The sequence below is a fragment of the Equus asinus genome, chromosome 1, assembly GCF_041296235.1.
Source record: "Equus asinus isolate D_3611 breed Donkey chromosome 1, EquAss-T2T_v2, whole genome shotgun sequence".
In the NCBI taxonomy this organism is placed as follows: Eukaryota; Metazoa; Chordata; class Mammalia; order Perissodactyla; family Equidae; genus Equus; species Equus asinus.
Window position 1 is genome coordinate 141,466,263 of NC_091790.1, and position 205,853 is coordinate 141,672,115.

A 205,853-nucleotide genomic window follows, 5' to 3' on the forward strand; every position below is an offset into this window, starting at 1 on the left:
GCTGGGAAAAGAAGTAAGAAAGGAGGAAATAGAAACATTGCTGGCTCCCTCCTTTAAATTTGCATGTTCTTTATATCTTGGCTGGGGCGGGGGAGAAGGGGAGTGAGACTCGCAGATCACCTCAAAGGACAGGGACGTTTTCAAGGAGCAGGTGCTCTCCGAATTCCCCTGAGGGTTCCAGTGCAATTGTTCAGACTGGCTCACAACACGGGATGAAAATGAGGGAGAAGCAAGACTCGGTGTGAAGAGAGTGGGGCACCTTTGTCTTCTTCATGGCGGCTGGGGCGGGGCCCGAGGTGGGCCCCCGAGGAATGGGGCCGGCACACAGGCGGCCTAAAAGAGAATCAGGCAGCAGCTGCTTCTCCTTAAACCGGAGAGGTGGCCGAGGGGGCTTTGTGTGAGCCCGGATCAAAACACGCCTATCAAGGGGGATCAAGAGCCTGGCCAAGTGGATTGCAGATGGGAAAGGGAACTGAATCTTTTTTTTAATTTACAAAAATGTAAAGAAAATTCAGGGAGAAAATGCCTCCATGTGCAATTCTTTTACTTGTAGCGAAGCCTGTCCAATCACCGCCATGCTCAGTTCCCCTTCGCCCACAGATCAACTTCAAAATGCAACCTGCTAGTATTTAAAGCAACCCATTGAACACAGAAGAACCCCCACCCCACCCCCGGCCCTCGGCCCCTCTGCCCCGCCAGCTCCCGGGGCCTCCAGCCTGGATGGAGGAGCCAGCCCCGCCCGCTTCATCTCCTCGCTGCGCTGCTGTGGGTTTCCACGGCTGCAAGCAAATGTGACCCAGGATGAAACCAGGAGCCTTTAATCCGCATTCCACACAGGGCAGCTCCATCCGGCAACCGCTAATCCAGTGCTTACAAGGTGGCTCGAGGGTGCTGGTTACTGGGGAGACAGAAGATTTGGGGAAATAGGGACCTTGTTCAACGGGATTGCAAACCTAGCGGTAGAGGCGGACGCACACAGCGCAGCGTTAGAAAGCCAGGGGAATGGTCAGGGAGAGATGAGGGGCCGTCGCTCAAAGAAAAACGGGGGGGCTGCACTTGGAGAAGTCCCGGCGGAGGAGGTGGGACTGAGGAAGCCCCTGCGGGGTGGGCAGCATTGTGATGGTGGCTAAGTAAGGAGAGGCCGGCATCCTGGGTGGAGTACGCTGCAAGTGCACAGGCCCAGAGACGAGAGGGGTCTTACGGGGTACAATGTGGAGGGCAGCAAGGTGGGGCCCTGGGGCTGTGTCTTCATCTCCTCAAAGACCATGAATCCCGGCTGAGGAGTTGCTAAGTAAGATTCGAACAAACTAGACTCCGTGGACGGCCCCGTGCTGGCTGGGAAGTGAGCAGAGCCACAGAAGCTACACAACTCGCGGAGTCCCCAGACCCGTTACACCTGCCGGTCTCTCCCGCATGGAAGAGGTCCCTCCAGCAGTCCCGGCTCCAGTCACCCAGCCCCAGGCTGCCTTGCAGAGGACGGTGGCTACTGCTGGGGCCGGGCCCTTCCAGGAGGAGCCGGGAAGCCCAGTGTTCCTGTGTGTTTGAGGAAGTGGCCCCAGGCGACCCTTTCAGAGCTGAGGATGAGGCCGCAGAAGCGTAGCCAAAGCTTCCCTGGCCCAACTGAGCATGTAGAACCATTTGCCGGCTATCAATTCCACCCCCGCTCAGGGCCAAAGGCTCACTGAAAGGGGTGCCACAGGCTTCTGTGGATGTGTGTGGCCTCTCACTTAGCATGTCACTGGTGATCCGGGAGGGGAGAAGAGGCGCCAGCTCTGGGGTCTCTAACGCTAGGGGAGTGTCTGAGCCGCTTATGTGCCCACATGCAAATCATGCATTTCTGCCCAAGGCAACAGAAGGCCATAACCTCCTCCCCCAGCCACCGCATCTGGGGGATGCAAGGGGTCACGTCAGTAGCTTCGTTCAGCGGGACCCTTCCTCCTCCTCTGTCCCTCTCCAGCCCCCACCCCCACAGCACCTCCCCACTGAGTCCCCGCAACAAACTCATTTATTAACTTTGCATGTCAAATATTTTTTCCGTTTAATTAAAAAAAGAAAAAAACCAAACAGTTAATGTCACAAAGGGCTCCAGAAATACATGCTTTTGAATTCCAGCCATGGAGAGGACAAAGGAGACACGTATCTGCAGACATGGCTGCTTTCCATAGAAAGGTTCGTGAAGCAGAGACAGCCAAGCTCTTCTGCCTGTGAGAGAACACAGTCCACCGGGCAAGGGCTGGGGGACAGTGTCTTTGGTTGGCCAGACCTTCGTCCAGAGCTCCCTGGAAGGTGGGTTGGCAGGAAGGGGCATTTTCCTGCAGCCCCCCTCAAAGGGGGACAGAGGCAGGGGGTACAGAGGAGGCATTTAAGTTTCATTAGCCTCTGGCTGCCTCTGAGGCTGTAGGATACGTTATTTAAACCTAACACAAAGTAGGTTTATGATCTGAACTTGGATCTCACGGCAGCCGAGTGACACAGCAGCAGCCACAACGCGGGTGTTGGCAGGAGAGCCACCGGCCTGGAAACCACTCCGCGACAAGCCTGTATTGTTTAGGTCCACATAGAGAATACACTAAAACCCTTTATACCAAATAAGAGTAAATAATTATACCAATATAAACAGGGCCTTTGACCCTTCATTTTATTAAAATGGCACGTCAACAGTAAAACAGCATACTGATCACTTCAGACGACCGCGAGCCCCCGGCGCGCTGTTCAGGGGTGGCACGGGCTCCGTCCCGGAGGCTGCAGATTCATGCATTGAGCAGTTCATGTTCTTTATCCGTTTTCCCAACAGCATCAGGATTTGATAATGGGTCGAGGTCAGCGAAGAGGCTGAACCAGGCAGTCAGGTCCGAAGCAGCCTTGGCAGGCTCTGGGGAGAGAAGGAGAAGCATCAGCACGCCCGCCTTCCAAGTGCCCACTTCTGCCCTCCTGCACACGGGAGGGTCCAGGCTCCTCTGGAAAAGGAGGATGCTCAATCAGACAAACCCCATAATGCTCTGGCTCTAAAGCGAGTTAGGGAATTCCACCCTAACGTCCCCCCGTTGGTCGGCTGAGTATAATTTCAAAACCACGGCCTAAAGCTCAGTGAAGAATGAACTCTCGTGTTAACTCCCATCTCACCCCCACCCCAGCAGATGGCCACAGCCCAGAGAGTTGCCTCAGACCCTGCCACTCTACCACAACCAAGAAATACCATAGTTATTTCAGAAGTCAGACTGAATGGCTGAGGAAGCAAGGTGCCTTCCAGGGTTCACTGGAAGAATCTTGTCATATCTGCTGGGACAACAGAAATACCATGGCCACTTTTTTCAGGCTTCCAAGAAGGGGTTGGCACCTAGGCCTGGCTTCTCCTCTTTGTTAAAAGTCACCACATTCACCCCTCTCCTGTCAGAGGAAGGAGGCCCTCCACATGCCTTCCCTTCTCCCGTGGGCTCTAAAACACCCCACACCCCTCACCCTTCAGCCTCCCTGGAGTACTTCCCTCAGCTGCTCCTTCACTGAAACACCTGCCCTGACTTCCTGATTACCACTATAATAGAGGCAAATTATCTTCCAGATGAGGAGAAGATTTTCAAAAGAGTGCCTGATGCAAGTGATTCCTAAATAAGTAGGAGGCTCCTCTTTATATAAATCATCCCACATGAGCATCGAAGTTCACTGGCTTGGATGACCCATGCTTTTTTCCATCTCCAACAGGTGGGAGTATCAAAAGCATGAAGAATATGTCTCTCTGACAGGTTCTCCTTCTAGCTGAGAGCAGCTAGGAAGGTGCTTGCCATCTGCCTAAGAGAGTCTCAAAGAATATTGGGAGGACAAGTTGCTAAGAGTGGTTATATTAGAGCGATGGGAATCCACCAACATAAACAGGGCCTTTGGTCTTCCCAACAAAATGGCCCTGAAATGTTAAGACGGTATACTGAGCACTTTGTACTTCTGATTGCCCTCCCTTTGGCTTTTTGTCAAACTCTGTTGCAGATATTTCACTTTATAATGAGATAACAATGCATCTATTACGGAGATAAGTTACTACAAGCAGGACTAGTTAGTAACATGCAAGTTATTACCATGTGACACTAACTGAGTTCTGTGAGGAGTTAGCCCTCAAAACACTTGGCTTATTTTGATGTGATAAACTGAGACTTGAGAGATCTCAGTATAGTTGGTTGGGGTGGGGGAAAAACAACTAAAAACAAGGAAGTCAGCTTTCTTTAATCGTGTAGGAGGGCACACAAGGAAATTGTATGAGGCAAGACTGATTTAGGAGGATTTGTCTATTCTGGATAGAGAAAATCAAGATATCTTAGAAGTATCTCCAGTGAAAATATGCTACATGCTCATTTCCCCTTCCTCCCAACTTGTGCAAAGGTCTTAGAAGGCCCTCAGAGTGGGTGTGGCCCTGCTGTGAGGAACCAGGTGACTATACTTTGGGGCAATCCTCACATCCCCCAGACCTCCTCTGTTGGAGGGAAAACCAGGTGCAACTATCCGCACACCCCCTAAAAGAACATCACGGGAATGTTTTTTGATGATAATAGACACTTCCCCTAACTTCCTGAGGTCAACAAGGGGAAAGTGGGTGAAGACCAAAGGAAGAGAGCGTGAGCTGCAAATACAGATGAGATCTTCAGTCGAGCAGATGTTCCCTTTGGGGCCCTGTCTCAAGAAGAGAACAGATCTCATGAACTTGAAAGGCCCTCTTTTGACAACTAAGAAACCTGGCTCTTTGTGAAGAGCACTAATTAAAGGCCTTGTTTGGTGGTGGCAATGGTATTTTCAGCTAAAGACAGCAAACCTCAGAGGTCTTTCCTCCCATGCTGTTTCCACCCAATCTTGGGGAGCACCCAGTCACATGGAGACAGATATATTTTATCCCTCCTCATTAAATTTGAAAAAGTGAATTATGAATTAGGACAGTAAGCCAGAAAAAAAGTCAGGATGTAAGACTTAGGATCATGCAAAACTCTGCACCCGAATAGCCTCTCATTTCAACCCTAAGTGCTCAAATGGAAATTAGTAAAGAAATACAGAAAATAGTGTTAGGCCAGTGGAAAGGAAGGTGGCTTTCATTTCAGGGGGATAAAACACTGTATTACCTTTCACTGCAGGGCTGTTGTCATTGGGACTGCTTGCCTTTGGTGCTGGCCATGGAGAAGGAGGAGGATTGACATTGCTCTCTGACCAGCCTAATGTTCAAAACCAGAGCTCGTTAGATCGAGGGAAGAGCAGTCACACTGTCCCACCTGTGCTGGGCACACGTGGTTGTCAACCACGGTAGCCCCCAAAGAAAGGGAAGGGGGTGGTGTGACAGACCCTTGTCCCACGTTACTCATACCCGAAACACATTTTAAGGGAGAGTAGATAGGTATAATCATGCCCAACTCAAAAGTATTGAAAACTAGGGAAAAGATTGGATTTTGAGAAGCAATGAGAAATTGCTAAGGTTAATACATCTTTGCCCATTTTTCTTCTCAAGTAACATCATTTCATGTTCACACTAAAGATTATCAATAGCGTTCCAAGGAAATCAAGTGCCTTGTTTTTCTGTCACAAATGGGGAAGACTTTAAAAAGTGAACACCATTACATGTAGCAACAGAACTAGTAAACTGCGGGTCTTCTCTACTTCTAATATGATTCAGTTCATTTATTTTCTACACAGTTGATTTAAATTAGGAAGTTTAGTTAATATAGAAAAATAAACAGAAATCCAAGCCAAATATATGCGGGGGAAGGAAGCCCCCTTAACTTGCTGCCTGCCGTACACTACAATGGTGTTTAGCTGGTATAACCCAACATTCTGTAAAGCCCCTGTGCTCTCTCTGCCCCTAATGACTCAGAGGCATTCCGCAGTCCTGCTTTGCAGGGAGCAAGCCTAGTTCCCCACAGCATTTCCTGTCTGTGCTGGATGTTTTGGCATGACTCACACCTAATTTAGAACTTTACCATATGCCTCTTTACACGCCTGTTTTCTGTATGTGTTAAGTCCTGTCTTCTCAATAAGACCAGGAATTGCTTCTTCAGTGTGCTCCAAAATACCTAACGCAGTTCAGGTAGGTGTTTGTGGACTAAGTTCCTTGTTGATTCTCACTGTGAAAGGCAGACCATCAGATGATGCATCACTGTCGGGTCTATCATAGTTAAAACTGTATCCTTTTATTGGCATGCTCTGGTCACACGTTTTCTACAGAAAAGGTTTTGCCTCTGATAAGGCCCTCATGACATCATGTTTGGATGACAGAGGCCAGCTGGGGTAGTGAAACCAGTTTCTGGAGCAAGAAAGCCACTCAGTATATGCCACAAAACAATAAGATTTAATGCTGTTTATTTACCCTGACATTCTAAGATTTGTAATTAGGGACTTAATTAGAATCATACTATATTTATTAGCTTGCATTTTTGTCTCATCTCCTAGAGGTGTGAGCCTCTTGAAGGCAAAAGCCACGCATTATTCCCCTTTATGTCTGTTAGTGCACCTCCTGGCACACAATGGGTGCTGAATCAAGATATATTATTGAAGAACTCTTTTAAACCATGAGAAGTGCACTTATGAAGCCTTATTTTAAGAGACGGCAAAGCAACGGTTGGCACAGTAGATGCTACAATACTCACTGGTTGAATTTTTTCATTTTAGGCAAGTGGCATACAAGCTTCTCTAAGAAGACTAACCAATGACAAATGAAACAGGTGGCCTATAACCTATTTATTGGGTCTAAAACAATGAAAACATACAGAGGGCTTTAAAAAGTATTGTTATCCATTGGAAGGGTACCTGAATGTGTAGTTAACATAATTCATAAACAAAAGCACCGATCTTGAGGGAACTTTCTGGGATGATGGAAATGTTCTAAGACTGGACTGTGGTGATGGTTGCACAACATACATTTATTAGAAATCCTTGAACTCTTACAATGGGTGGATTTTGTGCTATGTACATTATAGTTCAATAAAGCAATTTTTAAAAATTACCAGTATTTGGTGTAATACAGGAGTAACATAACCTACCTAGTTCCTAGAAAATTGGCCCACGAGCATTTTCCTTCTAAACCGAAATCATATAAAACAGTGGTAAATGTGGAAAGTCAAAATTGCAGTTCCATTGTGCGCCAAATAAAGCTGAAAGAGGTAGACTCTAAGTGGGTAAATTTTACCTTATCCCCTACAATCCTCTCCCTGACACCAAGTGTAGTCAAGACCAGCTTTTGCTCAACAGAACCCATGACCTTTCCACCAGCCCCTGCAGCCTGGCCTCATTCTCTTAGAGCAGTGGTTCTCAAAGAGTGGTGCCCACACCAGCAGCAGGGGCACCACTTGTGAGCTGGTTAGAAATGCAAGTTCATGGCCAACGCTGACCTACATGAATCAGAATCCCTGGGGGTGGAGCCCAGGAAACTGTCTTAACAAACCCTCAGGGATTGCCGCACAAGTGTAAGTCTCAGAAGCACTGCCATAGATGGTCTGCAGGGAGGCTGCCAGGGTTACCATCTCCATCAGGATCAGCCATCGTGGTTGAGGCCAGAGCTGGGACAAGCAGAGAGGCCCTCCTGGGAAACAGAGGGGTCTGCTTCAGGACCCGCCTCCCTAGCTCCTGCAGCTTTAACTGCTATTGATTGCTGTATGCTATTTGGTACAGTGGGAGCTCAACATGGTCATTCTTCCCGTTTCAAAAATATCCACGACATTCACTTTTGAAAAATGGCTGCAGAGAACACTGGGAAAGAGAGGCAGGTTCAAAGCCTTGTATTTTTCAGAGTATAAAATGGAACACATTCCTAAAGGAGGCACAATAAATCCACATGTCAAAATGGAGCTCCCTTCACTTTATGTAATGGACACGTTCCTGAAAAGTTACAAATAAGTGTCTGTATATCAAGTCATATTTTAAAAGTACCAGAAAAACAAATCATATTTTCAAGCCTATCGTTTAAAGGATTATAATGGCAGATTCCTTTATAAAGACAATAACTGTCTTGTAATTGGATTCCTTTCTAACTATGAATTTTTGAGCATTGCTCACCTAAACACTCATGAACCATAAAAGCAACATCTAGAATCTACGGATTTGGGAGCTTCTCTGCAGCAGAGGACATGAAGGAGGATGAGTCCCTCTTTGGGGACTAAGATGATGGGGACAGTATACCTCCCAATTTTCACAAAGACACAGGTATCATTATTCCTTTGTCCCATAGTGTGAAGCAGAAACCACAGCCAGTTTGCCAAGTCAGTCTCCCCTCAGAACAGCTATTAGGCATAAGTCTAACAATCCAACTATATGTATGTAAGGGGAGAAAATGGTACAGCTGTGACACTCGCTGTATATTAAAAAAAAGAAAATACTAAGTTCAGCTGCAATTCCGCCCTCCTTCATATCTCTTTGGGAATTCTTTAGGGGAGGGGTGCTATGAGGCTAATTATGGACAGAATGCCAAGCCCGATTTCAAATGTCTTGGCTTCTGTCAGGAAAAAGTGCTATTTGAAGAGAACTTAGTGTTGTTAATATTCCTGTCATTGCCATCAACTTTTCTTTAGTTGGTGTTAGCTGGCTGAGGCATTTTTAACATGAAGAGGTGGCTGGGAGGTTGTCTCCCCAGCTCAGAGTAACTTGTCAGGAGAAGGGTGGTGGGGGTAGGGGCAGGAGAGTGCTGAGAGCTCCGCGAACAAAATGACTGTCCTAGCCCTCTGTTCCTTTGATATGTCAACTGTGCTACCCATTTGCAGGAAACACATATAAAATTTTATTGGCGCAATCCTTCCCCCTTTACTTACATAAGGGAAAATATAAATCAGCCAGAAATAACACTGGCCAGCTAGAGCCGCAAGTGGAGCCAAAATAACACCATCCAGAGTAGCACTTTACCATGAATGGCATTTCACTAGCTGGGAGAGCAGAAGTCCAGGCTGGATTGACAATCAAGTCTGAGGTGCTCTGGGGTGGGGTTGGCAGTGAAGGGGAAAGTGGGAACACCACAGCCACGGTGGCCAAGCCTGCTCCACTCAGAGCCCCTGTTTCCATACCTGCAAATGGTAGATAAAACTTCCTGTGTCATTATGTTGTTGGATGGATGAAACAATCTTGTAGGTGAAACCAGGGAGGACAGAGGCTAGAGAGGCCCTCAATAAATCTAAGCCGAATCTGGATTTTCGTATAGCTCAGCAGACATGAGGATCAACCCCTAAGATTGTCTGAGGGTTGTTTTCTTTAATGTAGTGATTCAATGTCAGTTGCTCTCTCCCTCCCTTCTTGCCATCCACCCATCCATCCAATGTCTTTTTTTGAATATCTATTGTATTCCAGGCACTGAGCTATTCATGTTCTGGAAATATGATGGTGAGCAACACAAACACAGGCCCTGCCCATGACAACTGAAAGCAAGAGACAGAAAATTAAATCAATTTTACAATGAGGTGAGCTACGAGGAATGATTAAGTACTGGGTGTAAAGAGAATGGAGAGCAGAAACACCTAACACTGACTTCTTGGGGGAGAAAGGAGTCAAGGAAGGCTCCCTGGATTAAAGAACATCAATGCTGAGGATCTGAAGGATGAGATGTTAACCAGGTAAAGCAAGCATCATGGGTGTGTAGGTACGTGGCATGCTCTAAGGGGAGGGGGAGCATGTGCCAAGGCCTGGTGGTGGGTAGAGCTGGGCTCACTGAAGTTTACTATGGCTGGAGTCCAGCTTACCAACATAATACATCGTTCTCCAGCAGAACAAAGTCATTAAGTCATGCTAAGTAAAGATATGGGCAACAATGAGACCAGAGTCAGGCCGTAAAGGACCTTGTAAGCCACGGTGAGGAGTTTTGACCTTATGTGAATGGTAGATAAAACCGTAACAACATGGCAAGTCAAGAGACCTTTCTGGGATTCCTTGATTTCCTCATCTATAAAATGAGGGTGGAATAGACGGTCATCAAAGTTCCTTCTACGGATTCACAGAGGCACTTGAATTCTACAGATAGCCAAGACTTGCAGATGCTCCTCAGCAGGCATGGAAAGTGCTGCTGCTTTGATGGAACAAACAATTCCATTGGCTCATGCTGAGAGTGCCTGTTCTGTGTTCAAACTATCTTGAAATGGGCCACACAGTCCTTTCTTTCACATTATGCCATTTGAAATATCAGTTACCTGGAGCCAGGCTAAGCCAGGAACAGCAAGAAGTGAGCTCTGGTTGAGGAAAGATGACTTGGAGAAAATCCAAAGCTTGACGTTACATCAGCCTTAAATGGAAACCCACCCAGATGGTAACAGCACCCTGGAACTGGGTAAAACAAAAGAATATCCGGAAGGAAGGAACACAGGGCTGTATGTCTGTAAGAATCTGGAACAAGACTCCTAAGTTTGGTTTGCAGAATACTAAATTAAAAAGATGCCCTGGTGCATTTATACTGAGCAGATGGTAATCTTTTCAGTATCAGCGTCTATTTCTAAATTAAATTTTGGATGTTGATGGAGAATTGAGAAGAATGTCAAATGAGGCCTAACAGCCTTGCCTGGTCTCCCCCTCAGGCAGCCCCTCCGGCTGGCTCTCCCCCTACTCACTTCAGGAAGCCTCAGGAAGGTACAATTTTCTTGTCACTGTATGACCCAGGCAACCCAAGTCCCAATCATGCTGGTAACTTCAGAAACTTAGAAATCCTAGCTAAAATTAACGCCTTCTTCAAATTTTCAGTACAACTCGGTCCTAAATTAAGTTCCTTTGTTTTGCTCTCCTAGAGCTTGAAGGGGGTGTCGGGAGGAAGATATAATTGTTATCTTAGTAAATCCTCCTTCCTTTCTATTCTCCCAGAGCACTGGGGAGCAGAGGGAGGAGCAAGGCCAAAGTAGAGAGGGAGGGAGGCAGCGGAGAATGCAGAGATGAGGGGAGAAGACTGAAGACATGCGGGAGGGAGAGAGAGAGGGCGAAGGAGAGCAGAATGGCGTGTGGAGGAGTGTGGAGGTGGTGTGGCCGTAGCCTGGAGCAGTACCCCCTCAGCCCTCCTGACACTCCGACCCTGAGGATACAGCTCCACCTGGCCCTCACAGACAGCTAGGATAGGGTGGCGAGACTGAGCAGGAGTGCACTGGAGTGAATGTGTGGGTGGCTGCTAGCACAGGCAAAAATTTTGTAGACAATCTCAATTTCAAATATTCTGTTCTGGGGCTGGTCCCATGGCCGAGTGGTTAAAGTTCTGCACGCTCTGCTTCAGCAGCCTGGGTTTGTGGGTTTGGATCCTGGGCGTGGACCTACTCCACTCCTCAGCCATGCTGTGGCAGCATCCCACATAGAAAATAGAGGAAGTCTGGCATGGATATTAGCTCAGGGCAAATGTTCCTCAAGCAAAAAAAAAAAGAAGAAGACTGGCAACAGATGTTAGATCGGGGTGAATCTTCCTCACCAAAAAATAAATAAATAAGTAAATATTCTATTCTGGAATATCATCCAACTTTTGTTGTTGACAGGGAGGCTGCCTCCTCACACCCACGTTCCTCCTCCATGACAACCCAGTTATTCCTGTCCCTGTGTGTGCCCAGGGCCAGGCTAGCCATTACAAGTCCTGCTTCTCTGGGAGCATCCCAGGAGAAGGCTGAAGGGAGCTGTAGGGCAAGCACGTTGCCATCAGAGACAAACGGAATGGTGGAAGGCATAGATTCCGGATCAGATGGCTCAGTGTCACAATCTGGCCTGCCTCCTACCACATGTAGGATCTCGGGCAAACTACTTAGCGACTCTCCTCCTCAGTGTTCTGGGCTATAAAATGGAGAGGATGGCAGCACCTGCCTGGGGAGGGGGTGGTGAGGATGAAGTCAGTTAATATACATAAAAAGCACACAGGACGGTGCTTGGCACATAGCATGTGCCCTATGGAGTACCAGTTATTATTATTTTACCAGCTACAAATGGGGGATCCACAGAATCACACAACTTTAGACCTCAGCATCTCTGAGTGGAGGTTAACCGAGGGATAGGCAGCTGACACTTGTGGAGAGGTAGAAGGTGCTCCTTTGGATGACATGGGTCTCTCCTGATCGATTGGTGAGTCTAACACCTCATATTACAGATGAGAAGGCAAAGGCCCAGAGAATTTGAGTGGTTTGACCTATTGTTGAAGAACAAGTGAGGGGAAGGGAGTTTGCAGAATAAAACCCTGACTTCATACCACAGTGTGTCTCATTGAGCCAAGGTAGTCTGAGTACTTATTTCAGTGGCTTAATTTCATTTTTGAGATGAACTGGATAACTTGGGGAAGCAGTTTCAATACAAGGTGTCAAAAGTTCAATAGCTATTTAGATGCTTTTGCAATTCATGTAAATAGATGGATTTTCTAGACAATGGATGCAATGGAAAAAATATGTGGAGCCAACATTCATCTTTTCCTCTCTTTCAGGGGGGTGGGGAGAGTCCTGACAAAAGCATAGGATGTGGTTGTGAGTGGATTATACGATCCATCATCGAACAGGGAGCCTGGCCTTTATTTGTACCATGTAGTTTCAAAGGTTCCCTGAGTCAGGGGGCAGCACCAGGGGGGAGCTGTGAGAGCGCGAGATCGTAGGTGTGGGAAGCTGAATGGGCTTCCTCTTTCAAACACTTAGCTTCCACTTTTTTTTTCTGTCAGTTTGAGTTCCATAGACATTCAATTGGTGACTGTTGACATGCGAAGGAAACAGGCTCACTCAGGTTACAAAGTAACTCCTTTAACCTTGATCTTGATAGGACCCCAGCAGAAGAAAGGAAACTTTTAGCAACCAGAATGATCCTTTTAAAAGGTGTTTCAGATCATGTCCATCCTTAGACCAGGATGCTGTGATGGTTCCCAATTTCACTTGGGCTGAAAAAGGGCCCAAGTTCTTCCAAAGGCTCCGAGGCCCGTGTGGTCCAGCTTCTGCTCCTCTCTGAACACCTGTCCCCCTCGCTCCAACCACAGTGCTCTTCCTGCAGACCCCCGGCCATGCCACCCATGACCTCCCTTAGGCACTGGCACAGGGGCTCCCTCTGCCCCAATCTCCACGTGGCTAATTCTCTCACCTCCTGCAGCTCAGATCTCTTTTCAATATGAATCCTATTTAGTTCTGCAGCCTGACCTACCCTGCCATCCCCCCAACACTCTAGCCCCGGCTCTCCCTTTTCCTTTCCCTGTAACATTGGTCACTTTCTTGCACCTACTTTGTGATGTGCTTCTTTATTATGCTAATTGTTCATTATCTCCTCTCATTCGAATGTGAGCTCCAGGAAGGAAGAAGTGTCTGTGTTCTCAGATGAATCTTCAGTGCCTGGAGCCCAGGAGGACCCCATAAACATTTGTTGAATGAATGAGAAACTTGCTCAAGTGCTAGTAGGATGGCAACCTCAAGTGACACTTTGTTTTTCTGAGAAATAAATGGTCTCCCTTTGCAGGACCTCATTCTCTTTGCACAGTAGGAGCTTGCATTTCTTCTCTGACTGTCAGAACACCTTCCTCCTTAGACCCGTGTGGCCTTGTGCCCTTCTCTTGGAGTTGGGGCAAGGCTGATGTGCAAAGCCCATGGCCACTGCTCATGTCATAGCTCTCAGGCTTAGTTCCGGGGACCTTGCCTTGGGCCCTGAGCTGAGATCTTCTCACTCTGCATGCTCAGGAAGAGGGTGTGGGGCTCAGACTTCTGGGTTGTCAGTGTGGAGCTCTCACAAGCCAATAGCCCTGGGCCACCCCTGCTAAGTAGGAGCATGCCACCACTGTTCCCTGTTGGCAGCAGGGGCCCTGGTGTCTCCAAAGCTGGGGCCCAAGTGGAATTCATCCGGCAGGAGAGCTGGAGAGTCTCCAGCAGCCCCAAGATCTGCATTGTGGATCCTGGCTCCTGCCTTCCAACTCTCCCACGGCTCGTTAGCACCTCCACCACAGGTGGGTGGGGGTGAAACTCAAGTCATGGCAGCATTGCTCATCTGGGGCTCGGTGAAAGAGATGGTGAAACCCAGGGGTGAAACTCAGGGTGGAGAAGTATTTATGAATTTTATTTATCCTTCCTATCTCTAACTTCCTTACTGAAAATAAATGAGATGGCTATAAGACAGGACTCACAAAGGAAAACAAAAGGAATCATGTAGTTCATAAAAAAGAAGGAAGACTTTTTTTTGGTCTTGCCCACCAACTCTTGCTTTGTCCATGATCTCATCAACAAAGACCTGAGGTTTTTTTTAATAGCCCATAATTATTTAATGATTCCAGCACTGCTGTTTGTTCTCAGCTCTAAGTGCCAGATAAACATGGTGTTTATTAAGGAGATAGCCTAAATTCATGGAAAAACCAAAACAATTTGAGAATTTCAATTAAAGGGACATGAAAGGAGGGAAAAAGTATTGAAATACCAGAAAATTGTTTCCTTCCCAAGGTCTGTTTGTTTAGAAACTCAAAACTTAAAAATTTAGATTTCAACCTGAGTTTTAGTTTTTGTTCTCTAAATCAACACGCTCTCCATGCCAGCAATTCTCAACCAGCATGTGGGCTGCCCGAGAGCCTCGGTGTGCCCTGAACCTTTACCAATGTTGCTGACCATTTTGATCAGTGTGGAAACTCAGTTTCTGCTGTGGCCGAGACGCATGGGACGGTTGAGCCATGTGGTTCAAGCAGAATAGGAACAGCTGAGCTGAGGGCATAGTCAGGGTAGGGAGGGGCCAGGATAGAGAGAGAGCAAGAGAAAGATAGCATGGAAAGAGTTAAGAAGCCCAGTGTAATGTCAGTTGGCACTCAGAAAGAGGGCATGTCTATGGGAATGCGGAGAACGTTGCCTTGTGAGTATATGGGAGAAGCAGCTAGGGCAACGGCCAGGCAGTGATGGCCAAGCCACCAGGTCCATGACTATGAAGGCAATCCTCTCAAGGATGCCATGAAAAAGTCTAAAATCAAAATAAGACAATAAGATTGAGAACAACCTCTCTAACCTTTTATTAATAGGAAATGTTAACATTGGGAGAAAATTATAAGGAATAGATTTTAAACCCTGCAACATATCTTAAAGCTAGAATGGGATTCTGAGATTTCAGCTAAAAAGTCACTGGATAGAACAGAAAAATACAAAAAAACCCCCCAAAAAACAAAAAAGACACTGGACATAAAATAAAAATCAGAAAATATCAAAAAAATGACAAAGAAGGAAGAAATAGGCCTTTGGGATTAAAAACGCAAAGAATGAAGAAACAAAAAAAGCCCCTTTTTAATCCCCATAGTACATACCGTGTAGCGAGGCCTGTAAGTCTTTCATATTTTGGTCTAAAAGCTGCGAAGGAAGGAATCCTGAGGCTGCCTGGGGCTTGGTGTCTGGCTCTCCTGGGCCCACAGTGGGCGCTGGCTCCTTCAGCCGGCCGTCTCCAAACACAGCAGCCCACTCTTCACTGAACTCGCCCTCTTCCAGGGAGGACGCATGGAAGATCTCGCTCAACAGCAGCAGGTCATCTTTGTCAGCACCTTCGGCTTCCAAAGTCCCTGCCATTGGGCCCAGGCAAGCTGGTCAAAGTAACAGCACAAAACACATCACCACCAAGGGCCCAGGCCCTCGGGAATCAATGCAGTGGGGTTTGGGATGGGACAGACTGGGGAGACAGCTAGATTTAAGAAAAAGCTAATCAAAAAATAAGTTAATCCCATTATAGCCTTTCAAGAAATTTGAGAATTAAATTCCTAGTTCCCTTCTCCCTTATCCTCCTTTCTTCAAGGCCAGTTCAGTTGCTGAACATTATTAGAATTGCACTGAAATAGTTTCCAAAAAAATTCTAGGGTTTTGGTTTTTCCTTAACGTAAAAGCAAATTTACCACCAAAACATTTCTCAGATATGAAGCAAAGCCAGGATTGAAGGCAGGTTGGAGATCTTAGTTCCTTGTTTGTATAGGTTCCTGAATCTCCCCACACAACAAGCCCTAAATCCACAGCCACCATGCCATGTGGCAGGCTGCCTTGCCATCCAGGATGGGGAGAGGACCCACTCCAGGCCCTGACTGGCCCGGGAAGGGGAGGGGGGCAGAGGATGTCAGGAAGTCCTGCAATGACCAAGAAAGGCATCCTTGCTTCCTTTCTCTTTTGCTGCAGCCCAGCTGCACGAAGCAAAAAAAAGGTGGGTCTGGTTTGCCACAGGGCAGCAGTGAAAGAATGAGGGGAAAACAGCGCAACTCACAGGACCACCTAGAAGATGAGCTTCATAGGCCAGAGACACAGCTCTGGAGGGTTGGAATGAGCACCAGACCAGAGTGTGAGCCCCTGGACCATCCTTTATATGCTGCGTGACTTCAGCAAGACCCTTAACCCCTCTGGCCCTATTTTTTTCATCTATAAAATTATAATATTAATAATGCCCACTCTGGAGTATTGTCAGGAAGAGTGAAAGAAATAGACCAAACCTCATGGCCTGTTCAGAAGGAAGACTTTAAAGAAGGGATCCCTTCTCATGATACGAACACTGACACAATACTGATGAGTGAATACAAGCAGAATGGGGAATTGCTATCAGAAATCCCATAGCAAGACGTTTCATTGAGTTTTGTACATATTTTTGAAACCAAGAACTGACAGTTTTATTAACTGTGACTTTGTTGTATCTAATTGCCACTTGGAAACTGAAAACATTTTTGTTGTAAGTCATGAAGAGAAGGAACAATCATGATTTATATCTTCTCTGAGCTATATTGCAATTCTGATATTGTCATATTAAGTGAGATGAACAGGTTTTCCTCAGATATATGAGATAATTAGCAAATGAAACCTTCTTTTTAAAAAAAAAATAAAGCTTTTTGGTTGGCTCTATTGATCTGTAACCACATTTTATATAAAGATCTACAGATGGAGGGGATTTTTGACGTGCTGGGCAGACTGGCTATCAATCACGGAGGGGAGGAGTCCAGTCATCTCATATCGCTGAGGTTTAAAAATAGGGGCAAAATATCACTTTAATCAGACAACTGTCTAATTTAAGCATTCTTATTGTTTGTGTTATCAGAGAATTTGCACCGAGACATAGACTGTAGGCGTGGTGGTGAAGAGATGGGGAAAATGGCATTTTATTAAGCAGGCTTCTGAGACAGCTCTGTAGTGACAGGGTAGTGCAGGAAACACCTAGCCCTGTGCATGGTGGGAACCGCAGGGCCGGTGAGGGAAGACAGCCCATCTCTGTGAACAAAGGCAGGAACCTTGGCTGTGACAGGGTGTGTCCATCAACATGCATCTACGCATCCTCCCTGACCCCTTAATCTCTCTCAGCATCACCCTTTTCACATATATTAACTTCACAAATCTCTGTACTTCCTACTTTCAGTTGAGACTGGAAGGCCCAACGCTATTCTCATGGTTTACTCTCTGGCCTGACTGAAACCGGATGATCACTGAACCAAACCCGTTTTATGGGAACCAATTCAATAAATCAATGTGTAGACTCTAGAGGAACAGAAGACGTTAAATGAGCATTGGAAATTATGTGTGTTCCTCCTGGGGACACTTTACAGCCCTCCACTAAGTCAAACCCTGGGTTGGGGGGGCTTCGATGCTTTCATCTAGATGTCAATTCAGGAAAGATCATGAACTAACATTAGCAACAACAAATAATGAACTTTGAGTCTTGCAAAAATAACCACAGACTGGAAGAGCTCTATCTTTGTTTTTCCTGTTTAGGCTTTGTGCAATGATATTTAGAGTTGAGTTCTGTGGGTTTTGCTATCTTCGCATCCTTTCCCTTCTCTTCTTCAGTTTCCCCTTTGGAGAGACACCTTCTCTGTGTGATCCTGGTGAGACACCATTTAAGATGCCTCACCAGCCCTCATCCCAGGTGGATTTGTGACCTTGGCTGTGGGCATATGCCAGAGGCTTCCCTGAGTTTGGTATATGGAAGCTGGAAGAAAGAGCTGTCTTTCTTTGGGATTCCAAGTTCTAAAGATGAAGTTTTGAGGCTCCCAGTGATGATGGAGCCAAATATGAAGGGAAACAGCATCAAGAATTGGGGAGAGAATCCTGACAACACTGTCTAAGCCCTTGGATTCAGTCTTGCTTGAAGCCATTCCACCACTGTGTGACGCCAGTTACATGGACCAATACCCAATACATTCTTTTCTTTTCTTTTTTTAATTTTAAAGCTAAACTATTTAGAGAAGGTTTCCATTACTTCCAACCAAAAGATTTCTGACTAATATTGTATTCTATCAAACTCAAACTTAGTGACAGAAATGAGAAAATTACCCATGGTGAGGAGGATATTATCTAGAGCTAGTTCTGAATAGAGATTTAGTCTGTGGTCTACCATTGAATTAGGCCTATTACTTAGTGCCCTGGTTACTTAACAGTTAAGTCAGGCTGCAAAGTGGACATCTTCTCTTTTAAGAGAACTTATTACTTAGCTGAAAGCAATGAAACTGGCACTGACTTGAACCAGAAAACAGGGGAACCTCCCAATTATTGCCCTGATAATTAAGATGCTTGAAATTACTATACATAACTTGCAAGAAAAACTTAATTACGAGTAGAAAAGGACAGGTTTAGGTCTGTAACCAGACAAGTCGAGACTTGAAAGATAACTCTCGTCAGTTGTTCTTAAGAATCATGTTATCATTTTCTTTGGAAGTAATTCAACTCCACTGTGAGAAAATGGGGACACACACAGAGACATAAGCTCTCCAGTCTCCATGTTTACCTTCATATCAGATAACCCAACCACAGATGTTACTACAAAAATAAAGGCCAACAGACATCATGGACTCAAGTTCTCACCTCTCAGCCTCCCACTCCATGACCCTTCATGCGTTCCCTCTGCTTTTCTAAGATCAGCTCTCTCTATCGCCCCCCGTCCCCTTCAGGAGCCTGCTCTGCTCTCACCAAAGCTTCTGCTCCCTGACCTCAGAAGATGTGCGCACATCCCAACAACAGTCAATCTTCACTTGATATTGCTGTCTCCCCTGACACCCTCCTGCAACTTACTGTTCTGGTTTCTTCCTCCTTCTACAGCTACACACTATACTTTGCCACCACTCTTTTTTAGCCTGCCTGTAATCAAGTTCCTGGCCCCACCCTACACTGAAGTGGCCCTCTTGAAGGTTATCAGTGAGATCCTCATGGCCGATTCCAACCCCCTTTTCTCAAGCTTCAACTTTTAGAGCACGTCGCACTGTTACCCACTCTGGAAATGCAGTCAACTCCTGAGAGTCCCCATGAAGTGGCTCTCTGGATGTCCTCTTCTCTCCTTGACAATACTTTCCCTGCTGCCTCTTCCTTCTTGCCCTTAAGGTTTACTCCTAAGCCATCATATCTCTTTTCCCTACATTTTCTATAGAAGATCTTATTTATTCTCATGGTTCTGTCTCACTTGGGAAGATTCTCAAATCTCCAGCTCCTATTCCAAGTGCTTTCTTGAACTCTGATGACAATTTCCAACTTGGGGGCCCTTTAGGGTTTTCCCATTGGTGAGTCTGCTGGCGATCCATGAAAGGCACCCTCCTGCTGTACACCTTTGCTCAGGTCAGCTGTGAGATTACTGCTCCCTTACTCGGAGCCTTCAAGGGCTCCCTCTGGCTACTAAGTAACCCTCCTCCTAGTGATCCTCAGGACCTCTACAGTCAAGCTCTGATGCAGCCCTTTCAGAAACTCACCCACAGTGTCTTTGGGGAAGCCTACAATTAGGCAAAACTCCTCCGCTCGCCATTTCTCAAACGTGCTTTCCTGCCTTCTCATCTGGGAACCTGCTCTTTTCTCCCAATGAGATGCTCCAAGAGAAGAATCATACTCAGCTGAAAGGGATCTTCGAGATCATCTCCTCTAACTCATTTTACAGAGCAGGAAAAAGACACTTGGGCTAGACAACTCGCCCAAGGTCATATCATTTATTAGTTACAGATTATCTGGCTTGGGACCCCTGGCTCACAGGTCAAGACGTTTTCTCAGTGCAACACGCTGCTTTCACTTCAGAACCTATTAAGGGTCTCATATGTAAACTAATATTTAAGCTTCTGTAAAGTTCTGAGGGTTTCTAAGGTCAGATGGTTCCACTCGCAGCTAGGCAAAGCTCTTGGCTGCAGGCCCCATGGCAGACTGGCCGAGATGGCAGACCAACTCAGCATGTTTGCTCTGCACTGCCCAAGGTTCAAAACCAAAAACCCTATGCCCCTGGGAAAGCAGTCCCTAGGAAAACTGACCATGAACCAATGAGCAATGATTCTGACCCAATGAGTTTTCAACGACTGAAAACTGACATACAGAGGAAGCTCTCTTCAGTTCAGCCAGAGTGTGGGCGTCAGAAAGCTAACGTGGGAAACTGGTGATAGCCCACTCAGGTAATATTTTTGAAATCATACTGAATTTCATGACCTCAGCATAAATTAGGAACACAGAAGATGGAAACATAACTACATAGACCAAAAACGAGAGCACAGGAAAACAAACAGATAAATGTCACAGAAGTTACCTTCATCTGTGTGTGAAACAGGAAGACTCTGTTTCTCTGGTTTTCTCTCTGGTCCCCACTCTCAACATTATGACTAATTGTAAAGGCCACACACTTGCAACATACATGAAAAACCCCAAACACCAACACTATCCTCACATCACCCAAAAGAGAGTATGGGAGGAAAGATGGGTAGGAAACTACCTTCCAGAAATGTCTAGCAAGAGAAATATTCTTCATTATAAAAGTCTCTGGTAACAAAGTGTACTTGTTTGGAATTCAAGAATACTGTTTCTAAACACTCCCTTATGGTGAAAAAGATATAGATAATAATAGGAACAGATGGGGGAAAATCCACCCCTGCCCACTCTCTGGGACACACACACACATACCCCAAACATAAAACAAAAAAAACCAACCCATCCCCCAAAAAACCCCCAACAGTGCTAGACCCTGAGTAGGCACTGAAAAAATAGTTTTTGATGATCCACAAGCCTGCTCCTCCATTTTAGCATTAGATATTAACAAGCAAGCAATTTTACTGAAAAACCTGACACCTGGGGCGGGGGTAAGTCTACACAGAAAACTGCTGACATGGTGATCAAGTAAGGACAGTATTTGGTTTTAAAAGTGCACCCTTATTTCATGAAAGGACCAGAGCCAGCAGTTCACCCTAGGAGGCTGAGGGAGACAGAGAGAAAGGAAAGTTTAAGGAAAGATAATGAGCTTAGCCTTTGCCACACTGCGCGTGAGGAAGCAATCAGATCCCTGGTCAGCTGGCTATCTGTGGAGAACTGCAGGAGACACTTCTGAGTGACTGGGAGAAACTGGGTGCAGACAGAAATATCTATTATTGCTGTGGGTTAAAGGTTCTCACCCAGACCCACGGGAGCTACTGAACGAGCTTCTCAGTCGCTCTCATGGTTGGCAGGATTTTGAATCACAAGTTTGGAAGCAGTGACCGGGGAAGTAGCAGGAGACAAACATTTTAATTATAATATGGACAATAACAATTTTAACAAATTGGTTCAGTTTGTCTTGTCCTAGAGAGGGATGTTTTGGAGAAGCATAAATTGTGAGATTTAGGGGAGCTGGATTCATTTCTTTTCTGCTTTATACCACTACTTTCTGTTCAGTTATCTCACAGCTATTTTTTTGGCCCAATTTTGAGGAACACAAAGATTTCTACACGTTATAACTTGTGAATTGAGGTCAAGACTGTCACATGTGGTCATAAGGTGATTTCAGAGCTACTTTCAGGCATCTCAAAACGTCACTCAGTTTCTTTTTTACTTAAAACATTTTTATAAACTGGTCAAATATTGGTTTTCCCTTACGTTATCTATTTAGCAGGAGAAAACACATTTCATTATGACACTGAATCACAGTGACTTTCTGGGCAATGGCTCCTGGAGAACTGTCTCCTTGCTGTTGTCATCAGCCGTCTGCTTTTTGATAACATTATACCACATACACGTCTAAGAGAATTACCACTGGGAGTGCATCGGCCCCCAAACAGCAGGGTGCCAGAGCTGACAGCCCCAAGTCCTATAAAGGCAGCCATCCCTGGATTAAGCAATTTTTATTTCTTGATTGTTTAATGTCTTGCATATTGTAATCAGTGTTTTAATTCAGGATTGGGGCCTTCAGGCAGTTTTCTGAAGGGCACACATTTTGAAGTCAACTAATTAATGAGTGTTCTTTTCTCCAGTCACCAGAGTTCTCTGTGCACTGAGAGAATATTTTTATACTCATGGCCACGTTAATTTTTAAGCTGATGCAACGCAGAAGAGGTGGATAGTGAGAAAGCAGAGCTCAGGCCTTGAGAAGGGCTTTGTGGGTGGCGGTGATAAAGGGAAAGGAGAAATTATATGACGCTGTATTTAACTGAGAAAATGTGCACATCAATTTTTCTGCCTGAGAACAAGTCCACATTTTGGGGAAGAGCATATTCGTCTATCTTTAGAATTAAACTGAGTGCTCAAAAAAAGGATATGAGCTGCTTTCCACAAGACAAAGATTGTAACTATAAGCCAATGAGGTATAAAAGTTGTTTTAAATAAGGAGGAAGATATCAATCTTATTCTGATGCATTGTGGCACATGCTTTGGAGGAAGCTTATGAAAGTAAACAGGCCTCTCAGGCAGTAGCATTTCTGATAATTCTGTGAAGAAATGCAGGACTGCTGGGTTACTGTTGTATCATTACTACCAACTTAAAGTCAAAATCCAAAACTGAGAATTTTTTTTGTAAGGAGGAGTAAATATATATATATATATATATATATATATATATGTAGACTCATATTTGCTTGTGTCTATGTAAAGAAATGCTGGAAAGATACACCAGCGGATGGGAATTTTGGACTAGAGAGGTGAGTGGGGAGCAGGAATGGGAGTGAGAGTTTTTTTTTACTATATATGTGTTTATTATCATTTTGTTTTTTGCACCAATGTGAATAGACCACCTATTCAAAAATTGTTTATTAAAATAATGAAATTAAATAGGAAATAATAAAAGCAAAAAGCAAATTACATAAACAACAGGTTGGGAATAGGAGAAATAATCTTCTTATTAAAATAAGTTGAAGCATATAGATGATTCTAAATAATCTGCTAAAAGTTAAGACTTGCTAAAAACTAGGTGGTGGGTACCTATTGCTTGTTATGGTATTGTCTTTATCTCACCTTTGTAAGACTTCAGTCTCCTCCAAAAAATTGATATTTGTAAAAAAAAAACCCTTTATTTCATCAAAATATTCTATCCTTAAGCCAAGGGGAAAACATTTCTATGAAAAGGGAGGCTATGTAATGGCAATCTGCATTAACTATTTGCATTTTACTTTTTATAACCTGGTGTGATTTCAACATTTACAAATAAGTAGTCATTCTGATAAAATACACATGGACATTCATGAAATATCGCACAGTGTGTTGCCTTGAATGAGAAATTAATAAGGAAAGGAAGTTTTTGCCCTCAAGTTTATATTCCTAAGTCTTGGAAACTTAATGCCAGAGTCCTGTTGCCTTTCCAATTTTGAAAAAATTTTAACCAATGTCCTCAATTTTCAGACTTTCTTCCTTCACACTTTGCGAATTAAATCCAAAGTAAGCTCAGACTGAGTGGAGAAAATCATCGGCCCTTGTTAACTGGGGCCTTCAGGATGATCTTGGCCCATTTCTGGTCCTGTAAGAAACTTGTAAGACCAGAGAAGACTGTGTGCCAGCCACCAAGGCAAGGGGTGCTCTCGAGTTTGGCTTGGAATCTCCGGGGTATTTTGGACTCATGGTAAAATCATTAGAAGGAAACCCTTGGTAGGATGGAGAACAAAGGCCACGGCTAGGCTGAAAACACTCAATTTCTTGGGATCACTTAAGCCTATGCATGTCTCTTCCAAATCCAGGGTTCTGCATTCTCTTTGGGGGGTTATTTAGTAAATGATTTTAGATCTGGTGAACTTGGGTGTGGGACCTTGCCAGGCAAACTCTCCCTCTGCATTTAACTAAGGTTCAATGGAGATGCAGCACAGTATACCACCAGGACAACATGTCTAGTCCTACTATCTCAACTGCTTACAATCTGGAGAGTGTCCCTGTGTCAGAGACCCTGAAAGACCCTTTACATAAACGATCTCCAATCCTCACAACCCAGCAAGACTGTTGCTTTTGGTTCCATTTTACAACTGAGAACAACAGAGGTTGAAAGCATTTAAGTAGGAAGCAAATTACTTAAGCCCATATAGATCAGCTATGGTAGAACCAGTATTCACATTCAGGTCTGTCTGACTCTGAAAGCCATGTTTTTTCTACATGTAGGCATATAAGCTTTGACATAGTAACTTTTAGCCTTAGTAGTTGGAACATTATGTAATTATACTGAAGATGACAGATCCACACACACTAATTTGTGTTTGGGCATACTTAAAGTCATTTATAAAGACAAATGACAGTCACCTAAAAAAAATTTACTTGGGAATGCAAAGCTATTCAAAAGATAAACATTACATTTTCCTGCATGTAAAACAGCATTAAAAAAATTTAAAAAATTATAACCCCAAAGAAATGCATAAATCTTACCACCTTCCTCGGGTTTCATGTCTAATAGTTCATCTATAGGTCCATCAGAAGAGGAGAAAGAAAACAAAATTATGAGTCAGTTTCATTTTGTAAGGAGTTTGAATCCAGTTATTAAAATTGAGTTGTTTTCATTAATCTAGATTACCTGAGCATGCTTTATGTGTAGAGCTTTTGTCTAAGGCGGAGAAAACACTTTTTCCATCTTCAGCTGCAAATATAACATGTACATTTGGTTATCACCAATGTAGAATGGTGTGTGTTCATATACTATTGCAGTGTAAGGTAAATACACAGCCTCAGGAAGAAATTGTATCCACAAACGCACTCATGTGGAAGCAGGGGTCCTCAGATTACGTTTTACTCAAGCTGTTGGCTCTCAATGAACGCTGAGCCAACAGCCCTGAAGCATTCCTTTGTTTGGTAGAAAACTATATGACAGTGATCTAGCAATTCTCCTTTCATGGACAAATGTGTGACTTAAGTAACTGACTATTACTAGATGGTGCTAATGAACCTTAGCCATATGGGCCTGGCTAAAATAAAAGGGCAGATTTCTGAGTCAAAGAAGCCAATCTGTAAAGGCTACATACAGCATGATTCCAACTATATGACATTCTGGAACTTTGGAGACAGTAAGAAGATCAGAGGTTTGGGAGGAGGGAGAGATGAATAGGTGAAGCCACAGAGGATTTCTAGGGCAGTGAAACTATTCTGTCTGATGCTGTAAGGGGGGTACATGTCATTATACATTTGTCCACACACATAGACTGCACAACACCAAGGGTAAACCCTAATATAAACTATTGAATTTGAGTGATACGTGTCAATGTAGCTTCATCGATTGTAACAAATGTAATACCCTGATAGGGGATGTTGATAATGAGGGTGGTTATGCATGTGTGGGAGTAGGGGGTATATGGGAAATCTCTGTACCTTCTGCCCAATTTTGCTATGAGCCAAAAACTGCTCTAAACAATAATGTGTGTGTGTTTACACATACACACAACAGAACAGACTTAAAACTTGGTTTGCGCATATGTACATTAGACGTTCTGCAGGTCACAGAATAAAAGAGGATATTTCATTAACATGGATTCGATTCCATATATATATATATAAAACAAGGCGGTCAACATTTACACTCTCAAAATATTATGCAAATACCGCAAGCAAGTGAAGATACTACATAAACAAAAAGACAATTTGATCCCCCTGTATTGTCACATTATAAATATACGATTTATATTGATATGTAAAACTCAAATACAAATATAATAAACTGGAGTTTACATTTTCCCACAAAACTAAAATTTTCCTGTTCAATCACCTAGATTCCCACAACACGATTCACGCTGTCAGCACCCAAGGGATACTGAGGCTGGAGGGTATGGATTAATACAGTCGGAGAGCTCTGACATGGCCAATGAGATCAGGCCAGCCCGCCTCTCTGCCTTCTGCCACTTGTTCCTTTCCCCACACTCTAGAACACTGTTCTTCTGGCCTCCTCCTGGTCCTCCTTGGCTCCCAGTCTTTGCTCAGCCTGTTTCTTTTGCTTTGACAGGTCTTGCAGTAGCACTTGACTTAGCTACCTCCCTGGTCCTCTCAAACAGTGGGTCTCCCCATCACACATGCCCATAGCTCTTGTAGCTCTCACCAAAGTTGGAGTTGCCCAATTACTTGTATAATTATTAGACCACCGCTTTTGACTCTAAGCCCCATCCTGGAAGGGTGTGAATATGTCTGGTGTACCACTGTATGCCCAGAGCCCAGTGCTGTGCCCGCCACAGAGGCGGCACTCAATACACATCTGTTGAACAAAGGAACAAGTACGTGAGTAAGTGCAGGCGTACATGCGCGAACAGATGACATGAAGTCAAGCTCAAGAGGTAAAAAATGAGAGTTTTTTTCTGTTTTTCTGTTGAATGGCAGATGGGAGAAAAGCAAATGAAGCAGTAAAGCATTAGAATAAGGTAGGTGAAGCAAGTGGTTGGAAAAGTAGGAAGGAAGAGAGAGGGTGGAGGAAAAGGATGGAAGAGAGTGGAAGTGCCAGGATCTACTTTGCCTTCTCCCATCTCCCAGCAAGGCAGCCGTAGCAAAGGCGAAGCAGGGCAGAGGCAGCTATGTCCTCGGGAGGGCCAGGCTGAACAGAGGGTTGGGGTAACTAGAGTTCTCTTCATATCACCTATAAAACTGTCCCCTGCATCTCCAAGGATTGAGTCCCAGTGAAGGGCTCAGGATCACATCACCTTAGTTCTACCACAGTGTGCCTCCCCTTTCTGAGAAGAACCAATGAAAGAACTGACAGTAATGGCAGGAGACAGGAATAGCTGACAAGCCCTTCACAGCAACTGTTCATCTACCAACACTCTGATTCCTTTTCTGACCACATAACAGTCAATGCACCCGAGGGATCTGGTGTCACTCATTACAGAGCAGGCCCAGGAATCACCTGGAAGAGGAGTGTCCGAGCTCTTTCCATCTGTTCCCAACAACGACCAATACCCACCTCACAACACAATGAAAATCAAACTCACTTGATGTAATCACGTAATCGTATTAAAACTCTCTCTACAGCCCAAATGGCAGTTAGACCTAGTACTGGTAATAGGAGAAATGTTATCATCTGTTGTAAAAGAAACGGCTCTCTGTTAAGTCTCAGTTGTGGATGTTCCTCTGAAGGGCTGCTGCTTAAGCAACTAATGATGCTATTTTCTGGTTCAAAATATACAGCCTCTCTCAACAATGCCATAGGGTCGACATCATTGATATTTGAAAATTTAAAACTGAAACAATAAGAAGCAAATTAATATAGACTTGTCTCAATTGGAAAAGAAGAAAGGCCTAGGAGGACTTTGTCAGATAAAGACAATGAGTTGGCAGCTGAGCAGTAGTATTTCAGAAGTAATTTTAAATAAAAATCCATACTTACTCTTAAAACTAGAGGATTCCTTGTGCTGGTTTTCATCCTCTAATGAAATTAACCTTGAAATTAAAAAAAAACACTTAGTAATCTAGTTCTGAAAATGTTACATTTATGATACAGCCAGATTTTCTGTACAATATCCATTACTGCACTCACACACACACACATGAAAGGCGAATGTACAGTAATTTACATGGTACACATTTTCTGAAGAAGAAATAAATTTGCTGGCTCTCTCTTGTTCCCAGGCTGGTTAGCAGCATCTTCGCATCTGAATTTTGGTTCATCGTAAGACATGTATTCTGTGAATATCTAGGTGGGCAGTTAGGTATAACTAAGACAGATACTTCAAGTTATCACTTTTAAAAACATAGTAAAAAAATCAATGGGCAAGCAGGAGTTTATTCTGATTCTTGGTGTTACAGGCGAGGACACCTCAGGAGGTCAGCTAAACTCCATAAGGCTGAAAGCAGGATCATCCCCAAATCGAGGCAGACTGTTGCCCACTCAACCCCTACCCTACCTTGTAAGATCACGGCAGAGACACATCAGTGCCCTGAGACTCAGCTGCTGCCTCTGAACCTCCTTCCTACATGGTTCACCCTTACCTGCTATTTCTGAACCAAATTCTCATTAAATTTTCACTGTCATTTTAAATAGTTACTAGGTTAGACTTTTTGAGTTTTTTAAAAGAAGTCCTAAAATAACGGACAAATCTGAAATTAATTAAAACCAATCAGTGCCCTTCTGAGTAAAGGCTAATGCTTTATTGTGATGGCATTAACGTGTATGACAAAAACAAGGTGCAGGGACTCACTCCAGGCTCTTCCTCTGACCACTCCAGGGGCTGTGGACAGACCCTTCACCTCCTTCACCTCTCTGAGCCTCGCTTCCAGCATTTGAACAATGAGGAAATGCCTACATTGATTACATGGAGGGCTACCATGAGAATGAGCTGAGATAACATAAATAAAGCACCTGGCACTGTGCTTAGTAGATAGTAGGTGCTCACTAAATGGTATCTGGCATTATTACTCTCACCAGGAATAAGTTAAACCGCTTCCCCCTAAAATAGTCAACTGTGCAAGATGCAGATCACATTCTATGGTCGTTCCTACAGTGAAAACTTGCCTTCAGTCTGCATTAAATAAACTTGCTACTATTTCCTTTAAAATTAAAAAGGGCTAACATTGGCCACAAATATTTCTGTGGGACAAAAAATATATATATATTTGAAAACTTTATTTAGAAACACAGTAAAAACATAAGCCTGTTTTACCATAAGATTACCATCTAAATTTTTTGTGTGGAAAAGGAACAGCAAATGGAGGTCAAGTCATCTATCTTGCTTTCCTAGGTCAGCCAGTTCAAGATGCACCCGTTCCTGCGGGCTACGACATCGCAACACAAAAAGACCTAGATTCATACTTAAACCTCCTCCTTGCTGTATGAGATTAGGAAACCTTCACCAGATATGTTGCAAAGTTCTTCTCAGTATTTAAAATGACTGGAGGTGCCTTCTTTGTAAAAAGGCAAGAGATGAAGATGCAGGCAGTCACTTCCTGTACTCATAGCTGCTCTCTGCTTCACAGAGGAGAAAACAGAAGGTCTGAGCAGTAGAAAACAAAATGTTGAAACTCAACACTTTTGTGCAACACCTTAGTACTACATGTGTTATGAGGCGATTTCATAGGTCATTTCCTTCCTTGAGAGAAAAGCGAGGGGATTTCCTGTCGAGGACAGGATCTTGTAAAGGATGGTGACAAAAGGACCAGATAGGGCCCAGAAACCCGAGAGAACACAGGAAGCTGAGGCCACAAGACAGAGAGCCAGGGAGCACTAGGGACATTTGCCCTTCCTTGCCCCGGTCAATTCCTCCCAAGTGTGCCTCTTCTAAGATCCCAGAAATGGGTCCCTTATTGGGGTGAGTGAGTCATGGCCTAGCAGGAATATGCTTGAGGGGAGTTTGGCCTCAATTTTAATACATCTACTCTGAGAAGGGAGGAAGTAAAGCAATTACACTGTGTCCCAGGTCCCAACAGACTTGGTCAGTAAGGACTGCGCTGCCCGCACTGGTAGGAAGAAAGATTTTGCCAACAGAAGTAGCCTCGACTTACTGACTTGGCTCCTCCACCACGGGCTCTGTGCTTTCCTGCTGGGTGATCTTCTTCCTTTCTTCTTTCTCAACCAGTTTTTTCATAGGGTCTTGTAAACTCTTGATCATGATCATGAAAAAGGAGGAAAAAAAAAGAAAAGATAAAGAAAGACATTCAATAAAAAATACAACTGCCCCTGGTCCCAGCAACCAAACGTTGCATTAGAGGTTGGGGGAGGTTACCCTGAACCAATCAAGTGGACAGAAATGAAATTATATATGTTCTCAGACTCATCCAAGAAATACTAGACTAGAAAGGAGAGTTGTTTTGCCACTAGATTTATGTTTTCCCTTTTGTGATAAGTTATTCAAAAGAAAGCCTTTTGGCTATTGCTAACTTTATTTTCCATCTTTAACATGCAGCTAAGATAAACATTCTGTTCTGCTTGCAGCCCACACACTGACAGAGCAGGAGCTTTTTCTCCACCAAAGATGAGACAATTTCATTTTATTTTTAATTTTGTTTGCTATTTTGCAACCTAAAAACAGCATATTTTTTAAAAGAGAAAACAAAACTTTTTTTTAACCGAAAATAGTGGCTTAACATATTCTGACAAGTTAACTCCCACAAGTGGACAGAGCAGGTGCACCCCACTCTTTGTAGATTAAAAATGGGTGAGAATCTTTTTATGGCACATAATTTCTTGGAGTTACTGTTCTCAAGATTTATTAAATATTTAAGAAAAGACTTTTTAAAACGCAAGTGCCTAGAAACTGTACACCAGTGACAAAGCCTGAAAAAGCAAAACATTTCTGTAACAACTGAATAACAAGTTATACAAAAAGATCTCTATTTCTGGCCCTAATTGAAATACAAACCTACAAATATAGAAGAAACATCTCAAGTTAGTTATCCTGCGTATATTCTCAGAACTATTAAAATCCCTCCTTTGGGCCGTCACGTCTCTTCTCCTCTTTTCCTTCTTCCCATCTTTCACATCTCTAGTATGACACACAGATAGAAGAAGGCAATTAAGCTTCATATACCAACTCTGACTGATCAGTGACGGCTGACTGGAAGGCTGGATGAGGATGGTCCTGAGGCCAAGTCCCAGCAGAGCTGCGATTGATTTTCAAGTCTGCCATGGACACCAGATGGACACTGGTGTCACCCCTCCGAACTGCCAGCTCTGTTTCACTCCTCGCACAGAATAATTTTCCTAAAACACCCAGGCTATCATGTTACCCTTTTTCTCAAGAACCCATAACAGTTCCTTATTTCTTTCCACTTCTAGTCTAACCCCCTCTGCCCGATTTTATAGATTTTCTAAAATATGATCCTATCTTACTCTCCCAGATCATTCCCGCTAACCATTCACTTAGGCCGTCTCCTCATAGTCTCCGACGTGCCAGTTGCTCCCTTCCTGTCTTTGTTCATTCTGCTTCTTGAACGAGAAAAGCTCTATCTGTCTGCGCATCCTCAAAAGTCCCATCGGTCTTTGTAAAACCCAGATCACAGTTACCGCTATTTTCTGTAAAGCTTCGTTCACTAAGCACACCAAATTCAAGAAAGTCCTTCCGTCTCCAAACTGCATTTACAGCTTTATAAATATTTGACTATATCTCTTCTCTATTAAGTCTTGTCTCTTAAAAATATTTTTTAAATTAGAAAAATAATAGAACCACGTGTAGAAAGTTTTGTAAATAAAAAAAGGAAAAATTACTCCTAATTCCATCTCCCTAAAACAATGAGTTATTATTTTCATACACTTCTTTTCTGTTTTTTTCATACCTACCCTAGTTATATAACTGGAATCATTGTATATATACACATATTTTTATAGAGAGTAGATGTCCTCTTAACCAATTTAATTTGTGTAGGTATTTCGTGATCGAAATAGTTGATTAGAGTGAAGAATATAAAAAATACTTTTTATGTATTTTAAACATTTAATATTGAATTAAAATATATAAATGTATATTCATTTACCAATATCCTAATCGTAGGGTCATGGTTTTCTCTTTGAATATATGTCCCCTGATTGGAGTTCTGAAGCATTTTCTTGCATAAACCACATCTATAAGCCGTTGCATAATTTTTAATGACTCCCTATTTCTGTTACACTCAGGCAACAATTAGTTTTTGAGCACCTACCAAGTGCCAGGTGCTGTTTCGGGTGCTGGGGATATATTGGTGAACAAGACAGATGAAATTACCAGCTAGTGATGGGTCTAGGCAAAGAATTAAAAGAGGGGGATAGAAAGCGATTGGGTCATTACTTCAGTTAGAAGGAATATCCTCTCTTGGAAATGATATTTCAACTGAGAGCTAAATGACAAGAAGGAGCCAGCCACGCGCAGCCCAGGGAGAAGAGGGGGCCCCGAGTGCAAAGGGCTAAAGGTGGGAATAGCTTGGCTTGTTTGTGGAACAAAAAGAATGCCACTGGGGCTGTAGTGAAGTGGGCAAGAGTACAAGTCTTATGAGATCTGGATAAAGAGGTCAGCAAGGGTCACACAGGGAGAACAGAACATTCCTTTACCCACATTCACCAATATTTAACATCTTGTCCCATTAGTTTCATCATATTCTTTTGCTCTTTCTGTCTCTCTAATGTATGACAACTAAATGGAATCCATGATCCTTAGCTGGAGGGGGAAATGCTATAAGGCACAGTAGTGGAACAAATGAGGCAATTAGAACATGCACTGTAGTCTAGATGTTCTCTCTCTGTCTTTCTCTGTGTGTGTGTATATATATATATATATATATATACACACACACACCCCCCCCCAAAGCATCTGGTAAAAGCTGGGCACATGTGTGTGCGTGTGTGTGTACATTGGAAATGTGCAACCATAGGGAGGAGTTCAACAGATGTCAAGGACTTACTCTTTTCAATAGATTTGCCAATCATAGCATTTTACTCACACACACACGTACACACACCCCTTCCAGCAGTTTCATTCTTCAAAGAGTGGTCCAACCCCGGTCAAAGTGAAGCCAGGAGTATTTTCAGCAGAGGTTCCAAGACTCATTTTTTGATCTGTGACACTACTGCAGGCCTCCTGGTTTGCTCAATTATCTTCTCATTGCATTCCCTTTTTATCAATCAGCACTAGGCAGGGCCAGGACATGTCTGCTCTCAGCCGGCCGTGTCTGGCTGTCACAGCACTTGCCTAAGCCCCTGAGATGCCCTTGACAGCTCCATGGTTATCATCCCTTCTGTCTCCAGCCTGACCTCCTCTCATAACCACACTTGAGCAGCTCTCAGACAATCCCTTTGTAATGTAAACCACTCCCTCCTTCTTTTCAACCCCTTCCCCTGTTGAGCCATTAGCAGGGACTCAATTGTTGGCTCCCTGTCACCACAATCACAGTTAAGTCACTATTGTGCTTCACCAACAGAATGGCTGCAGTTCCAATTGCTACTTTAATTTATTATTAATAATTCCTGTGACAGTTTCTCCTCTCTTCCCACTATTACCATTGTCCCTATAACAATTTGGCTGTTGCCGCTCAAGAAAGGTGCTAAATATGTACTTGCTGGTTGATAAACTAACATATGTAAGGTTAAACTGCAAAATTTAGAGCTCTTTAGCTAGGAAATTCAAAGGCTCTGGGGAATAATATGAAAAGGTTTCTAAAACCACTAGCAAAATTAATACTGAGCACATGGGCTTATTAAATATTAGAATTTTGTACCAAGGGGAATCGTGTGTGTGTGTTTAACACATACACATATCAGCTTTACTGAGATATAATTCATATACCATAGAATTCACCCATTTAAAGTATACAACTCAGTGGTTTTTAATATAGTCACAGAGTTGCACAACCATCACCACAATCAGTTTTAGAACATTTTCAAGGGGCATCTCTTGAAGCAAGAAAGAGTTTTACATCAAACTAAGCTAAATACTCCTCTATAGAGCTTGGAAAAGAACTTCAACAACACATATGGAACCTGTTTCTTACAAAGATGGTATACATTGAAGATATAAAGGGGCTTAGAGGAACTTTGAAGCACCATGGATGACAAATCATGTCCCCTTTCCTCCCTCAAAATTAGTTCCTGGGTGCGACTGTCAGATACAGGATGTCCTCCATGGTGGACCACTGCTCTCCCCAAGGTTTGATGAGAAGGTCCAGCTGAGGGCTGAGGTGGAGGTGAATTCTTTAGATTATTTTAAAGTCCACAATTCAGCTGAAAATGCTTAACTCTGTAGCATCTGTAAAAGTCAGAGGTGATAGCATTTTCTGTGGACATGAACACCTGCTCAGGCAAAACGGATCCAAGAGGCCTGACTGGCTATCCAGACAAGGCAGCCATCAGATGGAACTATTAGGAATCCCCGGCTGATGGAAGCCACATTCAAATCTATTTCCAGAAATGAAACGTCAAAGCATTCTGTTTCTAAACCCCAAACCAACGAGATCTTTCATTAAAATTGTTCATGAAAATCACGAGGTATTAGCAGCAATACAGCATCATATAAGACTGAAACGTTCTCTGTGGCGGAAAGAATGTTTTTAGACTAAGTAACCTCTCTCTGCTAAGGCTGCACTGACATGCTAATAGTTTCCATCAATGCTTAAATGGTTTCAGGAAGCACACACACAATATATAAGATCAGCGTGACAGAGGAAATGCGCAGACCAAGCTTGCAAAAGTGTCTTAGAAAGGAAACAGCTTAATATAATAATGGGAGTTACTACTTCCTGTATTAGGAAAATAAAAGCAGCAGCAACATTCATCTGAATGAAAGCAAAACTACTCAGCAAAACAAATTCCAACGGCAGAAGGCCAGCAGCCAGCCCTAACACAACGACCTAAACTTAATGTTTAACTTTGACAAGCGGGTAACATTTTCTCTAATCTTTAACTGTGACAATTAATTTTCTTATGCTACTTCCCATTAATTACACTGTACATCTATGAAGGTGCCAAATAATTGTCTATAAAAGGAAACAAAAGTGCTCAAAATAGTGAGGCATGGTTAAAAGATGCTGAACTCAGTTGGGTGTGTGCATGTTTGTGTTTACATAATTGGTAGCACATGAGGAATAAAAAGCAGAGGCCATAATAATGTGCAGGAGCCACGCAATTCATGGCCATTCAGCACGTGTGTCCTCCCCGCCCACGCAGGTATACATTTGTACAGACACTACATGAGGAACACTACTAATCTAGGACCAGAAGGTAGTCTTGAACTGTACTCTAGAACAAAAAAGTTAAAGAGTAAAATTAGAGAAAAACACAATCATAAACAAGATATGTAATCTTATTCTTTAAAATAAAATGGAAAATTGGTACTGGGAAGGCATCTTAGTGTCCTTGGAAGAGAGTGACTTTGGAAATAGATCAAGTAGTGCTGTGACAAGGAAAAGGGTCTTCAACCCTTGGGGGCCTCTGTTTACCCATCAGGACCATGAAGCTAATGACAAGTACACCTTTCTTGGGACTTTGTGAAGATTAACTGAGATAATCCTTCTGATAGTACCAAGCTCACAGCGAGCAATCAAAACGTGCTTTCTTATCAACAACTTTTAAAGATCTACACGGAAAAAGATGTTTTAAGGACTCATCTTGTGTGAGGTGCTGCATTCCATGTTTTACACACCTCACCAAACCCAGATAAACTTTGTATTCCTGATGTCCTGACATGGAAATGGAGACTCAGAGAGGTGGAGTAACCTGCTGAAGGCCATTCAACCACTACCAGGTAGAAGCAACAGTTAAATGCAGGTCTTTAAAATTCTACAACTAGTTGAGAAATAGTATTCAATAGCCAAGCCAAGAACATTTACTGAACTCCTCCTTCATATAAAATGCCAAGGAGATTGACAAGATTTAATTCCAAATTCGAAAACAAGGATCATAGTTTCCCAAGTATCTGAGGGGCTGACATATATAAATGACGTTTTTTGCCTACAAGCAAACATATCAAACTGTCACTTTTAATTGAAGGTTTGCAGCTATACTTTTTAAAGGTGGCACTTCTGCTTTCTCCTGCCCTTCTGCCTCACGGCCAGAAGTGCCACCTGGAAGAAGTGCCACATGGCAGGGTGGAAAAAGCATGGGCATCCCCATTCTCAGATCTACTGCGTACTGGGCACGTGGCAAATTACTAGACCTTGCTGAGCTTCAATTTCCTTATTTGAAACAAGGGAACAAGAACAAGAATATTCAACTTCCCAAGGTTATTTTGAGGATTACCTAAAATGTATGCACTTTCTTTACGTAAATGCTGAACCCAGCAGCATTATTAGGTATAATCCCCAATCTTGGCACATTAGAGTCACGCAAACCAGGATGAACTCTCCTAGACATTATTTCACCCCACCCTTCACAGAGTGCCTGGCATAAAGTAACTACCCACACAATGATAACACTTTTTCCTTTCCCCTCAAGGTTAGGGAATGAGAAGTGGGAGATAGAGAAGAACCTCACTGTTGTGAGGAGGGCCTGAGCCACCAGCTGCCTGGAAGAACAAACGCCAGTCGTCATAAGGGATGGATGAACTGATGCTTAGCCACACTCCAGCTTATCCACCTCAGATTTCAATGGTGGCCATGGTCAGTCCCCCTACCCCCTCCTCTCCCAGTGACCTGGATGCATCCCAATCTGCTGTTTGCAAGGATCTGGCCTGGAGCAGCCTGGGAAAAAAAAATCATTGTGCTAAATGCTGTGTAAAGTAATGACACTGAGAGAAAACTTGAAAGTCTACGAGGATATTCTGGAAGCCGGCCACGAGTAATTGCCATGTTGGGACTGGCAACTAAAATAGCATTGCAGAGATATTTACTCAATTTTCATAAAAACTATTATGGCTTTATTTTCAAAGCAAGTAACTACAGAGCCATGTGGCTTGTCGGTAAATGTTCGAGTGATTAACTGAGAAATGTGGAGGTGGGTGGAAGAAGGCTGTTAGGCATACGAATTTGAGAAAAACAAAATTTAGAAAAGGATGTTTTTTGAATTGTGAAAGCTAAAAGCATTTTGGTCTCCAGAATGATGTCCCATATAACTGTGCTAAGTCCTAGACCCTGGGAGAGAAAGGAGGGAACACTGGCTCATCTGTTCCAATGGTTATTTTTCACCATGTTCAGAGAGCAAATTCAGGTCTCCTTGGAGTTAAAATCTGGGCACAGATGAAGAGCCAGTTGCGAAGTCAAACTGCATGTTTAGAATTAGGCCTGAGGCGGGGGTGGGAAGCCCTCCTGCCTTTCTGGCTTCAGGCCTGCCCAGCCCTCTCCTAGCCCTGGTGGGAATCACAGGAGCCTAGACAGGGCCTGCAGGGCTCAAGGGCACGTTTGGGGATGCAGCTGCCAGAGCACCTGTGGGAGTCAGGGAGGGAGTGGGCTGGGTTACCCTGGGCAAAGTTGCAAGACCTCCTATCCCACGGCCATTCACAGCCCTGCCTGGGACACTCACTGCTAAACTTATAATCTAGGGTGAAAATGGTGAGTAATAAAGTAACTTAAGCTGGGCCATGGAACCTGACAACCTCAACAAACTCTTCTGCACTGATACTGCCAATGGCTGTCGTCTGGACCAATGCCAGAATTCTTGATAAGTCCATCCCTATTACCCCCACCTCGGGGGAGTACTGCTGCCACATGCTGCCATCACCATAGCTGCCACTCTCTCTACACCACCGCCATCTCAACCACCATCACCACCGCCACCAACACAGCTGGAAAGTGGCAGAGCTGAACTGAAAGCCGGGTCTGGCTGGCTCCAGGGCCTGTGTTCTCACATACTCCGCTTTATCATTTATCTAGAGTCAAAAACCTGGCATTCCTTCTGAAAACACTAGAATGGGACATGTCACAGGAATACACTTTGCTACCTACCATTTGCATTAAATATAGCCACTCAGATCTCTTTACAAATACAAATGCAGAAGGACATGCTTCCCCTCAACCAGCTCCCAGTGAGTGTGTCTACTCTATCGAAGGGCCCAATGCTCAATTCTCTATAAAGACATCCCACTCAACCCACATACCAGCATACCAGATAGGGGGAGAAAAGGCCATCAGTACAAATAGAACAAGTAGAATTTTAGATTTTCCATGGAAAAGCCACTTGACTCCTGAGGGCTTTTCTTTCCCCCTGATGCTTGCTCTGGATGTGTGGGGAAATGTGTAAGTAAATGACATCCTGGAAGGATGAAACAAACATGACCACATCTGAGGGTTGGTAATTTAAGATGGGGTACTGCTTTCCTACTGACAGCATTTCATTTAGTTTTTTTAAAAAATGCTTTAAACTCTTACCCTAAATTACTTTCTCTAAAAAAGTGACAGTGCTTTCAAGATACAGCTAGTAACATTCCATTCCTATCCCCATGACCTGATAATTTCTACCATGTGAAAGACATTCCCAGATGATTTGGAATCAGTATAAAATTAACACATTAACGATAACTCATGCAAAGTACATACATTTAGTAGCATTTTAATGAATCAATACATATTTATTGTTTGAAAATACAAGATTAGCACAGTACTTCTTTTACTGGAAACCACTTAAAAGTCCCTCCACTTTAAATTTGAGCTGTGTTACAATTATTAGATTAAAACATTTTGTAATAATCAAATTTCAATGCTAAATTTTCCATAAAGTTAAAATGCTGCAAAAAAATCTAGTTATCATAAAATTAAATGATGAAGGAACATGTCAATGAAAGTAGAACCAATAGAATCCTATCGGGCCTGAGTCAAAAAGCAATAGCTGTTACATAAAACACGACCACAAAATATTCACAAAATGTCAAAATAGTCACTTGGATATTTTTCAAGTTGTAAGAGGTGGAGACTCAACTCACTTGTATAATAAAATTATTTTGGAAAAGAACTAGAAGTATTTTCTAGAGAAAGCTTCATTAGAAATAAAACTTGAACTTCTGGGGCATGAGTTATAGCCCTGTAATTCTGCAGCAAAAGACTCTTGCCTCCAAACAGGATGCACCAAGTGTTTAATACATTAATTATCATCCTTCATCAAGCATAAAACTAACAGTCAGGAAATACAGCTGCAATGGCACAATTACCAACACACTCAGAAAACACCCTGCAGCAAAGAAAACAAATGGGTTGCTTTTCATTAACAGAGCTCAGCAAACCTCTCCAAGCACAATGTTTTCTTTCCAGCCAGAGTCCCAAAAGGCATTTCAGGGGCTACTTGCTTAGGTAAATCCAGAGAACAAATAAATCGTGAAACTATTTAGCTAAATTTCAAAATATCCATTATCAATAATATACAGTGCCATTCAGAAGAAAATTCTATATGTTGAAAGATGACTTGATTAAATCAAAATCTTTTAAATACAAGGTATGTATTTTAAAAAAAAAATAGTGCCAGAGATTGGTAAGTCTGGTAAAATCCTCACGCTTGACAGTGACACATAAGGTATTAATGCTGTTCATTTTCATCTTTCGTGGCACACAATACACAACGTGCCTCTATCTATGCAATGATGAGCTGTAATAACAGGATTCTATTACATAGGTTTGAGTCTATATAAAGAACATAATTAGCTGCTAGCTTGAGATTCTAACACAACATGTCATCATTGAAAGCCTAGATGAATGGCATTCTAGAGAGGTCATAAAGCATTGCTTATTTGGTTGATTTCTGGACACATAACATTCTTAATATTACTATAATCATATTACACCTTAACAGATGTATTACTCCTACTGAGTTTATATTATAATTAAACCATAAACTGTTACTTAAACCATAATTTCAAGGAGGCTCTGGGGATGTAAAAGTCAATGGATAGTCATCTGCCCAAAATATTTTTAATTATATCCTGAACCATTGCCATCAAACTTTCACTAAATTTTCAGCCCAGAAATCCTCTAACATAATCAGGTTGATCCTCTTGGCAGGATAAATATCATGGCAAAAATTAAGGAGCCATATTTTCCTCAGCACAGGAGGCCAGGGATCCACATAAGGATGCCTCCACGTTTGTGACACAACCTCAATTTCACATTGTACTTTATAAGCAATTAACTCAATCCTCAACTTCTTTTAAACTGGATTTGGGGTAGGCATCATTTCATCTTCCACCTGGCCGATTTGTGTTATATATAGTGTCTTTCAAAAGACAACCTTCAAAATTGTATGTATTATTAAAAAAATCTGATGTACATTCATGCCCTAAAACCTAAAACTTTCTGCCTTATCAAAGAATAATCCATGGGATTCTGCTCAGGCCTGTGTAAGAAAGGTGAATACTGTGAATTGCAACAATTTTAATCAGGTTGCCTTGGTCAGGATCGCTGCTTCCTCGGGTGCTGAAAGCAGCAGTAGATCACAGGAAAGAATGCAGTCCTTACCGACACATTAACAAAGCTGCCATGAGGAGGAAGGCTGCAGGTTCACAGTGTGCTAAGCATTTGGCTGGACAAAGGAGGATACACAAGAAATAAAAGGCATCCCCTCAAAAGTTTATAGTCTGGTTGACAAGGCAGAAAAGAGCATTCTGAATCCATTTACTGTACAGCATGTCAGCAAGCACCCATGAATGAGCAAGTGACCAGCTGACAGAGGGACTATGAAGAACAAACTCCACGGACTCAGGTCAGGTGTATCACAAGGTGATGGACCGTCTTGGGTTTCTCTTGGGACCTTCATTTAAAAGGTCAGGATCTTTTGTTTTAAGATTGGCACTTGAGCTAACATCTGTTGCCAATCTTTTTTTTTTCTTTCTTTCTTTTCTTCTTCTTCTCCCCAAAGCCCCCCAGTACGTAGTTGTATATTCTAGTTCAGGTCCTTCTAGTTGTTGCATGTGGGACACCGCCTCAGCATGGCTTGATAAGCGGTGCCATGTCTGTGCCCAGGATCCAAACCAGTGAAACCCTGGGCCTCTGAAGCGGAGTAGGAGAACTCAACCACTTGGCCATGGGGCCGGCCCCTAAAAGGTCAGGATCTTAAAGAGTTTCTGTTTTAGTACTTTTATAGATGCAGTGACATTATAAACACCTCAAAATTAAAGAGGTGTTTTAAGGCAAAAAAAAAAAAAAGAGGCTTTTTAATGTTTTGTTAAGCAAGTGATGAGACACTGAAAAATTGGAAGGAAGGTAATTTCAAGGTGAACTTTAGTTCTTTTCTGGCCTTTTCCTTTCAAAGTCATAACAACAAGAATATGGCAACAAAGCACCCAGTGTTCTCTCACCATTCTTAAAATCCTTTTGGAACCCAAAGCACTTCCTTCTTTCGACATGCACTCACCCTTGGCAAGCGGCAGACTGAAGGGTTCCACGTTCAGTGGAAATACTGAGAATCAGACATTTTGCATGTATCTCTTTTGAGTTGAGAAATCACTGAGTTTAATGTTGCTTTTTCAATTAGAAAATGTTACAGTCTTATGGAAAAATCCAATTGTAATTGGATGGTACTCACAGAATAAAATGATATTTGTCAGAAGTAAGGGAGGAAAGAAAAATACCTTCTTAAACAAGCATATTTGAATTTAATAATTAAAAAGTAACAGAGTGTACCAGACTTGCACAATCTTGTCTTTAGCAATGTCAAACAAGGATTTTAAAGGAGCGGGACCAGTCATTAGGCCGGAGTCCACCACAATTCATCTCCCAGTAACATGTATCCTAAGGTTCAACCTGTGTTTTGGATTACGGTGGCTTATCCTTGTATTGAATACTGATGCAGTAAAAAACACTCTACTGGGGGCATAGTTCTCTCCTTGACATCTGGAGTCTGTTGGAATAATGATGCTTGCTGCAATGGACATTGTTTGTGATATAAACAAAGCTGGACTTTTCCTAAGATTTTCTAATGGCCTCTTTTGCTTTCATACCTTTAACATAGTGAATTCATATGGCTGATAACCTTTGAAGCTCTCATGGATGGCTGCCATAGTGTGAGAAGTTTTCTCCCAAAAATGAAGCAGAGTGGTCTGTAAAGAAAGACAGTGAAGCTATTAATGTTCTGAATGCCCAATTTTAGTCACAGGCCCCAGAGAAGTGTGCCCGTCTGTGGCTTTCAAGGTCCTCCAAAATATGATCTCAACTTATCTCTGCAGCCTTGTTTCCCATTATGCCCCCTACTGATACTCCGTATCTCAGCCAAACTAAACGCCTCCCGGTTCCCCTAAACACGGACTCCCAGGGCTTATGCTGCTCCTCCACCTGGAACATTCTCCTCTCCATTCTCTTTGTTCTTGTCCCATCTGATCCACCCTCCAGAACCCCGGGCTAATCATTAACAATCTACTTTTGTGATCTCTCAACTGATTCAGTTTCTCCCTCTTCAAACCCTCATTGAAATATGTAGAATTTATTTCCCTTCGCACACCCTGTTCCGTCCTTGAAGTATGGAAAATAGAGCCAGAGTTTACTGTCTCTGACTTCCTTCCTAAATTTGAAGTTTCTTGAAGACAGGGAATCTGGGTTTATTAATTTTTATATTCTTTATCACACCCGGAGTTTGGCCTCCCACACTCAGTTGGTGCTCAATAGTACTGTGGATGGAGACACTGCCAGCCTGAAGGGACTCAGAGGCTATGAGGAGACAAACACAAGTTCACTAAATTAGGACAACCTGATGAGTGAGTGACACTGTGCCAGGAGAAGTACAGGCAACCGTGCTAAGTGAGTTCAGAGGAGGCTTTCTGAAGACTGTGACACTCATTCTGGTACATCAAACAGTGGAATTTGGACAGCCTCAGACAGAGGAAAGGCACTCGAAGAGGCAGAAGGAACCACCGCAGTGACTGCAGGGAAGTGGGATACTAGAGTGGGTGTACAGGGCATACCTAATATTCGGGTTGATTAAACTCTAGCCTACTAGAAGGAAGAGATGCGGGAAGAAAATTATGAGAAAGGCATTCCTAACTTCATAAATAATGCATACGCCATACTTTTAGCTCAAACACCATTTTTCTGTTATCTAAATGTCATTAACATTCTTGGTTCCTTGTAACAAACATCGCTTTGTTACCTGGTATGTTGCTAGCATATGAGATAAGAGATTGCATCTGCTTGCTCCAAGAAGATCCACTTTTTGACACACATCCATCTTCAATTTGTCAAAGCTTTTTTTGGCAAGGCGTACCTGTGTTTGTACCTATGAAAGCAAAAGGGAATCTCTGAACCACTCAAACTCTTAAGTAGCTAAAAATTGCCAGTGAGAAAAGACCAACAGGTGGGTTTCTTGCTTTCATATAAGAAAACACCTTTGAAAACTCCAGACAAGTGAGAAGATCCTACACCATCCCTTGTTCACCTCCAAAGGACCTAAATGACAATACTGCATATCATGATCTTACAACACACTTACCATCCTAACTACATTTTTCTTAGTCAAATGTTAAAATTCCTTTCCTCCCACTAACCACGGTGGGGAGAAGTCTGGAAACATGCAGGGTGGCAAGGGACTAACTTTGCCCTTTTGTCTTCCTATAGTTTTTTGAAGCTGACTATCTGTATACTCTTCATTCCACTTCCCCTAATGTTAACACCTTACATAACACAGTACCTTTGTGAAAAATAAGAAATTAACACTGATACAATCCTATTATCTAAACAACAGACATTGTTTGGATTTCATCAGCTTTTCCACTAATGTTCTTTTTTCTGTTCCAAGATCCAGTCTAGGGTACCACATAAGGGAATTGTGACACAGCTTAAAAACCTATCCCCACTAATAAACTTTCAACTTTTTGTTATTGAGTATGTACACAAGTAATCTTTCATCCATCCCTGAGCCATAGAGTAATTCAGGGATGGAGTGAAGTCAAGAAAAGACTCAGAAATATCTATTCTATGCATTATTTGATGATAAAATTTAATACAGCTACATTAGAAATGGTGAAGTCGAAATTTCTCCTTCCTCCAATCTGAAGCATCACAGCATCATATTTTAACCAGGGAAAACTAACCAAATATTAACTTATCTCAGGTAACTCATGCAATTCTAGTTACCAGATAGGTAACTGAGTTGAGAGTAATGCTGACTCATTAACGATAGTTCTGTTATCACAGGACACCAGGGGGGGTAAGGACGATGTCTACCTTGATCAGCATTATATGATCGGTACCTGGCAACCTGATACAAAGCAGGTGCTGAATAAATATTTGGTGACTGGATGAAGAAATTTTCCAGGCCATTTCAAAAGGTAAAGTACCTGAGGGCTATTTTAAAGTATAACCTTTAAAGTAGTTTTAGAAGTGATGATTTTATTTTCTAATAAAAAGAAGCATGAAAATTAGTTGATATAAAATATCTTAATTTTTACCACTAATAATATTAATTTATATTCACAGCTTATAAAATTATAGGGTATTATATAATAATAATAATTGATACCATTTGCAACAATTTAACAATGGAAACAATTTAACAATAGATACAATTCACAATAGACACAACTTATACAATTGAACCATTAATACAATTCACTCACCACATGCCAGCGTTATTCTCTCTTAGCCTCTGCTATTACCCAATCTGACTGCTGAGGGTAAGAGGCTTCATCTAGGGAGGTAACCAATTCATAGAGCTGGCATTCTGGTTTAGCCTGCCTGACTCCAAAGTCCTGCTATCCTGCTGCTGAAGCAACTTACTGCTCACTGGAAAATCAAAAAGCTCAAAATTATGCTTCTCCCCAGAAAAAGAAGTTTTCCTGGTAGATTCTATGGAATTGGAAAATAATGAGGCAGTACACTTTAACACCACAGCGACAGAATTAATACCCTCTACGAATAGGGTCTTGTGTTTATAGCTGTATAAAACATTTCCTAAGAATTCCTCCGTATTCTTGGTCCACAGAACCAGGAAAACCAGAGGATGGACATCATCTAGCTCCTCTCAAACTGACCACATCATGAGCTTAGATAAATCCTGGAGCTCGATCATTCCCCACTGCAGAGTGGAGAGACTCTAGCTAAAGCTACTTGGGAGCTCAGACTGTAAAGAGTTTCGGATGAGTTAAGTATCACTGATTTTCTTTTGAGAGGACTATGGAGACACAAAAAAGAAAACCTGAGTTCCAGAGGGGAGCAGTGGGAGAGTGTGGAGGGAAAGATGTTTAAGCAGCTGAGATCCTCACTGCTGGTCCCCATTGGTTCATCAGTTGCTTGGGCCAGGAAGACCTCTTCAACTGGGATCCTGAGAGGCATCTGTCCTCACCCTTTTCTTCTGAAGGAGAAGGCGATTAATATGGCTGTGGGATTCCCCATATGCATTCATTCAACACATACTTAGTGAGCGCCTATCATGTGTCAGGACCAGTGCTAGGCACTGGGGTATCTGTAAAGGAATAAGACACAAAGCAGGTGGTCAATAAATACTTGTGAATGAATGCACATATGCATAAAGACCCTCTAATCCTTTAGAGAAGACTGACCAGTTGGCAACTATATTATAATACAATGGGAAAAGTACAACAGTAGAACTAAGAGTGAGGAACAGAGGTAGCACAGATAAGGGAGTGATTAATGCTGGGGGTGGGGTAGGGCAGGGGTGCAGGTGGATGATAGGAAAGGCCCAACTACTGGCCCCTCCCAATATCCCCACCCTTTGCCCTGTAACTTTGTACTAGCCTCCTCCCACTCTGACTCTGGGCTTTGGCCATGTGACTTGCTTTGGTCAAAGTGAATGTTAACAAATGTGACGAAACCGCAAGCTTGAGAAAAAATGCCAGCATGCTTCCACTTCCTCTCTTGCTGCTCCGAGATGGCCATGAGAATATGCCCAGGCCAACCTGACAACATGCCTGGGCTGCCAGCTGGAGGGGTAGGAGAGGCTTGTGCATGCAAGAGACATGAGAAGGAGAGCCCGGTTGTCCCAATAGATCAGCCTTTGGCCAGATGACCCCCAGACACGTGAGAGAGACCAGCCATGATCAGCAGAGCCCCTCCCAGCTACGCAGACTCATGGGTGAGCCCAGCAGAGACCAGAATTGCTCTGTTAACCCACTGACATAAGAGCAAGAAGAAATGCTTATTGTTTTAAGTCACTGAGTGTTAGAGCTGCTTATTTCACAGCATTATTGTGGCCATAGATAACTGATACACACAGTAAGGAGGTGGACAATGAAGGCTTCTGAGATAGGAGGATATCTGAGGTGGGTCTCAGTGTGAAAAGGAGTACATAGGAAATACAAGGTATCCACAAGACTGGCTTATGGGGAAGTTCTAGATTTTCTAATTAAATGCAAATTAATTTTTTTGCCGGGATGTGAATTTTGTTTTTTCCTTTATATTAGCATACTTAGTTACTCATGGATATTCTTTTATCCTAGGAGAAAACTTATTTCACTTGCTTGTAACACAAAGCTCAAGAATTAATATACTTTGAAATGTGCCCTAATTTAATTGTGCTTGAATTTTGTAAAGTAATTTTAGAAACCTAGAAGAAGACTTCAACACTTGATCCAGTGAGTTCTGAAAGGCCATATGCTTTGTGTGTCAACAATGATTATTAAAATACTTAACGCACTGCTGAGTTTCCAAATGTTGAGCCTTTTCCTTGCCAAACAAGGAGGATGTTACACTGTTGGGCACTTTGAAGACAGTGAAGTTCATTTAATATTTTGTGCTCCATGTCTGCTCTCTGAAACACATTTCCAGTCTGCAGCCCGAGGACAAAACACCAAGGACACCATCAAGCATAGGCCCCCATCAAGAGAGCAATTTCATATGCCTCCAGATGCACTTAAATAAAAAATGTTTTGATTATTATTCAATTCCGGATAAATTGTACTCAATTACATAAACATCTTGAGGAGCTCCTGTGGTTTTCAAGGTTCTTCAAAAAAACTTCAGTTAAATAAATGCACCCTTTGTTTGTTTCTTAATTTTATTTCTGGTGCCCCACCGTTCCCCTCTTATTCTCCAAGGTCTAGAATCTGATCACGCATAGCAGACCCTCTTTAGCATGAGTCCTGCTTCCCCAGGCTGCAGAAATTCAATTTATCAGAGAAAGGAGCAATGTCTGGACTGCCAAAACTCCCAGGGCACTTCTCTCTACTTGCTCCTCTAACCTGAACTTCTACCTCTTAGCCCCAACTTGAACTACATCTGGTGACGCCAAAGCTGTTCCTCCTCTTTGTTCAATCTGGCTTCCCCATCCAGTGAGAAAGGTCTTCAGATTATTCCAGAACCAAATAATTTGAGAATACTTACATATTTTTTTTAAAGTGTTTTCTTTCCTTTAAAAATAAAATAAAGCAAAACTACAATCCCAGTCTTACCTTTACACTTTCTTTCAGGAAATGGCTGTCTCCCTCCCTCCAACTACATGTTCAGCAAATATTTACTGAGTATCTTCTACGTGCTGGTAGCAGTAAGTTAAATGAAGGTGGTCTCTGTCCTCATAGAGCTGACAGTCCAGCCAGCATTTCCACATCAGTGAGGGCATGACTACAAACTGAGTGAGGTGGTCAGAAGGAAATTCACAGTCCTAAAACAATGATTTACCAAGGAATCCAAGAGGATGTTCTCCAAGGAAGCAGTGCTCAAGCTCTATTCTGAAGAACTGAACATGATTAACTATATAAGGAGAATACTCCAGCAGAGAGAGGAGCATGTACAAAGGCCCTGGGGTGGAGGGCAATGAGGCAGATCCCTGAAGGCCAGTGTAGCTGGGTTGCTGAGATCAAGCAGGAGGGTTTTATGAGAGGAGACAAGAGAGGTAGGTTGGGACACATCCTGGGGCACGGGCTTTGTAGGCATGCTCAGGATTTTAATTTTCATCATAGAAGCAGTGGAAAAACATCGGAGGCCTTCAAACTTGAAAGAGATAGGATCTTAGTTTGGCAAGATCACTCACTATGGTGTGGGGACGGGTTGGACAAGAGAGATGAGAGTAGATGAGAACATATCTAGAGTCAAGGGGAGAGATGATAGTAGCTTTAGACTTGGGTATTGATGCTGGATATGGAAAAAAGTGCTCTGATTCAAGAAATATTTAGGAGGTAAAACAGACAGCATCTGGTGAGGGATTAGATGTCGGGGGTGTGGAGGATGACTCCTGTGTATCTAACCACCCCAAACCCAGTATCATTGTTGAACTTGCCTTTCCCACCAGATGATTCTACTCATATCAACTTCTCATGGACACCTCAGACCACATCAGACTTCCTGGTTTCTTTCCTAACCAGCTCTCAATACGCCTCCTTCATTAACATGATTTGTTCATCCCTATCTTCCTTGGAGGCAGCATCCTTCACCCAGGGAAAACAATTTACGATCAGAGAATATATCAATTACTTCTTTGAGCTTTAGTAAGGTGCCACAAGAGAGAGTCTAGCTCATCACTTGGAAAGCAGAAGGTCAGATGTGGCTTCATTAAAACATCTTTTTTCTGAGGCCGATGAACAAAGACCTCTTGAGGGTCAGATAGGCACCTTGCTGAATCACTTGACTGTATTTGATTTATCATATACCTATCTATTGATGGTAGGAGCAATTCTGACATCGTGTTCTGCACACAAGTATGTGCACGTGACTGTGTGTGCTCCACGTATGTATGTGGGTAGCCAAGTGTAGGCTTAGGTCTGAACAAACCTTAGGTCTCAACAAACCCGCACTCCATTTTGAAAAATGTTCCTTCACTTTATACTAATAAGGTGGTTTAAATGGGGGCTGGAATGCTCTTTTATAGGCCACCCCTCCACTCCCACTGACTGGCCCAGGGATGGGCATTTTAACCCAAGTCGAGTCAATCACAAGGTACCAAGATTGGCTGATTCAGGGAAAGGCACTTGGTTCAAGCTGAATGAATCGGAACTCTTCCTTAAGATTACTGATTACTGAACTTGGAACCAGAGAGAAGTCTCAATCCTTTTCTAGTGGCTAAAGCATGAGGGGCAGGCAGTCCTGGCGTTTGAATTTCCTGTGGTGGAAAGGAAACTAGTCAGAATAAAGGTGACATACAGAGAAAAACGTAAAAGAGAGACACAGAGAGAGTCCTGATAGCACCCTAATTCCTGGAGCCTGATGCCCTTCCTACGCTTACAGGGGATTTCTAATTAACTCCTCCCTTTGCCTCAATGAATTCAAGATCAGTTTCTGTTATGTGGAACCAAGAGAGTACTAATAGAGGATGCTCACTTCTGCCTTCTTGGAAATTCAATGAAAGGCTTTAAGAAGTTCTAGGATAACAACCCCTTTTAAACTTTGATTATTCCAGTGTTTCCAAAATTTATTTGAACAGTTAACCCTTCCCATATATCATATACCATCTATTATATGCCATAAAATTTTTAAGGGGGAAATCTCTGTTTTACAAAAGAAGAAATCAAGACATAGATATTTATCTAATATAGAAATTAAATTCAAACTCAGGTGTACTTGGTTCTATAATTTATGCTCTTTACACAAAACCTGAGGTCACAGGGTCACTGATCTACTACTGATCATGTAACTCACCGTGTTCCAAGTCTGAGACATGTTCACAAGGTGTAGCGACCACTGGTCAACACTTATTTGTTGGCCTTATCAATTTAGATGTAGACATTGGGAGACCCAAAGCCACATCCTGAAGAGAGCTTCTATTATCAGAAATCTTGCTAAGGTTCTTTAGCTCAAGCTCCCCAACAAAGTGGAAAGAAATAAGCCCATCAAATTCCCTGAGGTACACTGTGGTCAGTGGATTTCCTGTTTTCTAGAAAAAACAAATGCAGAGATGGTGGACATTTCTTCAATCTGTACCTAGAAGCTGATGCCACCACTACCACTACCATGACCATTATCATCATCATCACTTATTTTTTTTTTAAGATTTTATTTTTTTCCTTTTTCTCCCCAAAGCCCCCCAGTACATAGTTATATATTCTTCGTTGTGGGTCCTTCTAGTTGTGGCATGTGGGACGCTGCCTCAGTGTGGTTTGATGAGCAGTGCCACGTCCGCGCCCAGGATTCGAACCAATGAAACACTGGGCCGCCTGCAGCAGAGCGCGCGAACTTAACCACTCGGCCACGGGGCCAGCCCCTCATCATCATCACTTTCAATCAGTTTATTTATGAGGCACAATTTAATTTTATGTACACAATTCTATGAGCTCTGGACAAATGTATACAATCATGGAACTACCACCAGAATCATGATATTGATCATTTTTATCACTCCTAAAAATTCCCATTGCAGTCAATTCCTCCCCTCAGGTCCCAGCCCTGCCACCCATCAATCTGCTCTGCATCACTATCGATTAGATTTGACTTTTCTGGAGTTTCATATCAATGGAATAATATAATGTAGTCCAGTCTTCGTTGTGTCTGGATCCTTTCACTCAGCATAATCCCTTTGAGAATGACGTGGTTGCATATATTAGCAGTGTGTTCTTTCTTATTTCTGAGCAGTATTTAATTGTATGGATACATGCAACTTGTATATTGATTTGGGTTCTTTCCAAATTTTTAGCTATTTTGAATAAAACTGTTACAAACATTTGAGCACAAATCTTTGTGTAGACATGTTTTTCACTTCCCTTGGGCCAATATCTAGGAGTAGGATTGCTGGATCATATAGTAACTGTGTGTTTAATTTTACAAGAAACTGCCAAACTGTTTTCCAAAGTAACTATATAAATTTGCATTTCCACCAACAATGAATCCAAGTTCCATTTGCTCCATATCCTCATTAACACTTGGTATTTTCAGTCTGTTAAGTTCTAGCCATTGTAGTGGATGTGTAGTCATAGTAATTATGATTTTAATTTGCATTTCTCTAATGAATAAAGATGCTGAAATTCTTTTTATGTCTTATTTGCCACTTACATATCTTTAGTAATGTGCTTATTCAAATCTTTTCCCTAATTTAAAAATTAGGTTTGTCTTTTTATTACTGAGTTATGAGTTCTTTATATATTCTGAATATAAACCCATTATCAAACAGAAGTTTGAAAACATTTCCTCAAGTCTGAAGCTTGCCTTTTATTTTCTTAATAGTGCCTTTTGAAGAGAGAAAGTTTTTAATTTTGATGACATCAAATTTACCAAGTTTTTCTTTTATAGTTCCTGGGTTTTGTGCCTTTCCAAACCTCTCTCTAACCCAAGGTCACAAATATTTCCTTCTGTGCTTTTCCTTCTAGAAATCTTATATTTTTAGCTATTACATGTAGATCTATGATCCATTTCAAGTTAATTTCTGTGTATTGTGTTAGGTATTTGTTTTTCTCACATGTGGATATCCATTTGTTCCAGCACCATGTGTTGAAAAACTATCAAATTGCCCATTGTATTTCTTCAGTACTTTTGGTGAAAATCAAGCCATTCTATGAGGGGCTCTATTTCTGGACTTTCTATTCTAATATTTGGATTTACATGTCTATCCTTATACCAATAGCACACTGTCTTGATTACTGTAGCTTTATCATGAGTCTTTAAGCCAGGTAGGATAAGTGCTAGATTTTTTTCTTTTTTGAAATTGTTTTCGTTACTCCAGCTTCTTCATATTTCTATACATACCTTAGGGCCAGCTTGTCCATTTGGTCAAAAAAGCCTTCAGGATGTTGATTAGGATTGCACTAAAGCTACAGAATTACTGAGAATTGACATCTTAACAATATCTTCAGACTGATGAACGTGGTATATCTTTCCATTTATTGGGTCTTTATAAAATTCTCTTAGTATTTTGTTTTGTAGATTTTAGCGCACACGTTTTGTACACGTTTTGTTAAATTTGTTGGAAGGTATTTCAGATTTTTGATGTTATTGTAGTTGTAATTTTTATAAATTTCAAGTTCCAATTGGTCATTACTAGAAATATAATTAATTTCTATAAACTGATCTTGTATCCTATGACCTTGCTAAATTCAATTATTAGTTTTTAAAAGTTTTTTTGGAGATTCCTTAGGATTTTCTGTCTATATATCTATGTAGATCGATCTGAGTACATATGTATCATGTCTGAGAATACAGACAGCTTTCCTTCTTCCTTTCCAACTGGTATGTCTTTACCCACTTTTCTTGCCCTATTGTACTGTCTAGGATAATGCTGAATAGAAGTTGGTGTGAGCAAACATAACTGTCTTGTTCCCGATCTTAGTGGGGAAGTGTTTAGTCTTTCATGATTAAGCATAATCAGCTGTACATTTTTCATATATGCACATTATCAGATCGAAGGTGCTCTCTTCTACTCCTAGTTTGCTGAGAATTTTTATCTGAAATGGATACTGGATTTTTATCAAACGCTTTCTCTGGATCAATTGAGATGATCATATGGTTTGTTTTTGGTCTATTCACATAGCGAATTACAATGACTCATTTTAAATTGACCTCCATTCCTCTGGTAACCACATTTAGTCAAGATTATATTTATTTCTAGTAACAGTCCTTGTTCTGAAGTCTCTTTTGTCTAATATTAATATAGGCACTTCATATTTCTTTTGGTTAGGATTTGCAGGCTATGTACTAATCTATCCTTTTACTCTTAACCTATCTGTATCTTGCCTTTAAAGTGAGTCCTGAGACTAGATCCAGCTTGGTTTTGCTTTTTTTTTAAAAGTCCAATCTCAAACTAACTGTTCTGCATTTTGTCTATAGGGAATGATATGAGACCTACAAGATATTATCAATATAAGGAAACGGGGTTAGTCTAGTGTTAAAGCGGATCCATTCTGCTTCAGAATAATCCCAATTTTTTCCAGGTTCCTTACAAACCATTTACATAGTAATCAGTTCTAGATTTGATTAAGAATCAAGGTGTAATCCACTATATTGAATTTTTGAGTTTTTAATATTCTCCTTCAAAATAGGACAATATTGCTTGTTATGTTATTTCTGACATCTCCGATTTCTCAAAGCTTACTGGCAATATTTCTGTGCTTGTGTACATGCCTTTCTGGGACATAATTCATCTAAGTCCAGTGACTAAGTGTATTTAAATACAACCAATACACATTAGCCCCTTTCATAGATTTAGCTTCAAGTTTTCCTTAAGAGCGCCTTTCTATCCTTTCCAGTTTTATACCTCTTCTCTTAATGGAGATGAAAGGACAATAAGAGCTTAGTAGTTGTTTTCTTTGCTTTCATTTTTAAGATTAAATCATCCAAAAATACATTTCCTAGCTCTGTCCACAGTAAAGGTCTAAAAATAATGGCTAACTCAGAAGCAACGAGCACCCCTAGCAGCCAGATCATGGCCTCTCTTAAAGGAACCAGGGTTTCTAGTCAAAATGGCTGATTCCAGGGCTAGAACAGGAAAGATGATCCCCATATATTTTGTTGTACAAGAAAGCAAGGGAGACTACTATCAGGGTCATGTCAAAAGGACTCAAGAGTCAACCTGAAGAGGCCCTCATTAGCCACAGATGAGACAATCTAGTGTCAACAAAGTAATACTGTGAACAACTGAAACATGTCAAATATAGTTAAATCTAAGAGTTCATGATGACACTGAAAAACAAAGAAATGAACGAATTAACTGAAAACCAAAAAACTTCACTGGGCACCTGTAGAGAATGCCAGTGAACCAACCCAATATCTTGACAAAGAAACAAACATTTATCCTGTCTCTCCTATCAGTCTATACTGTACTTCAGGATGACTTGGCAGCTGAGGGAAAGTTACTCCTTGTTGAACCATTCAAACTTATTAATGAAGAAGGAACACATACTATATCAAACCATCTGTTCCCAATAGTGGGTCTGTCTTCATATTCATAACAGTTTTGTTGTTATCAGAACATTTCCTAAACCTCAAGTCATCCCAAGTTTTAGCTCTCCTGGCACCATTCTTCTTAAATGCACTCTTTCCTCCCAAGAAATGTTACTGAGCACCTACAGTTCTAGGTAAGGATAAGGAGGGAACAAAGCAAAGTCCCTTCTTTCATGACGGTTACACTCTAATGGGTGAAACTGGACAGCAAACAACAAAAATCAATACATCTAAATATATGTTAGATATTGAAAATAAAGCAGCATAGGAAAGATACTGATGCAGGGTTTGGGAGGGGTGGTAGAGCATTGTTTTAAATGGAATAGTCTAGTAAAAGCTTCCTGAGAAGGTGATCTTGGAGCAGAGAGCTGGAGGAAGTGAAAAAGAAAACCTTGCAGATATCAGGGGGAAGAGCACTCCAAGCATAAAGAAAGTGAGTCCTGAGACTAGCGAGTGCAAAGGCCCTGAGGCAGCACTGTGCTTGGCTTGTTCAAGGAACTATGGTCAATCTCTTTAGTTACATGCTTCTTTTACCATTTGTTTTACATGCCTTATTAAAATGCAATTTTATTAACAAATGGATAAAATGATGCTCTTAATCTAACTCAATGGGTGATTAAAAAACCTATATTTTGAAAATCAACATAGGACAATATGAATAGTTTTAGTAATATGTTTCTATAGAAAATTCATATATCCATTTTTTCTTTACGCTTTTGTAATGAGTCTAGTCTGTTAGACTGTTAGTCTAGTCTGTTAGAATTAAATGATACTTAAATGTAGATATAAAGTTTGCACACCCCTACCACCCCCTCCTCCACACTGTAGCTTGAGATTTTACCCCAAGATGGTAAGAAAAAAAGAGACAACTTCCACTCCATAGTGCAGAAAACAAACACTTCCACCCTTAGCAGCATCGTTCTAGTATCACACTTCAGAGAATTACCTCTAAATACAGGGAGAGAGATACTGAAGAATAAGAATGAGAGAGATTTTAGAACAAGGCCAGAGGGAGATGCATGTTCCACTGATACAAGGCAGCAGAGGTACGAGGTAGTTAAACACGGCATTGGAGAAAGCACTGCCACAGTTTGGAGACAAAAGGGAGAAGGGATCAACTCATGGCCTTGCCAGGTTCAGCACCTCGGCTACGAAATGAGGTGGGGCAGGGGGAAGAGCTGAAAGGAATGTGTGAGGCATGGTGGGCAAACTGGGGAGGGGGGTGGAATGGGCTGGTCAGGCTGACTTACAAGCTCACTGAAGGAGAAAGGCGGGGGTGGGGGCTGATTTAGGGAGAGGGAAGTTGAAGTCAGAGAAACAGAGGAAAAAGGGAAAAAATCTGTACACGTTTAATGATGCAGCTATGATGGTTAATAATCAGTATTTTGCCAAAAACAAGGAAGTGTTTAGTCTTAGCACTTAGTTGTCATTTTCCTTCAGCTCCTCCTAAACATGGATTTTGAACTTTAACAATTCAGCAATAATAAATAAGCAGTGATAATTTTAAGGTTTTTCAGCTATATTACTGCTGAATTTATGAAGTTGAATCTTTCTGCTAGCTTTCCCTTAACATGAATGAAAACTGTTCAAGACAAGGGTTTTAGACCTGCCTGCGTTATCAGGACAAGGCACACATGTAGCTGATGTAATCTCAACTCATTTATAGGAACATGGCATTCGACCTTCATCCAGATGCTCATTTTCAGATATTAATCAAAGAAATGCCAAATTTCTTCCTTACTCTGATCTTCAGAAGTTCAGGTTTATGATGTTCTGATGAGGAGTGCAAAGTCACCCAGGAGAGCGGGACACAACACCTCAGGGTAATTTCCTCGGAATGTATAAAGTATTGTACTGGATGAACACCTTAATCAAATAATTATCTCCATGATGATTCAGGAGAAGTAGGGGCCCAAACCGCTGTCCACTCTCTTTTGAGTTTCCAGGAAAGAGAGTTTCAACTCCCCTTTGTTTATTTCACCTAATCACGTGTTCCAAGTTGGGTGAGGAGAGGAAAAAAAGGAGTAAATACTTATGGAGGGCAGTGTTTTACCACGGTTTCTTACTGCAATTCTTCAAGGTAGGCAGAATGATCCTCATTTTTATAGAAGAGAAAAATCGAGGTACAAAATGACATGCCTAAAACCAAACAGCCATTTAGAAAGCCCAGAACCAGCCTGGGTTGGACGTTGTCTCCTCTTGTACGAAATCCAAAGTCCAGACCCCTACCCTGCCTGCCTGTGGCCCATGCGCCTCCTCTGTCACATCACCTCCCAGGCACCCTAGGCTCCGGGCATACTGAGCTGCCATTCTCCAGCCACACCATGCCACACCCACCTCTACACTTCTGCCGGTTTCCTCTGCCTGGAAAGCCCTCCCCTTCTTGTCCACACGGTAACCCTTACTCACCTTTTAAGTATTCACTCAAAGGTTTTCTCCTCTGAGAAGCTTTTCCTGTAATGCTCCTCAGCTGAGTAAGCAGCTTCTTCCTCTCTGCAGTCAATGCACTTTGCAAACCCCCTTATGACACAAAACTATGGTACGTGCTAGCTGCTCCCATGTACGCCCAGCCACCATCTGGACTACAAGATGCACGAGGGTGGAAGCTACACGATTCAGTTTTCTAAGGCTAAGGCTACACGCCTCCAGGTAGCAGGTATGCAAAACACTGAAGGATAAAGAGAGGATACCAGAATGAGTGAACAAATCAGGCCTTGCTTTCCCATTGTGTACACTGCTCTGCGACAGGGCACAACAGGCTCTCTGTTTGCTGAATTACTGTTAGACTTTCCCAGACGCCATCCCTCTTTCTCACCACTCCCACCACCATCTGCTGATTAGGTGTTCCACATACATGCACACACTCTCCTTTGATTCTCACAACACTCCTACGCCAGAATTTTGTTTCTATTTCACAGAGAAGGAACCTGGGTTTCAGAACCATTAGGTAACTTGCCCAAGCTTACTCGACTGGCGGGGAGGGGCAGGATGTGAAAGTCCACACTCATTTCACTGAATCACTTTGCTTTCCCAATGGTAGCAAATCTCAAACAAGGGAGATTGACTATATATTACCCAAAATGGGGATATCAGCACTTAATCAACTCATTATATAAAAATATTCTAATATGCTAAAAGTTTGTGATTCCGGCTTCTTGTTTTGAAATACAAACCATTATTTGCAATGCAATAGCTCCATTCATGTAGGATTAAAGAGTACAAGGTCTTCTATTTTCAAGCCCTTGGCAAGTTGAAATAAATACACACACAACCACGTGGTTTATAATATGCAGATACGTTTCAGATTAATTTAGTTATCACACTGCCCCAACATTCTTAATGTTTGCTCAGCTGGTACATTTATGTCTTTTTTCTGTTTTCTGTTTTTAACTTAAGAAAGCAATTCTGTCATCAGAATACTTAACAGGCTGGGTTCACTTCCTCTTTCAGGTCATTAGTGGAAGTATTAACTCGGGTCACAAGACTGAGCAGGGGCACCCACTTTATCAGTTTCTCTCTAATCGGAGCAGCACACATTTTAGGAGACAGTGAAAGGCTAAAATTCTGGCTTTTTATCTTATTGATATTTCTTGTACTTTACTGTGGTTTTTAAAATGTCATTATTCCTTTTCTTTTTATTTCTCTTTTTTTGATCATTTATTCATGTTTATGTACCATGTGAAAGGTTGGAGAATTTGCTTGCGTCTCTTGGCTGCCAAAGCTAAACCTGCTTGTACTTTATATTACAGTATATTTTTATTATGCTTATTGATGATCATTCACTGTAAGTAACTGTAACTCACAAACACAAATCAACCGATAAATGAACGGGTGGACTGATTTGCCCGCAATGATCTTGTTTGAGGGGTTGTTTATTCACTGAGCAGCGGGTCCTAAACAGAGTGAATAGGTGAAAAGATCAGGCCTTCCCTTTATGGATCCATTTTGCCGCCCTTCAGTTCCAAAGTGTGGTGGATCTGGGCATTGAGGAGGATCTGAACAGACTGGAGCATGAACACCTTCACTGGTTCCCCAGAACACTGAGGCTAATTCCAGGTTCTGGAACCTGCACACACACCCTTCGTGATCTGGCCCTGACCCACTTCTCTACTTTCATCTTTGGTGTCTTTCCTTCTCTCTCTCTCTCATTCTTTTCTCCAGCAAATCTTCCAACTCTTTCTCTTCTCCTAGTGCAATTTCCCGACACATAAAGGGATTTCATCCTCTTCTTCTTCACATGTTGTTCCCATTGATGTCATATTTTTTCTTTCTTAGCCCTTCAAAATTCAGCTTGTGCCACCTCTTCTCAGAAGCACACTTCAATCCCCAAGTCTGACTTTAGATGCCCCTCTTTTGGGCCCCTATAGCACCTTATTATACACCTCTATTATCTCACATGACACTTATCACATTGCATGGTCACTGTCAATTTAATTGACTGTCTTCTATATTCTCCAGGGAACTTGTGGCAGGGACCATATCTTGATTTTGTTACCCTTGTACTGATAGTAGGAGCTAAAAATGCTGGTCAAATAAATAGCTTTTAACCTGGTGCACAGTAATATACACCATCACATGCTTTGGGTCTGTAGCTTCTACTTTTATGGTCTGATGACTGACATTCTATCACTTGGTGTGGTTTTGTTTTCCTTTTAGAAGAAGACACTGCCACAGAAATTGTCTGCCAAGAAGGAAGCTAGTCCAGCTCCTTCAATTTCCCACTAGTCTAAATCTTTAAAACATTTTCTGTGTTGAGATTTGACATATTTTGACAGCATTTCTTTTCTCCTTCCTGCTGAAAATCACCTCATTCCAATTTGCTCTAGATCAACTGTCCTGGAAAACTTGGGTTTTGTGTTTTTTGTACATACCTAATCCATTAATGTGTTGTGTCAGTGATGATTCCTTTTGTTGTTATAGGCCTGAGAACATTTCAGATTTTCAGTTTGCTGAGCAAGTGCTCTTGTGGCTGAGGCTGTTAGCTGTCCATCAGAATCCATTTGCCCTTCTATATTTTCAAGACTCCCCTGAAAATAGGTGTGGCCATCAGCCAAAGTTCTCTCCAGTGGACTGCGAGCACAAGGAACACGCACCATTTCCATGCTTGGCCCATAAAGCATTTCTACCTATGCTCCTGCATGTTGTTTCCTTTCAGGATAACTGGGAAGTCCACATCTAGAAAACACTGGGAGGCGTGTTTAAGGATTGGAAAGCCGTTGTCAGCCTAGGTGTCTAAATGACTTCTTGGAGGAGAGCCATCCCACTAACCTGGACACCTGCCCAGGACTATTTGGTGAACAAAAACAACAAAACAAAACAAAACTTCTATTGGTTTACATCATGGAATTATGGAATTTTGGGTGTCTCTTTATATCATAGCCTAGCCTAGCCTATCCTACCTAACACAGGGATGGCTCTAAGAAGAGGTTAGTTAAATGACAAGATGCTACATATAATGTTGGAAGTAGGTTAAAGACTAACATTCCCATAGACAATTGTCAGCTATCCAAAGATTTATTTCTATTACTATTACTAATCATCAGCAAGAATGTCATCGATAATATCTGATGATTACTAAAGTACTCAAAAATTTATTTTAATGCCACTGAATTTTTTAAGAAATGTTGTACAGCAACCATGGGGGTACTAGGTGTGGTGAACTGAATCTGAAAACAGTGAAGCTGCTGGAAAATTCTTTGGTGTCTTCTTTTATCACTAGAACTGAGAAGTCCTAGATGACTCTCTGGTGAACTTCTGATGCTGTTAGCCCAAGTTCCCCCAACTAGCTTCCAAATGCTAATTATACTTTCCCTGGAGAGGAAGAAAGTCATATATTTTAACATAGAAGAGGTGTTTTGATATTTAGGGCTGGAAGATAAGTGCTTGAAATGGTGAAGAGAGTAGAAACTTGCGTATGTAAACAAAACAGACACCCCTCAGTACAACAATCCCTTTCTCCTTAAAGTACTTCTAAATAACAGTGCTGCTAAAATTCATTTTAGTCTGTTTTCTTTCAGACATGCTCTATGACTCTATTCCTCCCTTCCTCTTCCCAAATTCCTTATTTTCCACTGTTGTGTTTTTACTGTTTTATTAGTGGTATAACTTACACTAAAGCATTTAATATGAAGCTTATAGCTCCATAAACCTTTAAATATGTATATACCCACATAACCACCACCCAGAACAATACATAGAACAATTTCTGCACCCTAATAGACTCCTTTGTGTTCCACTTTGGTCAATACCTCCTCAAAAGTAGAACCAATATTCTGACCCCTATCACCGTGGATTAGTTTTGCCTGATTGTGAACTTCATATGAAATCATATACTACATACTCTGTATCTGGTTTCTTTCACTCGACATCATGCTCATGAGATTCATCCATATTACTGCAATATATTAATGGTCAATTCTTTTTCACTGCTGTCTAGTATCCTATTGAATTAACGATACACAATTAATTTATCCATGCTGTTGATGGACATTTGGTTTATCTCTGTTTTGGTGCTATTGTGAATAACACTGCTATGAACATTCTTGTACATGTGTTTTACATGAACACTCTTTTCCTTGGGTATATGCCCAGACGTATATTATTTTTAGTAGGTAATGCCCAACAGTTTTCCAAAGTGGTTCTATCAGTTTACACTCCCACTAGCAATGTGTAATAGTCCCAGTTGATCCATATCCTTGTTACATTTATGGTTGTCAGTCCTTTTAATTTAGCCATTTGGTGGGTTTTAATTATCATTTCCCTGATGGCTAATAACGTAATTACCTTTGCACATTCATACTGACAATTTTGATATATTCTTTTGTCAACTGCCAGTTCAGATGCTTTGTTCCCTTTTTAACTAGGTGGTCAGTATCCTTCTTTCTGATTTGTAGGACTTCTTTAGATGTCTGGATACAAGTCCTTAGTTGGATATACGTATTGCAAATATCTTCTTCCAGCCTATGATTTTTCTTTATCTTTTCTCAGTGGTGACTACTAATGAACAAACTTTCTTAATTTTGATAAGGTGCAACTTATTATTTTATGGTTAGTGCTTTTGGTGTCCTGTTTAAGAACTCTTTGCTTGCCCCAAGGTCAGTCAGATTTGCCTATGTTTTGTTTTGAAAGATTTAATGTTTTTACCTTTGGACTTTAAGTCTGTGATCTCTCTCTCATAAATCTGTTCGTATGATATGAACTCGGGGTTGCATTTATTGTTTTCTATATGGATATCCAACTGACCCAGCATCATTTATGAAAAAGACCCTTATTTCCTCCAATGAATTGCAATAATGCTTTTGACATAAATCAGGTGCTCTTATATGTCTGCATTTTTAAATGAACTATCTAGTCTATTCCAATGGCCTACTGAATTATTCTTTAGTCAAGAAGGCTTTATAATAAGTCTTAATATCTAGAAATGTAAGTCTTCCAGTTTTGTTCTTGTTTTTTAAGATCACCTGGGCTATTCCATGTCCTTTGTATTTCTATATGTTTGGAATCATTCTGTGAATTTCCTATTGGGATTGTAGTTAGAGTTGCATTTAATGTATAGATCAATTTGAGAGCACTCACATCTTAATAAAATGGAGTCTTCTAATCCACAGGTTAGAGGTACCATCTTAGATTAGATGTGAAATACCTAGGAATTTGTCATTTTCAGGTTTTAAATGTGTCTAAGAAAATAAGCCTGTGCTGAATTAAGAGATGTGAGGCACTACTAGTATTCACATCGTCTTGCTTAAGAGGTAAAATCACCACCCGAATGCAAAATAAATATAAAATACAAATATAATGAAAACTATCTAGAAGATTATCTGAATGTTAAAATCTTACTTCCTAACAGTTGAACATATCTGAATATATATTATTACTGGAGCAATGCTCTTTGAACCAACTTCTCTGTTATCTAATTAAAGTTACCACTAGCTGCTTGCATAGCTTACGGCAGAAAAACTTAATGCTCTAGTCAAACTCCTTTCATTTCTTTGGCTCTGCTATTCCCTCCCTCACCCTCCTTTGAGCCATCACACATCCCACAACTCTGCCCGGAAAACTCTTGGCCTTCCCTTTCTCTTTTCCCTTGGCTACTAACTACGCACTTACAGCCTTCAGCTCAAATTGTAATGTCTCTCAGAAGCCTGTCCTGATCCACCAACAGAATTAGGCATTCCTGCTATGTGCCCCAACAAAACCCTTCAGATCCTCTATCCTAGGACCAGACCCTGCATTTTGATTGCTTGATTAATGTTTGTCTTCCCTACTACACTATGAATTCCATGAAGACAGGGGCAATGACAGTCTTATTCACAATTTTATCTCCAGAGCCTTGCACAGTGCCTGACATATATTAATTATTCAATAAATACTTGAATGAATTACTATGAAATTTGGGCAAAACAGAAGAATGGGACTCTTTTCTTTCCTCCTTGAAAACTGGAGTCAGTAGAGACCAACCATTGGGCTGTTCTAGAGTGGAATCGGTTAAAGGGATGTCATTATCCCTGGAGTTCTGGCAGTTGTTTATGAGTGCTGTATTTTTCCCTAATTTTTATTGTTGATAAAACAAAGGAACAAAAAATGAGCTAAAGGATGACCTTGAAAGAAGACCATTCTTCCAGAACAGCCAGCAAATCGACCATTCAGGATTGACCCTACTTTTGAAAATGTTTTGTCTTTTTAAAATTTTGTTTTTGTATGGTGTGTTACAGCTTCCTATTTGCTCACTTTTGTGTTACATAGTTCTTTTTGAAAGGAAACCCATCGTCACTCCGAGGTTGGTAGTGGAAATGAGAATCTCCACATGGAGATGACATTCCCAGATTTGTTGCCTACATTACCACTAATGTCTTCAGGGCCACAGTCCCCCAGTAACAACACTGGCATGACCCTCTAACCACAACTTTCCCAAACTTTAGAATAACAGAGGGGAAACAGAGGTAAGAGAAGGAAGCTACAACTAAACAGACTGATTTACAAGACTGAGTTTGCTTTTTCAGCTCTTGATCTTCTATGGGGAGAAGGGGAGATCAGTTTAGCAACCATCAAACTGAGACCAACACCTAAATTTCCCTGTGCTCCTAAAAGTCTTTACCTGAGAAAGTCAAGATTATATCTTGACTGTTAAACATCATTCTGAAGCCCCTCTTCCCCAAATACCTGCTCCCTTAAAGGCTATACTATCTCCCACCCACAGCTGTGGTCCTTATCTGACATCTTGAACAGCGCAGCCATATCAGGATACAATCCAATGACAGGGACATACTGACGTGTGTGCTGCGGGGTGGGGTTTGAGGAAGGAAGCAGTTTTGGTACAATTTCAGGTATTCAGTCAAGACATAGTTACTAACACCCCTAGCAGTGTGGTGGAGTAGAAAGGGCATCCAATCTGGGGCTAGAAGGCCTGAGTTTTGTGCATGGATCAGAAACTTCCTAGCTTTGTAATAGTGGGCTAGTTATTTAGCATTTCCCAGACTCTGCCATTAGATCTGGAAAATAAGCATGAGACAAATAATAGAGAGAATGTATATCAGAAGCTTCCTTTAATACTATAATGCTTAATGCTATTACTAGGAGTTATGTGTAAGGTCCTGTGTTTAGCATAATCCAGGTCAATTATGCCTCTCAAGGGTGGTTGTGAAGGTAAAATGAGATAGAAACATTTAAAAACGATGAATAAGGCATGATCCCCACTCTCAAGGAAGTTTCAAATTGCTGGGAAGATGAGACACAGGCACAAATAATAGAAAACAAAGTAGTATTTGAAAAATACCCTAAGAATGGAACAATGTAGGATAGGAATTACATACATTTTTCTATATATGGTGTATTACCACTAACACAGGAAGTTACTTCTTAGTTTCTATTAAGATGTTTATTTCACTGATAGAATAAAAAGAGCTAATTTGCCAGCATCCTCTGCATGCAGAATCAATGGGCTTATTTTAACTTCTGTAAGCAAGGTCATGATTCTTGCGCATTCTGAATTGGTAAACGTGGTGCTCAGTCACACAGGACATTCTGAAGTGGGGAGTTTCCTATGGATGCTATACGTCTCATTCTGCTTCTGTACAGTAACGTGGGGCCTTAAGTTACAGAGATACATCAAGGTCTGGTGCCATTCCCAGGCTCCACGAGGATGAGAGGAAGGGCGAGCACCCCGCCTTCTGCTCCAGCTGTACCTTTTATCAATAGGATGCAACATGCTCAACGGCAAAAGGGCTCCACTCTTCACTTTGAAATAATAGCTGAATTCATATCATGGTTTGTTTTGTTAAGAGGTGAAATAGAGCAGAAAAAAGGAAATTTGCTTTAACCATGCTCCTTGGGGAATATATCACAATAAAAAAAAAAATCACAAGAGAGCTTTCTCTATTCCCAGGCTACTTACAAATCATCCCTTTAGAACACATTTAGGTTTAGGGAAATAATTCATTCTTGAAATAAAACCTAATGACCTACTGTGAATTAAAAACCTATTGTGTGTTAAATATATACCCAGAAGTACAGAGAAGATAAAGTTACCTCAGAGGGAGAGGAGAGAGATTTGTAAATCATCTTTAACATTATTTTGAATCAAACATTTTTAAGATATGAAAGAAAATGAAAAGGAAAAGACATAAATGAAAACAGTTTTTTCCTTCTTTGGTCAAAAAAATAGGAAAAGTCAGCTCAAATTCAAATTTAAACAGTACCATGAGACAATTAGAACTGGTATTTAAAGTAAGACTCAATTTTAACCCTGATCTTTTACAAATTATAACTGAATATATATGAATGTGCCTAATGTATAAAGTATAGAGCAGACTTACGGAATTTAAGTCAAATGATCCATCATCCATCCATTTATTCATTGTTGAATGACTATGTGCTCAAAATGTGTTTCCTGGACCAACAACATTAGCCTCACCCGGAAGCTTGTTAGAAATGTAATTCTCGGGCCCCACCCCAGAGCTACTGAATCAGAAAATAGGACGGGGCTCAGCAACCCATTTTAATAAGCCCCCCAGGTGATTGTGTTGCATGCTAAAGTTTGAGAACCAGCCTTCTGGAGTGAAAAGGTTAAGAGCATGCTCTTTGAAGTCAGAGAAATTTGGGTTCAAATATTTGCACTTAGACTTACTGTCTCTGTGACCTGGAACAAGTCACTTAATCCAAACCTTAAGTTCCAAGTTAATAAATAGAGACACTGTACCTTTCAGAGCTATTGTTAAGATTAAATGAGGAAATACATACAGATGAGATCTATGGTGTTTATACATCATACACACAATGTTTGGTGCATAGTAAGCACTCAGAAGCTGATGACTGTTATTTTTCCAGGCATGGAAGACCCTGTTTTGGATGCTGCAGGGAACACTGTGTTGATCAGACCTGATTTCTTTCTTCAAGGACCTCAGTCTAGAAGAAGAGTTACACTATCATACAAGTAATCACGATACAAAGTAGAAAGTGTTAGGTGGTGAAACAGTGGTGTATAAAGTGTCCTGGGAGATTGGAAGAGTGGAGGAAGCAACACATGATGGAGCTTTTTCAAAGAGGAAGCTTTTGACTAAGCACAGATCAAGGGAAGGGCATTTCAGATGAAAGGAATGGGGGAAGAAAGTGAAGAAATCATAGGATACACTGTTTGGCTAATGGGATAACTGAAGGGTGACCATATAATTTATTGTCTAAACAGGGACACTTCGCGAGTGAAGGGGGCATCATTAATAGTTAAGTCAGGACAACAGATTTCAAGAAGACCATGTATGTGGTCACCCTGGAGAACAGGCTGTTGGGAAGATGAGTATTGAAAATAGAGATGGCTAGTGGGCTGAATTTGTGCTTCAAAGGGTCCCTAAGGACAGGCTGAGGGCTCTGTTTTTTAAGTCATGGGGAGCTGCTGAAGGTCCTGAGCAGGGAGGTGACCACAGTAGAGTAAGTACTTGGGAAATTACTTTGGCAGAGCCGTGGAGGCTGCTGCAAGAATGGAGAGGAGAAAATGGATGAGAGAGAGATTTCCAGAAATGATGAGATTTTGAAATCAAATAAATGTGTCAGACAAAGAGGATGAGAAGTTGAACCTAAGGTAATATTTCAAGCCTACATCAACAAAAACAAGGAGATCAGGAGAAGGGGCAGGTCAGCGTGGAAGTTATCATTAACTCACTTTCAGACACAAGGTGCTCAGTTTGATGGGCTCTGTTCCACACAACATGTAACTGGGTCCCAATGTGCCACCGAGACGGGGACACATGACAACTGGTTAGAATTGAGTTCTTATTTCAGTAATGCTCTTTCCATCTCTCAAAAAACAAGGCATTCAATATCTTGATTTAGCATATAAGTTCTTTATTTTGTTTACATTTACCTTATTTAATGAGCACTTAAAATTGGGCAACAATGAATGCTTGTGTTGTGCTTAATATGGACCAGACTCTGTTCTAAGTACTTCACAAATATTAAGATTTAATCCTCATAAGAATCTTATGATGTTAATATGATTAATATTATCCCCACTTTTCAGATGAAGATACTGAGGTACACAGAAATTAAGGGAAGTGCCCGAGATTATAATCTATAAAGTGGTGGAGGCCCAGATGGAACCTAGCTGGTTGCCGACTGCCTTCCTCACCACGGCACCGGCGGTTTCTTACACCAGAGACATCCTAACGGAATTTGATGGAACTCGGAATGGAAAACTATTATTTAAAAGTTTCCTGGGGTGTTTTGTTGTTTATTTGAAAAGATTTTTTTGAGGCATTATTTCCAGTTACAATTATCAAAGTGCTTTCACAGATGCAAAATAAATAGAGCACTTACTTCTTATAATACTTTTGAGCAATAGGTATTCACATGCCAGAGAGTATAAAATTGTCACAATTGCAAAACACATAATGACACATTTATTTGGTTTCCAAGTCTCATCATTTCTACCCTGGAAATCTCTCATCTATTCTCTCCTTTCCATTCTTTTTTGTTTTTTTTTTTTTTGAGGAAGATTAGCCCTGAGCTAACTGCTGCCAATCCTCCTCCCTTTGCTGAGGAAGACTGGCCCTGAGCTAACATCCATGCCCATCTTCCTCTGCTTTATATGTGGGAAGCCTACAACAGTATGGCATGCCAAGCAGTGTCATGTCTGCAACCAGGATCCAAACCGGCGAACCCCGGGCCGCTGGAGTGGAACGTGCACACTTAACTGCTCCGCCACCAGGCCGACCCCTCTCTTTTTCATTCTTTTAGCAGCCTACACAGAGCTACCCAAGTCATCTTCCCCGCCAACTACTCTACCACAGTCACTTCCTCGCTCAGGAACCTTCCTTATGACATAATTTCATAATGTCAGATACCAAGTCACAGAGTCAAGATTCAAACCTGAACACGATATCATCTTCCAAATGACAGATGACCTCCGAATCACCTTTATTGTTACTATTTTTAACAGTGAGTGTGGGGTAAGGGTGGTAGCCCGGCAGGGATTTTTGGTAGAAGTTCAGGGATTGTCAATACAGGAAAGCAGGAGGTGGCTGGGCCTTTAGAACCATTTGGGGGGTAAAGAATTTTTTTTTTAATCTGGGAATCCCACAGTTGCTGGCAATCAAGAGGGGTCAGGGCAGGGATGGCCCTGAGGAGAAGAAGAGAGTGCCTTCAGGCTGTGGCTCACCAGGTAGGGACGAAGGCAGCATTCAGGGCAGCACTCCTGGGAATAATCAAGCCTATGGTTTTGGCAGGAACAGCCCGGCATTCCATCTCTCAGTGATGCAAAGAGGAGGGCAAGACCCTCCCGCTCCCCCCAGAGGCCAAGGGACTAAGCTGAACTGTTAGAACAACAGAGGCCGAAGGCATGCTTCCCAGTGAACTTTGATAGCTGAGGAGAAGAGAGAATCAAAATAGAAACCACAGCAGGAGGGAGCCACAGAGGCATCCCCTCTTTGAGGAAGGCTTCATCGAATTTAGATGCCACCCTCCTGAGCTTTTACAGCACCCAGCACTCATCTCAATCACAGCTCTTATGTGATAAGCATTTGCTTAGATATCCGCCTCCCCCACTAAACACTGAGCCCCTCAAGAGCCGGGATCTGTATTATTTGATGGTATCCGCAACACTTAGCCTGGCACAAAGCAGGTGCCCTGAATAAAATGCCTGTGAATGAATGAATGAATGAATGAAACGAGGGTAGAGCTTTGGTCAACTGGAGTCATTATTTTAGAAGGAGGCTTATGGCTCATTTAGTTCCATCCTATTGTTTTAAAGACGTGAGACCCAGAGAAGTTAAAGGGCTTGCTAAGGTCCCACGAGGGGTTTAGCGCTAGAGTGGGGTTCAGCGCTAGAGTTCGACTGAGAGACCAGAACACATGGGCTGATCCTTTCTCCTCCTTGCCCTGCTAGGAGCATGGAGACGGCTCCCACAGTCATTTTTATGTTTGTTGGCTGGTTGTTGGGAATGCAAAATACATTTTCCCATGGAGACAGGTTTTTTCTTCTTCTTTTTTTCAAATGGTGGTTCGGTTCCCAGGCCAGGCCACAAAAGCCTATTTACCCCATAGCTGAGCTCATCTATAAAACCAGCAGTAGCTCGGAGGCCTCACTGAAGCCTCAGCTCCAAGCCTGAGGTCTGGGGGGCAGGTGGGCAGCTGGCTCTGCAGGGGGGAGGGCAGAGCTCCCTGGAGCAGCCCAGGAGCATGCGGCGGGGGCTGGGCAGGGGGCCCAGGCGGCAGCTGCAGGAGGCTTCTGAATGCCTTGGTGGTTCTTAAGTGGATTGTTTGTAAGTTGGGAACTGTCTGTACTTAGAAAGGCGGATTTCAAGAGGTAGGGGATCCTATTTCACTTGAAGGCCCACAGTAATGAGGGTTCTTTATTCGCAATGAAGTAGCCACTAATTGGAAGGACGGGCTCAGGAGGCCTGTTGGAATTTTGTACTCCTGGACCAGAACTGAGTAATATTATGCAGTAGCCTGGCAACCCCTTACTTCTGCACAAAATTCATATAAAAATCTACCATGAAGCGCCTGTCTGACATTCATGGTGTTTATTATTAATAATCATAATAACGGGGTGGCTTATATACAGCATTAAGTTGAGAAAGTGAAATGAATTCTCAGTTTCCTCAAGTTTTTTTTTCCAAGCCAGATTAGGAACATTTGGAAAATCCTTACTTTCAGAGAGGGCTGAAAGCTTTCATATTTACCCTGAGGAGACATGGCTCCAGTTTCTAAGGGCTCATCCAAGAGATGATCTCTTTCCTTCCTCCACCTCCTCAGAGAGGCAGAAACATTCCATAAACTCACAAATGTTGTAAAAGCAAATGTATGAAAAAAAATGGTGTTAATGGAACTGAAAAAGTTATGGTAGGGGAATCAATTATAACAAGGTAATACAGTTAGCCTTTCTGGACTTAATGAAATGTGGTCAACTACATTGGAATGTTCTGGTGCCCCCTGGAGGATTCTAAAACCTAACAGGACTGGTTATTTAGTACCTTTCTTCAGATGGCTTAGAAAATCCTACATAGGCACTGGGTTTCTTCTCCCAGGCTCAAATCAACTTAACCTGACTCTATCACATGCAGAGGGACAAAGCAGGAACTAAATGTAACATTTAAAAGCTTTAACCCACCATAAGTTTGTCATTAGAATGTAGGTTTTTGGATCAACGACGGAATCTATTTTGGGTTTGCAAAGTTTATAAATCCAACAGTGCAAAGTTCACAGTTACATGTGTAATCTCTCAATTTTTCTGGGCTGAGTGTTTAGTGGATGAGGAAGTTTGCTTCTGTGAACCTTTGTCTTGAGCAGACATTCTGGAAAGTTAAACATTTAGCTTCTAAAATTTTACTGCCCTGGTGTTCCTCAGGGACACGACTCCAGTGCAATGATGACCAAATGGCCACGAGAGCTGTTTATTCCATAGCCACAGAGTAGTCAGCAGATGTGAGGAACCATTGTCTGACTTCAGTAAGCTCCAATAATAATAAGCTCCAATAATCTAATAGGATTATAGCTGCCCATCTGCCTTGTCTCCACCCCCCAATTTATATGAGAGTGGCTGAAATCACTATCTTGGTGCATAATGTGACTGATACATCTGAAAGACGCAGACCAGGTCTCACTAAATGTGCAGAGACACACTGGTACATTACTGTAACTATATCACAATAGTTACAATATAAATACAATATTATATGGAGTATTAATATAAACTTCTATTGCTATCACTTTTTTTCACTGCCATTCCTTCTATTCCATCATATACCAAATGCTTAATTTCTTAATTTGAATATTACAAAGGAGTGCATTAAAGTTCAAACCATGAAGTCATCAAACATAACTTCAGACTTTCAGAAAAGCTGCAAGATTCTTTGTATTCCTGGATACCCTTCACCCAGATTTCCAAAATTTGTCTTTTTTTTTCTAAATACACATACATACAGTTTTTTTTTTTTTCCTGAACTGTTTAAGAGTACATTGTGGATACAATGTTCCTTTATTCCTAAATACTTTGGTGTGTATTTCCTAAAAATAAGAAATTCTCTTACATAAACACTATAATTACCAACATCAGGAAATGGACAATGAAATAATATTATCTAATCTACAAACTTTATTGAGATTTTATCAGTTGTCCCAATAATACCTTTTATAGCAAAAGAAAAACTAAAATTATCCATTACATTCAATTGTCATGAATTTTCAGTTTCCTTTAAGCTGGGCCAGTTCCTCGGTCTTTTTTTGCACAAGCCAGGTATTTTATAGATTGTCTTACATTTGGGTTGTCTGATGTGTCCCTGTGATTACATTAAGGTTATATGTCTCTGGCAGCCTACTACAAAAGTGATTCTGGCTTTTTCTCTGTGTAACATATTAGGAAGCACATATACTGTTAATTAGTCCCATTACCAGGAGTGTTAACTTGAATCTTTGGGTTAAGGTGGTGTTTGCCAGGTTTCTCCACTTAGAGTTACTATTTTACCCTTTGTAAATAAAAAGTAGCTGGTAGGGATGTACTTTGAGACAATGTAAATATTCTATTTCTTTTCAAAGTTTCACCCATTAGTTTTAGCATTCATGGATGATTCTTTCCCATATCAATTACTTTTATGATTGCTTGCAAAAGGTGATTTTCTAATTTCATTTCTACTACATTTATTAGTAGACTTTCTACTAAAGCTTTCCCTTCTCCCTCATTTATTTGTTTCTATCATTGTAGCTCATGGATTCTCAATTTATTAAATAGCATTAAATTTGCTATCATTATTTAAATCAGTAATTTATTTTAATGATTACATTATCCCAGATGTGGCCAATGGAATCCCCTTCAAGCTCGTTCCTGTGTTATTTTGACATGTTCCTATTATTCTTTAAGCACTTTCTTACTTCTTGGCATAACAAGCTATTTCAATTCTTTCCCTGGCCCAATCTTGAATTCTGCCATTTCTCCACGGAGCCCTGGTTCCTTTTAGTGGAGAATGCAGTATATAGAAACAAAGATCTTGGCTCTAGGTATGCTCATTGCTACTGGGGTGAAATCGCTTCAAGGCCCTCTCAGAGCAGAGAGGTGGAAAACGTTTCTACATACACATGCACTCAAACACACAATTCACATATAATATTATATCCATGCACATCTATACCATTTACATATATACGCATGTATTACATGCACACGTGTATGTATCTGTGTATGTATAACGTACTAGAACCCGTGAGTTCACATGTGTATCTCCAATTTCAATCCAATACTGCTGTGTTCATTCTATCTTTTCCTTTTACTATAATGGTAGCTCCCTTTTCCAAAAGTGCAAAACCTGAGCCCATTATCCGTAACTTATTTGTTCAATCCTAGAATGTACAAAAAATGATTTCGGAATTGCCAATGTATACTTCTGCAAAAAGAGAGCTCTACTAACTAGAGCTCAGTATTTGTTTAGAGTCATTTTTGTTTTTAGCCGGAGAGCATATGGTTACTACTTGGGTTGCTTTTCCTTCCTCCTTCTTCACTGTGGTTATAGTATATATTTGAAATAGAATTTGGTTCTTCCGGTTGTCTGTATCCAATTCAACGGTCCCCCATCATCCTTATGGATCTTATTTAGCTTCTATTTATTTATCCATTTATTGTTTTGATATGTGAATTGTTAACGTAATTCCACAAGGCAGGTCTGTACAAACTGGTATGTTGAGAAAAGTGTTAGCCCTCCTGCATTCTCTCTCCTTTTCACCCCACTGTCACCCATATCTTTTAGGTAACTAATCTTATTAGTCTTTGTTTTTTCATTCCCGTGCTGCTTTTTTCTCAAATAAGGGGGTAAATGTATATTTTCTCATTTCTCCTTCTTTGTTACACAGAAGGTAAGCTACTCTTTCCTCTTAGATTTTTCATTTTATATATCCTGGAAATCACTTCCTGTCACAGAGGTCTCCTCATTCTCTTTCACAGCTGCATAGTACTTCATTGGGTACTAGGGGTGGGTAGTTGATTTAACGACCCTCCTCTATATGGGCATTCAGGTTGTTTCCAATACTTTGCAATGATAAACAATGCAGTGCTGCATTAGCTAATCCTGTGTGTGTATATTTGGAGTGTATCTTTAAGGTCAATTCCTAGAAGTGGGATTGCTGGGTCAAAAGGTAAACGCATAGATAACTTTGTTAGAGACCGCTGAATTCCCCTCCAATAGGGTTGTACCAATTTGCATCCCTCCCAGCTATCCACGAGAGTTCCAGTTTCCTCACAGCTTTGTCTAGAGAGCATGTGTTATACTTTTAAAATTTGCTAGTGAAATAGGTGAAAAACGATATCTTAACATAACATTAATCTGCATTTCCTTTATCATGATGAAGTCAAATAATTTTTCATAGGCTAAAGGCCATTTTTATACCTTTTTTGTAAATTATCTGAGCATGTATTTTCCCATTTTTCTATGAGATTTTTTACCTTCTCTCAACTAAAAAAATTTTCTCTTATATTAGGGATATTATCCCTCTAACTACAATATATATTGCAACTATTTTCTCACAATTTGTCAGTTATCCTTGGATTTGGTTTATGCTGTACAGAAGTTTTTATTTTTATTTAATCAAATTTATCAATCACTTATTTTATTGCATCTGGGTTTTGAGACATTGGAAATTCATGCACACCCAAGTTAAAGAGACATTTACCCATATTCTCTTCTAGTATTTGTATAGTTTTATTTTTTACATTTAGCTCCCTAATTTATTTGGAGTTTATTCCTGTGCAAAGTGTGAGATATGGATCTAATTTCACCTTTGTCAGTTGTCCCACCACCATTTCCTAGGAAGTTAATTTTTGCAGTGATTTGAGATACTATCTTTATCACAATATTAAAGCCCCAGATGTACTTGGGTTTATTTTTCTATTTTCTCTTCTACCTGATGGGTCTGTCTGCCCATTCATGTGCCACTACCACACTGTCTTAAAAGGAACTTTAGTAAACATATCTGGCAGGCTAGTTTCCTCCTTGTAGCATTTCCTTTTCAGTGTTTTCTGGGCCATTCTTACATGTTTATTTTTCCCATTCAAAGTTTACTACCAACTTGGTATTTCTATTAGGTTGTTTAAATTATATTGCAGATAATTGATATCTTTATTATGTGAGTACTCTTATCCAAAAACAAATGGCATTCTCTGTTTGGTCAAGTCTACTTTTATGTTTTTCAGGGAGGTTTTATAGTTCTCCTTGTAAGATTTTACTTATTTCATGTTAAATTCACTCAAGTATTTGTTCTTATTTATCGCTACTATAAATAGAGTTTTCTCTACCTTTATATATTCTTTTACCATCTACTAATTTTACTGAAATCCCTTATTACTTGATTTGGTTTTACCATTGATTCTTTAGGGCTTTCTAGGTCCGTGATTTTATCATCTGCAAACAGAGATAGCTTTACTTCTTTTTCAATTCTTGTGCCTCTAATTGGCTTCTCACGTCTACTTGCATTGGCTAACACCTCTAGTACAACGTTGAATGGCAGTGAGACAGTAGGTAATCTTGCTTTGTTTCTAATCTTAATGAAAATACTGCTAGTGTTTCCCCATTAAGCTGGCTTTAAGAATAAGATATGTTTATATTTGATCATATTTCTATACATTTTCAGAAAATACCCATCAATTCCTTTTTCCTTGAGTGATTTTATCAGGAATGAGTGTTGAATATTGTAAAAGGCTTTAATCTATGAAAATAACTGTATGATTTTCTTCCTCAGATCCATCAATAAGGTATATTAAATTAATGGATTTCCTCATATTGAGCCATCTTTGCACTGAGCTATCTTTGCATATCCAAGTAGAGAAATCCCACTTGGTCATGGTGTATTATTTGCTTCATGTGTTATCAGATTCTATTCTCTAATATTTTATTCAGAAATTGTGCATTCATATTCATAAGTGATACTGGTCTATATTTTTGTACTGTTTCTATCAGGATTATGTATGGATATTATACTTGCCTAATAAAAACAATTCAGAAATTTTCCTTCATTCACAATACTCTTAAAAAATTTATGGAGGAGCTGGCCTGGTGGCATAGCGGCTAGGTTGGCACACTCCACTTTGGTGGCCCGGGGTTTGCCAGTTCAGATCCCGGGCACAGACCCATGCGCCGTTTATCAAGCCATGCTGTGGCAGGCATCTGACATATAAAGTAGAGGAAGATGGGCATGGATGTTAGCTCAGGGCCAATTTTCCTCAAAAAAAAAAAAATTATGGAGCATTGAGATTATTTGGGTTTTGAAGGTTTGGCAGAATTTCTCTGTAAAAGTTCTGGGTCTGGTGCTTTTCTTGTAGAGTAGTTCCTTGATAACTTCTCTATTTATTCCAGGGAATTTTTGTGTGCAAGCTTTCTGTATCTAATGAGATCAATTTTAGTCAACTATTCCATAGGAAACTATCCATTTCATCTAGGTTTTCAAATTTGCAGAGAGATCTGCAAGGTAGATTCTTATGACATTTCTAAATTCTTCAATAGTTATTTTCCTCTGACATTTGAGTACCTGGTCTTTCTCCCTTTTTTTCTTGAGTTAGCCAGTGGCTTACTTAATTTATTCATTAGAATTCTGTTTTTCTATTTTCTCCCTCAATTTCTATGTTATCATTATTTTCCTCCTTTTTTTGAGGAAGCTTAGCCCTGAGCTAACTACTGCCAATCCTCCTCTTTTTGCTGAGGAAGACCGGCCCTGAGCTAACATCCATGCCCATCTTCCTCCACTTTATATGTGGGATGCCTACCACAGCATGGCTTGCCAAGCGGTGCCATGTCTGCACCTGGGATCCGAGCTGCTGAACCCCGGGCCTCCAAGAAGCAGAACGTGCGAACTTAACCACTGTGCCACCGGACTGGCCCATCCTCCTTTTTCTTTATTCTGGTTTATTTCTTGTTCTTTTTCTAGCTTTTAAAGTTAAGATTTCATTTATTGCCATCTTTAATTTTTATTAAGTGCTTAAGACTTTGATTATTCCTTTGATCATTACTTTATATGTATCAGATTATGGCATGTGGTATTTTTCATTATTATTTTTTAGAAATTAATTTCAATTTACATAGGAATTTTTTTTTTGTTGAATGTTTCATGTGCGCTTAAGAAGAAGTGTATTTTCTATTGTTTGGGTATAAAGTGTGATATATATTCTTATTGATTATGCTATTTAGATCTTCAATATCTTTACTTATTTTTAGTCTACTTGATTTGTCTTATACTAAGAGTGGTAAGTTAAATTCTCCTATTAGCAGGTATTTCCTTCGTGTCTCCCTTGCATTTCTTGTAGTTTTTGCTTTATAAAAGTGGTTGCTGTGTAATTTATTGCATAGATATCCTTCACTGTGAATTGTGGTGTTTAGCATTAAAGAGCGTCCTTTTTGTCACAATGTTTTTCAAAATTCTACTTCTCTGATAGCAATATTGATACATCTGCTATCTTATTATTTTCATTTGCTTGGTATACATTTGCTTATCCTTTTATTTTCAGCCTTTCTTAATAATTTTATTTTGGATAGAGCATATAGTTGAGTCTTGCTTGGTGAGTCCAGTTGAACATCTTTTCTTTTAATAGGAAGTTAAGCCAATTTAAATTTATTGATAGACTCATAGGTTTGGTCTCAACTCTGTCATATTTTGGTTCATAATTAGTATGCGAGTTATGTTACATTTTATGTTTTATTTCTCTGTTGTGTTTTATTAGTTTTTTACTTTTTATTTTATTGACACTATTCTGTATGATACTGTGATGATGGATACACTAGATTATACATTTGTATAACACAAAGAGGGAACCCTATAACAGAAAGAGTGAACCCTAATGTAAACAATAGACTTTGTGTGATAATGTGTCAATGTTGGTTCATTGATTATAACAAATGTACCACACTGATATGAATATCGATGGTGGGGGAGGCTATGTATGTGGTGGTGGTGGGGGGGTGATGTGTGGGAACTCGCCATACTTTTGGTTCAATTTTGCTGTGACTCTACACATGGGCATTTAAAAAAATGTAGGTATCTGTGGGAAAAGTGAAAAAAACAGAGATGATAAAGATGAAAAAATGTGAAAACTATGTTTCAGATACTTTAAAAAACTGCATGTCTACCATTTGTCAACCACATTAAAAAAAAAAAAAAAGGAAGAACAAAAACAAATTTTCCTATTTGAACTGAGCATGAACCAACACTATGGAGAGATTTGTACTGAAGACAAAGTCAGTTCACTAGCCAAGTGACCGGCATTTCACACCACAAAGCTGGAGAGCTGTGTCCACCTGGGGGATGGTGGCAGGTGTATTCCAATCTAGTCTTTTGCTACAGTGGGCTCTGGAAAACATTCCTTTCCAGTCTACTACAGCATTTAAATATGGTATTACTTTGCGCCAAACAATGGATCATCAATTGTGTTCTCCATGAGGTGTTGAGAAAGAGTAAACTCAAGGAAACAAAGACATTTGCGCCACTGTTCAGGCCTCTTGAACAAGCCTGGTCCCTGCCTTATAAGCCTAGAAAGGAGAAGTATGCTCTTTAAGGAAATGATATGAAGAATGCAACTTGCAATGCTGCCTCTCTCATTTTTTCTCCTCTTGGCTTTTTGCTACTAAAATCAATTAACTTTATACCAGAAAGCAAGCATCATTTTGTCTCATTTTGAGAGGGAAAAACACTTGTTAGTTTAATAGATAAGTAACTGAACGTTTTGTGAAAATGTCATGAAAGAAAACCAATTGTTCTTGCCCCTACTTGACAAAGCTTCATGTCAGACAACGCTCTAAGGAGTCAGCTAAAGACAGCCTTCCAATAGTGCCATACTTGCTTTTAGAACTTTTTCTTTGTGGTGCTTGTGTGACACCCAAGCCCAGCAAATACACATTCACAATCTTTTTTTTTCTACTGCAGCATTGGTCACTGTTCCATTTATTTATAAAGTTAGTTATTCTGAGTTAATATATCAACATTTTTGTCTCAAATTTTACATTACCATGAGTCTCTTTGGAGCTACTGACCCATGCTTGTGAACAGGCAGATACAGTGCAATACAGTGCGAACACCACATGCAAATTCAACAACTATAAGCAGCAGCACATCAAGAGCCTGAAGACACATGAGCTAGATAAACCAACACCATCTTTGAGGCATGGATGAGCCTTGAAGAATGTATAGTTAGAAAATAAAGGGATTTCTGTAAAAAGCATGCTAATTAATTTCAATATCATAATACTATGTTTCAAATTTCTGTAAAGCATGTGGACCAAATGTTTTACCCTCTCAAACTATCAAACAGATTATAGTCTATTGAAGGGACTGCTGGGGAACACACTGTTTTTTGGGAATGAAGCTGAAGAGCAGCCTGTGTGTGGTTCATCAGAAAGGCCTCAGGCTGTGAGCACAAGAGGTAGGCAGAGTTCAAAACAACAGCGAAAAGGGAACCACAGAATTGAAGGATAGGAGCAGAGGTGCATTTATATGAAACTAAAGAAGCGTGAGTTTCCCGGCCCCTTCTAAGACCTTGCGCCTAATTTTGTATTTTTTTTTTCATGAAGAGAATTCCAAATATTATATAAGCCTGGGTGTGTAAAATCTGGATCTGCCCTGAATGGAAGGTCCTTAGAAATCACTAAGATGGACTGTCTGATTTTACAGGTGAAGAAACTGAGTGTCCGCAAGGACAACTTGCTGAGGTCAAAATCTGGATGTCAATCATTAATTAAAAGTCAGCCTTTCCTTTTGCCCCCTGTAGAAAGGACTGCATTGTACTACTTGGTTACACTGCAATAACTGCCCTGGCCAGGCCCAGGGGCTCTTTCTGAGGGAAACTGCCCCACCCACAGCCTCTGCTGAAGGAGCAATCCTAGCCTATTCCCTGAGGAGTGGCTTTGTGGTTTACCCTGTGACCCTGTCCCTCGCCCCACCTCCATTCCATCAACAAGCTGATTAGACCTGGGGTTGTCACCTGACCCAAGGGAGTCATTCCATCTGAGTCAATGACCTGTGAGGTCATCTGGTATAAAAAGCTCTGCTCAAACACAAAAGACATTGATGAACTAGCCCAATCAAATCCTCTCTCCTGGAAGTCGGAACTGTGGAATATGGATAGAAACAGACAATTCACAGTGGGGAACTAAACAAGACACAGAGCCAGGGAGTGGCTGTGCACCCAACTAGGAAGCCCTGAGTTCTCTCTGCTGAGGGAGGGACAGAGAAGCCAGTTCTCAAACCCTGGGGGATCCTCGAGTTCTGGAGTCTGAGGTCTAGTTGCATTGTTCTTCCTGAAAGGCCCAGCATGGCGGCTCCAATAGCTGCTCTATTTTCTAGTTCCTCTTTATAATCCTCACCACCCATGCTGACTACCACTCCTCAGAGAGCACGATCCTGTGTAAGGGGCCATATCATCAGAAACTCTATGTTTTTGAAAACCTTGATAGCAAAAAGTAGGAAAACGACCTTCAAAGTGAGGTCTGAATTCATCTTTGAGGAGAAATTGCTCCTTTGTTTTCGGGGAAAGCACTTTAGTAGGTCTTTGGTTATACAGAGAGAGGCAAAGCCAAGGAGATACTCTGGAAAGGAGGCAGAAGGGAGAGAGGAGGAGTAAAGAGCTCTGCATTATAAAGTAAATGCTAATCTTCTTCATGGGTGGACTGGGCGTCTCTCATGCTGTTTCCCTTTAGACAAGTAAGACTTTAATCTTCTCTGAGAACCTCAGTGGGAGGCAAGACAGGGCCAAGGGCACCTCCAGGTGGGAGAGTGAAGCTGTCTCCTGTGACATGGGGACCTGTTGGATATGGAGGAGGCATCTTCCGGAAGTGGACTCTGATAGTGCTTGGCTATTGAATTCTATGAGAAATTACACATCTGCACTATAATTCTTTTCCCTTAGAGAATGACAAGGAATGACCTGTAGAAAGCGGCCTGGTGGACGGCAGGCTGACAGCTGACTGAGGACACAAGTGACAATCACAGTAGAATTGAGAAACACAGCATTCCTGAGGGATTCCCAAGAATGCTTGGGCAGGGACTCCTGGGAAAGCCCTGTATCTCCAGGAAAAAAAAGGAAAAGGGCTTGGAGTATCATTATTTCATTGTTAAAGCGAAGTGTGACCACTATATTCTAGAAGTGAATGGGACATTTGGGTTTCACTTAGTTTCAAAGAACCTAACATAGTCAGTAATTATAAACACCATCTAGTATCATCTATAAGCCAGCTCTGGTGGTCTTGTGGTTAAGATTTGGCACTCTCACCACCATGACCTCGGTTCCTCTCCTGGTCAGGGAACCACACCACGTGGCTGTTCGGTTATCATACTGTGGGCGACTGCATGTTGCTGTGATGCTGAAAGCTATGCTACTGGTATTTCAGATACCAGCAGGGTCACCCCTGGTGGACAGGTTTCAGCGGTGCTTCCAGACTAAGACAGACTAGGAAGAAGGACCTGGCCACCCACTTCCAAAAAAATTGGCCATGAAAACCCTAGGAGTAGCTGCAGAGCACTGTCTGATATAGCCCCAGAAGGTGAGAGGGTGCCGCAGAAAGACTAGGCTGGGTTCTGCCCTGCTGTACACAGGGTTGCTAGGAGTCAGAATGGACTAGATGGCACTAACAACAAAGTGTCACCTATAAAAACAAAGGAAGAGTTTTTAGGCATGAATAAATGCATGTATATATGAAGATTAAGTATATGCATCAATTTTCATTATTTTTTAAATAAGCATCAGAGAATTGACTCAAATGGAACTAAATAATTAGGAAACATAATTCACCCTTTAGAGGCAGGACAGCCTCCAAAGTTGGCTAATTCAATGGCTCTGTGAAGTCCTAAAGGACTGAAGTTCTTTCCAGCTTCCTGTTTTGTCCTTCTCAGCATGCTGCCTTTCCCATCAGCTGGCACCCTTCACGGTTTCATGAAGGGTGAGGCAGTTCCAGATGTTCACATCCATAGACATGATAACACCAGATAACAACACCGGAGCAGTTTTTCTCTTAGGAGTGACAGCGCTTTTCCCAGAAGCCTCCCTACCTAATTGATTTCCTCTCACCTCCCACTAGTCAGAATCGGGTTACCTACGTATTCTTAAGCCAGTGAGTGGCAATGAGAATGGGCTTATCAAGACTGTCTGAGACCAGTGGTTCCCAAACTTGTGCATACAACAGATTCACCTGCAGTAGTTCATTAAAACACAGGTTGCTGGGCCCCACCCCCAGAATTTCTGATTCAACAGGTCTGAGATGGGCTCAAGAATTTCTAACAAGTTCCTAGGCAATGCTGATGTAGCAAGTTGGGCACCACACTTTGAGAACTACTGTCTTAGACTAACCACTTGGAGCAGAACAGATGTTGGGGAATCAACCAAAAATGTCCTGAGAGAGAACTTTATCAGAAGAGTATTGTACACATTCTGGAATGATATATTTCTATAAATTTTCTTGTGAAAATTAAAGTCTGTAAGTTGTGCATGTGACAAACAATACTGATTGTGGTATACCACAAGCCAAAATATGGAAGTAGAATATAAGCTAATGGCCTATTACAGAAAATGTGGTTTGAGTAAATGTCACCCATTGTCACAAACATCCACCCATCCTGCCCTGCACACTGTGCTACCTCACCCCCCTCCCCTGCATACTTCTAGTCTCTTTCTCAGGGCTGAGGCAATATCAGACGCCTACCTGCTGAAGTGGTATCGGCCTCAAGCTGTCTCTTGGCAGAGGAGACAATATGAGCAAAGGAATGAGGGTAAGAAACAGCTCACTCTTTGGGGGAAACTAAGCAGCTGGATGTTTTTGCAGCATTAAATATGAGGCTGGAAGTGGTATGAGGTAAGGCCCTAGATTCGGACAAGAGCAAAACCACAGAGGGCTTTGTGGGATGTTGAGGAGCTTGAACTTGATCCTGTGGCCTCAGCAGCCACTGAGCAGAGACGTGATGTGGTTGGATATGGGTTTCATTTTGATCACACTGGGTTCTGTGGAAGGCAGACTTGAAGCAGGGAGGTGTGGTAGAGACTGGGAGTCCAGGTGAGAGTCACAAGGCCTGAAGGAGAGCCAAGATGGTAGGCTTACAGAAGACACAGATCTAGGAAATAGTCAGAAGGTCAAAGTCTGCAAATCTAGTGATCTGTTAGAGGTAGAATGTACAAGAAAGTAAGGCATCCAGATGTTTCTTGGGTTTCTAGCCTTAGTGAGAATAAAGCAGTGAGCTGTTACCAGGGTGGTAATGGGGTGACGATACAGGGGCACAGTTTCAGATGTACTGTATTTAGAGTTCTGACCCATCTCTACATGAAAGTAGGAACGCTCAAAAGGCAGTTGGGCATATTAGGAAAGGTTTGAGGGAGAGGGCTAGACCAGAGACAAAGATTTTGGCGTCAACTGTAGTTAAATTAGGAGTATGAATAGATCACCTAGGAAAAGCATGAAAATTAAGAAGAGTATTTAGCCAACGATGGGTCCTTGGGAAATGCCAACATTAACACAGTGAACAGAAGAGCAGGCAGAAGAACAGAAAGACAGCAAAGGTGGGAGGAAGACTAGGGTATAGAATTTCAGAGTCAAGGTCATAAAGTTTGAAGCAGGAGGGGGTGGTCAACATTGCAAAATACTTTAAAGAGGAGGTTCCTTAAGGTCTGAGAAAAATTGGTAGGATTTGTACTTTGGGAAGTCATAGACATTTCAGGAGAGTGCCTGGGCTAAATGATAAGGAGGTGAGTAAGTGGAGACCATTATTTTTTTTGAGAGTTTTGATGGGGGCATGGTGATGAGCTGAGAGTAAGGGCAGAGGATTAAGTTGAAGAGGGTTATGAAGGTTTGGGATAGTCAGGAGAGGCAATTGTTCTTTAGGTGTTGTCAGACGGTTGACACTGTCTGTCTAGACCTGGGGTTCTTTCATTTTCCAGAGCATTTGCAACCACAAATCCAGCAAATTTTAAATGTGTGTGCCACTGGATCTCAGGAAGGCATCTCTGAATAATGCTTAAAGGAACTAATAGGTATATGTGTATTTTGCAAAAATGGCCACAGCAATATTTCTAGTCCCACATCGGAGAGACTTTGTAACTAACTGCCTTAATGAATGGAATGCAAAAATGATGCTGTGTGACTTCCAAGGCAAAAGGTAATGCAGCTTCCAACTGGCTCTTGGTCTGGGGATGCCACCATGCTGTGAGGAAGCCCAAACTGCCCACGTGTCTAGTGGTTGCTGCTGGATGCTAGTTGGGTTCTAAGGGCAGGCATGCTGAGAAACAAAGCCAGTCTGAAGCTGCATTGTCCCTTGCCTTGGAAGTCACAAGGGTCACTTCTGTGCCCTGTCTGAATTCCTGACCCACAGAATCTGTGAGCATGATAAATGGCTGTTTTATTCTACTAAGTTTTGGAGTAATTTACTCAACCATAGTAACTGGAACAGCATCCAAATATCCATTCAAGTGAATATGAACATTAGGGAGAAACAAGATATTCCTGTCTCCCAGACACAGTTATAAGCTATATCGGAAGTTACTGTTCTGATCCCTCTTGAATACAAGATAAAATTTTTATTCATTTCCCAAACTTCAGCCTAAATGTACCCTAAATGTCTATGTCTAAGCCACAACTTTATCCCTAAAGCGTCCTTTATTCAAATAGTTTACTAACTCTGAGGCCTCTTGTTTGTTATTATTTCTGTATTCATGATAATTAATATTTTATCACATCTAAATAGCTCCCCAGTGTGCTAGCCTATTTTCAAAATTAATTTGTTGAGTCTTGATATTACCTTTTACTACCCATGGGCATTAGACAGACAGACAGATATACCCATGCACTGCTTTTTTTTTCGTTTTTCTTTTTTTTGCTGAGGAAAATTGGCCCTGAGCCAACATCTGTTGCCAATCTCCTCTTTTAGCTTGAGGAAGATTGCCCCTGAGCAAACATCTGTGCAATCGTCCTCTATTTTCCATGTGGGTGGCCACCACAGCATGGCTGCTAACAAGTGGTGTAGGTCCACATCCAGGAACCAAACCTGGGCCACTGTCGTGGAGTGTGCTGAACTTAACCATTAGGCCATGGGGCTGCCCCACATTGCTTATTGTTAAAACAAGCCTTACTAACATGTCACCAGACATCAAGAAAGACACCCTATATCTACCTCTGCTTACCTGAAACCATCAAAAACACTGGGTTTATTCCCAGAAGTACCATTCTGAAATAACACAAGTATAAACTATGGGGATTTACCTGCAAAATTTCCAGAGCAATAAACCATAAGTATTCTTCAATATTGCTAATGCACAGAATCTCAAAAAATACATGTTGAAATTGTTCTGCGTAAATAACAGATCTGAAATATTTTTCATATCATAAAGAGTAAATTAATCAAAATCCTCTTAGTAATTTCTAAGAAATAGCTAAGCAACACTTAAGAAAGCACATGTACATAATAGTGTATTTTAAAACACTGATCATGGTTTCTATTTAATTTCTGTTTTCTTTTTTTGGAATTGAATTGCAAAAATTGAGATAATCATACTCTTTACTTCTTGGGACATTATCTCTTTTCTAGTTTAGACTTTGAGCATATTGATGGTTAAAGGAAAAAACATAAGATTTCTTTTTCTTTTTTCTTTTTTTTTGGTGAGGAAGATTGGCCCTGAGCTAACATCTGTGCCAATCTCCCTCTGTTTTGTATGTGGGATGCCTCCACAGCATGGCTTGATGAGCAGTGTATAGGTCCCATGTCCAGGATCCAAACCTGTGAACCCCAGGCCGCCAAAGCAGAGTGCACAAATTTAACCACTATGCCACTGGGCCAGCCCCTAAGATGCCTTTTTTATCCCACTGAGTAGATACTAAATATATCACCACACCCCCCCATCCCCTACGTCGACCTTGACATCACCAGAAACTCCCTACCTCCAAAATCACCAATTCAATATCATAGTCTTTGGCCATAGCTTCCTATCCTTGGCACTCACTTTCTGGGGAATCCCCATATACCAGCCAGGGCTTTGTTTTCATTGATGGGTTCAGATCCACTAACCTCCATTCTCATTTTCCCCCCGTCTGGCTGGGATTGTATGGGCATCGTCTCAACCACTCTTTTGGCTACTTCAGCATTTCTCATTTCTACTCAGGCCACAACTGCCTTGAAAACTCCAACTGCAGATGGACTCCGTCACCCACTCTCTCATGTCTGTGCCTGCAACAACCTGCATGCTGTTGGAGAAAAATCACCCTCTGGGGCAGAGTGCTGTTACCCTGCAACTGCATGAGTACAATACAAGCATCCCAGATGGTGCCCGCCTGTGAATCAGAACAAGATGTCCCTTCCTCAAGGCACTTGACTTCTCTGTCAGAAAGCTGTGGTAATAACTTGATTTTGCAAGAACAAGATACTTTACTGCCATCAGCCAGAAACTTGTCATAACATATATAAAAATCTATGATGTTTATGATGTGAACAGTGCCCTTCTTAGAAATGGAGACCCTATGCAATACACAACTTGCACAGCTGTATATGGTGGCCCTGATGACTACTCTCAACCAGGCATTCATGCCACTAAATGTTTCTTTAGTCAAATATGTCACGCATTTTCCTATCTTCTTAAACCAAAATCTTCTTTTTTCCCTTTATTCTCAGGGGATTTCTATTCCTGATACTTTAAGGAGAAAAAGGAGCCATGATATGAGAACTCCCTAATTCTCTTACCATCAGATCCACAATCTTTCCACTGTTTGTACCCATCCTTTCTTTCTTTCCTCTTCCTACCAAAGACCAGTCCCTTTGTGTGGACTCTGCATTCCAATCCTTCTAATCTTCTAGATGGGACCCACTAGCACCAAGAGATTCCTTTCTCTTCTGTATCTTCCACTTTGTACCCAACCTCCTTCCCATTTCCCAACTGCAATTGAACAAGCTTTAGAGTCTCCTATTAGGAAAAACCACTCTCAGGCTTCTGTCCTTCGTCTACACTCTACTTCCCACCCTCGCTTCTTAAAAGAGCTGTTCTCACACCCATATCTCCTTTTCCTCAGATCTCCTCATTCTTCCTTCCACACATGCACAGTTACTCAATAATTCTACAAAACTGCCCTTGTCTGACGCTAAATCCAGGAACAGTTTTCATTCTTCATCATACTTGACATGGCAGTGGGGAAATTCAGAGTTGACAGAGTCTTCCTTTGAAATACTTCATTTTTTGGTTGCCATGACACCAAATAATCTTGCATTTTTTTTTTTTTACTTCTTTGGTTTCTCCTCTACCTGACCCTTAAAAGCTGAAATTCCAGTCCCCCTTTCTTTGTATTCCAAATCCTCTCCTAAGAGATTTCATTTTCTTCTCATGTATACCAATCACAGCTACCAACAATTCCTAAATGGGAATATCTCCCCTGGTCCTCCTCTTTTGCTCCAAAATGAAATACACAATTCCACTTGGATCTATCCCACACTCATCTCCTACATAATACCCTCAAAGAATGAATTATTGTTCTTATGCCCTAAACTTGCCTCTTATCCTGTTTTCCATGGCTCAGTAAATGGTACCTCTCTCCACTATGCCAGATGCCTAGGGCCCATCCTTGACTCTTCTCTCCCCATAAGCAAGCCTTCACCAAATTGTGCTCATGCTAACCCCAAAGCAGAACTTAGATGCCTCAACTTTCTTCCACATTAATCACTGTTATTCTTGTCCAAGCCACCATCATTAGTCACCTTACTTCTACATTAACAATCTCCCTCAATCCATTCATGCCCCCCACTCCCTCCATCATCCATTTCTCAAGATACTCTCAAAAATCCAGGAGAGTAACCACTAAAAATACAAAGCTGGGGCCAGCCTGGTGGCGTAATGGTTAAGTTCACGTGCTCTGCTTCTGTGGCCCTGCAAGGTTTCGATCCTGGGCATGGACCTAGCACTGCTTGTCCAGCCACACTGTGGCAGCGTCCCAAATGAAATAGAGGAAGACTGGTACAGATGTTAGCTCAGTGACAATCTTCCTCAAGCAAAAAGAGGAAGACTGGCAACAGATGTTAGCTCAAGGCCAACTTACACACACACACACACACAATCTGATCATTTTACTCTCTTGTTTATAGTCCTCCAATGTCTTCTCAGTATACTTAGCTTAAATTCCAAAATCCATACCCATTTTACAAAGTCCTGATGACTTAGCTCCTGCCCTTCATTGGCTATGCTCCAACAACACCGGCCTCTTTACCCCCATCCTTTCCCACCCCAGGACTTTCACACATGCTGTTATCTCCACATGGAACTCACCCTGGAAACTTCCAGCTGTCACCAATGCATCCTCAAGCTCTCAGCTAAAATTAGTGACCCCACACAGAGAAGCCTGCTCTAACTCTCTTGTCTAAATGACTCTCATAGCACACTGTAGTTTTCTTTCACAGAATATGCCATCATTTTTAAAGATGTATTCTTCTCTATGAAATATCTATCATGTGTCTATCCCCTATTATTGGCATGAGGGCAGCGATTATGCCTGCTTTGCTCAGCAGTCTCCCCAGTGCTGTGTACATAATAGGGGCTCAAAATATTTGTTGACTGAGTGAACGCTAACACCTAATGGCACCTGTGAATTGAAATATTGCTCTTCCTCTTTGATTATTACAATGGATTGAATAACAATATTAATGGGAGCTTGTTAAGAATAAGATAGCCAGCTTGTCCAATTTATATAAAATAGTACCAAATAATGAGATGGTCAGATACCCAGGAAACGCCTTGGGGGAATGTCACTTGTCGATATCTACACATGGGTATCTATCCCTTACATCAATCTAGGATTTGTTTCCTTTAACTTGCTATCTCCTATTAAGCCATGTGCCCTCAAGGCTGCCCAACACCATGTGTACTCAATGGGTGGCACCTGACACATGTTTGGAGCATGAGTTAGACCACATCGCGGATGGAAACTTCCAAAGCACCAGAAGCAGAGCTCAAAGTAACCCCAGGACTATTTTGGAACAATGAAGAAGATGCAGAAAGCAGGCCAAACACCGTGGATCACAGAGGTGCTGACTTGTGAGGAGCTGTGGGGTTAAAGCTTCCTGCAGAAGCGTAGCACTCACACAGCTCATTGCTTCCAACTGAGGTTTAATCGTGAAGAGACAGGCAAGAAAAATGCCAGAAGCAGCTACAATGCTGGTTCCGAGCATGCGTGTGTGTGTGCTCTCACATTTGTGTGCACACACACACACATACTTCTCTCTAAAACCTGGCAGTACCTCTAGATTTCCCACATAAGGGTGTCACCATAACACTTGTTTTTCCCTGTTACTTTCCCTAAGAATAAGCAGAGCCTTAGCATCCACCAGTAATTTCAAGCTTATTTCCTGTTATTTCCAGCCAGAAAGCTTGGCTGGTATGACCAGTCTTGCCAGTAGCTCTCTACCAGGTCACACTCAGGGTGAAGGGGCACTAGATGTGGAGTCAGCAGGAAAGTGGGTCTCTGCCCAGTTCTCTCAGGCTCTCCAGTGCGACCATGTGTAAATCAAACTCTGGGAGGCCCTCCCTTCCTCCTTACAATGTCTCTCACACAGCACACAAGCTATCACTTAAAAAAAGGAACAATGAGGGGCCGGTCCCGTGGCTGAGTGATTAAAATTCCACGCAGTCCGCTTCGGTGGCCCAGGTTTGTGGGTTCGGATCCCGAGAGCGGGCCTACTCCACTCGTCAGCCATGCTGTGGAGGCATCTCACATACAAAATGGAGGAAGTTTGGCATGGATGTTAGCTCAGGGCTAATCTTCCTCATACACAAACAAGGGAACACTGAGGATGATTAGTTATTCTTAGAGATCTTTCCCTCATCTGGTTTATGAATTTTAATTTAATAGAAATATAATTAGTTTAAAGAGGCAAGTTCTCCCAACTTAGATCGAGCTTCATGTCCCCCGTGAGATTCTGGGGGGACAGAAATCTAGAGAAATGCCCTACAATGCCCTACTTGTTGAATACCAAGCAACCAAGCATATTCTCTCCCTTTTATGAGTATACATGTTATCTCCCCAACTCAACTGTAAAGCTGAGGAGGGGGCTGTTTTAGATCTCTGCTCTATTTCTCAGAGCATCTAACACAACAGGCACGTTCAGTAATTGGCCACTGAAGCCACTGAAGGAAGATCAAAGAATGGAAAGTAAGCCCAGAGTTTCTGCTGACAGGCGATTTATCTTTGAAGTGAGTATTCTTTTTGCAAATGTAACTTTTTGCTCCCGAATCAAAGCAGAATGGCAAAAAACACAAATATTGCCACAGAGAAGGGAGACATAGAGGCACTCAGGCTGGGATGAATTGGAAAGCATCTCCTTTTAAAAACGTGATTCCTTCCTCAAGCGACATTCCCATCAATTTTCTAGCTACTGCTCTTCATAGAGGGGTCAGTCTGTCCCTCTGGGAGCTTCTTTCTAGGAGACTGTGGGGAGCAGACCAGAATTCTGACCAGTATTTCAGGAACAAACTCTGCCTTTAGAGAGGGAACAACATAAGAGGTGAAAGGGCCAAGGCAGGCCTTGCTGGCCTGATTCAAGAAAGATGATGAAGAACAGCAAGGCTATAAAGTGCTTCTAAAAACAAGAATTAGTCTCTAATGACAAGGGATTTTCAACTAATGCACAAATAGGCTTATAAAAATGTTTGACAGAATAAATGAAAAAGGAACAAGATTTCTGCTTGAAGCAGAGGGGGAAAAAACCAACAAAGGGTACCAATTGGAGTCACAAAGCATAGTCTCATTTAATTCAAATTCCTCTAGGGTGTCCAGGGCCCTGATCTAGAGGAGGCATGCACATTTCATTACTAAGTGGAAACAGTGCAGCCAGGTAAGGTTGATAGAGTACCTACCTCTTTGGCTTAAATGCTAAAGGTTTTCCAGTCTGCTTCGCTAGAAAATGCAACTATCGTGTAGACAGGCATGCACTAAGATCTAAAGGGGACACAACAAGATCATCCACTGTCTTCTGCATCTAAAACATCCAAACAAGTCCACCTCTTACTTCTTTAAAATCTACAGAAAAGGGAGGGTGTTTTTCAGCTCCCTTAGGACTTTCCCACATTAACAGTTAATTTCTTCAGGACATTTATTGCCAAGTAGTGCTGCAATCTTGTCTGATTACCGAAGCTGAAGAGCTTCATTTTACTATGAGGGAGTGTGGGCCACCACTGGATGGACAAAGTTGGCAAGGTCGTAGAGAACACGGGGAGTTGGGGGTTAAAAGATAAGCACAGTAGATCCTTGAGCAGAGATGCAGCATGACAAGACCACTGTTTGCAGAAGATAATATTTAGGTTAAGTGTGGGTGGGGGAGGAGAGAGAAGGCAAGGAGTAGGAAAGGGGCAAGGGAGAGCGAGGGAGTCACTCTGTTGGGAGTCTTTCATTAAAGCCCTGAGTGATGAAAATCCAAGACTAGGGCTGCTGCAATGAGAAGCAAGCGGAAGGGACAGTGCAGGTGCATTTTGAAGGAAGTCTCAGCAGGATATATATGGTGGCTGGCTGGATAAAGGAGATGAGGTAAAGAATGAGTCAGGTTTTGAGTTTCGGTCCTACAAGACTGGTAGGGTTATCGACAAAGTCAGGGATGTTGTTAAAAAAAAAAAGAAGAAGCTTGTCTGGGGAGGAGACTGGAAATGGACAGAGGGTAATGTCATGGTGAGTTTGGGCACAGGAGTGTGGACTGTGAGGAGACCTTAGTGTTTCCTAGAAGTTCTCATATATCTTAACAGAGAAATCGGGTTTAACGAGAGAGATCTAGCGGTCAACACGGAGACAGAGGAATTGAAGTTCTGAGAGTTGATTAGGTTGCTTAATGTGAGGATGATGAAGAAGAGAGGATCTGCTGAAGATTTTGAGGAATGCTCTATTAGTCAGTTTGAGAAAGAAAAGGCGCCAGTTAGTGAAATAGACAGAAGGAGAAAGAAAATTTACCAGAACAAGCAGAATAGTGGCCAGCTGAGAAATTAATCATTTCTTCTGTATTTCCAGGGCTTTGGGGGCAGCTCACTGCACTGGAGTTATCATGTATGTGTCTACCCGGCTGTCTGGGAGTCTATTCAAGGCAGCGACCCCACATTCCTGCTCTGTACCTTCACTGTCTATCTGACACACCTCCCTGATAGAGAAGTAGCTGCCGAGAAAGCCACATGTCAGGGCACAGGTGGAAAGGTGAGCTGCCTGTGTCGTCACACTGCTCATTCTGTGTGTGCTCGGTTCCCTAGCAACAAGAAAGCAAACAGTGACGGAGCTACCCCTTCAGATCCACAGTCCTGCTCAGGACTTCCTCTCCCTGGACCAAATCTTCCCCAACCTCCCTCCTTTGCAAACTTGTCTACCCTGCCCTCTGCCCTTCTAGTGAAGGGAGAAAGAACTCCCCATCTCCTTATCTCTTAATGTTTTAAGGGGAGGCACACGAAAACATCTCACTACAGATTTAGGCTGTATCCTACTCAAAAAGGTAAAACAGGGTTTTTAATACTAGCTTGTTCATAGAATTGTCGAGAAGCCTAATGAAGTAATGTATGGCCCAGTATCTGGCCCACAGTAAGCATCCAGTACGTGTTAACCATCACTACCCATTGCATACCTGATGCCTAACACAACTCTTGTTACACAGTCGTGGCTCAAAAATGAATGAATAGTTTAAGCTCAGTTACATAAAGCCTTCATTACCCCCACAGAGCTCTCATGTTTGGGTGATTGTGAAACAGGTTTACATATTCAAAAAACCTCCTCCTAACTATAGATTTCTCTTTTATAAAGATGTACACTTTTATTTACAACCTGAAACAGATATTCAGTGTTCTGACAAAATGAAATGTTAGAAAATTGGAATGAAACAGAAATAATGTTAGAAATATTTTCATCTAGTCTGATCCTCCCACCATACACTATAGATAAAAATAAATTAAGAAAGCAGGTCAAATCAAAAGCATTTTCTAACCATTTATTAGATAAAGCAGAGTGCTGTGTTTGGAGGGTGATATGGAGGTAAGGAAGGCGTCTTAAAGTCTTTGAGAGACTTTAGCTCAGTTGAAGGAAAGAAAATTTTAGGACAATTACAAAACAGTATATTAGAACAGTCACAAAGCAGTATATTAACCAAAAAGTGAATTCCTGGAAGTTCTGGGTTTTAAGCCAGGCTTAGAGATGATAGAGACCGTAAATTGATACGGAGGAAGTAAAGGAAGAGACTAGCTGTTTGGGGTGATACACCCAGGCGCGGGACAGAAGCACGAGTCTGTTCTTGCCATATGAAGGTTAATAAACGCGCAAAGAGTTTTGTTGAGAATCAAAGAGATGATTCTGATGAAGGACAATGGAAAAGAAGTTGAAGGAACGCTCGGATATAGAAAATTGGATTAGTTGACTACTGAAGGTCATTTAGATTCTTGAACATGATGAAAGAGCTTCACGAAGATTTAAGCCATGGTCACAAACACTAGCTGAGTTGTGAGCTGGTGGCTCTGGGCTCCTCTACCAGATGTCCAGCAGTATGCTTTCATGGTTTGTCATTCTTTTCTACTTTCTCACTGTCAATTGTTATTTCTCAGGAAATCTGCCGATAGTGTTGGCTTCTATTTTTGTAACTGCAGATACCTTCTGGATTAAAGTGAAGTGTTTCATGTCTGATTTATTTTTATCACTGCTCCTTTCTTTCAAGCATAAAACCAAATTTCATTCATTCTAGTGGTCAGTGAGTATAGAGGATGAAAGCATACATTCTTAAATGAGAAGGCTTGTGTTCCAGGTGTGGGAAATTGAGGTAACATTTTTTGGAAATATGTCGACATGCTTTTCTGTTTGCATGTCCATGCACCTGACCTTCTCCACTGTCAGCCTGGGGCATATATCTGCCTGGGGTATACAGGAGGCTGTTCAGTTAGATTGTTGTAGGAGAAATACAAAGAGAAAATGGTACTCGCCAGCTTCTACAGGCCCCAAATGGGGTTTTCAAGTCTGCAGCAAGATAATGAGCTTGAAACTCAGACTTTACCAGACAATAAAGGACTACCCAATTTTTATCTCCCACTTTAGCAGGTGGACTTGATCATACTTTTCTTATGGTGGGGGTGGGGTGGTACATGACCAGAAAGAGGAAGGGAGAAACCCTGCCCATCCCCTCCTGGGTGGTGCAGTCATCAGAAAAGTGGGCTGAGGGAAAAACTAAATGCAGAATGTGGCCTGCCCTACTATCTGCTTGGGCGTTTGCAAGGGGCTTGCCTTTCAGGCCCATCCGCTCCAAACAGGATCAGACGCATGCAAGTAAAGCAGCGCAGTTGACAAAGGAGGGCCAAAGTTAGCTCCCCGGTATCTCCCTGGGCTCTTAGGGTGTGGAGAGGAAGAAAGGCAGAGGAATCTCACATGACCCATGGAAAGAAGAGGCAGGTGGCTAAGGGTGCTGGTTACTGAGCTTGCCCAGGAGCGGCCCTGGGTTGGGGGCCAAATTGGAGTCCAAGGTAGTCTGAGTTGCCGTTAGGGTGATTCATCAAGGGAAAGTGGCTGAGGATCCTAGAACATTGTTAGGGCTGTGAAAAGAGACGAGGCATTACCCCAGCCAGAGGCTTCAGGGACATGCCATGCAAGCTCAGATCGGCTGCCTGGCAGTAAAGACAAGAAATGAGCCAGGGGATAGAGGGTGGCTTCGAAGACGCCATCCGCCCCGCCCACCTACAGGACACAGTCAGCCCAATGCCCTCCTGGGGAGAAGTGAGCGGAATTCTGAAAGAGCATCTCAAAAGAGACTATCTAAACCAGTGCTAATGGGAGGCCAAATTTTGAATAGACTAAACATTTAAACTGAAATGAGGGAGGCTATTTAACCTCATCTAATTGACAAATCTAGAAGTCCCCACCATGCATGCTCATAAAGAAATCACTTCAGGTCTAGAAAATAAGGTAAGGAGATGTGTGCCTAGATGTGGCCTGAGTCAATTTACAATCCCTTCCCACTTGGCCCAGCCACATTCTGTGTGACACTGAGAAAGTTGTGTAACCTCTTTAAGCTTCAAAATCCTCATCTGTGAAGACAGGGCCGTAGTACCTACCCTTTGGAGAATTTAACGAGCCTATTCATGTAAAACACTTAGAACAGTAGCTGGCATATGATAAACTTTTAATAATATATTTGCTGATTTTGTTATTTCTACTATTAGATTCAACTTCAAAGTTTCTTTTGTCCTATTTAAGAATGGCTGAACATCTGTCAAGAAATGTCAAACTACCATATTCCTGACATTCTTCATTTAAGATGTCACAGCCTCTAATGCATCCCCAAAGGAAAGAAATGTCATTCTGGGACAAATGAGAATTAATCTTTTCATACCATCCCTGACTCTTTCTCAGTGTTTTGGTACTTACTGCAGAAAGCACCTCAGAGCCAGGACATTATTTCTTATGAATAATGTTAGCTGTAACAAACCACAGAGGAAAATGATGGCAGTGTTGGAGGACCTGGCGGTGAAGCCTTCTCAGTCTGAGGCTGATCTAGTTCTAAGAGGACGGACCAGCTACAGGCAATGGAAAAGCCACAGGAGCCGAGAAGGATGCAGAGGGGGAGGATTTATTTGTGACGCTGCAGGCATTTTTTTAACATGCATATTGGGACACTATCAGTGCCAGCTTGCTCCTGGAAAATTCCCTGTGTTGAATACGTATAAATTAATTCTCAGAGGTGTTTGCTGCATGCCCACAAAGCAGCATGATTCCGAGTAATCAATTCTAGATATTAACTAACATGAGGCTCTGTTCTAGCTCTTTCAGTTTTCTGAGTTAAGCCAGAGAACACTGAGGACGGTTAGTTGAAATGGAGAAAAGATTTAATTAGCAAAGTTAGTACTGACTGTAGATGAGCAAAGTAAGTATATGTGAGTGCCTATGGTATACAAATCCCTAGGCTCTAGAGTTGAAAGAAACATGTATGGTGAATACCAAAAAGCACAATAATGCTTAATAGAGCAGGATTCCTGGGGAATCAAGTGTTTCATTTAAGCGACTTTTCCATATAATTCAAGTTTATTCTATTTTTTTTTTTTTCTGGGGAAGACCAGCCCTGAGCTAACAACTGCCACCAATCCTCTTTTTGCTGAGGAAGACTGGCCCTGAGCTAACATCTGTGCCCATCTTCCTCTACTTTATATGTGGGACGCCTGCCACAGCATGGCTTGATAAGCGGTGCGTAGGTCCATGCCCGGGATCTGAACTGGAGAACCCTGGGCCACTGAAGCAGAGTGCGCAAACTTAACCCCTGCGGCACTGGGAGGGCCCCAAGTTTATTTTATTTTAAAAAAAAAATTAAAAATAAGAATCTTCACACATTTGACATCTGTCTAATGAAGACAACTTTCGTCTTGAACGTTGTTAAATAGAACAAGATCACCTTTTTTGTTGGATCAGCCATCACTGTGAGCATCAGCTATTCCGCAGTGGTGCTCTGGGGAAATATGGCCCCAGGCATGGTCCCAGGCTCCAGCATGGGAATCACCTTGGGAGCCCATTAAATAATCAGCCTTCTGTGCCCCACCCCAGGACTCCTGCATCAGAGTCTTTAGGTGGGACCCAGGATTCTCCATGTCCAAGTTGCTTCTCAGAGTTGTTATCCTCAACGTAGGCCAGAGAGGCCCTAACTCAGGGTTAGTTGAATATGCAGGAAGATGTCCTTTACTGGAAACATCGCTGGGGGCCAGCTCTCTTTCTCTGTTACTTTCCTTTTATGAGTAAAAACTTTTCCATAGCGTACTGGCTTTAAACCCACAAGCCAATATGCACAGGACCCTTGGCCAGGGTGCTGGCCTTTGTGGTGTCTACTTTCCATCAATGAGCCTTATATCATCCCCTCAGGCCTGGGACCCTGAGCTTGAAGTGTAACTGCTGTAGGATTCAGGCACCTGACCCCAAGGAACTCGTGCTGGAGACCAGCCATTTCACATCAAAAGGGCATTCACAGAACAAGGTGGAACGGGAGAAGTGATAAACGCTGAACACAGAAATATCTGACTAGATATTCAGAAGACAGACAGATTGATGGGCTGGCCTGGTGAGAAGGAAAAAAAAAATCCCAATACTCCTTAAGGGTGCTGGTAAAATGACTCCCTGGGGTCAGAGGAAATGAAAACAGAGGATGCAGAACATGCTGGAAGATGGGGCTGTTACTTTAATGCAAAGCTGGATCTCTTCCACCACAAAACCACTTTCTCCCACAGCAACCCAGCGCTACCTAGAGACCCATTTACTGGATTAGGAGGAACTTGGGGCTGAGTGTAGAAAGAGCATTGACTACGGAGTCAGAGGACTTGGGTTCGAATCCTGGTTCATACATGTGGCTGTGGGCAAGTCAGACTCCTGGGACCTCAGTGCTCTTAGCTGTGAAACGGGACAAAGACTTCTTACCCCTACTAAACTGCTGTGTAGATTTCATGAAGTAATGAATACGAAACAGCTTTGTAAACTGAAGACCATTTTACAAATATTTAATCAGAAATAGTCTACAGTATGTACATATTTAAGTAGCTGCTACATCTATCTATAAGGCAGAATGCTAAGAAAAACCCCAGGCTGGGAAAAAATTCAAATATGTTAATTATCTTACATAAATAAACCTATCATATTGTTCAGTGTGGAGCTTAAATATCTGCTGTGCTTTTGTATCATGAAAAAGATATATCTTTAAACAAAAAATGAGCAATATTTTGACTTTTTTCACAATTTGTGTTTAACACTCTCTTAAAATATGTTGTTCTTATTTTCTCGATTGAAGAATAAGTGAAAAAGTCGATGAAATCTTCATTTTCTTTTCAAAATCCTCTTTCCTCACATCAGTTTCTCAATGCCTACTTTACTTACACAAGTTATTAGCTGAAATTGCAAAATGGTGGGGGAAATGGGGATATGCCAGGGAGAAAAGAGGGACAAGTAGGTCAATACAGAATACAAGAGGTTTTGCCCCAAACCTAAAATACGCTAAGGAGAGGGAAGAGGAAGCCTCACTTAGGAAACCGAACCATTGTCTGGCTTCATGTCACTACTTTTAGCTGTTGCTTTTTATTTTCAAGAGGAAGACGTGCAAAACTTTTTTTAAAAAAAGGCAAAGCTAGTTCTTTTGGCACAGAATTAAAATTAAAAGCAGACGGAGGCCCGGATAATAAGTACCAATAAAAGCTTTAGCTGACATAGCTTCAATTTACAAATCACTGGCTTTTCCTAGCAGGGCTTGGGGAAGGAGGGGGAGGAAGGATCCCCTACACAGCCTGGATGAGAAAGGTATGGAAGCTTTAAAACTAAAGATGCTTCCAACGTTCTATTCTAAAACACTTGATATGCGGTGACCATGATAAAATTCCAGTGAAACTTGAGAACCTATCCTGTCTCTGGAAACCCAGGGAGCAGCGATGGCCTTCTGCCTTCCCAGTTGTATCTGACTTTGACACACAACTCTGTTAGCAGGAGCCCAGTCCATAACGTGTGAGCAAAAAGATGTGTGATTTAGAATCTGCATGTATTTCAATTACTTTTTAAATGTGAGCATTAAGAGGCCCTTGTGAGAGTATTAAAAATAAACTAGTGATAAATAAATACTAAGAAGCCAGAGGGATATAGATTGATTTGTGGCAAGTGATATTACTTCTCAAGAAATTTTAATGACAAAATTAGGGCTTACAGTAGCCTAAATACTCTTGGTTTAGTTTGTAAAATCTGGAAGACTACCGATAAAAAGTAACTGATGAAACTGCTAGATTTAGAGGAAAAGAGTTGAGAGAGATACTGCAAGGAAAGATTTTGGCTGAGCATATTAAACAGCATGAATGAGAATTAAAAGTGGACGATGAACACAGCACAAGTCATTAAAGCCAGCAGAAAACTTCCAAATTAAAAGACCAAATATCAGCCTATATGATGCTACAACCCAACTCAAAGGCCTCAGCATGGGGTGGAAAATTCTTTGGGAAGGAATTTTATTTACATTCTCACTGGTGCAAAATAATAGAAGTTGTTCCTTCTAGGATGAAATTGAAGGGAGATAGGAAAAATTATCTTTTTACTTTCTCACCTTTTTCTAAACGCTTCAGGATAAGCATAACTCTGCTTATCCCAGTTCTCTTAGAACAGTAAAGGCTTTAACAGAAATGTTCTCATCTTTCTTGATTTTGGTGGGTTTCCCTCAGGCGTTGTTTCGATTCTTTCATCCCTCAGTGACTTAACCACCTCACATGGCTCTCCCTGCTGATGGCTTTCGAAAATGACTTCATCCTCCGACCTCCTCCATCGGGCTGCCCGTCTGACATCACCTTTGGAACTTAGTTTCCCATCTTGGCTTCTAAAGCCTGTCTTCTCTCTTCCTTTTATTATTATTAAAAAGAAACAAACAAAAAAACTGTCCCCGTTTTTGTCAACTGAAGAGAGTTTTCTGTCATTCTCCCTTTCCTTCTACCAAATCTTATTTGCTGTCATTCTAATCTCATTAATTCTCATTATTTTTTAATACAAATTACTTTAAGGATAATACATGCACACAGCACAAAATTTTAAAGGCACAAAAAGTCATACGGTGAAACCTCCCCTCACGCTCATCTCTGCTTATCTTCCCTCCTCTCACCCCCTTCCACCCCCAATCTAGTTCCCTGCCCCAGAAGCAATTACTGTAGCCTGCATCCTTGTCCCCCTAATTTAAGATTAAAAAAAATGAAAGGAAACAAGATCCTAAATGTAATATATTTTACTCTGCTAGCTTCTTTTCAGTCTCCCTGTCTATTTGAGAAATTTCTTCATTTATTTCACACGCATTATTAATCTATGGGCTTTTCATATGGTCCTTCTTCCCTCCATGTGGGTATTTTCCAAGTCTCTTTGCTTGGACCTCTCTCAGAACGTGAACTAATACCCATGAACTATTTTTGCTTTTAAGAATGCAGAGTCTTACCTCTAAATGCCTAGAAAAAAGAGACAAAAACTATTTAAAAGAACAAAGCAGAAAAAAAACCCAACCAACCCATCCCTCAATTTGTTTATATAATTAATCTATCTTGAGAAGTATCCCTTATTCCAATGTCAGCAGTCGCCAGAAGAACCACAGTAAGGAATCAGCATCTAAATGACAATGCTTGTCTCAGACTCACAGCTGGGGAGTGAATTTAAATAGATGGATGGACAGATAGATGGGTAGTCGGATAGAAAGAGCCAATCAAGTGTGAAGTGTTACCAAGCCCTAAAATCATATTTCATTTGATGGGAACAACAGAAGCTTGATTAATGCATGTGGGAATTTCATTTCAAAGTTGTACTAATGGCCTTTCAAGGGCCTGCTTCTTTTTAGAGCTCCCTGAGTCCATGTAAAATTGGCCAGTTTAAGATTTTAGGGCTCCTATATACGAGTCTCATTTATCTTGTGCAATGATTAAGTGTGGGATAACTGCTGAATATGAAACAGAATTTTTTCACTTGGGGTAATTTTATTATACCTGGAATTGTCCTGAAAATTTTATGCTAGAAGGCTAAGCACAGATACTTTAAAGCTGCTTTCTGTTTGAACAAAATCGTCCCATTCACAACAACATGGATGGACCTTGAGGGAATTATGTTAAGTGAAATAATCCAGATAGAGAAGGACAATCTCTGTATGACTCCACTCATATGAGGAATTTAAAAATGTAGACAAAGAGAACAGATTAGTGCCTACCAGGGGAACGGGGGGGGGGGGTAGGGGGTAGGCACAAAGGCTGAAGTGGTGCACCTACAATACGACTGACAAACAATAATGTACAACTGAAATTTCACAAGATTGTAACCTATCATTAACTCAATAAAAAATAAAAAAATAAAAAGCTGCTTTCTGTTTAAGTAATTTTACTTTTACCAAAACTCATTAAAAGAGGCAAAGTGAAGCTACTCTTTGAAGAAGTGAGTTGAAAGTGGTCAAGAATCCTGCACAATTTAGTGAACAGACCCACCCTTGGCTAAGTCATATGCTGGGTAATACTCCGGCCTCAACTGGCTAATTTCCCTCTTAAATTAGTATTATATCGTTCTCTGGAGATCAAGGAATCATCAATTTTTTTTTTTAAATCTCAGAACTATGAATGGAAAATACGAGTTTCCTATTGACTCATTCTTTTGATAGTTCAAACAATCAAGTACGGCTAGACTTAGGACTTGGGATACAAGGGGATTCTGAGTTTCCCTGGGAGACAGGAAACCTGTGAAAGCACTGCCAGTCTATGACTCCATTAGGGGGCCAATACTGCTTGGGATAAATCCTGTTAGGAACACTTTGTTGGGGTTCACAAAAATAATTCAATCATTTAAAAAGTGCTATTCAAAGCTTCTCAATATCCCTTAGAACACAGGTTTTCCCTAAAGCAATTGTGATTTAGAGATTTCTTTCTGAAATATTAACTCTGCATAGCCAATTTATAAATCCAGTCTTATGTGAAAGTGACAATTTAGTCAACCATCAACTCATTATTTTTTCTGTCACTGAAAAGTCTGGTTGCAAAGAAGAATGTATTTGAAGGAAATTCTTTTAAACTCTAATAAAAGTAGCTTACAGGGGCTGGCCCAATGGTGTAGTGGTTAAGTTGTGTGCTTTGCTTTGGCAGCCCAGGGTTCACAGGTTCAGATCCCAGGTGTGGACCTATACACTGCTCATCAAGCCATGCTGTGGCAGCGACCCACATATAAAATAGAGGAAGACTGGCACAGATGTTGGCTCAGCGACAATCTTCCTCAAGCAAAAAGAGGAAGATTGGCAACAGATGTTAGCTCAGGGCCAATCTTCCTCACCTCCCCCCCAAAAAAGGTAACTTATAGTACTATAAAGCTATTGGCACTCAGGAAATAGTAGCTATACTGCTCCTGTTTGAAATTAAATAAATCTTACATTTTTTATGTATCTAAGTAAATCAACATTTTATAAAATAAGAGTAATAACATAGTGAGATGAATCCCTAAATCATAAACATTTAAAATGAGAGTGCTAAGCTGACCCACGAGGGTGCAACTGTCTTTTTTCATAGTAAATTCTTGAAGATGGTAAAAATCATAACCAATTTGCCATGAGAGAATAAGAGGACTAGCTAGAAAAGATGATATTTGAGCTGTTACCCAAAAGGAAAAGGGTAATCTAGAAGGATATAGAGATATGACAGACTTGGAGACTGCAACTAGAGAGAGAGTAACTAGTATATCACCCTACTTGAATACAGTAATTTTCCATTTAAGCATAATCTATAATGACACCTTCTTCAGGAGCTACCAAAAGGTGGCAGAGGCAGATGGAACAGCCTGTGGTTGGGCAGGAGAGTGGGGGAGGGTGTCATGGGCACCAGCCATCCCTCTGACCTTGCAGCCAAAAGCACAACACGAGGAAACATGGAAATAATGAATCCATCCAAGAGATTCTAGCTGCTGAGCACTGAGAAGCCCTTGTTGTAAGATGGGCTCATTATATGGCAGCATTTTGACCTGAAACCGAGGATTCTACTCAGTAAAATCTGTATATTTTGTATATTATCATCCACGAAATTCTAGAAACCAGGCTTGCATATGCCATCCAACAAACATAAGTCTTAGGAAGAAAGGCCAATCTGGCAAAAGGAAAACTATCTTGGGCCAGATCAGTTCACACTTCCATAACGCACTTTTGTCTAGAGTTCACTTTGAAACTTGAGTCAAGCAAGCTTTTCCCTTAAACAATTTAGACAAATGCCATAGGCAAAGATTTGACATCCGTCTCAAATAAGAAGCAGTCCTCTCCAGTCCTCCAGGAAAAAATATATTTTATGCCAACATATTAACTTTTACAGTATTACATATGTTTATTTTTTAAAACTGTACCAATATTTATTATTCTTATAGGAATTAGATAATCTAAATTATGAATTAGTATGTGTAAGCAAGATGTTCTAGGATAAAAATCAAATGATTCCACCTAGCATAGCCTGAGTCTCATTTTTATTCAATGGCAGGATTAAATTTCATTCAGTAACACAAACATTTATAAGATGCATATTATGTTGGTTTATTGTGCATTTGGGGTTCACAGGAGGTTCTTAAAGAGTTATTTACACACCTATGTTCATAGCAGCACTATTTACAACAGCCAAGAGATGGAAGAAACCCAAATGTGTCCATCAATAAATGAGCAGAGAAATAAAATGTGGTATATACATGCAATGGAATACTATTCAGCCTCGAAGAGGAAGAAAATCCTGCCACAGGCTACAACATGGATGAATTTTGAAGACATTATGCTAAGTGAAATAAGCCAGTCACAAAAAGACAAACACTGCATGATTCCACTTATATGAGGTATCTAAAGTAGCCAAATTCATAAAAACAAAAAGTAGAATGATGGTTACCAGGGGCTGAGGAGGGAGAGAAGGGGAGTGGTTGTTTAATGGGTACAGAGTTTCAGTTTTGCAAGATGAAAAAGGTTTGGAGATCTGTTGTGCAACAAGGTCAATATACTTACTACTGAACTAGGCACAAAAATGGTTAAGATGGTAAATTTTATGTTATGTGTTTTACCATAATTAAAAAATTTTAAATTCCCCAAACTCCTTAACCTCAACATGTACTACAGGTGTTTTTTTTTTTTTTTCTTTTTTTACAGGTTTTTGGTTTTTTGGAGTTTTTTTTGTTTTTTACAGCAAACTCTTTTCTGTAACAGGGCAAAAAAGTAAAGATTTTGGCTTTGCAGACCACACTCTGTGTTGTAACTACTCAACTCTGCCATGGTATTGTGAAAGCAACCATAGACAGTAAGTAAATGAATGGGCATGGTTGGGTAACAATAGAAAGTTTATTTAGAAAAACAGGTGGCTGGCCCATGGGCCACAGGTTTCTGCCCTTGCAAAAAAGTATTAATATCTAATTAAGAGATAAGTATTATCAGTTTGTAAATACCAGAGGCTCCTCTACCCAAGAATTATGAGTAAAACATTTTTCTTTTCCAGAGTCTAAGATTGGAGCAACAAGACTGAGCAGACTCAGCAAGTAGAACTTCCTTGCAATAGGAGGAAAACACCACACCAACAAAGGACATGTTAGCCTTGCCCCAGTGTCTACACTTCTCTGTAGATGCACTTAAGGATTTTAGAGCTTAATGATGTAGAGAAAGAATTAATAAAAATGTTACAGCTGGAACAGCTTGGTGATCATCTAGTACCTACCTCTCCTTTAGTGTGTGAGAAAATTGCAATAGACTTCTAGACTTATCCACACTGTTACAGCTGGTTGTAGGCAGGGCTGGGAAGAGAGTGTAGAGCCATCCCAACTCTGAGGTCATGTTCCCTCCTCCTCTCTACTTCTAATCAGGAGCAGCAGCCCGCCAGCCACCAGCTCTGCAAGAGTTATCTGTTTCATGCATGCTATCCCAAATGGTCTTGGCTTAACACTGAAACTAATTTTTGCTGTTCACCAAGTTCAGTGGGGGAAATCAATAAAAGATACACAAAGCCCCAAAGTCCTCATCTCATGAAATTCAGAAATGAAAGCAAGGGTGCAATTATTTGTTCCCTTCCCAGTTGTGCCATAGGAAAAGGGCATGTTTTCCCTATGGCATTTAGGTAGTATAAAGAAACAGTAACCCAAGGGTGGGGATTAGCAGCTAGATTCAATCTTCTTGGGGACCACAAAAAAACAGGTACCCTATGGGCACAAGGAGTGCAGGGGCACATTTATATGGTGTTTGACAAATATTAATGTACAACTGAAATTTCACATTATAAACTATTTAGACCACAATAAGAAATTTAAAAAAAAAAAACCCCAAAACAGGCAGCCTAGTTAAACAACCAAAACAAAGCAAACAACAGGCACACACCAAAAATCAGCAAATGAAAATGCAGAGTCATGAAACAGATCTGTTAAAGACAGTATTAGCTTTACAAAAGGAACTGTCACCTCATCAAAGAACTCAATCCAGAGCATAGACTTTTAGAACTAGAAGAGACAGATGAGACGATGGGTCAACCCCCGCTTCCCATTTATGTGTGAATTAAGCAAAGCCCTGGGAGTCCAGGTACTGCTTAAACTGACAGAATGTTCCACATTCACTTTACACAACTTGTTAGGTGCTGTCCGTCCTGCCCTTGGCACTGAACTGAAGCAGAACACTGGTTTAAGCTGGAAAGCTGGATGGTCCAGGCAAAAAGGAAAGGCCTTTATCACAGGACGGGGAGACGGCTGAGTGGTGATGCTCCTACATTACTTGGCATCTCCAGTTCCCACGGGACCTGCCCTCAATTGCTAAGAGTCCAACCTCTGACAAAGACCAATGCTCTCAGCAGTAATTAATGATACTGTCAAATTAATTAACCCAAGTCTTTGTCCACAGGAAAAAAAAACCTCTAACATCAATACTGTTTACTAGTCTTTGACCAAGCTCTATAGACCCAAACCTTCGCTGGGACACAGGAACATCACTGACTGATGACCCTAATAAAGTCCCAGCTATTAAGCACCACCATTTGTTAATAAACCTTCTCTTCCTTGAGAATATGACTTAACTGAATGAACAGCTCTCCAAAACCTAACACTATTTTAAATAGATATAAGCCCGAGAATACCAATGTGTATCATTCATATTTCCTACCTTGCCTTTTAGATACCGTTTTGAATTATGATGACAAAACGCTTGACAAATGCTGTAGGATTTCACTAAGCCATTTAGAAACTGGCCCTCATTAAAACGCCGGTCCCTTGTCCTTGTCTATAAGGACTCCGACTCATACAAATGCCCACGTATACATTTCCATATTATCTCTTTAGGGGATTCAGAACTATTTTCTTACACCTAACGCAGCTTTTATTCCATTTAGAATAATTACCCTCCATCCCATTTCTGACTTTCAAGAAAAACAAGACACTTAATTGACCACAGGAGGACTCTCTCAAGGGCATCAGGCTGCAAAGGCTCTTCTGTGAGCTCACAACTTAAGCTGATGTAATCTGCTACAAGAAGCTGACTTCTATTTTTAAATTATACCCTTTTACTCTGCCTTCAAAGGACACATATATCACACGTTGTAACTGCTCGTAAAATACCCCGTGGTGTAGTCTCCCGTCCATTTCCCTCTGGGGTGAATCACACCGTCAGGAGGGGCTTCCAGTGTACACGGCGGCCCAGCCCTGCCTATTTAAATTCACCCACTGCTTCCTATTACTGGGTCTTCAGGAGAACAGCTACATATGGCCACACTCTCCAGGTGTCTTGTTTATCACGGTAATTTTGACAAGGAACAGATGACTAGCAGGGTCCTTCTTGAGGGCTGGGATCAAGTTTTTCCACCTCTTTGTATTTCCATCCCCAAATACGGGCGCTTAATAAATGCTTATTAATGTTGCTGCTGAGAGCTCTGTCATCAGGCCCACATGCTTCAAAGGGTGCCAGAATGAAAACAGATTATTTGCTTTGTTTAATTTTAAGCCTTTCATTCATCATTTCGGTCATGCTCACTGTGTGTTATTAAAAAAGTTTCTTAGCATTTCGAAGACTATGAAAAAAGCTTTGGTTGGAGGTGAAAGTACATTTGATCTTGCTATTTATTTATACTTATTCTGCTCTTTTCTAAATTGAACGAAGAGCTCGGTAATTAAAGTGGGGCCCTTATGGAGTGGGGTAGAGGTCAGAATGGGATGTTTCTCTCTGGTCTGCTTTCCTCTCCCTTCCATGGGTACCCAGGTCTGGAAGGGGCCCTACAAAAGCCTTCCAGCAGCTCTTGCAGCCTCAGTGCGCGGGTCCTTCCAACCCCTTCTCCACATTAAAATCCAAGTGAGCCAAGAGAACTCAACTTCCATCACGCTTCTCCCTTCTCAACACCCTTCCCTTCCCCCAGCCCTCAGGGAGATGGCCCTTCTGGTGTGGCACTGCTTAGCTTTCCAGACCCATGGTCTGGGCACCCCTGTCTCCACACCCACCTGAACTTTTGTACTCTGCTCATAAGGACCTTTCCCGTCCTTGAAAGTGCCCTGTTTTCTTCCACCTAAAGGCCTTTGTCTAAGCTGCTTCCTCAGCCTGGAACTCCGCTGTGCTGTCCCTACGCCCTCCACCCATCTCCTCACTCATCCTCCATGTCTTGTTTAGATGCCACTTCCTCCAGGAAGCCTCTCCTGTGGCACCATGTGCTACCCCAGAGAATGAGTCATCATACTGCATCATGTTTACCTGCTCTATCCCCAAGTGACGACACTCGACACAAGGGCAGCAATCATGTCTGCTTGTTCGCTACTATATCTTTCAGCATGTGGCCTAGCATGCAGTAGGGCTTCAATATCATTTGTTGCATGAATGAATAAATGAATGAATGCATACTAAAGATTGCAACCAGGGGAATCACATTTGTGAGGTGTGAATTAGAGTGCTGTCTCCTTAGGAAGTGTGAACTCAAAGAACAGAATCTACAGCAAAATACTACTATAGTTCAGGATTCACCAGTTGAAACGTGAAGGTGGCAGCTGGCTCTAAGGAGACTGAAATTTGCCCTCCCACAGTGACTCCTAAGGACCCACCTGCAGCTGGATGGCTCTCCCAGAGGACTCAGAAATACATTTCAGTAACACATTTCTGAGAGAGAAACAGAGACTCTGTTTAAATGGAATCCCACTGGGGCGAAACACTAAAGCTTGCTGGAAGTTAAATTTCATGTTAAAATTCCAAGCAAACAGCAAACTCCACAATTTAAATTCATCCCAGAGAGGGCAGCAGCCACAAATTAATAATGCTGCTTCTTACCTGCAAAACCACATGTCAATTTTCAAAGCATCACAAGATCAGTTGCATGTGGTGGGAACGCCCTGGAGGTTTGAGAAAACATGGATCTGGCACTTCAAACTCAACGGCTGGAACCCAGCCATCCGATATGAGTGTTAACGTGGGGCCAGGTGCTAGGCTGGCCCTGGGGTTAATGGCAATGAAGACGACCAATCCAGTCCCTGTCCTCATGGAGAGTCTCACCTAATCAAATATACACTTGAATACAGACTTCTGAAAAAAAAATCTGTTCCCTAAATTCTAAGTACACCATGTTCAGCTATTAAATTAAATTCAGCACACATGGGATTGTGAAGTAAGGCATTGCTTCAGCTACTTTTGCATGGCAAAGGATCTTTTTTTAAATCGTATTTCCAAAATCAACAGATTGATGACACTAAAGAGTGGGAAATGTTTCAACATTCAAACCAAATGACGAAGGGCTTGGTTTCTATTTCATCCTTACACAGCGAGTAACCACCCACCAAAACAAAACTAAACACACACAATTCCACGTGAAATTTTCCCACCTTCCAGAATAATCATATGTATTCTTTTATTACCTGGCACATAGAAGGTGCTCAATAAATATTTGTTGAATGAATAAACCACAGGACAGGTATTACTATGAAAATGCCTTTCTCAATTTTAGGCATGTTCTTCAATTTCCTTTTTTTCTCTCTTAGGGAAAAAAATTATGCATATTTACTAGGATTCTGACTTTCACTGCCCTGTCTGACTTTGGGCTAGTTACTTAACATAGGTATCATTTTCTTCATCTATAACACAAAATCTGTGCCTTGGTTATTGTGAGGCTTAAAGAAGGCAGTATACATAAAGTGACTGGCACTGTGCTCTGCAGATAACATTGGGTTGGTTTTTTTTCCCCCTTTTTCTTCTTTAACCTTTCCACTCCATCCTCCTCCAACACCCAAATAAAGCCCTGAAGACAAACCAAATTACTGGCATGATTAGAAAGTCAGGTAACTTCAAATGTAGCCTGGGCTCACCAAGATCTAGCTATCAAGTCTTAAAAAGTTTTATTCACTATTTTGGGGTCTTTTCTCTTTTATAGAATGAGTGAATTTCACTAGATCATCTTTAAGGGACTTTTCGTTTCTAATTTTCCATGATCTCAGAAACCTGTCTTACTGAGAAGTTAGATGCTGCTAACACATTAAGAACATCCATGATCAGAAATAAAATGGACCTTCATAGGGAAGGATTCTTAATCACAAACCAAAATAAAACTTGACCTTTAAAACAATTTGTATCAATCTAATACCTAGGTCAAGAATCGGTGACCCTATTCTCAAGTAATAGAAGGTCCCTCCTTACGTCCATCCCACACATCTAACCTCTTGCACACCATTCCATTTACAGCCCCACAATGATGTACTTAAAAAGAAATCCAGGGATTTTAAGCAATATCACTAATTATAAATGGATCCTTTGAAATGAGTAAGACAGTTGACACAATATTATGTCAAACCTCACATTTGCTTGATTTTTTTTTCTTTCACACTCTGAAATTTATCCAAGTCGACCAAACAAAGAACTACCAAGATTGCACACAACAAAAATCTTACTGCATTTCATAAATACTCAGTTTATGACTGCCACCTAGTGGCGGGATGTACCCTTCTATGACAAAATCTCCAAACAGCTGAATTGACACAAAATAATTAAAAAACCAATGGAAGATTCTTCCTCTGCTGCTCACCAGTTATTTCACAGAAACTTAAGGGCATATCCATCTCCTCAGCTCCCTATTTTCCTCAGACAAATTGGTGTCCACTGCAGATGGAGTCAATGCCACATTATTTAATCCTTACAACTAAATCCCACTGCTTCTGAACTTCACAAAACAAAGGAGCATTACTCTTCTATTAATTTTAATATTCATTAGCAATTAAAAAAGATTTCCCCAAAAGTCTCTTCTCACCTTTCAGTTTCCTTTGATCTAATCTCGATTTTTAGTTATGCATGAAAAAGCATTTAAAAGTGACAACCTTACAAAAAGTGCACATTATATGAAAATCTGACTTCAATTAGAACCAGTTACTAAATCCCAGCAATTTCTAGCTGTCTGTTCTATCTCATCCTTAGAGAATTATATATCACATTAATTGGTATTCTGTCACATAAGAAGACACCAGCAATGATTAATTGCATCCTCAGTGCTTTGGAACGAGGTCTTCCTCACTAGAGGGGTTCAAATCACATCTCACTACCTTCCAGCAGGTACCCCTTTTGGTAACCCTCACAAAACATCGTACCTTCCTGAACTTCTCCATTTGCTTGTAGAGGTCTGGATCAAGCTCCTGTGACACGTCCTTCATCCATAATAATGCTCCTCTGTATTCAGTCCGGCACTGCTCCATGCGGTTCACCGTCAGCCAAGTGTCCGAGATGGCCCGATGCCGAAAAGTCTCCACTTCTTGGTGAAATCGACACAAAGGATTGCGCAGGGCCAACCTAGACGAGAGGATAAAGCCACAAGCTTGAAACTAAGTGGACCAGCAATTTGAATCCTTGACACTTTACTAATCTTAAACTCATGAGCCTAGAACAGTGCATGGAACATACACAATGCTGCAGAAATAGTTGATGAGTTATAATGGAAAGTATGTGAACTGATGAGTCAACCAGAGACGATTACCCTTAGATTACTGTTACTTGACTACACCACCAGGAAGTACTTCTATCAGTATTGTTAGGGGTGGCATTATGCCTAGGCAAAGAATGCTCTTTTGAAGCTAAAACCAGTCCTGTGTTAAAGGAGGACTAATCATTAACCAAGGCATAACCATTTCCCATGTCTACTCTCGGCCCCTCTCTGCCTTCTGCTCCTCTGAAGCCTGCCCTTTGAGGAGGGATGGACATGCGTATGATTAGAGCCTCCTTGGCGAGGCCATTTTGCATGACTTTCCAAAGGCCAGGGCATCTGCTGTTTGCTCCAACAGTTGCAGAGAATAAAGAATGAATAGAAGCATTTTTAAATGGTCTAGGAAGGGGGGGAAGTACATTTATTGAGGGCCTACTGTGTTAGGCACTTACAGACAGGTTATGTGACTTGATGATTATAAAAAAACAAAACCTAAGGATAGTACACCAGAAATGAATGTATATTATATAACAAAGTGTGTATAAAATAATTATAATATTTGCCATAATATATTGTCATTTATATGCAGCAAAAAAATGTTTGAGGAATATAAAACTTTGAACAAAATATCTATTTTTGGGGGGGAAAAATACTGCTTCTTCCATCTCCCTACACAAAATGAGTGTCAGATGAATTACACTCTTAAAATGCAGTCTTCTCCATGAAATTGCAAAGGTTCAAAGAATAAAAATATGATAAATATTTACGTTTCAATTTAAATGCAATCTTACTAAGTGGAAGGCAACAATGGTGCTGGCAGCTTCAGTCAGCTCTCAGCAGTCCCGGGAATGTCTGCAATGCCTCACATGTGTATAGCACTATAAGATTATAAATGGTGCTATCGACTTTAAGAAAAAAAATCCCTTTTTCTATTCTTTCTAGTTTTCCTCTTGTCTGCAAAGCATTGTTTTAAAATATTCAGCACTTCTCTAAAGATAGCTTGCTCACGCCATCCTACCTAGGTGTTGCAGGTTGTTTTCAAAGACATATTGTTGTGCCATAAAGTAAGCTTGTGTTTTATCACCATTGGATTAAATTTAATACTCACTTTTCATCAAATTGAATGAGCAGTTGTAGCAATGACTACCAAATAAGTCAGCGAAACAAATGCTGGTGTGAAGGTTTATACAACTGAAGCCTTCTAATTAAGAGAACGAGTCCTCAGCTGTCCCCCTAAGGAGCCTGTTCATTTCTGGCCTCCTTTTTCTCTTCCCTAGGATTTTGCCAATTTTCCTAAACTGGCTGAAAAAGAGTCTTGTGAATAAAATATTCTCAATTTCTTTGACAGTTGTCAAGTTTGACAGAAACCTTTGAAGATGTAATGACATGATAACGGATGTTAAGATCTTGAAGAAAAAGGCATACAAAATCATTTCATTTTTTTTCCCTGTAACTTGTTTCATATAAAATCAGAAAGGTGAAAACCCATTTACTTGTGCTACCAGGGACCGTCTGGACCAAGAAAAAACTCAATAACCAGAAATATCAAGCTTCAGTGAAAGACTGGCCCACACTTTCATTCAGGAAAATTGACCCAATGGGGATAGTTAATAAAGTGCCTAAAGGTCTACTCCAAAGAAATTTCTCCTTTAGTAGGAAAAGGTGGAAGTGACTTGAGTAGTGGCCAGCAGGCTGGGTTACGTATCATGGCACGCCCAGATAATGGAATACTATGCCACGGATGTTTTTAAAAATGTATATAGTGACATTAAAAGGTCTTAAGGTTATTTGATCAAAAAATCAATTTGCAAAATAATCAGTATGAAATATTATACAAAAATTGTATGGTATGATGCTGTTTATATTAAAAACACATTCTGGCATATCCCACATTATGTCCATTCAAGGTTTGAGAATTCAACCTCACGAGAGTTTTATGTCATCCTCCTACTTTCTTCAAGTCTAGGAGGACTGGTTTGGATTTCATGTGCCTGGTGAGCAGCTGAGGGTCGTGAAACCAGAGCCATCTTGCAGGAGGCCACCTTCCAAATTGCAAAGTTGTCCAAGCTGCATTAAATGATGGATATGGGGCAGTGTGCTGGTTTATAGTAGTAATACTTTCAAGTATCATTTGAATTGTGTGGGTTGATTTACTTTACTGTTTTTGTCTGTATCCAAAGGTTAGATTATATAAAACTTAAGGTCATATGTGTGCTTTGTGAGCTAATCTGGTACACAACCATGAAAGGCCATTACTGGATAGCCATGTTATAAAATAATTATGTGATTGGTAACAGTAACTCTTGTAGTGATTGTGTCCAGAGATTTGGCTTTCTTCCCAAAAAATGGATGCTAATATTAGCATACAGGTATGTATAAGAATTTTTCCCACTGAAATTAGTGATAATTATATGTTTAACATACGAGAATAACATATGAAAGATTTATCAAGGATCAATTATCCTTGCAAGGCTAGGGAAAGCATATACGCATAGAAAGCATCTACCAAAGGGTGCAGAGTGGGTCATCTCTACTAGTAAACTTTCAGTTGTTTTTTAATTTTCCCCGTTTGGTTTGTTTCTGTTTTTAAATTTTCCAATAATGAGTATGTATTATTTTTACAAGGAAAAACCATTATAAATAAGATTAAGAGGTACAATTCAAGATTATAAACACATACTTTTCTTGGAAAATGTAGAGAACTATTGGAAATGGTTTCACTCCACTCTAAAAGTTCACATTGCCCACAAAGTCAGGGTCCAAATGTCATTAGGAAGAACCAAAATGCCCAGGACGGGGACCACTGAAAAACTGACATGGTTTGTCTCTTTTTTTCTACTCCACCTTTCTTGGGTTTTCATAGGAACACCTGTGTAACAGGCCAACAGTCTGCCATGGGCCCACAAGGAGAGAAGTCAGTTGGGAGAAATTAACAGAAGAAAATGTCAGACAACTGGAGAAAGTGAAATTTTTGTAGCCCGAATATTTTTGGAAACTACCTACAAGCCTTATTTAGGTATAATCCTACCTAACATTAGTGAGTGCCATTTTGGAGGGCTTGTTAGTTACTGAGGGAGGGGGAGGAGAGAAGGAGCATCAATCTCTCAGATACAAAGTGCAACTGTATGCAGGGGCTTCTGCTCATTCTACCCCGACCATAAAAGTGAGTCATGGCAGTCTCAAAAAAGTCATCGATTTATCACAATTTTCTCTGCACCAGAGCTTCTCAAACTTGAATGTACATCGAAATCAACTGCATTGTTAAAACGCAGATCTGGATTCAGCAGTTCTGGGGTGGGGCCTAGACTCTGCATTTCTAACATGTTCCCAGGTGAGGCTGCTGATGTTGCTGCTCCAGGGTAGCAGCAGAACGATTCAGGGCATCTTAAACAGCACCTCTCTAGAGTTAATTTGCCCACAGAGAGGGAACCCTCCACTCGGTTTCATTAGATTCCTGTTTTAATCAGCTGCTGGAAGGGGACTGGACTGATGCTATGAACAATGCTGAAGGTCAAATATAAGCCTAGGACAGCACTCACAGTGACTGGCACATAAAACGCCCCCTATAGACCAGAAGAAATATGAAAAAAAATGTTTAATTACTAGGGAGGAAAAAAGATCATACATGTTATCTTAATTAGAGATTTCACTACCAACAGACTAACAACTGAGAACAGAGCAGCTCCTCAGTCTCCGGCAACTTCTAGAGGACATTGGGAGACTCCCCTTCAAGAGTCAGCGGGTCCCAGATTCTTGGAAGATCCCCCAAGTAGAGCCCGAGTGAGGCCACACACCTTTGCTGGGAAGAAAAGCAGAGGGCCTTTCCTGTCGCTTGCATCATTTTTCCTGCTCTGGTTTTATCTTGGAAGCCTTGGGATCGGAGAAATTTTCCCAGTTCGTTTTCTTCTTGAGACAAGACTGGTGAAGAAAAGACCAAAAGGAGCCATGAACAAAGAGCATTTTCACGAGAGAGAGAAGGAGAGAGACAAACTACAAGGTCTTCTCTCTTCTAGAGGCAAAGACAAGATGAAATTAAATCCAAGCGGCAGGCTACAAGGTAGGCACCCCCAACCCGCCACCCCATTTAACTCTCATGCTGTTCTTCCATTTACAAAACGAGAGATCAAATTCACTTGAGTACATCTGTCAGTGCGTTTGGTGACCTGTAATCAGAACCAGAAAATGACCTCTGTAGTGAAAAGCGAGCCGATAATGTGCTGCTTCGAGCTGAAATAAAAAAGTTGAGTTTGTCAAGTAGGACTGTGGGAACGTTTTGTGGCTGCCTATAAAGTAGGGTTGGTTTCTTCCTATTATTCTCTCTTGCTGACTTTTGATCTCTGCTTTCTGAGTTACATTCTACTTGATTGTAAAGCAATTCAAACGCCTTCTCCATGGCACAGGTTTTTGGCTGGAGGTGGGGACGGGGACTGAGGGTGGGTAGGTGATCAGATTGATGACTTGGCGGATTTTTAAAATGCAGAGCTGGAACCAAATCTGAATTGGTTATGCCCAATCTTGGCCATTTTTTTTTCAATTGAGGTATAATCGACTACAATATTATATTAGTTTTAGGTGTACAACATAATGACTTGATATTTCTATATATTTGGCATTATTTTTAAAGACAACCTCAGATGGCACTATTGGTGAGATAGTAACTGGTATAAGCTTTCTACAATTGATTTGGCAGTAAATATAAAAAGTCACAGAATTATATGTATCTTTTGACATTGCACTTCTGTTAGGAGTACCTCCTAAGGAAGTAGTAAAATAGGCACAAAGACGTACATACAAAGATATCACAGCATTGCTATTTATAATAGCAAAATACTCTCTTTCCCTATACTGGGGACTGATTTAATCAAATACAGTGCATCCATACAATGGAACAGTGGGCTGTTATGCAACCTCTGGTCCGGAATACACATTCACCAACAGCTGAGCAAGGAGTGACACTGAGCTTCCTAGAATGTTTTCTTCTCTAAACACAGCATTTACTATGGACACACTTTGAACACTACTCCTATTTCACATTTCTGTATTGATGCATTTACATGTCATGTGTCTCTAAAAATGCTTTTAAGTGGTACTAGGATTCTTTTCTGTTTTCATGAACAATCCAGACTTCTTTCAGAATCCATCCCATTTCTGACACTTCTCCAACAATAGCTGTAGAATGTTAACCAAGAACCACAAATCCAGAAGTGAAGGTTGAACCCATTACTGCTTCCTTATTAACTTGTGACTGTACTTCACGCTAAACATGCCATGGAGAAGAGGCTTTCAGAAAGCATTCTTCCTGAGATAAATGGCTACTCTCCTTCTTCTTCTGTCTCTCAAAACCAAGTTCATCAGTCAAAGCCAACTAAAAGACTACCTCCTCTGTGAAGCAGTTGATCCCTGTTTCTCTCAGAGCAGCGCCCTCTAGGCATCTGGAATCAAGAGTGTTCGTGGTGGGGGGGGGGGGCGGGGGGAGGCGGGTGGCGGGTGTGTGTCTGTCTTTCCCAGGAGACTCAGCTTTCTCAGGACAGGGACCTCATCCAAACCGTGGATTCCCCAGGCTGAGCATAAAGTCTTATTCAGGGCACTAATTAAATGCTTGTGAAACTGAATTAACTATAATTTTCGCCTTACTAAACTTGTGCAGTTTATTTTATTTTGTGTTAGATATTTATGCCATAGTTCTATGTAGCTTTACAAAAATTCCTGTAATTACATGAAGTTTTGTTATTTTTTAATACTTTCTATTCTTTCTCTTCTCCACTTACTAAGATGGGACTCATTCAGTTGCGCAATGAATCTTTCCCCGTGGAGAGCAATTTCACATTTTTGTTCATAATAGCATGAGGCTACTGTTACCTTTTTTTATCTTGAAGCCTCAAGTCACAACCAAATGAACATATTTAGTTTAAGGCTAGGAAGAAACCGCTTCATGGCACCTGAATACACGGTTGGAGAAATGCACTCTTTCCTAAACAAATCTAAGCAGGCTGAAGCACCTGAAAAATCATTTTTCATTAGTTTATGGACTTGAGGATTAAACTTGGGGTGGTAAACAGGTTTCATCTTAAGAGCTAGACTCTGATTAATCAGCAGTGCTGCTCAGAGGGTGGTGGAAAAAGTTTGAGCTGCACTGGGCTCCAGGTTGGATTACTTAGTGATGACCATCATTTTCTGAGATGAGATAGTCATTCCTTAATTTTAATTTTAAAATTCAAATGCTGAAATTAATTTATAGAAGTTCAAAATTCAGGAGCAACACAGGTATCAAAAGTTTCTACTTATGAAAGTTTCACTTAACTGGGACTTAAGAATTCAGAGACAAATAAAAACCTATTCATACTTAACCACTGATCAGATTTTCAGATGTACCCTAAAAAGGCAACAGAAGAACTATAAAACCAATTAGCTTGGCAGCGTTAATTCACTTAGCACAGATTTATGGATGATCTATTACGCACTCTGCACTGTACTTGCCACTGGGAACATAGAGATGGACAAGACACACGAGGTCCCTGCTCTAATGGAGCTTACATTCAAGTAGCAGGAGACAGAAAATATGTAATCACAAACTCAAAGCACAAAAGGAAAAATACCAGATGGAGCCATAAGAGAGGGAGGGTAAGAGAGCGTGATTAGAAGCTGCTTTGGGCTGAGCGGTCAGGGAAGGCATCTCTGAGCAGGCAACCATTAAGCTGAGCTCTGAACAAGAAGAAGGGGCCGCTCTTGGATTATTAGGGCAGGGACATTCCAGACAGAGGAAACAGTGAGTACAAGAGGCCTCAGGTAGTATGGTGGGTAAAGGCAAAAGTGGCTGGAGAGGTGAGCTGGGCCAGATCATGGAGGAATTTATAAGCCATGGTATGGAAGTGCAGATCTTACTTTAAGTGCTATTGGAGGCATTTCAGCAGAGAAGCAATATGATCCATTGTACACTTTTTTTAACTTGTTATTTTGAAATAATTTTAGGCTTATAGAAGAATGGCAGCTAGAATCCAGAGTTTCTGTATACCCTTCCTCAGCTTCCCCTAATGTTAGCATCTTACATAACCATGGTACAATTATCAAAACCAGGAAATTAACATTGGCACTATACTGTTAACTAAACCACAACCTTATTTGAATTTTACTGGTTTTCCCATTAATGTCCTTTTTCTGTTCCAGGATCCCGCACTGCATTGGGTTGCCGAGTCTCCTTCAATCTGTGCTGTAACAGACTGTCCTCAGTCTTTCTTGTCTTCCATGATCTTGATGCCCTTTAAGAGTACTGGTCAGGAATTTTGCAGAATGTCTCTCAATTTGGGTTTGTCTGATTCCTCATGATTTAGACTGGGGTAACAGAGTTTTGGGAAGGAAACCACAAAGTTGGGGTGTCCTTCCTAGTGCATGGCATCGGGGCTGCGCGATAGCAACACGCATTATCATAGTGATGTTGACCTCGATCACTCGGTTCAGATGGTGTCTACTGGGCTTCCCCACTGTAAAATTATGATTTTTTCCTTTTGTAATTATTAAAAATCCTGGGGGGAAATACACAAGACTATATAAATACCCAGTTTCTCCCCAAACTTTTGCTCACTGATTTTAACATCTTTTAGTGAATCTTGCCTGCCACAATTCCTACTGTGGTATTTGCCTAATGGTGATTTTGTGGTTCCCTCATTCTTTCTATATTCATTAACTGGAATTATTTTATAAGTAAGAGCTTTCTCTTCTCCCTCATGTGTTTGTTTGTTTCCATATAGACTCAATGGATATTTATTTTACTTTATGGGTTATAATTCAATACTATCATTATTTATTTTATTGCTCAAATTGTCCAAGCTTTGAGAGCTCAACCAGAGAGCTCTCTGACTGCAGTTTGGACAATGGGCTGGAGAAGGCAAAAGTCTAGGCAGGGAGATGAGTTAGGAAGCTGATGCAGCAAATCAAGAGAGTGATGGTGGTGGCCTGGACTAAGGTAGTGGCAGTGAAGATGGAGAGAGGAAAGAGAATCTGAAAGCTAACTAGACAACAAAATAGACCAACATTTGAGACTGACTGGATGTGGGACAGAGAAATGGTGGGGGACGTATGTGATGTGTCTTGATTTCTCATAACTCAAGATTATAGAGTTACAGCCCTGGAGAAGTCTTAGCTCAAACACTTGGTAAACAGTAACATAAATAATTTATAAAATTCTGCCTCTAAGTCCAGGGATTTTTGTGCTTCCCCCAAATAGTCTTAATAATAGATTACTAATGAAGGAAAATTACCAATTGTTCATTTGTGATTACTGGAAAGGGGTTTGGCAGAAGTTGGAAACAGAAAAACTTCCCATATTTTAGTCTCAGAAATATAGAAATTGTACTATTAAATCACCTACAAATGGAAATTAAAAACATACTAACGTGCAACTTGATATTTAGCATTTCAGGGATAACTTTGTTGGTAATGATTTTAAACAGGATGGCCATAGGAAAATCTTGCTCCCTAATACCCAATATCCAACATAAAAAATGTTCATGAAGCAGCACTGTCAACAAAATACAGTCAATGATTTACCTGTATGCTCCCTCTCTCTCCATTTGGTCATTTAAAAATGAACAAAGTGGATATAAGAGAGCCAGGGCAATCAAATAAAAATAACCCCAAATTTAAAAAATCCTAAGATACAAAACTGAGAAAGCTTATTTATAATTAGGAAAATAAATGGCATGTACTCATGCATGGGAGACCCAATACAAAATTCTTGTTATGGTACTTGCATTGAAAGATAAACAGCCCATGTAAAGGATTTCCAACAAAATTATCAGAGACCCTCCTCCCCACCAAATAAAGAGCAAAGACAGACAATCCTAAATAGTTTCCTTGTCTTACTTCCTAAACACATAAATGACATACCGAAGCAAAATATCCTATTTCTTACTGTCTATCTGATCGGTATTCATACTTATGGGATACTTACAACATATTCTCTTTTGATAGAGTACAATTGCTTTAGACAAGTCCAAACAGGTTCTCTGAATCGAGTGAAACAGCTATAATAAAAATACAAACAAAATGTTAAATAAAACAGACAGCAGTGACATAAAAAATAATTACATTGAACATAACTGCAGTGTGCGACGTGCCCACTAAAAACAAGGTCACGTGCTAGGTGTGCTTGGTGTTATGTGGTGTCCTGGACAGAAACTGTGACCAAAGCCTTTAAATGTGCTCCTATTAGTCCATATTTATTGGCATCCGTCATCTCTGCGATCTAAATTAAGACCTGCAGAACAATGATTTCCTCCAGACTCTTGAAATAATAGCTGAAAAACAGAAATCCTAAGTGAAGGGCCCAATTAGAGGACTTGGCAAACCAGAGACCCAATATTCATTCATAATCTAATTTATTTCTTTTACCACTTGCTGTCTTTTTTTTTTTAATGGAGGATCTGTCAATTAAACATCATATTTAAAACACAATATTACCTTATTTTGTGTTCCTAATGTATTTTATGGCATGCTTAAACAACTCTATAAAAAGCAAACCAAAATCAATCAGCTGAATGTTCTGTTTGTTCAGAAGACATCTGGTAAAATGAGTTTAGCTAGCAGTCCCTCTCACTCCTTATTTTCCCAATGATTTCATAAAATATACAGAGAAGTAACCTAATGTCATGCTATGGCCATAACAGAGGAAATTAAGGGAAAAGCAGGTGGGCTGTACTGAGAAGAGTCTAACTAGATTTTAACTCTTGGTGGTCTTGGTCTTTGCTTCAGAAACCGAGGCAGCTCAAGAGAAAATAAAATAGATACTTCACACTTTCTGCACCCCCTGTCTACCAACCCAGAGACTAGGGCTGGTATCAATTAGAAAACCCAGGAGACAAACATTTGGCCTCTGAAAAGCCACCCAGTGAGGCAAAGCAAGGCTTTGCTCCTCTCTCCTGACTTACTGGCCGTGGTGACATAGCAATTATGTGATTGTATTGGAAAGTACTTCACTATTTGAGTCAAAATAGATGATCTGCTTCCTAATAAATATGGCCAAATTATCTCATAAAAATAGACGCATGCATATATACTTAAAAGATTAAAACCATTCCCAGGAATGCTTAATACGATAAAACTTGGTCACGAAGAATATAAATTTTATTAAATCTCATTTCATTACACTGCATCCTCTACCTGTTAGAAAAAAAAAGACCCTTTACCATAAAGCAAAACAGAAAACCAGCAGTCTTATTCTGGGTCACAAACCACCAACACATAGTAATTCCTATACATAGGAGAAAGGAAGTTCAAAAAGTATGTTCAGGAGCTGTTCTGTTGTTGCTATTCACTTTTTAAAAAACTGAGGTATAAATTAAACGCAATAAAATGCACACCTCTGGGGTTTTCAGTTCTGTGAGACTGACAATTGTTTACACTCTTGTAACCACAACCAAAATAAGAAACATTTCCACCATCTAGTCAGTCTGCTCTGCCCTGGCACCCACTGAAAGGCTCTGTCATCACTGGTTAGTTTTGTCTGTTCTTGTATTTAAGAGCTGTTGTTGAGAAAATGATTTTATTAACATGCAATTTTGACAAATATTTAAACTTAGTACATTTCTAGATTAACTTCCTGACAGATTGTAATAGAATCTGACCATTACTATGGCTTGGCACACACGCTTTCGGCGCCAGTAGAATAAAAGTTCTTGTTTTATAAGCTAGCCTTTTATGGATAACTTAGTAAAAGAACACATCAAAACGGTTTGCACATCATTTACATATGTTTTATGGATGGAATCCATTCTCTCTATAAACATTAACATCACTAGCAATATTTCTGTAACAGAAACCTCTATCATGTAAAATTATTAGTCGCAGTTAAGTATTCTGGATGCTATGTGCCTCAGATAGCAGCTATTTTGATTAAAGTATAGTTAGTTCAGTAAAAATGCTGCTGAAGAGCCTAAACATAAAATTACTATATTGTATTTAATGTACTAATAATTAACACATTAAATTCCTTTTTGAATAATGCTCATATTTACTAGGTTAAGAAGAAAAAAATAAAATTCTAAGATGTGAAAAGCGTATGCAACTTATAGTCATTTCAACTGTATTTAGAATACTAAAATCAGAATAGATGCCTCCTGGCTCTACTTTTCTCCATGAGAACATCCCTGTCAAACCCAGCTTCTGTTTGAACAATTTCAATGACAGGGGAAAGGGCTGGGAACTAATCTTAATTGCATTACCATGTACACTTATGCAGTTACTACTTGCAGAATGTGCACTGTGTCTGGCTGAGGATACAATGGTGAATAAGGCTGACATGGAATTTGACCTCCTCGTGGAGGGAGGGCGGGCAAACAAACGAACACTTGAGATAATTTCATGAGACGAGTACTATGAATAGTGGCCCTGGGTCTGGTTCTACCCTCAGATGCATAGACGAATTATCACTCTTCACATGACAGACCTTCCTATGCAACCGACAACTAACGTGTCTCCTCTTAAACCTCTCGGTCCCACTATAACCGTGGTTTCCACCATCCTGGCCACCCTTCTCGGAAAGCTTTTTGAAATCTTGAGCTGTTTATTTTAGTCCCACTAAATGTTCAGCTCAGTAACTTTAGCTTATATATTAAGTTTAGAGATCGTTTGATTTCTTTTCATGTCATGTGACACTATTCCTCTCAGTGCCCTGTCATTCGCAGAAGTGCTAAGTATGCTTTTCAATTTTTAATCTGAACTATTGGCAGAATGTCCAGGAAGACAGGAGTTAGTGGGCCTTCTACCAGTTATATTAGTATTTGAGGATCAACCAGATATGAATTCAGCTTACTGTATTATTAACTAGTCTAACTAAATATCTTATTCATTCTAGAATTTTCCAGGGTTCAATACCAAGCTTGTCAGACTCGCTTTCCAGGACCTTCTGCTGTCATCATTTTTTGTTCTTTAAAATGTAAACATTTGCCTGATCCTAGTGTTGCTATCACTAGTGGTGGCTCTTTGCATTAATTTTTTTCAACAAACATTTACTGTGAATTTACCATATGCCATGCATTCCAACTAAGTGCCTGAAAAACAAATTAACTGAGACATACTAGAGGTTACATGAGAATTTATAGGTCTTAAAAACTATGCTGGGATTGAATTTATCTGATCCTAGATCTTCCTCATGAACTACTTGTTTGCAACATGTTTTCAAATAGAAAGCACACCTATGCTTGTCCAGGTGAGTACCCTCGAGGACCACGACCCTAGCAAGGTGGCTATGCTGGGACTGAGAGCAAGACAGCACTCACCTCCAGCTTGGCGTCCAGGTCTGCGTCGGAGGCAACGACATGTTCATCTTCCTTCTTCCCTGTGGCTTTAATAAAGGCCTGCTTTGTCTCCCAATACTTCTGCTGCATCTTATTCACAACTGACTTATCTTGTGCATATCGATCCTGTAAGTCCCAGGGGTAACTGCTAAAGAACATTTAAAAAGCCATTTTAAAAACATTTAGAGGGACTTGTACAAAGTTTAAGATATTTTAGTGTGAACAAATTTACCTAAATATTACACATTGATAGCATTCATAAACATAAAAATACTTTCTTACATGGCTATTACACCAAAAATTTAATCAACTCTAACTTACTCCAAAACCTTAAAAGTTAGTAAGGAAAGTAAGCAAGTTTTGTAGGAAATTGAGAAACTACACCTTGAAGAGAGTTTAGATTATCAACAGGTTGACACATCACTTTCAGAAGGAGAGAACGGGGGCCAAGCCAGGCAGGGTGACGGGCTCACGCAGCCCAGTGAGTCAGAGATAAAGCCGGAGGCCCGTGTTCTCTCCACTTCAGCATCACAGCCAACAATGAAGTGACGGCAGAAAAGCAGAGATAAGGGCTGAAAAACAGCATGCTTAAAACCTGCCACAGAGGTACCTAAAACAGTCAAACTCACAGAATCAGAGAGTAGAGTAGTGGTTACCAGGGGCTGTTTGGGGTGTGGGGGAAATGAGAAATTGTTAATTAACAGGCATAAAGTTTCAATTATGCAAGATGAATAAATTCCAGGGCTCTGCTGTACAACACTGTGCCGGGAGTTAACAACACTGTATTTTACACTTAAAAACTTGTTAGGAGGCTAGGTCTCATGTTAAGCAGTCTTACCACACTCAAAATTTTAAAAATAAATAAAATTTTAAAAACCTGTTTCAGATTTCTGATATTAAAACCTTAAATTTAAAAATATAGATAGAAAGCCATTCTTCAGGAGTTGCTTCATAGTGAAGATCAAATCAAAAAGTATGTAAAGAAGAAATTAGAAAAAAAACGAATTGAGAATGAAATGGAGTTCTGTAAAAGTGACCAGAATACCTCAAATATTGACAGAAAGTTTGCTGTTGATGCTCCATCCCTCACCATGTTATCTACACTGTCCTCCTGTTGAGAGTTCCTGTTCCAAAGGCCCACACAGGACCCCTCAGCCTCTTCCCTCTGCAGACATGTACCTTCTTCCACCCATCCTATAGCCACTCAGAATGTGCCAGACCTATGTCCCAAAACACGATTTGCTTTACACTACTATATCAAAACATCTGTATCTCAAAACCTGATGATTTATACTCTCCTAGACAACATTTACAATTTTCAATTTGACACATTTATTCTTAAAAAGTCAGAAAGGGTCTCAGATGACTTCCTTAGCAATGGTTATCATGAGAGAGAAGTAGGATTTTGGGAACTGGCATGCTTTTGGCATTATTTAAAATTTTATTATGATGGGGCCGGCCCCATGGCCGAGTGGTTAAGTTTGCATGCTCTGCTTCGGTGGTCCAGGGTTTCGCTGGTTCGGATCCTGGGCGCGGACATGGCACCCCTCATCAGGCCATGTTGAGGTGGCGTCCCACATGCCACAACTAGAAGGACCCACAACTAAAATATACAGCTATGTACTGGGGGGGTTTGGGGAGAAAAATCAGGAAAAAAAAAAGAAGATTGGCAACCGTAGTTAGCTCAGGTGCCAATCTTTAAAATTTTATTATGAGATTACATCAGAGAAAATAAGATGAAAATATACATAACTTTTATGTAAAAGATAATCTCTCTATATAATATGTGCATTAAAAGACTGGAAGGATATACCCCCCACCACCGAAACTGTGGTTATATCAGTGGAATGGAATTTTCAAGAGTGGGGAATAGGGCAGACTTCTTTGCAGTGTATCTTTTTTTTTAATCAAAAGTCATGGATTACCAGAAAAAAAATTTCCATTTTGAAAAAAAAAAGGAGGGGGAACTTTAAAGATGTAGTGAACATCCTTCATCCCCATCATTTAACAAATGAGATATCTTAGGTTTCAAAAGGTTAAGAATCTCGCCCGCAGTCACACAGGATGAAAGTCCAAGCCTCTAAATTCCAGTCCAGCGTTCATTTCAACGTTCTCCGCAGCCCTTGCACTTCAGCAACAGCAATGAAGCGGCAGAGTAAGTGGGAGAAAGACTTTGGGGAAGGGCAGCTTTGTGGGGCTCTTTAGTCCTTCTGGGTTGGTGACTACCTACTTCCCCGAGCCTGTTGCCAGGATATGACAGCCGTTACGAGGGTCACGAGATGCAACCATCCCCCTGTCTTAATGAGGCAAGATGGAACAATTAAAATAACAGTATGACAGCTCTTAGTTAGAGAGCTGTCAAATGGGGATACGCAGGGAAACTAAATCCCTTAGCCATTTATTAATTACCTTTTAAAATGCATTACATTTTAAGACGCAAAAATTCTTTTAAAGTTTGACATTTGACATTACAGAGGACTAGGGTCTGATTGCTTCTCTACTGAGAGAGTAGGGATTAAAAAGTATATTCTTTATTATAATTAATTGTACATTTGAAACACAAAAACACGCACCACATTTTTTCATGATATAAATTAACTGAGGTAAAACCTGACGAGATCTGCTTACACAGTGGGTCATGGGTTCAAAAGGGTTCAGAAACACTGCTTGAAGCAGATCTGGAATTTATAAGAGGTGTAACATGATGCTTAGATGTGTTATAGGCACATAAATGACAGTGCTAGCATCGCTATGTGGTACCCACATTTTATTCAGCAACATCTACTTCTAACCATGATTGGCTCCTGAATGTTCATGAAGTCGTGACTATAAATTAATGAGTCTGAGTTTGTGTTCATTCATTATTTTATAGCTGCCCTACATAAAAATCCCTTATAATCCTAATATTAGAAGTTGTTAAGATAGTGGTAAAAGAAATGTATCAACTCATTACATTTGAAAAAACGGTGGTAAGAAAAGCCAACATTAGATTCTCACAAGAAAAGTTATATGTAAACGAATTTCTTAGAGAATACACATTAGATAAGTACTTACAATATTTTTGGATACTTGGTTTCCATATTTCATTTAGTAGGGATATTGAACTTGACTATATTCAGTACTAGACAGGGGCTAACAGGTTATTCACTGCTAACGTGACTCTTGATTTTTCTATTCAATAGACATTTTTTGAGCATATACTATGTGCTTTCCTCTTTTATTAGCCTCTCCCGATTTAGAAAAGATAACAAATTACTTACCATTTCTGTCCTGACATGTTTTCTTCTTCTTTTTCTACTGTTGATGATTTGGGGAGAAGGGGCAGGGAAAAAGCATGAGAGGATAAGTTATATTATAACCTGAAATAAAACAAATATGTTTAACAGTTACACACTATATTACAATTATATGTTAATTTGACACATATAAAATTTTCCACTCTAAGCTATTTCTAGTTGTATTTTAGGGGCTACACACTATTATGCAGTAACACTGTACAGTGGTGTCGAGAATAGTTTAGCTAAGTAACCCTGGAAGAAATATCCCAAATGAAGTTTAGGAAGTATACAGGCAGGCTGAATGAGAAAAGCTGGTTGCAGAAGACTACATAAAATATGAGACCATAACCCTCAAAGCAATGCTATATATTGCTGAGGTATACAAATATCATATAGTAAAGGTACAAAGAATTGCTTAGGAGTGATGAACACTAAGTTCCAGAGAGCAGTTACCACTGCAATGGGGGTGGGGGACATTATTCCAGAGGGGTACAAGGACTTCACCTGTACTCATAACGTTCTTTGTTAAGCTAGGTGGTGAGTACGCATCTGTACGCCTCTTTACAGATTTGAAATAGTTCATAATCATGCTCACTTCAGCAGCACATATACTAAAATTGGAAAGAGATAGAGTAGATTAGCACAAGAATCCCAAACCAGGAAACCCCACCCACCCACTCATCCACCCAACAGAAATGGAAGGCAAGAAATACAAAAGATAATGTGGTAACTATAGAGCTTGTGTGTGTTGGAGGGACCAGCCATGGGGGTCAGACTCGCTAGGGCTTCTCTTCTTATCTGTTCTGGGTGCCAGGAAAGGCGGAAGAGTATGTTCTTGGTGCTTAGGATTTGATCCTGTGGTTGGCCTTTGGCCATGCTGATGCCCGACTCTGTGCCCTCGCAGGGACTGACCCCTAGCCCAAGTTCTCGTTGGTAGGTGGGCTCTGACATAGGGTCCTGCACTTGCTGAGGTTCCCCATCACAGGGGCAAGGAAGGGAATTATCACAACCCCTCCAGGATATGAGGGTACTGGCCTAGCCACAGGGAATTCCTTGCTCTGATCCCTTCCCCATACCCAGGGAAATAGCTCTCAACTACTTTTTATTTTTGTTTGAAAAAAGTCCTTAGCTGGCCAAAAAAGAAAAAAAGACAAATATTTCATAATCAGTATTTCTAAAAAATGAATCAGCACATTGCAAAAACAAAAAACAAATGAAAAAAGTTGATAAGCTACAATAAGATACCAAGAAGGGTTCAAAGGAGGAAAATGTGATTATTTCAGTTTTCACCAGCCTAGCATTGTATTTTCATCTCATTAGTAAATATGAGTAACTTCAAACCCTTGTCCTTCACTCCATTTGCCCACTCGTGGAAGCTAGCCAACCTCAGGGACAGAGCCAACCAACCCACCCACACTTGCCTCCCAGTTGCCAGGAAGAATGGGGAGCTCACTACCTAAAGGAAAGGCCTCTGGCCAGACACAGACTGCCGGCTGCCGGAGTGAATGCTCAGCGTGTGAACGCTTCTGGCTACTCCACAAAATCAATCCAGTCGTTCTCCCTCTGCCTCAGAACAGAGCCTGGCAACTGGAACCCCTAAAATGATTAGAGTTTCCCAGGCTTTGAAAAAATGTCTTAAGGGAACTAAATTGAGACGTTGGCATTCCAGGCTTCAGGTATGGGGACAGGAGAGAGGAAGGAGGACATTTTCTTAGAGTGTCCAGTTGCCTCTGAAATGACAACAGCCCTTTAATCAGAATCTTCCATCTCAAGGGCATCCAGGTTTTTGGACAAATTGCTTTGGAAATGACATTCATGATGAGTAAGGCTTGCCCTCTACTCAGGAAATTACGGAGAGGCCACAAACTTCCATTCCTCTCACCACCCACAAGGCTTCACCAAAGGTACGCATTTACTTTATTTAGCTCAAAGCTTCCAATGAAGTTTCTCATAGAAAGATATTATTCAAGGAAACCAAACTATTGTACTCTTTCCTTGAGTTCAATTTCCCCATGAACTATTAGAATAGTTGGTACTTTTTGATTAATTTTTTTATTGAGGTAGAAAACACACAGATTTATCCTCAACAGTTTTTAAGTGTACAGTTCAGTACTGTTAACTATACGCACACTGTCGTACAACAGATCTCTAGAACTCTTTCATCTCGCAAAACTGAAACTCCATACCCATTGAACCATTCTCCATTTCCCCCTCCCCCCAGCCCCTGGCAACCACCATTCTACTTTGTTTCTATGAATGTGACTACCTTAGATACTTCATGTAAGTGGAATCATGCTGTGTTTGTCTTTTTGTGACTGGCTTATTTCACTTAGCAAATGTCCTCAAGGTTCATCTATGTTGTAACATATGACATGGTTTCCTTCTTTTTTTAAGGCTGAGTAATATTCCATTGTATGTATATAGCACAGTTTCTTTATCCATCCATCCACTGATGGATGTTTAGGTGGCTTCCACATCTCGGCTATTGTGAACAATGCTGCAACAAACACTGGTGTGCAAATATCTCTTTGAGATCCTGTTTTTACTTTTTTTGGATATACACTCAGAAGTGGGATTGCTAGATCATAGCAGTTCTATTTTTTATTTCTTGAGGACCCTCCATACTTTTTTCCACAGCAACTGAACCATTTTACAATCCCACCAACAGTGCTTCAAGCATTCCAATTTCTCCACATCCTCACCAACACTTATTTTTCTGTTTTTGGTTTTTTGGTTTTTTTGATAGCAGCCATCCTAATAAGTGTGAGGTAGTATTTCACTGTAGTTTTGATTTGCATTTTCATGATCATTAGCAATACTGAGCATCTTTTCATATGCTTACTGGCCATTTGTATTATCTTCTTTAGAGAAATGACTACTCAAGTCTTTTGCCTATTTTTTAATTGGGTATTTTTTTGTTTGTTATTGCATTGTAGGAGTTCTTAATATATTCTAGATATTAACCCCTTATCTGAAATATGGACTGCAAATATTTTCTCCTTTTTTTTTGGTGAGGAAGATTGGCCCTGAGCTAACATCTGTTGCCAATCTTTCTCATTTTGCTTGAGGAATATTGTCGTTGAGTTAACATCTCTGCCAATCCTCCTCTATTTTGTACGTGGGACATTGCCACAGCATGGCTTGATGAGCAATGTGTAGGTCCATGCCTGGGATCTGAATCTGTGAACCCCAGGTGACCAAAGCAGAACTTGTGAACTTACCCACTACACCACTGGGCTGGCCCCTTTGCTCCCATTTTTTAGGTTGCCTTCTCACCTTCTCACTACTTCCTTTGCTGCAACTTTTTGATTAATCAAAAATAAATATTTAACAACTTAAGTTCTTTGTATTATAACAGATAATAAAAATCACTGAGCACACTGACCCTTCTACCTGGACTTCCAGGCTATTCCCAGATTTCGATGCCATATGGCAGTGTCCTTGAAGGTACTGTTTATAGAGCACTTGCATTGGAATCTTCTAGAGTGTTTAACATGCAGACCTGGGCCCCATCCCTTACCCACTGAACCAGAATCTCTGGGAATGGATCTGGGAAACTGCATTTGTAACAGACTTTGTAAGTGACTCTCAAGGACATTAAAGTCTAGATATCACAGCTAAACGGCACATAGGAAAATTCCTTTCTGGAAATGCGTCTTCCTTGAACAAACTAATGGATTATATGGCACTAGAGTAAAGGAATCACAGGCGGCAAAATCAGGTCAACTCCACAGGGCACATCGTAAGTTCTCATAAGAAGACAGGTGCAGTCCTGGCCCGCATCTCTTTTAATGTAGTTCTAGCCCCATACACCAGAGACAATTAATAAACATTTTAAGATTTCCTGACAAAATCCATCTCATCTTGCTCTATCACTTTCTAAAACCATAGTGTCAAAATCACTACTTTAAAAAATCGTTAAAATTCTCATCCATTCATTCATTTCAATTCAGCAGTTTGGTTTATCAAACACACACTGAGCATCTAATTAATATGTGCCAGGCACTCCCCTTGGCCACAAGGAACTTATAGTCTAGATCAGCTCTGTCTAGGAGAAATATACTATGAGCCACACATGTAATTTTAAGTGATTTAATAGATGTGTCAAAAAAGTAAAAATAAACAGTAAGATTTTAAAAATAATATATTTTATTTAGCCCAATATACCTAAAATATTATTTCAACATGTAATCAATAAAAAAATTACTAATGATATATTTTGCAACCATGTTTTTGTACCAAGCCTGAAATCTGTTGTGCATTTTACACTTACAGTACCTCTCAGTTGAGACTAGCCACATTCAGTGCTCAATGGTCACATGTGGTTAGTTGTGATAGTATTGGACAGTGCAGGCTAAGCAGGAAAGACAGACATACAAACATATTTCCAGATCCAGGAGACTCTTGACATTCGCAAGGGACATAAAAAAAGATCTTCATGATGGGGCCGGCCCGTGGCGCGGCGGTCAAGTTAGCATGTTCCGCTTCTCAGTGGCCTGGGGTTCACCAGTTTGAATCCCGGGTGCGGACATGGCACCACTTGGCACGCCATGCTGTGGTAGGCGTCCCATGTATAAAGTAGAGGAAGATGGGCACGATGTTAGCTCAGGGCCAGGCTTCCTCAGCAAAAAAGAGGAGGACTGGCAGTAGTTAGCTCAGGGCTAATCTTCTTCTTCTTCAAAAAAAGATCTTCAAGAATCCCCAAATTTGTAAACTCTTTTTTGGTTTTTTGTTTTTTTTCCCCAAATTTGTAAATTCTGCTATAAAAATGTAATTTCCCCTGTAAAATACAATGAAGTCTATGATTAGCTAATACTTCAGTTCATGATTCTGAAAGAAAGCTATTTTTCCACTTTGGCCACAAGGTACTTATGAAATAAGCCCAAAACGAATAGTATCACAGCTCAAGGTTTTTAATGGCGCAGAAACAACTTCCTAAATTTCTGCTTGTGGCCACCTTACCTTGGGAGATAAGCAAAGAAGAGTGAAGAGCAAGTTGTTTATGGACTGTGGGGGCCATGATAAGAAAAATAAAAGCACCAACATAGTTCAATTCAGCATGACTTGAAAACATGAATGTTTGTGTTTCCTTAAATTCTATCTCCCCAAGGAAGGCAAAGCAGATGAGCCAATGATAATCAAGACCTACTCAAAGAAGTAGGGGCCCAAGAGTTAACAGGTCAATGAAAAGCAAGTTCCTAATTTTGATGTAACGACCCTGAGGGTGGGGAGATGAGTTAGTGAGGAGCAGGCTCTGTGTCCAAGACAAGAAACAAAGAGGAGAGACATCTCCCAGCTCAGAGATGGAAAAGCTGCTGAGGTCAGCACCTTCTTCTTAGATGACACTACTACCGACCCAACCCTCTTAGAGCTTCCCAGGCTCCACCGTGACGGGGTTACAATACGCTCACCTCATGCTCCAAGGCCGGGCATTAAAACCACAGCCGTTCTCAGCCACACTCATGAGGCTGAAAGACCATCTTGCCCTGTGGGGAGAACAGGGAGCAGGTGCTTTGTTCAGATTTTGTACTGGGCTTCAGTGCAATAATTATGCTCATTTTTCCTCTATGCTTTTCTTACATTCTTGCTATATTGAGTCTTCAATTTTATCCACTCATGTGGACAGACTACAACTGTCCCACTTGCTTTTATTCCCTATAGCTGTTGAAAAGCCATTTTGAACAGGTTGCACGGCCAATACATAAGCAAAAGTTTTTTCCAAATACCTCAAGGTTTACAGAATGCTAAAGCAAGCCTGGTTTAAACAAAGTTTGATGCATCGCTACAAAGAAGAGGAGTCAGTCTGTCCTTGGCTGCCTTAAACCCTGATACTAGATTCTCCTCCTTGGAAATACAGGATGGGAAAGTATTTTCATCCCATATAGGCTGGCTTCAGCTGCACTGAACATTTGTTCTGGCCCAGAACCCTTTTATATGAGCTTACGCAGTTAGCTGATGGCACCTCCGATAACATTTGAATTATGCAAAGAATCTAAAATTCTTGAGCCAACCCTTACTCAGAATAAAGGTAGCATCAGGAGTTACATTTCACCATATCAGTACTCTCAACCCACAAACATATTTCAATAAGTTTCCTCTTGAATCACATTTCCTAAGTGTGTCGTGTTTCTTGAGCAGGTTCATGTCTCAAATTAATTACCTTTCCAATTTTAGCAGTAGAATTTTCTCTTCCATCAGTGAGCAGTTTTCTATTAGTTGGAGTACTAGCTGAAACTGAGTCCAGAATCCCTTTTTCCTGTCTCTATACTGGGCATATGGCAGTTCTCTTGAATTGCAGATTTGAGCCACTGCCAAATTTGTTATCTTCCTCTCTAATTTATTCAAAATTTCTATATTCTAACTAAAAATTGTCACTGTCTTAGAACTCTTCAGTTCTGTTGTGCACAACAGCATTTAGCTTTCTTTGAGAAGTGGGCCATTTTTTCCCCCATGAGAAACAAACTTTCTAAGAGAATAGAACAGAGTCTTACAGCAATGTGGGTACAAAGTGATATGTTTGAACCACCCCAGAGTAAAGTCACTCATTCCCACAGACCAGCTTCATGGCACCACATGTCACTGAATAGGTGCAAATCTGTTCACATTCTAACATTCCTGAAGCTGGGATGTGTCCTACAATTGATACCCTGTCAACTGTTTGGCAGTCATTTTTCTTTCTTCATGGAACATAAAATAACAAAAGATCTCACAAGCAATGGTTCCTTATATTTGATGAAATATAGAATAATTCTTTAAAATGAAACTCCAGTAAAATTGCACATCACTACATGCCACAGACTTTTGGGGCTATTTGTGTGTAACTGAAAAGGTGAATCTAAAGTCAGGGAATGCCAAGTGTTGCCTGTGATGTGGAATGAGTGACATGACAGAGGAAGGTACTGAAGGTTAGAGGAACAGAGAGGAGAAGGCACAGGGCTGGCTTCCTACATGGGCTCTGGGCTGAGTTTCTAAGAATCAGCAGTAGCTGGCCAGGCAAAATGTAGGAGTGTGTGTGTGTATGTGTGTGTGTGTGTGTGTGTGTGGTGATGGGGTGGAGGGAGTATTATTGCAGGCAGAGGGAAAGCAATGAACAAATTCTTCCACAGTATAACTGCCTGGTGTGTGCATGCAATCAACCATAAGCATTTGTACATTCCTATAACTTAAAGAAAGATGAGACGTGACTGAGGAGACACAGGGGCCATTTTTGGTCACTTTCAGTATTTAGATATATTCTGTAGCTACTGGAGGGTACACACTCAATGCTATTTATTTCACATTCAGTGTGTATCTTCTATGTCCTGTCTTTGCTAGAGAGCTTATCTTTGACTATCCATAACTGTTGGCGGCCTGTGGCATGTCTCTTGCATTTAGCTTTCAGTTGCACCTAATTTATATAATTTTCTGCTAGTTCCATCTTCCCATTATTTCAAAGATTAACCTCATCTAGAAATATTACCAGTTCTCGGTATTTTGTTTTGTATTTGGGTTTCTTTCTCTGTGCAAGCTCAGAGCTAATGTATGTCATATAATTTAGAGCTTGGAGGAAGTTGAGAAACAACAGAATGAAGCCCTTTCCTTTTAAAATAGGGACCTGTGATCCAGAGAGGTGACTATCAGGCCCGAGAGAGCAAAGCCAGTGAGCCTCAGAGCCAGGCTTCAGTGTAGGCTCATCAGGGCTTGCCTAATGAACAGAAGAAAGACAAATTTGGCAGAGGTTCTAGGTACTGGATTAGAAAATAATTCAACGTTTGTATACTTCTTTTGCTCAAAGTATGTTTCTTCTTTTTTTCTAGAGGTTTATCTCTAGTCACTTTCTCTTATGTCAATGGCGATTTTTATAATTTCCCATGGAGAAGGAAGTATGTTCTAAGTATAAATATTAAAACTTTCGTAAAAACAAGGAAAAAACTGAAATAATTCTTCCAGGCGTAATTAACTATATTTATTATTATTTTAAAAATCTTGATTCATCAAAGCAAATTCACACATAGCTGAGAAAGAGAAATCCCTATGGAGGGTGGGAAGTTGGATTCGACTGTCATCCTTTCAAGAGCTAAACTTAAGATACAGATCTTCCTCAACTTATGATAGGGTTACATCCCAATAAATCCATCCTAAGTTGAAAATATCATCGTTGAAAGTGCATTTACTACACCTAACCTACCAAACACCACAGCTTAGCCCAGCCTACCTTAAACGTGCTCAGAACACTTCCATTGGCCTAGAGTTGGGCAAAATCATCTAGCACAAAGCCTATTTTATAATAAGTGTGGAATATCTCATGTAACTTATTGAAGACTGTACTGAAAGTGAACAGCAGAATGGTTGTCTGAGTAAGAATGGTTGTAAATGTATCGATTGTTTACCCTCGTGATTGCATGCCTCACTGGGAGCCACGGCTCGCTGCCGCACCCAGCAGCATGAGAGAGTACATACTGTACTGCATATCACTAGCCCAGGAAAAGATCAAAATTCAAAATCTGAAGTATGGTTTCTACTGAATGTATATCGTTTTTACACCATCGTAAAGCAGAAAAATCCTAAGTCAAACTATAAGTCGGGGACTGTCTGGAACGTGGTTTTGACTAGCATTTATGATGTTTTTCCTCTCTCTCAGATATCCCACAGCTTTTCCTTTCAGACTTTGATAAGGGTTTGATTACTTGAGCACTCCATATAACTTTAAATGGATTCTGTTTCTAGTTTTGTGTCCCCTACAAATGATTTTTGACATTTTATAAATTCACAAGTAAAAGTGAAACACGATCATGCTTTAATTTTGTGAGTCATACTTTAATTTTGTGAGTCAGCAAATCTTACAAGGGAAAACAGAATTCTAACTTTATTTAAGGCAGCTAAAAGATGAATAAGTTTTTATTTAAGCCCTATAAGGAAGTCACTGTTAAAATTTACAGTTTTGGTTAATAAATTGTGGTCTTCAGATACTTTTAAATGATCATTTCATTCACATTTCAAAACAGCTCAGGTATTATATACAGGCATTAATTAAGCTTAATGCCTCCTAAATCTATTAAAATCACATTCCTAATAAATATTTCTAATGCCATTATAACTTGTCTCCCAATATGCTTCTCAATATAAAAGCCAGTGAGCCCATGACCATGCCACAAATGTGTGCCTCCTCCAAGTCACTTCAGCCACCGTCTGACCTCACTTAGCTCATCTGTAAACAGCAGACTAGGCTAGCTGACATCTAGGAAGCCCTCAGTCACAAAAACTATAAAACTAATTTTAATTACTTTTAGAGACACTTATGTCAAAGTGAAAGCCTAGAGATCATGAACACATCTTCCTTTTTAAAGATAAGGAAATTGGGGTTCTAAAAAAGGAGACGACTTGTCCAAGATCAGGTTAAAGATCAAGTTCACAAGGAGGAATGCTGGGGTTGAAACACTCATCACCAGTTAGCACCCTGGTGCTCTCGTCAGTCTCCTCGTCTATTCCGAGAGATGTTTCTCAAAGGAAAATATCAAGCATAGCATCTCATATTCTAAGAAACTAAAAAAAATAACCAAGAGATTCTCTAAAAGGGTTTCATCCCCAACCTTAATATTAGTTAAAAATTTTATGTCCCCACAAAACAAGCTAAAAACAAAAGAAACCACAAACCTCAGACTGCTCACAGAGGGTCTGATCTAGGTCCTGCTCTTCTTTCTCTTCCTTAAAGCCCTGCTTGTTGCAAAGGATGAGGGAGGGCGAATTTTGTGCTATAACTGAGATCATGGCAGCAATAACAAAGAGGCTGGCATTGAAAACAACAACTTCAAAGAAATCTACAAGAGCAACTGACATAAAATAGATTAGAAGACTTGAAACAGAAAAAGAACAGATAGCTGTCTTTGCTAAAGAAAAGAGTAACTCAAAAAACCCTTGCTGTATAAATTATATTCACCTTTGATTTTATTTAGGTTGGTTTATGTAAGTTTGTTATATAATGTCAATTCAAATTTAGCATACGGATTTTACTGTCTAGTACTTATGGTGGCTTTTTCTGCAAAAGCTTAATCTCAAAAGGTGAAGAAGGAAGGAACACCTTAGACAGACAAAAGTGTCAATCAACTTCTGTAAAAGAAATACCACACCCTTCAACTGCCAGCACAGAACATCATTAAATGATAGGAATAAATGTTTTCCTTAAATTATATTTCAAACCTGCATTTTATAATTGGGATAAAATTTTTTATGGAAGAATAATCTAAGTTAACTTTTTCATCTAATTGTATTGTATTGTATTTCATCTAATTTCATCTGTATTGCATATCTGCGTTGTCCAATACAGCAGCCACTAGCCACATGTGGCTACTGAGCAACTTGAAATATGGCTAGTCTGAATTCAGATATGCTTTAAATGTAATGCACACCCTGGATTTGGAAGATTTAGGTACAACCCCCCAAAAGGAAAATGTCTCATTAATAAATCTATATTTTGTATTAATCTATATTTTGTTTATAAAAATTATATGTATTTTACATTGATACATTTGTATATTATTTAAATTTTATATAACTATATTGCTATATTATGTATTATATATAAATGTATATTTACATATTCTGTTATATTTAATTATATTTTATATTTATTTGTATTTTATATATGTACTTTCATATTTTTTGTTGAAATAACATTTTGGATATATTGGGTTAAATAAAATATAGTATCTAATTTCAGCTGTTTCTTTTTAATTTTTTAAATGTGCCTACTAGAAAGTTTTAAACTACATATGTGGCTGCCATTACATTTTACTGGGCACCTTGGTCTAAGGCATTAAGCAAAGAAGCAAAGAGTTAAAAATTAATTCCATAACTCAGGTCACCAATAGTCTATACAGATACAAATACCTTTAAACAATTCTTTCTCTCCAGACTCTCTGATAATTATCCTGTTAGAAATATAATTACAAAAATAAAATCTCATATATATATATGTACATATACAAGGATTATATACGTATACATAAACATGTATATATAGTCTTTTTAAATGACCTACAAAATGGTGGCACTCCACGTTTTCATAAGTTGCTTTAAAAAGGTCCAAATCTATGTGTGAAATGTACCATTTGTTTTAAATCAGATTCATGGGGTTAAGTGAAGTGGATGAACTACTATAAGACTGTCAAATGTGGGGGGGCGGCCCTGTGGCCTAGTGGTTAAGTTCAACACGCTCTGCTTTGGTGGCCTGGGTTCTGTTCCTGGCCGTGGACCTACAGCACTCATCTCTCAGTGGCCATGCTGTGGTGGTGACCCACATACAAAATAGAGGAAGACTGGTACAGATGTTAGCTCAGGGCAAATCTTCCTCAGGAAAGGAAAAAAAGTGAAAAGATAAGGATAGTCTCTCCCCACATACATATGTACACATATATAAATATATACCTACAAATATAAAATGTACACATATGTTTATACATGAAATATATATAATTCATATACAAACATATAGAAATATATGAATGGTTAATAATATTACAAATGTGAAGGAAGAAAAAGTGTGTGAATGTGGTAACCACAACTCTATGAAATTACACATAAGCACAATGTCAGCAATCAGAGTAATTACAGAGACACTAATGTTTACAAGGTTCTCTTTAACATTAAATTCATAATTTAAGGCATCTTATAGAGATGATCAAGTAATTTCTTATGCCTCCATAGGATCACTCAGAGCTTGCAGGGAATTTATATATCATTTAGTCCAATCTCCTCTTTTCACAGAGGAGGGAACTGAGGCCCAGGACTGAAGAAAATTTCCCAAGGCAAAGAATAAGCCTTTTTCATTAGTGTAAAATTACTGACACACACAGACACCAATATGTGGTTTATAAAATGTCTATGTTGTGCACAGGTCCTGTAAACAAACCACCACAGCTGCTTTCTTTAGAAATGGCATGCATTCAAGGACTTTCCTTGGTAAAGTTGTGGCCGCTAAATCATGTTTGAGTTTAGGCTGGCTTTAGAGCAAGGGATGAAGGCAGCCCAGGTAGGGAAGGGAGAAGCAAGAAGAGGCTCTTAAAATACAAGGCAGCAGCAGAGGGAAGCAGACAGAGAGAGAAAGCTCTGTATTTTCACATACCCCAACTGAGAAAGCCACCCTTGCCTGTACTGAGTCATTCTAATTGGTGTTATCTGAGAACTAATAAAAGATCCCTTTTCCAGGTTCTCTCTACTTTCTTAGGGAGGAAGCTTAGGGATTAAATAGCGATAATGCTCAGAATGAACAATGCACAAGACTGGTTATTCTGATGGGGCTCAGGAAAGATAGGGCTACTGGGCATATACCCGATAGGGCAGGTAGAATAACCAGGAAGGAGCCCAAAGGCACAGAGCTCCAGGTCAGCAGTGCAGAGAAGAGAGAAGCAGGAAGCAGAAAGAGGGGAGTGGTTTGGCACCAACACAAAGTTTCCTACTTCACAGTGATGCCGATGCTGCCTATGGCAACACGGAGGAAAGAGCACTGGATACAAGGACACTCAACTCCTGGCCTTCAGGGAGCAGCAGGTGGAAGAAAGCTCCCCAGGGTGATGATGACCAGTCTCCCTCCTCATGCACTGTGGGGAATCGTGGCCCTTGGCATTGCACTGGGCACCTCCTCTCATGGTTTCCACTCCTCATGCACCACTGCTCACTTCTTTGGAACTATCCAGCACCGTGACTAGACCACTGCTGTTCCTAGGGATGGGTCTCATCACCTTGCCCTTTCCCACCTTAGTCCATCTATCATCCTTTCTCTTTCAAGTTAATCAACCTTCCTTTCTGGCCTCAACCCATATTCTTCAACCTATGTCTTCCTCCAGTTACCAATCTCTTCCTTCTCTTCACTGAGTTCTTCTAAGTCCACACAGTCTGGTTCTTTTCTCCACCATACCAGAGAAAGATTTTCACTATGAGCCCAACTCAAGTCCTCATCTCACTTGACCTTCGACTAAGCTCCCCTCTCTTGATTTCTCAGGAAATACTCTCTACACTTTTGTCATCTTTTCACTTTTCTTCGTTAGCTTCTCCTCCTCTGTGCCCATATCTCAAATATCAGTGATCGATAAGGTTCTAACCTTAGTTGTCTTCTATTACACTTTACTTGCTGTTGCTAGGTGATTTAATCCACTTCCCTGGCTTCAACCAACAGCTGTATGTCAATGACTTCCAAAATTAAACACCTCACCTGAGATGACAGCAGCGAGATGGAAATGCGGATCTGGTGCTCTGGAGAGGTGTTTAAATTTCCATCTCCCTACTATAATCTTCACCTGGATGTGCCATAGGCACTTCAAATTCAGCACATCTAAAACCAATCTCTCTCTATCTCCACCCCCAAATGTTCTTCCTCCTGTGGTCCCTATGTTAATACCAGCATGAACTCCACTGAGCATCCCAAGTTAGAAACTTCTTTTTCCTCTTTTGCAGCCAGTCTCCAAGTTCTCGCCATTCTACCTCCTAAAAAGCTACGTAATACATCCTCTCTTTTCTATATTCACATCCAGGACTTAATCTAGGCCGTCACAGGCAATACTGTCCCTGTGTCTGTGCACTCTAATCTTTACACACCATGGTCTGGACTATAATATGCAAATCTAACCATAACACCCTCCTACTTAAAACACTTTCATTGCTTTCTCCTGCCATTAGAGAAAGTCCAAACTTCTTAGCAAAAAACCCAAGCTCCTCCTTATTCTGGCCCCTCCAAAAAATTTTATTATACCTCACTCAGAACTATTCCTTCTGGTCATTTCAGAATGCTGGAGCTTTCCTGAATATATTGTGCCACTTCAAGGCTTTGCGAAGTTTCCTGCCATTTGAAATGCCCTCTCCTCCTTTGTCCAATTGGCCAACTTACACCTTACTTCAAGACTCTCCTCAAATGTCACTGCCTCAGTGAAGCCTTCTGCAACCCAATACTCACCCTCTTGCCCCTCCCTCCCAAGGGGCCTCCCACTCCTGTCCACCTCACTGATGAATTAACTGTCCTATGCTGGTGGTACCCTGTACTCCCACACTCTCCTGGGATGAGTTAAGTACATCTGCATCTCCTGCACTAGACTGCAAGCCCCTTGAGGGCAGGGACCCTTATTGGTTCACCTTTGCCTCCTCATACCAAATACAGTAACTGAAAAACATCAGGCCTTTAGTAAATATGTGCTGGACAAAAGGCAATAATTACGTGCTGTCATTTACTGAGCACTTTACATGTGTGAAGCACTTAACACCACTATCTCATTGCCACAACATCACCATGAAGGGGGTACCACCCCATTTCACAAGTGAGAAAAAAAGCTTAGAAGGGGGAAGTAATTTTCCCAAAGTCAACAACTGGTAAATTCAGGTCTGCTTTTGACTCCGGAGCTCCTGTTTTTAACCACTCCACTCCTGCATGAAAGAGATTGGATAATGGGTTCCATCTCTATAAAAACAATCCCTCCTAATCAAAGGCTCAGGTGCTGTTTTAGTCCCAAATCCATCACCACCACAGTGCTCGTGCACAACAAAACCTTGCTGATGGACTCCTGGTGGCCATCAGGGTTCCTGCCAATAAGGAGAAGAGGCGCCATGTATCACAATTAGCTCCTCGGTCTCTGGCTTAGGATGCACTACCCCAGCTGATTTCCCCTAAGTACCATTAGGTTTCAGATACTGGTGTACATGCCCTATTCTGGGAACAGAGAAGTGGGTGTAAGAGATCATGATGATGGTAAGTAATGGAATGAACTGTAATGTGTGCTCTGGGAAAGGAGCTGTAATACTTTATAGCTACTCCTCTACAAATACTCTCACCATCTAGAATGAGAGGACCTTTCCGCTCTCAAATCTAGACTCTCAGGGTCAACAATATACCGTCATGTATATATTTGATGGCTCATCACTGAACACACATACCTTGTGTTTCCCACTCCACAGTACTGTATTGCATTCAGTTGTCTTTTTCAGTCACCCTCTTTTAAATCTATATATTTTCTGAAGAGAGAAAACTGACCTCTTCAATTTTCTCTAGTTCTAACGGGGTTTAAATATCAGTCCCCTATTTCCTACTAATACCTCCACCACCTCTATGACTATCCAGCACTTAACTGAAATCAGTCCTGTGCTTTCCTGATTAACACATTTAACCTTCTCAACTCACAGATGATCAAACTTGCCCAAGGTCACTCAGCTAATAAGAGACAGCCATGAACACTGGGCTCCAGACATGAGGACTACCTGCCAGTATTCTCTCCCTTGGTACACCTGGATTCTGTGTTGGGAACTCTCTCTCTCCATTCCTCACCCTTTTTCATCTGTCAAATTCCTGTTGGTCCTTTAGGGTTCAACTCAAGGGTCACCTCCTCCATGAATCTTCTCAGGCATTCTCTGCCCTCTCTCCTATCTAGGTGGGGTGGGCTTCATCCCCTCCCTGCTTTCCCTGAAATGTAACTGTCAGGTGACTTCTCTATCTCCCTGAATAGGCTGCAGGCTCCTCCAGAGCAGGGTAGGGTCTGGGTCTTGTCTTGGAATTCCCAGTACTAGCACAGTGCATGGCCCATGGCATATACATGATAAATGCTTGCCGAATACTGAGTAATGACCCCACTTTGCAATGATGTCATGTGACTTAGCAGGAGAGACTTCTCATCATGAGCAGTGCCATTTTCTCAGCCTTTCATAAACTCATTTCCTCTCACTAGGTGTACATTGGGACAAATAGCTACCATTAGTTGAGGAATTACCACTTCTCAGACACTGAGATGTATGCTTCGTGCACGTTATGCTTATCCTGACAACCCTGTCAAGTAGACGTCATCGTTATTTTATGGATGAAGCTCAAAATCAGTTATCCTAAGTAACAGATCTATAGTCACACAGAAGGAAGGCTTTGTTTTAAAGGCATATATAAAATGCCCCATTATGTACAGTCATCCCTATACTGGAGAAATTCATTACTATTTGAAATTACTTACACATACACACACACCACACACACACACACACACACACACACACAGCATTAATCTGGATGCTGGAGTAGGGAAAGCATGGCTGACCAGTATTTATAGAGGTTCAAGGCAGTCCTACCTTATGCCTTATCCAGGCCAAATCATGCCTGTAATCTTAACTTTCTTATCTGATAGATAGGGATTATGATACCTACTTACTTCATAGGGGGTTGAATACCAAAGAAGCTCATGTTTGCCAAAGTGCTTTGTTAAGGAAGAGGGCGGAGGCCCATCTTAGTGCACCATGCTGGATAGAGCATCGTGCAGTGTTTCTCAAAGAGCAGTGGAAGGACCCTGGGCATCAGAGCCCCACTAAGCGTTAACAGCAGATGGGAGAAGGTAGGCTGGAAATCCACACTTAACAAGCCCCCAAATGTCTCTACTGGACACAAAAGTTTGATAAATACCAGGTTAGAACAATGCTCCTCAAACTTTAATGCACACATGATTCACTTGGGGATCTTCTTAAGATGTAGACTGGAATTCAGTGGGCCTGGGGGAGTGAAGGTGGGTTGAGATTCTGCAGGTCTAACAAGCTCCCAGAGGAAGCCAATGTTGCTGGTCTATGGATCACATTTGAGTGGCAGGGGTTTGGAAAATCTAGCCCCACTGGAACAAATTAGCTTTGCTTTGTTCAGGACTACAGACTGCATTCTCCAACTTCAGGGAATATTCCACAAAGCCCAAGCTCTCAGTAATGTGTCAAAATCTCTTGAACTACTCAAAACCAAATTGGAACACATTACCTATCACAGGGAAAAGTAGTAGCATCCTTTTCAGATAGAGATAGCACATATGTCTAGCAATGTGAAAGAATAATTTACTGCTACTACTTGAGTCCTATTTACTGTGCAAAGAGGTTTTTTTTTTAAAGATTTTATTTTTTTCCTTTTTCTCCCCAAAGCCCCCCAGTACATAGTTGTATATTCTTCGTTGTGGGTCCTTCTAGTTGTGGCATGTGGGACACTGCCTCAGCGTGGTTCGATGAGCAGTGTCATGTCCGCACCCAGGATTCGAACCAACGAAACACTGGGCCGCCTGCAGCAGAGCGCGCGAACTTAACCACTTGGCCACGGGGCCAGCCCCGCAAAGAGTTTTATATGTATTATCTCTAATCCCCACCACAACCCCACAAGGTGGATATTCTTGCTCTATAGATAAGGAAATGAGGACAGAGAGAGCATAAGTAACTTTCTGAAGTTCACATGGCTATTTAGGTGTTGCAGCTGGGGTTCCAATCCTGCTCCACTGGGATCTAAAGCCTGTGTGCCCTCTGCAAATCTTCCATGGTGCCAGATATGATTGCGGTAAAAAAAATGACAGCTTAGGGAAATAAAATGGGGAAAAATGTTTCTCCTGTACCAGTCATTGAGTTTAAGGCTCTGCTGAGGCAGATTCTGGATGGGCGTGAGCACGCATATAAGGTTAATTAATTAGCAATCTGTGTAGCCGCTTGGACAAAAACAGGCAGCTAGCATCCTTGCCCATGGTTCCCATAAATCTGATAATGGAGATGGAATAAAAAGTGACTAGTGCACTGATCCTAAATGTTGCCACCTACTCTCAGGCTTCTAGCTGTGGGGTCCACCAATGAAGAGGAAAAATGCTTCCTGATCCTTGTGGCCTCTCTACTTCCTCGCTTTCTCCTGTATGAGGTTTCTGTAACCTTATAGTTCACGCCACACAGGTTTACTCCACCATGTCATTTCACAATTGCCACACCTCCCTGCCTCTGATAAAACTGCCTACACCTGAAAAACTGGACTGTTTAGTCAAATATATTGAAAATGCAGCAATTTTGAAGGTTTTCTTTTGAGTAACAAAATTTTCTGTATTTTTCATAAGGTTGACATGGAGAGAGATGCAAGGCAATAAAGACACTTAGAGAAAGCAGTCAGACAGACACTGGAGTGTACCAAATGGGGGAAAGACAGCTATAAAATTAACTGCCCAGGTATCTACCATCCAGTGTCTTTAGCATTTAATGACCCATGGGTGGAGTATCCATGGTCAGTTTCTTTAACTTCACGTCTCTCCACTATCATAATTAATACTCAATAGCTTAACTGTCGTTTTCTAAAGATCCATCTTTAATAACTACAACTATTTACCTATCTAATGCAAAGAGATACAATTAGAGAGCGCCATCTCCTGCAATTAAATATAAACACAGCAGGGGTTGGCCCAGTGGCAGTAGCGCTTAAGTTCCCCCGTTCCACTTTGGTGGCCCGGGGTTCGCAGGTTTGGATGCTGGGTGCGACCTAGCATTGCTCCTCAAGCCATGCTGTGGAGGCGTCCCACATAAAATAGAGGAAGATCGGCACAGATGTTAGCTCAGCGACAATCTTCCTCAAGCAAAAAGAGGAAGATTGGCAACAGATGCTAGCTCAGAGCCACTCTTCCTCCCTCTCTCCCTCTCTCTCTCTCTCACACACACACATAATATAAACATGGTGGTTAAAAACCAAACAGTGATATTTGAACTATTAAGGATTATAAACGGATTTTGCCCCTATGGTATTCTCCACACATGATGTTTCAAAAATAAAGACTGAAGCCTAGAAAGAAACTGGTTTCAAAACCCACTTAAAAGTATTTTTAGAATTTGTGTGTGTTTTAAATATAAGGTAGGAAACTGAGTCTGGAACGCTGACTTCAAACAAATAAGCATTTTCTATTTCACTCCCCAAGCCCCAGGAACAGTTCAGATCTCAGAAAACCTAAACTAAGGTCCACAGAAACCAATTAGAGATTTTTCTGGAGAGACTTTACTGAAATGTTTGCACAAGAACATGTTTGCAATGAGTCATAATTTATAGGACCTTAACGGCCAATGCCTTATGTGCCTTTCTTCCTACCTTCAATATCATTCTCAAGCCAGCTGTTGATGTATTTCCAAGGGCCTGATAATTTTTATAAAGTTACCAGATCTTAATTACCAAGGCTGCCAGCCAGCACCCCTTCTCATACTGATTTTTTATGCTATCAAAAGACAAGAGAACCTGATTCCCTTTCTAAACTATAACTCTCCCCAACCAGGCAGTTAATGGCTTTCGCCAGCGAAAGGGCGCAGTACTTTTAAGACCCCCAAAGAGACGCTGAGGGCCCTCAGGGGTTCTCCAAGTAAAAAGGCAGTGGAGGTTAACCAGGAGCCGCTCTGGGCAAAGGCAGACATCATAACAGGATATGTCCGTTTCTAAAGGAAGCAAGAGCTGCAATAGCCCGGGGGCAGGAAAGGCGGAGCCAGCAGCACCCAAAGGAAACGGGCGTACCAGGGTTTGCAGGCACCTGGCCTGCTTAGGGACTCTTGCTCTAGTCAGGTCCGAGGCTGGTGAGCAGGTGTCCGCGAGAGACCAAGCTCAGGCCTCCTGGCAGTAGTGGTTATCAAGACGTACCCATCTGCTCCCTGCCACCTCCGCCAAAGATGGGCAATGGGGAGAAGAGGAAAAGCCAACACCAGGCGCCTCGGCAGGTGAACTTGTCAACAAGTCAGCCCTGGACGCAGGTCCCTGCCCAGAAGGGACCTCGTGGTCCTGGGGCTGGAGCCGCCGAGAGGGCGAGGCACGGAGTGGGTGCGGTGGGCTGGCGTGCGCGGGAGTGCCGCCGCGCTGGGGCTGGAGATGGGGCCGGAGCCGGGATCGCGTCCCTCCCGCTCCCCCGGGACTGACGCACGCTCTCATGGCGCGCGCATCCTCCAGACCTTCCCAGGCCCGAGGGAGGAGGCGAGGGAGGGGAAGGGGCTGTCGCGGTTCCCACACGGGGATCAACGGCAGGAGGAGGCTACCCGCCTGTCACCCGCCGCCCGCGGAAGGCAGAGTTGGCAGCCCCAGGCCGGCGCCCCCGACCGCCCCGGCTGCCGGGCGTCTCCCGCTGCAGCCTGCAGCCCTCCCGGCGCGCTCCCGCCCCGGCCCCGGCCCCGGAGGGCAGGTACCTCGGAGCCCTGGCCCCCAGGAGCCTCCCGGCCGCGGTCGGAGAGTCCCTCCAGCTCCCTCATCCGACGTCAGCGTCAGCAGAAGGCGAGGGAAGGGGGCGGGGGAGCACAGGAACCGGCCCTTCCTGCGGCGGCCGCAGCCAGCCGGAATAGCAGCCGGCGGAGCCCGTGCGCGCCGCAGCGCAGCGCAGCGGCTGGGGGGAGCGGGCGCCCTCGGCTCCGCCAGCACCCGCCGCCGGGGCGCCGCCGCCGCCTCCCCTCCACCTCTCCCCTCCGGAGACGCCTGGCCGGGCGACCCCTCCCAGCAGGACCCCAGGACCCGGAGGAGGAAGGGGGCGACAGCCTCACCTTGTTTGGGGCGAGTCTGGGATGGAGGGAGTGAGTCTCCCTCTCTTTACTCCCTGGGGTCTTTCCTGGACCCCCATCTCCTGGGGTATCCCCCGCTCGGATCTGCAGCCCAGAGTGACCCCACCCTGCTCTCCCGCAGGTGTTCCACGTGTCCATAGCATTTGCGTCACAATGACCTGGCCGACAGGTGGGAGCCGCAGCGAACGCCCCAGGGTTCGCTCTGTGCTGCGCAGCGTGCGTGCTGCTTGCTTCCGCTGTAGATTTCTGTGGCTTTAGGGGACAGGAGACTTCATGACTTCGATGCCAAGAAAAGTTAGAGAGGCCTGTACCTGGAAATCAAGTTTGAGCTTAAAAGAAAATGGGTATATATTTCATTCCCATATATTCATATATGTTTTATACTTAAGTTATTGACTTCTCTTATCTTTGTCACCGGGAAAGAACAAAACTCCTGTTTCTGGAGTACGCTGCAATGATCACCAGAAGAAAAAGTAATGGAATAGGTGCTTCCTAAAATTGTCTCTGCTAAAAGCAATCCCAGTGTGCTATGACTCAGTTCCTGGTTATATGTTTCTAAATAAGTTCGTTGAATAGTCACTGGTTGAAATAATTTAATAGAGTGGAATGAAAAATAGTTACTGAGTAATGATGCAAACAAATCTGAAATCCACAGCTAACGTGAATGGGCTGCTCCCTACTGTGCCAGACATGCTGTTTACTTTACATTTAATCCTTACAGCAACTCAGTTCTGGAGGTAAAGTGATCACCCCTATTTTACAGATGAAGATGCTGCCCAGAGTCCCATAAAGGCGTTCAGCTAATAGGATATTGAGCAGGGTTTTGAATCCAGGGTTGACCGAACCAAGAGATTTGGCTTAATCTCAACATTAAAAGGTGCCTGGCCAAGATGGGTAGAGAAAAAGTACAGGAGAAGATGTTGATATTTTAATAGAAAGCTAGTAAGACGACACAGCTCCAGAAATTTATATAACCTTAAATGTTGACATTACTCTTTGGATATATTCTTTGGGGATTCTGTTTGTCATAGATTTGAACTTGTCCCAGTATGACACAAAATATAGAGTTGAGTAAACATTGAGTCCTTAATAAATGTTTATAAATAAATAATGAATATGGTCTACAAAATAGCAAATTGTCACAAAGCTGAGATTCAGGAGAAACTTTGGGAGAGAAAAACATTGCTCCCATATACTTGGTTTTATAAGAAGCATTCAGACTAACTTGTTAACAACACACCCAAATGATTTTGCTGTTTGTAAGAAAGAAAAAATGAAAAAAAAAAACCTCTTTGAAATGAGAAACAAAGACTTCTTTGCAAAAGAAACACAATTAAGATATTTTGTTTTAAAATATTTGATTCCAAAAACCATTAACTTATGTGTAAAAACCTATCAGGAGTTAAAAAGAAAGAGATTATTATTTTTAACAGAATGAAGTGCTATTTTTAACATAGTAGGTATAGGTGCTCCCTAAACGTTGGCTGAATGTATCAATCAGTTGATTGAAGTGTTGAGAGAGAAATCACAAAATTTCCTGACTCTGTAATCTTCTCTTTTCCACCATTCATGATTTACTAGTTCCGTGAATACGAGTAGAAACCCTATTTATCAAAGCCTGGCTTTGTGGCAGATATTTGCATTTGTTACAAGAGAGCCATCAGAATGGCAGGTTGCTTGTGTGTTCAAAGTATCCCCTGAAAATGCAGGTAATTGGAACACAAGCACTGGGGGAAGTGAGCCAGAAAGCTGATTTATGTAACTAATTACCAAGCTTTCCTTTTACCTTTCCAAAGGCCAAGGTGATAACCTGGGCATGAGTCTAAGGACCTATGATGGAAGCTAAAAGTGGCTTCCAAGACAACGTTTAAAAGCGAAAGGATGTGTGATACAAGCACTATCCGGTCAACATGGACTGAAATTCCTCGGGCTCCCAGAGAGTTTAAGATAAAGCTGTAAATGACTTTCATCACTATTAATATTGTCCTAATATTTAGGATAACATTTGAGAAGGAAATAAACTTATGCTCATTCTACATTGCCACAATGAGTGCTTTTCCTTCCTATTTTAAAAGTTGCCCCATCTATAACACTTCCATTTCTTTCTGGATATCAAGTTGTTGTCTCAGTCTTACAGAGCACCCACCAGGTGCTAGTTGGGCACCTGAAACCGTTTCTAAGAAAAGAATGGCTATTGAATGATGGAATCTGAAATAAAGAAAGAATGTGCATTTTCCAGAGTGCAACAAAATGACAAAGAAACTTTACAACAGAAAAAATCCTTACATACTCATTTGATGAGCTTTTTGCTTTGAGGATTTCCCAGGTTCAAGATATGCTAATAGGACCACATGATTTAGGAATTGTGTTAGGCTGCCATTAACAGAGACCCAGAATAACAGTGGATTAAGTGAGATAAAGGTTTATTTTCTCTCACATTAATGAAATTGGAAAGTAGGCAATCTAGAGCTGGCATGACCTCCACTAGGTCATCAGGAGGTTGCCTCTCTCCTTCTATTCTACCATTCTCAGCAAAGCAATATTGCTCAAAGGTAAATCCAGGTGAGGATAAGGAGAAATAGGAACCATCATACATTGCTGGTGGGAATGTAAAAGGATGCAGCCACTTTGGAAAATGGTCTGGCAGTTCCTCAAATGATTATACATAGAGTTACCATGTAACTCAGCAATTGTACTTCTAGGTATATATCCAAGAGAAATGAAAACCTATGTCCACACAAAAGCTTACACACGAATGTCTATAGCAGCATTATTGAAAGTAGTCAAAAGGTAGAAACAATCCAACTGTCTATTGGTGGATGAATGAATAAACAAAACAAAATGTAGTATATCCATGTAATAGACTATCACTGGGCCATGAAAAGGGGTGAAATACTGATACATGCTGAAACTTGGATGAACCTCGAAAACATTATGCTAAGTGAAAGACACTTACCACAAAAGTCCTTATGTTATATGATTCCATCTTTATAAAAGTGTAAGATGGGAAATCTATAGAGACCGAAAATAGGCTAATGATTGCTTAGGCCTGAAGAGAAAAAAAATGTATATATATGGATATACATATACAAAGTATTCACGTACATACAATACATTTTAGCGGACCATTGATATATATTTTTAATATATATTTTTCATGTTCTGATGCTCCCTATGCTCTCAGCCAACATGAGCAAGTGAAGCAGAATGCCCTTCTTCCTCTTGGTGAATGGGCACCATAGGTGTACTCTACCATCCATCCAGACAGTTTCCTACAGCTCTGAGATCATTTTGTTTTCTGACTCATCTTTGACAGCATCATGTGTACTCATGGTACCTGTCCTAGTATAAGATGCTAAGATAGAGTGTGAGCTATTATTGTTAATCAATGTATGTGATAAGACCTATACATATAAATCTCTCCAAAGCTCAGCTCATTAGTGAGAAAAAAAATGACTTTTCCTTCAGAGTTTCTGGGAGATTAACATTAGATAATCTATAAGAATAAACTTTGAAAAAAGTTTTAAAAATTCTTATTAAATTTATTGTCTGATTTTTACTGGTGATAGAAATTTGAGGAAAGGTTAAGCTAAGTTTTATTGGCAAAAATAAAGTGATTTATTTCCTATATTCTGTGATACTTAAAGAGGAATTAGATGTAACATCCTCAAGAACATGGACTAAGCGTCTTGACCAATTTTGGTTTAATACTTGTGATCAGTTGTGCTCTCTACATAGCAAAACAAAGCTTCTGTTACACTCTTGGCAGTGGTAGCTATATCTTTAAGCAAATTTGTGTGCGCATGTGGAAATAGAACAAATGTTTAATTAATAGCATTAACTTTTGTTAATTAAAATTAACTTCCTTTCCCACAAAATTAAGGCTACAATAAAGAGAGGAGGCTTATTTTACGTTAAGGAGAAAGGTGATTATTTTCATTGCCACACCAGCTTAGATTTCTGCATAAATAACGAAGCTCCCCACCCCTTCACCCCCAGTATCATCCACTGGAACTTCTGCAACAAAAATGCTGATGGTAGCATCAAAAAGGGCCATCTTACTTCCTGCAGGCAGAGAATTTTGTCTGTCATGTGCCATCTAGCGTAATCCTGGGCAAACCTTAGCCCAGAGTTCGAGCTATGTTCTGGTCTTGGCAGACAGACATAAGGCTAATGACCCCTCAAAGGTTACTGTCCAGTAAAGAAGAAGACTTAACTGAAAGGTTAGGATAAAACTTTGGGTCTTTGTATCTCTCTCTCCGTGCAGAGGGACAGTTTATAAGAATCACTGAGAACTCAGGTGGAGATGGTAAGGGTAATTCAGGTGAAGCATGGACCAAACATTTGATTTAATCGTGCGGTAAGAGGCTGAATGAGGACTATAACCCATATTTCCCAAGTCCCAATCAGATGCACTTTTCCTCCTCTACTTTTAACTCCATCACTAACTTGCTTTGGCAGAGACTGTTAATTGTTTTCCTATATTTATTCTTCCTTTTTTTCTACAGTAATATAAGTTTCAGCTGAGCACATTGTTGCCCAGCCAGAGACTACATTTTCTAGCTTCCTTTGCTGCAAATTGTGGCCATGTGACGAGGTTCTGGCCAATAGGATGTGACTGGAGTACATGCATCTAACTTCTGGATCATGCCCTTGAAAGAAACACACCTTCACCTTTGCCTGCATCCCTTCCCACTGGTTGTACCGCCTTTGGCCATGCAGGGGGCACAATACTTTAGGGATTGCAAGGAGCCTTGATCCCTGACCACCTGATCTGCTGTACTGCCCCGGTCCTCCTGCATGGATTGTTTTATGAGAAAGAAATAAAGTTCAGTTTCATTTAAGCCACTATATTTTTGGGTGTTGTTATAGCTCATCCTTTCTCCTAATTAATCCATCTGCCCCATGATGTTGGGTTAGATCTTCATTTCTCATGAAGTTTATCTCCTAAAATAATGATTTTCAATCCATGGGTCACAGGGCCATGAGAGTCTGTAGTGTCAATACAAAGGATCATAGGATTCAAATCCCTAAGAAGTACTGTCTGCGTGCGGATGCAACATCTGCTTGAGATATAGAGACTGCAATTTTTGTGTGTGTGTGTGAGGAAGATTTGCCCTGAGGTAACATGCATTGCCAATCTTCCTCTTTTTTTTTTTTTGCTTGAGGAAGGTTAGCCCTGAGCTAACACCTGTGCCAATCCTTCTCTACTTTGTATGGGGGATGCCTCCACAGCATGGCTGACCGAGTGGAGTAGGTCCCCACCTGGGATCCAAACCTGTGAACCCAGACCGCCCAAGCAGAGTGCATGGAATTTTAACCACTTGGCCATGGGGCTGGCCCCTGCAATTTTTGAAATATATATGACATGATTATAAAAATTTATTTAAAATCATTAAGGAATTTCTTGAAAGTATGTTGGTGATGAATCTTTTAGCTTTGTACATCTGAAAAAATCTATTTCACTCTTGTTTTTGTAAACAAACACTGGTAAAGAACTCTAGGTTGACTTTTTTTTTTTTTTGGTACTTTAAAGATGTTGCTCCAAGGTTGTTTCCAGATTACGTTGTTTCAGATGCAAAGTCTTCTATCATCCTTATCTTTGGTCCTCTGTTTCTTTTTTTCCCTCTGGCTGCTTTTTAAGATTTTTTTACCCCTTTCCATTAGTTTTTAGAAGTTTGACTATGATGTCTTTGGTGGTGTTTTTTCTTTTTTCTTTTTTTCTTAAATTTGAAAAATCTTTTCTTGATCACCCTATCATATATTAAAATACATTAAATATATATATATATTATTGCAGTAATATTGGATTATAACATTGTATAGCTTTCAGATGTACATCATAATGTATTTCCAATTCTGTGTAGATTACATCATGTTCCCCACCCAAAAACTAATTATTGTCCATCACCACACATGTGAGCCTAATCACCCCTTTTGCCCTCCCCCCTCCCCCCTTCCCCTATGGTAACCACCAATCCAATCTCTGTTGCTATGTGTTTGTTTGTCATTGTTTTTGTCTTCTACTTATGAGTGAGATCGTATGGTATTTGACTTTCTCCCTCTGACTTATTTCACTTAGCATAACATCCTCAAGTTCCATCCATCTTGTCACAAATGGCCAGCTTGCATAATTTCTTGTGGCTGAGTAGTATTCCATTGTGTATATACAGCATATCTTCTTTATTCATTTGTCCCTTGATGGGCACCTAGGTTGCTTCCAAGTCTTGGCTATTGCGAATAATGCTGTAATGAACATAAGGGTGCATCTGTCCTTACACATTTATGTTTTCAAGTTCTTTGGATGAATACCCAGCAGTGGAATAGCTGGATCATATGGTAGATCTATTCTTAATTTTCTGAGGATACTCCATACTACTTTCCATAGTGGCTGCACCAGTTTGCACTCCTGCCAGCAGTGTACGAGGGTCCCCTTCTCTCCACATCCTCTCCAACACTTGTTGTTTCCTGTCTTGTTAATTATAGCCATTTCTGACCAGAGTGAGATGATACCTCATTGTAGTTTTGATTTGCATTTCCCTGATAGCTAATGATGTTGAACATCTTTTCACTGTTGGCCATCCGTATATCTTTGGAAAAATCTCTGTTCACGTCTTTTGCCCATTTTTTAATTGGGTTGTCAGGTTTTTTGTTGTTGAGATGTATGAGTTCTTTGTATATTTTGGATATTAATCCCTTATCTGATATATGGTTTGCAAATATCTTCTCCCAATTGTTAGGTTGTCTTTTTGTTTTGTTGATGGTTTCCTTTGCTGTGCAGGTGGTGTTTTTTCTTAACTTGGGAGTTTGTTGAGCTTCTTGGAGCTGTAGGTTTATAGTTTAAATCAAACTGTGAAAACTTCAGCCATACTCGGAATAGCCAACACAATATTGAAGGAGAAGAACAGAACTGAAGAACTGACACTACCTGACTTCAAGACTTACCATAAAGTTATAATAATCAAACAGTGTGGTTTTGGCAAAAGAATAGACAAATAGACCAATGGAACAGAATAGAGAGTCCAGAAACAGACATTCAAAAATATAGTCATTTCATCTTTGACGAAGAAATATAGACAATTCAATGGAGAAAGGATTGTCTTCTCAAAAAATGATGCTGGAACAACTGGACATCCACGTGCCAAAAAAATGCATCTAGACACAGACCTTATGCCTTTTGCTAAAATTAACTCAAAATGGATCATAGACCTAAATGTAAAATACAAAACTATAAAATTTCTATAGAAACGTAGGAGAAAATTTAGATGACCTTTGGTTTGGCGATGACTTTTTAGATAAAACATCAAAGGCACAATCCAAGAAAGAAAAAATGAGTAAATTGGACTTCATTAAAATTAAAAACTCTGCTCTGCAGAAGACTCTGTCAAGAGAATAAGAAGACAAGCCACAGACTGGGAGAAAATATTTTCAAAAAACCATATGTGATAAAGGACTCTTCTTTAAAACATACAAAGAAATCTTACCACTCAACAATAAGAAAATGAACAACCCAATTAGTAAATGAGCAAAAATTCTGGACACCTCACCAAAGATGATATACAGATGGCAAATAAGCATATAGAAACCTGCTCAACATCATACATCATTAAGGAATTGCAAATTAAAACAACAGTGAGACAACACTGTGCGCCTATTAGAATGGGTAAAATCCAAAACACTGAAAACACCAAATACTGGTGAGGATGTGGAGGAAAAGAAATTCTCATTGCTGGTGGGAATGCAAAATGATGCAGTCACTTTGGAAGACAGTCTGGCAGTTTCTTACAAAACTAAACATACTCTCACCATACCATCCTGCAACTGAATTTCTTGGTATTTACACAAATGAGTTGAAAACATGTCCATACAAAAACCTGCACACAAGTAGGTGAGTAGATAAAAGAACTGTGGTGCATCCACACAGCAGAACAATAATGTGTTAAAAAGAAATTTGCTATCAAGGCATGAAAAGACATGGAGGAAACTTAAAAGCACATTGCTAAGTGAAAGAAACCAGTCTGAAAGATGACTGTATGGCATTCTGGAAAAGGCAAAACTATAGAGACATTATAAAAAAAAGTCCGTTGCCAGGGCCTTGGGTGGCAGGAAGGAAGTATAAATATATTTTCCTAATATCCAATATTTCCAGTGGCATTTTGTCTGTTTTAGGTGTTTCAGGTGGGAACATAATTCTGGTCCCTGTTGTTCCGTGTTGAGCAGAAGTAGAAGTCCCTCCATTCATGAACTAATAGTAGCCTTGCACTACGTATTTTCTTGATCTATGTTATCTGTGTTACTACTGTTTTATGGGAGAGATTCTAGGAATTTTTGATATTGAAGGAGGGCCCTCATAAACACTTCAGCTGAAAAATGGGCAAAGACCAGGGACAGGCAATTCATACAAGAAGAAACTGAAATACTAAAAATGAAAAAAAGACCATTTTTGAACTTAAAACATTTTTACCTATTATCCTGGCAATCATGAAAAACCTAATGCTCAGGGCTGGTAAGGATATGGGAAATGGACACTGTCATACTCTCACAATATGAGGAGAGAAACAAAATTTCTTTCCAGCTTTATTGAGAAATAATTGATATACATCACTGTCTAAGTTTAAGGTGCACAGCATGATGGTTTGATTTACATATATTGTGAAATGATTACCACAGTAGGTTTAGTTAACATTCATCATCTCACATAAATACAATAAAAAGAAAAGAAAAAAAATTTCTCGATGTGATGAGAACTCAGGATCTGCTCTCTTAACACCTTTCCTATATATCATACAGCAGTGTTGACTGTAGGCATCATGCTGTTATGTTACATCCTAGGACTTATTTATCTTATATCTGGAAGTTTGTACCTTTTGGCCATCTTCCTCCAATTCCCTCTCCCCTCACTCCTGCCTCTGATAACCACAAAGCTGATCTCTTTCTCTATGAGTTCGTGTGGTTTTTGTTTTTGGTTTAGATTCCACATATAAATGAGATCATACTGTATTTATCTTTCTCTGTCTGACTCATTTCGCTTAGCATAATGCCTTCAAGGTCCATCCCATTTTTTTGCAAGTGATCGGGCTTCCTCATTTTTTTATGGCTGTATAATTTCCATATATCTACACCATGACTTCTTTATCCATTTATCCATTGATGGGCACTTAGGTTAGAAAGAAACGTTTTATACATCTTATGGAGGGCAATTTGACATATACAAAATGTTCATTGTGCATACCTGTGACCCTGCATTTCCACTTTTAGGATATTTTCCTGCAGAGATAATTAGGCGAATGTACAAAAGTGAAGATGAGCATCACACACTGTTTATAACCTTAAAACTTTGAAAATAGTAAATTGTCCATCCAAAGGAAGGATTAGTTACCTAAATTATGACACATTTACATATTGGAGCACTGCCAGCTGCTAAAAAGAATGAGGTCAAGGTGGTTTTTTTTAAGTGAAAGTAGCAGCTTCCACAAGACCATGTGAAATATGATTCTATTTAAGTAAATATTTTATATATAACATTAAAAGCATAGGTTTTTAATGATATTCACTAAAATGTGGACAGAGGCTGTCTCTGGGGAGTGACCTATTTTTGGCTGAGGTGGAGGTGGAAGGAAAGTTGCATTTTCACTTGCACTCTGGTGATGCTTGGCTTTTTTACAGCGTATATCCAGTATTTTATAATTTTCAAAAATAAGGAAGATTTAATTTGTTTTGAGGAAGACTGGCCCTGAGCTAACATCCGTGCCCATCTTCCTCTACTTTATATGTGGAACACCTGCCATAGCATGGCTTGCCAAGCAGCGCGTAGGTTCACACCGGTGAACCCTGGGCCACGGAAGCAGAATGCGTGAACTTAACCATTGGACCACCAGGCCGGCCCCTAGGAAGATTTAAATTTTGACACTAGAAAAAAATAGGAGAGATCCTCACATTTGAAAACGGTTGGGACTACTGGTTTATATGATTACTAAAATTCCTTATTGATTTAATATTCTGTACTTCTAATCTCTAGACTAACCTTTCAGATTCCTCCTAACGCTGTAAGTCCGTGGCTTCCTCCTCTTGCTGCAGTGCCATGACAAATGTGAACTGCTTAGGGAAAGCATAGGCATTACCTGATGGGGGACCCTCATGCTGCCTCAAGTAATTGTTATTTTTCCTCATATTTCAAGTGGCTTTCTTCCTGGGTGACAATCTTGAGCTGGTTATGGGAAACATGCAGAAAGGCATTTGAGGTCGGAAAAGCTAGAAGTGGTTCGAGGAAACTTTGCACTTCTTTGGGGGTCAGAGGTTGTCCAGATTTGAGAGGAAACGGAGAAGCATGGGTTGACTTTTCATATATATCTAGACTTTTCTATTTTACTCCCAATTCAAGACATCACTACTAAGATGGCTTATCATTCATTCAGTAAGAATTTATTATCTCCAATTTGGTGTGACTGAACCATATTTTCCTCCCGGAGCTCTTTCTCTTACTTATCTTGGCAAGCTAAAAAACTCAAAATTATTTTGAATTCATTTCTAGTAGTTTGCCTCATGTACTCAATTAGTTGTTAAATTCTGATTCAAACTTGTAGTTTATGATTCACTACAAGAAACTAGTTTCTTTGTAGTGTCTCTCAGCTGTTCTGCCCATTTTTCTCAGTCTTATTTGTGTTGTCTTTCCAACTCTGACTGTTTCTTACTTGGAATTTAAAAATGTCTTTCCACCTAGAATTGTGAATTTAGACCAATACTAAGTCAGTTTAGATCATCACAATGTAAGTATTTTAAGTACTGTCATGCACCTCATAAGGATGTTTTGGTCAATGACAGACTGCGTATATGACGGTGGTCCCATAAGATTAGTACCATATAGCCTAAGTGTGTAGCAGGCTATACCATCTAGGTTTGTGTAAGCATGCTCTATGATGTTCACAACCATGAAGTCGCCTAATGACATGTTTCTCAGAACGTATCCCTGTCATTAATCACACAAGACTGTACTTATTTTTCTATCTACTTTATGCTAAGAATTGAGTGTGTATGTGTGTGATTGTGTGGGTGTGGTGGGTTATGGTGGGATGGTGGGGACAATGACGTGTAAAGTAATAGAAGACAGAACCCATGCCTTAGAATTACATGAAGTTGATTAAACTCTTTTGTGATCGTCTGGCTTCAGACCCAACTACAAAATCTCCCAAGAATTACATCAAAATAAAAGGCCTGATCAAGAAATTCAAAACTTCATCAGTCCTGGTTTGCCTTACGCTCCTTCCAACACTGATTTCTGCTTGTCCTTTGTTGTTCACCATGCCCCACATTCACCTGCCTCTCCCTGGACTCATTCACACAAGGGTGATCACTGGCTCCAATCACCAAGGCCAAACTTCCACTGAAGGTGTCCTTCAACTCCTGGCTTGTAGTGTCCCAGTAACTTCTGGCCCTCTTCTTATCACTACCACCACTTTTCCTATATCCCCCAAATACTTGTCGGAGTTCTCATTAGGTACTTGCTGAAGCAATCTTAAGTGATGACATTCTCAATTAGGAAAATAAGGACTATTGGACTCATAACCCAGAACCCACTCAAACAGTTTGCATTTTTCCACAACAGATGTACATATACATAAAACCAGGTCTTTGAGGGCAAGGGCTCTGTCTTCTTCATCTTGTGTGTCTTCTACTACATGTACCAGAGAGCCTTAGCTGTACAATCTTAGTTGTTTAACAAAAGTTTGTTGAATTAATGAACAGTGAATATTCTGTATACAACTAGACTCTCTGAGTGTGGGGTGTCCAGTTAGTTCTCTTGGCTTTGTTTTGGTAAAGTCTCTCCATTCATGCTTAGACGTTTTTTAAACCTAACTTTGCCGTTCAATATTATTATTTTCTATTACTGATAAGGTTTGATATTCTTTATTATAGTTTTTTCCACTCTTATTTTATCTTAAAAATCACGTAAGCACTTGTGCTATAGACTGTAAACGTTGTGTCCTGCCAAATTCATATGTTGAAACCTAGTCCCCAGTATGATAGTATTTTGAGATAAAGCCTTTGGGAGGTGATTAGGTCATAAGGGCAGAGCCCTCATGAATAGGATTAGTGCCCAAATAAAAGATTCTAGAGAGCTCCCTCTCTGTGTGAAGACATTGCAAGGAGAAAGCCGTCTATGATCTAGAAAGCAGGCTCTCACCAGACACTGAATCTGATGGCACCTTGGTCTTGGACTTCCCAGCCTCCAGAACTGTGAGAAATAAATGTCTGTTGTTTATAAGCCACCCAGTCTGTGGTATCTGTTATAGCAGCCCAAATATACTAACACAACTTCTGAACATGCACATTCTCTAGGCCCTTTCCAAATCTACGGAATGGAAAATTCTGTGGAAGGTCCTGACAATCTGTAATTTTAACAGGTCCTGAGAATCTCTCTATTTTCTTTTACTGAGGTCATAATAGTTTATAACATTGTGTAATTTTGGTTGTACATTATTATTTGTCAGTCACCATATATATATGCCCATTTACCCCTTATGACCCCCAACCCCCTTCCTCTCTGGTAACCACTAGTTTGTTCTCTTTGTCCATGTGTTTGTTTGTCTTCCACATATGAGTGAAATCACATGGTGTTTGTCTTTGTCCGGCTTATTTCGCTTAATATAATAGCTGCAAGATCCATCCATGTTGTTGCAAATGGGATGATTTTGTCTTTTTTTATGGCTGAGTAGTATTCCATTGTATATATATATCATGGCTTCTTTATCCATTCATCAGTCAGGTGGGCACTTGGGTTGATTCCACTTTTAGCTATTCTGAATAATGCTGGATTGAACATAGGGGTGCATAAGTCTCTTTGAGTTGTTTATTTCAAGTTCTTTGGATATCCCAATAGTGGGATAGCTGCGTTATATGGTATTTCTATTTTTATTTTTTGAGAAATCTCCATGCTGTTTTCCATAATGGCTGCACCAGTTTGCATTCCCACCAGCAGTGTATGAGCATTTGCTCTTCTCCACAACCTCTCCAACATTTGTTATTTTTTGTCTTGGTGATTATAGCCGTTCTAACACGTGTAAGATGATATCTGAATGTAGTTTTGATTTGCATTTCCCTGAAGATTCGTGATGTTGAACATCTTTTCATGTGCCTATTGGCCATCCATATACCTTCTTTGGAAAAAATGTCTGTTCATATCTTCTGCACATTTTTGATTGGTTTGTTTGTGTTTTTTTGCTGTTGAGTTGTGTGATTTGTTTATATATTTTGGAGATTAACCCCTTGTCCAAAATATGATTTACAAATATTTTCTCCCAGTTGGTGGGTCGTCTTTTCATTTTGTTCCTAGTTTTCTTGCCTTGCAGAAGCTCTTTAGTTGGGTGAAGTCCCATTTGTTAATTTTTTCTTTTGTTTACCTTGCCTGAGTAGATATGGTATTCAAAAAGATTCTTCTAAGACTGATGTCAAAGAGTGTACTGCCTGTATTTTCTTCTAGGAATTTTATGACTTCACGCCTTACCTTCAAGTCTTTAATCCATTTTGAGTTAATTTTTGTGTATGGCGAAAGATAACTGTCTGCTTTCATTCTTTTGAATGTTGCTGCCCAGATTCCCAACACCATTTATTGAAGAGCCTTTCCTTTCTCCACTGTATGTTCTTAGCTCCTTTGTTGAAGATCAGCTGTCCATAGATGTGTGGTTTTATTTCTGGGCTTTCGATTCTGTTCTATTGATCTGTGTGTATGTTTCTGTACCAGTACCATGATGTTTTGATCACTACAGCTTCGTAGTATATTTTCAAGTCAGGGATTGTGATGCCTCCAGCTGTATTCTTTTTTCTCAATATTGCTTTAGCTATTTGGGGTCTTTAGTTGCCCCCTATGAATTTTAGGATTCTTTGGTCTATTTCCATGAAGAATGTCATTCGGATTCTGATTGGGATTGCACTGAGTCTGTAGATTGCTTTAGGTAGTACAGACATTATATTTATTCTTCCAATCCATGTGCATGGAATATCTTTCCATTTCTTTATATCATCATCAATTTCTTTCAATAATGTCTTATAGTTTTCATTGTATAGGTCTTTCACTTCCTTAGTTAAATTAATTCCTAGATACTTTATTCTTTTTGTTGCGATTGTAAATGGGAGTGTATTCTTGAGTTCTCTTTCTGTTAGTTTGTTATTAGAGTATAGAAATACAATAGATTTTTGTAAGTTGATTTTACACCCTGCAACTTTGCTGTAGTTGTTGATTATTTCTAACAGTTTTCCAATGGATTCTTTAGGGTTTTCTATATACAAAATCATGTTGTGTACAAACAGCAAGAGTTTCACTTTTTCATTGCCAATTTGGACACCTTTTATTTCTTTTTCTTTCCTAATTACTCTGGCCAAAACCTCCAGTACTATATTGAATAAGAGTGGTGAGAGTGGACACCCTTGTCTTGTTACTCTTTTCAGAGGGATGGCTTTCAGTATTTCCCTGTTGAGTATGATGTTGGCTGTGGGTTTGTCATATATAGCCTTTATTATGTTAGTACTTTCCTTCCATACCCATTTTCTTGAGATCTTTTATTGTAAATGGATGTCGGATCTTGTCAAATTCTTTTTCTGCATCTATTTAGATGATCATGTGGTTTTTATTCCTTATTTTGTTAATGTGGTATATCACATTGATTTTGTGGATGTTGAACCATCCCAGCATCCCTGGTATAAATCCTACTTGATCATGGTATATGATCCTTGTAATATATTGCTGTATTTGGTTTGCCAATATTTTGTTAAGGATTTTTGCATCTATGTTCATCAGCTACATTGGCCTGTAATTTTCCTTCTTTGTATTGTCCTTGTCTGACTTTGGGGTCAGGGTGTTAGGAAGTGTTCTTTCTTCTTCAATTTTTTGGAATAGTTTGAGAAGGATCGGTATTAAATCTCCTTTAAATGTTTGGTAGAGTTCTCCAGAGAAGCCATCTAGTCCTGGACTTTTATTTTTTGGGAGGTTTGTGATTACTATTTCAATCTCCATACTTGTGATTGGTCTATTCAGATTCTCTGTTTCTTCTTGGTTCAGTTGTGGGAGGTTGTATGAGTCTTAAGAATTTATCCGTTTCTTCTAGATTGTCCAATTTGTTGGCATGTAGTTTTTCATAGTATCCTCTTGTAATCCTTTGTATTTCTGTGGTATCTGTTGTAATTTCTCCTCTTTCATTTGTAATTTTATCTATATGAGTCATCTCTCTTTTTTTCTTAGTGAATCTGGCTAAGGGTTTGTTAATTTTGTTTATCTTCTCAAAGTAATAGCTCTTAGTTTCATTGATCTTTTCTACTGTTTTTTTTCTTTGTTTGTTTCAATTTAATTTATTTCTGCTCTAATTTTTAGTATTTCCCTCCTTCAGCTGATTTGGGCTTTGTTTGTTTGTTCTTCTTTTTCTGGTTCTGTTAGTTGTAGTTTAAGATTACTTATTTGAGATTTTTCTTGCTTGTTAAGCTGGGCCTCTTAGGACTACTTTTGCTGCATCCCATATAAGTTGGTATGATGTATTGTCATTTTCAATTATCTCCAGGTATTTTTTGATTTCTCCTTTAATTTCTTCAGTGATCCATTTGTTGTTCAGTAGCATGTTGTTTAGTCTCCACATATATGCCACTTTCCCAGCTTTTTTCTTGTGGTTGATTTCTAGTTTCATAGCATTATGGTCAGAAAAGATGCTTGATATAATTTCAGTTTTCTTAAATTTATTGAGTCTTACCTTGTTTCACAACATATGGTCTATATTTGAGAATGTTCCATGTGCACTAGAGAAGACTGTGTATTCTGCTGTTTTGGGATAGAGTGTTATATATATAACATATATATACATAATATATATATATATAACTATATATGTATATTAAGTCCATCTGGTCTAGTTTTTTAATTCCATATTTCCTTGTTGACTTTCTGACTGGATGATCTATCCACTTCTGTAAGTGAGGTGTTAGGGTTCCCAACTATTATTGTTTTGCTGTTAATATCTCCTTTCATGTCTGTTAATAGTTGCTTTATGTGCTTTGGTACTCCTGTGTTGGGTTCATATAAATTTATGGGTTATATCTTTTTCATGGAGTGTCCCTTTTTATCATCATATTCTCCCTCCCTTTGTCTCTCATTGCCTTTTTTATCTTGAAGTCTACTTTGTCTGACACAAGTATGGCAACACTTGCTTTCTTTTCTTGGCCATTAGTTTGGAGTATCACCTTCCATCTCTTCACTCTGAGCCTGTGTTTGTCTTTAGAGCTGAATTGTATTTCCTGGAGGCAGCATATTGTTGGTTCTTGTTTTTGAATCCATCCAGCCACTCTGTGTCTTTTGATTGGAGAATTCAATCCATTTACATTTAGAGTGATTATTCATATATGAGGGCTTAATGCCACCATTTTATCACTTATTTTCTGGTTGTTCTGTAGTTCCCTTGTCTCTCATCCTATGTATTTTGGACTGCCAATTCAGTTTGGTGGTTCTCTATGTTGGTTTTCTCAATTTTCTCCTTATTTATCACTTGTGTCTCTGTTCTGATTTTTTGTTTAGTGGTTACTGTGAGGTTTGTATAAAAAGATCTAGTAGATGAGATAGTCCACTTTCTGATGCCTCTTATTTCCTTAGTCTAAGCAGGATCCATCTCTTTTCTCTTCCCTGTCTAATTTATTATTGTTACAATTTATTCAGTTTTGTGTTGTGAGTTTGTGGTTAAAATGCAGTGATTATATTTTTGTTTCCCTTCCCTTTACCTTTAATGTTATAATTGTTTGCTAACCTATTCCGATAGAGAGCTGCAATTTTCTGATTTTTGTCTGCCTATTCATCTCCTTGCTCAAAGCTTTTTAAACTCTTTCTTTCTTTTTCAGGTATGAGGGCCTTCTTGATCATTCTTTCTGGGGTGGGTCTTGTGATGAACTCCCTCAGCTTTTGTTTATCTGGGAAAATTTTTATTTCTCCATTATATCTGAAGGATAGCTTTTCTGGATAGAATATCCTTGGCTGAAAGTTTTTGTCTTTTAGAATTTTGAATATATCATTCCACTCTCTCCTAGCCTGTAATGTTTCCGCTGAGAAATCTGCTGAAAGCCTGATAGGAGTTCCTTTATAGTTTGTTTTCTTCTGCCTTGCTGCCCTTAATATTTTTTATTTGTCATTGACTTTTGCCAAATTTATTAATATATGCCTTGGAGAAGGTCTTTTTACATTGATGTACTTAGGAGTTCTATTAGCTTCTTTTACTTGTAATTCCAGCTCCTTTCCCAGATTTGGGAACTTCTTAGCTATTATTTCTTTGAACAAGCTCTCTGCTCCTTTCTCCCTCACTTCTCCCTCTGGAATATCTATAATCCTTATGTTACATTTCCTAATCAAGTAGGATATTTCTCAGAGAATTTCTTCATTTCTTTTTAGTCTTAGTTCTCTGTCCTCCATCTGAATCATTTCTATATTTCTGTGCTCTAATTTGCTAATTTTGTCGTCCATAATATCAGCTCTGTTATTCAAGGACTCCAGATTTTTCTTTATCTCATTCATTGTATTTTTCATCTCCAACATTTCTGATTGGTTTTTCTTTATAGTTTCAGTCTCTTTTGTGAAGAATTCCTCTGTTCATTGATCTTAATTCTGATTTCATTGAAGCTTCTTTCTGAATTTTCTTGTAACTTGTTGAGGTTTGTTTATGATAGCTATTTTGAATTCTCTGTCATTTATATTGTAAATTTCTGTGCCTTCAGGATTGATTTCTGGGTGCTTATCATTTTCCTTCTGGTCTGGAGTATTAATGTACCTCTTTATACTATTTGATGGGGTGGATTTATGCTTTCACATAGTGGAAGTATCTGGTTGCAGATTCCACTGCTGCCACTCACAGAGGGGGAGTCAGGAGCTGTGTCTTCTGAGCCTGCTGCAATGCCTGTCAGCTGTGCCTGACCTTTGGCAGCTATCTTGACAGAGTCTGTCTCTGTTGGCCTGATCACCACTGCTACTTTACACCCTGTATGTGCTGACACTCTGGTGGGGGCCCCTGCTCTGGCCGACTGGCACAGCTGGTGTGCCAGGCACGGGAAGGGGCACTTTCTCTCATGTGCAATCTTGGCGGGGCTCCCACTTTGCCCTCGTTATCTGCTCTCCTGCACTGCTTTGCTCCATGAATACACCCCTGTGATTGCTTTGCCTCCTCGGGATGGAGCTTTCCCATGGGCTGTGAGCAAACTCAGAGAGCGAAGGTGTTCCTGTGGAGGACTGCTCCCTCCTCGCTCTCCTCTCAAGCCTTCATGGTCACTTGCCCTAGGCTGCTAGGCTGCTGCAATTGGAGGAGCGAGAGGATATCCCCTTACCTTCTTCCATTACCTCCTGGAGGGTCCAGCACCTCCACCTTCAGACATATGGCTGTGTAGGTCTTTCAGACATCTATTGTGTTGTGTTAATGTCCTCTGTTATTTTATGAATGTCCTTATCATTGTATCTCATGGAGGAGAGTCTAAGAGAAGAGCTTACTCCATCATGATGCTGACATCACTTTCTAAGAATCTATATTTTTGACACTCAACTCAAGTGATTCTTACGGACAGAGAAATTTGGAAACCCTGCTTTATTGAGATGCTCAATATGTATTAGTTGAGGTTAATGATTATATTTGATCTTTATGCCAAATACAATTCCTTGAGTGTTAACTTGATGTCAAAATGCCTGAAGTCCAATCTCAGTAATTACCATTTCAGTGATTTGGGGCTAGTCCAGTGTTTCCCAAACCTGTCTGCCAATTAGAATCACAGGGCTGTTTACAAAAATTCTAAAACCCAGGCCACACTCAAGACCAGTTAAATCTCATTTTCTAGGGCTGCAACATAGGCATCAGTATTTTTTATGCTCCCAGTTTGGTGATTTCAACATGCAGACAAGTTTGGGAACAACTGGATTAATCATTTACCCTCTCTAAGCCTGTTTCTTTGTGAGTAAAATGTGGACAATAACTCCCATTCTAAAATGCTATTAGGAATTAATCTAATTAATGCATGTGACTATACATTGTAAATGATAAAACTCTATAAAAATCTAATGCATTATATTTTAGACTTCAAAATATTTTGAAGTATAATTAACATATGTGCAGATAAGAATTTTTTACATTTTCTTTATCTTTATAATTGTGATTGCCAGTTCAACAGTTTAGCTTGATAGATTCAGCTTGCAAAAGAAACCACCATTCAGAAAGCTGTCCTTACAATTTAGGTACATTTCCATCAGATGGCAAAAACATATCTATGGTCCCTGTTTAAAGCAGTAGTTCTCAGCTCTTACAGTGTATCAAAATCTCCCTTGGCTGGGGTTTGTCTCCAAAGATTTTGATTCAATAGGTCTTGAGTGGGATTCTAGCAACTATAAGTTTATGAAGATCAGCATGTCAATCTCATGCCCTGTTGCTAACCATGATGAGTTTACTCTTTCTGTTTAGGCCTTCTGCTCAATCCACCAGGTTTAGTCAAAAATGTTCTACTTTTTTAATGTCAGAAGTCTCTTCATCATGTAAAGCAGAAAAGAATTTTAGAATAGTTTAAAAAATATTTGAATCCATGTTGATACCATTCCTTATTACCACTGCCATTCAATCTTTTTCTAATCTAATCTTATAATTGTCATTTAAAATTTATCCTGGCCTTCTTGATATATACTCAACATTCCCAGTGGCCATGACCTCTGTTTGCCTCTTAAAAGAGGCAGAGAATGTGTGGTTCCCCTGCTGGTCTGGAATTTGTCTCTCCGGGGCCATGGTTCTTAAACTTTAGAGTGTATAACTAGTACTTGAGAGGCTCATTAACAATGTACAGTCCATCACAGACCTAGTGGATTAGCCTCTGGGTTGAGGCCCAGGATCCTGCATTTAAGTTATCTCCCTATGTTATTCTGATGCATACTAAATTTTGAGAACCATTGGCTCTATGGAACCAAGAGAATGGGATAGCTTTGGTAAGGTAAAGAACACTAAGGGAGGGCTTCTGGGATCCAGATGCAAAACTTATAAGGACTCTCTTCTCTTCTCTCCTTCCTGTGCTTCATCTTTGTGCAAATAGTGGTAAGTAACTATGTTGTTATTCAGGGACCCTGAGGAGAGTTATCAAGCATTGGTTGGTGTTAGTTCACAACCTCAGGAGTTTCCCAGGGTGAAATTGGGAACTAACCCCCATACACAGAGGACAAGGAGAGACTGAAGAAAGAGGCAGAAGATTTCAGATTGGCAGGTGGCAGTTTTAATGAGCAAGGAAACTTACATATGAGGCTTGTCTCCAGTGTCACAAGGTGGGTAGATCTCCACATCTGCCCACCAGAATCTTAAGAGTTTGGATAGAGGCCTTAATGGGGTTCAATCATAAATACCATCTGGACGATTTCAACAACACGGCTCTCTCAAGGCTGTGTCTTTGAAATGGCCCCCGCTGTGGGAATGGTGGGCAGAATGTAAATTCTAAGGATAGGGGAGGAAGTAAGGAGCCTCGGATTTCCTGGGTGCAGCTCAAGTGTCAGCTGGCAGTCAAGTCCTCTCAATGACCTCCTCTAACACTTGGTGAGTTTGTAACAGTAAGGCCTACCAACTTTTGTTTCCAGTCCCAGCACGGAGCCTGGGTCAGAGAAGATGCAGTAAATACTGGTTTATGTTGAGGAAATACTCATTTTCCTTCTCTTTCTCTGTTTTCCTTTCCTTCCTCAACCCAACCTTTTCTCATCTATTGTCTTTTTTCCCTGGTTTGTTGGTTTGTGGTCCACTCTTGAAGAAACACCCATTTAGAACAGATCTAGACATCAAAAAGAAAAACCCTATTTCTGAAATATTGATAACAATTAAATCACCCAATTCATCTTTAAATTGCACTAACAGCACACTTGATAATTCACTTGGGTTAATTACTTTTACTGTATGTATAATTGTGTTTGGCTCATCTTTAGTTTCATGACTATGCTTTTATTTCCAACTGTTTTCTTTCACTTATGAGCATTTTAATATATCCTGAGGCTTCATCTGCCTTTGATTTCAGATAAATTGTGCTCCTTCTGCAAAATATGCAGTAAATGATTTTCTACTAAAATATGTTGAATTGGTAGGAACGCATGATAAGGATGGATCATTGGATTTTCATATTTGGTATTTTATGTCTTAAAGAAACTTGTGAATTGCTAATCAATTTTTATGTTAAATTGGTATTGAATAAGGATTAGCTCCAGCAGTACTTGAAGCCAGCAGAATCTTAAGATTAGACTTAAAAAAAAAGTTAGATTATCATAAAAGCAGGCAAATTGATTAATCTTTTCCAAAAGCTTTGCTTAAAACTGCAATTATATACATCTCTCTGTCCACTTCCCCTCCCACCCTGCCGCTGTAGATAAGTTGTTTTCTTTATTGTGGTTTGGAAAGGACTAACCACAATAGCTAAATCAGCACTGTTTAAATAAGAACCATAATCTTATCCCCACCATCTCCACTTTTGTTTAAGCATTATTACTTCTTGTAAAAATTATGGCAGTTACTTGTCCTCCCAGAAGTACCCTCCCAATCCATTCTCTAGCCTGAGACTAGGATAATCTTTCTAAAGTACAAATTTAATTATTTCTCTCTTTTGCCTAAAATCTTCCGTTGGTCCCCTATGTGGTTGTTATCTGTTTTTCTGGCCACTCAGAACTACTTCTTTATTTAGAAATGAAATGAGATTCTTAAATTTAATACGAGAGGGAGCATGTTCTAGTCTTTCCTGGGGAGTGGAAGCTAAAAGAGGACAAGAGCAAGAGCTGTCAATGCCCATGTTTTTTTTAAACCAAGTGCAGGAAGCCAGTCAACAGCGAGAAAGATCAAAGCCAAGCCATGGGGAGAAGCAGAGATGAGGGATAGGGAGCAGTCCCCTAGTGGTGTTAGAAGCCCTGGTTAAAATTGTCCCTCACCCTGGGCTTACCTTTGTCCTTCCAGAATTCTGTTGTTCCACCCTTCCTGCATCACATGTGATACCCAGTACATTCCTTTAAATTCCCCCTTTCCACCTAAGCCAGTTGGAAATAAATTTTCATCACTTGCAAACAAAAGGGTCTTGGTTAGAATAGCTTGTAAGGCCCTTCATGAGATGGCCCCAGCTTATCAATTCAGTTTTCATATAACCCTTAGGAAAATGCTCAGCTGCAAGTAAGAGAACACAGACAAGTGACTTAAATAATAAAACCATTTCATTCTCCCACATACGAAGAAATGTAGACAAAGACAAAGATAGTCTCAGGGATGGCTTATCAGTTCAACTAAGTGCTGATGCCTTAGTCAGGTCTTTATAATTCTTTGGATCTTTTCCTTGATCACAAGATGGCCATAGCAGCTCCAGACAGTCTCTAAGACTTATATGAGCATCCCAGGCAGGAAAGAAGGGGGCAACAGCTTTCTCCTTGGGAGGGTCTGTTTTTGGTTTTAGATTGAAAGAGAAGCTTCAACTGACTTCTCTTTAGATTTCATTGGCCAGAACTGGGCCACATGCCCAAACCTAGACTTATCATGATTGTGAACTGAAAATTACCTCAATTCATTCCCTTGCTGTCCTTAAATCAATGGATCTGTGCCAATTATCTGGGGTTCTGTTTGCAGAGAAAGGAAAGTGGGGCTGCAGTGTAGGCAAGGAACCATGTCTCCCATGCATATATTCCCATCACCCTCCTTACCCTTCCACTACTACTGTCACCACCACCCCAATTCTAAGAGCTAGCCTTACTGAACAGCCTTCAACACTCGAACAAGCTATGCTCGCTGTGGTTTCTGGGCCTTTGCATATAACTTTTGCTCTGCCCAGAACATGCTCTCTTTCCTTTATTTACTAGCACGCTGGTTTGCATGGCTCCTATTTCTCTCCTTAGGTCTCAGTTTAGATAGCATTTCCTTTGGAAAATCTTCCCTGGCGCCCAATACCACAGCACTCTCTTGTTAGTCCTGTCTTAGAACTTGTCAAATTGTCCTGTAATTTTCTGTCTGCTTTTTCATATCTCCTACTAGACTCTGAACTCTTTGATGGCTATTGACTGGCTCTTTTTTCTCTATGGCCTCACATAGAGCTTACACATGATAGATGATCAATAAATATTTGTAGAAGTAAATGAAGCGAAACACTTTTTGGGTGTACTCAAAATCAACTTGTGTTAAAAATCACTTAAAAAACTCATCGGAATGTGGGTTTTAATTTACTTCTGCTTTTTTAAAAGAAAATAGACAAAAGAATGATTTGCTCAAAAATTCCTAATAGACATTTACATTTAAATCTAGGTTCTGATGGCTTCCAAAGAAAGAGCATGATGAAGGATGATTTCCCACTTGGGTAGGTCAGTATTTATTCTGCTGGTCTCACACAAGAACTAAAGATTCTAAGAGTTTTTGAATGGTCCTTAAATAGTTTTTCAAATGGGCAGATTTCTGCATGTGGATTCATACCACTGAAACTAAAAGCAGCTAAGTGATGAACTTCCTTACTTGAATTTTATAAGATACTCTCTTACCCTTCAACTTCTTGCTACCATTTTATTAGGAAAAAACAATAATGTGATGTGACAAGACACTTTTAATCCCTTTTATAAGAAGATGAAGTTTTTTTTTTAAAGACTGGCCCTGAGCTAGCATCTGTTGCCAATCTTTTTTTTCTTCTTCTCCTCAAAGCCCCCAGTAGAGTTAGATAGTCTAGTTGTAAGTCCTTCTGTTTCTTCTATGTGGGATGCTGCCACAGCATGGCTTGATGAATGGTGCTAGGTCCGCACCCAGGATCCAAACTGGTGAAACCCTGGGCCTCCAAAGCAGAGTGTGCTGAGTTAACCACTTGGCCACGGTGCCAGCCCCCAGTAGAAGTTTAAATCAGAAAGGAATAAATGAATGAAATGAAGTGGGAGAAAAATAATCACCAAATTTGATTAATATGATAGAGCAGCATTTTGAAATTTTTGCACTTTGAAGTTAAATATTGAGTTTGTAATTTATATGAGGTAATGAAACAGTCATTCACAAATTTTTAAAGAGAATTTACAAGACACAGTGATTTGAAATCTCTTTGGATTTTAGACACAGTATTGCCACTTTTGGGTGTCACATGCCGACCTTTTTCTGAGTGATCTCCAAAAGCTACCAGTTTGGAGTGAGGCCCAAAGTGAGAGGGGCTCTCCAGCTGGCCCAGGCTGGCAGGTAAGCAGCTTGCCCCAGCCCTTGTGAGCCAGCAGATCCAGTGCTGCTGGAATGGTCTGTGGCCTGTCCAAACACTGTACAGAGCCCATGACAAGCCCCAGCAAGGCCATCACAGAGGAGACCCTTTGTGTTTGGGAAAATGCAAAGGCTCCTTTAGCAGATTACCCTTCATTTTGAGAAATGACTCCTGGCTTGTTGCTAGGCTCCTGTAGAGACTGATTCATGCAACCATCTGGCCTAAGAAGGCCGTGGTACCTTGATGTCTGACATAAAATGGTGCTGTCACATACACTTAGCCATAAAGCCAGGCATTCCCAGTAGTAATCTACATCAAGTGGATTGAGAAGGAAGAGAAACCTATGAGGCTGAACCTGTGAGAAGCCTGAGGACACAGGTAAGTTGTGTGAGCAGGTGGTGCACTCCTATACTATTCTTTCTTCCTTGTGCCTCATAGGCAGTTTCCTATGACTAGTGTACCAGAGACAGAGTAACTTGAACCTGGTGTACAGATGACTTTGCACGATATCATGGCACCAGACAGATGAAAGGAAGTGCGGTTGTTCTTCAGGGTGGCCCTGAACTGTAATTGAGAAGAAAAATGCTTACAATACTTCAATTTTGAGTGGAATTTTTTTATTTTCAAAAAATCATTTTATCGAGGTCATATTGGTTTCTAACATTGTGTAATTTCAGGTATGCATTATTATATATCAGTTTCTGTATAGACTGCATCGTGCTCTGCACCAATGTCTACTTCTTATCTGTCACCATACGTATGTGCCCCTTTACCCCTTTTGCCTACCCCCCACACCCTTCCCCTCTGGTAACCACTAATCTGTTCTCTTTATCCACGTGTTTGTTTATCTTCTATACATGAGTGAAATCATGAACTGTTTGTCTTTCTCTCTCTGGCTGATTTCACTTAACATGATACCCTCAAGGTCCATCCATGTTTTGCAAATGGGACGATTTTGTCTTTTTTTATGACTGAGTAGTATTCCATTGTATATATATATTGAGCAGAGATTTTATTGTTCATTTTGCATATAAAGAAACATTTTATTGTCCACTTTACCTGACGTCAGGATCTATACTGATTCTTCAGCTAATTGTTTGGCACAGAGGTGATATTCAAAATCTGTAACAAGTAAGGCAATTGGAATCTAGTACTGGAACTGGGGATGAAAATTCTCTGTTGTTCCAGACAGCCCTTTCATTGCTGGATTGAGGGGAGGTCAGTGATATCTCTGAGGGAAGGACCATAGTGACTTGGACAATGGTGGATACTCTAGGGCAGGGGTTTGAGACAGTGGCAACATTTTAGAGATGGTTAAGGCTGAATGAGTACATAATAGGTCATTTTTAGTCCTGGTCTGACTAGATGGTCAGGGACTTAGAAGGATCAGGATTGTAAAACTGATGCCAAGGAGGGTTTAGGGAAGGGTGGATGGACCATCAGAATGGGCCCAGAGTGTGAGGATATCTCTGTCCATGTGAATCTTCACTAAGAGGCCACTATTGCAGAAGAGGTTCTTAATAACCAAAAGAACAAAATGATTCCTTTTGAGAGTCAGTCATCCGCCTTCTCCAACCAGTCTTCTGGTTCATGGACATAACAGCTATGATGACCAGAATGGAAGTGATGCTTGGACTCAACAACATAAATTTCCTTTCACCGTGCCTGATCCCTAGACTGTTAGCAACAGTGAGCAGCAATGCACTTCTAGGAGACCTGGGTAACTACCCTGTGGCAGATAAATTATTTTGAGTTGGAAGTCCTCTTCATCATGGAGGAGCAGCAATTTATCCTCATTGGAATAGTCTTTCTGGATTTGGATTTGCTTTCCCTGCTTATATGCCTCTAAAGCATCACAGGATTCCATACGTAGGTTCTGACCGATGAACTCACTGCATTGCAAACAAGCAAGACAGTAGGCTGCTAACTAACTTCATGACCTTACTGCATAAATATCCAGTCATCGTGGTGAAGCCAGGCTTTATTGGAATGACCTATTGGAAATTTAGCCACAACATTTTCTAAGAAGTAGCACCTTGTGATATTGGTGTGCTATGTTGTAGGATGTAGAGCATGAGTAGAACCAGTGACCAATACATTTGATATTGTTTTCACAGCCAGAATACAACCTAGGACCTAGGGGTGAAGGCACATCTTGCAATTACACTTACTCTTTCACTTTCAGAATTTTTGCTTTAACTCTTTAAAATTATTTCTTTAACTCTTTTAATTCTAAGGAATTCAGTACTCAGTGAAGGAATGCTTCATCCAAGGGTTAAAAAAATGTAGATTTTATTGAATTGGGAGCTGAGACTACCACCTGAACGTGTTGGATTCTTTGTGTAATCAGGGCAAAGATCCTTGGCAAGCTGTGGTGTTGGCTGAAAGCCGGGGGAACTTGGAACAAGCTGAGAAGGAATCTATCATGTATGTCAGCTGCAGTCTTGTGAATGCCTGCAGAATGGAGGCCTGTAGCTTGTACCAGTATTTCCATGCAGAGTATGCTATTTAGTCTCATGTTTCATTTTTAAATGAGAATTATAGTAATTAAATTTTTTCTTTTCTTTCCTCTTTCTTTCTTCCAGGGGTATATAATGTCGTGGATGTATTTATCATGTCATTCAAAGGCTGTAAACTACTGAGATGGGATTGTGACTGAACTGAAGAGGAATGAACATAAGCCAGGGGTCCTCGACTTGAAGGCTGATATCTCACCTCTGTGTGCAGTGGCTGGGGACGACTGTGGTTGTCTCCCATTGCAGCTGTGTGAGCATTGGTTGGAACATGTGTTATGAGTGTTTTTTAGATATAGAGAAGAAAACGTATGTATATGAGAGTGTGTGTGTGTGTGTGTGTGTGTGTGTGTGTGTGTTCTGGACAGCCAGAGGGTGGATTATAGCAGATACCTTTGGAGTGGCTGTATGGTCAGCTGTGATTTTTCCTTTGTCAGACAGATTTTTCCTTTGCCCATAGACACAGGCATCAGGAGATCAAATCTGTGCTATGTGTTCTGTCTACCTGGCCATAGATGTTTGTCCAGGTTTTGCCACCTGACTTAGTTCTGCATCCTGACGATTAACATTTAGAATGGTGAGACAGAGAGTTGGGAAGCCATTTGATCCAAGTCACATTAGTGGCAAATTCTAGAGAGACATCTGTAAACTCCTTGAGGCCCTGAAGCCTCCCCCATTCTTGTCCTTTTGAGCCTTTGACTTTCGCTCCTTCCTTGGATTTCCTGCAATGCTCTAGAACACATCCCATAATCTTCCCGTGTCATCTAATTAGCCAGAGTTGTCTTCTGTTCCTCACAACCAAAGAACATTAGTTAACCAATATAGAAGTTAAAGACTACCTAGGTATATGGTGATCCTAGATGTGCTTGCTCAATTTTAACTAAAAATCATCAATTATATGTGAAGAGGAAAGCTACAAGAAGAAAAGCTTCCAAGTTAATCTCTTTCTTTATGGGGTTACCCTGCTCTCCTTCTTCCTTTAATTCTTTCGTGGAAAAAAACTCAACATTGATTACTGGAATAATAGTATTTGTTTTTCTAAAGTTAAAATTTGGATCTACAGAGGAGATGGCATAGGGAGGGATAAAAAAAGCCATCTGGAATGATCAGTAGCATAGGATAGCTAGTCTAGTGAGAGAACTGGGTCAGATGCACAGGAAGTGAAGATGCATAGACCTGGAGTAATGAAGGGCAGAGGTCAAAGCAAATGTAAATACAGAAGCTGGAGGAAGTCCTCCCGTGCCAGCTTCCTCATATCTGTACTGTTTTACCAATCTTGCTGCCACTGGGGCAAAGATAGATGTTCTGGTGATGTTGGATACAGGCCATAAAGAAACTTGCCACATAAACAAAATTATATATTGGTGGCTTTAGGTATATTATTCAATAATGTCACCTCATCCTGTTTATTTTCGTTCACTGGCCTTTCCAGCTTTCTCCTCATTGAAATCTAATGTCTTCTCTTATCAATGCATTCAGTAATTCTCAAATTTTAGTAATCCTAACAATTACCTAGGGGATGCTTGTTAAAATGCATATTCTAAGCCTGCCCCTCGGATGTCCTAACTTATTAGGTTCAAGGTAGGACCCAGGAAGCTCTACTTTTAATAAGAACCAGGATTTTCAAACGTGTTTAGTCATTGGTTGAGTGACCATATAAATTATTTTCTAAACCAGGACACTTTTGAGAGTGAAGCAAGTTGCTGCTAATAATTACTCTGAAAGGACAGAAGCAAACCAGCACTGTTCTAGGAAAACCATGATAGAGTCAGTCATTGACCACATTTGAGAAACCCTGCTAAGCAAAATTAAATTTCAGTCATAGCGACTCAGACAGTTCATATTTAAACTGATTGTGCCATAAAAGTCTTTGTTTAATATGAGAAATTTTAGGCTGCAAGAAAAAATAGATCAAAGTCCATTTATTTTTCATATGGAGGAATGCCTGCCTGCTGTACCCCAGAAAATTCATTTAAACTCTGGTGGGCTTATTTTGCCTGTTGATTTGTGGGATAGTTCAAGCACTTTTAAGTCACAAAAGTTCTTTCCTTCCCTCTCCCTCCGTCTGTCCCTCCCTCCCTGTCTCCCCTTAGCCATTTATTTATTCAATATTAATCTAGTAATCCAGAAGACAAAGTCAGAAGCTGAGAGAACACAACCATGGACCTCATTCCTCGTACTATCCATAAAATGCAGAGACAACCCAGCTCCTGCAACCAGTGGGATTTGCTATTGCCTGGACAGATGCTTAGCTCAACATCACATAAAATAAAACAAAATAAAAAAGAAACCCTGTATTTTACTTTGATGCTAGCTTAGCAATTCAACCAGGAACACTTTTACCTTGAATGCTTACTTCATTCAAAGTTACTTCAAAGTATCTTTAAGTGATGTTAGACTGTAAATATGAAATTATGTCTCTTTTGTCTGGCATGATTGTCATTGTGTTTAGAGTCACTTTTGTGGTTGAAGATAAGGTTTCACTTTGTTCTTTGCCAGTTAATTTTGGGTTTGCATTGTAGAGAACAGATCAAGTGTGTCAGAAAAGTAGGCACCTACCAGGGAGGAGGAAGGCATTAACTATTTCGGGCCACTAATAAGAAAAGGTATTTGCTGCAGAATTAGCAAATTACACTCATGGTGACATGGACGAATTCATGTTCCTTAAAAAATTCCTGACTTTTTGAATTATTTGCCTTGTAGAAAATGACCTCTCTTCCCAATTTTTAAAGTTGAGAGTTTTAGTGAGCTTGGCAGAGCTTTATGATGTTTGCTTTTTCTCTCCTTTATCAAAAAGAAAAAGGATTTACTTAGGCAGATAATATCATTCTTTGATCTTTGTTGATGCTGTGTCATCTTATAGATGTTTTTAAAGGCTTGGAACAACATGAAACACTTTGATGCAGAGATATATATTTTTTAGACAAGTTATTTTTTTCTTTGTCCTTTCATCTTTCACATACTAATTACTGTAAACACAATTTAAAAATCATAAGTTGAAATTCTTTATTTAGATTGAGCTCTCCTTCAGGAATCCAACAAGAAGCAAATATCAACTCTAAACAAATCTTTCTTATGCATAGGCCATACTATGGTGTGTGTATTTTCTATAAAATAAATGTCACTTTCAGCTTCTATTAACCCACATTATGCCAGGAAATTTCCTAATGGTTCTTTTAGACATTTTCTCTTTCTGTAAATCTATTACTGTGAAACTAGTTCCTTCCTGGCTTCCTGTTATGTTTCTCCGCTATTGCATTATTGGTATCTATTGTGTTGGAATAATCTGTCTTTATAAATTAATTTTGCCTTTTTCTTCTTAATTTTTTTCAATACGCTTGAGTTTTTCAACTTATACCAGCATTTTTATTATTAATTCCTTTCTGAAGAGCCATTCATACTTAAATGAGATTTATTCTGTTTGCAAAATTTAATTAAAATTTTCTCCTTCCTCAATACATTAAACCTGTAATTGTTCTTGGATTTTATTATTTCCTGTCAGGTCAAATCAATAATGGAGAATGAAAATGTTTATACATTGATCTAAATGATTTTCCTTTACTTTCCTATTTTTCCAGGAGCTATTTGAACATTATTTATTTTATCGTCTTTGAGATCCCTTGAATGTAAAAACATATTCTTCTGTCTCCTCTATGTAAAGAAAGTTATTTTCTAATTCTTCATATATATATATATCTTACACATCCCACATTTCTGTTATTTGTCTTCTCTGTGTCTGTTCATTCAGCCAGACATTTATGCATCACCTATCCTGGGTCAGACACTGTGTTAGGTTGTTTATTTGTTATTGTTTCTTTTCAATTGCAGTTTTTTTGGATTATATTTCTAACATTGCTCACAAAAAGTACACTTAAAACAAACTCTCTTACTCTGATTTGAACCTTATTCTCTTGCATAGTTAATTGAACTGTAGTGTGTTTATAGATCTAAGAGACATAACTACTAACTAAATACACTAGTGGTTCTGATAATTCTAAAAATACCCAGTGAAATCATCCATCTATAGGGTCTTTGTTCATGTATAAAATTTCATTAAGATCTGCAAAAATTATGGAAAACTTGATGACTGTTACTGGTAATACTTTTATTTAAAATGGCAAGTTAAACACATGGAACTATAACTGTAACTTAGTATCATTTATTATGCACCAACTTGGTCAAATCAATGATTTCATGTAGCATAAAAAAAGCTAGACACATGAAAAATTTTTGGCAGTCATGTTAAAATTATCCTACTCGCTAAAAACTGATCTTTTTCAAATGAAAAGTTTTATTTTTAGATCTTTATAGATTACTCTGAGAAAAGTATCAGGAGAAATAGAAAATAAATTAAAAGTGGACATTTTGCTCAGATGGTTTAATTAATTGGAAGCCATTGCTATTAGCCAGGTCTTTTCAGCCAGCATTGGTAGAGAAGAGGGTACTGTTTAGAGCAACTAAATGTCCAGGGCATTCTGGAACAACTGTGAAAGGAATTCTGTCTTTTTTGCAGGGGAAGATTTACTCTAAGCTAACATCTGTTGTCAATCTCTCTCCTTTTTCCTTCCTTTTTCCCCCACAAAGCCCCAGTACATAGCTGTGTATAGTTGTAAGTTCTTCTGGTTCTTCTGTGTGAGCCACTGCTATACCATGGCTACTGACAGACAAGTCATGTGGTTCTGTGCCTGGGAACTGAACCTGGGCCACCAAAGAGGAGTGCGCCAAACGAATCGCTAGGCCATCAGAGCTGGCTCAAGAGGAATTCTTGACTTTGGCCTCTGCTGCCCTCAGTGTCCACATTTTGCCTGATTGGACCCAGGACTGGCCAGCATTTTATGAATTGTAATATTGTGATTTATAATAAGAAATATATGTTTTATCTTCATCTCTGTTTCTAGCACAGAGCTTCTAAAACCCTTGGACTTTCCTAAGTGATGAGAGCCATAAAGGTGTCTTGTTATGTGAATGAGGTGACGTCTGGAAGAACTAAGAATGGGGGCTGGTTGCTAGGAGAACCGACCATGTGATTAGAGGGTTGGAACTGTCAGTCTCACCCCCAACCTCCAGGGAGGGAAGAGAGGCTGGAGGTCAGATCAATCACCAACTGCCAATGATTTAATCAATCACGTCTATGTAACAAAGCATCCATAGAAACCCAAAAGCTTCAGAGAGATTCCAGGCTGGTGAATATGTGGAGATTTGGGGAGCGTGGTGTACTTGGAAAGAGCATGGAAACTCTGTGCCCTTTCCCCATGCATCTCTTCCATCTGGCTATTCCTGAGTCATATCCTTTTATAATAAACTGGTAATCTAGTAAGTAAAATTTTTCTCTGAGTTCTGTGAGCCACTCTAGCAAATTAATCAAACCCAAGGAGAGAGTGGTGGGAACCTCTGGTTTATAATCAGTCTGGTAAGAAACACAGGTACCAACCTGGACTGGTGTTTGAAGTCTGAATTGGTGGAGAAGGGGCAGTCTTGTAGAACTGAGCCCTTAACCTGAGGAATCTGATGTTATCTCTGGGTGGATAGTATCAGAATTGAGTTAAATTGTAAGACACTCAACTGGTGTCCCGAGCATGGCTTGATGGTGGTGGGGGAACTGCTCCCCCTGACCCTCCGCATTGGAATTGGTGTCAGAACCATTTTAGACTCATGTGTTTAAAAGCCTCGTGTATAGGTATTCTTGAGAGGTTAATATATGCAGGAGTAAGATAACTTCTCCCTAGTGAGATGAACTGATTTGATGAGATAGGAATTAAAAGTCACAGAGAAAAGTTGCCAATTAATGGTGGATGCTGGACCTAAAAGGTCAAATGGATTTGAGAACTGAAGTCTCCATTTGGCCTGTTGCAAGCTGGTGATGGAGGAGAGAAGTCTCTGTAACTCAGCAGAGGAAGCCAACTGAGGGCTGGTAGGGGATTGGGGGGGTGGACAAAAGAAGAATGGAACTGACAAACAAGGGAATAAGGAAAGGGGTGTGTGTGTGTGTGTGTGTGAGAGAGAGAGAGTTTAGTTGATCACAGCTAACCTACTTTTTGCCCTTCTTGAGGGCTTGTGATTTAGCTTTTCTCCTTTAGAACCTCCTCTTTTCTTCTGCTTTAGTTTTAGTGACTGTATTCCATGAATTCAGGAGACCTTAGAACTTCTGCTGGAAGCTTGATTATGACTTATGACACTACACAGGGGGAAACTTCACCTCTGCCCCTGTCACGTGGCAGCCTCAACCAACAGAGAAGGGGATTCTGGCCTTTTTTCCCCGTGAGGGGAGATATTGGCGAGAGAACTTTTTTGCCTCTACCCACATGCTTGGTTTCTGTCCCTGAGGGACAAATGGCTCATCTGATTGGCTAGACTCTCACGCTGATTGAGCCACGTTTTTACTGCTGGGCAGGGTCTCCATGTGGAAGGCCATGGTTCATGTTTGGGGTGTGTTTTTCACACTCTCATCTGCTTTTGTAATCCATGCGCTGGTACAGTAAGAGAGCCAGAGCATTTTCCCTGTGTGGGGAGTAGCCCAGCCACATTCTCTCTGCATTCTCTTTACTCAGATGGCAATCTGACTTAGGCCACTGGCACATAAGCCAGCAAGGGACAAGACAGCTTGGCATCAGGCAAGGGGACAATGCGTTCTTCCTTCTTAGACCCTGGTACTTCCTTTACCCTGGTGTTGCAGAAGGGTTTTGTGCTGGTCTCCTCTCTCGTTGCATTGTAATAACCCCACTTTGACATCAGAAGTGAAACAGATAGCAGGTCCGTGTGGGGAAACAGGAAAATTACCTAGGTCTTCTGGCCTAAGCTGTGTCCTCCAATCTAGCTTTCTTAAAAGCTGCATCACAGACTGTCACAGTTACTTGCCAAAATTTATCAAGCTGTGCTTCATTTCCTACCTGCACTGTATGTTTACTCTCTGGGTGGGAAATGCTAGAGTAAAGAAGAGGTGAGTGGCACCTGGGCCTCACAGTTAGCGCTCATTTCATTATTTCAAATAGAATTTAACTTTAAATAATATTTAAGAATTATTTTAGTCATGTATGTGTTGGATCTTGCATTTTAATAATGTGAAAAACTATCATTAACTTTATTGGCCCTTTTTATAAAGTCTATTTTATTAGCTCAATTTCCATTAGGGGAAACACATACACATACATGAAAAGGACAATTAATGCCAAAATCTTGGGATGCAGGAACATGTAAACAAAATTCTAGTTCTGGTCAGTCTCCTCCATTGAAAACACCTGCTCTGAGCCAGGCAGCATGCTGGGGATGCAAGGGGACTCACCTGAATCATGAGCACGGACGTAGCCTTATTTCTGCTAGATTTAAGCTTTGTGATGCTCTGTGGAATCACTTTGAAACCCTGCTGCCAGCTAAATAGGATGAAACACAATTGTAAGCATTCTTTAAACACTTGATAGTTTGTGTTTAAGCACACTTATTTCCAAAAACCCAGAGACATGGCACGATGCAAAAGAAGCCCCAGACTCTGCTCCTATGTCCCACCCAGGCGTCCCATCCCCTTTCTGCTCCGTCAGATGTCTTGCCAATCACTCTTCTCAGGGGAAGTTCCATCCTCTCCTCACAGTCTACAACTTGTGTCTTGAACAGTTGGTAAGTTTACTCATCTTTGTGGTAATCAATGTTCTCGGGACTTAGTATTTTATCTTTGATCGTGTACTTCTGAGATTTATTTTTCACTTGCTTTTCCTTTGTTTACCGTTATTGTTGAAAAGCACCCACACTATTTATAGGTTAGATTTTTTTTCTTAAGTTAGACAGTTTTTTCTCCTCCCCAAATGATATAGGTTAGAAAGTCACTCGTAATGGAGGCTGAATCATTTTTGCTTCTAATCCAATACCTAAAATAGTGCTCTAGCTCCGTAGACTGTTTGTACTAGTTTTCTTAGTTCGATCCATGTGGCTTTGGTTTGGTAGAATTTGAAGTGCTCGTGAATGTAAAAAAGTACCCAATATAAGCAACTCAACATTGAGCAGGAGTAAACAAAATGTCCCCTGTGTGGTTACTAGTGCGATGTTTACTGGTCTTGCTCAGGAAGAATCATGGCATCTATAGCTTAACGTCTTGGAGTATTCAGACTATAATTAGGAAAGGCCACTTCTCACCCATTGGAGTTTAAAAATGTTGACACATGTCCCACTCTTAAACTGATAGTCTAATATTAGAGCTTTTTCTCTATGAAATAAAATGAAAAAATATTGGACATAAATATGACTTGATATATATGTCATTTTCTACTCAAATATGTTTTACTATGAAAAGACTTGTATATGAAAATTTTTATATATCTAGTCCTGAGATATTTGATATTGATCCATTTCCATTGCCATTATGAATACTTGAACTTCTTTGCAGATGGACCTGGATGCAGAGTAGAACAAGCAGCAAGCATCTTGACTGACCCACTATAGGATTTTCTTTTAATGAGGCTTATTTCTAGTTGGATATGTTGGGATTATACCTGATGTTTGCTAAGTGCTCGATAAATGATTATTTGAGTGAACATATGAATGAATGAACAAATGAACTTGAAAGTAGAAAGATAAAGCTAATTCTATGCTCTGCCTCTAAGGGAAATTTATAGAAATAGACAATTTAAATTACTTTCAGATGTTAAATCTAGTTAGGAGAGGGATAAGTTTTAAGCAAAACTAGAAGAATGCATCTAGAGTGGGGGTGAGGTAATGAGAAATGCATGTGAGGTATTGAAGCCTTACTGTGTACTCACATTATGCTACAAAGTTCCACAGATCTTACCCTCTATATATTAGATAATAACCCTCTAGATGAGGCATTACTAGTCTTGCTTTACAAGGGAGGATACAGGGGCTCCAAAAGTTAGGTAACTACCCAAGATTAGAAGTGATGGAAGCCAGATTTAAACTTCCATCGCCATATCCAGTGATCTTATGATGATGGCCTTGTCTGGATTTCAATATTGTTCTGCTGAAACATAATGGAATCCCCACAGCTATAAGGTGAGTTCAAGCGTGAGAAGGAATGAAAAAGACATACTGCATAAAGATTTCATTCATCAGGGAAACTTAGGGATTTGGGAGTATAAACTAGCCTAACAGAAACTAATTCCAGACCAATTCATTTCATTTATTCATTTATGATTTATTTATTCATTCAATAAATATTGATTTGGCGTCCTCCAAGTACCATGGCATGGGTCTCAGGTGTCTCTCTGGTACCATGTTGCATTTATATGGCTCGCCAAAGTGAAACCTGTGTTTGCAGGCTCTATTCTTGAATCCATCCACTGAAGTTGAAATGGCAATTTGCCTCAATTTGCAGCCAGGGACTTCCCAGTTAGTGAGAGAGGCTGACATAAAGAAGAGTGAAGAACCACAGGAGGTAATTTGTCTCTATTTCTGCTGATAAGACCACCCAAGCAAGTTTTCCTGAGGCTATGGTAATCTGGAAAGCTGTCTCTCATTTACTATCTACAGAATCTAAAAGCTCTGTGGCCATATTGCAAAGATAAACTAATGAGCATATATTACCCAATAACCGACACTGAACTATCTAATCTTCCTTTGGAATTGGAAGGTGGCCTGGGAACGCCAGATGCTAGAGACAGGGTTTTCTTGTCATTTGTCTAACCAGTTGTGTGTGCACTAAGTGAATGAGATAATGAGTAAAATACCTAAACCAGATTAAGAGTTAACTGGTTAACTGTGAGTATAACAGATAAAATGAGCTTTGAAAGGCCAAAGTGCTGTAAAATATTTGTTGCTGTGACAAGTCCTTTATGAAGGACTTCAATGGACTGGTTATGTTACAATTAGTAGGTATTAAAATCTCATAGACTTTCCTATGGACAGCTGGGTGGTATAAGATGATACGTCTCTAAATTTAATATGTATATGAATCCCCTTAGGATCTTGTTAAAATGCAGGTTCTGATTCAGCAGCTCTGGGGAAAGACGAGATTTGGCATTTCTAAAAAGCTACCAGATGATGCTGATGATGCTGGTTCATGGACCACATTTTGAGTAGCATGGATATAAAACTGAGGGTATTATCATCCCTTAGTTCATGGGAATTTATGAAACATTTCCCTAAAAATATACATATATTATGTATTTGGTGCAGTTCTCATTGTAAATCGTTAAATCATCTTTGTCTTTTCTGCCTCTTTAAAATTTATCCAGTAATCACTGAGTGCCCCTGGATGAAAATGTCTCCAGACCCCAAGACTTTTATGCTCATGCTTAGGTAATAGATCATCCTACTGTCAATTAAGATCACAAACCAGGCTCAATTCAGTAATTAGATTTGGGGGCTCAAGATATTAACCAAGCTCTGACCCTGATTTAACAGGCAAACCTCCCTCTGCCCAGCGTGGGCCTGCTTCTCCGGCAAGTCTGCCCTGGAAAGAGGTCCTCGGTAGCCTTTCTCTATTTATCTATCTTGGGTCTTTTGGTTTAAAGCTGATTCTTTCCTCAGGGCACACTTTTGTGGGGTCTTTGTGATTCCAGGTGCTGGGGACCTCCCTCCTGCAGTTCCCTTGTTGCCGCCTGGCAGAGCCATTTGGATTCCTGGTGGCCACTTGTTCCTCCTGCTTTGGATCCTAGGAATCTGGCCTCACTTCCAGCTTCTGGCTGCTCCCCTCTAGGACTCCTACTGGGCCAGACTCTCATCCAGTGCCCACCGCTGGTCCACAGGAAACACTGTAGTGTCCTGTGCCCTGAAAATGTTTGGGGAAAAAATGCAGATGGATCTTCCCCCCAGAGCAGTTATTCAGCTATCCCTGGCTCTCTAGATTTCCTGGGCAGAAGGCAGATGGCAGGCCCGGGGTTGCCAAAGTGCAGGGACGCACCACTCGGGATCACCAAGTGGACCCCCCGAGTCCTTCTCAATAGAGTGGGGTGGTAGAGACTACTAACAAGGCAACGGCTCTGTTCAGGGTGCTTTCTTCACAAATACTCCTTCTCCATCCCTCTCTTAATCCTTTCATGTTCTCAAAGCGGGTCAGAGGGTTCAGAAGTCATGGGATGGATTCTCAGAAATTTCCTTTGAAATACTTTATATGGCAGTTTGATACCTCACTTTTAAATGTCACTCTTGTTATTATTATTGTAACAGAAGTCAACAACCTAAGTTTAGCAGGCACAACACACCATCAGGTAGGCATGATGCATTTCCCCATTTTACAGGTAAAGAAACTAAATAACAGAGAGATTAAGTAAAAAATGCTGGATGTGAGCCTAAGAAGTTTTGCTCCTAAGTTTGTAATCTTAACCACTATGCTGGGTCTCTGGTAGAAAACTTCCCAATATTTGAAGGCAACTTAATGATATGTCCAAAAGAGAACATTAAAAAACAAGCGCTATGTCAGATCTGCAGAGTAAAATCTTTGAATAATATTTTTGGTTCTAAGTCTTAATTGCCTTGAAGGATATATCCTCAGACTGCATTTCCTAAAGTGTGTTCCATGAAACACTAGGCCCATGGATCCCTCAATCTTTCAACACACTCACTGCAAGCCGCCCAGAAAATTCCAACCCTCTTGGAGATTTACAATCTATCATTATGTTATAGATTCCAAGAAATCCTGTAGAAAAGAAAAGTGCATTTAACCCCAAATTATTTGATATTGGATTTTTTTGGTTTGACTTTTTTTTGTAAAACCAGTGCAGTTTTAAAGCACTGGCTTTTGGGGATTCCGTAATGGATCTATTGGTTAATTCAGAGTGAGTAATTCATGAGTGAAGGTGCATCTACTAATTATATTTTCTTCTTCCTTTGACTTTAAAGAATGTTCATTTTGCAATCACCTTTGCAGTAATTAGACAGATTTTCCCAAGCACATTTTAAACTTAACTTGAAGCTAAACCCCTTTATATATAACACTGATGATAACAAAGCAGTAACGTGTTAACATCTGTTTGTGTAAAATGTGAGGTTTGCTTCAGAGATGCTTAACCTCGTCTGTGATTAGAATCACCTGGGAAGCTTTTAAATCTCAGACGCTCAGGCCACTCCCCAGGCCAGTTAGAGCAAAATCTTCAGAGGTGGGATCCAGCACTGTCTAGATTGAGGCTCTGATTTGACCCTCCCACAGTCCACGTGATAAATAACCCCGGTACTTGGGTGAATTCAAACTGTCTCTCTGAAAAGGAGATCAAATTATCTACTACTAACAGATTTAGTCTGGCTGAAAGAACATGGTTAAAACATGTAATGTTTCCCTCCTTTTCTTAAAAAAACCTAAATGCATACTACTTAACGTTTCTACATCATGGCAATTATCTAGGATATTCCTTATTGAGGCTTTATAATTTATGACCTTTTGTGTAAGCCCCCTCTCCTCATTTGGCTCCCATTTGTCAATTTTATATTTTCAAGCTGCACTCTACTGAAAATAACGAAATTAGATCAATATAGTTACGTTAATGGATGCAATATGCAGCTCATTTGAAAGAGAATGGCAATACATATTTTCATAAGTTCTACATTATTCAACTCATTGACCAGAAATGTGTTAATGATATAATGCTGGTATTTTGAATGTCTGAGAGGTCTGTTGATGGTACCTTAGAGATAAAAAGCTACTTAATGTGCTTGAAACTGGAATCAATGACTTCACTGAATATATTTAAATTATCTTTAATGTCCTGTTTTTAGCAGCAAATTTTATTCAAACTTGTCAACTATTATTCCTAGAACTTAAATAAATCAACTATGCACTTTTGTTCATCTTGGCTCATGCAATTCCTTGTCATTTTGTTTGAATAGTGAGCATAATTCTGTTTACCAAATGAAAGAAAAACAAAATCGTGGAGCTATAAAAAACACAATGCTAGAAGGGTGTGATTTAAAGAGAACAAGCCAAGAGCAAATTCCTACTTGGAATTTTCTTCTTCTCAATCTCTGTTGCACGCACTTCGTTGATTTCCCCATTGCTCCTTCCTTTGGTCGTGTATTGTTTCTTGGTTCCAGATTTCCATTTGTAGTGGGGAAAACAATACTGAGGGTTTCTATTAGTGAAGAACTTCCAAGATATCTTGCGGTATCTTCAGGAAATAGAAATCTATTAGATGTTTTCTCCCTGAGAAGGCAGTGGAAGGTACAAGAATGGGAAGGAGATAGGAATGTACAAGAATGGCTTGTTGGAATACTAGAATGTGGGTGAGGATGCAGAAGGAGTCTTGTTGGAGAGAAAATGGATTTGTGTAAATGAAAGACTGCTTGCTATTCTATAGAGAGAAGCTAAAGGATTAGCAACAAAAGATATTAACATTTCATCTTCTTTATACTTGTCAAAAAGTAGAGAGGGACCGGCGTGGTGGCATAGTGGTTAAGTTCATGTACTTTGCTTTGGTGGCCTGGGGTTCACAGGTTTGGATCCTGGGCATGTGACCAAGCACCACTTGTCAAGCCATGCTGTGGTGGCATCCCACATAAAGTAGAGGAAGATTGGCACAGATGTTAGCTCAGTGCCAATCTTCCTCACACACACAAAAAAGAGAAACTAATCACAGTCTGGCCTGATGGTGCAGTGGTTAAGTTCATATGTTCTGCTTCAGCAGCTTGGAGTTTGCCAGTGTAGGGGAGGAAGGCATTTCCTCTTCCCAAATGTGGGTTCGTCTGGCCGGAGAACGAATTAAATTCACATGAGACAGAATAGCAAGAGAAAATTAAACAAAGCTTTATGAGGAACCATGGCCTGGGGCCTTTCTTCCCGAAGGAAGAAAGGGCACTGAAGAAGTGGGGTGCACATAGTGGTTATATACCCCCAAACAGGGGGTTTCACATGTGATTAAAATGTCCCTCCCACAATAGTCACAAGATTGCCCTGTCGGCACAGCGCTTGATGGACACAGCAGGTAGTGGTCTGCTATCTCGGTGGGTGTAGCAGGAGGCAAGTCTATCGTCTGGAGCTGGGCGGTCACAGGTGAGCGCAGAAATCAGTTCCTAGCCTAAGGAAAGATGCTTAATCCTTAAAGAAATGCCAAAATTGGGAGGGGGAGGGAAGTCAGTTACAGGAGGTTACCAGACTAGCACAATAAAATGCAGATTTAAGTCCTTGCCTTTGGTATTGATTAAGAGTTTCTAGAGAGAAGGTCATCGCCTTTCTTCTTCCTGGTACAGAGAGGGAGGCACCTTTACAGATAGAGATTTACCTTACAAATGTAAATGTGTCCTAACAAAGGGCAAGTTCCATTCCTCAGAGCCTCTTTCCCTGTCCCAGTTTATCAAAAGCAATCAGCCTCAAATAATCCTGATGCCAAAGAGACATATCTTGGGGTGGCCAATTCCAGGTCCCCACATCAGTTTGGATCCCAGATGCAGATCTACACATCACCTGTCAAGCCATGCTGTGGCAGGCATCCCACATATAAAGTAGAGGAAGATGGGCACAGATGTTAGCTCAGGGCCAGGTCTTCCTCAGCAAAAAGAGGAGGATTGGTGGCAGATGTTAGCTCAGGGCTAATCTTCCTCAAAAAAAAGGAAAAAAGAGAGAAACTAAGGAATAAAGTTGTCCTGGGTACCCTCGTATAGTGAAGAAGTCACTTGTAAATTTCAGAAATATGAACAGCTTTCTAGGGACTAATGTTTAAATAATCACCTGACTGAAAAGAGTATATTTTAACTGGACTTTGATTGGCAAGTTCTTCACTACTTCCTTTCCCTTTGTGAAGATTTGTTTCAAATGGCAACATCCAAGAGTATGTTGTTTTAAAAAGGGAAAAGGTGACCAAACCCTCCTACCCAGATCTGAGCCCTGTGGCACAGACAACAGTTGTGATATAATTCTTTTTCCTAGTTGTAGTTTACTAGACAAAGAGCATCATTTAACTGGTTTCATTTTTTTTTTAAGTAAAAATACTTGAGAAAAGCACTAGAACGGGAGTTTGAAGATATTAGATGAGTCCTAATTTCTCAGTAAATAGCTGGGAACTACCTGGATCGTTGATGAAACCAACTAATGCCATCAAATGACTCTTGAGACCCAAAACTGTGTGAGTTAGCTTTGGGCTCGATAGAGCTATTTGCTTAAACCAATGGTGACATCTGGTGGCTAGATATGCTAATGACGGTTTATATGCCTTCAAGCTTTCCCAGGGCTGAGTGAGGCTTGTTTTTAAAAATGGCTGCCTTTTCCACTTGGTAATGTTTCACCGGCCAGTTGGAAGTTTTTTGGTTCAGATTTGGTCTCTCTAATTTATTGTTTATACTATCCATTTTTTTTAAAAAAAAAATTGTGATTAAGTAGGTGAATGAACAACATGTTTTCAGTGAGTGACAATTGATAACCTTTTTCTCTTAAATGCAATACTATAGGCAAAGCTCTCACTTCCTCTGGTCTGGAGCTACCTCTCTGAAGCAGATTGTGCTGCTGCCAAGCAACTGCTTGCATTAGTGCCAGCTGTCAAAAGATAAACTGACGCATATTAAAAATTTTAAGAGTTTATTTGAGCAAAAATCAATTCAATCGATTGTGGTGTTTCAGCTGGGACAAACAGTAAATATTCCTGGCAGAATTGAGCAACCCCTTGGACACAAAAGGCATCCCCAAAGAGGATGAAAAAGATACTCCAGAGCCACTCCCAAAGATAACCCAAAGAAAGACTCAAACAATTCCCCTGAGAGCTGGAAACAGTCAGTGGGACCGTACCTGCAAGTGGAGTACAGCCCGCATTTCCATATAGCCACATCCAGCTGCAAATGGGGGACAACCACATTGCTGTCTAGCCATACTTTTGGGGTCCCCAAACTATCTTGCCAAGCCAAGTTCTCAGGGTACAAAATGAGACAAACAAGAAGGCAATAGTTGTCCCTGAGAGAGAAAGAATTAACCTGAAAGAAATTTCCTGAGTCACAATTCAAAGATCTAATTCTTACAGATGTTTTTTATTGCCTGCCAATTTGAATTTGGAAAGGAAAAGCCAACAGGAAATGTTGTCTTGCTCTCTTGACCAGGTACCACAGATAGAGTCCTGGTAGAGGTGACTTTGTAAGAATTGCATTGTTTGCCGGCTTCTGCCGGTTTTCCCAGGATCCTGCCTCCAGGCTCTGGAGCACATGGGGTGTCCCAGTGGGTCTCAAACTGGTCACTGGAAACTGTAGAGGAGGAAACGTAATTTTTCCTTTATCCGTTATGGTGAGTGTTTGGCTGAGACCCCTTTTTCTCTAGGGCACCTCATAAATGGATAAGCTTATCTGGGTTAAAAGTTCTGCACTGTGGCCACTGTGATCCAAGATTATCTTTGGTAAGGTTAACCTGCTTGGTCACCCTTGAAACAAAACTTTATTCACCTGAGGGCTCACATTGGACCCAGTCCAGCTTAAGTAGGATCCAGTCTGACCCCGACCTCTTCCAGTTTCTAAGTCAGACCTTGTCTGATCACCAACCCCATCCAGTTTCTAAGCTGGACCTAGTCTGACCCTAAATCAGATCCAGTCTGACTTAGGTTGGTGTCCGGAGCCAGACTGGAAAAAGAAATGCTTAAATAAAGTCTGAAAGCCCTTTCACACAAAAGCTGTGGAGCAGGATTCAAGAGGGACTTACCCACCATCTCTAGAGGCAGTGAGAAAGCAGCGAGCTCAAGGACCTCCACGGGTATCTGTGTCTGGTTGATCATTGCCTGGGGGCCTTCGGGGATGTTCTTTGGTTCCTTCTTCTGACCCCAGAACTGTTAAAAGATAAACTGAGGTATATTAAAAATTCTAAGAGTTTAGGGCCAGCCTGGTGGTGCAGTGGTTAAGTTCACATGTCCCACTTTTGCGGCCTGGGGTTCGCTGATTTGGATCCTGGATGCAGACCTATGCACCACTTGTCAAGCCATGCTGTGGCAGGCATCCCACATATAAAGTAGAGGAAGATGGGCACAGATGTTAGCTCAGGGCCAGTCTTCCTCAGCAAAAAGAGAAGGATTGGCAGCAGATGTTAGCTCAGGGCTAATCTTCCTCAAAAAAAAAAAAATTCTAAGAGTTTATTTGAGCAAAAATTAATTGTAATTGGGCAGCATCCAGTCTAGCAGATAAAGGAGATCCAAGGAGCTGTACAAAATGAAAGACTTTTATAAGCAGAAGAGAGCAGAACAAGGAAGTTATACTCAGCAAAAAAAGCAGGTTGGTTGTTGCAAGATCCCTTTCTTTTGGGGCATGGTGGGCATCTATCTGGCAGATTACCTAACAAGTGCTGATCAGGAAATTCCTGATTGACTGGTTTAAGATTCCATTTCTGGGAGAGCTAAAACTGTAACTTAAGTCTTGGTTTAGTAATGCGGGGCTTAGCACAAGCAACTCCATTTTAGGCCTATTGTCTTGTTTTTAACAAAGCTTAAACTTAAAGACAAATAAACTTGTTTAGGGCCAGCCCTGTGGCCAAGTGGTTAAGTTTGCGTGCTCTGCTTCAGCTGCCCAGGGTTTTGCAGGTTCAGATCCTGGGCACTGACCTAGTACCACTCATCAAGCCATGCTGTGGTGGTGTCCCACATATCAGAACCAGAAGGACTCACAATTACAATATACAACTATGTAGTGGGGGGCTTTGAGGAGAAGAAGAAAAAAAATGGAAATAGAGGTTTTAAAAAAACCCAAACTGTTTATTCTCTCACTTATTCAACTCTTACTCTTCTGTCAACCTCGGTGCTGGACCAGTGGGAATTCAGAAATAAAAGCACACCCCCCAACTACTGAAGCCTCTGGTTTAGAACCTGTGGCACTGACAACACGCTGGCCTGGGTTTGGGCTCCCTTTTGCAAACATAGACAGCAGCACAGTAAGTCTTGATTTTCATTTTTTTCTCTATTTCCTGGTTTACCTTTCATGGTGGTGAGACCCTCACCCTGCTTTCTGAATCCCAACTCTCCTTCTCTCAGACAACTCTTAGTTTCTACACACCAGTGAATGAATGAGCAAGTACATTTTTATGGAATGTTTACTATTTTCCCTGTGTTTAATATTCACGACTCATGATGTGTAGAGTCCTGATGTTTCCTTTAGTGCAGAGTGACCAGCACCCCTGGCTTAGTCCTTCTCTGAACTATCTGGCTGACTCAGAATTCCCACCATTCCCAGTCTCTCCCAGGGTGCTCTATTTTATTTTTTTTCATAGCATTTAAAGTTATTTACAATGGTTATTTTTATTAATTTGTCTATTGCTGATTTTTTTTCTCCTATGAGGTAAGATGAGAAAACTGTCTCAGTGCACTTTAAACAATTTCCCTGAAACTTTACTAAGGGACAGAGTGAGGAACCTCATCCAGGTCTTTAGACTTTCCAGTCTGGAGTCTTCTCAACACATCCAAACTGCCTTAACTCCTGGAATGGCGAGATCCTCCCTATCCACTTCCTCCTCTTCAGACCCTCTTTTCTTAACTACTGTCTATGGTTTCTGGGATGTTTGTGGACAAGAAAGTGGATCCAAGGAGAGAGAATGTGGAGAGCACCTCTCTCTTGTCCACTGTGGCTTATGAAACAGGAAGTGGAGTCATAGGCAGGTAGATACTCAGTTTAGTTTCCCAAGGAACACTGACAGGTGGTTCAAAGAGAAATCTGAATTATTTATAAGTGATTGTAGGAAAATATTTACTGTAGGAACTCTTACCATTTTTCGCTGGAATCATTTATAGTCTCTACATTTTAGAGCTGCAGTTGGCCTTACTGTCATTTCTTCATTTGTGCATTGAGTCAGAGAGCCTTAATTCAGCAGCTCCTGTGGAGATGAGCCAGACTAGGTTATTTCTTAAGGATTTAGGAGTCAAAGTAAATTTGATAGACTTACAATTGTATTTAAAAAATATTACTCTTTCATTTACATTCCCCCAGATAGTCTATGGGGAGAATGGATTCTGGAGCACTCAACAGTGACATCGGGGATGGCCTGTTATCTGTCCCCAAATTCTAAGGTATGCGTGTGCCAGCACCTAGTAGTGCCTGTCAAATGGCAGATGTTCAGTGTATAATTGTTAACTGGCTGCCTGAATGAATATGATGATGCCATCCTTCTGCTTAAAATCCTCCAATGGCGTCCTATTGTACATGCAATGAAGTCCCAACTTTGACTTTCAATCCTGCTTATCTTTCTAACGTCACTCACGCAGCCGCATCTGCTCTGGTCCGTTTAAACTCTATCCCATCCAAGGACGTTTGCATATTTTTCTCTCGGCCTGGAATACCCTTTCCTCTGTCCTTCTTCAGGTCCCAGTTCAGATGTCCCATTCTCAGAGAGGCCTTCTCTGACCTCACCATTTACGTAGCTCCCCCTATCACTCTCCATTTCAGCACTTTGTTGCCTTTGTAGCGTTTACCTCAACTTTCAATTATTTAATATGTAATATAGGTATTTAAAAAAATTCCTATTTGCCTTTGTTCCCCAGGCAGCTAGCTCAGGGTTGCCTCTAGTAGATCCTACTGGGATAGCAGTCAGGGATAGGGCAGTGCGTGAGCATCCTTGTAGGGGGATTGCTGTGTGCCTTTTTCAAACAGCTGGAGAGAATATGCGGGTAGAAAAATTTATTTTTTTCTCTCTGCTATAGACCTCAGATTTTCTCTAATCTTCTAGGGTTAAGGTTTCTCTAATCTTCTGAAAGATCAAGAAAATTTCTTCTTGGTCCGTGGGTCACATAATTCTGGTTTCCTATTTGTAGATAATCTTTCTGCTATTATAAGCTTCATTTCGTAGAAGCAAAAGCACTGGTACTTTGTTATAGTTTGGACAAACAATGGACGCAGACACCAACCATTCTCACCTCTTCCACTGTCATCCCTAAATCTAAGCCCCTATCATCTCTGGCCTGGACTATTCCTGCCCTCCTACATTTTGTCCTCCACTTTGCAACCAGAGTGAATTTTAAAAATAAATCAAGTAGATGGTTAGGCCTAGTTACAATCCTGGCTCTGCTATATACAAGCATGTGTGATGATGTGAAATCTTTCTGGGCCTCAGTTTCCTTATCTGTAAAATGGGGATAATGATAGCATCTATCTCATAGGCTTGTTAAATGATTAAATGAGTTCATATTTATAAAGCACTTAGAGCAGCCCAAGTGCATAGTCAGCACTATATTTGAATTTTCAGATTATAGCTAAAATTCCCATTGCTTCTCATTACACCCAACATAAAATCCAGACTGCTTACATGAGCTTCTAAGGCTCTACATTATCTTGTTTCCTGCCTCTGTCTTCAAACTAACTGCTTACGACTCCTCCTTGTTCACTATGCGGCCACCTTGGCCTTTCTTCTAGCCTCTAGGTCTGAAAACCTGCTTTCCCAAAGCCTAGAACGCTCTTCCTCTAGCTCTTTGTTTGGTTCTCTCCTCACCAATTCAGGTCTCTGTTAAAATATCACCTCTTCCAAAAAACCTTTCCTAATCCCCTTATCCCTCACCTTTCCTCCAATCATACTCTATTCCTGTATCTCTACTGTTTTTTTTTTCCCCAGTTACCGTAACCTGCAATTACATAATGATTCATTTCCTTGTTTATTTCCTGTCTCCTACATTCCCGAGATATCTCCGTGATATCAAGCTCGTTGTCTGCCTGGTTTATCTTTGTATCCCAGGACTAGAACAGTGCCTGGCATCTATTAGGTGCTCCATAAATTTATTGAATAAATTTGCAAAACAGTCTTATAGGCGCACTTCACCATATGGGGGAATTGTTTTCATTTCATTCTTCTTGGCTAATGCATAGAAACTATGGTGTAATTTAATCTTCTTAAATTAGCTATAAACACTTAGCTGGGATTAAGCAAATTGCAAACTTACATAATTGTAGTACAAGGAATTGTTTTGACCTCTCATAGTTGCGTGTTTCAGGCCTTTTTTGTATTTTCAGTGCACTGAGTTATTTAAATAGGCCTGCAGTGTGATTTTTTCCAGTCAATACCACTTCTATTAAATTATTATGTAAAACTGTTATCTCTGGTCTTCCCTAATAGATGCAATTTAAATTTAAATTCTCTGAAATAGTTGAAGAAGATAAAGAAAGAAGGATGTAAGGCAGAGGTGTTCGCTTAAGACTTACAGCCCAATATGCTTTGAGGAAAGTGTATTCTGATTCATGACACGTTTTATCACTTTGGTATGAATGGAGTAAGCATAGTGATAGCCCACTGCAGTGTTACACACAAAATTGGAAAGGAATATGGAGGAGGGAGGCATTCATACTGACTAGACGGGGCTTTGGACATAATAGTAGTGAAATTAATTAGAATAAATGAGATAACTGTAATCCAGCACACCAAAAGCTCTAAGGCAGTGCTGGAACAGCAATATTAGCATGATGTCTGCACTCAATGGGCCTTCTGCAGTGAACGCTATATTTCTGGAAAAAAAAAATCCAGTGCTTATAAATATTCATAATCTTTTAGGGTTTTGCTTTGTTTCTAACGCCTTGGTTCTATGGATACATTTGTTGGCCCCTACGGCCAGGAATCTGTCAGAAGTGGTCCTAAAGCAGAGGGAACCAAGAGCTGCCCACAGCATTCTCAAGGGCTTTGCCAAATCGGGACATTAAGGAAATTATATAAACATACCCCTCTCTCTTCACCTCTAGTCCACACTAAGAATACCTCATGGTTGCCTGCAAATGAGTCCTTGATTCTTCCAAGCCTGGTTTGTGTATGTTTTTCCAGCAATATTTTAAGAGACTGATCTATTTGGTTCAGAACATTTCCTCTACTGAATCCATTGAATGGCCATTGTTTGTTATTTACATAACTCAATGTGCAATGTAAAATAGAATATAGAAGAACATTTGACAAGCCTGTCAGAATGCAAAATCTCTGCATTCTATCTCTGATCTCTAACCAGTTGCTAGAAACTTTGAGTTTCTATTTTATTTATTGCTGTAATTATTGGGTTTTTAATGAAAACAGATTACATTTATACTCATAGCAAAACATGTAGTTATTTTAAATAAATCTTAAGTGATGTGGTAGACAGAGCCTAAGGTGACCCACAATGATTTTCCACTACTTGGTGTCCATGCTTTTGTGTAATACCTTCTCTTTGAGTGTCAGTGGGACCTGTGACTTGCTTCTAACCAGCAGAATATGCCAGAGGTGATGGGATGTCACTCCCATGATTAAATTATGTTATATGGAAACAAGAGATTATTGCATAGGCCAGACTTAATCTGAGGAAAGCACTTCAGGGAGGGCCTGAGCCTCCTCTGAGGTGAGAGACTTTCCTGTTGGACTTGAGAAAGCAAGCTCTTATGATGTGACCTGCTCTTTTGGAGAGGGCTGCCTGACAGGGAACATACAGTCCTGCAGCCGCAAAGAAATAAATTGGCCAGCAACCAAGTGAGCTTGGCAGAGGACCCTGAGTTTCAGAAAGGAACACAGCCCAGCTAACACCTTGATTGCAATTTTGTAGGCAGGACCCAGCTAAGCTGTGCTCAGACTCCTGATATAAGTACCAATTTCATTCACATGCACACAAACAGATTTTGTAATGCCAAATATAATGTAACCACCTTAAATGTGAGACTAACTATGTAAGAAGGGATTCTCTATATTCTTAGATGAATGTGGCCATATGAACTGCCATATGATTTAGGGTAAGGGTGGGAAAGGCGTCTATGTAAAATAAAGTCAAATAGAGAGCTTTGGAAGAAAAGTACTCCTACTGGGCTTAGCTGTGTTGCTTTTGCAAATTGAAGGGCCAAATTCTCCACCACCTCCAACCATTTCCCAGGGACTCCCCCTGGGAGGGAGAGGAGGCCGCAGCCAACAGGACACCAAGGAGAGCCTACTCCTCCCTTTTCTTGAGCAACACTAAGTGCAGAGGAGAAAAGCCATTTGCAGTCTGTTCTCCAGCCTGGGAATTGTTAAAAGGGATTGATGGGGACCTAATTATTTCACTAGAGAGAGGTTAGAAACCTGGTACTTGGAAGAGGAGCACAGATGCAGTGGGGGAGAGGGCAAAAATGCTGGAGGGGGAGGAGTTATGGGGGAAAAGAAGCGAGAAGTGAAGCAGAAGAAGATGAGTTGGTAAGAGATGGTAGTGTACTTGCAAGCCCTGGGGAAAAAACAGGTCTTCCTTCTCCCTGTTCCACATGGTCCACCCACTTCCCGTACCCCACATCAAAAGAGAAGAATGGCCCCTTTTGTGAAATGATGGTGTAGATCTCTAGAACAGTGTCCACCATGCCCAAATCCCCGATTCCTCTCGTTTCCTTTCCTTCCAACATCCCCCCACACCTCCCTTCAATACCAGGCATCCCATTGCAGGACGATCTCCTGTGCACCTGAACCTGAGAATAGGAAATGTGCTCTGCCCTGATACCACCCACCCCTCCCTCATCTCTGGGGTCTGATAAAAACCTAATCAAATAAGGCTGGCCTAACAAGAGGAAAGCATTGCAAAAAAGCAAAGGAGTCCATCTTCTCATATGCAAAACAGAAGAAACTGCCCTTATTAAACAACTGAAGAAATTTAAATAAAAGCAAATGATCATTCAGTGCACAGATCTTTTGAGGCATAGGTGAATATTCAGAGAATGACAGAAATTCTGTTTAGAATCATTGATGTCCCCTTCTAAGATGTGCAAATGTGACACATATGAGTCTCAGAAATGGAACCTGACCCCAGGCCATCCCTCAGTTCATTCTTGGCTCTACCTTGCCTTCAGTCTCAGTGCCTTGAATCTCAGAGAAGGAATGAAGCTCATCACTTGCAGAAAAGGAAAGGTGGGAATTGGACGGTTTGTTTTTAGGTGGTGTCCCCATGTTCCTGCTTCAAAGTGGTTCCCTCAGGTTAGTCTTGTCATATTGTCCTGGCATCAAAATGGCTGCATCAAAGCAGCTTCATACATCATACACTCAAAATAGAAAGCAGGCACAACGTTACCTCAACACGAGAGTAGTTGTGACACCATCTGCCCTTTTGAACACGCCTCACTGACACTGACGCTAATTAAATCAAGTCGATTACAACTCAGTAATGAACTAATTCCAAGTCTAGCACATCAACAGCTGTTTGTTTATCCCAGTTATCAGAACAGGGCTACCAAGCTGCAGAAGTAATTTAGGTGGCACTTTCTAAGCAATGTAGATCAATTTCAAATGAATTCACTGTGATAGGTGACTCACGGCAGAGTAATGAGATCAAATCTATAATACATAATGTCTACAAAAGGAAGAGAATGTGACAAGAGTAAAATATCTTAATTGAGTTATTAAAATTCTTCAGATGAGTCAACTCAGTTAATTGATTTATTAATTGATTTATGAATTGATCAATTCAGCAATTAATTTATTGAATGCCTCCTACATACCAGACATTGGGGGTACAACAGTGAACAAAACAGACAAAAAAAATTCCCTACCTTCATGTAGCTCTCATTTGTGTAGGAGGGTCAATAAGAACATTGAAAGTTAAATGTGTAGTATGTCAGAAAGTCAGTGCTATGAAGAAAAATAATGCTAGAAAGGGGAACATTTCACTTCTAATCGGTCAGCTAATTCTGATGTTTTTATTTTACTTCACTTTACTTTCATATTCAGAATCCAACCACTTTTGCCACTCCCCCTACTCAGGCCAAGCCACCAATATATCAAGGGCAGAATAATGCAGTGGCTTCTGGATTGGTCACTCTTTCAGTTTCTTCTTCTTTTGTTTTGTTTTCTTTTTTTGGTGAGGAAAATTGGCCCTGAGCTAACATCAGTTACTAATCTTCTTCTTTTTTTCTTCTCCCAAAAGCCCCACTACATTGTTGTATATCCTAGTTGTAAGCATTCTGGCTCTTCTATGTGCGGTGCCACCACAACATGGCTTGATGAAAGGTGTGTAGGTCCACACCCAGGATCTGAACTGGCGAACCTGGGCCACCAAAGGGGAACATGTGAACTTAACCACTCAGCCACAGGGCTGCCCCCTCAGTTTATTCTTAATACAGCTTTAAGAGTCACCCTGCTAAAAAGAAGTTAGGTAATTTCATTTATCTGCTCTAAACTCTCCAGTGGTTACCCAGAGTAACAGGTCAAGTCTTTATAATAGCCATCAAGGCCCTGCATTATCTGGCCTTTCCTGTCTCTTTGTGTTCATCTCTTATTACTTTTCCCTCTGCTCCTGCCCTACTGGCCTGCTTGCTGTTCCTTGAACATTGGGCATCTCCTGCCTCAGGGCCTTTGTTCTTGCTGTCCCTCTGTCTAGAAATCATCTCATCTATTCTTTTTACTTTGGATGTCACCTGTGCTCAAATCACCTCTGGTATCTGGGCTGTGCTGATGGTTCCTTCACAAAGCAGGAGAAGCAGGGAATTTGACTCCAATTATCACCCTTTAGCAGTTTTGCCTGCCTCACTATCAAGCACCATGTGCCACATTAAAAGGGTCGCAGCACATGTTACATCTTGTCTTGTTCTGTTCGTCACTCCCATCCTGTTACTCTACTACGAATTTTCTCATTTCCCCATTACCCTGTTCGTTGGACCGATGCTCTTATCTTCCTGGAGTAAGCACTGGCTCCTCTGCTCTAGGACCCTGCCTCTCCATCCTCTGATGGACACTTGAACTGCCTTGGGAATGCACCTTCCTTCTGACTCAGATCCAGGGAATGTTTCTAACTGAAGGCTGTCACCTAGCTCACCCATGCCTCAGACACACCAGGCAGGATTTGCACATCCTTAGCTTGAGGAGGCAACTTCCGTTTTAGCGTTAGTAATAAATAGGAAAATGAGATCCAACATATAAAATTTTACCTTAGAGCTGGTAATGGCCCTTAGGGTGGAACGGAAGTTCTTTACTAAGCTCTTTGTTCTAGGAGGAGGAAATGTTATTTTGAGTGGATATTTAGATCATTAATCAGGCCATTAGTGGGCGGAGTATTAATAGCTGTGCCCCTGGCAGAGATCTGACTTTTCTGGTCTATCTCTTGCCCACACTGCAGCAGCGATAAATTCTGTTATCTTTTGCTCTCTTTGGTCCTTTCATGTTGCAGGTCTTTGGGTGGTAAGATTCAAGATTCAGGTATGGGCTTGGAGGAAGGAAGAAGATATGGTCCAACTAGCTTTCCAGAATCCTCTCCTAATATCTGCTAACAGATAGTCTCATTTGAATATTATATACATTTAAAGTCATTATACATATATAATGACTAGTTGGGGTAATTTCATTATTCCTAGTTTCCCATAATTTATGCCATAGTGTCTCAATTCCTCTTTTATTTCTAACAGTCAGCATTTTAGTTATCTATTGCTGTGTAGCAAACCACCCAAAACCTTAGTGGCATAAAACTAAAACCACTTTTTTATGTACTTGAACTCTGTTGTTAAGAGTTTGCACAGCACTTGACGGGGATGGCTTGTCTCTGTGCCATGAGGTCTGGGACCCCAGCTGGGAAGACATGAATGGCTGGAGACTGGAACCATCTGGAGGCTTCTTCCCTTACACGTTTGGTACCTGGATTGGGATGTCTTCAAGGCTGGACTCAGCTGGGATGCTGTGAGCTGGTGTTTCTGCCTGTGTGTCCTGTCCATGAGGTTTGGGCTCTCAACCATATGATTTTCATTACACGTTAAAATGCGGTACAGTGCTATCTAAAATAGAGCTGCCAAGTGGTAACAAGTAGCTTTCACAAGTTCTGTGCTCCAAAATCTCTTAGGCCCTCATTCGAGAAATTGTTACTCTTATTTTCACATGCAATTCCATTAGGGGTACATCTCACGTTACTTGGCTGATGGCAGACTATAAGCAGTCAATGAGACAGTCGAGGCGACTCCTACAGGCAGGTGAGCCGATAGGGCAGTAACTGTCTGATTTGTATTATAGTAACAATGGATTATAACATTATATAACTTTCAGGTGTACATCGTAATATATTTTGAATTCTGTGTAGATTACATCGTGTTCACCACCCAAAGACTAATTACATTCCCTCTCCATACTCGTGTGCCTAATCACCACTTTCACCCTCCTTCCTCCCCCCTTCCCCTCTGGTAACCACTAATCCAATCTCTGTTGCTAAGTGTTTGTTTGTTGTTTTTATCTTCTACTTATGAGTGAGATCATATGGTATTTGGCTTTCTCCCTCTGACTTATTTCACTTAGCATAACACTCTCAAGTTCTATCCATGTTGTCATCAATGGCCAGATTTCGTCATTTCTTATGGCTGAGTAGTATTCCTTTGAGTACACCACATCTTGAACATACCACATCTTTATCCATTCATCCCTTGATGGGCACTTAGGTTGCTTCCAAGTCCTGGCTATTGTGAATAATGCTGCAATGAACATAAGGGTGCATGTATCTTTATGCCTTTGTGTTTTCAAGTTCTTTGGATAAATACCCAGCAGTCAAATAGCTGGATCATATGGTAGATCTATTCTTAATTTTCTGAGGAAACTCTGCACTGTTTTCCATAGTGGCTGCACCAGTTTGCACTCCCACCAGCAGTGTATGGGCGTTTCCTTCTCTCCACATCCTCTCCAACACATGTCATTTCCTGTCTTGTTAATTATAGCCATTCTGACTGGAGTGAGGTGATGTCTCGTTATAGTTTTGATTTGCATTTCCCTGATAGTTAATGATGTTGAACATCTTTTCATGTGCCTGTTGACCATCCATATATTTTCTTCAGGGAAATCTCTGTTCAGATGTTTTGCCCATTTTTGTTTTTGAGGAAGATTAGCCCTGAGCTCACATCTGCCACCAATCCTCCTATTTTTTGCTGAGGAAGACTAACATCTGGCCCATCCTCCTCTATTTTATGTGAGACGCTTGCCACAGCATGGCTTGACAAGCAGTGCATAGGTTTGCACCCGGGATTCTAACTGGCAAACCTTGGGCTGCTGAAGCAGAACGTGTGAACTTAACCACTGTGCCACCCCCGGGATTGGTCCCTCTTTTGCCCATTTTTTAATTGGGTTTTTGGCTTTTTTGTCATTGAGATTTATGAGTTCTTTGTATATTTTGGATATTAACCCCTTATCTGATATATAGTTTGCAAATATCTTCTCCTAATTGTTAGGTTGTCTTTTCATATTGTTGATGGTTTCCTTTGCTGTGCAGAAGCTTTTTAGTTTGATGTTGTCCCACTTGTCTATTTTTTCTATTGTTTCCCTTGCATGATCAGATATGGTATTTGAAAAAATGCTGCTAAGATGGATATCAAAGAGCATACTGCCTATGTTTTCTTTTAGAGGTTTCATGGTTTCTGGTCTTACATTCAAGTCTTTAATCCATTATGAGTTGGTTTTTGTGCATGGTGTAAGGTAATGGTCTACTTTCATTTTTCTGCATGTGGCTGTCCAGTTTTCCCAACATTATTTATTGAAGAGACTCTCCTTTCTCCATTGTATGCTCTTGGCTCCCTTGTCGAAAATTAACTGTCCATAGATGTGTGGGTTTACTTCTGGGCTCCCGATTCTGTTCCACTGATCTGTGTGTCTGTTTTTGTGCCAGTGCCGTGCTGTTTACTATAGCTTTGTAGTATATTTTGAAATCAGGGAGTGTGATACCTTTAGCTTTTGAAGAGAAGTTCTTAATTCAGTACAATTTAATTTACTAAGATGGTTTGGTGGTTTTCTTTTCTCTCTTTTTTCTTTCATTCTTTTGTTCTTTCTTCTCATTGTTTAATAAATCGTTTTCTGTCTCAAGGTCATGAAGATATTCTGCTGTATCGTCTTCTAAAAGCTTTATTATTTTGTCTTTCCTATGTAGGTCTATAATAGATTTGAAATCGAGTTTTTGTGTGGTGTGACATGGGGTCTGATTTCATTTTTTCCCCATATTGTACAATTGTGCAAACCCTATTGTGCAAACGCCATTTATGGAAAACATGGTCCCATTCTCACTGGTCTACACTGTCAGTTTTGTCATGTATGCACAGATCTGTTTCTGCTCTCTTTATTCCGTTTTCTTGGTTGATTTGGATATTCTTCCACCAATATCACAACCTCTTCATTACCTTAGCTTTATGTTAAGTGTTGTTATCCAGCAGAGCAAATACTCCCATCTCGTTCTTTCTCTTTTGGGTTGTCCAGAATATAAAGTATTCTCACATCTTTGCATTTCCATATAAATCTTGGAGTCAGCTCGTCAAACCATACACTCACATGCAATCTGTTGTTATTTTGATTGAGATCGTGTTGAGCCTGCGATCAATTTTGAGGAGAATTGAATCTTTACAACATTGATTCTTCCAATCCATGAACATGGTAGATATCCCTATTTCTTTAGGCCTTTCATTTTACTCAACAAAGTTTCATAGTTTACTCCATAGAGATTTGCATATTTTTTATTAGTTTTATTCTTTAGGTACTTGATATTTTTGTTGCTATTTTCAGTTATATTTAAAGAATTGTTTTAAATAAATTTTTTTAGTGAACTATGACATTCGAACAGAAAAGTGCACAAAACACAAGTATGCAATTGAATGAATTATCACAAAAACATACCCTGGTACCATCACCTAGATTAAGACATAGAATATTACCCAAACCCCAGAAGCCATCCTCAGGCCCTTCCCAGTTATGACATCTCCTCTGTTCCCCAGAGGTATCCGCTAAGCTGACTTCTAATGCTATACATTGTTTTGCATGCTTTGGAATTTTCTATAAACAGAAGCATGCAGTATGCCTTCTTTTTTATTTGGCTTTGCCTTAGCAATATATTTTTGATATTCACCCACGTTCTTACATGTGGCAATAGTTTGTTTGTTTTCATTGCTTGTAGTTCAGATTTAAACCCTACCTAATGACTGTTCAGTTAACAACTCTTCATTTATAATGGCTCTTGAAAATTTATTCCAGTTTTTTTGAATGACTCCTTCTTATTCAGTAGAATGACTTTTTCAGCTTCAACACATACTAAATGAATATGCTATAGGAAGTGATGTTTTAACATTATCATTTCAGGCAGACACATTCACCAAAATTCTTGAACAATTGTTCCTAGTCAACAAATATCATATAGAACAAATTCTGATTGTATGCCATATGTGCATGAACCCAAAATCTGTTGTTTAGCATGGATACACTAAGAGAGAGGTTGAAGTGGTATCTTCCCTGCCTCTTCAGACTGCTGTGTGAATGTTGTATTTCCACTTGCTTTCAAGAGGTCTCATGTCTAGCCTTTATTTTGCCTTCTGTTTTATTTTACTGTGCTATTACTTTGTTCGTAGGAGCAGTTTGAGTGCAAAAAACCATCATCCCCCAAAGATTGAAAAGTTGTTTAAAGAATGGTGCAGAAAGAAGAAAAAAGAATGAATACAATAAGCCTTATATCACATTATATTTTATGCACAAACTATTTACTTTTAAGCTATTGTTTATTACTTATATAAAGTTGTTTTCATTATTCAATCGATATATTTTGTATCTGTGAATATCGTTTGGGTCTTTATGATTGGAATAAAACGCATTAGTTTTTTTCTATTAAAACTAATAGAAATAGTTTTCTTTGAATGTTTTTGATTTAGTGGCTATGATATTGTGATTTATAATAAGAAATATATATTTGGTTTTCTTCCACTGTTCCTGGCACATAGCTCCTAAACATTTGGAATTTCCTAAGTGATGAGAGCCTTAAAGGTGTCTTTTGTTATGTTAATAGGTGACTTTTGGCTCTCAGAAGGATGGTGGCTGGTTGCCCGGAAAACCAATCATGTGATTGGAGGGTTGGAACTTTCAGTCCCACCTCTCTGAACTCCAGAGAGGTGGAGGGACTGGAAGTTGACTCAATGGCCAATGATTTAATCAATCATGCCTATTTAATGAAGCCTCCATAAAAACACAAAAAAGGATAGGGTTTGGAGAGCCTCTGCGTTTGTGATCGTGTGGAGACTGAGGGAGAGTGGAGCTCTGAGAGGGCATGCAAGCTCCGCACCCTTTCCTCCATAGTTGCCCTATGAGTCTCTTCCGTTTGGCTGTTCCTGGATTGTATTCTTTCCTAATAAACTGGTAATCTAGGGAGTAAAATGTTTATCTGAATTGTGTGAGCTGCTCTAGCAGATTAATCAAACCCAAGGAGGGGCTTGTTGGGACCTCCAATCTATTACTGGTTGGTCAGAAGCACCCGGGCTTGCCACTGGTGTCTGAAGTTACGAGGAGTGCAGTCTTGTAGGACTGGGCCCTTAACCTGTGGGATCTGATGCTCTCTTCAGGTAGGCAGTGTCAGAATTGAGTTGAATTGTGGAACACCCAGCTGGTATCTGAGAATTGCTTGGAACTGGTGATCAGAGTCATTAGTTGCAGTGTTTTAAAGAATGTATTAAAGTAATTGAACAAAGGATAGGTACATTCCATTGCATGACTATACCACAATTTATTTATTTATTCTATTGTTGGTGACCATTTTGACAGTATTCCTATTTCTGGTAATTAAGAATAATCTTTCTAGAAATATCCTATACAATTTGTTTGGTATACATATGCTCACACTTCTGTTGGTTATAAACTGAGGAGTGGTTTTTCTGGATCACATGCATATGTACAACGTTAATAGATACTGCCAAAGAATTTTCAAAACTGCTTGTACCAAATTACATTACCACAAGTGGTATGTGAGAGTTCTGGTTGCTCCAATCTTTGCAAACACTAGATATTGTCAGTCTTTTAAATTTTATCCATTCTGGCGGGTACATAGTGATATTCCATTGTGGCTTCAACTTGCATTTCCCTGATTTATTTATTGTTATTATTTATTTTAGTAATATTATTATTAATTAAGTTAATTAAATTATTTTGTATATTGTATAATGTTATATATAAATTATATATAATTAAATTAATAAAATATTAAAATAATTTAATGAAATATTTCATTATTTTATTTATAAAACAATTTACTAAAAAGTTGAGCATCTTTTCGTATGTTTATTGGCCATTTGGATGTTCTCTTTTGTGAAGTGTCTGTTCGAGTGTTTTGCCCATTTGTCTGGCATGTGTATTGTCTTGTAGGCATTCCTCCTGCATTCTGGATACTGGTCTCTTGTCTGTTATTGGTGTTGCAAATATGTTCTCTTACCATGTGACTTGCCTTTTCACTCTATTAGTGGTGTCTTTTGATAAACAGAAATGGTTAATTTTATTGAAGTGCAGTGTGTCAATCTTCCCTTTATGGTCAGTGTTTTTTGCGTAGTTAAATAAATCTTTGCCTACCTCAAGGTCACAAAGTTGTTTTCCTGGTTTACCTTTGGGATACTTGATTGTTTCACCTTTCACATTGAGATCTACAATCCACCTGGAATTGATTTTTTTTGTATGATGTGAAGTAAGGGTCAAGTTTCATTGTTTTCCATATGGATATCCAATTGACTCAGCACCATTTTTAAAAAATATGACCCTTTCCCACTGCTCTACAGTGGCACATCTGTCATAAATCAAGTGACCATGTATGTGCGGGTTTTTTTCTGGGCCTTCTACCCCTGTGTTGATCTATTTGTCTGTTATTGCATCAGTAGCACACTGGCTTAATTCCCATAGCTTTGTAATAAGCCTTGATAATTGATAAAGTAAACCTGCCACCTTTGTCTGTTTTTCTGTTTGTCTTGGCTATTCTTGGTCTGTTGCTTTTTATAAAAACCTGAGTGTCGGGTGGTCACCTCACACACACATACACACACACACACACACTGCTGGAATTTTGATTGGAATTGCATTGGAAATATAGCTTAATTTAATTTGGGGAGAATTGATATGGTTCATCCTTTTGTTTATTTAGATCTTTAATTGCTTTCAATAATATTTGATCATTTTCTGTGTAGACTCTTTTATTAGATTTATTTGTATATCTTTTGTTAGATTTATTTCTAAGTATTTGACTTGTAGATGCTATTGTAGATGACATTGTTTCAAAAACTTCAATTTCTAGTTGTTTGATACTGGCATAGAGAAATACAACTGATTTTGGTCTGATATCCAGTGACTTTGCTAAATTTGTTTATTAATTCTAATTAATTTGAAGATTCTTTGTAGATTTGTAGATCTTATTTATAAGATTCTAATTTGTAGATTCTTTTGAATTCTCTACATTCTGAATTATATCGTCTGTGAATGATGACAGCTTTATTTCTTTGGGATTCCTGTTACTCCCAAGGTGGGGCATTTTGAGGACCCAGCCTAAAGCAGAGGGTAGTTGAACAAGTTCCCCAACCTTGGTGGGCCTTGGACTCTTACTTTTGTCTCTCCAGCCTGCTAACTGTGGGAGGTGCTGCTAACTGTGCAGCTCAGCATCTCAGCCACTCTTTCCTTCCAGACAGACAAATGTTAACAGGCGAAAGCAGCCCACTGTCTTCGTGTTCCCTCCCCTTTGGCCTGGTTATTCCTCACCCTCCTGTTAGGTCTTTGATGCTTTTTTTTCTTGAGGAAGATTAGCCCTGAGCTAACTACTGCCAGTCCTCCTCTTTTTGCTGAGGAAGCCTGGCCCTGAGCTAACATCCATGCCCATCTTCCTCTACTTTATATGTGGGACGCCTACCGCAGCATGGAGTGCCAAGCGTTGACGTGTCTGCACCCGTGATCCAGACCGGGGAACCCCAGGCTGCCGAGAAGCAGAATGTGCGAACATAACTGCTGCGCCACCGGGCCGGTCCCTCTTTGATGCTTTTAAGAAGCTTTTTAAAAAATATTCATCAAGCATTTACCAATTTGTCTTCAGTGGAAAAATTGATATTTATTACTAAGTCTGTTATTATCAAAAACAGAGGTTCATTGATGTTTTCCGGGGCACCCTTGGGAGAGAAAGGTTGCGGAGCTCAAGGACTAACTCCTGATGTCTGTTTGAGAGGAGATAATGAGTCATGGGTAAAGGGGGCTGACAGAGCCAGGTCAGAATGACCTGCTGGCTTTGGCTGTGCTCTGGGATTGCAACGATCATGGACAAAGCCAAAATTGTAGAACTCTGAGTGCTGGGGACAGGTGTAAGGAACACGCCTGGGTGCACATGGAAACTTCTTTTTTATCTATGCTGAAAACAGTGATTGGAGTCTGCCCAAAGCTGGTTCTCTCTCAAGCATCCATTTTAATGTTTAATTTCTGGGACTAGAATGGCACATGGGAATCAGTTCAAGGAAGTAAAATTGAGTTCTAAGTTGGATAGTTCAGACGAGTAGGTACGGTCATGATAGAGAAGGCCTTTTACACGTTCAGGTACCAGGGGTGCTATCTGTTGACTGGGCTTATTTGTTTCAGGGCATTTGCTAAGTCAGATCTACAAATGGTTGGCATATAGAAATAGCTCTGTTCTATAGAGACCTTACTTGAAATGGTATTTATCATCGTAGATTTTAACTATAGAGATCCTGGGCTGGGTTTTCCCTGTATAATATGCATTCCAGTGAGATTCCATCAGAAAACTGACATAACACCTTGAACTAAGTAGCCTCCCTAGCAGAGGGCTGAACCTGGATGGGCACTGTTACTGAGCCTCCTTAAATGTTGGTCCTCCCCTTGCCTTCCACTTTTTCCCTCTTTGAAGAATATTCTATTTCATTAGGAAGTATCATCTCTTTAAAAAATTTCCTACAGAGGAAAAAAAAGATAAAACCCATCCTTTGCTGCCTACAGAGCTGAAGGATCAGCAATCAATTTAAATTTTCACACGAAAAGGACTGAAGGCCTCTGGGAGTCTCTGGCTCTGACATTCATCCAGCTTTAGTAGATTCAGGGACACCTGAATGCTGGAGAGTTGGCATTTCCCTTTCTTTGCTCTTTAAGAGTCTGGGACTTTGTACATTTCTTCATTAGCTTTTATGGAAACACACTTTTTAACTATATAAGCATTTCCCGTGAAGTGGTGTTTTGCAGTGTTATTAATGGCAGCATTTTAAGGAAAATAATATTTTCAATAAAACTTACCTGCTGTAAAGTTAGAAACTGTCTGGCTTAGGTTATTATTAATCCCACACAACAAAAGTATCTAGATGAACTGCCATAACTTATATTTTTCAAGTGAGATCCAAGCTAAAGACTGTCCATCGTGTTAAGATTCTTTTGACTAGACTCTACCCTTTGCACCCAAATATTGGAAATGAACCTTTAATCAGTAGTTATCGATACAATATAAGGCAGTACGTCCAGGATGCAAAAAAATCCTTTCAGGCTGTAAGAGCAATTTTATTAGGATCATACTATCAGGTATAGGAAGGAATAAGTAAGAACAACAGCAACAACAACCACAAAATCCTCAAACAGATCATCCATGCACATACTTGTGGAAGTATCCCCTTCTGTCCTCACATAATTAATTTAATCAAATGAGCAAAAGCTGGAAAGAAATTGATCTTGTACATTGTACTTTTGCCTAAGAAAGCCCCCTCTCTTTTGTGTGGTGGTGGATCCCCATAAATAATAAGGGAAGTCAGAAGAAAAGAGAATGCATTTATATTTGTACTTGGTTTAAAAGGGTTTGCACATGTTGCGGGCTTGGAAAACAGCAAATATTCAATAGCCA

At 40.6% G+C, this 205,853-nt stretch overlaps 1 protein-coding gene and 1 long non-coding RNA gene across 26 annotated transcripts; one reads left to right on the forward strand and one right to left on the reverse strand.

Moving 5' to 3' along the window:
• Positions 1-2,010: 2,010 nt before the first annotated feature.
• On the reverse strand, positions 2,011-143,916 carry ICA1 (islet cell autoantigen 1). Of its 25 annotated transcripts, none has more exons than XM_070509000.1 (16): positions 143,399-143,537; positions 123,983-124,089; positions 123,461-123,497; positions 120,183-120,348; positions 116,858-116,930; positions 111,705-111,828; positions 107,582-107,780; positions 42,433-42,558; positions 41,291-41,389; positions 29,478-29,575; positions 27,367-27,419; positions 24,583-24,645; positions 24,438-24,470; positions 15,185-15,454; positions 5,097-5,186; positions 2,011-2,872 (listed from the first exon to the last, which is right to left on the reverse strand). In XM_070509000.1, exons 2-16 carry the CDS (start codon positions 124,065-124,067, stop codon positions 2,751-2,753), a joined length of 1,638 nt encoding a protein of 545 aa, XP_070365101.1. In that variant the 5' UTR covers positions 124,068-124,089; positions 143,399-143,537; the 3' UTR covers positions 2,011-2,750. The 25 variants fall into 25 exon arrangements, with proteins under 25 accessions (XP_070365101.1, XP_070365117.1, XP_070365116.1 ...); XM_070509016.1 differs by lacking the exon at positions 123,983-124,089 and adding an exon at positions 128,890-128,964 and having other exon boundaries at positions 123,461-123,559; positions 143,399-143,467; XM_070509015.1 differs by having other exon boundaries at positions 123,461-123,559; positions 143,399-143,463.
• LOC106839578 (uncharacterized) lies at positions 142,802-170,683 on the forward strand. Its single transcript, XR_011503212.1, has 3 exons — positions 142,802-142,939; positions 167,044-167,099; positions 170,548-170,683. It is a non-coding gene; the product is annotated as an uncharacterized lncRNA (long non-coding RNA).
• The last annotated feature ends 35,170 nt before the right edge of the window (positions 170,684-205,853 follow it).

What these genes read in the sequence shown, in the direction of transcription:
- ICA1 (XM_070509000.1), bottom strand. Translation starts at nt 124,067, where the DNA reads ATGATTATGAACTATTTCAAATCTGTAAAGAGGCGTACAGATGCGTAC. An exon ending in ATATGCTAGCAACATACCAG is followed by an intron (nt 41,390 to 42,432) that starts GTAACAAAGCGA and finishes CTTTCTTTACAG; the next exon opens with ACCACTCTGCTTCATTTTTG. An exon ending in CAACAGCCCTGCAGTGAAAG is followed by an intron (nt 2,873 to 5,096) that starts GTAATACAGTGT and finishes TTCTCTCCCCAG; the next exon opens with AGCCTGCCAAGGCTGCTTCG.